The following is a 264,860-nucleotide window of genomic DNA, read 5'->3' on the forward strand; positions in this document are numbered from 1 at the left end:
GTGGGGTCTCCATGGTGGACAGGGAGTCCAGGGTCAGGGCGTTCCAGCTTAGAGGCTGTGACGTGCTGTCACGGCTTTCCCTGTGCTCTGCATCTCCTGTTGCTTCCATGCCGTTGCCTCTTCTCCAGAGGATCCCGCCCGTCTCCAGCTTTTCTTCCCAGAAGCTTCTGGTTGCTCAGACATAAGCCCCATTGCCACACCCCCTTGGGCTTCATCTCCCTCTGCTTGGTTTAGACTATAACTGTTCTCAGCAAGACTTCACAACAGGGCTTGGAGAGATGACTCAGGGGTTAAGAGCACTGACTGTTCTTCCAGAGGATCCAAGTTCGATTCCTAGCAACCACATGGTGGCTCACAACCATCTATAACTCCAGTTCCAGGGGATCCAACACCCTCCTCTGTCCTCTGCATGCACCAGGTACATGGTACATTTAGAAAAGCACTCATACACGTAAAAACAAAACAAAGCAAAACTTCACACTAGACCTCTGTCTTAGTCAAGGTTATTATTGCTGTGAAGAGACACCATGACCACAGCAACTCTTACAAAGGAAAGCAATTAGTTGGGGCTGTCTTACGGGTTCAGAGGTTTAGTCCATTATCGTCATGGCAAGAAGCATGGCGGCATGCAGGCAGAGATGGTGCTGGAGAAGGAGCTGAGAGTTCTACATCTGGATTGACAGGCAGCAGGAAGAGAGAGAGACACTGGGCCTGGCTTGGACTTTGAAATCCCAAAGCCCAGTCCCAGTGATACACTTCCTCCAACAAGGCCACACCTCCTCTAACAAGGCCACATGTCCTGACCCTTTCAAGTAATGTCACTCCCTGTGAGCCCATGGGGGCCATTTTCATTCAAACCACCTCGCCATCTTTGTGGCTGAAGGGTTCACAACACGCCCCCCCCCCCCCCCACGGTCGCATTAACCAGGCAGACACTTCCGCCTAGCCAATTCCGGTCAGGCCGGACACCTCCGCCTAGCAAGTTCCGGCCAAGGCATCTCGCGTGACCAGAATCCGTGATGTTACATGGCTACGTAAGCGCGCAACGTGATCATGTGATCTATGCACACGCGTGGAGTAGTGACGTGACCTGGCCACGCCCCCAGCCGGTTTTTAAAGCAGAGCGCCATATTCCCGGTTCTCTCTCTTCTCTCCTCTCTTCTTCTCCATGCACGTGTCTCTCCCACAGGCCTGCGCACTCTGTCCCTTTAACTCTAATAAACTCTTATAAGCGGATTCTGTCGTGTTTCGTGACATTTCCTTGCAGGGTAAGAACACAATGCAGCTAAATAACTAACAGTGGCCATTGAGCGTCTGGTTCCTGGGCACTCCTTGTCCCCATGAGTGTGACCAGTGGAGAGCTGTGAGGTCCATGTCTGGACTCCTAAGTTTGCTGGACGCAGAAGTTGGCGCACAGCCCTCAGGTGTTACCCACCCCTAGGTTACCCCAAGTATGTACTCTCACGTGCCTGGGGCAAGGGAGAGGCACACAGGGCTGCAGGTGGGGCCACACGATCTGTCTTTGGTGGAGCCATTTTCTCCTCAACCTTAGGGGGGAGCTGGTGGGCGGGCACGTTTGTCCCTTGCCCTTTGGTTTGGCACAGCCATTATACTTCCAGACCCCTATGCTGGCTCTGGCTGTGGAAGGCCCAGGGGAGCAATGGGTCACTTCTTGCCTGGTCCATAGAAGTCTTTGTAACCATTATGCTGTCCTGTCTCCATAGCAACTTTGGTAAAACATGTGCCCCATGATCGAGCATCTTCGAGCCTGGAGCTCTGAGCACTGTGGGCAGCCCCAGTTAGTTTCAAATGCACTACATAGCAGAAGATGACCTTGAACTGTGATCCCAAGGGATGGGATGCAGGCATGGGCCACCTCGACAGGCACCAACTGTGAAATAGCCATGGTCACAGGTTCTAACTTCTGCCTTGGAAAAGAGGGGTCTAAGGCCCCTCTTTCTCAATCTGAGTGTGCTTGTTTCTGCTGGCAGGACCTGGCAGGTGAATCCTTCTTCCACTCCTGGCTCCCGACCTCCTGTCTCTGACTGTGGGGGCTTGCTGCATGAAGGCTGGTCATCCTCCCTCTGGGTGGTGTGGAACATCCTCCTCAGAGCATCCTCGAGCCTCTGAGAGGCTCAACAGCCAGAGCAAGCGCAGATCGAGAGGAGGCGGCCACCTCAGGGAAGGGAGAGGATCTGGGTCCTGCTGTGGGATGTCTTTCTGTACGCCGTGAATATGTGTTACTCCCATTGGCTAATAAATAAAGCTGCATTGGCCTATGGCAGGGCAGGATGGAGCCAGGTGGGAAAACCCAGGAGAGATAATGAGAGGAGAAGGAAGGGTAAGGGGAGACACTAAACCGCCGTACAAGGAGCAACATGTGATGGGATGCAGGTAAAGCCATGGCGTGCATGGCAATACATGGATTAATAAGTTATGGGTTAAGATGTAAGAGCTAGCTAGTAAGAAGCCTGAGCCATAGGCCATATAATTTGCAATTAATTTTAAGCCTCTGAGTGATCATAAGCAGTTGCAGGACTGCGGGGCCAGGTGGGACCGGGGAAACTTATGGCTGCAGGGGTCCCGCATTGCTCCTGCTTTTACCTGTATCTCGGCTCGGGCATGTTGGCCATGTCCCCAGCTCAGGTGTTCTTGTCCTGTGACTCGGTGCCTTCTTATCCTCAGGGTTGGTGTGAGAGGTCGTCCTCTGCCAACACCCAGGGCACGGCCCCTCAGCGCTGGTTCTCCCCTTCTGAAGCAAAGGAAGGTCTCCTCCCTGGTCCTGAGTTGGTGGCCATCTGCTGTCCCTGCTACAACGCTCCTCTTAGCCTCTGATTGAGTCCCGATTTTCACACCGTTGGACACAACAGGCTAGGGGCCTAGGGGATGCAGGATGAAAGCGCACACTTCCTCCCCGACAGGAAACCCTCCCCAGAAATCTCTACACAGGGATCTACTTATGGAGCTAGCTAGAAGCTCCACAGAGGAGGCCCAGCCTTGGGGGGAGGGAAGGTATTTTTAGCTGGAAACATTTACCAGAAGAAAGGCCATGCCAGGCCTGCCTGAGAGGGATGGACGTCATCTGGGCTGCCATCTCTCGTGCTCCAGGTTCCTCTAAAAGAGGGAGAAAGCCTGGGACGGCTGGAAAAGCCACGCTCCGCACCCGCCCACCTGCTGCAGCTGCACCAAGCTGTTGGGAACGTGAGAAAGTCATGGACGATGGGGGATCTGCAGTCGCCTTCTGTTAGCCCCAGGGTAAAGGAAGCTTTGCCTCAACCGCTGGGCTCTCCTCCAGCTGGGGGAGGGCCAGAGGGCCAGGGCCACCTCCCATCCCTACTCCACCCCCAGCTGTGGGGCTCCCACGGGGCCTGGCACCTGTTGGGTCCTGGGCCTCCCTTGGGGGTTTTCTTTTGCTTGGTTTTTGACAGGCTCTCACTGTGTAGCCCAGGCTGGCCTTGAATTCGCTGTGTTGCACATACTGAACGCTGATCCTTCTGCCCTTGCCCTGCTGGTTCCCAGGTGGGAAGAGCTCCACCCAGCTGCCCGTGCCCGACGCCTGCCTGTCCTGCCACACTCATTCAGATGTGGGCACCCGGGAAGCCCTGTTTGATGGCTGTGAGCCACACATCGCTCTTCCACACTCACTGTGACCCTGTAGGCTGCTTGTCCCCAGGGTCCGACTCCCACTGGGCTGAGGGGAGGGTGTATGCAGCCCTAGAGCAAGGTCTCTGTCCTCTACACTATAGCTGGTGACCTAGGACAGTTCCCTTATCATTGTAAACCTTGGCTCCTCTGTGAGTTAAAGGGGAGAAGACAGTTAGTCTCATGTTGAGTATTTTGTGAGGTTCGGTGGGGCAATAGTGGTCCACTGTGGAATAGCCCTAACCAGCTCTAAAGAGCCCGAGTGAGGCCAGGGCCAGGGACCTTAGCCAGGGTCCCTCTGGACCCTGAGAAGACCCACCTTCTCTTGGATTCAGGCATCACTTACAAACCCTGTGTGGCCACACTGCTGGCCGGTTCCCTGTTTCCCTCTGCTCGGACACAAAGTGGCAGACCTGGGGCCTTGTTGGGGGCTGATACTGTCCCAGGGGCACCTCCCTATGTTGTCTCTGCTCTTATGTTCCCAGCTCGGATATTTTGTTGTCCGTTCTTTGAATGGTAAGGATCTTATTACCCAGGGGCTGGAGGGGAGGGGTGGTCCTCTGCCGGAATGTCATTCTGGGGACCCAGCGCACAGCCCATGCACGGTGGCACCTCTCACTTTATACCCCCTTGGGCAGAAGGACTGTTTAAACTGAGACACTTGACATGGATTCTGCTGTTTGCTGGCACTGTATAGCGAGCCGGGGCCTGTGGCGAGCTGGTTCTAGTGTAGGCCCATTTCTCATGAGGGCCGTGTTCTGAAGGCGAGAATGCAGATGAGCTGGGGACACAGGGGTCTGATGGCCAAGGGTGGTGTATGCAGCCGTGAGTGCCACTTGGCCCTTGGGCCAGGGTCAGGGTCAGGGAACAGGAAGTGGTACCCAGAGAGGATGGATGCTGTGAAGCTCCTCCCCAGCTCTCCAGCGTCCAGGTGGGAGCAGCCCTCAGCCCTGTGTCCCGCATGGATTGCTCACCCTCCCAGGACGGTCTGATATCCCGTGTTGTTTTTCCCGTTGGCTTTGTCTCTGGGCAGCCTGACTTTAGATGTCGCCCCATGCAGTTGTCTCACCTGTAGGGGAAAACATGACAGTTTCAGCCTGAAGGCTCACACACGAGTTAAAGTGAGGACGGCCTCAGTGCCACCTGGGCAATCGGCAGGACCTGCGAGGTGCACAGCGCTTTTCAGGTGGCCACCAGCGATGCGCTGGTCTGGTGTATCATGCGGGGTATTACTTGCTTGGGTACCAGGCACACAAGGGCTGGAGGGGCCCTCAGGGTGAGAAAGGGGCTCCCGGAAGTGAAACTGTGATGTTAATGACGTCACTGAGTAAGCTGGCCTGGGAAGGAGAGCAGAGGGCTTGTAGAATAGCCCATTGGCCAGGCAGACCCAGGGTTGGAGTTGGCTGAGCCCACACCAGTCCTAGCCCAGTGGGGCCTCCCTGTGGCCCCGGCCCTGTCTACTGCCTCTTATACCCCAAGAGATAAAGCCTGCCTAAGAGGGAGGTGTAGCCTCTCCCTGTCCGGAGCAGCTGCGGGATGGAGTCTTGGCTCTACACCTTGAAATGGAAGGCAAGCCCCCAACAGCTTCAGGAGCAAAGCTAGCTCTACGACTCCTCAAAAACAAATTCAGAATTCGGTCCTCTGTAGGTGCCTCTGACCCAGTTTCCTTGAACTTACGAGGAGGTACGGCCCCATCATCTCAGAAAACAATATCTGATTGGGCCAAGATTGAGGGCTCCCCTATCATTTCCCTAAAGGGCACCCCAGCTCCCACCCAGACAGCACTTGAGGTGCTGAGCTAACAATGCCCGTGCCTCTTTTTAACTAGGAGTGAGTTATTCCCCAGCTCCGAGTCGCTGAGGTGATAGCAGCGGTCCCAGCTAATTCTTATCTGCCACTCCTTCCTGGCAGCTGTCTGGCCCACACTTGTTTGCCTCTCCTGGCGGGCAGCTCATCACGCTGAGAAGCTAGCGCTGTGGACACCGGATGCCCCATCTCACCATCAGCTTGCTCAGGACCCCAGAGTGAAGCTGACAGCGGGGACAGCTGATTGGCTGAACCAGGTACACATCCCGTAGGGCTGCTGAGGTCTGAGGCGGTCTGAGATAGGTTAGGAGGGAAAAGAAGAGCTGGGGTCTCTCCGGGTCCCTCAAGCTGGGACACCGCTGAAGCCACTTCTCAGCCGCTGGCTTCCTCCCACATCTGGTCCCTCCCATAGCAAGAACATCTCCCATCCCCACATGAACAGGGGTCACTGTGCAGGGGCAGAGGCCTGCACTTGGGCCCCTCGTATTCCCTGTTCCCTGGTGTGAACCATGTCCTTCTGGCCCAGGCCTGGCACTTACGGAGAAGTGTGTTTCTGTGGTCCCAAGTACTGCTGTGCTGGCTGAGATTTCCAACATCAGTTCTCTCACACCCTCTGCTCATCCCTGCAGCCTCCCTCCCTCTTTTAGGTCCCTCTCCTGTATGGTTTGAGTATATCCCCACCCTGTTTCTACCCCTTCCTCCGAATCTGCACAGAAATCCCCTGAGTGGGGCTGTTCTCCAGGTACCTTGTTGAGCAAAGGCCAGGTCTGGCCCTCTAGTTGTCCTGTCTCTGGGATAACACCGTTTTCCCCCAGGAAATGACTCCACCCTTCCATCCCAGCTTCCCAGTCTCCCAGCCTCCAGAACCATGAGCCAAATAAACTGCCACCCATGTAAACCTCCTGACTGTGGCCTGTGGCACTACTACAGGTATAAATAAGGCCAACACCTGCTTTAGGGGACCCAGCCAGCAACAGGGCTTCAGTCTCCAGGTGCTTGGTACTACCCGGCAGTGCCTATCACCACACCATTCTTACTTATTCAGCCCATCCTACCCAAAGATCGGGCTGGAAGACCAGAAGATGAATTTGAAATGGGCGGGTGTGTGTGTGTATGTGTGTGATGAGAAACCAGAGGAGTGTGAGATAGCCCAAGCCAGGCAGCTACCCCAGAGCTTTGCTCTAGCAGCCCCTGGGACCCATCCATCCACAGCCTGAGGCAAGACAGACAATGAGGCTGTGGCTTAAAGGGGAGGTGACGTCATGGTCGCACGTATGGCTCCTGACGGTCTAACTCACTTTGGAGATATTTCCGGAGCCAGTCGCTCCGAACCGAAATGCCAGCTTCTTGCCTGGTACTCACGTTGATGTCACCACCCATCCAAGTTCACGGGTGGCAGGGTGACGGATGCCTCACACTCCCCATATGCACACCCACATGAATCGAGGCTTGGAGGAGTTAGGATGAAAATCAGAATATCTTTGCTATTTGATGGCGGGAAGTGAGACTGGGAAAGGGAACGGCTTGCACTAAGCACCCAGTGTCAAGGGTGGAGAAGAATGTAAACTGAGTCACACCGAGGAGTGAGACTGGGGGATGACGCTGGAGGGATGGGAGGATGACTAGTGAGAACTGACCCTGTGTCTCATTGACCCGTCCTCTCTCCCTTTCGGGAGGCACGGAAGGCATCCTGTCATGCCAGGCATGGGAACAGTAGGGACTTGCTGCCCTTGTCCTGTGCTGTGAGCTGGTTCTGTGAAGGTTCCAGCACTTGGCTGGCAGATGAAAAGGGACTGAACCCTGGTGGAGGCCGGATCCTGGACTTGCGTTGATACTGTCATGCTGTGTATTTTAGGGGGCTATTGGCAGGAGGGGTGAGTACCTTTTGCGTGGAGAGAGAAGTGCAAACCATTTGAAGAGAAAGGGCCAACTGTGAGGCCATGAAATATGTCCATTAATTGGCATGAGGGGTGGGTCCTCTGCCCTCCCTTGCCCAGGGTCAGGGGGAGGGATTCACATCTACTAGAGAGGGGAGAAGGACATTGTGGGAGGGGCAAGGTCATAGAAAGCACTAGCTTCCGGCCTGCTCCCTCTCAGTCCTCTGCCTCTGTGGGGAGGTGAAACTGAGCTCTGAGGACAGACACTCCAGGAACATGGAGACAGACAGACGCTCCAGGAGCATGGAGACAGACAGACGCTCCAGGAGCATGGAGACAGGCAATTCTCTGGTGAAGAGCACAGGCTTCCTTCCAGTATTCATGCAGGCAGGTCATCTTGCAGGGGAGCAGGCTCAGGGTAGCCTGAGTGACTGCTCTGACAAGGGGTAGTGACTTCCTGAGAGACTCAGAGGCAGACCCATCAGCTAAGATGTCCCCGCCTCCAATGGCATAAGAAGATGTGGTAAGCTAGTTAGTGGGTGTCTAGATATACTCTGACAGAGAACTAATGGCCAAGCCTGGGTTCACGCTGGCCCCTCCAAGAATGAAAATGCTAGCAGTTTGACTAAAAAGCAATACGGGACTGGGGAGATGGCTCAGGCTTGCTGAGTGAGGGAAGTCTGGTGACCTGGGTTCAATCTCCAGAACGCATGTAAGAAAGCTGGATGCAGTGGACCTGTCTGTAATGCCAGCGCTTCTACAGCGAGATGGGTGAGGTGGGGATGGAGACAGGAGAATCAGCCAGAGGCTTGATTCCGCAACACAGTGGCAGAAACAAGAGAGACCCTGCCTCAAAACACCGTAGAAGGAGAAACCTAGCTCCTGAACCTCCTGAACCCCTGTAACCTCTAGATGAGCCCATGGCAAGCGCCCCCCCCCACATATAAAGATAGCCACATATACACACTACACACACATACACACACATACACACAGGCACAAACACACATATGCATACACACACAGCCACAGACAAACACACATAGACACAGATAAACACACACATATACACAGACACAAAATCAATGGATATTTCTTCAAACACGTGTTCAAGTTTTATTTACCCAGAGTGGAGGGGCCTTGTGAACGAGACTTGGCCTCCCAGGTTTCTCATCCCTCTATTTCCCAGGCACAAGCCGCATGCAGGGTGGGATGTGGGAAGAGCGCCCATGGCCCGGGGCTAAAAAAATTAAAGTTGTTGCCCTTGGCTCGATGGCTGAATCAGTGATCAATACTTGTCAAGGGGCGGGAGTTACAGGCACGTGAGTCAAGGCACGGAGGGGCAGGCGCGGGCCTGAGACGAGGAAGCCACCACCCTGCTGTCCAGCACCAACCCCGGCACAGACAGTAAACTCCACAGCAGAGGTGGGAAGCCATGGCCGTCTGCTGCTTAAAGCACGAGCTCACGGAGCCGCTTTGCTCCGTGAGGCAGAGCTATGCTAATTAATTGCCTTTCTTGACTAAAGATGGATGCAATAACCTTTAGCTGTGTGAAACAGCATCAGCAACCAAACTACCGTGGTCTGGACACGGGCTGGCGGAAGGGAGGTGCTACTGACCGCGGGGAGCCTGACACAAATCCAGTATCCAAGAACAAAAAGCCACGCGAGCGAGTGAGTGAGTGGACAAACCGAAACCCAAATTAGCCAGCACTCAGCTCCTCCGCGAGGTCACCTAGAGAGCAGAAAGTGAGCGCGTAAGGTGGGGCGGCTTAAAGCTAACGGCCATTGCACATCCCGTGTGCTTAGGATGGAGTTGGCTGTGACAGGTGAGAAGCCAAAAGAGACACCCCAGATGCGTCCCGAACATGGGGCTTCGGCCTCAAGGTCCAGGAGGGCTGCCTGAGCACCAGTCATCACGTCCACACTAGCAGAAAAGGGCGGAGGGGACAGAACAAGCCTCCCTCTTGTAAGCGCCCCACTTAGGAGACCTCGCAGGTCATACCTCACTCTTTCCTGCCGTGAAGGAGCTGGATGAGAAGCAAGGGTGGCTTAGGTCCTTAGACCCGTGCGTGAGCCGTGACCTCAGGCTGGAACTTCGTGCGGAGCTGTGATAAACCTGGCAACGGTAACAGGTTCCTGAGAGAAAAGGACCAAAGAGGAATAAAAAATCAAACACCTTGTGAGCCCGAGGTTCGGCTGACAGCATTTGCCCGTGTTGTGTCTTCCCAGCGTCACCACACCACAGCCTTGGTTCTGAACACGGATGAAACAGGAGCATCACCTCACCTCAGCTGACCCATCACCTCAGCCGTCCTCATCACCTCAGCCGTCCCATCACCTCAGCCGTCCTCATCACCTCAGCCGTCCTCATCACCTCAGCCGTCCCCTCACCTCAGCCGTCCTCATCACCTCAGCCGTCCTCATCACCTCAGCTGACCCCTCACCTCAGCCGTCCTCATCACCTCAGCTGTCCCATCACCTCAGCTGTCCTCATCACCTCAGCTGTCCTCTCACCTCAGCCGTCCCCTCACCTCAGCCGTCCCCTCACCTCAGCTGTCCCTCACCTCAGCCGTCCTCATCACCTCAGCCGTCCTCATCACCTCAGCCGTCCTCATCATCTCAGCCGTCCTCATCACCTCAGCCGTCCTCATCACCTCAGCCGTCCTCATCACCTCAGCCGTCCTCATCACCTCAGCCGTCCCATCACCTCAGCCGTCCTCATCACCTCAGCCGTCCTCATCACCTCAGCTGTCCTCTCACCTCAGCCGTCCCCTTACCTCAGCTGTCCTCATCACCTCAGCCGTCCTCATCACCTCAGCCGTCCTCATCACCTCAGCCGTCCTCATCATCTCAGCCGTCCTCATCACCTCAGCCGTCCTCATCACCTCAGCCGTCCTCATCACCTCAGCCGTCCTCATCACCTCAGCCGTCCTCATCACCTCAGCCGTCCTCATCACCTCAGCTGTCCCCTCACCTCAGCCGTCCCCTCACCTCAGCCGTCCTCATCACCTCAGCCGTCCTCATCACCTCAGCCGTCCTCATCACCTCAGCCGTCCTCATCACCTCAGCCGTCCCCTCACCTCAGCCGTCCTCATCACCTCAGCCGTCCCCTCACCTCAGCCGTCCCCTCACCTCAGCCGTCCCCTCACCTCAGCCGTCCTCATCACCTCAGCCGTCCCCTCACCTCAGCCGTCCTCATCACCTCAGCCGTCCTCATCACCTCAGCTGTCCTCATCACCTCAGCTGTCCCCTCACCTCAGCCGTCCTCATCACCTCAGCTGTCCTCATCACCTCATCTGTCCTCATCACCTCAGCCGTCCTCATCACCTCAGCCGTCCCTCACCTCAGCCGTCCTCATCACCTCAGCTGTCCCCTCACCTCAGCCGTCCTCATCACCTCAGCCGTCCTCATCACCTCAGCCGTCCCCTCACCTCAGCCGTCCTCATCACCTCAGCCGTCCTCATCACCTCAGCCGTCCCCTCACCTCAGCCGCCCCTCACCTCAGCTGTCCTCATCACCTCAGCTGTCCTCATCACCTCAGCTGTCCCCTCACCTCAGCCGTCCTCATCACCTCAGCCGTCCCCTCACCTCAGCTGTCCCCTCACCTCAGCCGTCCTCATCACCTCAGCCGTCCCCTCACCTCAGCTCAGATGCCAACCTCTTGTATTTACAAGTTGCATATTTTACTACACATGCAAAGGTTTTTGCTCTTAGAGAAACGTAACAGTTTAACTACAAAAAACCAGACTATAATATTTTCCTACCATCATTCTTCAGCATGAAAATACCACATTGCTAGACATTTGAATTGTATTTACTAAAGTGTTCAATTTTTAATATTTCTGTTTGAGTTGCTGACTTCAACTCCATTAACAAATTACTAAATAGAGGACTTGGAGAGGTGGTCCAGGTGCTGCAGAGGCCGAGTTCGGATCTCAGCACTCACGTCAGGCGGCTCGCGACTGTTGTGACTCCAGCCCCAGGGGATTCGACCCCTGGCCTCCTTGGGCACCTGCACTCGTGTGCACAGACCCACACACAGACACACACACAGACCCACACACAGACCCACACACAGACACACACACACACACACAGACACACACACAGACCCACACAGACCTACACACAGACACACACACAGACCCACACACAGACCCACACACAGACCCACACACAGACACACACACAGACACACACACAGACCCACACACAGACCCACACACAGACCCACACACAGACACACACACAGACCCACACACAGACACACACACAGACACACACAGACACACACACACACAGACCCACACACAGACACACACAGACACACACACAGACACACACAGACACACACACACACAGACCCACACACAGACCCACACACAGACCCACACACAGACCCACACACAGACACACACACAGACCCACACACAGACCCACACACAGACCCACACACAGACACACACACACACACACAGACACATACAGACACACACACACAGACCCCCCCCCACACACAGACCCCCCCCACAGACCCCCCCCCACACACACAGACACACACACAGACACACACACACACAGACACACACACAGACCCACACACAGACACACACACAGACACACACACAGACACACACACACACACAGACACACACACAGACACACACACACACACAGACACACACACAGACACACACACACAGACACACACACACACACAAACAGACACACACACAGACACACACACACAGACACACACACACACACAGACCCACACACAGACACACACACACACACACACAGACACACACACACACACACACACACAGACCCACACTCATGCACATACTTAAGCCTAAAAGACAAACCTAAAGTGGTAAGTAAGGCATTAAGTGACTCTTGGCTTGGGGTTAGGACAGGACTGTCAATAATTTCCGCAATGGTCCTCCACGAACTCTTGCCCTTTTGTACATGTGTCTGTGTGAAGCAGAGTTCTCAGGCTGACTGGAAAGTAAACCCCAGATTCCACTTGGCCCCCTCCCCCTCTGATGTGCCTGCATGCAAGCCAGAGGTCGGCGCCGCTAGGTGGCTTCCCTGGCTGCTCTCCACCTTATTCTTCCGACAGGGGCCTCACTAACGCCAGCAAAGCTCAGCGATCCTCCTGCCTCCGCCTCCCTAGTGCTGGGATTATGGGCGCACGTGGCTGCACCCAGCTTTTTATGTGGGTGCAGAGGACCTCATGTCCTCACACTGGTGGGGTGAGCATTATCAGCCGGGTCACCTCTTTGGTCTCTCCTTTGTCTTCCTTACCAATGTCTGGTTTCCCTTTGAAAATCCCACCGGGGCTCAGAGCTGCTCGACTGTGTCCAGGTCCATACGCTTGTCTGCTTCCTGCCCTCCTCCTCCTGCTCAGGAGCACTGCAGAAGGAGCCTCAGTACGTGTTAGTCAAACGCGGCATCCAGATGTGCCTGTGGTTATGGATTCGGGGGGGGGGGGGAGACCTACTAGGCGAGAGGCCTCCTGACCCTCGGCAGCAAGGCTCCCTCGGCAGCAAGGCTCCCCCGGCAGCAAGGCTCACAGCTCCACTGTGATGGCCTGGGCCTCCGGGTGAGGAGGCATTTGCCAGGTGTCGTCTCCATGGCTTCGTTGCGTGTCATCATTTATGGGTCACCAAGCCGGGTCCACACTCGGGGTGAGGAACTGCCACCGAGCCTTGGGGTGGTAGCCTTGTTCTCTGATGACTGAAGCAGGTCGAAAGCAGGAGTGCGAGGGCCAACATGGACCCTGGGGACAGATCCGGGCACTGAGGGGTCTCTCAGGGGCCACTGGGGAAGGCTCAGAGGAAAGGGGGGCTTGCCTGTGGTGGCGGGAAGCCTGGCCATGGGGTCACCTAAGGTGGAAAGGAGATTCACCCAGAGCCCCCCACGCTGTCCTGAGACTCAGAGCGAAGTCTGGGGAGTCTCCGGCCGTCCACGTGCGGCGGCAGGAGGAGCTCTTCTGACAGGTCTACGCTAAGAGCCGAGCTGAAGGAGCTGTTCGTACAAAGAAGACATAACTCACTGGGTTTGAAAACAAATCGTTCCTTCCTCCATTCCCAGCGTGCATGCGTGTGCGTGCGTGCGTGCGTGCGTGCGTGTGTGTGCGTGCGTGTGTTGCCTCCAGGCCAAGATCAAAGCCAGGACAGGGACGTAGGACCACTCCAGACGCACCTTCCATTGTCTGACCTCAGGAACGGGTCTGGGCCCCTCGCTTGGCCCTTTGTCTCCTGGCATAATGCCACATTTTGTCGTAAGACTTTACAGGACAAAGGTTTTTCCCACCCATGCTCCAGCCACACCACACACAGAGGTAAGCCAGGATCCTGCAGAGCAAAGCTTGTTAGCTCCCTGGCCCCATGTGTCCGGCTAGCGGGTCAAGGTCAGCAGGAATAGGTGGCTGCTTTTCTTGTAGCGCCAAGCAGGCTCTAAGTATGTCTCTTTGGCTGTGTTATCCCAATGCCCATTCCTGAGCTAATCACAAGGAACATGCATGTGATTGTGTTTGCGTGAGTATGTGTGTATGTGTGAGTGCATGTGAGTATGTGTGTATGTGTGAGTGCATGTGAGTGTGTGGTCTGGCCAGGACTTCCCTATTCTAGAGTGGAGGAGTAGGTGGATTTTAGCCAAACAGATCCAAGCACATAACAGAGGCAGGGGTGGGTGCTCCCCAAAGGCAAATGAGGTTCCTCAGATCACACCCTCCCTTGGGGCAGTCACAAACAGGCTCAAGACAGGCAGAGCTGACGGAACTCAGCAGACTCTAATGCTTCCCAGAGGCGTCCACGTCCCGCTGCAGAACAGAGACTGTGGCTGATGAGTGAGGGGTGTGAGGTCACAGATGGGGTCAAGAACTCATCAGTAAGCCTCTGAGTAGATTATCTCGGTTACTGACTGGGGCGCAGTGGCCCGGAGTTATCAGTGGTATAAGAAGGGTGCTAGGTGAGGGTGCAGAGGGTGGGGCTCCCTTGGAGAGAGAGCAAGAGGGCGGAGGGTGTGGCCACTGGTTTTGAGGGTGTCAGGAAGCCCTGTGAGCACAGAGCTGAGGTTGGCCCTCCCAGCTGACACAGGAAGGAAATGACCTGCCTCTGGAGCTCACAGAAGGGCTGACAGCCCTGTCGCTCATGGTGGCTTACTGACTCCTGGCGTCTGGAACTCTGTAATGTTCGGGCCTGTGTCTGTGGGGAAAGGGCTTAGAGAATCTTTACGCCAACTCAAAGCCTCACCACCTGCAGGGGACCCTAATCCCCTTCCCACACCTTGCTGAACTACGCCCAGTCCCTTCCAGCCCCCTTCAAGGGCATTTGAGGGGCTTCTGTCTGCTCTGTTCCTTTTGGAGGTTGCTGGTCCCTCCTTTAGCTGAGAGCAAGCGTCTTTGTAGACGCACCCACTTTTGCAGAGAGCTGACTGCTCAGGGCACCGCACTCAGGCCAGCCCAGTACTTCTCCTCAGAGCCATGAAGGGCTCCGTGCTGGGCACTGTGCCTGGCAGAAGCATGTAGGGAGCATGTGGAACTGTCCAGTGCCCGGCTCCCAGTACACAGGACCAGTGGCCCACCCACAGACATACCAGCCAAACACGGGGTACAAACAGGAGTGTGGAAAATTTGAGGTCAGCCTGGTCTATGTAGAAAGTTCCTGGCTGGTTATGGCTACAGAAGGAGACCTTGTCTCAAAAAACAAAAACCAACCAACCAACCAACCAACCAAACCAAAAAGCAAAACAATGAAAAGAATGGGGTCTCATAGATCCCAGGCTGGCCTTGAACTGGAAAAGCAGTTGAGGTTGGTCTTGGGCTCCTGACCCTCCTGCTTCCAGTTCCAAGTGTTAAGTTTAAAGGAATGTCCATCCCACCCAGTCCTGTGTGGTGCTGGGGATCAAACCCAGGCTTTGTGCATGCTAGGCAGCATTCTGCCAGTTGAACTCTATCTCTAGCTGCGCCCTCCATTTTAAAAGACAGGCTGTCACGTAGCCCAGGCTCGCCTCAAATTTGCTATGTAGCAGAGGATGACCTTGAACTCTTGATCTTCCTGCCTCCACCCCTCCAACTCTCTCTCTCTTTTGGTTTTTTGAGACAGGGTCTCTCTTTGTAGCCTTGGCTGGCCTGGGACTCTCTCTGTAAACCAGGCTGTCCTTGAACTCAGATCTGTCTGCCTCTGTCTCCTGAGTGCTGGAATTAAAGGCATGTACCACACTGCCCGGCTCTGCCTCCACCTCTTAAGTGCTGAGTTCATGGGCACATGGCACCTTGTTGGGCTTAAGAGAGGGACTGTGAGAAACAAGACTGCATGCTGTCATAAGAGACCAGGACAGCACAGCAGTGTTTAATACAGTCCTTCAGGAAGCGACAGAGCGTAGAGAAAAGGCAGGGATGCCTGTGTGCTGATGGGACACAAGATGGTGGCTTTCAAAGTCCCTGCAGTGAAAAGCTCGTGTCTGGCTTTCCTGCTGGCTACGACTGAGAGAGTCCTAATCTGTGCCTCTTTCTAGAATAGTCTCTCCCCAAACTCCATTGTATTGGTTCAGAACACAAACCTTATCTAATGAATGTTCTGGGACTTGGGACTATCCCCTTTCTGAGTGTGGGCTCTGTTACATGACATGCTGCCTACACCGGTCCGGCACTGAATTCTGAGACTTGGAGAGAGGTGCCTGGTACCTCCTGCGTCCTCATGACTCGGACACACTCTAAGAGCACCTACTCCTGAAAATGGACGGAACCATCTATTGCTTCTACTGTTGATACCACCAGGGGATGTCAGGTATTAGCACGTCTCTGGGCTTAGCAGCAAATGCTGTTTCTCTGCAAGAAGAGGCTGTAGGGTTAAGTTACAATGGTCCAGGCCAATGGCCTAGCTCTTCCTGAAATGGCCTCACAGGGGGCCGAGGACAATGTTACACACACACCCGATTCACGAGGCCTGAGGACAGTGTCACACACACACTCCACTCACAGGGCCTGAGGACAGTGTCACACACACCAACCCCGCACTCACAGGGGGCCGAGGACAATGTTACACACATACCCCACTCACAGGGGGCTGAGGATGGTGTCACACACTCCACTCACAGGGCCTGAGGACAGTGTCACACACACACACCCCACTCACAGGGGGCTGAGGACAATGTCACACACACACACACTCACAGGGCCTGATGATGGTGTCACACACATACCCACTCACAGGGGGCTGAGGACAATGTCACACACACACCCCACTCACAGGGCCTGAGGGTGCTGTCACACACTCCACTCAGAGGTGGTTAAGGATGGTGACACAACCCACTCAGGTTTTTCAGGTCGTGCCAATCCACGGCCAGCAGTTGGCTCCATCTCCTCAGTCCACTGGCTTGTGTCGCACACCCATGTCCTGACCGTGGTTCCAGAGTTTTCTAAAGCCGAGAGCAGCTGCTGCGGCCTTCTCATTAGGCTCCTGCGAGTTTAGACTTGGAAGTTTTCTTGAACTTTGCTGATTTGCAAACTAATAGAAATAGGAAAAAGAGCGAATTAACTATGGCCTTTTGGCAATCATTAATTTTACCAAGTACCCTTTGGAAATGAAAGGCTGGTACAGAGTCAAATATCAAAAGGCTACGGCAAAAGAGAGCCACCTCTAATCAAGGCAAGAGGGCATGGCACCCGGCTGTGTGTGATGCAGGTGGGGCCCGGGGGCGCTGGCAGTCATGTGCTGTTGATGGGAGCTTTGGCCCAGGGCTGAGGCTGGACCACAGTACCTGAACAGAGCAAGCTGTGTGACTGCCATCAGCCTTGGGGGCCCTTCCTCTGGATCCTGCTCTCAGAAGGACAAGGAGAGGCAGTGGTCATCACAAGGCCACCGGGGAAGCTGGGGCAGGTTCTACAGGATCCACCATGTTTCAGTTACATGCTTACCACAGGGAAAGGACACCGTGGCTTCACTACCTGCAGAGCCTGGATGGAGATGCCTTCTCTTCCATGATGGACAGAAACCTCAGAAATCATGACAGCAGGCTGGCCCTGAACTCTATTCTTCTGCTCTTGCCTCCCAAATCCCAGGCATGTGTCACCATACCTGGCCTCCTTCACCTTTTAAAAGTGTTTTTATTGGTATTTTGTCAGGGCAACAGGACAATAATATAAAAAATTGCATCAGAGAAGTGAACTGCAGTTGTGATAAGTCTGGCATGTGGTCCTCAGGCCTTCAGAACTAGCTTGCAGGGGAATGTGGAAGAGTGTGAGGCTGTGGCTGGAGCAGCCTCTTAGTGCTGTAAGCTCAATGGCAGAGTACAGTGGTATCTGCTCCGCTCATGACCAAAGGAGGCGGTGCTTCCGGCTATTGTATGTGACCTCTTAAAAGGATAGGGAGAAGGGTCACATGCCCCTTCTCCCTGCTCCTGACTGCAAGGTGGATTTGCTCCTGGTCAGATCAGAGGATGACTTCAGCTGCCTATTCCGTTCTATATTCATGAGTGTATTTCCTCAATTTACCTTAATTTATATTTCCCTAATACTTCTTTTTTTTTTTTTTTTTTTTTTTTAAATTTTTTATTGAACTTTATCTTATGTGCATTGGTGTGAGGATGTCAGGTCCCCAGGAACGGGAGTTACAGACAGTTGTGAGCTGCCATGTGGGTGCTGGGAATTGAACTCCAGTCCTCTGGAAGAACAACCAGTGCTCTTAACCACTGAGCCATCTCTCCAGCCCATATATTTCCCTAATACTTCTTAAACAGACTCCTGTGGCTTTATCGCTTTATCTGGCGCCCAATGCTGCAAGACCCAGGCTGTCTTGAGATACCTTCTGCACTTTTGCTAGCCACGCATTGCTCCTCTGTACCCCACCTAACATCTTTGTGAGCATTACATAAATCCTTTGGAATGTACAAAAGGTCCCTAGTTTCCAGCTAACAAAGAGGTGGAGATGTTGTAACACCTGAGGCCTGAAGCAGAGGTTCCCTCCCTGCCCCCCAAAACCTGCCTACCTAATGTTCCTGCCATGGTATTTGGAAGGTGCCTTGATTTGTGACTTCTTGTTCTGTTATAACAAAAACTCCATCAAACTTTTGCCACATTGGGACATGGAATTTGAGGCAACCTAAGTCTGTGTTCCTGGGCCATCACCACGGTCTTTGGCTCATAATAAACTGTCCCTTCTCAGCCCTTTGAGATAAGAGGTGTGATTTTGTTGTTGGCACATCCATGCCAGCTTCCTGGTTTGAATATTGTAGTCATTATGTATATAGGAATATTTCTTTGCAATTTCCTGTGACTTGTAAATTACTACAAAATTAAATATTTAAAAAATGCCATGGGAGATTCGTTATACATAAATCATGGTTACTAAATGGCAGGGATCCCAAGGAAGAGTGAAGCAAATATGCAGACTTTTGTGTCACAGATGTCCACCCCCCACAGGGCAGGAGAACCCAGGGCTGCCCAGGCAGAAACTGCTTCTCCCAGAATCCCTTGCAGCTAGACATAATGTGGGACCAACTCCTGCTAAGGGATTATGAGAGGACCTTCAATGTACCAGGCTGGGTCAAGGTTTAGGTGCTAATGTTGAAATAAGATAGTAACAAACTCCAGAGAATAGTGAAAACAGAAAACAACAAAACAGAACAAACAGAAATATACAATTCCGCAGAAAGCGATAGAAAACAATAGAGCATAGTGAAAAGACAGAAGAATGGCTGCATGATGATTTGGGAAAATAGGTGGTTTTGTTTTCTTTATTTTCAAGACAGAGTTTATCTATGTAGCTAGCCCTGGCTGTCCTGGAACTCACTTTGTAACCCAGGCTGGCCTCAAACTCACCTGCCCCTGCCTCCTGAGTGCTGGGACTAAAGGTGTGCACTACCACTGCCCAGCAAGATAGTAGCTTTTAAAGTTCTGATTTTAAGAAACTCTTGTCCTCCCTCTCAAATTTCCCATCTCATTGGCCTAGGTCTAGGCCAGAGGCTTATCTAATGAATAACTTGGGGCTGAGATTGCCCCCCCCCCTTCTGATCTTGGGTTCACTCACATGGCAGGGGCCGGTTCCAGCCAGGGGAGAGCAGGGCTGAGTGCTTGCTGCTTCTCTGTGACTCTGATGAAGTCCTGCTGAAAATGAACTGTACCGACTGATTCCGGACATCAGCATATGCTCTCCAAGTGTTTCGCCCTTCTGCTGCTGAAACGGTATTCTGACTCAGTTTCCACCATGCCCACCAAGGAAATGGGTCCCGGAGGAAGTGCCCAGAGTTGCCTGTCCACTGCTGCTGGGGCTTTTTAGGGAGAAGGCTGCATTTTCTTGAGGCTCCATATTCTGACCTTTGCTGAGAGGGGCCAGCAGTTTCATAGCACACAGTGTGACCTCGCTTTCCACGGAAGCCATTCATGTCTCCGAAGTACACTCCTGGCTCTGGTGTTCCCCAGCTAGCAGAACTGCCTGCATTCTTCCCCTCACTTTGTTTACTTGCGTTACCTAATCCCCTCCAAGGGAACATGTGGGTTCCTCTTGTGATTAAGAGCGAGCCTCTGACTGAGTCAGTGTGAGTGCTCAGTGTAGGCTATGGGTGCTGCTGGGCTCGCCTTCCTGGGCTGCCTCGGTAGCACTGGTCTCCTACACCCTCTGCTGGCCCATTCAGCTGTGCTCGGGGCCTCCTGTGCCCATCGACCCCGGGAGAAGCAGGCCATTCATGGGTGAAGCTTGTGGCTGTTGAGGTGCTCCTGTCCCCAAGTGGCACACCTTGTCCCCTGGTTGGAGCTCCTCCTTGGCTACTGGTCACTTCAAATTTGTTGCGAGGGACCTTGGTGTGCCTGTGACCTTGAAGATTATTTTCAAGTAGAGAGCATGCATAGGAAATGTAACTTAAAATTTTAAAAACACAATTCTACTTACTTATTTGTGCACATGTAGCATATATGTACATGTATGTACATGTGTGCTCATGCAGCCGTGGAACCAGAGGCTGACACTGGGTGTCTTCTTCTGTCACTATTCTCTTCTCTTTCCATATGTTTGTACATTTAATGTTTTATGTGTTTGTGTGCACACTTGTATGTGTGGGCCATGGCATGGGTGTGGACATCAGAGGATAGCTTTGGGGAATGATTCTCTCCATTTACCCTGTGGGTCCCGGGGATTGAACTCAGGTCGTTAGGGTTAGTGGCAGGTGTCTTTACCAGCTGAATCACCTCTCCAGTCCTCCACCTTACATTTCCTGAACCTACTTTGGCCGGCCAGTGCGCTCCAGGGACATGCCTGTCTCTGCCACGTTGCTTTTGGGTTACAGCCATGTGTGCAGCTGTGCTGGCTTTCATGTGGGTGCTGGGGATCGAACTCAGGTCCCCAGGCTTGCACAGTGAGCACTTTACCCTCCGAGCCATCCCCACACCAGGTTTTGGTTTTACTGAGCCCAAGTCTCAAGCTGTAGTCCAGGCTGGGCTTGAACTCTGGCAATATTCCTGCCTCCCCTTCACCAGCGCTGGGATTACGGGTGTGAGCCAACATGCCTGGCTGCAATTTAAGATCAGTTGAGGTTCTCTTACCTTTGGTTTTGGGGCTGGGGAGGCAGGACGGTAGACCCTGGGACAGCCACAAGGGGAGGGCAGCTGGGGTCTGGGCCTGGGGACTTGGCTGCAGTAGCAGTGGGACAGATTGGGTCAGGCTTTCCTGCCGGCACAGGTGAGGTGTGTCAGCGGAGATGTGAGGCCAGGGCACAGTGTAGAAAGGCCAGTTTTCCTTTTCTGTCTCCGCCGGACCTGGATGACGCCTCCTGTCAGGTTTGCATGGGGTCCAGATCTTGTGAGGATTCTTCTGGCTGAAGATGCCCCTCCTCCGCCCAACGGGGGTGACCTTAAAAGGCTCTCAATTTAGCATCCGTCCCACTCTCTGACACTCCAAATGTAACGTTGACTTCGCGCATTAACACTGAAAGATCACCGTTTTGTGGTGGCCATGGTGTTAAGTGTGAAAACATCACTCGATACCAAAAGGCCAAATCCTGATTTAGTTCAGGGGAAAAAAAATCTGGACAACCTTCACAGGGCTGCAGCTCCATTCTGTCAGTTGCTAATGGGTGCCAGAGCAACTGGCCAGCCGAAGGCTTGGGACAGAGGCCTGGCTACCGGGAGGCAGGAAATTCCAGCAGGTGGGCTGGACCCAGTGGGGAGGGAGCTCAGACGTCATCCAGCCTCTCATGTCTCTCATGTGTCAGTGTGGGAGACCCTCCACTAGGTTCCTCATCTGTAAAGTGGGAACTCCACACACCTGCCTGGGATGGAGCCTGACAACATCTATGAAACACTTGGTAGAGAAGAGATGTGGAACTAGAGGGTCACAATACAGTCCCATAAGATAAATGCCTTGCAGGTCTGGTCAGAGGTCACCCTCAGAGTCTGAATCATGTGAAGGGTCTCAGGTTGCCCAGGCTGACCTTGAACTTGCTATGTAGCTGAGGATGATCTTGAACTTCTGATCCTCCTGCCTTTACCTCCTAAGTGCTGGGATTATAGAGTGAATCAGCACACCCAGGTTTATGAGGTGCTGGGACTGCATGTATGCTGGACAGGCACCCCACCTACTGAGCCACACACAGGCCCAAATCACATGACACTCAATGTAGCAGTCATCCATCACCTTTTAGCTCTAGGACCTGGGGACTGCCCACTATCCAACTTGAGGTTTTACATCAACTTCAGGTCAATGTCTCCTTTCTATTTCAAAGCTGACACCCAAGCCAGGTGATTTCACACTGATCTCCAAGCACCAAACGCTCCGGGATTTCCTCCATTCTGGACTTTATCAAAGGCATTACTGCTCAGACTTGCCTTCTCAGGACCGAAGGGTGAGACTACCAGAGATGCAAGCAGCTTACAGGCCCAACTCTGTAGTCTCCTCTCCTCTCCCTTAATTAGGGAATGCCAAAAGGTAGAAAATCAGATGTGAGATGCTTCAGCAGGTAATGGCACCTGCCCCCCAAACCAGACAATCAGAGTTCGTTCCCAGAACCCACACAGTAGGAGAGAACGGACGCCTACAAGTTGTCTTCTGTCCTCATTTGTGTAGTAGCACATGTATACCTTACACACACATGTGCACCTACACACATGTGCACCCTACACACATGCATACCTTACACACACATGTGCACCCTACACACATGCATACCTTACACACACATGTGCACCTACACACATGCATACCTTACACACACATGTGCACCCTACACACACATGTGCACCTACACACATGCATACCTTACACACACATGTGCACCCTACACACATGTGCACCCTTCACATATGCACACCCTATACACATATGTACACACACACACTAAATGAACAAGTACAAAAAAAGGAGAAAAAAGAAAGAAAATCGGAATAGCAGGCCTGGCCTGGGCCTCTGCTGTCTAGGCTCCATCATGGCTGCTTCATGGTGGACATATTTCATGGGCGAGGCTTCCTTCTTTCACACTGGATCACCAACCCTGCACTTCCAACTAGTACAGAAGCTGCCACTTATCTACTGACACACAACAAGCAGAAGGCTGGCGCACAGGTCCTGGCCACCTGATCATTACCTGTCACCCCGCAGCCTGTGCTATTGTTTATGGAGTGCTTCTCTTCGATGGCCACGTTTCCTTCTAAGCAAACCTTACATGGGCTCCTATGATCCCGGGAGCAGGAAACATTTGTCCTAGAGAAGGTGATTCTGAAGGTGACGGAGGTCATGCTTGTTCTAAGTGGGAACAACAGCCTGCCCAAGGCTGGATGTGGGGGCTGCGTGTGAAGTCACGGTTGGAAACAGCAGAAGCTGCTGGGGAGCTGGAGAATGATGGGGATGGGGACCAGAGAGGAAATGGTTCAACCCAAACAGCTTTCTCACAACATGCCTCACCCTCACTGAAACCTCGGCAGTCCTCTGGGATGTTTCCACATTTGCACATCTCTGAAGGTGCTGTCTGGCAGCTGGCAGGCACGAGGCACTCATCACTCTGCACATGCCCCAACTTGGTCATAGCTGGTGTAGCGCTGCCACCATATCACGTGAGCAGTGCACACCTCGGCACAGCACCGCGTCCACGTGTCCCTAAGTGTCTGTGGGAAGTTCTGCAGTCTTGAGGCAGGATCTCAGTGCTAAACCGGGGCTGTTAATTTCCTTTAAAGCAATAACAAGGGTCTTAGGAGACCAAGGAGATGAGGGCAGGGTATGTCCATGAAGCTGGCATGGCCTGTGACGGGGGTGGTCTTCAGAACATCTCCTACTGTAGGATGGACAGTCAGACTAAAGGCGGAAGAAACGGCATCTTTGGTCTTGATCAACTATGGCATGGATGCCAACGGCTCCTCTGCACACCCTGACTGACACGCACACCTCTCACAACTCCCAAATGGGCAGTAAAGGAAGCAGTGTTCCCAGAGTACAGGTCCTCTGAGGCCACATCACTGTCACTGGGGTGGCCGGAGAGCGGAGCATTGCTCATCCTGGGAGCATGGGGGGGGGCAGCAGGGTGGCCTGAAGGTCTGCACTTCCATAAGCTCCCACCTGGCACTGCCGCTGGGTGAGGGGCCCCATGCTGAGTGGCACTGTGGTATGCACCCCTCATTGCATGATGGCTCAGAGCACTGGAATGCTTGTTCCGAGGAGCCAGTTCAGTTCCCAGTAGCCACATGAAGTTCACAACTCAGCAATTCCAGTCCCAAGATGCATGTGGTGCACAGACATACATCCAGGCAAATCACTCATATATATATATAAAACAAAAACAGCTGGGAGGTGGTGGCGCACGCCTTTAATCCCAGCACTCGGGAGGCAGAGGCAGCCGGATCTTTGTGAGTTCGAGGCCAGCCTGGACTACAGAGCAAGATCCAGGAAAGGCGCAAAGCTACACAGAGAAACCCTGTCTTGAAAAACCAAAAAAAAAAAAAACCAAAAACATTTAAAAAATCCTCCTGTTTTGGTTCCTCCCAATCCGATGGACAGGTGGGGAAGATGGTCCTGGACCAGTCAGGAACTGTACCAATCTACTGTAATCCAAGTCCTAGTTTTCTGTTTGGTGTGCTGGTGCATGCCTGTGAACCTAGCACCTGGGCCAAACGGCTGAAGTTTAGAGCCAGCCTGGGCTACCTAGCAAGACAGCTCTGCCTCAAAACAAAGACAACAGGGAAGGAAGGAAGGGAGGGCGAGCCCTTCACAGGGTGGGGGTGGTGGCTTTGTTAGGAATATAGGAAGCAGAGGGTCCAGCAGCCTGATGACCTGGCTGCAGGAGCAGTGCCCTAGCTGCTACCTGGGAAGGCCCCCTCTCTAGGTACCTGTGGTGCTGACTCCACAGAACCATCTGCAACTCCTTCCACAGAAGGGGCCCTCCATTCGCCAGGACTGGTGACCAGGATGCAGCATGGCCGCCACAGCGTCCCTGACTGGAAGGGAGAAGCAATGGAGGCAGCCTTACAAAGAACTGGTTTGTTTTTGTTTTTTCTCCCCTTTTGAGATAGGCCCAGGCTGGCCTCTAACTCACAGTGTAGGAAGAAGACTGTAAACTCCTGGTCTTCCGTCCCCACCTCCTGTGGTGCTGGAGCCGGGATGAAAGCTTGTGCTTGCTAGGGAAGCAACCGACAGAACAACATGCCCAGCCCAAGGACTCTGCCTCAAATACAAACGCCTCTGGTTAAACAGAACGAAAGTCGGGCATTGTATACGGAGCAGGAGACGGAGCTTCCACCAGGGTACAAAAGGTTTATTGTTTACAAAAATAAGTTACAAAAACCAACCACGCCAACCCCACCCCAAGAATAAAGGGCTCACTCCAGCGACAGCCCATGGAAACAACAGACCCAGGGGCCGGCTCACAGGGATGCCAGCCAGCACACAGGGCTGGAACAGACCATCCTCCCATGATGGGCGACAGTTCTGCCAGCAGACAGGCCCAGGGAGAATGGCCACAGACACCTGTATGGTTAATGGACTGGGCTGGTCTGGGAAGGGGCTGGTGCTGCAGGCTGGGGGGCTGGGCTGGGGTCACTGCCGGCAGGTGTCATGGAAGGCTTCCAGGGTTCGGAAGTCCCTCCAGGTTGGGGGAAGGCCATCTTGCAGAAACTTCCCGCAGCGCTGGCATGGGGCCTGGAACAACTTTATGTAGCTTCTCAGCCAGGTCTGAAAAGAAGGCAGAGGAGAGAAAGGACTGGGGACCTCCTCAACTGCCTTTCCTGTAGGCCGAGTGGTCCAAGGGCAGGGCTTTGGTAGGTTCTGATGCTGGAAGACATCCGTGGTTCCATAGCAAAGCTGTCTAACCCACAAGCCTGTCCCCCTGACACTCAGTTTTGATGTCTCCTGTTCCCCAGGCTATCTGGTGCCATTGCTGAGTTCCCTCTTCCCACAGCTCTGAGCAGCAGGCATGGGCACAGCTGAGAAGAGCTGGGAGAGTCTGTGTCAGGGCAATGTGCTCTGGGTTAATCTCATTTCGGAGGTTGTCCCTCTCTGTCATGGTGGGGCCTAACACAGCTGGGGCAGCCCCGGTGTCACCAAGGAACACAGTAAGTGACAGTCACCCACCCTTGAGGTGGAGAGCTGAGGGCTCCCAGGCGTCATGCATAAGGATGAGGCTCAGGTAACTCAATTCTCCACCTCAAGGAGACTCACGGGCACAAAGGCCCAGCAGACAGACCTACCATGCCACAGGCAAGCGGCCCTGAGAGCCAGGCAAGTCACATAACTCATTTCTGAAGGTGTCTCAGGCGGACACTGCTCTCTGGAGAGGCTGATACAGGGAGCTCCCGAGGGCAGCTTTGGCCCTTCCACAGGCTGGCTGTGGGGTTTTGGAAATAAAAACTGGAGGGTGATGGGTGATGGCCTGTTCATTTCTGAATTCCCCACTTCAGTCAAGAGCAAAGGGAAACCCAGTGTCATGACATGTCAGGTAAAAAGCCAGTCTGTAGTTCACTGAAGACTGTCCCTTGCTCCCTCCTCAGCATGGGGAAGGACTCTGGGCCTTTGCGGCTAAACAGCCAGCACCATCCTTCCAACAGCACGCAATCCGTCTGCAAGCCAGGCTTACTTAGGTCCCGTGAGAAGTGAGCATCGTTTCTATCTAAGAAGCTGAGCTGCTGAGCTCATGGGACAGTGAGCTGCCAAGCAACACCCCTCACGTCACCCCTGCTCAGACCAGCAGCAGGAAACCCTGCAGCCGGGGCAGGGAAGGGTGACTCCCAGGGAAGCCATTCTCAGAGGTGAACTGGCCTTCAGGAGATGGCCTGCTGTATACACGTAAACATTTGTTTTCATGCTGCTCTGTGCTCCCTCTCACCTTGATCTCCAGCTCTGAGGAGAGACATGGCTTGGGGAAGTGCAGATTCGTCCCAGTCTCTGCTGCATGCTCAGAGCCAGCCACAGGCTTGGTGGGTTAGGAGTGGGATGAATCACTACTTGTCAGTGCTGGAAACTTCTGGAGGCTTGTTCAGCTCTGACAAAGTCTCAGGGATTACCTGGGCCTGGCTCGTCAGATCTCTCCCTAGCTGGAAAGCCTGAGCCCTGAAGCCACTTACCATGAAGGATCTGACCACCACATCCGGCATCTGGGGTAGCTGATAGTGGAGCAGGGCAGTGGTGGCGTGGTCTGTCACCTGGGGGTGAAGGACAGTCACCATTAGCCAGAAGCTGCTAGCTTCCTCTGCAAGTCTTGCTTTGGGTCTCCTGCACCCCTCCTTCCACATCTAAAACTAATCTCACACAGGAGCGTCAGTGGGGTTGGCACGGGAGGAGGCACTGTGGGCACCAGGACACCGCCTGGAGATAAGTAGAGTGTGGACATTCCGGCAACCGAAAAGCTGGACAGGAAGGAGCATAGTCAAGGATGGAGCTCAAGGTCGGCAGGGAGGGTGACAGGGTGTGACACTTTGTCCCAAAGTGACAGATAGCAAGGGCACAGTGATCTCATCTTGTTTCCACGCTCCTCACCCAGGCTCAGCCCCGTCAGCTCTCCTGGGGCCTGCCTCTGTCTAGCTCCTTGAAGGGTCTGTGGTCAACATCCTTGCGGGCACACCCCGGTCTCCTGACTCCTCAGAAAAGGTGGTAGGGAGGCCTGGGGCCAGATGGCCTGAGGTCCTTAGGAGGCCAGAGACACAGGTACCCATCTCCTGGCCTTGAGCCTTGGGCATCAATATCTCATCTTAGAAACAAAGGGGCTGAACCATCCCCAAATTAGGAGTTGACTAATTTGAGAGCTGTACTCAAATTAACGGTTTATTTGACTGTCCTCATTAAAGACTCTTTTAAAAAATTAAATACATTTTCTTATTTGTGTGGTGTGTGTGTGCTCATGTGTGTATGCGTGTGTAGGTGTGTGCATGTGTGTTTAAGAGCATGTACCACAGAGTGGGGGTCAGAGGACAACCTTCAGGAGGCAGATTTTTCCTCCCGCCATGTGGGTCCTGGAGATCAAACTCAGGTTGTCAGGCTTGGCAGCGGGCGCCTTTACCTGCTGAGCCGTCTCGCTGGCAGTGGAAATTCTTGTCATTACAAATATAGTTAAAAAACAAAAGAGAACATGCCAGATAAGATTACTAACTTTGAGAACAAGAATCAACACAGGCCTAACATGCACAGACTTGTCAGTTCCAGCCTCAGTGGGACACTGCGACACCAGCGGCCGGCAAGTCGACAGTGAAGCAATATCCTGAAGTTGGATCACAGGTGTGAGAGCCACGCTGCAGCCAGGCAAGCTGGGCCAGCTTCCCCAGCTTCCAGAGGCCGGTTTAGGCCCAGATGGATTTTAACCTGGTAGAGGAGGTGGTGGCATCATGCTTCATATGGCAGGGGAGAGGACAGGCCGGTCAAGTTCTTCTCTACCAGGGATCCCTTCAGCCCCACTCTCCTGCTCACTGTGCTCCCTGCCCTCGGTCCATCCCTCTGGCCTTCCTACATGATCACTCTTGGTTCATGCTGTGTCCCCAGGCCTAGCACTACAAGGCATACAGCAGGTGCCCAATGCATATTTTAATTACAGAGAGGAACTTGGAAATGCCTGCTCCTGGGGACAGGGCACTGCTCTCCCACAGAGCCATCCATGGTGCCTTGAGCTGCACAAGCCTGCGGAATTCTTTCCCCGGGTGACTTTCAAGATAAACGTACTTTCCCCCGGTGCCAGGCCTGCTTTTATTTTAAGCATCCTGACAGACAGCTTTCTAAAATGAGCAGTGCTTCTTCCCAAGCAGTAGTAATAACTGTGACATGACTGTGGTGGCTGCTGGGGAGACAAACAGGCTGTCTTTTTTCTTAAAATGCCCACCGAAGCCCCGCTGCCCTGCAGTGCCAGGGATGACTACTTCCCTGAGATGGGTGCTGTCCACAGCACTGACCCTAGGAGGCCCTTGGGAGGGATCAGACCCATCTGTTCAGCTGCTGGAGCTGGCCTGACCTGACACTTCCTCGGACTGGTGACCCAGAGCAACATCTAAGGCAGGACTGCTTTGCTTGGACATGCAGTTTTTGTTTTCTTTCTTCTCAGTTAATACAAATGACCACCATCTGAAATTCTGGAAGCCTCAGAAGCTGTAGGGGCATCCTCACAGGTAACAGGTTTGTGCAGAGAGGGTCTGCACAACCCCCATTCCTAATCTCCATAAGCGTGTAAGCTTGTGTAAGCACCCCTCACCCCCAACCCCGGCCCTGTGCTGCCATCAGTGGGGGCATGACCCTGCAGCTGGCCTGAGTGCCCCATGGTTTCACACTACCTGCTTCACTCATGGGACCTGCGGGGCTCCTGTACCTTCGGAATTTGTCAGACAAATCTGACAAGACTGTTCCCACAAACGCCCCATGCCTTGAATCCAGCCCTGCATCCCCATGGCTTTCCAAGCTTTACTTGAGTTCCTGTGCCTGGCCTGACGGAGGTCCAGGTGAGGGTCTGAGGGCTGGTCTTGCAAGTGAGGTGCAGGAGAGGCCGACATACACAGCTGAGGTGTACAGGCTGGCCAAGAGGATGGGCCAAGTTAGTGCGAAATGATCTTCTTCAGCTCTGGGGAAGCTGGGCACTCTCGGACTTGGCATCTGACTCACAGGCAGGGCACCTAATTAGTCTGCCCGTTCCTGGCCTGCCATCTGGCCAGCTCTGGCCTTCTTTTCAAAGGGTCCCATGTAAAGTCCTCCCTTTAACTGCCAAGTGGTGGCAGTTTTTGCTCTGGCACTGATGTGATCATTTAGGCTCTCTGTATCCCACCGGTTTCAGCAGCATTTTAATAGAAGGAAACAAAACCAGCTGACTTCTGATTCTCCCCACCTCCTCCCCAGCCCCATGCCCAGCTTTCTCATTTCCATGGCTGAACCCCTAGTACTGGGCAAAGACAGATGTGGGACACTGGCAAGCCCCACCCACGTGCTCTTCCTAATCCTCAAAGCATTATTTCACCTTCAATGAAGTTTTTGTTTTGTTTTGCACTTCCAACAACAGAGTTGTGTTTTGTTCAGCATTGAAGACGTGGAAAAAACATGCCAGAGCAACAAAAGATTCTATTAACTAATTGGTGAGGGCCAGGGTTGGCCCCATTGTGCTGTAAGCTAATGATGTTCCTCCGGGAGATAAAAGCAGCCCCCTCGAGGCTCAGGAGGCCAGGGAAGAGCACTAATGCTCCTGAGAGGGGAGGCCAAGGAGGATGCGCTGCCTGCAGGTTGAGTGCTGGGCTGAAACAAAGCTTGTAAAAAGATCAAAGTGGTTGGAGCCCAGGGAAAGGAGGGAGGGAGGAGAGGATGTAACTATCAGACGCCTAGAGACTAAGTGGGGTACCATGCATGGAGGACAGGGTACCAGAGGGAAGGGGAGAGATTCATGCCAGGCTTGAGATCCAGAGGCCTCGCTTCTCCTCACTGCAGGGAACCACAGAGGCCTGGCCTGGCTCAGGGTGGGTCCCCAGCTGGAGAGCCAAGGTAGCAGGGTGGGTTGACTGAAGTTTCCTCTGCCTCAGCTCAAGGCTGTGAAAGTCTTTGTGCACCCAGATGGAGGAGAACTGAGCGGAGGGAGGAGGAGGGACTCTTTCATGAGACCTTGAAGCAGCTGCCAGTCACCACTCTGGAGAGGGACTGCCAGTCAAAGCAGTCTCCCCAAGTTCCTCTGCGTGCTGCGGTGCAGAGTGCCCTAAGCCCCCCTTCCACGCTGGAGCTGTCTTAGCCACAAAGAAAGAACGTGGTGCTGTGGCAGGAGCTGTGACTGTGCGGTGGCCCTCGCTGGGCTGCAGGCTCACTGCTCCATACCTGGGTCCTGCCTTTCCTAGGCGTGGGATGACCTTGGGCGTGGACTCCATGGGTCAGGAGAAAGGGAGCATCTGACTTCACTCAACCCCCACAGAAATGGTGGTAGAGGAACTGTTCCAAGTGCCACTTGTAAGTCAGGGAACCAAGCTACTGGGAGCTCAAGGGTTTGCTCAGGTTACCGGTGCTAGTGGGCAGGCAGGGCTTGTCCAGGCCACACCAAGCCGAACTGAGTCAGGCTCTGACCTACACTGAGTAGGCTCCCACTGCAAGACTTCTGGGGTGGACAAGTGTTCCGAGGGGTGCCAAATCCCAGGCCCTCTCCTCTCTTGAGGGAAAAGGGGACATCTCTCCTAGGGAGGGTCTGAGATAGGCGCCCAAATCCCTGGAGGCTCCTTCTGTCCTGGCTAGAGCGTCTGTCTATTTTGCTGCTGAGTGAGATGCTCCCCTTTCCCACTGCCCTGGTCTGAGCGCCAGCGGAACTCACCACCTCCTATCTGTGCTACAAGGGAGGGGCAGGGTGAGCAGGGCTGCAGGACCAGTGACTCGAGGCTGGGGGTCCTGGTGGGGGTGACGCGGAGGCCAACTGTTCAGCTGTCCAGTGATGAGTCTGGGACATAGCCCTTCCCCCTAGTCCAGGTGTCACAGTGAGTGACCAGAACACACGAAGGCCACAGTGGTGACCGAGGAAGGATTCAGAAAAGAGGAGAGGGGAAGCTTTTAGATTATCAACGGCCAGCAAGTTCCTCTGAAAGAGAAGGGTCTAGAAGGTGAGAGGATGATGGCAATAAGCAGCCAGGGGTAGGCACATGACTGGCATCGTGTCCCCTCAGCTGCAGCATGGCTGTGTACTTTCCTCCAGACCGATCTCATTTCTACACAGCTTTAATTTGGGGTGGTTGTTTTCTTCTTCTAAAACAAAAGGCCCTGGAAAGGGATTAGCCCCAGGGGCTCAGGGACCCTCTCAGGTGGGAGGGGTCACTTGCCAGGAACCAGCCCCAGCTTCTAGCAGGTGAGTTGAGGGGTGCTGCTTAAGAGTTCAGGAGGTTAGGAAGCCAGGCCACTAGGGGGCAGGATAACAGCCCAAAGCGAGCTGGCCTGAGCCTCCAGCAACCCTCCTAAAGCAAGGCTCACTCAACAGCTTCGATTATCCACGGAGCCAAATGCCCAAGGCCTATCCCAGCCAAGCTGGGGCCGCTATTAAAAGTACTCCGCTGTAAGGTGAGTAAACAGGGAAAGTTAATCACTAGTAACCAACTGCAAACTGTTTAGTTAAGCGAAGCTGGTGGGGACTAGACTCTGGTTTCCTTCCAGGCAGCCGTAACTTGGCTAGAGGTGGGGAATCTGGAAAGACCTGGTCGCATCACCCCCTTGCTGGACCTTGGTAAGAAAGCACGAGCCTGGGTCAGGGCCAATGGCCTGGTCCTGCAGGTCCTGTGGCTAGGTTTCCAGTCACTCCCGCATCAGCAGCACTCACTCCTGCCCCGAAGAGAACCAGAAGAAGTTCCACTTCTGGCCCTTCCAGGGTGACTTCAAAGCCTTTTCTTTTTAGAGAGGGTCTTACTGTGTAGCTCTGGCTGGCCTGGAACTTACTATGTACACGATGCTAGCCTCTGCCTCTTGAGTCCTGGGACTAATGGTGTGCACCACTGTGCCAGCCACCATGAGTTTTTTCTTTCTGTAAAGACAGCAGATGCCAGATGGCAGGAGGTGCTAGGTTTCTGCCTCACTCCATGTGCCTACCTGATGTTCTGATGTGATGCCATCTTCACAAGGCCCTGGTTTGCTAATCTGTCCCTAGCTCTAGGTTTTACCTGAGTTGGTCTGGAAACACCATTGAGTTGGCAGCAAGCTGAACATGTGCTGCCAATGTGCTCATGCCATTCCCCCAATCCAGAGAAGTAAAACTGCCCTTAGGAGGGCCAAGATTCTTTAACACTGTGCATGAGCCAACCAGGTCCCTGGGCTCCCCCAACAATCCTAACGACAGTCATCCCACCCTGTGAAGAGGAGCTCCAAACAATGCTCAGGAGCAATGATTTGTTGGAGCCAGACATATGGGAGCTTGGCATGTTAAGGGCTTAAAGAGATGGCAGCCCCTGCTAGCGACCTGCACCAGCTTTAGGATGAATCCTGAAGGCAGCCTTAGAAGGCTTCATTCTGTGAAAAGAGAAGTCACCATTATCTCAAAATTGGATTGCTCTGAAGTCCTGAAAGTGGTGTTGGGGGCCACGGGAGCGCTGCAGACAGAAGGGTCTAAACACGGCGGGGCGGAAGCAGGGGATTTGCCACTTACTATGCAGCCCTAGCCTCTAATCAGAGCCAGGATTTGTGTGCCGTGGGCTCAGCAGGCCTGGGGCCTGAAGAGGAAGCACGGAGGCCCACAGGGACGGGGATTACTCCGGTGAAATCGATACTCTGCTTTGTGTGATGAAGAGGGCCATCTGCATGGGCTCTGCAGAGCTTATCACTGTCACTGGGGCCAGGTCATGCTGGTCTGGAACAAGATCAGCAGGCTTGCTGGGTCAGAAAGGAGAGGTGGAGATGGACCCAGCTGCCCCCTCAGCCCTCAGATCCCTTGCACACCTTTGGGATCAAACCCTGCATTTGAGAAGTATGAGCCTGCAGATGCAATGTGCTTTACACCATTTCTGGTAGGCACAGACTGGGGCTTCTAAAAAGGAGCATCTGGGTGGGGAGGGACACACTACCCTTTAGTCTGGAAGAACCAACCCTCAGTTCCCTGGACCCAGGCACAGACTGGCAGTTGATGGCCTCCATGGTCGGCTGTGTGCTTAAACACCCTGGCATAGAATGCAGGGTCCCGATCCCAGCCTCGCCTCCTTTCAGCCCACAGCTGACGCTGCAGCCGCCGCCTATGAGCCTGCCTAACCATAGCTGTCTGACCCATTCCTGTCTGGAATACTCTTCTCTCACCAAGCCCTTCCAGTACTGACACGCAGTCTGGTGGCTACCTGTCCTGACTGGTCCTGGTGCTGAGGCATAAACTCCCTTGTGTGTGGGCACTCGAGCCTGGCACTGTCCAAGCCTGAGACCAGAGGTCCCTGTCTCTAGGCTGCACTCTCCAGGAATGAGGCTCCCTGGGCTGCATTTTTGCCCCTGGGCCAGCTTTGGACATTGGAAAACAGCAGGTCTCTGCAGTGGGCACCACTGACATAGTAGGACCCGGACTAAAAGAGATTAAGTGGGAAGGCCTCGGGCAGCTGGAGGGGAGGGGAGGGGAGGGGAGGGGAGGGGAGGGGAAGTAGTGTGCAGGATGGGAGGAGAGCTGAGGTGCCTGGGAGAACAGGGACACCTCACCCCTCTTGGAGACAAGGAACTCTCCAGGCCGCTGACCACTGTGCACTTTCACACAGCAGGGCTGATGGGTTCTTGACATTTTTCAGGATTAAGGAATTGAGGCTCTTCATTAGATGAAAAAAGTTGAACTCTTTCCCGATGGTAAAATGCCAGACTCTCGCTGGCTCCCTCGAGTTGCTCCGCCCTCACTTGGTGCCATGTTGTTTCTGCAGGTGACACACAGCCATGCCTACTTCTTCATCATATTTGCAGCAATGAGACAGTGGCCCTGGTGAACTCAGGACCAGTGCAGCCACTGCAGGCCACGAAAGTGTGGTGTCACTGGTGGCGTGGCCACTCAGGACAGCAGGCACTGTCCCAGGTCCTACCGAGCTCCTCAATGGGGAGAGCTGGGGCTGTAACTCCTGTGTCTTTTCATACTGGAGCTGCTCTCTTTGGCCACAGGAAGAGGTAACAGCCAGAGAAACAGGAAGATGGAGGGAGCTTGGGTGAGAGTGGTTGGAGTTGCCATGGTGGCTGGATCTTCAGTTCAGTTTACAAAAGTATCTCCCTTAAAATGGGGCCATGCACACAGAGAGCTACAGAGTCCAGGTTCTGTGGTCCTTAACCCCTGTGACAGCAGCAGCAGGAGCGGCAGTGGCAGCGGCAGCAGCAGCAGCAGCACATGCCACACACTTGCTAGGAAACTTGAGTGCCATGCACCTCACCACTGGTGATCTTCATAACACATACCCCACGAGGGGGGAATGATCTCTTTTGCCTTTTTGCAGAGGAGCTGAACTTACAGAGGACAAATTCTTGGCCTGAGGTTGCACAGCCCCTGCTTTAAACTACAGGGTCTGCTGTGAGGAGGAGCCAGGAGCCCTGTGCAAGGGAAACTGGCCAACTGGGAACAGAGGGGATAGAGGGGCCCTTCCTTAGGAGGAAAGGGCCATTGTCAGAGTAGTAGGGACTACATGTACATGGAAGTTACTTTAAATGTCCTGCCTATGACATCAGTTCACCTCACATCATACTCTCTCCAAAACAGATGAGGAAAATGGGGAGGCATGGCCAGGATCTGAGCACCTGCAGGTGGCTCCTGCTGGACTGTCATCACAGGAAGCATGATGGGAGTAGCTAGGTTTGAAGTGTAAGGACCGGCAGTGCTAGCAGCTTGAGCTGTGGATGGGGGGATCTAGGAGTGGGAGGAACCGGTCTTCCCAGAAGCAGCTGTCAGCTCTGATGGCCTGTCCTGGGTCCCTTCCCTTCAGGAAGAAGGGAGCTATCAAGATGATGAATGGCTGTCCTGTGACCCCTCTGATGGCAGAAGACCACAAGCCGCTCCTGGGGTATGTTCAAGCCACTCAGGATGTCAAAGAGGCCAGGGGCTGCCAGGCTTTCCTGGCTCTGTCTGCTGTACATAGCTGGGTGCATGTGAGCACTTGAGCTGTGAGTACACTGTACCCACTGGGGAGCCTGAAGGAGAGGGACTTGGGGCTACAAGAGGAAACCTGTTCTGGGAACAGACGCTTGCGGGGATGGACTAGTCCTTCAGGGAAGGTGGTAGCGGGGCTCTCTGGCAGCCAGGTCAGCCTAAACACTTCTTCCTCTTTTCCTTGGCTCCCAGACCTGGGTGAAGCTCTTGCTTAGCTAGCCCAATCGGCCTAGTGGCTGAGGGCATGGCACCCTCTAGGATGACCACGAGACCACCTGCCTCTCTTTCCCCCAACTCAACAGCCTACTCGTACGCACACACCTTTCTCCTGTTTGGGAGGGGGAACCTACCTGCCTACGAAGCTGTTTATCTGTCCTGGTACTTGTGAAAGCTGTCCCTTTCACAATGGACAGACACACTTGTGAGGATGCAGCAGCAGGGCGCACAGACACAGAAGGAAAGCAGTGTTACACCGTGCTCCTCACTGCCGGCTGAGGGTCCCTCCAAGTGTGACAACCTCCCTGGTACAGGGCTGGGGAGGGTGTGGCCTCAGAGTCTCACTTCAACCTCTACTTCTCCAGGCCTTCGGGTGTGGTGTCCTGACCATGGGGTCTTGGTTATTTATTTATTTTTTCTGAAGAGAAATGTGGAGGAGATTGGCAGGGGGTAGCTCAGACTACTTAGCGAGCCCCCTGGGTGATGTGAGATGCCATAGCAAGGCCAGTGTTCAGGTCACATCTAGCCCGGCTTTACTGGGGGAAGGAGTCCTCTCGTCCTCTGGAAGTTTCCTGTGTTGGCACATTTACCTTCAGAGGACTTGGAGCTAGCATGGACTGGGTAGGAGGGTCACTATGGGAAGGTGCAGAGTCATGCAAGGCACTCAGTGAACACAGCCTCCTGTCAGAGCTGACTCAGCCCATCCTCCTGTAAAGTGCCTGACGGATGCCCAGTGGCATTTCTGGATAGAATGCCCCCAGGAAAGGCCCTGTCTTTCACATCAAAGAATGGCTGAGTGAACAGACAGGGGGATGAGGGTGATGGCACCCTGCAGGGCAACCCACCTGTCTATGTGGTGTGGGACTTGATGGGCTATGTACCTTCTGCTGCCCGTGGAACAATGGCCATGGCTAGGAGTCTTCTGTGGCCACGTGGCTAGGTTTTGTTCCCTCCCTCCAGGTGACCCTGAGGAGCAGGGGCGGCCCCTCAGAGACTATCTTTTTCTATCCCCCAGCCCTGCCTGTCGGGGGCCTCATGTGCTCTCCACCTTTCTCTGGCCTCCACAAGGACTTAATGCAATGAAGGCTGCAGACCCGGCTCTCGCTCCTCCCAAGCTGCTGGAGGAAAATGCACAGTTTTGAAATGAGGGGGTTAAAGATCAAAACAGTGAGTGCCCCTGCAGAGTTTAAATGCCAGGAAATACGAGCTTGCTTGAAGCCTTGCTGGCTCTGTGATTCTGGCCTTTCAGAGGGTCCCCTTATTTCTAAGTCTCATTCTCTGAATCCACACTGCTGGAAACTGGCTGGCTATAAAAAGCCGTTTCGCCCTAGGACGAAGTGCAAGGCGCCTCTGGGGTAGTGCAGTAAATGACAGGCACCTGTTGGTAGCCATAGCCTCACAGCAAGCTGTCCCCCAAGCAGCCACCGCCTTGCACTTGGGTACAGTCTAATGAGTAAGACAGAAAAAGGCTTGCTGACAGTCAGTGTCCACAGACAAAAGGCAGGACGCATTTTACTCCTCATGACTGGTGTGCTGCAGAGCCACAGGGGCTGGGGCTCTGACAGGGGGACGTGGGCACCGGCCTCTGGACAATATAACAGGGGCCTCCTCTTGCTCCTGCAGCAAAAAGACGTGGGTAAGCTTGCTTTGGCTCTACAAGGCAGTCAGTCCCCTTCTATCCAGAGGGAAAGAGCTCAGGGGCTTCCCACCTTCCTAACAGCACCTGGACCATGAGCAGCGCCTGAACCAATACAACCGTGCCAGGAAAGGGAATCCTCAGGTGCCACCAGGGCAGTGAGGGGATGAGAGGCTGGGGGAGGAGCTGCAAGTTGCTTGTAGTGACCAGGAAATCTCAGCTCAGAAGTGGGTCTACTAATGCAGTCTACCCTGAAGTCCAGCTTTTTGGGAAGTGGGTGACTCTGCTGGAGAAGTCCCCTCACTCGGGGCATAGGACCTCCTTGCCACAGTAAGCTGTTCTCCTGACACATGGGACACCATTGCACTGGGCTGGGCTTTTCTCGATAATCTGCCATTGAACGCCATGCTGGCTGGTCTACAGGGCAGGCATAAGCAGGCTGATGAGGGACAGAAGAGTCATCTCCATGCTCTCAGCTAGCCTCCACTACTAGCAGCATCATTACACACACCCCACATTTAAGTGGGGGACAGGAAAACAGAAGTGAGAAGGAGTGGATCCTAAAAAGCAGAGTTTAGAAGGCTGCCAATCAACCTGTTCTCTGGTGCTGACTCTCGACACTAGCCATCACTCTGAAGGCTGTGCCAGACACAACTGGCCTTGCATAAAGTGGCCCCAGCTCTGCCTTCGATGTGGGGCCTGGCTGCAGGAAGGGAATGGACAGATACCAGGTCCATCTTCTTCATGCCACCAGCCTTCTGCAAGCTTAGAGCACAGGCTCCCCGATGTCACACCATGCCACACCCGTTCCATGGGACATGATTAGTTGGAGCTTTACTGAGAGGATTAAGCTGGATTCTGTAGTATATTATTTTCTCAGATGTCCCTTCATCTGACAGTCTAGGTGATCTCCTCTGGCAGGCTCTTATTTGCCCCTGAGAGGAGAGAGACCTCACCAGGACCTGTCTTTACTTCTAATGAGAACAATGCCACCTGCACAGTGGCAGTCTTTAACCCAGGGCAGGTCAACATTGGAGGTTAATCATTTAGATACAACAGAGCAAGGGAGAGAGGACAAAGAAACCCACAGGGTCCGGGCACGTGGAGATGCACCGCTCTATTTGGGTAAAACACCACCACTTGGGATCAGTCCATTCTCACTACTTCAAACGTAAAGTACATGGGGAGACTGGCGAGTGCCCATAAATCTCTCCAACTGCCCCAACAGTCCATTGTAGACAAAGACTGGCAGGCTGTTCCCAGGGAGGGATGGGTAAAAACATGATAGCACAGTGTAAATTTGTGCTTCAGAAAATCCCCGTTTCACACCCTGCCTGAGTTCCTGATAAGCTTCCTATATGCGTTCAAAAAACAACTCACTCGGGGCAGAACAGCTTTTAAGAGAGCAGGGCAAGGGGGCCCTCGCTTGAAGAGAGGATCCACTACCAAAGACCAGGTTCTGGGCTGCAGGCTGCCAGGCTCCAAGGCTTGAGAAGTCCTGAGGGTCATTGTGGGGCACGAAGAAGAAATTCATCGCTATGCCACAGAGGGCACAAAGGTAAGACCCAGGTTAAAAGACAAACACGGTTTTAATGGTGCTGACTCTTCTGGCAAAACAAGACCACAATAATGAGTGGTGTTCTTTCTTCTCCTCGCAGTCAACAAGGAGGGAAAATCGTCAAGAACAGCACAGAAAATACCAGTGTTTATAGCTGAGATGGTGTTTATGCCACCCATGCCAGCCACACCAACACTCCTAGCTTGGCACTGTAGCAAGAGTGCAGAGCCTGCCCAGGTCCTAGGCACTGAAGGCTGGGTGTGGCATCACAGTGCCTTCTGGCCTGGGGAGTGAGGCTAGATCTGGTTCTGTTTCTAGGGACACTGGGGTGAAGAAATGCTAGCAGGCCCAGACCAATGGTGTTCTCAGTTAAGCAATGTTCCTGGTCTTGAACTATCCTGAGCTTTATACCAGAACTGGAAAGGCAGCCCAGACAGACCCTGCAGGGACCACCCTGGCCTGCTGTACCTTCCCCAGCACTGTGACCAAGTACCCAACAAAGTGGAGAAAGGCTTCTTCTGGGCTCACTTTGAGGGTACAGTTCCACAGAGGGCAAGGCATGGCAGCAGGGGCTCCCTGGCTGCAGAGTCTACAGCTGGGACTCCAGAACAGAATGGAAGCACAAACCCCAAGGTCTGCCTCCCAGCAGCCTACTTCCTCCAGTGAGGCCTGACCTCCCAAGTTTCACAACTTCCTGAAATGGTGCCACCAGCTGGGGACCGATAGTTCAAGCACATAACCCTGTGGGGGACAGTTTACATTCAAACTATACTAATTAGCGATCTTACTGAAGCCACCATAGTGGGGTACATATTTGGTCAGCTCACCTAATTCTACCTCAAATGCCAACTGCTCCCTTAGACCACTGTTGACAGCTTCCAAAGCTGTGATGCCTCATCTCTGTCAACTGGGTTCAGAGTTACCAGGGAAACACAGCTATGTGTGGGTCTGAGGGTTTTTCCAGAAAGGCTGAACTAAAAAAGGAAGGGTCCACTCTGGATGTGAGCAGTGCCATTCCATCTACTGGGTCCTGTACAGAACAAAAGGAGGAAGAGAGCGCAGCACCAGCATCCATCCCTCCGCTTCCTGAATTCTGTCTCCCTGCTGGATACTGACTGTAACAGCCTTGGCTCTGGTTTAGGCTCTCAGCTTGTCCACGGTAGCCTCCTTGTTTCAGGGAACACACTTCACTCAGGCGTGACAAGGTCAGGAGACTTCCTAAGATGTGCCGTTCAGCCTCAAGCTGTGCTTATGACTGCAAACTGGACCATAGTCGGGGTGATGAGAAGGTACCTACCATGCCTTCTGTTGGCTGCATCCTGGGCAGGGGTCATCCCTCATAGAGGTGACATATTAGTGAACTAAACAGAGGAGGCTGCCGAACATGTGAAGGCACCACACTCCAAGGAACTGTTCACTTTAAAAGGGCAAATTCCACATTAAGAAAAAAGAAAAGGCCTATGCCTCCCGGCACACCTTGGGCACTACCTACTCATGGAAAGAACGTGCGAAGGGTCCCAACTTTGAGTGGTTCCTCAAATGTTTCTTACCAGAAAATAGTATCCAAATTCTGTCCCCATCCCTGAGACAGACACTTGCCTACCAGGGCTCTTTGTTGAAGATTCCCCTGAACTCCTCCTGGCCACTCTAGTCTGAAGGCCGCTCCTCCTCTGGTCCTCTGGCACAACCCCCTGACGGCCTGTCTTCTTGTGTTATTTCCCTGGTACTCAGGACCTAGCACAGTGCCTGGCAACATGGAAGGGTGCCGGAGAGAACCAGTCCTTGTCAGGGAGCAAATGGAATGGCAGCTGTTGGGCCAGAGCCGAGCACAGGGGACAGGACTGCTGCCTGTGGGGGCTGGCCCCTCTTGGAGCCGAGGAGCTGAATTCTCACATCATTTCTCACTTTAATTTTTATGTGTCTGAGTGTTTCGCCTGCACCACGTGCTGGCAGTGCTCTCTGCCCTTGGAGGCCAGGAGAGGATGCCTGATGCCCTGGAACTGGAGGTACAGACAGTTGTGAGCTGCCATGTGGGTGCTGGGAATTGAACCCAGGTTCCCTGGAAGAGCAGCCAGCACTCTTTTACCGCTGAGCCCTCTCTCATTTTTCTCAACAGTTCTTTATGTATGTTTTAGGAAAAGCCAAACAAGGGTCGTGAGGGCGGGTGGCCGGCAGAGCGCACTGGTTGGCTCTGTGCCTGCCTGTTCCTCTCAGCCCACCTCCATGCACTTGAGCAAGACCACAGGCTCGGAGAAACGGCATTTCAACACCGGGTGGAAGTTTCTGCCTCAGTGTAGTCTGGACTGCACACAGTAAGTCCCCCCTGTGAGGAGACAGTCCTCTGGGCTGATACTACATTCACCATTACCACCTCAGAAACAAAGTATGGCCACCACTCCAACATGCCCTCTGGTATCCCTTTGTGGCTATTCTCCTGCCCCACCCACAGGCAACCACCAACCTGATTTACGGCCCCAACCTAACTACTTACCCACGTCATGTAAACGGAGCCGTACAGTGGGAAGCTTTGTATGTCAGTTTTCCCACTCACGTAGCCCAAGCAGTAGCCTGTGCAGTAGAGGATGATCCTGACTCCTGATCCTCCTGCTCTTGCCTCCCAAGTGCTGGGGTTACAGGTGTGTGCCACCATGTCCCTCAGGGCTTTGTGCCTTCGAGGCAAGCCCTCCACCTAGGCTGAGCCACAGCCCAACCTTTCATTTTCCTTCTCACTGTTTAAAAGGCCCCTGAGTTGAGAACGCTTATACCCAAAAGCATTCCTGTCTTCCCTGTGCCTCCCGAGTAAGACACAGAGAGGAGAACTTACCTTCTGGAATACTTGATAGTTGGATTTGGACCATATGTCAAGCTGTTGGGAGAGAGAACCGGCATCAGTTTCAGTCAACAAAAGGAAACCAAAGTGACAGAGTGGGACCCAAGGGGCGCGGCCTGCCGAAGTTTCTTCTTCACCAAGCTCCAGGTGACTTAAGAAATGAAATAAAGAGAGGATGTGGAACAAGGGGAACACTCCTCCACTGTTGGTAGGAGTGCAAACTTATACAGCCACTGTGGAAATCAGTATGGCGGTTTCTCAGAAAATTGGGAATCAATCTTCCTCAAGACCCAGCTATACCACTCTTGGGCATATACCCAAGGAAGGCTCAATCATACCACAGAGACATATGCTCAATTATGTTCATAGCAGCACTAATCATAATAGCCAGAACCTGGAAACAACCTAGATGCCCGTCAACTGAAGAATGGATTAAGAAAATGTGGTACATATACACAATGGAATACTACTCAGCAGAGAAAAACAATGGCAGCATGAAATTTGTAGGCAAATGGTGGAACTAGAAAATATCCTGAGTGAGGTAACCCAGACTCAGAAGGACAAACATGGTATGTATCTGCTCATAAGTGGATACTAGAAGTAAAGCAAAGGATAACCAGACAACAACCCACAACTCCAAAGAAGCTAGCTAACAAGGATCACCCTGGGAAAGGGAAATAGATGAGATCTCCATGAGTAAACAGGGGATGAGGGGTGGGCAACGGAGGGTAGGGGATAGGGGATGAGAATATAAGGAGGGATGGTTGAGCTGAAACAGGGATGGAGTGGGAAAACAATGAAAGAGAGACCATGATGGAGGGAGACATCATGGGGATAGAGAGAAACCCGGTGCTAGGGAAGCTGCCTGGAATCCCCAAGGATGACCCAGCTTGGACTACTAGCAATAGTGGAGAGGGTGCCTGGACTGAACTGGCTTACCCCAGAGATCAGATCGGTGAATACCCTAACTGTCATCACAGAGCTTCTCTCCAGTGACTGATGGAAGCCGATGCAGAGATCCACAACCAAATACCAGACAGAGCTCCAGGAGTCCAGTCAAAGAGAGAGAAGAGAGATTCTATGAACAAGTGCATCAGGATCATGATGAGGAAACCTGCAGAGACGACCAAACCAAACTAGTAGGAACTCATGAAAGTTGGATCAATGGCTATGGAGCCTGCATGGGACTGGACTAGGCCCTCTGCATGGAGAGACAGTTGTACAGCTTGATCTGCTTGGGGGGCCCCCTGGTGGTGTGATTTGAATCCATCCCTGGTGCACAAGCAGGCTTTTTGGAGTCTACTACCTATGATGGGACACCTCGTGCAGCCTTGAGGCAGGGGGAAGAGCTTGGACTTGCCTCTACTGCATGGGCCTCCACATGGGAGGCCTTGCCTTCTTCTGGGGGAAAGTGGGAGGCTGGCGGGGGGGGGGGGGGGGGAGCGGGAGGAGTGAAGAGGGGGATCTTTGATTGGTTTGTAAAATGAATGAAAAAAATTTCCTTAGTTAAAAAAAAAATGAAATGAAATAAAAGGCTATAGGCATCAATCTCCAGGCTTCACGGCCTGAGCTTCCAGCTCGCTTTAGAAACTGATTCTTAGCTAGGCGGTGGTGGCACACACCTTTAATCCCAGCACTTGGGAGGCAGAGCCAGGTGGATCTCTGTGAATTTGAGGCCAGCCTGGTCTACAGAGCAAGATCCAGGACAGGCACCAAAACTACACAGAGAAACCCTGTCTCGAAAAACCAAAAAAAAAAAAAAAAAAAAAAAAAAAAAAAAGAAAGAAACTGATTCTTCCTGATTGCATCCCTTGAAGTGCCAAGTCACCCTAGGCTCTTTGCCTGGATTGTCCTTCCCACAAGCTTGCACATGGCTCTTCTTGGACTTCCTTCAAAGCTCAATGTCACTATAATCAGGAAGGCTTTCCCAAGTTACTTATCAAAATATTATTCCCAACACCTCCTTTCTTTACCCTTTGAAAAATTAAAGTTTTTCTAACACCAAAGACCCGATCTGAAGTGCTGTTATTTCTGTTGGCTCCTGATTTGGCCCATACAGAATGTGAGCTCAGTGGGCAGAGGTCCTGGGGCCTGGCACGTCACAGGCATCACTAGGCCACTGCTGAGTGACGGAGAACCTGCTTCATGCTAGGCACCACACCAGACCCTCCATACATGCTTTCATTTAATCTCCAGGATGGGTTTCAGGGCTTTCCGGATGAGGAGGAAGTTCAGAGCCACCCCTCACCAAGGTCACTTGGAGAGGCCTCTCACAGACGGCAGGATGGCATCACCTGGCTGCACCGGCAGCCCCTGGGAGGGTTGTTTTTCTAATTTGTTCTTCTCTCATACATTACATCCCTGCCGTGGTTTCCCCTCCTTCCACTCCGCCCAGTTCCCTACTCCCGCCTCCCCTCTCCCCCATCCACTCTTCCTGTTTCCCTTCAGGAAAGGGCAGGCCTCTCAGGGATATCAACCAAACATGGCACAACAAGTTACAGTAAGACCAGGCACAAACCCTCATATCAAGGCAGGATGAGGCAACCCAGTAGGAGGAAAAGGGTCCCAAGAGCAGGCAAGAGTCAGACACCCCCACTTCACTACCAGGGAGTTTTGTTTTTTAACTTACAAACTCCTTGCTCTCCCCTCTGGAGGGGCCGAGTTTGGAGGGCTGGAAGCAGCACCTTGTTGTTTTTTTAGCAGCACTCCTGCTGGGCTCTGGCACTGTCTTGGTTAGGAGGCCCTGATCTAAGGAGACTCCATTGCACAAACAAAGAAGCTCCAGGTCCCGGATGCGATGTGGGCAGAGCTCACAGAAACCAGCCCGGTCCCTCACATACTGGGGGCTCACGTACAGTCCCTCAGTGGCTTAGTCTAACTGAAACCATTTTGGTTTCCCAAGCTTGCACGGTAACCCATGCCTTCTCACTGTTTCAAGACTTCAGAACAATGATGAATGGCAAACCCAGAATTACCCCAAGACAGAGACTGCAGGAGCCAGGCTGCCACTCACGGCTAATGATAAGTAAGGAAGCCTCTGTGTGTCCCAGAGGTACTAGACAGGTGACTTTAATATAATGAGGTCAGGAGCTGAGCAAATCGAAATGGCCAGTGAATGGTCTCCCGGACCTGCCTCTGGGGTTGACTGCTGGTCACAGCGGATGTCTGACCCGGGATAGCTCAGGCCTGTGTGCTCTTGCATTGATTTCAGCACTAAGGCACACAAGAAGTAGCTGCATGGGAACATGCCTCTGAGCCACAGGAAGTGAGTGCTGCACTTGAGCCAGGTACTTCAGAGTCCTTTCTGTTCTGAGGAAACTGCACAATGTGGCTTTTGTAAGAGTCCTTAGAAATTAGAAGCTGGGTTGTACCCAGGCACGCATTCCTTTCTCCTGGCTCCTTCCCACTTGTGACTGGTTTCTTGTTAAGTCTTGGGTGCTGAAGGGCAGAGGGGGCAGCCCAGCTCCAGAGTTGGTACACAACGTGGATCTTTGGTCACACATGTATGTATGTCACTGGGAAAATGTACTCCACCACCTACATCAAATCCCTCCTGGTTCCCCATAACTCCCTCCTAATAGCACATCCCCAATGTCAAATTGCAACCCAACCCCCCCCCCCCCCCCCCCCCCCGCCCCAGAGAGGCAACATCAAATTCTAGTCCCTGTCCCCTTTAAACCAATGGATGGGAAGGATACTTTGAAACATCTCCAGACATTAGAGATTGACAGTGTGTAGGGCAATGTGACAAGAGTAACTGCCAGAAACCTCAGCTACAAAGGGCCGGTGAGTTGGCTACGGAAAAAGGCACCTGCTGTTAAGCCTGATGACCTGAGTTCAATCTTCAGCACCCACAAGGTGGAAGGACAGAACTGACTCCTGCAAGTTGTCCTCTGACCTCTGCACGTGCACTCACATGTATACATACAAAATAAATAAATACAAAAGAATACACACTGTTAATTCCCCACACTTCCACTGTGTTGGGAGAAGTCAGGTCAGGTGACTTCAGTGCAGTTCAGGCCAGGGTTTGACAGATGCAGCATTTAAAGACTTCCTGGGAACACAGGGCAAACGAGAGTGACTTTGCATCTCTTAGTTCTACCCAAACCACAGCGCCAGACTTTACATTGGTGTTTTAGGAAGAGCAGCACTGGGGTTGGAACTTGGAAGAGACTTCTTTCTCCTCTCTTTTCCAGCCGGCAGTTCTCAGTGGTGACGCCGCCTGCCCGTTCACACCACACACAACACACTGAGACAAGGATACCAGTCACAAAGACAGAGATGGAAGTTGCACACACTCAGAGTTGCAGACTTAAACAACTATCTTAGGAGACCTTCAGTATCTACAAAATCTTTAGATTAAAAAAAATACCTCGAGAGAAAAGATCAGGGGCTTAATTAAGATGGACTCTGCAGCCTAATCGTGGATTTCCAAAACACGCCTTGCCTATTCACCACACCTCCTTTTTGAAAGGTTTAAATATGCCATTCAGAACACCAGGGGATGATTCCACCATCTGGGACAGCAAGGCCTTGGACAATACAGTCCATTTGCCTGGTGCACATGGCTGAGAAAGGGACCCGGTAACAATGGGCTCTCCTTTTGCTGGGAACCTGCGGCAGGTGGCTTATACTTGATCTTCCGCTAGGTTTATGCCAGAGAAAGCTGTTTAAATGAGCGTTCTGGAGCCAATGCCCTGTCTCTCCTTAGGGCCAGGGAGAGCTCAGAAATTCATTTCAGGAAGCCAAGGCTGAGCCCAGTGAATATTTATTAGCTCTTCCTTATTTGCTGCAAAGGCAGGCATTGTTAACTTTTTTTTTTTTTTTTCTAGTTGCAATATTAAAAAAGGGAACATTTTGGAAGCTGCAAACCTTCAGCTCAGTGAACAAGACATTATTCTGAACTGGGGTGTCAGGAAGAGAGTGAAACTCCCCTTGGAATACTGGGCAATGCTTGAAGGATTTGAAAGGGCCAAGTCAGTCTCGTGGAGCCTCGTGGATGAAGCTGCACTCCTGGAGGCAGCCTGGGGATCGGGTACCGCAGTTCAGGTGGGGGTAGGGTCTACTTTCAGGGGAGTGAAATGCAACCCTGTAGATGAGTGGGGTGCTCATGTCTGCTCTCGGGATAAACACCAAGATGTCAAAGAACCGCTGGAAGCAAGATCAGATGCCAAAGGCAAGGTCACCCCGTCCTTGCTGATCTCTTACCTCCTCTGCAGTTGGCAGGGCCCCCCCTTCCAGTACTGGCACACAGAAATCTCTTCCATCTCACAGATGAGGAAGCTGAGGCTCAGACAACATCACAGCTAAGTAGTGGGAAATTGGAGAGCAGGCCGGTATCCAGAGGCCCAGGGATTACCCTGGGAGGAGACTGCCTCTCAGCTTGACTTCAGACGGGGATGTTACTTGGGGCCCCTCTACAATGTCACTGGCCCAACTCTGGGGGTGCTCCTGCAGAATCAGCCTCACAAATCCATGCCAGGCCTGCTGCTGTGCCAATCATCGCCGCTAACATTCATTTAGCAGTATGCGAAAGCGCTGGCAGCTTATCAGAAAGTTATCAATTCTTTATTTCATTTCAAAAGGCGGCACACACAGAGAATTTTAAATGATCTAAAATGGACACTTCCAAATGAAGCTCCTAAGCCGCAGCGGGGCCTCAACCTTTAAAGAAAACCTTTAAAGGGATGTCTGTCTTACAAGGCCAATGGGTGACAGACGTGTCAGTCTGGGTGAAGGATACAACTGGGTACTAGGGAAGGATTTCTCTGTAGTTGGCCAAGTTTTCAGAGTCATGGAAACTTGTGTGTGGTCATCTCCTTAAGTCTGCCCACCCTCCCAGTAGAAGAGAGGAAACGACTCTCACCAGGAACACAATGCTATGGCTCTATTCTTCTTCAACTTTTCACTTTCAATCAGGACATGCATTTGTTACTAAGAAATTGCTGAAAGCACAATTTCGGGGCACCCTCTGCACAGGAACCCAGCTGGATTCATTCCCTTTTCCCGGCGCTCACCCTTCTCCCCAGAAGTAACAAGAGGCCATTTTTCTGAAGGTCGTCTGAACAATTTCAAAGGCTATAACAAATCAAAATGTTCCCTGCATCTAATATCAAACGGGGCTGATGCCAACACTTATTAGAGAAATCAGATTCAAGCTTCCCCCAACCCCCTCGACCCAAACACACACACACATCCAACTTTGAAGTGGGAAGAATGCGGGATCAGAAATTACCCTGGAGACGGCTCTGGCTGTCTTTGAAGGCTCCCTTTGATAACGCCATTTCTTCTCCTCTCTTACGCTCCGAGGCTAAAAGCTGCCTTTTTTATTGATATGGGGTAATTAATGAAGCTATAGCATTAACATAACCTAAATCCCCTAATAAGATAAATTCAACCGAGACACTTCTATTTTTTTCCATCCGTTAAGTCTGACTGATATAAAATCAGGACAATGGCCAGGTGTTCCACACCCTGCCTGTTAGCATGCTGAGTCACGGCCCTCACTCCCTGATTACAGTGAATAGTGGTTGCTGAGTCTGAACAGCAGTTTTATTCTTAGAGGAATGAGGCTATTGGTGCTTGATATCAAAAATATGCACCACAGGTAAAGAGACAGGGCATCAAGGAGTGGCTGTTGCAGCAGAGGGCAGGCGGCAGTGTGCTGGATGGGTGTTGATGGAAAGACCGGCTGGGTCTGGAAGCTGGGTGTGGGGAAGGGAACGCCTGACTTCTTCCGTAGCATTAAGACAACGTGCTGGACAACACGCAGGACGGGAGGGTAAGGCCACAGAGGCTTTCTGAGCCCATCCGCATACCCAAGCTGAGCTCCAGGTCAGCAAATGCAGGGATGCATCTTCCCCACAGCAAAGCTGCAAGGGACACTGTGTCCTTGCAGAGCAGGCCTAAGTCCAGTGGTGTTTCCCACATCTTACGCTTTGCTGAGGAGTGTGACACAAGTGTGTGCACACCAGGCCCAGCACCGATACCTGCAGTGCCTTCTCCTTTGTTAAGTGCTTGCCGAAACTGGAACTAACCAGATGGTGAGGAGCAGTGGCAGGGGAGCAGGCCAGAGGAGAGCTTCTCTACCAACTGAGGCCTGGCCCTGGCAGCCTTGCTTGGTCTTATTTTGAGGTCTCTACCTGCTACATGGCCCATGTACATAGGTGCAAATGGGACCAAAAAGTTCTCCTGTCCCACCACACTCTGAGGCCAGCCATCCTCAAGCCCAGATTCCCTCAAAATGCTCAGTGGAGAAACAGCCATCTTTCATGAGCAGGGTGTGTATGTGGGCTCATGTGTACCCCTTCAGTCTGATCATTTATGCTTTGTTGATTCTTCATTTTTCCATTCTGGCTAAGTCTTTTCCCCTCAGGAGGGCTATCCCACCAGCCTCTCTCCCACACATAGCAGTGCTTCCAGGCTGTTGCAGGCACTAGGTCTACTCTGAGCATGGTCACAGGACTGGTCTGCATAAGCAGTTCCCACCCTAAGTTCCAGCTTCCCTCTCTATAACAAGAGTCTGATAGCAGTGTCTACAGCAAAGCATGGCCAGGAGGACAGGCCGAGCACTGCACGTACAGGAATTATACCATTAGGCCAGCTCTGTTGGCAGATGGGGGTTGGCCGGAGGGAGGGGGGAGGTGAGAGAGAGGAAGGGAGGGAGGGGGAGGGATATTGAAGGAGGCATGCCCTGGGGGAAATATGTAAAGCATTTTTAAAGGGTAAAAGTCTGTCAGGTGGACTAGGAGGGAGCACGGAGGGAAAGGAAGAATGGTCAAATGTGTGTAACAGCTTGGCTGTTCTAGGGGCCACAGTGGGCACCAAGGCTGGGGGTGGGCTGGACACATGCAGAGAATGGGGGCAGGTAGGGTCAGATCTTGCAAAGATGTCTGGATCCTGTTTTGTAAGCCAGATCTCAGAAACATGTTGTGCCAACTGCTGATACACATGCTCTGAGGACAAAAGTTGGGACCACAAAAGAACTTGTGACCTCATGAGAAAAATATGCATCTCTTAGACACTCATAAGGCACATGTATAAACCAAAGGGTCTAAGAATATCTAAAGACACTTAACTTCTTGGCTGGGATGGAGGGGGGATGGCTCGGAGCTGGAGGGAACATTTGCCTAACTGTGAGAGGCCCTAGGCTCTGTCCTTGTGACTGCAAAATAAAGATAGAGGGGGACCTATTTGTAACCCAGGGTTTCTTAAACTTGGGGGCATGGGCTGTCCTGGACCTAATACCTATTAACGCCTACCTCCTACTCTGGGAAGGCTGCTCCGAGTAATACTGGAATGGTGGGAAGCAAGAGAACCCTATATATGCAGGAGTGTCTATGGGGAGGCTAATCTGCAGGCCGAGGGCAGCACAGACCGTGGGAGGGAAGGAAGACTGGAGACTGGATGTGAGTTGGCAAGAGCAGGTACCAGATCAGCAACAGTGAGAATGAGGAAGCAGAGGGCAGACAGAGGGCCTGGGGTGGGATCTAAGAGAGGTGACAGCCAGCACCTGCCGACAGCCCAGCCCTCAGGGATGGCAGGCAGGCAGGCAGGTTTAGGCAACTGAGTGGCGGAATGGCTAACCAAAGACAAGGGACAGCAGGGAATCTGAGTTAAGGAGATGAAGAGTTGAGACCCGACAGGAAGTGATCCCTGTGCAGGTAACATGGCTGAGAACAGCTAAGGGGAGTGGGCAGAGGGAGGAGAGAACCCTGGGGAAGCAGGAGGCAGGGAAGGGATGGACAAGAAGAAAGTGTGGCAGCACCTGCCGCATGCAGCAGGCCGCCCAAGAGGGTGTCAAGAGGGACACAGTAGAGACTACATCCCAATTTCCTGTTCTGAGTGCAGTATAAAGTACTAACTGTTACGTTCTGAGTGTTCCCCAGGGGCAGAGTGCGGGTGTCCCTGTTTGTGACTGTGGACAATCTGGGTTTGGTCAGCAGAACATCACAGGCAGCTCCCCAGCAGCACGCACAGCTGGCAGAATCGCCATTCCTGGTCTGAGTTGGGAGGGTGGCTCATTTGCACCCTGACTTGGTAACTATGCAAGCATGGTGCTAGTTACAGCCTTCTTTGTTCTCAACCTCCAATCCATGTGCGGGTAAGGGAGCAACAGCAGTTTCACACCAGCCGTGACAAGAGCAACGGCCTTCTACATGCCCACTGTTGGCCAGTCTTCCTGAGAGGCACACACTAGGCCTGCCTGGTTTCTGCAGTAGACCAGCAATCAGGAACCCCGGCTGCTTGACCTGGCAGAATTTAGAATCCCATGCAGGCCACGCCCACCAAACAGTCACCCTCACTCTTCACTCTTGCTCCAAGGACAGTTTGATTTTTCCAGAAAGAAAAGGAATCTCTCCACAAATGATTTGAAATCAACCAGGAGACCTATATAAACCAGGCAGAGAGCTTGGAAGAAGCATCACTTCTCTGGTAGTCATGGTCTGTGGACCGTGGGCATGCTGGGTACTTTCCTCAAATGTAAACCTGAGCATAGCACTAGTACACCTGTCACATGCTAAGCCACATCTACCACCTGCTTTTCAAGAACTGTCTATTCTCATTATAATGTGGCCATTGAGTGGCGGTAGCTATTACCAAACACATTTAAATGTTAACATTTAAAATGAGGAAAGGGAAAGGTCCCAAGAGAGGGAGGGGGGGGGTCTCAGGCTGGAGAGTGACAGGGGGAACCTGGGTGGGTCTGTGGGGCAGGTGCTCATCACGCTTGGGAGCAGACACAAATGAAGGCTGTCAGCTCTCATTTGTGTCCTCCGCTGCTTCCCAGAGCCAGATGGAGAGTGCACGCTCAAGAAAGTACAGGTCCACACGAGTGAAGGCTCCAGGAAACCCATCCCCTGGAGAAGCACCTGCCTTCTCATGGGCCCTCAGCATGTCTGGCTGTGGAGAGGAAGCTTTCTGGGAGACAAATCACCTGTAGGAAGAAGCAGTCTTCCTGCGGAGGTATTCAGCAGGCAGCTGAGATGGGACTTCCCAAGGACCACTGTGAGCATCAAGGAAAGAGTGTCACTGGGTTGTGTCAAACTAACTTGGGTCTTTCTCATGGCTCTAGGAAAAGCAGAATGCTGAACCCTGGGCTATTGATGTGCTGGTTGACTTGGGAAAAAAAAATCTATTTCCTCAGAAGACATGTCTAATGAGGCAACTGGGGTCTAAGGTGATCAATTAGAAATTCAAGCGAGGGCATCGGGCTTGAACTAGCAAGTAGAGAGAATGAAAGAGTTCTTGTCAAGGGTTCGTTCATCTTCACGCTGACTAGTCTGTTTGTGGATTGCTTCAGTGCTGATTTGCTGGTTTTAATATCACTCCTCAGAACTCCATTCTGAGACAGAGAAGAAGCCCTTCCCAAGACTCCAGGATGCTTACCTTACCATCCTCTGTGTAGACATTTTCATTATACCCCTTCACAATCGTGCGGTCAATGAACAGGCTCCTCATGACGACAATCACTTTCAAAACCTTTCCCAAGGTTACCTGTCAAAACACGAGTACACGCATGTGAGGGCTCACACACAACATGCAAACCACACAGAGCTAGGCTGGATGGTAGAGGCAGAAACCATCCTAATTCTGAGCGAGGCAGCCGAGGACATGGAGGGAAGGCTCAGTGCTTAACCTTAACGTACTTGACAGATCCTGCCGTGGCAGACTCTTCTGTAATATCTGTAATGATAGCCTCCCTCACCCCATGGCCACCACAGCTTTGCCTTCTAATCTCTCATCATGTGCTAGATAGAGTACCTGCTCCACCACTTTCCAAGGCCAGGGTCCTCTGACTGGAATACATGGAATACAGAGCAGAAACAGGCACCCAGTACCCCTTGGTGGAGCTGCCTATTAATGCCTGGTGAAAAGTGGAGAAACAATGTCAAAGTGAGCCAAAGGGAAAGGAAAGTGGCCACATGTTATCCAGAAGGGAAGCACGGCCCTGACATGCAGGAAGTGCTTTACTCTCTCAGAACCTAAGCACACACCATGGATTAAGACAACACCTAAAAAGCTGTGTGTGGTGCACGCCTTTAATCCCAGCTCTTGGGAGGCAGAGGCAGGTGGATCTCTGAGTTCGAGGCCAGCCTAGTCTACATAGTGAGTTATAAGATAGCCAGAGCTGAGGGGTTGGGGATTTAGGTCAGGGGTAGAGCCTTGCCTAGCAAGCGCAAGGCCCTGGGTTCGGTCCTCGGTTCTGAAAAAACAAAACAAAAAACCCAAACAAACGAACAAAAAAAGATAGCCAGAGCTATATAGTGAGAGCCTGTCTCAATACCTTCCCCCACCTCCACACACCCACAAAGGAAAACACTGAAAAAGGCTCCCACAATGCCAAGGAAGTGTCAGACCCTACAGGGTCATAGCACTAATGCTGTCTTTCATTCTGGACTCAGGCAGACCTGAGTGTGTGGAGGTGGGGGAGGGATTGAGACAGGCTCTCACTATGGGTCTTCCTCCATATTGCCACACAGTCTTCAGACTACCAAGTGCTCCCTGGCCTCCCTAGAGGTTACCCTCTCTCCTGCTGCCACAAGCTTAAGGTGTTTCCAAGTTTCCCTAATATAAACATGGCTGCAGTAGGTACTTCTGGTACTGCCACTGCATGCGGGGTCAACATTATTATTTTAAATTACATTCTATTTACTTATGGTGTGCGTCTATGTGTGTGGATGCATGTGTGCCACAGTGTGTGTGTGTACAGGTCAAAGGTAACTTGTGGGAGTCTCCTTCTAGCATGTGAGATCCAGGGGCTGAACTCAGGTTGTTAGGTTTGGAGGCAAGCACCTTTACCTGCTAAGCCCCCTCGTCATCCAAGGGATGGTAACTATGCAAGCATGGTGCTAGTTACAGCCTTCTTTGTTCTCAACCTCCAATCCATGTGCGGGTAAGGGAGCAACAGCAGTTTCACACCAGCCGTGACTACTGCATCCCGAGTGCTGGGATGACAGATGGGAACCTCCAGGCCTGATCTCCAAGTTGTTGCTGTTTTAGATTAATTTGTATTTTAAAAAATATGTGTATGTGTGTGTTTGTGAGTAGGTGGGTCTGTGCACATTTGTGTTGGTGCTCTCAGAGGCCAGAGTCAGACGTCTTGAAGCTGGGGTTACCAGTAATTTTGTGCTGTCCAACATGGGTGCTGGGAACCAGACCTCAGGTCCTCTTCAAAAGGCATTAACTACCGAGCTATCTCTCCAGTCCCACCCCCAACTTTGGTTAAACAACAACAAAACATTTAGTGCAGTAAGTAGGGCGTGACAGTGCATGGTTTTAATCCCAGCACTTGAAGTTGGATCTCTGGTCTATAGAGTTCCAAGCTAGCCAAGGTTACCTGGTGAGACTCTATCTAATAATAAAATCAAAATCCAAAACCCCCTATGAACCCAGCTCCTGGCCACCTAGTGTCACCTCTACCTCCTTTCCTCTCCCTATACTACCGTGAACCAAATAACAAAAAAGGTATCAGTTCTCTGTAAGAACTTTAGTACGTATCTTTAAGAGACAAGGGCTTTGTAAACAAAAAAAGCCAAACTGTGACTGACCTCATGTCTAGAAAACAACAACTATCCAACATGAGCAAACACCTGGTGTACTAGTTATCAGACCTCCAACAGTCCTCTAACACTACTTTGAAAAGAACTTGCTCACACCATGATCCAAGTGTGGACCATAAGTGATGCTGATGCACTCCACCAGCCAGAGCGGGCCCTCCCTCTCCTGCTTTGCTGGCTGAAGAGGCGGAAGCAGTTACTGTCCACGAGGCTTCAGTCTGCACTCACAGAGGCTTCCCCAGGGAGCATGGCTGTGTCGCACCCTGCACTTTCCACAGGCAGCCAGGAGATGAGGCTGGGGTGTGGGCTTTTGGTGAGAGCTCACTGTACTCATATGTGAGGGCCGGCTGGTCCTGAGCAGACTTGTACTAGTTTATTTTACTATCTTTCCATTTCCACAAGGCTCTGCTCTATGAAGTCTGTGAGAGAGGACTCTGGAGTCCATCTAAGCTGGAGAGACAGAGTTAGGTAGGACCTTTTGAATTTCAGCTTGCTCTTGGTGACACTGTATCCAAACCGAGTTGGGTCTTGATTATGTTTTTGGGAGGCTTGGACTCCTTGCACCTCTGAATGAAGCACCTCTGTTGCAGGATTGGGAACAGCCCAGCAGGTGATGCCAGAAGCATGGTACAATGGTTTGAGGCCAGTTAGCAGCAAAGACGGAACTGGAACCATTGCCCAGCCAGATCAGCACTTGGGCTCATCCTCCCACCTGCTGCCACACTCCAGGCTGGAGGGAAGCTGTGGACCATGATGCTAAACCTCCAGGATGCACAGAATGGTGCATCTCATGAATGAATTCTAGGCAGAAAGCACCTGCCAGCCTGTAAGTCAGGGAAGATTAAAGCTGCCACAAGGCTGATCAGCCAGACCTCACTGACCCCAGTGATGGCCATTTGCTGTACAGAACAGGTCAAGGGCCTGTACTTCTGCATGGATTTTCACCCCACAGGCGCCACATACAGGAAGTATGACATAGGACAAGTCAGTCTCCCACGCCCATCTGCTTAGAAGTGGAATGAAATGGGGAGGGGCTGGTTGAGGAAATTTAAAAAAAAAAAGGGATGCAGGTTCTAACGCTCATCACAGGGTGAGGTGCACCACAAAGCATCCTTCCAAGTGTGACAAGGTGGAGTGGACAACACTGGTCATCAGTATGGAGCTGGGTGCACATTCTACACCGTGCTCTCTAGCCCTACTGTCACCCGGTGAGCCAGGTGCTCCCCTGTGGAGCGTACAAGTTTCTAGCATATCTGGATGCCCCAGGTTGTAGTGACCTTGGGCTTCTGACGGACGGACGGACACAGTACATTGCAGATGGGCCGTGGACATCTTTCTACATCCAGCCAAGGCTGCCATAGTCAGAAGCAAGATGCTCACTGACAGGGGCTATGGGTTGGTTCTTGGCAATGTCTATGGGGTGTCACAGATAAAAGCTAATGCCATCTGGTAATGAAGCAGGCTTGCTGTTGCCAAGGTAACACTTTTCTATACCGAACAACACAGCTCTTGAGAGCTCACTCACCACTTTGTGGCAGTCGGTCCAGCGTGTGTAAGCGGCACACTTAAAGACAGTCAAGGAAGCAATGCTTCCTGAGCAGGGACCAGAGGTCACTTGGAAAGGTACCAGGAGGCCTCCATGATGGCCTCCTGTTCCCAGGGACAATGTCTGAAGTGCTGGCACTGCCAGTCTCCAGTGGGTTAGCCATGGTCTGGATGGATGGAGGTCACTGGCAGCTACCTGTCAAGCTGCATTCTCCTGAGAGGATCCTAGCTCACTGTGGTCAAGGATGTCACAGACAGGAGAGGAAGTGTGAGGAAAGTTGAGAAGGGAAGAAATGCTTGCTTCAGCTCTGTCACTGACAAAAACCCAACAGACTTGGTGGCTGAAGTGTCAGCCTACTGGTGACTTCCTCTTGGCAGTGGAGATGGCCCAACACTCATTCCCGCAGTCTGTGCAGTCAAAGCAGTTTGAGATGAGCAATAGCTATGTGGAGGATTTGGGGGAGGTATGCTGACTACATGCTGAGGAACCCAGGCCAGATGGCCCCCGACCCAGCACAGCGCATGTGTGCTGGAGGTAAAGGGGACAACACAGGATTTGCTCTTCTGACAGCTGCTGTATTTCTGAGCCCTGCTTTGGAGAGAGGGTGTCTTATTTGAAAAAAGCCAACCGTTCCTATAAAGCCACCCATGAATGCTTTTTCCATACAAATAAGGTCAAAGTAACCTAAAAAATGCTTTGGGGTGTAGAGGCAGAAAGGCAGGCACACACACACCTCTAGGGGTTAGGAGTCATTTTTTCTCTACTACAATCTTAAGGAACTTCCTCTGCACTAATTCTGAAGGACTAGAACGAAGCAAAGAACACCGATTGGAGTTGATTTATCGTCTGAGATGTGCCCTGCTGGCTCCAGACACTGGTTCAGAGAATCAAGTAACTGCAGAGGTTCTATCCCTTACCTTTATCACCACCACTGTTAAAGATTTATTTTTATTTATGTGTGTATGTGCCTGTGTGTTTGTATGCCACCTATGTGTGGATGCCTGTGAAGGCCAGAAGAGGGCATCTTTTCCCCTAGAGCTGGAATTACAGGAGGTTGTAAGTTGCTTGATGTGGGCGCTGAGCCAAACTTGGGTCAAGTGCTCCTAACTACTGAGTCACCTCTCCAAAGCCCACCTCTCTCACTGTCACAGGGATAAACTGAGGATGAAAGTGGCATACACCTGTGCAGAACTGGAGGACTCCCAGTGCTGCCCGTGCAGAGCACCAGGAGCAGTGCAGTGTATTGAGGGAGGATGGTGCTCTATCACAGAGCCATATGACACAATTAGAAAGGCCAGGGTGGAGGGAGCTGTGCCTAGGGATAGTCCCTAGGGGTGCTCCAAGGACACTCCTCCAAGGAAGGTGCTTAGTTGTGGAATGGAAAAAAAGCACCATGGCACCCAGGCTTTGCACAGCTTCTTGGGGCCTTCTCTTTGAATAACACACTCACCTCTTTATCTAAGAATGGGGTATGCTTGCATGGCTGCAGTGTACTCCTCTAAGAACCCAGGAGGCAGCCCAGCCAGCTGTCTTATTTCCATTTTTAACAGAAGAAAGCTGGAGATTTGAGTCCAAGGTCGCTGTTTCTCTGTGCAAGGCCAGGAGCTACCTCTTGCTGTTTCCCCGTATCTTGCCTGGCCCAGGAATCTAAATGCCAGCAACAGTGACCACAGAGCCAGGAGTCACCTGACCCTCCGGCCTCCCAGCAATCTTCTCTGGCACTGTGCTAAGTAGCTCTAAATCCCACTCCCTAGGACTCCGGCTTCCCTCACCTATGGCTTTGTGCACACTCCCAACGCTGTGATAAGACGCTAATAATGTACCTGCTTCGTCTAATTTTAGTGCATTTCAAAAAGCCAGCCTTCTGGATTCCACACAGCTGCTGGGTATGTGCAGCCCTGCTAGAGCCATGCTGGGCAGAACTGTCGTCCAAACAGCAGCCTCGGAAGCTGCAGCAGCGAAGGGCGTGAGGACGCAGAGTTCTGGCGGCTGCTTCTTTCTAGGAAACAGTGGGCTGCCTAGAGACACAAACATCTGAGCCAGGCTGACTCGGAGAGGCTCAAGGCCTGGCGAGGATGGGGTCAAGAGCATGGACTGTCTGCCGTACTCTGAGGACAGGGCAGCAAGCTCATCTCCAAGGGAATGTGGGGCTGTGATTAGGGAACCATCAGGGCACACTGAGGACCACACAGAAGAAAGCCAGGTCTCTCCATATTCAAGGTATGTGCAAGAGAAGGCCTCAGGTACGCCTCCGATGGTGCAGCACCATGTCATACAGGAAGGGCAAACTAAGAAAGGAGAACTCAAACTGCGAAGAGACTCCCACCGGAAACTAGGTTTGAGGACAAGTCAAACAGCTGCAAAGGTGGTTGGTGGTTTCTAGTTCTCCTGTCGATAAGGAAGGAAGGACCACAGAAACTCGGCAGGTAAAATGAGTCTGCCTAACAGGACAGAGTTGTGTTTCCGTAGACTCTTGTGCAGACCCTGCCTCTGCCCCACTGGCAGCGTGGCTAGGCAAGTTACCCTCCTTGGAAAGCACCCCACTTCTTTAGCCAGCTGGCAGGAGCTACCTCTTGCTCTATAGAGCCCATCCAGAACAAGGTGGCTAGGACTGCTAAGCATAAGGCAAGGAGTCAGCTGGACTTTTGTCGGGTCATCCCTGCCAGTCCCAAGGCACAGGGTAAAGACACAGGAGCTATGCAGTTCAGATACCGTTCTGCCACCAACAGAATGGTATGGCCTGGGAGAAGCCACCCAGGGAACCCTGGCCTCCTCTTCAAGGTGGGGCCTCTGTGAGGATGCACAGTTGGTGCTACTGTCCCCCAGAACCACGCCCTTAGCTCACTACATGCTGGCAATTGTGATATTACTGTTGCCATTATTTTGAATAATTACTAAATACTCCGCCTAATAAAGTTTATTTCTCATTAGGTGGCTTAGTCCATTGATAGGTAAACTGGAGTCATTTGCTAAGGAACCATCCACATTAGCAGTTTGAGCACTCTAAACTTTCCTTAACTCTTGCCTCTCTAGAAAATCCGAAGCTGCACTGATTGCAGGGGGATTTTAACACAGGAGACCTAGCTACTTGGCAAATTTCACAGAAAGGCTCATAACAGAGAGTTACAAAATCACTGTCCACTTTGTATTACAGACATAAAATTCCTCAAAATCCTATTTGTCTTCCTCTCAACGACAGAAATCTAAAGAAAGAAGAGGGTGTATCATGCTTCTCATGGGTTCATTCCCCTTCAGGCTTCCCTTGTGCTGTTAGGGGTCATCAAAATCAAATGCGGCTGACTTTAAGTTTTAGAGATATACATGTATAGAGCCCTTCCAGAAGGAGTGAGGATGGACACGGGCTAGCTGATGAGGAATCAGCCAATGATTGCCAACCACACTAAAAACAATGGGCACTGCGGACAGCCTTGAAAGCAACCTTCCACGGCACATGCCTGTATCTGAAGCTAGCACAGAGCATGACTGTCAGGCATGAGGCCCCTTCCCAAGGTACTCTGTGTGGAGAACCTGACGGACTAGATGTAGCAATGGGATCAAGGGAACACAGTGGCCTGGTAGGGAAGGCTGGGCTGGAGCACATCCTGGTTAGGCCTGATAATTTGCCTCTTTGCAGCAGAAGACAGGAAGACACGGAGTTGAAGGGAGAAAGGACAATACTATGAGGATTGAAAGAGAGGAGAGAAGGGATGGGGAAAGGAGGCTGGAGAGACAGGCAGGCAGATGACACAGCCCAGAACTACCAAATGTCTTGCCCTTTGCGTTCCTTCCTCCATCTATGTGTTAATATGTATTATGTGCAGGCCAGGCATTAGCACCTAGAGAGGTAAGTGAGACAGACAGTTCATGGAGCTAGTGATCTAGTGGCAGGCGACAGGCAGGTAAGAGATGAAGAGCCACTGCTGTTTTGAAGGAAATGAACAAAACAATGACAGCTTAAAGGGCACGTGCAGGAAAAGATGACGTGTGGAAAATGGCATGAGTGAGACGGTGACATATTAGCAGCCTGCACTGTACACTCAGATAGTTATTAGGAAGGTGAGCAAGAGATGCCTACTCCTGTGCTTGGACATTCCTGGAGGGGAGGGGCGGTGGGGAAAATTGCTCTGTCAGAAGACGGGAAGGCTAGGGGAAAGGGTGGGCTCAAGTTTCATTGAAGCTTCCGAAGACCAAGGCAGTCCTAGCCAAGTGCAGGGCAGAGCAAGAGGGGAGCAGGTGCAAACACTCGGGCGTGGGGGGCAGCCTGGGTCAGACAGCGTCTCTGAGGCTTTGATGGGGAGCCTGCCTGCCTTCCCCCGCCCCCCATCCCCCAGACAGGGTTTCTCTGTGTTAATAGCTCTGGCTGTCCTGGAACTTGCTTTCTAGACCACGCTGGCCTTGAATTCACAGAGATCTGCCTGCCTAAAGGGAGTTGACTTCTGAGTGACAAGGGATGCCTTGCAGGGCTAGGCAGAGGAGTGACATGTCTGTAGTGTACTGTTACACAATATCTGCTTCATGGAGGGATCACGGAAGCAAACGAAGAGACCATGAACAGGGAAGAGGGCAGCTTCAAGTAGCACCAGTGTAGGGATGGGGCGATGCCACGGACTGACATGATTTGGGGCTGGGGCAATGGCTCAGTGGATGGAGTGACTGCCATGCAAACACAGGGACCAGAGTCTGGATCTCCAGCACCCACATAAATGCCAACCTGTAATCCCAGCACAGGAGAGGGGACCTTTGAAGAAAGCTGTCTAGTGAGACTAGCTGAATTGGGGAGCTCTGGAGAGAAATAAAACACCCTGTTTCAAGGTATAAGGCAGAAAGTGAGTAAGAAAGATATCTGATGCCAACATTTAACCTCCACATGCATGCATGCATGAATGCATGCATGCACACACCCCACCAAATAACTGATATACTTTGCCATTAGACTGAATATGGGGGAAAAAGAGGAGTGTGGGATCTTCCACGTCTTCAGGTTGAGTACCAGACAATTGAATGGTCTTGGGCATTTACTGAGATGGAAAAAACAGGGAAAGGATCGATTCCCTGTATAAAGTCTGAGCTACTTTTGAAGTGGCAAAGAGAAGCATGTTGAGGGGCAGTTCTGAGACTGGACTATTGACAAAGGGCTAGGGGTATTCCCACACTGCTTAAAGGATCCCAACAGGCCCTCTTTCCTCGGGGGCCTTCATGGAGCTGAAGGCTCACCTTAAAGCCAGTCTGTAACAAAGATGCTCTTTCCTTAAAGGAGGAGTCCCCCGCCCCCGTGATGTTGTGGACCAGGTGATGGTGGTCTCCATGTAGACCTGCCAATCCACTTAGAATGGTATGACGGTGCCCTCTGGGGTAAACCTGGCTTTGTTAAATTTCCATTTTTTTCTGTCAATACCATGTTAGGCAGCACTTGGTGTTTTAATATTTGTCTGTAGGATGTACGCCAACTTGACCTTGATGTAGAAAATTTTAATTCAAATCAATACATGGACAAGGTCACTTTAAAATCCAATTAATATGAATGGAAAAAATGCCCCACAGTTGTGTGAGCTGAAAATGGGAACAGCAGTAAGTTAACAACTACAAAAGAGACATGTCCACAGCCTAACCTGGGCCCTTCTGGGTTGGATAATGCAGTTATCTGTGCCCTTAAATATATGTGGTAGTTTGAATAAAAACATTTTACTTCTGTTTAGGGTGGCCTAAAATTAAGCTGAGTTTGTTTAAAGATAAACACAAAATGTACTGAAAACTGTGAGTTCCTATAACCTGATTTAAAATAAATTAAACCTTGGACTTCAACTTACCCAGGCCTCCCTGGAGAAATCTAAGCTCCACTCTAGTTCCAACACTAACACTTTGCATTTATATAGAACACAGTTCCAGAACTGTGTGCACTAAGCTGGACTCGGGGAAACTGAGGCATTGCATTTTAGCTTTTTGTGTATTCCTATAAACATTATGCTACCAGGGATCTCTCTGAGCTGCCATTTTTGTACCTGGATTTTAAACCTGGTTCTTGGTGTTTTCATTTGTCAGTCCTGGGCATCAAAACCAGGTCTTCACACATGCTAGGCAAGTATTCTGGAATGAGCTACATTCCCAGTCCTGGAGCTTGAATAATGGAAGATATTTACTTTTTTTTTTTTTTTTTTTTTGGTGCAGAGGTTTAAAGCCACTTCCTAACGTGCACCCCACTACTGAGTTATACCCCAAGTCTCAGAATAAAAGGGATACCAAGAATTAGAGATGTGATGTAGCGGGTGGATCATCACTGGGCTCTGTTGTTCACATCTGTTCCTCTCTTTTCCACTGGGAGCCTCACTTTTCTACACTTATGTCAGGTGGGGGTGGGACACGAGTGACTAAGCATCCACCTAAGGGAGACGGAGCCGAGTCTGCCTCCAAGAACAACTAAGTTATGTAAGACTGAGATGTGATATTAGAGGTGCCAAGGAAACACCAGAAGCTTATTTCTCACTTTACTGCACGTTTGAATTTTCTGAAAGGCTGCTAAAGGGCCCAGAGCTGTGTAATGTGAGGAAAGCCCCACACCTTGCATGGCTTTTCCAGCCCCCAGGTACCTCTGTGCTTGAAGGGCAGATGTCCCACAGCGCAGGCCCAGTGGCCAAGGCTGTGTGTGTGTGTGTGTGTGTGTGTGTGTGTGTGTGTGTGTGTGTGTGTGTGTGTGATGGACGGCGATGCTCCCACCTGGCATGGCTGGCTAAGGTGCAGACGAGTGTGCGGGGTGTCTGTTTCCCTCTACAGATTATACTGCTGCAGCAAATTAAAAGCAGCCAGCGCGCTGCAGCGAAGGACAAGCTGCTGCCTTGCATAAGGCCTGCTCTGCCCCCCCTCCCTGCCAGCATCACTCTGCATCTCCTTCACATGAAAATCATACCCACCAGCAGACTTCCATCGCACCCCCCCATCTGCCGCTAGTATTAATGCTCTTCACACACTCATTACTCTTTAATGATGCCTGTTTGTAAATAGCAAGACGGATGCAATTAAAGCACGAGAGGCTAAATAAACACACACTCTAATTAGGATCTTTACAAGAGATTTTTTTTTTCACGTATAGACTGGAATTTACCTTTCATTAATCTAACTTAATTGCAATAGTGCACCGATAAAGAGTCAGCCCAAATTAAGTGCTCTAAATGATTTCCCCGTAGTAAGGGTTAGCCAGGGATCCTTCCTTTGGGTAACAAGCCTCAGTCTGTGGGAAGAGGGATTAACTGGGGAATACAGCCATGGCACACTGGAAGGAGGATTTCAGTAAGAAGATACAGACCTCCTGCAACTACCAGAACTCGCTACTTCAGGTGCCTGATGCTAATGAGGCCAAGGACACAGGTTCTAAGGCAGCCTTGCCCTTTGTGCACCAACTGGCTTTGCTCAGTTCTGTGCAGCCAACCTCCCTCCTAACACCTGTCAACTTTCTAAGACAGAGAGAGTAAGTGTCTAGAGGCACTGGTTCAAATCCCTCCCTGCTCTTCAACACTAACTCCCAGAACTATTTCCTTTGCAAACAGGGCAGCAGATAGCCATGCATGAGAAGGACATGAAGGAAAAAGAAACATCTCATGTTTAATCCTTGATTCTAGGAGTGAAAGGCCACATACACTGGGTGGCTACCTAGAATCCCATGGTACAGTGTTAGAATCGTCCAGCAAAGACCTCAGAGCATCAGCAGTTTAATGCAGCAAATGCCAACTATACTCTCCTAGGCACAGGCACTGTGGTAGGGTCAGGAAAGTACCCCAGGGAAAATGTCAACCATTCTAGGAGGCGTATTTTCCTTTCCGTATTTTTTTGCTCCTTCCCTAATCTTGGCTAGTCACTCACTATCTCCCTGACTTTGTCATATAGAGGAGGCATGTAAAGGCTTAGTCCTAGCTTTTCTCCCAAAACTGGCAGTTAAAAAACCAAACCAAACCAAACCCAAAACAAAAACACCTAAACAAAACCAATCAAACAAAAAACAGTCCAGAAGAACCAAGGTGTGTGTGTGCAGGGGAGCAAGTTCTGAGCCGTGTACTTTCTACTTTCAGTCATTTTCTGATCCAGGACAATCAAATGCTCTAGTTACTAATGTTAAAGTAGGCAGAGGAGTTCTTCAAGACAATAATGCCCAGAGCATACTCCATAAAGAAGGTCTGTAGTGAGACTGGCCCAGGCAGAGCCCCTGCTGTAAGTCAGTCTGGCCCAGGGCAAGTGAAGTGGTATACAAACCATTCTTCTTATGAAGAGTCCATGTGTGCAGGCCAGTTCTGAAAAGAACTGCAGCTAAGCAAACGGCTGAGCTGTTTAGCTGGTGAGTGCCTCAGGGTATAGTCCTGTACACACTGGCTTCCTTAGAGAATGGGCTGAGACCCACTGTGGGCATCACCACTACACTAGCATCAGGAAGAAGTAACTTGCCTGTAAGTGAGTTGCCAGGGTCCCACCAGACCCCATGCAGCTAGAACTGGGCAGTGTGCCCCCATGCTCACTCCAGGGTCAGGGACCCATAACCTTGGCCTGAGTAGCTGACTAACGGAGGAACCAAGGACAGAAGACAGCTTCCTAACAGACTGTGGATAAAAACCTATCAACTCTCAGATGTCTAATCGCTCCCAGTTCAAGAACTTTCAGAGCCTCACTCTTAAATTCATTTTTATGGGTGCATCCTAAGCCTCTGAGAACCCAGCTTTCTAACAGCACCAGCAGTAGCTCTCCCCTAATCACTCTGGTAGATCGTATATAAAAACAAAACCGGGCTTTAAAAAAAAAAAAAAAGCCCTCCATGTTAGCAAGCAGATGTCGAACCCATTTGCAATTAATACGACCCACTTCCATACAATCAGACTACTTAAAATTCCTGGAACTAGATGTAAAAGCTAAGATGCAAATGTTCTGATTTTAATGAGAATGAATGGAAACTATAAAATCCTCTTTCCCTTTGAGGGTAGGTACAGTCTACATGTAAGTCCCAACTGAACACTAAATTTATCAACAAAACAATCATTTGATAAAGCCTGTGTGCATGGAGAAAATAGAACTGGGAACATCTCAAGTATTTTCAGAAAGCATTTTCTACCAAAATTAAATTTTATCAAAACTATCACTCTTTTAAAGAGCTTTAAAAAACTCAACTTGCTTCAACACATTTCCCCCAGTAACCCACACGTTTTAGGAGCTTTTTGTATGTCTTTGAATGCATGTAACTTTTTACAGATAATGTCAGAGGATGACAGAGGAGCCCAGGGCTCTGACGTTTCAAGGAGCGCGCTCCAAGTTTGGTCTGTACTGGACATGACCTTGCATCTGTTGTGGAACCTCTTCCCTTGCAGTTTCTCATTTATAAAACTGTGCTGACATCTTCTGCTGAGGGCTGCCGTTAAAGGGCCACACGGAGTCCAGGCTTGTGGTCGGTAGGAAGCATCAGAGGATACTCAGGGTGGGGCCCAGTCTTCCAGGGTGGGAAGTGAGCTCAGATTGCCCTCCTGTTTCTGCTTCCATGGTCTGTCTGCTCACCTCTTCCCAGATGAGCTGGCTATAGGGTGTCTGAGGACCTGTGCTTACTACAGAGCAGTGGGGTGCTTATCCCAGTAGTTCTGGAGTGAAGCTGATGCTTTTGGCCAGTGGGGGAGTACTTGCCTAGAATGCCTGAGGTCAGGTTCTATCCTTGCAATGCAGAAACTAAAGAAAACACCAAAGTCAAGCCAAGCAGCACCCAAGGCAATCTGAAGATCTTCTCTGGAGAGTGTGAGGGAGTCAGCCCCGAGTTCCGTCTCTGGCACTACCAAGAACCAAGTAGGGTTCTCTGAATGGGCATGGTGCCCACATCAGCTGCTGCTGAACTTAACAGTGGCTCGACTTTATCCCTGGAGCACTGTCTTCCTTTGTCCATTTGGAGACTCTCACCAGCAGCTCCTTCCCAAGCACGCACAGTTCTGAACTTGTAAATACAGCAAGAACAAGATAGAACCGGGTGGGAGGGGGTGATGAACACGATCAACGTACACCACACATATGCCTGAAAATGTCAGAATAAAATGCATTCCCTTCTACAATGAGTATATGATAAAACGACTGAAAATAAAAAAGAATTCTCTTCTTGGGGTGGGCTTCCAACTGGGGGTGTTGTGGGAAGCTATGCTCAAGGATGGGAGTAGAAAGGCAGTGACAAAATGCTGGCCCTCCTTGGTCTTTTGTGACTGCCATGTGCCCATGGAAACCGATCATTCAGAGCTGTGACAGTGAAGAACAGAACAACATGGTAACACTTCAAAGACCGAGATCCTTGGCTCCTGTCTCAGGAGCATCACAAAGATGAGCACCACATGGCACAGCGGACAGCACATGCTGGCAGTCGGAGTGGCCCAGGCTTGTGTTCTGGGAGGGGCTGAGGCAAGTTCTCTCCCTCCTGGGAAGTGCACACCTCTGAGGTCTGGTGTGGGATCCACTGTAAAAGAGCACATTTTCTTTCACTTCAGATATGCCTGGAGGGTACCCTGCAGTGACAATGGAACCAACCATTGCTACCCTCTCAGACATAGTCATCGCATTCAAGATACTGACTACGTGCCCAGGAACTGGCAACATGGGGAGGGACAAACCAGGTGGTTTTGGAAGGAGAGCCTTCCTCCCCACACAGTAGGAAGTCAGGGTGTCTCTGGACAGAAGAACAACAGTTCACAAGTACCACTCCAGGGGCAGTGCAGAGGACCAACAGGGCAGAGGCAAGAATCCAGAAGGAATGAGACTGCAAAAGCCAGGGAAGAAAAGATGGCAGCTTCCACTGGGCTACTGTTGGAAGATAAACATGTCCATGCAGCATCTGGGAAGGTGTACTGTTTACAAAGGAAGTGTCTCTGAACTGTGTTTGGGATCACAGTGATGTGGTAAATATGTGCAGAAATGAAGAGTATGGAATGCCAAGATCTTCAGTAGGTACCCCTGCTTCCCACAGCTGGCTCATGTTCTGGGCACACCAGCCCCAAGAGGCAGGACTGCTCTTAGCTCCATCTCACAGAAGCACTAATGTGAATTCTGCTGTGGATGTCTTTCTGTATGCTATGAATATGTGTTGCTCTGATTGGTTGATAAATAAAGCTGTTTGGCCTATGGCAAGGTGCTTAGAGGCAGGAGGGAAATCTAGGAGAGAGACAGGAAGAAGAAAGGCAGAGGCGGAAGAGTTGCCATCCCACTGTCCAGGGAGCAGCATGTCATGGCACACAGGTAAAGCCATGGAACATGTGGCGACATATAGATGAACAAAAATGGGCTGAGTTTAGTTATAATGAGCCATAGGCCAGGGCCATGCAATTTGTAACTGATACAAGCCTCTGTGTGTTTATTTGGGTCTGAGCAGCTGCAGGACTGGGTGGGACACAGGAAAACTTCCACTACAGAATACAGTCAGCAAGTAGTCACAGGTACATGCCCAGAGAGGGCCGAGCAGGCACCTACTCAGGTGGAGTGGTTCTCCAGAGCTTGTGTGTACTACAGTTCCCACCATCAGGGCTGTGGGCAGGACTGCTTCTGACTACAGACAGCACAATTAGTGCAACTAATTCTAATTAAAGTCCCACATAATATAGTAACAAGGCCACAGGCCATCCTGGTACAGATTCAATGCTCATCCTTTAATCCAGCTGTCAACAGCTGGACTATGCACAGCACTAGGGTTGAAACCGAACAAATGCTATCTCATTCTGTGGATCCAATGAGAAGATTAATGGAAGGAAAAACCATATGTGTTGACTGGGATTAAGGAATAAAGTAAACTGCCAAGATGCACCACTTCAAAATGGGCTGAAGATTTAATACAACCCTGGAAGGTCTCAACTGTTTACATGCTTGGTCTATGCAGTGTGAATTTGGGCTAATGAGATTCAATTGCTGTGTATAAATCTGAATCAAGACATCCAATCATCTAAAGAACAGCCTGGACTCCCATGCTAACAGCTCTTCTAATGAAGTTGTGTCTCTGGAAAAATGAGGCATTCTTGCAGTGTATTATAGATGCAGTGGATGTTGAACGACAAGGCTCCATTGGGTCAAATACAAACTCTGAGGGTCCAGACTACCTACCGCTCAATACTGTTGTTTTCTAACAAGACCAACAACAATAGTTCAGGTTGTTTCTTTGTGCTGTGGAAGGATGTCCCTTGAGAACCCTTCTTTGTAAAGGTCCTGGGATCAGTAGCAAGGGCTATTATGGAAGGCTAACTACAGATAAGGAACACAACAGATGCTCACAGGCAGATCTCAGCCTTTCCTCTTTAGGATTGTCATAAAGGATGTGCACAGTGGTACCTCAGATTGCAGATACTGTCAAACGGTGCTTTAAAGCAGGACAACTCTTTAAGACCAGTTCGTGCCTCTTCTGTACACAGTGCATTCTATCAATGCAGGTGTATGAAGGGCTAGAGGAGCACAGAGGAGGGAGGGACTATCCAAGCAAAAGGTAAATGTAAGCATCATGAAAGGTGGTAGGTAGCACAGCCCATCTTAAAGAATACAGAGTGGCTCTGCCAGGGGCAGGTGGGCAAGGAGGCCACAGGCAGAGGAAACAGCAGGCACAAGAACAGAAGCAGGCAGGTATGGAGTTCCCAAGCTGCCAGGAGAAGAAGGAATGCTGCTTGTTGCAATAAATGCAAGGAGCTCTTGGCATTCAGCAGGTTGAAGCGAAGGATGCTGAATGTCCTGCAAGACACTGGCCTGCTTCATACCAGGAAGGATTGTCTCATTCAAGATGGCAATGAGCAACAGTGGAGAGCTCTGAGCATGGCCAGGCAGGAGGGAGAAGGGGAGGAGACGAGCTTGAAAAGGTAAACTGAGGCCAAGCTATCCTAACCACACCAGCATCTCTAAGGAGGAGGCTTTCTCTTGTATACCAGACAGAGACTGTGGAGTCATCACTCCAGTCGAAGGTGGAGAGCTGTATCTAGAGAAAAGGAAACCAGGAGACAAAGGAAAAGCAGAGGCAAGTGTCTGGGGACAGAAGCAAGCACAGTCAAAGCCAGCAGAGTGCTGAGGAGATGCCCGAGGAGGAACAGGCAGCTGTGGGGAGCAGTGTGCATGTGGTGCCTGCCCGGTGACGGGCTTCAGGAGAGGAGGGGCCGGGCTATCTCTCAGAGGCTGATCAATAAACATTTGTTACAGGACAAGGGGACAGCCTGGAACAGAATAAGGCCAAATTGGGGGCAGAATGTAAGATAAGTTATCTGGCTTGAAAACGGGCCCAACATTTACTACAGAATAAATCAAACTAGACAGCCCGAGAAAAACACACACAGAGTTAAGGCCGGGAATGCACTTTTCTGAATGGGGAACACACAGCTTCACCTTGCCTCAGAAAGGCCAACGCTAGCTGTTTCTACCACACATCAATCTCACATAATATACACAAATACTTAGAGAGTAACATCCACCACTATTCCCTTGGTGTTGGAATTGCCTTCTTCAACATTTAAATTCACTGCTACAGATGCCAGCCTAGGGAGGCAGACCTGTTGGGGAGGTGGAATCTTCGGGACACAGCAACTGAAACACATAGATGGAGCTGTGGGGTTTAAAAGGGCATCACTGGGAACGCTGGGGCTGTTGACTGCTGGCAAAGAGGTCAGCCTTTGGGGCAAAGGAGACAACCTGGGCTGCTTACCTCGGCTGTCATCAATTCAGAGTCAGTATTTTGAGGGGGTTTTAGGGTGAACTCAGTTGCCGCTAATCTGTAAAAGGATACAGGTACATACCTTGTCTGTAGAGGGTTGCCCTGTAACTAACTAAAGAAGCTAGAGATACAATGTATACTTACTGAACAGTTTTTGGGGAACTAAGAAAAAGTATAAAGTACTCAAAGAAATTAGAAAACAAGTCCAAACCCAAACCATTTGATCCCTGCCAGAATTTGACTTGGTGTCAGAGCCAGGAGCTCCAATATTCACGATGCTTTCTTTATGCTGCCAACCAGTGATGAGACAGTTGACAGCCTCTACTTCCACCCACCAGCTCGCTCTGCATCTTCCCCACGGCTGCCATGTTGGAGTACATAATCCACATTGCCCGATCTGTAAGCCCCTTGAAAGTCAACCAACACAAGCATGGATGTTCAAAGAGATGAACAGAAAGAAGAGGGAGGGGATGGGAGCTGTTCTGGGAGGTGCCAGAAATTCTGGAGACGACCCAGCTCTAGAACTTTCCCTGGGAATGAGTTGCCCTTTCCTCCAGAAAGACTCACAGGACATCATCTCACAGTGAAGCCGAGTCCTCACCCCTTAGGAGCTCAGAGCTCAAGTGAGAACTCTGAGGTTGGAATGGCCATTTCAGAACAGGAGTGGGTAATGCCCATGAAACACCTGCATAGAACACTGTCATCTCCACAGAACCCGAAGTCACCAGCCTTCGAAACAGTTCACTATGGCATGAGTGCATATCCCCACAGAAGCATGGAACAGATTTTAGCTCAGAGACTTCAGAAATTATAGGCACCCACAAAGCTTCTTGGGGTCACGGTCCCTTTTTAAGTCCATTTTTTAAATTTGCTCAGTCCTCAGTTCCTCTCTGGCTAAGAGCAGTGGAGCAGGCAAGGGGCCTGCACTCGCAGCAATGACAAGTGTCTGAAGACTCACTAAGATGGTAGCCCAACTCCCCATCCCCCAACTTTAAGCTCTCTTTCCCACAGCTGCTGTGGAGCCGCACTGAAGCCTCTCAATACTCAGGCAGACTCACAGGTGAGGACTGTACTCTGTGGGCTATGATGAATGATGTCATTATCTTGGTAGCCTACAGTCCCAGGTGTGGCTAGTGAGGGCTTCTTCAAAACGATATGTATGCCCAGTGACACTCTATGTCCCATCATTCTTGGGGATTTCCCCGACTTTTTGGTATATCGAGGCCCCAGGCTCATCTTGTACTGTCTTCAGCTGCTTACTCAAGGGATTCCTGCTAGCAAGACTGGCGTTTAGAGACCAAGATGTGGATGAGGGAGTTGCTCATTGTATTTGGGCTCTCATTTAGACCTCTGCAGGGTTGGGGCACACCTGCCTGCATGCATACATGGACACACCAGCATTTCTGTTTATACTAACATTCCCAGTTGCCATGTGACACCAAGCATTTATTGTGGCTTTCTTTCTACATTGGCAGCTTCCCTTCTACAGGAGCTTGGCTTCTATGGTCTCCTGTCTCTGTATGTGCTCCATCCTGAGTACGCGGAGCTCTAGACATACCACCCCAACTTCTGCAAAGCCATCCACCAACTACACTGTATGATTTAGTTCACAGCTATTACGGCACCCAAACAGAAGGTTGGGTCAAAACCCCAAGTTCAAAGGTTCTAAAGTTCCTTCTCTACTTTCTTCTCTGCCCTTCAAGGAGTAAACACATTATTTGACTGAAATATCCTTAGCTTTCTTTAATCCCGTTTTCATTCTTTTTGGTTAAAAACAAAAATAAAAAAGATAAACACAGCCTAGTCTGGACTTAATCCCAGAAGCCCCCGAGTCACTCTGCCCAACTCATTGTGTATCTGTCCACCCATTTCCAGCCCTCATACTTAACACACCTCTCAACTGCCTCCTAAACAGACTGCTCCGTTTCAGATCTAACCCTCCGTGTGTCTTCCCCTTAAAAATGGACACGTAATGGATGTCTGCTTTCTCCTTACAAAGAAGGGCTGAATTGAAAAAAGCATTTGCTTTTCTCTTTAAATAGCAGTATGCCCTGGAAGTCACTTCACATAGGTCACAGGTCTTTCTCTCATCTTTCAAAGATGAAAACAGAAGTAGTGTAGCTCTATTGTGTGGCTGTTTCACGATCTCCTCAGTCGTCGTCCTCTGAGCGTGCGGGTTATCCTAAGATCCTGCCGTTACAAACAAGCTGTAATGAACAGCTGCACACATGTGCTTCCATATTGCTGAAAGGGGTCGTCAGGGCCACCTCCTAGTGTAAGTCCTGCTGGTCAAAGGCAAACGCAGTTTTTCAGACACTGTAGACACTGGGAAGGTCCTTCCTATAGGTGGCCCACGTCACCATCAGCAGTGACAAGAGGCCTGTTCCCTTGCCTTCGCAGCAGACCATAGGGTGGCTTTTTCAGTTCTGCTCATCTGGCAGGTAGGAGACGGACCTCAATGTAGTTTTACTCTGCATCCGCAGATGAGGTTGGACATCTTCTCATCTATTTAAATACCGAGTGTGCTAATGGTCTCTTCATTTCAGATCCCCTTTTAATACTTTCCACTTGGTTTTTAAAATTAGCAAATGAGCTCAGAAACTTATCTCTGCACCGAGGACACTTGCCGCATATACTCCCCAGCTTGCCAGCGGTCTTGGTTTGCTAGGATTTTTTGTTTGTTTGTTCGTTTATCTGAAGCTACTTTTCTTCCTGTGACTGCAGCCCACTGACTAGAGATGCCACCTGACCATTTGCTTGGTTTCCACATCCATTCTGTTCTATTTCAGTCTTGTAGTCTGGTTGCCTATCTGCAAGCCGGTGCTATGTTTTTTTGACCCCTAGAGACTTCTAGATGTGTTTTAAGGAACACAGACCTTACTCTCCAAGCATCTCCCTTCAGAACTGATCCTATTCTTTTATGTGTACTTCTTTCCCCATGAGCTTTAGCGGCACCTTTGGAAACGCCTGTTAGCATGTGTATTATTAATTCACAGTTATTAATGTGACTGATACATGTGTTCTCAGTAACTCCGTAGTTAATATATTGTGTTTAGTGTTTCTGGGTATTCCCTCCCAATTTCCCCTCTTTTCTCTCCTTTATTTCTCTGTGTGTGTGTGTATGCTTTGTGACAATGTCTTATAGATAGCTCAGACTGACCTCAAATTTGCAGTCCCCGCCTCATCCTGCATGCTAGGACTGTATGTATGTACCATGCCTACTTTTTTTTCTTTGATGCTGGTGATGGAACCCAGGACCTCATTCATGCTAGGCAAATGCTCTACCACTAAGCTATACCCCTTTATTTTCTTTAGGTCTATAGTTCTCATGTTTACCTTTGTATCTCTATATGCAAAGCCTTCAGACCCCATTTTCTTATGCATCCCTTTAGCCTTTCCCCCATTATTGAAAACAGACCTTTTTCTCACATAATATATCTTGATTATGGTTTCCCCTCCCTCTGTTCCTCCCAGTTCCTGCCCACCTCCCCTCCTATCCAGATCTACTCCCTTTCTGTCTCCCATTAGAAAACAAGCAGGCTTCTAAGGGATTATGCTATGATAAAACAAAAATTATCACATCAAAGTTGGACAAAACAAACAAATGTGAGAAAAAGAGTCCAAGAGAAGGTATAAGAAACAGAGACCCACTCTTTTGCACACACAGAAATCTCATAAAAACACTAAACTGAAAAGCCATAATTTGCCTTTTTTTTTCTTAGTATCTAACAGTATCCTTGATTCTCACTGATGGCGTACACAAAAATCAGTACTTATTTCATCTGCATCCCTCATCTGTGACTGAACACAATGCTTGTAGGTTCTCTCTCTACCCTCATGGCTACCTTGCTTGTGACTTGCTCAGTATGCCCTGGGGCTGATCAGTCCACTTTCTCTTGGCTGGGAAAGCTCAACTTCCCACAGTCACTCCAGATAGGCTCATAGGTGCAGAATCCTGAAGTGGTCGAATGCTCCTTCTCTATGGCCTCGATGCTTGAGAGGACACATGTGTCCTTGACTCTTCTTTGAAAATTGTTGTCTTGCTTTTTTTTTTTTTTGAATTTTAATGTATGAATGTTTATCTGCACATTTGTATGTGCACCACATGCATACAGGTGCCTAGGGGAGGCCAGAAGATGGCGCTGGAACTGGAACTGGAGTTATGTGTGGTTGTAAGCTGTTCAACGTGGGTTCTGAGAACTGAACTCAAGTCCTCTACAAGAGCAGTAAACATTCTTAACTGATGCATCATCCCTTGTTTTTTTTTTTAAGATTTATTTTTTATTATTTTTGAATTATGTGCATGTAAACCTCCATGAGTACACGTGTGTGTGTGTGTGTGTGTGTGTGTGTGTGTGTGTGTGTGTGTGAGAGAGAGAGAGAGAGAGAGAGAGAGAGAGAGAGAGAGAGAGAGAGAGAGAGAGCGAGCATGCATACATGAGGGTGTGTGTATATGTATGTGTGCAGGTGCCGCAAAGACCAGAGATGTCAGATTTCCTGTAAGAGTAGAAAATGTTCTAACTGCTGAGCTATCTCTCCAGCCATTTGCTGTTTTGAGCAATATAATGCCAGTCTGTTTGGGCTTTTAAGTTATTTGTGCTACTGCTTGGAAGTTCTGAGCTATTGTTTTATCTTTGAAGCATGATGACTCCTAGACTCTGGATTAGACTTGGTAGTTCCTAGTTAACTATGCCTCGTTCCCAGTGGCCCCTGTTAGTGCTTAGATTCAGGCCTAGTCTTTATTTCTGGGTTTTCTTAGTTTCACACACTGGTTCTATTCCATGAGGCTCTTCCCAGAACTCTGACATAAGCACATGTGATGGTTCATACATGGTCTCTTCGCCCATGCTCCATACCAGTCATTTTTCCAACTCTACTTTGATCACCTTCTCTTTATTCTCTCGGTTGTCTGCTTTTCCTGGGGGGCTTGTTATTAGATTTTACTTGGATATGTTTTTATTTGTACCACTGAGTTCTCATTTTTCTGAGTAGAACCAGTGTTCAGTTCTTTTGAATCTATGACTGAAGGGTTTCTTTTTTTCATCTTATCAAATGTTAGTTGGAGTGTGGTGTTCTAATCTTCTGCTCTGTGGCATCTGTTTTCTCAGAGGCTGAGGGAGGTTTATCTCATCAGTATTTTAATATGAAATTTCTAAACATCTAAGAAGTTGAAAGAATTACAGAAGACATCCCCATACCTATGACCTAGGCTCCACAACACTGATAGGCTTCACCATGCGCACCCATCCATTTGTCTATAACCTGCTGCTCCAACTTGTGCCTTTGACACAGTTGAAAGTTGCAGACACCAGTACACAACTTCCCTAGACCCTTAGGCAGCCTAGCCAAGTAGAATTTAATGATCATTAAAAAATATTTGGATAAAATTTGTCCACAATTGCAATGAGCACAATTTTCTAAAATGGGACAAGTGCAGAATTTATATGATTCTTCATTGTGAAGCGTTTCTCTCCTTCCCTGCCAATGCCTGTGTCTTCTCTTCTATCAGTACTGCTCTAGAATTTTCTTAGGTGCGGTACCTACCGTATGTTTCATTGTGAGGCCAGTTTTCACTCTGTAGAAGGTGACAGGGATGGCACAAACAACAGCTCACTGGAATCGTTTGCTTGTTCCTACTTTCCAATTAAAAAGCACGGAAGGAAGGGCATTCTGGCTATATCTGTGGTATGGCTTTGTGGCTTTATATGGTCATGGTTTCTATACTGTGTGGAGGATATGTGAAGAGACTTGGGTGTGCATAGTCACCTGTAATATTTTTAAGAGCAAAAGAAGAGAGAGTAAGAAAAAAAATGATTGTAATTTTGTTCTTTACCCATCTTTCCTTCCTTTTTGGTGGTTGGTGAGGGATATTAAAACAAACTTCACATATCATGACATTTCTAATATACACATTTCAGAATCCACTTCTAAAAAATAATCTGGCTCCTTTGTTTCATTTCATAGCAATGAGGCCCTGACCACAGCCAGGCAACCACCAACATTTGACAGGAGGTCTGTGTGTCTCAGTCCAAATTCAGACAAGGTTGTACTTTGCCCAGTGCTGTTCAGTCCCCAGGCATCCGACTTTCTCTACTCATCTCTTGGTTACAGAATTAACTGGTTGTAGAGACAGATAACTATTTGGTGGGATGTCCCAAATTCTTGCGTTTTTATTTTACATCATGGGTTTTAGTCACTGATAAATTTCCAACCATGAGTACCATTATAACAAACATTTTAGAATGTCTTTTTTAAGATTGGTCTGGTACATCATTTGATACTCTTGTTGTTGTTGAAGAAGGCTCTTTTTTTTCCCTTCTTCTTCCTCTTCTTTAGGTCTTTGTGGTCTTTCCATGTTCTACAGGCTAATCTCAAATTCCTGGGCTCAAGTAATCCTCTGGTTGCAGGCTCCTCATTAGCACACATACCACAGTACTCAGCGGTTCTGATATTTGTAATACACTTCTTCTCAAAGCATTTTGGTTCTCATCATTTGGGTCTCAGGAGCTCTTTCTATTGAAAATGGCTGAGGATATCTAGGAGCTGCTGCATCTATGTATGGGTCAGAGCTATTGGTACTTAACTGCAACAGAAATGAGAACGAGCAGAGGCAAGTCTGAAGCACCAGAACACAGGGCCCCGAGAGCTCAGCATGCCAATGTCCCCCAGCATCAAGGAGCTCCAAGTGAGAATCGGTGAGAAGTGAAAAGGCGAGGGAGGCCTCCCATCTGCCTTAAAGGCAGTTTGACCTCACGGGCCCTGGGGAAGATCTCTGCAGCTTCTTGCCCTGAGATCACACTTTGGGAACTGCTGCCTTAAAAGAACGGAGTTGATAAACTGTCTTTTTGTAAGGTGGAGAAACAAGGACTGGGGAGATGGCGTACTGTATGAAGAAAGTGCTTGCTGTACAACCATGAAGACCCTAGTTCAGATCCCAACACCTGTATCTAGGTGCATCCACATCTGCAATCCCAGCACTGTGAGGGGGAACAGCTGGCTACTGAGGGCTTGTTGGCCAGGAAGTCTAGCTCCAGATTCACTTGGAGAACCTGTTTTGAAAAAGAAGAATTAAAGGTACTGTGTACCTTTAATTCCAGCCCCCAAGAGGCAGAGGCAGGCAGATCTCTGTGAGCTGGAGGGTAGCCAGGGGTGCATAGTACAGTCCTGTCTCAAATAAAGTAGAGAAGTAATTAAGGAAAACACTCAGTGTCACCTCTGGTTTCTACAAGTGCACACACGTGCACTTCCCACACATTCCAAATATAGACACACAAGAGTGGAGAAATGCAAAGACCATTTCCTCTTATAAAGAATTTCCATAATATTCAATATGGCATGGGTGGCCTTCAGGAGCGTCTGATGGACAGTTAAAATTAAGGCCTCAGTCTTTAGAGGTCTGGTGAAAATGTGGTATTCAGAGTTGCTAGTGGGTATAAATTAGTGCAACTGTCTGGAAAATACATCGGCAATATGGAAAGGTGAACACCTCCATGCCTGAGCCAGCCTTCCCAACCTCCACCTTGCAGTTTGGTGGGCTGCGCTTGCTCACTGCAGGAGAGCACATGTAGCAGAATCTCTGGTCTCCACCCACTCAGATGCCAGCATAATAAAAGTGTCTTAAAAATACCACCAGCCATTGCACATATCTCTTAGGAGGCAATAATCAGTCAAGAACCACTGACCTAATATACATACAAGTAACATTATACAGTCTGAGCAGACTGTCCTTAACATATTTAGGAACACACACACACACACACACACACACACACACACACACACACACACTCCCCACAATAATTAAAGAGGCCAAGAAGTTGAAAGAAAACAGGGAGTGGGTGGTATACTGGAGAGTTTGGAGGGAGGAAAGAAAAGCAGAAATGATGTAATTATACTATAATCTCAAAAAATTATTTAAAACAAACAAACAAACAAACAAACAAACAAACAAACAAACACGGTCCTAAAGCAAGCCAGTCCATGGTGAAAACAAGGAAACCCTTTAGCCTATCAGGAAGGACTAAAAACCAAGGACCAAGAATGCTCTGAGCAGAATTATTTATAAAAATCCAGAAACAAATCAAATGACCACTGAGAGAAAAATAACAGAGTATTTCCTATCAGAAAAATGAATAAGCTAACAATTTGAATAAAATATACTGAACAAACAAGGCTGAATGAAAAATTAGTCCTTAAAGACAACATGTAATAGCTTCCAAATACACTGAGTTAAAAATGGGAAAATGAAAACTTACACTTAGCAATGTAAATAAAGCCCCTTGAGGAGTGATGAGCAAAGGGAGGGGGTATGGTTTCCATGGGGGAATGGGAGGGTGAACTCACACATGCTGCACACTACACATAATGTGCTAGCTCTTAGCTGTGGCAGGCTTTATGTTACTAAAGATTTTAAAACATTAAAAAAAAAGTGTGTGTGTGTGTGTGTGTGTGTGTGTGTGTGTGTGTGTGTGTACATGTACACATGAGTGTAGGTACCAGAGGAGACCAGAAGATGGTGCTAGAGCTCCTGGAGCTGGAGCTCCAGGTGATTGTGAGCTCCCAAATGTGGGTGCTAGGCACAGAACTCTCATCCTTTTGAAGAACAGCAAGCACTAAGCACTGAGCCACTTCTCCAGCACCTGGATATTATTAAATAGATACGAAAGGGTCATACCTAGATCAGCAACAGCACATGTCATCAATAAAAGATTAGGATAAAACCAAATTACAAAACTTCTACAACCTTCTGAGCCCTATCCCAGCCTGGGAGGCCGAGCCTGGTCCCTGGACTTGGGTGGTTTTCTGTCTTCCATCTTTTCCTGGCTTCCTGCACTCCAGCCATCCTCTGGTGATTCTCTTTACCTGAGTTGCCTCCCTTGGACCTTGCTTCACTTACTTCCTGTGGGTCTGGTCTTGGTTCCCAGTACACTGCCCACTGCCTACAGCACCACTCTCTCCCACATTCCCAGCCCGCTTCTGCCCTCAACCTTGTCCTTGTAATAGAGGTAAGTCAACAGTGGCTGCTCTCTGCTCCTACCTTCTACCCTGCAGTGTAGAAGCAGCCCTGGAAGTGTGGGGACTCCAACATTCAGGTCTGTCCCCTTCTTGCCTGGTGCTTTAGCAAGAATTCACTCATGTATCAGCCTGATGCCAGGGCAGGAACACGCCAAAGGGCTGGGCTTCCAGGGAGCTCTGACGGTTGTCTGACTTGTGTCTGCCTTTTCTATCACAGACAATCCTGGAAGCTTCTCTGAGACCCACTTGTAGGAGCAGAACTGCTGAGTGTGGGGCAGTGGTTCTCAAGGTGTATGTGGGCAGGTTGTCATCTCGCCAGGAGTTTAACGTAGTTCTCAAAACATGCTCCACAGCTCCAGCTGCTCTTGGGGTACATGGATATGGAGATCTAGGGCTCTGCCTAGAGCCACCAACTCAGGATTTCTGAGCAAAGTGCAAGGAATGTGCATTTGTGAAACTGCCCAGTGATTCTGAGGACCACTGAGGTATGAGAGCTAGTGAACTCAGTGAAGAAATCCAAGGGGTAGCAGTTTAGTTGCTAGTAAGTTTCCCAAGGCCTCAAACAACTAGGGCAGAGTGAGATGGGACCATGTGTCCAATGGCTTAAGGAAGGCTGTGTTATCGAGGCAGGAGGGCTAAACATGTAGTTTAGAGATGGAGATATAAACCTAAGGTTTTTGTAAGTCAAATTAACATCTAAATAAAGATTATAAACTACTAGGGTATATTTCAAACATCACAGTGAAAGCTCCATTTTCTTATACCTAGTTGATCAGTCAAAAACTGGAGATGATAATGTTTTAAGTGATGCAAGAAGCTAGCAGCTTGCTCCAGTCTGACTCAGTTAAGCTCTTACAATATTTTGACTGTTGGAGGAAAATTAATAATGGGATGTTAGGCGGTAGATTAGCTGAAACTAAATATCAACACAGCTAGATTTATTTTTGGATGACTGAGCTCATCCCTTCAGAGAACAGAAACAGCCCTCATTATACCACGAGCCACTAACTCACACAGCAGCGGGACAGCTCCCAGTGAGCAGAGTGCTGTGTGCCGCACACAAGAGGCTGAGAATTGAGCTGGCACATTAGCTATGGTTTAGAATGTACAGACTGTAGGTGATGACCTAAGGCTCACAGAGACACCAGAGGAGACTTCACCAGCAACTGGCTGGCTGGTCAGGAACAAGCCAGTTCAGTCCCCAAAGAACAGTGGTAGGAGTAGAGGGTAAATAAAGCTCCGCTCTAGCCAGTAAACCAAGGCACACCCCTGAGGTCAACCAAGCTTTTCTATCCTTCCTGTTTCAGCTGGTATTTACTAGGCACTTACTTGCCCCTAGCTGTATCCTAGCTTGCACACATGTGCTACCCAGCTTACTGTCCACACGGTGAGGAGGGTCCCAGTGTGTTTTCCAGGTCAAATGTCCTGGGTGGGTGGTGATGGCTCCTGTTTCTGAGGTGCCTGAAGCCATGGTGCTTCCAGACCAACAGTGGAGAGCCGCTTTGGCTTTGAATGAGCCAAATAGACCTAACTGCCTAAGACAGAAGCCTCACAGTGTCAACTTGCCCTGTTTGCCCCACACATTCTACATAGTGGAGAGGCTGCCATCTAAAGCTGTGGGACCCCAAATTTTGAACAGCCTGGCAGTGATCCCCCAGAGAGTGAGAACGCAAAATGGGTTCACCCAAACCTGCCTTTTGTCAATGGACTGACTGGGTCAGCAATTCTGTTCCCTATGCAGATGCACAGCCAGCCAAGAACCTTCTCTCTATTGGCAGAAACTGGAGGCTTCAACATCAGTGGAATTGGTGGAACTAGGACTCAGACTGGGGATTAAGACTCTCTCTCTCTCTCTCTCTCTCTCTCTCTCTCTCTCTCTCTCTCTCTCTCTCTCTCTCTCTCTCATATAAGATACAAAGCTGGAAATAATCCCAGCATGTCTTAGAAAACTGCTCAAATGGACTTCAGAAATTATACATTACAATACACATTATATTTACAAGTGAAATATTATCGCAAACTTAGCAAGTTCACATCCTTCCATTCACTGGGCAAAAATAAGCACGTACACACAATCAGCTTTTCCAAGATGAAGGGGCTGGGTGAGGAATGGCTCATCTGGGTGACTGGTGATCCATTAGGTTAGGCACAGGAAAATGCCATAGCAGGGCGAGTTCACATGGGACCCAAGGCAGCAAGATTACATGCAGAGCCTTGCCTCCTCAGTGCCCACCAAAGCCCATCCTTTGTACAACATACTACCAAAAAACATGTGTCCCAGGAGGAACCTATCACACATAGACATCAGAAACCTTCTCATAGACACTACAACACACCCCTAGCCCACTGGACTTCAAAGCATACCGTCTTTGGTCAATTTATGAAAATACAGATGTCAGTGGACTGTGAGGCCAGAATGTTCAGTGCAAACCCATAAAAAACTACAGAATCAGAAATTGTTGGTGACAAGGGTCCTAAACTGTGAGGGTGGTAAATGACTTTCATAGTCCATGAAGTCTTGAGGCAACATAATGTTTGTTCTTTTTCACAGGATAGCATAGCTGAGAACTGCTCATTCTAATCTCTTAGGGAAAATATAAAATTTACCCCAACACTGCTGGAGAGGTTTTTCACATGCCCTGACTCGAGGTCAAATAGCTTATGGTGCCTTCCCTCTCTTGGTAACTCTCACCGGGGCTGCAATTTGCTCAAAAGCAAGGTTTCAGAGTGCAGAGTTGTTTATCCTAAAGCGGTGGGTCCCAACCTATGGGTTGAGACCTCTTTAGGGGTCTAACGACTATTTCACAGGGGTCGCCTAAGACCATCAGAAAACACAGAATTTACATTATGATTTATAATAAGTAGCAATGAAAATAATTTTATGGTTGGAGTCCCCACACCATGAAGAACTGTGTTAAAAGGTTGCAGCATTAGGAAGGTTGGGAACCACTGCTCTAAAGGATGCCAAGAAAGAAAGCATTCTCCTTGTTCCTGAACTGGGATTTCATCTCCAGTGTCTAGCGCTTCTATAACAAAGAACCGTGTGTGTGTGTGTGTGTGTGTGTGTGTGTGTGTGTGTGTGTGTGTGTGTGTGTGTGTCTCCACATGCATTCATGTGTGGAGGTCAAAGGTGGGTGTCAGGTGTCACTCACCACCTAATTTTTTTCGGACAAGGTCTGTCAAGGGCTCAGCCCCTCCCGCCTCTGTCCTCCAGCACTAGGCTACAGCATGTCACCATACCCAGCTCTGACACTTCACTGAGTCATTTCCTCAGCCTCTACAGGACACTGAGCTTCCAGACAGGTTCTCCTCCACATATCCCCACACACCGGCAAGCAGATCTTACCAGAAGCATGGCTGAAGTCCCATTGGGTCTGGACAAATGAATGGACATTTCTGGAAACATCCTGTCAATGCGGCTGATCACATCGTCGACGTACCTGGGTGTGGAAGAAGTACATAAGTATGAACTGGAGTCGTGTTGGAGGCTGGAAATCCACAGGCATGAAGACTTCATTTCATACTTAATACCCAACTTTTAGGTGTTGTGATACCTTTTGAAGAAGACAAGATTACAAGGCCCTTTATGAAAACATGTCTTTTTTCCTCCCATGACCCTTTGCAAAGGGGCTCTGTTTCAAGGGATTATATTTATATTTGAAATAGAGTGCCCTGAATGCACCCTGACTTTGCACTGGGATACGTATGTCTCCTCTACAGGACTCCACTGTGAGCACAGCCCTGGGCTTCAGCCATGTCTTCTTTAGTCGGACCTGATAGCTGTGCTTTCTGTTTCTTGGATTGCTGTTTGGCTTTCATTTGCTCTGCTTTCTATGTCTCTATTACCACTTTATTCCTAAACTCCCTGAAAACCTCTCTTAGTAACAGTCAGCTATATCAGGCGAGCTAGAAGCTCCATTTTCACCTCTTGGCTGGCTGGCATCTCCCAGGGTTTAATACTCACTCAGACCACTGGTATTAAGCAATTGGCACGGTGCCAGGCACTTATTAAGGACTCACAGATGACAAGTGTGCTGGCAGGTGGTCCCAAGAGCCCTCCTGCCCTGCAGTGGAGGCTCACTGGGAACATGCTGGCCCACAGCACACACAGAGCTGGCTCTGCTCCCTACACAGAAAACCATGCCAGCTCACTATCTAGTCACACTGACACAAAGGATGTGTACAATTCACCAGCTAAGACCCAAAACTTCCCATTAAGGGATCTTGGGATGGGTTTCACATCCACTGGATGTAGCAAATTCAATTACACGCCCATTACATCAAAGGACACGCTAAGGTATACTTTCGGGGGGAGGCAGAGCTAAGCTCCTTGATCACACGACACAAAATTTCAGTTAGAAACCTGGACTCATGAGAGACAGCACACAGAAGAACGGCGTCTGTTAAAGTGCACCCCAACATTTCTGCTAATGCAGTCAGAAAGCAGTTCTCAGGGTTTCACGTGGAAGACGCACAGGAGAGGCAGTGGGCAGGTGGGAGCAGGGACAATCGAGAAGAGGTGTTGCTGTCTGGGGTGCTCCTGGAGAAGGTGGCAGCAGGGCTTCCGATAATCCTCAGGTAGCTCACAGATTCTGTGGTGCCACACCAGCAATGACCTCCCCCCCCCCCTTGAGGACCATCATGTGAGGCTTGCCACTACAAGCTGAACTTGCTCCAGGCATTTCCTGAAGGTAAGCCCCCCCCTATTAAGACGCAGCAGCTTTGAAAATGTCATTCCTGAGTGAGTAAGAACACTAGTCTGCGATCCCCTTGACTCACAGCCTCACAGTACATCCTGAGATCTAAGCAAAAGTGCTATTGCAGAGGTGACTGGAAGAGAGGAAGGCATCAGCGTGGCACTGCTCGTGTCTACTGGACAAGCAGAAGATGCATGACAAAACCATGCTGGCAATGCTCATCTTCAGATACTTTTCCTAATCTATATGTGTGGTTTCAACCCATTTCTTCAGACTCAGCGGAAGCAAACAGCCTCTGTCCTATGTGAATGGAGGTCATTGCTAAGTATATGCTAATGTGAGGGGCAGGCAGTGTCTTCTGCATAGTCCTCAATCAATAGCCATCATAGCTCTGGAAGGGAACTCAATGAATATGCACAAGTTCAGCCCAAAGACACATCTTTCACCTTGAAACCATCAACATACCACTTGGACAGTCCGATTCCTTAGCAGGCTGGCAAGCCTGAAGAGAGGGTTAGGTGATGATCCTGGGCCACACACAAAGCTGGAGCCAAGCCCACCTTGCACTTTCCTAGAATTCCAAACCAGCTACCTGGTCCAGAGTGGGCAAATAGTAAGCACCCCCGGCCATTCTGGACCCATGGGGACCTTGCAGAAGAGAGTTCCTAGGGAAGGGATCTCTGCTGGCACAGGAAAGTTAAGCAGCCTAGGGTGGGTTTTCTGTGGTTTCCTTCTGCCCACCCACCTGCCTGTGATCTTAGATAAGGCTCAGCAGACTCATTTGAAAATTCCATTGAGCAGAAATGAATTCTGAGGAGACTGCTTTTCTTCGCAGGCCTAACATAAAGGAGATGCCGATTCCTTTGTTACAGGTGACATTATGCATTTGCCAAAAAGAGACCAAAGAAAGTCAGCTGCACCTTTAGCTGAGGAAAACAGTGTCTAGATTTTAGATGCAGAAATCAAAACACTTCATTTTTAAATAGACCCAGCCTTAGAGATACAAATGAGCCACTAGTAACTTGACAGAAACCAGGGAGCCTTGCCACACCAGATTAGAAGTCTGGAGACAAAGTGGCTTTCCTCCTGCCCAGAATGGGGGCTGGTATGTCGGGGGTGGTCTTTGGTAGTGCCCCTAGGATGCTGTCTCCCAAGCCACTGGGCGGGTGCTGCTTGAGCCTGCATGGAGCTTGTAGAGTGTGGCGGCAGCAGCAGCAGCGGTATCGTGGGCACCCCGCTTCTAGAGCGGGGCTAAGGACAGGTAGGAGCGGCTTGCTCTCCTCCCACACTGCCACCATATGTCACACTCTGCTTTGTGGCAGATCAAATTACTTTAATTTTTACCTTTCGAGTGCAGGCAAACAAGCAGCCACACCGCAGTGGTGACGAGTCCACACTTGAGCAGACGAGGCCCGCATGGAAAGACATTAATTTGGAGCCAAATTGAGCAGTGAGTCACAATTTGCACATATCTGTCAACCTGTTAACAGGGTAATAACTTGGAAGGATTGCTGTTCCTATTTACATCACAGGAGCCTTTCAGAAATGGAGAAGCTGCTGAGCTCTCCTTTACTCTAACACTCGGCCAGACGGCCTAAGAACTTGCCTGGAAACACAAAATTCCACAGGTTCAGAGCAAGGTGTGGATCTTAATTTCAGTATTTTCAGGCAGAAAGTTAACTTTTAAGCAACTAGTGTGTCCTGTTTCTCTGCCCTAATGAAGAAGGCCAGGCACTCAGTGGTTTCTGAGATAAAGCTTGTACAGAGCAAAGAGCAACTCCTCCCAAGGATCCCAATGGCTTCCTGGGACTGGACGGCAGACTCACGGCTCAGTGTCTCTGGGGCAGCAGAGAGCACCCTCCCTACCCCGCCCCCAGACTCCACACTTGCCCCTGGGCCCTAGGCCTTGTTTTCTTGTTTTTTAAATGGCCTTCACAGGAGAACTGAAGAACACTGGGGCCCCAGAAGTCCTCTCACCCAGCAACCCACTGGTAGTATCACCAAGGGGCAGTCCTCAGATAATACCGCCTCACAAGGCAGTTTGTCCTGTAGGACGGCCAGCATCTTCATGGAGCCACACCGCATCAGCTTGGCAGACTGCTACTCAGATACTTCCTCCAGAAGCTGAAGGCCTTTTGTGAATATGTAAGACTGTGGGTCTTTCAAATTCCTTCATCAGCACTTTTTAGTCTTTCTTGGGTCACAGGTCCCTAGGAGAAGGTACTGAAAACTAAAACTGATGTCTGCATGGCATTTTACATACAACTCTCTGCAGTTTACAGTTCTTAGAGTCTATTTGTGGACCCTGACTGAAGTATCCCTGTCTAGACTCTTCCAGAATTATTATTTTTTTTTTTTTAAGGAAAGGTATTTTCATGGAGTGGGCATTCTGCTGCTTGTATGTATCACTGTATCAGTCACTCACACAACCTTGAAAGAAGCACAATTTTGGTAGTGTGTATAACATCAAACATTTGTGTGGCTCTTAGAGGCATACTTCTATAATAGAACTGTTAGGTGAGGTGAGTGTCTTTACTTTTTAACTGACAAATTAAATATTGCACATATTTACCCTGTGTGTGTGTTCTGAAATAAGCACACATTATGGAATGGCTAATATCAAGCTAATGAATACATGCTTTACCTCACATACCACTTTTTCTGTCAGCAAAATTTTAAGTATGTGATAAATTATCACTAACTCTAGCTGCTATGCTCTATGATGGACTTTTTGAATTTATTCCTGAGATTGTATCCTTTAGAAAACATCTCCCCTAGTTGCTCCCCCATTCCCAGCCCTTGGTAACCACCATTTTACTGTCTTCTTAAACTCTTTCAGATTTGACACATGAGTGACACTTTGTAATTTTCCCTCTGTCTGTGCCTGGCTTATTTCATTTAACACAACAACTTCTATGTTCCTTCAGATAGACATAGACAGGGGTTCCTTCTTGTCAAGTATCCATTGTGCCCACACCATGTTCTCTTTATCCGTTAATCCGCTGGTGGACCGTCTGATGATCCTAGATCTTGCCTATTGTGACTAACACTGCTGTGAGCATGCCAGTGCAGATGCCTGTCAATGTTCTGATCTTACAGTCTGTCAACAGACATCCAGAAGTGGACCACTAAGTCACAGGCGACTTCTATTTTTAGCTTTCTGAAGCACGTCCACACTATTTCCTGGCGCTCACTTACATTCCCTCCATCAGGGTGCAAGCATCTCTTTCCCCATATCCTTTCAGCACCGATCTCTTGTAACAACTCTCTCTGCAAAAAGGGCATGAATCTGACTATGGGTGATCAGTTTTACAGGCAAAGCCACACCACCATGCCTTCTAGATGGAAGTGTGCCCTGCTTTCTGAGCCACTTCTAAGGAAAGGCTCAAAAGGGACTGAAGTCTCAAGTCCTCAGAGGCCATGGAGATCCTTCAAGGCAGCTGTTACCTTCTAGCCTTAGCTGCCACCATCTTCCCCCGCACTGAGCAGTTCTTCTGGAACACTCTTTGCTCAGATGAGCCCCCCATAAAGCCCTGGTCACTCTTCCTTAGGCTAACTTCCTCAGGAAAGCCTTCCCTGGCCCTGCCCTTGTTCCCATCCATCAATCAGTACACCCTACCTCATACAGCACTTTCAAATTCTGTCACCTTTCCATATTTGTAATTACACAATTTGCAAGTCATTATTTCTTTAAAGACTCACTTCCCTACAGGATCCTTTAGGATCACGTGACTGCTCTCTTCCTTGCACTATCCCAGCCCTTTGCCACATTGCCTGGTTCCTTACATACTCGTTGAACGGGTAGACAGTACATTAGAGATTGCCACATGGACCCAGGCTAGGTCATTATGCAATGAGATGTACAGTTCTCTGCAGCAGATGAAGAGGCGAGGCGTGGCAGAGGTCACTACATTAGCCACAGAAAGTCATGCTCAACCACAGCCAGAGCTCATTGCAAAACATACCTCAAAGAAAGCAGCAGAGACCCTTTCAAGTCTTGAGGCTTAATGACTGCCCATAGAAGCCCTGCATCTGTTCTTGCAGAAGCTTAACGCCTCTTAGAAGCAAGAGCCTTCTAAAGAAGCACACTGTACAGACACACTGGTTTTAAAATGCCACTTTTAATGAACTAATTAATTCTGCAAAACAGTAGTACAAAGATGTACACCATCAAATTGAGGCAACAACACCAAAATGATAACAACAGGGAATGGGGAAGACGTTTCTAAAGATAACACTTCTGCAAAATATTCATTTTCTATTCTACATGGTAAGATACATTGCAAATGATCTGTTATTAAAGACTTAACATATTAAACTGGACAGATGGCTTAGCGCTCTAAGTCTGACCCCTTCTCAAAGGGGGAAAAAAACACAACAAAGAAACCCCAACCCATAAACACAACAAACCTGGCCCCGAGCCAATGATCTCATGTTAGTGTTATACTTAGCTGCTCCATCCGGATTTAAATAGCATTTATCCCACAGTGTGTAAGATCCATGCTGTTCATTTTCTCCACCCATACACACCCTCAGAGCTAGGGATGCATGTGTTAATAATAGACTACTTTTCTAGAGAGGGTAAAGCTAGGAGTGGCCATGAACAGAGACATCTGTAGGATCTGGAAGTGAGTGAAGATTTCTCTCCACACCTGTCCATACCCACGAGCCTGTGTGGTCTCTGACAGTGGGCGGAACAGATGGGGGCTTGTCTAAGTGACTTCATGGGATCGAGCTGGCTGAAACTACCACTAGCCATTGATGCCGAAGGAGGAGACTGGAGGTGCAGGTCAATCTTGCTCACATCCACATTTGTAAAAAAAAAAAAATGTCAGCACTGAGGCTTGCAAGATGTCTGGTTGTTCTCTCAAGAAATGAAAAGCAATTTCTAAACTGTGTGCTGGAGGCAGGAATAGGTATACTGAAGACAGAAACAGGAACCTTGCTCAGCTTTCTCCATTTCTGAACACTCCCTTCCCATCCCAACACGGATAACTACTAGCTGACTCTTCCAAGGAAAGATGCTCACAAGCTTAGTCTCCTTGTGAAATTCCACACCCATGTGGGAGCAGCCGTAAGTCTGGGGAGAGTGGCTTCCTAGGAATGAGAGTGGCCAGGGGAGAGTGACCCTGCTCCCTACTTGGTAGCTCATGAGTGTGTGCACATGTTCCCTGAAGGTGAACACCCAGGCAAGCAAAGAACTCACTACTCCATCTCCAGAAGTTGACCAGTACAGAGTCCCAGCACACACCGAAGCCAAACCCGGCTGCTGTCTGTCCAGCAGCCTTGCAGGTTCCTGGGCATCTTATAAACTAAACCAGGCAAACAGCATCAGGAAAGGAGACCTTTAACAGACTGTACTGGCTAGTTTTATGTCAACTCGGCACAAGCTAGAGTCATCTGGCAAGAGAAACCTCACTGAGCAAATGCCTACTTAAGACTGGCCTACAGGTAAGTCTGTAGGGCATTTTCTTGATTAATGACTAGTGTGGGAGGACCCAGCCACTATGGGTGGTGCTACTCCTAGGCAGGTGGTCCTAAGTTGTGTAAGAATGCAGGCTGAGCAAGCCACAAGGAATGGGACAGTACGCAGTGTTCCTCCATGGCCTCTGCTTCAGTTCCTGCTGACTTCTCTCAGTGATGGAGTGTGACCTGAGAGTTATAAGATGAAATAAACCCTTTCCTCCTCAAGGTGCCTTTTAATCACAGAAGGAACCTGATTTAGACACACACCTCTTGGAGTGACTTAGAGAAGGAAGGGACTTTGTAAACCGTTCCCATCATCTACCTCTGCATTCATAGTTGTCCATATGAACATGTTCCCAGAGTGATGCTGCACACGGAGGGTGGAACGCCACCCCACCCCGAAGGCTTTGAGGGGACAAGACAACTCAACTGGCTCTTCCAGGTGTCCAAGAACATCCTGATTCTGCTGTTTTCAAAGTACTCTCTTGTCTTTTACTCACTCATCCTTCCCCAGCTCTGGGAAGTAAGCAGGGCAAGGGCAAAATTCCTGCTTTACAAGGGAGAGAAAAAAAAAATTCAGTAGCTTGCCCAAGCTGAGCATGAGGTTAAGGGGTGAGCTGAGCCCAGGGTTCACGAGCAGAGATTTCTTACACACTATAGCCTGTCCCTTCCATCTGTGGGCCCCTGTGTTTGTAAACCAAGTGAGGAGGTTTTCATACACATAGTAACAAAATGCGATCACCTTAGAAGTCCACCCTTTTTGTCTATCCAGTGCCAAGTGAGGGCAGGACTTGACAGCGGCCATGGCAGGAAACTGGATTAACAGTGGTTTCAACGCCTTCTCTATAGACCCTTGACCGCTTAGGAGAGGGAGGGAAGGCCACCCACACAAGAAAACCACACAGGCTCCACTTCCCCAAACACTAACTAACAGCAGCTAGCATGCCACTTGTACTCACCTCCTCAGGCTCTGGTTAGAGACGCACACAGTTCAGATGGGCTCAGCGTGGTGAATGGAAGGGAGACAGGAGAAGGATGCTCCTGGCAGACCACAAACACCTTCTCAATTCTAGGAGGGTCCCTTCACATCCCCTGTCGCAGCTGAAGACTGCTCACATGTGCACACTACCTGTTCATCGCCGGCTCTTTTGGCAGTACTGAGAATGGTGACTAGTTGTGGTAGGTCAGTTTGCCGCCTGCATACAGAGTAAGATTTCATTCTCGGGGGTATTTTACTGCCCAGAGAACGGAGGAGAGGGTGGTGTTCACAGTGATCACCATCCCACACTTGGTCCTGTCAGAACAGAACCTTAAGCAAATGTGTGCTGGCTGTCCCAGTGGGTCAGCACACTCCAGGAAACCACAAAACAATCCAGGGCACGCGTGCTCCTGTGTGACAGTTGTCTTGTTAGGTTTCCACTCATCAGACAACTCCTTGTCGAGAGTCCAAAGCTCCGTCTCCAGCCCCTGGGATGCCACTACACAAAAGACGCTCGATAAACACTTGGTTTTATTTAATCAGACCGGATCAAAGCAAAAAAAAAAAAAAAAGATCACAAGAGTGAATCAAACCGTCTCATGCAACTATTGCTTCTACAAGTCGAAGCTCTAAACCAGAAAGTGTCACCCAACAGCGAGTGCGGCCCAATGAGGCTGGCCCTTCCTGACAGCAGTGACGTGGGGCAAATGGGTTAGAATAGAAGGAGGCAGGAGTGGGATGAAGGTGGACACAACTCCCAACTGCTCCTCCCGAGCCCAACTCCACAGGTCTTTGCTGAGTGGAACTTTCTCTGGGTCCCCCACGAAAGCCACTCCTCCTTCACATCACTTAGCACAACCTGTCTTACTACAACAGAACACACCACCAACGGCCAAGGCCATGCTGCTGCCGCCTCTGCTGCAGTCTCTTCAGACACTGACAAATGGCCCTTAGACATCTGACACCAAAGCTTCGGGAATCAAAGGCACCCAGGTGTCCAGTCTTCCTCTGCCCTCGTCTCCCTCCTCTCTAGCCTTGGCTTTGTAGCTCACAAACAAGAACACCATCTACTCCATTCACTCGCAAGGACTATGGGAAGAATGTAACATGTAAGCTTTCAGCTCAGAATACGCAGTTAACGTCAGCTGCTGCTCCATCTACACAAAAAACACTGTCTTCCTCCCTGACAAAAGGTGAGACCTTGTGCCTGAGTAGCATGGAATGCAAAGCCTCGGTGAGTGCACTGCAGCCTGAAGACCCACCTCCAGAGCAGCCTGAGAGCAGGCTTGGGTTTGTCCTAACATCTCACTCCAGTCCTTCTAGAAAAGGGAACTCTCCCCAGCATGGTGCTTAGGAGAGAAGCAGGGTGCTTGCTTAGGTAGATCCTGAAATATGAGTTAGTACGAGGTGGGATAGAATAAGCAGGCCAGATTTGTGCCGGGCATCTTGATTTGACTCCTCTGTACCACCTGTGCTGAGGAAGCTGGCCCACACAGACAGAGCATCAACTAGACTTTTGGCCCTATGGTCAGCAGCAAGTGCTGGCTGGAGAGCACTGAGGTCTGGCTAAAAGGCTGCAGACCTGCAGGGTTCAGTGTTTGCTAAATCCTACCATCCAGGAGAGACAAGGTGGTAAGTTCTAAACCCCAGACAAGAGGCTGAGGTGCCTATTTAACATATCAAAGTGGAGAACCTAGCCACCAGGTTCTCTGAGCACCCCTCAGTCCCTACCTGTTACAGGGTATGTCTGGCATACCCCACCCTCTACCCTGAACTCTCAGCCCAGGGGCTGGACTGCCCTTCCCCCAGAGGCTCTTCCCTATACAATGCAGACATTTTGGTCACCTTCCTTTTTGTACCTTTGGCCTCCTGACCGCGGCACCTGGCTCCCCTCTCTCCCCCTCCCCCACACGGCCCCGCTCAGCTGGTCATGTCCACTGTGGATTGTCCCAGATGTCCCTTCCTCTATCTGTGCTCTCCCTTTATCTACAATAACCCTTCTCCTCCACCAAACCTGGAAGCAGCCATGCCCTTCCCTTTCTTTTTATTTCTTTTGTTCATTCACAGGCAGCATGGCAAGGGCACATGGACTGGGTGGCTTTGTCTTTGTCTCCACAGCAGAAAGGCGGCAGGAGTCCTGTTCACTTTCTTGACAACCACCACCCACCCATCCTCCTCAGCTTACATACAAAGCCCTGGGTGGAGGTTTCCTCTGGAGGCTGGACCCTGGTAGGCTATGCTATGTGGACCACACCCACAGGCTTCTCTGCTCTCCATCTTCTGTTTGTGTTTGGCCAAAGAAAGGCATCTTGGTTATTATAATTATAGCCTTTTCTTTTCTTTTTCTTAGTCAACTTGACACAGCTAGAGTCATCTGGGAACAGGTAACCTCAACTGAGAAATGGCCTCCATCAGATTTGCAAATCTGTAGGGTATTTCTCTATTAATGACTGATATGTGCGGGCCAAATGCACAAAGCAAGCCAAGGGGAGCAAGCCAGTAAGCAGTATTCCTCCAGGGCCTCTGCTTCAGCTCCTGCCTTGAGTACCTGCCCTGACTTTCCCCAGTGATGGAGTGTGAGAGTTGTAATTTGAAGTAAACTGTTTTCTCTCCATCTTGCCTTTGTTCATGGTGAACTCTACTAAGACAGAAGGCCTGAACAGAACACAGGTGGTGGGAAATGCAGTTAGCAGTAGTACTTCCTACCTGTGACGTCACCAGTAGTACTTCCTACCTGTGACGTCACCAGCAAACCATCGCACTGGCCATTGAAGCCTTCTTCACACAGTGTTCTGACTGCCCATTCTATCTGTCTCCCCCCAGCACCTAGGCCCTCCTCTCACACTGAAGGACAGCATTGACTCTGCCCACTGAAGGCAGCACACGGAACTGCCCTAGGCCCTGGATGTCAACCACCACCCCAAGCTGCTACCAACTTCTTCGTTAGTTGAGACACTCCCCTCCTCACGTCTCCTTCCAGAACAAGAAAAGTTCTTCTAAGTCAAACACAACACCAAAACAACACTGAAATTCCACATGTTAGAGTATGAAATACAGTGAGCTGGATATTGAAGTTAATTGAAGGTAACAGCAACGTGCGTGTTCTTGACTAATAATGAAATGGAACTTTACATATTCTGTTCCTTAATTAAACAGCATTCTATTAGCAGAATTTCCCTAGACTGTTTAGTTGCGGATGTGGCTTTGTTTAGAAATCCACGCCATTCAAACAGAACCAGCAGGTGAGAAATGCCTGGTCTGGCTCTTCACCTTTATTCCCCCCTCACTCCCTCCACCATGCTGGGATGGAACCTAGGGCCTGTAAGGGCTAAGCACATGCCCTACCACTTAGCCCCACCCTTGACTTCATCCTTTCTTCTTATGTGTCCTGGGACCTCCCAGCTTCCTTCTAAGTTCACTGTCAAATTCACACCATCTCCAAAATCCACAAATATAGCCACACAGTGGCCCATGACACAAGGATGAACATTGTTCATGTCAACATCTACATAGAGAGAAACACATAACCAGCAAATAAAAACCAGTGACTTCATAAATACCATTTTGCTCAGCCATGCAGCTACAGAGGCTTAGTTTAAAAAGTGAATTTACTTAAGAAAGCTATGCAGACAATGGACTAGCTGAAGAAAGTTATGACAAAAATCTTATATGTAACTAAGCTTAGAAACACCCGCCAAAGCAGATAATTCAACAACAGCTTGGTTGCAAAAGGGTTTGCCTATTTGTAAATTATTGCGTTTCTTTCTCTATTCTAGATAATTCTTCCCTCCATACCTTACAAAAGGCATTTCCATGCCTCCACTTGGAGGTGTTGAAGGAGGGAAATGGACAGGCATTCCAGGAGAGGCAGCAGGACCAGGAAGCAAGGGCTGTGATGACTGATCACAGGAAAGATGACCGTGCTGGACCATGTGTCTGGGAATGTAGTGTGACAGGAGAAGTGCTCAGTGAGGAAGGAAAAGTGGTTCCCACTGGGCATGCGCACAGCCACTCCACCATATTCTGAGTAGTTCAACACTGCCAGAACACTGCTCTCAGTGGAGCCACAGCCAGGATTTTCCCATACAAGTACTGACCAGGACAGACTTGCTTAGCTTCCAAGATCAGATGAGACTGGGTGTGTTCAGGGTGGTATGGCTGTAGACCAAACCTAGGACTCCACTCGAGAGGAATGGTGTTTTACAGTACCTGAAACAAACTGTGACAGGCTGGACATGGTGGCGCATGCCTTTTATCCCAGCACTTGGGAGGCAGAGGCAGGCAGATCTCTGTGAGTTTGAGGCCAGCCTGGTCTACAAAGCAAGTTCCAGGACAGCTACACAGAGAAACTGTATCTCAAACCAAACCAAACCAAACAAAATGAGGAACTTAGCCAGGGCCAGGTGGTGGCAGCGCCAATCCCAGCACTTGGGAGGCAGAGGCAGGTAGATCTCTGAGTTCTGAGTTTGAGGCCAGTCTGGTTTACAGAATGAATTCTAGGACAGCCAGAGCTATATAGAGAAACCCTGTCTCAAAAAACAAAACAAACAAACAAAAGGAAAAAAAAAGAAAAAGAAAAAAGGAATCAGTGGCAGTCTTTCAGATCTTTTTACTGTATGTCAAAAGGTAATTAAGGTCAATCACTTGACCACCTGCTAACCATGTCTCATGCCTCCTAAGGCCTACCTATTTGTCCCCACATTTCTACGGCAATCCATTCCAAACAAAAAGGGAGGGTCATCATTTATAAGCAATGGAAGCCTTAATATTGATTTAAAAAAAGAAGAAAGAAAAAAGAAGAGTGAAGTAATCTAGAACCCAACTTATTTTTCAAAGATTTACTTTTAAATATGTGTAGGTAGGTATGTGAGACTATGCACATGAGTGAAGATGGCCTCAGAGGTCAGACACTGGATTCCCCTGGAGCTAGAGTTACAGGTGGCTGAGAACTGGCCAACATAGGTGCTGGAAACTGAACTTTTTTTTGTTTTGTTTTTCGAGACAGGGTTTCTCTGTGTAGCTTTGGCACCTTTGCTGGAACTCACACTGTAGTCCAGGCTTGTAGTGGGTAGCCATTTCAACCTTGATCTGGAAGTTCCAACCCCCATTGAGGCTTCGGTAACTGTCATGCCTACAGGGTGGGGCCGAGAGAGGACCCTGAAGACCCAAGATCCGGATGGGCCAGCTCTCTTGGTTCCTGGACCCTGGACGCTGGAGGTAGACCAAGCAGAGTTCTCCAGAGAACACCACCGGACTGTGCCACACCTTTCCCAGACCCTGCAACCTACCTATCCCTTCATTTGTAAGTTACACCACTAAATAAAATTCCCTTTTAACTATGTGGAGTGGCCTTAATAATTTCACCAATACAGGCTGACCTTGAACTCACAGAGATCCGCCTGCCTCTGCCTCCCGAGTACTGGGATTAAAGGTGTGCACCACCGCCGCCCGGCCGGGAACTCTTGACAGGTGAGTCATCTCTCCAGCCCCAGAACTCAACTTCTTAAATTGTGGGGCTGTAACCCATTGGCAACTATAAGAGGTTTCTGAATACACAACAACCCAAACTGAACTCCAGGTAAATGGATCACGAATCTGGCAGCACTTGCCCACAGCACATCACATGACTTCACTTAGCCTTGGTTCTGAAGATACAACATGGCACCTCACCCTGTGTATGCCCTTGCACCACACAAAAGCCACAAACTGCCTGAAATACTGTGGCTCAGAGCGAAGACCTTGCACGTTATAACCTTGCCTGTTATGTCCACACCAAGTTTTCTGCTCCTATAGAAACAAGGGTTTTACTATGGCAGAGGAAGACCGGGTTCCCCTGTCATTAGTCATCAGCACGTATCCACACACTGGACACCTTTGGATTGCTGCGTGTCAGAACAAAAACTGCTACTTCGTTGCTGGCTTGACTTCTTAAAGAAAAAAAAAAAGCATTAAATGAATTCTGATGTAGAATTCTGATGGAATTCCTAACAATTTCTGATATGGCCCTAAAGATACTTCTGCCATTCTGTACTATGGATTGATAAGAAGAGGCCGTCTCAGCATTGATGACAAAAGCAAAATCATTGATCAACTCTGAAAAATGTTGGAGATGCTGTACACCTGCAGTGTCTCATCCTCAGCCAAGATTGAAGTCTTTATGTAAAATAAACAAATACACCCAGTGAACTGGCATGCAAATTTTCTTTCATCTGTATTAAACAGTAAAATTATATGTACACCAAAGAATTGTTTTAAAATAAAAATAGCAAATGTTTGATGGGCAGGCCTATTTTATATATCATATAAAAACTTCTTAGGTGAAAAGGAGTCACAGGCTTAAAAGTGGGAACACTTTAAGAAGCCCTGATCTAGGAGCCAAGTCAACCCTAAGTGAAGGCTCCTAGGAACAAGCCACAGCCCTCTTAGTGACAGGAAAGATTCAGACAGAAGAGCAGCAGGAATGTGCAGCCTCGAGCTGAGTGACCTGCAGGATACACAGTCTCCACAAGTGTACAAGGAAGGCCAGAAGGTAGTTGGGTTGAGACAAGTCTCAAATTCTTGCAGAATCCATTCTCCTACCAAAACTGGGTTTAAAAACCATTGGCAAAAATTCACCAGGAATTCCTTCCCAGGTTATTTGAAAATTAAACAGTTAACTTCTAGAAATCTCAGAAGCCAGAGGAAATCACAAGGGTAATTAGAAAATAATCTTGAACTAAATGATAATAAAATAAATTAAAAAATCCAGAGTGCAGGTAAAGCTATGCTTAGAGAAAAATTTATAGCTTTCAAATACTTATATAAGCACCAACTAGCTAAACTTCTGTTTAAGAGTTAGAAAATTTGAAGCAAATTAATTCCAGAGAAGCAGAAGAAAATTACAATGTACATATGCCAGCACATTACCAACCAGGTGAGACAGAGAACAGCCATGACCTACAGACACACTAGCAAGACCCACTCAGGAAGCAAACGGAGACTCGGAATCTACCGGGAGCAGGAACAAACTGCGGACACTGTTCAGATTCCAGAGCCATGACAAGCAGAATTAAGGATATTATGAAATACTTCATGTCAATGCCGTTGACAGCTCAGATGAAAGGGACACCTTCAGAAGATGTACGTTATGTGACAGACATGAGAAGAAAAATAATAATCTTATGCCTGGGGTGGGGTGGGGTGTCTTTCAAAAAGTTCCCTTCAGGAGGGCAGTCCACTTAGGCAGCAGAGCTGCTGAATAAGACAAGAAAGCAGTATCGAGAGTGGGAGCTCAAAGTTGCTCGAGGGCACTGTCCCAACACCCTCCATAGACAAAGGTGGTTTCTCATTTGTCCACAGGCTGTTGTGCAGCTCCCAATGGCAATGGCTTAAAAGTAAATTTGCTATTTAACAAGCAAAAACAAAACAAAATACAAAAAAAAACAACTTCCCCCCTACACACACACACACACACACACACACACACACACACACACACACCCCTTCCCACAGAAAAACCCAGGCCAGGCTGCAGCCAGTGCCACCTTCCTGAGCCATGCACAGCTTGGGGAGACCAGCGGACTCCCATGCAGGCCCTGCCCACAGCAGTTTCTGCAGGACAGCCTCCTACCACAGATCCAGTTTGACCTGTCTGCTCATGGACTACAGAGTGTCACACACATCTGAATACAGGCAACCGTTTTGACACACTTAATCCTGCATATTACACCTGAAGCAAGATATGATCCTCAGAAGAGCACAACAAAATCCCTTGCACATGAATAAAGCAGGAAGGTGGCTTATAGGGCATGGAGGCGGGTGTGCAGCCGCTGGGCCCGAGCTGCAGCTCCAGCACTGGGGCACGGAGGCAGCCACTGGGCTTCAACTTTCATGGGATGAGAACAGCAGCGTAACAGTACCTTTGTCTATAACGTGGTTCTAAAGACCACGTGAAACAACAAGCCAAAGCCCAGAATGCTGGGCACACGTGTACACCCCTTGACACACACCCATGGAATAAGCACCCAACCACCTGGAACCAAGCCCCAATGTCTTTCTACCCTGTATTCTCTTCCAGGTTATCTTAGCCCAAACATATAGGGCAGTGTACTCACTGAGACAAGTCCAGGTAAGGGAAGACATCCTGGCTCTCCACACCCACTGTCCCGTCCTGCGTCAGTTTCCTATTGTTTGGACCAGATGGTCTCTGTGGTTCATTCTAGCTCTAGCCAATTCAACATATATTTCCTAAAGGATTACTGTATGCACAAAGAAGGAATTCCACAGCTTTACAGACCCACCCATCTCTGAATGGTAATTTCTGTAGAGAATTCAGGTAACTGGAACACTGCATTCCCCGACCTTTGGGAGTACCTGGAATCTATCAGACTTGATGGACTTTAGTATAGACTAGCAGTATTTCTAGCACAGGATTATCCCAAGGATAGCTCTATATAAACACACTGCTTTCACTGATCCCGGGTCCATTTCTTGAAACTTCTTTAGGACCTGTGGCAGGAGGGAACCAGCAGCTCCATCTGTGGGCTGAGGATGGGTGTCTAAGAACCCCAGGAAGCAGTTTTTCAATAAGGAATTTACAGGAGGCACCTGCCCATCAGAGCTCACAGAGCAGCACTCACTGGAGCTGAGTGGGCTGCCCTATTGTAGGATGGGCTGGGTGCACAGGTAATCAAAATCCACACACAACTTGTCCTTCACCGGAAGCCCTCAGAATAGGAGGGAGAAAACAACTATTCCCTTAAATGGCAACAGCTTTAGAAACAGAAGCCAAGAGAATAAGCACCAGGTCCTTTCCCTCTGAGATCTCAGATGCTCACATCCATAACCAGAAGCCCTGCTCTGTTCCACTGAGGTATATCCATCTCCCAATACCATCACAGGCACATGAGGGGAGGCACAGGGTGCGCACATGCAGGGTCACATGGGACTCTCCAATGGGCAGAGCAGACTGCTCCAGAGCCAGGGCTATGACTCTCTCTCAGGTCCCTGGGTCTTGTCTGATGAGGACAGCAGTGACTCATACTGCATTCATGTTGACTACTTGGAATTGTGTTAACATGGACAATTACATGTGTGGGAGAGATTCCCAGAGGAAAACAGCAGCAGGAGTGACGTGACTGATGAGGGGTGACAAGTGGGGATGAAGAGGACTCAAACCCGTCATGCCTTGGGAACAAGGTATACAAAGCTTCCCTTCCCAACGGGGCAAGAGAGGCAGCTCACAACAAGGAGATCACAGGACACAGGCACCTCAAGCATGCAAACAGGAGGCTCTGGGTAAGGACAGCTCAGTGACTTGTTATGGCCTGTAAAATAGTGAAGGTGACAGCAGGACACACTGAGCTCAGACACCAGGCCAAACCTCACCGCTCTAAGGATGGAAAGATTGCTAGGAGAGGATGTGGGGGTTCAAACTCACAACCAGCTAATCACACACAGTTACTCCTGCAAGGTCCGAGGGGACTGGGACAGGAAACGTGCCCTGGAAAAGCTCCTTTCCATCTAAATGAATACCACAGCCAGGAGATTAAACTCTTGTTTACAACACAGCTAGTCCATCAGCTCAAGGGAGGCTTTGCCCACTAGGCCAGGCTTAACCCCAAAACATGCCAGGCAGACGGCTGGCGGGGGAAGGCAGGCTCGGGTTGGTACAATGGGGAATTTAATGGGGGCAGGACGGCCTGGGCGGTGGCTCTGAACAACACAGCATTTCTGTCCAGCTTGAAATGCTCTGGTAGTTTCCAGCCCTAATTCAAAGGGTTCTTTCTTTGTGGTTTTCAAAGCGGCTGGCAGATTATTTGCCATTAAACAATGTAAAGCATTTGCTTATGATTCGAGTGGCGGACTTTTTAATCATTTCCATGAAGGTTCGAAGACCTGCTGACAGCTCTGGGAAACGGCTTTTTCCAGATTTTCCAGTAAATACCGATTGGCCGCTGGCCTCTGGGTGTCAGGCCTAATGAAGGCGGCAGCAGGGCACACGGCAGAATTGAGCCCTCACTAACCAGACGCCACTGCATGGGGGAGCTCGGCACGCTACAGTCCCTTAATACCGGGACGGCAGGCCAGGCTGAGTCCACTAGGACCCACACACGCTGGAAAGATGACAACACGTGGCCCGCCACCGCTAGCAATTCTTTCTCTTGGAGGAAGGTAGCAGGGCTTGAGTAAACCCAGTTTGGAAACATGCTCCAGGAGTTTGACAGATTTCACATTATGATAATAGGCCCCGGAAGACTCCGGAGTCTGGAGCTGGAAGGCGGCGGCGGCGGCAGCGGCGGCAGCAGTACTTTCTACCTCCAACCGGGCCCTCTGTGGAGAAGCTGTGGTGGCTGCTCTTCGCTATCAGCCTGACTGTGTTTGGAATCACTTAGGGGACACACCTTTGGCCATTTCCAGAGAGCAGGGAAGAGTTACCTTGAATGTGGGTGACACCATCCCAAGGGCTGGGGTCCTGGACTGAATTAAAAGAAGAGAGAGCCGAATTCAATCCTGTCTCCCCCATTGCATTTACACCGCGACCGGCTGCCTCACACTGCCACCAGGCCTTTCCCACAGTGAGGGACTGTCCCTTCCTCCCTGAAGTTGCTTCTGTCACATTTGGTCACAGAACATGTACCTGGATACAAAATGTTGAAGGCAACATGGGACTAGAACTCTGACCTTTCTGAGGGAATTTCTCCTTCTAGACCTCTAAAATGTGACCACTGAGAAGCTCACAGAGTAGCACTCTCTCCCAAGAGGCAGGGTTCAGAGCCTCTCCCAGTGCACTGGACCAGTCCCATGGTGCCTCCTCCAGCAGCAGCACGTTCTGACCTGCTTTGCTGTCTGTCTCAGCAGTGAACTCTGGCCACTGTTTAAATGTCACCGAAACCATGCTAAAGAGGATTTGAAAAATGTCAGTCTATTTTCTTGCACGTACTTTGGGGTAATAATAAGTGCATTTAAAGTATGTGCTTAGACACACTCAGATGAACCCAAGTAAGGGGCTAGCCCATGCTCAGTTAATGTATGCTTTGGAATCCTTCTGACAAACTTTTGGAATAAAACAGTAATTATGTTCAATGTCCATTCCTTCTGTGTGAGGGGAGAGCTGGGTCAAGTCCACATCAAGGCAACTTCATCTCACTTGGATCTCAGATAACTAACACTATTCATGCTGTAGACATCAGTTTTAGCACTGATGCAAACACACTTGATTCATCTACTTTGTTTTATAAGAAAAAAAAATTCCCAAATAAAACTACAAAAAGCCAAATGTATATTTCTGAAACCTGAGGCACAATGACCAATAAAATATCAAGGCATAATGTCCACTCAGCTATTTCTAAGCCCTGCATGATTCCTGTTTGGTCCGACCCAACTGTTTCGAAGTTCATTTCTACAGTGTCCAGGGCTAATAGCAACCGTATCATTCACAGGAACCATGGCCAGTCCATTTCTACAGAAAGTAAATGGAATTTTCCAAATAGATTAAATTTTAGTGTAGAGAACAAAGACCCCCTGGGGTTAGTATTTCTGAAACAAAATGGATAGAAATTAAGTCCACATAATTTCAAGGGTTATTTTTCAAGTGTGACTGGCTCAAAATGGGAGGCCCCTTATCTTAAACATGAAATTGTTTAAAGCCCCCAGAAGCAGCGAATAGAAACAGAAGATGGGACCCATCGAGATTACTGCATCACGGTAAAAAATATTTACTCCAAGATGGTTGTGGGCAGTGCTCAATTCCAGCTGCCTCCCTTCATCTTTCCATCTCTGCTGGAGAATGGAGCTTCTTATTAGCTAAGGGCTCAGACACTCCTGCCTCCATCTTTTGGCGATGACACTACACTCCCCAACCACGAATGGGTCTCTTTTTAAAACAAAGACTTCCGTTTCTTCCTAACAAGAAAACAGTTTAATTTTTGTGTTAAGTGTTATTTATATAGCACCCCCACACCCCATCTTGCTCTTGTTATATAAGCACGGGCGCCTGGCTGTTGTGAGTATGTGTGCTACATGTTTCCAACCACGTTACCCTGACAACCTGGAGAAAACAGGCTTTGTAAGAGTGGATTTGACAGACTGAAAATCTGACATCAGGGATGGTGGCTAGGCCTGTTAGCATTCTTCTCAGATCACCGCTGCATTCCACTTTGTTGTGGGGTTAAAAAAGGGTCGTGACTAACGAGTGTACCCTTGCGTGGTGTGGACTATCTGTCCAGGCCGAGTACTTCTGGTCTGAGGTGAGGATGGCCAAGAAGTTGCCATGTGGATGCTGGAAGGGTTAAGAACCTCAGCTCAGAGACCTCCGATAAGTCCTCCAGTCTCAGTTTCTCATCTATAAACAAAGGCTATAACTGCACCCGTTCAGGGCCCAGCCAGGATTCAAGTGGGTTGACCAGTGTTGAGTGCTGACAGTCAAGCTAGACAGGGCAGCTACTCATAAACACCAGCCACTGTCAGTGCTGGGGTGTGGACCTCCAGGCACCACTCAGGATCCTTGTGCCTGTGCTAACTAACTCCTCCAATACCAAGATGGCCAAGGAGATGCCACCCATGAGGGCAGATCACCATGGCCACGTGTCAGACAGTGCTACAAATACAAAGCTGTGAGGCTTCAATGGCCTGGAATAGGGGCGGGGAGCTTTCAATGCTGTGATGTAGACACCTGCACCATCACCAAACTCTTCTTAAGCCTTGAAGCAAGGACGTACCATTTTACAAGATGGTGGTCTATTTAGAAAGTGGAAAGCATAATGTTTAAGCACAAGGGATCAAACTGATCTGCTTTGATAAAGTCCTTTTAGACACAAGGACGTACTACCCGCACTTCAAGTTTTCCCATGGCACTATGCTAATGTATGTTCAATGTTACACCTAAACTTCCACAGCCCTTCCAGCAATTCCATACCCAGCTCTTACTTTAAACTCGTGTTGACATGCCCACACTTTCTCCAGAGTTCAAAAAACGCAGGGTACAGGCCTGTGCACATCTTGTCTGCATTCTGACGTCTACTGGTCTGCGTCCTAGCATTTGGTGGTGTTTATTTCCACTCTAGTCAGAAGGCTTCGAAGGTGAATAAGTTCAGATCCCTCAATATTTTCTTTCAAAAATAAATTATTCATGAAGCTCTCTCCTGTGTTCCCAAATGGGTAGGTTTAAACAATTGCTTAAAGTGCTGTTTTTAACTGAAGAACACATTATTCAAAAGCCTCTGGCCCAGGAAACACTTACTTGCTAACTGGTCATTTTCATCTGATCAATGGCTTCACCATGCTGAAACACACCACAGTGGGATGTGCATCCAGCACAGGGCCAGTGGCATTAAGTGCCTGGCTCTCTTGTAAACAAAGCAAGTTGGTTAATGGTCACTTTACAGTCCACATATCACCGTAAAAATCTACTCCAGTCTGCATCAGTGAATCTCATTTGAGATGCTCTAGGGTACTAAGCGCAGAGGAAACCTTCCTGTAACAGGTTAACGGATCAATTTATTTATTTCAAATTTGTTCTTTTCAAGTTGGAAAACCACTAAAGACTTTCTAAGCAATCAGCTCAATAACCACAGGGCAGGCAGCCATGCTGGGCCCGCTGCTGCTGCCCTGGCCTCTCTGTCAATGATGGCTCCTAAGCATGCTCCAAGTTTGTAATGGCCTGTCTAGGTACCTTCGTCTAGGTATCTACAGACTGACCAGAGTCTTGGGCTAGCGTATGTTCAAAGGCATTGCTTCACTCTTTCTAGACACAAACCTGAAGGTAGGAAATAGTTCAAACAACCAAACACAAAGGACTCTGTTAAAAAAGACAGCCCTCAGACCTCTCTCTCTGTTAGCAGTGTTACTTCAAAACCTTCGTGAAGACACACCACTAAGGGGTCTGGAGGATGGCTCAGCAGTTAAGAGCGTGCGGGGCTCTTGTAGAGGACTCTTGCTCACAACCTCTTGTAACTCCAGCGCCAGAGGACCCTACCCACCCTCCTGGACTCCACAGGCACCTGCACTCACATATGCGCGCGCGCGCGCACACACACACACACACACACACACACACACACACACACACACACAACTAAAAATAAAACAAATCTTTTAAGAACGTATCACCACAGCCCCTTGGGTTCTCTTTCTGCATTAGTGCTTCTCCAGTGCACATGTTTCTAAACATGACAGCACCAATGCATAGTTCCTATGCACGCAGGACAGCAGGTGACCAGTACAGAGGTGGGAATCTCTAACCATGGTCATCCTAGAGAGGACATTCCTTTGCAATATGCTTCTGACACCTGCAACTGAGAGTGTGTTTCTGCAAGTGGCCCCAAAACTCAGGGTTTTAGAGGTGGGTCACGAGAGTCAGGACACATGCAGCATGGCTAAAGAACTCAATACGCTCCTCAGTGTAAAGAACCAGCTTAAAGTCCTTCACTTAGGGCCTTTTCCACACTGAACCCTTGCAGAAATGGCCGAGGGCGCTTCAGCTACTTTGTGACACTAGATCACAGTGTCCAGCAGAGATAGTACCAGGGCTGCAGGCATTTCTCAAGCTCATGTTCTTTGAGGAGAGGATCTGAATTAGTCTTGTGACTAGGGCTGAGCCATGTACTGTCTCTGTGCCCAGTCTTCTCATCAACAGAAAGACTTAACAGATGCAAAGTACTCAGAGCAGATGCAGTGCCAGAAGAACATCTGAGCGTTAGTTTACTGTGGTCATGGCCACCTTTGCTCTGCACTAGCTGCCTGGCACTGGTTAACTTTCTCACACACCTCAGCTTTTACCTATTAGGCGAGAATAATGATCACAGCATGGTCACATACCACCATTCGTGAGGAGCTCTGGCACATGACATGTGCTCAATGAGGTTGCCACAGTCATTAGCTCAGCGCTTCCTCACGGGCCTTCACTCGTGCAAGAACCACTGTGTCTGAATAAACAATACACCGTAAGCGTATTCAAAACACAAACCCCAGGCCATACCAATCTGTGGGTGTTAATTCAAAATTTCCAGGAATGCCTGCTCTATTTTCAGAACTGTATTGCTCCAAGAAATCTCTCTCTCAAACGCATCCCCCATGACACCACCACTGTGAATCAACAACGAGAAATATTCAGTGGCTACTTGCAAATGGGTAATTGCAAAATTAAACTGAAGTGTTCAGACTTTTGGTGTGCTTTGGCTCACAGCGCTCTATTTACAGCAGAGATACCACTCAGAAAATAACCTATCCTCTGACTTGCTTGGAGGTTAGAAGTTGTCTTCAGCTAACAGCAACTCAGGCTTACAAGAATCCTAGGGCTCAGAGCCAAGAAGGACCCAAGCTCTTTGATTTATGAATGGGACAAAGATTAATGCCACTAAAGGGTAGGTCCAAGCTCATATGGTACCAGACAGAGGGAGGAGGAGCCTGGCTTTGTTTCTGGCCTTATGTCGATCTGTCTCCCCATTTTATAACAGGTCTACCTAATGTGAGTGTCATGCTTGGGAATGAATCTAGAGACCACCCTATCTCAGATACCACTCACTACCGTCTTTAATCATATTGTGGGACAGATAGACACACACATGCACTCACTCACAACAGACTATCACAGAAAAAATACCTGTCCTCTTTGACGGGAGAAGGTAAGCCAGGACCTTTATGTCTGGGAGAAACTCACTTTAGTATATATTTCATTATTAATTCAGTATCTTTAAATGGAGTTGTTTTTTTCCACAATTGTATTTTGTAATTTAAGTACCTTTGGAGAAAGATTTTCTTTTGGTTTCTGGAGACTACAACCATAGTTTAAAAAAAAAAAAAGGTTTAGAGCTTTTGGAGAAAGTCTCACAATTTCTGTAGTGGCAAGGAAGAAAGAACCCAGTGGTGCTGCAGACTAGGCTGGAGCTCAGCCCAAGGGATATTCCAGAAGGAGCATGATGGTCCCGACACATGACCAGAGAAGTCCTGGGTGAAGACAAAGGGGCCGTGTATACCACAGAGAGCTGAAAGGAGATGATGGCACACAAGAGGAGGCCACCTTTAATTTAATGGAGCATAATTCTGGAGTTTTCCTAAGTTTCTCCTGGAAACCAAACTAAGCAAGTAAAGCACCGAGAGATGTAGATAGAAAGCTCCAGGAAAACTAGACAAGTCCCTGATAACATAGGAGACAGGATCATAGATGTGCAGCAGACCAGAAAGCCACCAGGAAATGCTTCCAAAACAGGAAGGTCTTTAACTAAGGGAGAGAACTGAAAGGTAGATGTAGGAAAAACTGGCCCCAAAGAGAGGTCCTGGTGGGGTGTGTGTACAGCTAGGCCCAGACCCTCCAGCAAATGTTGCAAGTGCAAGGCAGTCCTCCTCTGCCCACGCTGGGAGCAGGGCAGAGTCAGCTCCCTAGATCAAGTCAGGGCAGCAAACAGCTTCTGATGGCCCAATAGCCATGGAGTCAGACCAGTGCCTGGACACTTCAGTGTCTGGGAAGGCTGCCCCAGGGGACATGCTAGAGGTTGAGCCCCCACACAAGGACAAGGCTGAATCCTGATTCTACTTCACCCAATACAACAAGATAAAAATCAAGCAGGACAGTGGTCTACGCCAGGATATACTGGCCAATAAAAACTGGAACCAATGACTTCAGACTGGGCTAAAAAAAAAAAAAAAAAAAAAAATTAAGGAACAACTAACCAATGCATTAAACAAACCAAAACCAAAACCAACCAACCAACCAAAAACCAAAACCAAGGGCATAGAGCAGAAGTCCTCAGAGGTGAGATGGCTGGACAGGTGCACAGGCAACAAGAGCTAAGACCCAAGGACAGTAAGGGAAATCAGGAAGAGGAAACAGAAAAATAAAAAAAATAAAAAAAAAAATAGAGCCAAGAATCAGAGAAGCCCAGCTGGAGAAACTGGGAGGGAGGAGCCAATCAGAGACCACAGCCACCAAAACATCTCCGTGGAGTCTGTCTGGACCACAGACCCCAAGCAAAGGTATTCATTTCCAGGAGAGTCAAATGTGAGCAGGACTGGGGAGACAAGCTAGGGAGTTATCCTTATGTCTGTCAACCGAGCTAATGGGAATAAGTCACAAAAGCAAGCATTCTTGTTTTGTAGAAGCAAGTATTCAGAAGTGAGGCAACAAGACATCGGGGATTTGCTTTATAATACTACGGCACCATCAACAAAAAAGCAGAAAGAAACAACTAGAAAGAAACAAAGGGCTGGGAAAAAACATGGCCAAACGGTGCTAATCTGGGACCCCGGGCGCTGTCCCTGTGGGCTCTAGTCTACTTCTACGTCTGCCTAAGGTTGAATGATAGAGGGGGTGAGGTGGGGCAGCACTTGTCACGTGGAAATGGAGGGCACAGCACGCCTGCAGAAGGCCACACAGCACCTGGGCCAACCAAGAACAGGCAGAGAGCTCCAGGAGCAGACCAAACGCTGGTGGCTGGGGCAAGTTAGGGGAGGGTGGGCTGGATGGAGGGTCTGGGTGGTTAGAGTGTAATGAGAAGCATCTGGATGGATGTTAGTCACCAGGGACATGAGGAGGACTTGGTGCTCTGACTGATGTGGATGAGGAAGAGGAAGCTGAGCCGAGGAGGCCAGCAGGCAGGCTGCAGGGGACAGGAGGGCAATTAGGCTGAGAGCTCAGCGGAGACAGGGAGCGCCCTGGGCCTCCCAAAGGTAAGGCTGCACTGAGGGCTGGTGTAGAGGAGGCACATTTACTTGGTCATGTCTCAATTTAAGCCCCTTTTCCCAGAATTAAGAGGGGAACTTGGCTGCTCGGTGTACTTTTGGTTCTCCAAAAGGGCACTTCAAAAGCTTCAAAGATTTACACCAGGGTCAGAATCAGGTGACTGAGCCACATCCCACATAGACAACAAAGCCAGAAGAAAGTTTATTCAACTCCTCTGTCACTTAACATGGGCAGCAAATTGACACCGATGTCTTTTATTTGCCTCCCAAATACCCTAATTCAAAAACAGGCGCCGGCTGGCTAGCTAGTTCAGTGGTTCTCAAATTGTGGGGCTCATGACCTCTTTGGGGGTCGAATGACGCTTTCACAGGGGTTGCATATCAGATATCCTGCATATCAGATATTTACATTTTGATTCATAACAGTAGCAAAATTACAGTTATGAAGTAGCAAAGAAAATAATTTTATGGCTGGGGGTCACCACAGCAGGGGGAACTGTATGTATTAAAGGGTCACAGCCTCAGAAGGTTGAGATCCACTGTGCTAGCTGGATCTGTTCCCTCACAAACATGCAGGCTTCAGGCAGGACATGTTTGAACCAGGGAGTATTTCAGATTCTTTAGGAAGAATGCATACTAAAATCACCCACTCTGTCTCTCCATATGGAAAGTGAGGTCACTATTGTATTTCGCTATAGGAGTGGCCCGACTTACTTTTGACAGTTAGCTCTCTGTGACTAGAACATGTGGGAGCATGCACATGTGTGGAGTATGTACATGTTCGTGTGTATGTGTGTGTGTGTGTGTGTGTGTGTGTGTGTGTTTGCACGTGTGCGTGCGTAGGAGGTGCATTTGGAGGACAGAGGCCCAAGAGTGTCTTTGTTGATTGCTCTCCACTTGATTTCTTGAGACAGTGTCTCTCACTGAGTCTGGGACTCATCATTTCAGGAAGGCTGGCCGGCCAGCTTCCCCAACCCAGCTTCCATGCCTGTTTTTTGCATGGGTGCTGAGGATCTTCCCAGCTGAGCCATCTGCCCAGCCCCACTCTTCCTACTGATCCACCCCACAGCTCATCACCACATTCACTGGTGGGAAGAAGAAGCCAGGAGTGGTACTGTTGTCCTCACAAACCTGGTCAAGAAGTGACGGAAAGGAGACTTGTGCTACAGTATGATGAACTTCCCAATGCTAAATAAACAAGTTTCATGAAGTCTGGGGAAATGTCAGCTCCCTGGCTTTCAGCTTCCTTGCTTTACACCAAAGGGTGGGATGGGGTGCAGCAGTGCACAATGTGTCGAGGGGCTGGGTGAGCAAAGCCAATCAGGACACAATGTGTCGAGGGGCTAGGTGAGCAAAGCCAATCAGGACACAATGTGTCGAGGGGCTGGGTGAGCAAAGCCAATCAGAACACAATGTGTCGAGGGGCTGGGTGAGCAAAGCCAATCAGAACACAGCCCTGGTCTTCAAATGCTCACTCACCACAAGGAGAAAATTCTACTCATTCAACTCCTCCTAAGAAAAAAGGGGGGACAGGGAGGCAAATACCCAAGTCAGGTGACCTGGAATGAACGGGCTTTGCTTCACTGCATCCAGGGACCTAAGCACACACTGGCTCTAAACGCCACAACGTTAGGCTGTGTTGTTCGCTCCCTATCTTCACCATCTGACTGTAAGGTGTGCTCTGAAGAGTGAGGGCCAAGAAGTGGGGAGCCTGGCCTCTAGGACATTAGGTTATCTCATTCTGAGTTGTGGTTAACTCCCAGGCTCCTGAGCACTAATCCCGTAACCAGATGTGAAGAACCAATATTAGTTTCCAAACCCCAAGCCTGCTAGCAAGACAGGTGACTCAGCGAAGTTAGCAAAGAAATGTCTCCAAACCTCTGTGCTTTCTTGAGAAACTAAACTTTTGACCAATTTGTTTCATTATTTGCTTTAAAAAAAAAATCTGTAAATATCAACTGTTTGTAGTGATTATGGAAAGAGCTACCACAAGAACCCGACCCAGTAACAAGCTAACACAGCAATGAACCTCACTAGCTCCATCTCTAACCTACAGTTCCATTATCTAATCAGGAAAGCCCCAAAACCACATCATTATGCCTTAAGAACACTGCAATTAGGAGAGGGGCCTTCCTCCTTTCTGCTCTCCCAAGCCCGAGCAAAACAGCCTTGCAAGGCTCAGCGCACAGGAGCCCATTTAAACAGGAGAAGCACTAATTGGGCGGCTAGTCACAGCTGTACCACTTTGATGTCAGTTCCAAGGATGAACTTGACCAGATTGTATGTTTGTTTATTTATTTATTTATTTTGGCCCTGCCATTCAAGGTTTGGCCCTGCCTTGCCAGGCCCCAAGGTTAACCCTTCACTGCTGGTCATCCCAGGCTCCAAGCAATGTTAACCCTTCACTGTTGGTCATCCCAGACTCCAAGGTTAACCCTTCACTGCTAGTCATCCCAGGCTCCAAGGTTAACCTTCACTGTTGGTCATCCCAGGCTCCAAGGTTAACCCTTCACTGCTAGTCACCCCAGGCTCCAAGCAAGGTTAAGCTTTACTGCTGGTCATCCCAGGCTCTAAGGTCAACCTTCACTGCTGGTCACCCCAGGCAGGCTCCAAGCAAGGTTAACCTTCACTGCTGGTCATCCCAGGCTCCAAGGTTAACCCTTGTTCAAGAATTGCTTCTCCTGGGACATTCTCCATGGGACAAATTCCCTGACCATCTCAGGGCCATCCAGGACAGCCAGTCAGGTCAAGTGTGGAGAGGCAGCTCTGGGTCCAAGTGCAACAGGATCACACCGTCTTACTGCCAATGGCACCGTCCTTCAAGCCACAGTACTTAGGTGCCAGCTGCTATGTGCCACTATGATGTGGCCTCAGACCACCTTTCTGGGCCCACTTTCTTCCTCTGGACATGGAAGCCAGTCTGGATGCTTAGCCAAGCAGGGCTTCTTGAAAACAAGGGTAAAAGTGGTCAGACTGACCACCCAGCCGTGGTCCCCACCAGCTCTCAGAACATTTGGGCCACTCTTATTAGCTGCTGGTCCCAGATGTCAGATATTGGCCTGAGAGTTATATACCAGTCCATCTCTTCATGGGGTTTTGAAAGGCAGTGAACACAGCTCCCCACAGACATCCTTGTTTCCACCCAGGTAAGAATCACCTTTATAACACACCAGAGGGAAAGGTACTAGAGAATCAACTCTACTTTGAAAACTGGGACCCAAAAAGCAGCATCAAGCATCTGTTCTGCTGTCCTGTGTGGGTGACACCTCTGGGGTGCCCACACAGCTGACAAGGGGAAGCGTCCCTTCACAGGATCTGGGCCATAGTGTCACTATACCACTTACTGCATCCAGCCCCAGCTACTGCCACCAGCAAAAAGTCAAATAGCCAGTAATCTTGTGCTTCCTCACAGGGCATAATGCCATTGGAAATGACCCTGAGAAAACATACAAGCATATCACTGCGTCTCCAGAGGAAGGTCTGCATCTAGCCAATGGCACCATGGGGACAGAGCTGGCAAAATCCAGACAATAGAAAACAAGTTGGTTCTTAGACAACAAAATTTCACAGAAAGAGAAGGGGGCAGGGATTGAGGACAGATATAGAAAACTACAAGCTAATCACAGATGTGGATTATATTTGGATTCGATTCAAACTATTAAAAAACCACTGATGACACCTAGGAGACAATTGGAAATTTGAGACTGACAGGCAGTTTTTGTGGGATTGTTATAATTCTGATTTCCAGCAGAATTATTGCATTATGGTTATGCTTCTTTAAGAGGCTTTCACCTGGGCCGGGTGATGGTGGCACACACTTCTAATCCTAGCACTCTGAGTTCGAGGCCATCCTGGTGTACAGAGTGAGTTCCAGGACAGCCAGGGCTTAAAAAAAAAATGAACAAACAAACAAACAAGAGTTTTTGCACATTACATATCTTTGCATCCATGGGCTCCATGGCAAAATACTTAGGGATTAATGACCATGATGTCTTAGATCTGCTTCAAATCACAGAAGAGGTTGCTGGCAGCTGGGGTGCACAAGTCCATTACAGTATCTGTCTGCTTCTGTGTACATTCCACGTTTGCCTTTAAGAAGGTTTTACAAAGTAAGTAAGGTGATTGCCTTAGGCCTGGGTAATGAAGAGGTGACTTTCCTTAGACAGAAGACTGTGCCATTCTGTACAGGTCTGAGCATAACGAGACACACTTTACTCTTCCGACAAGCACAGACGCAGGCAGCCATCTCGGAGGCCACTGTTCAGAAATGCGCATTCTGAATATGAAGAGCATTTAGGATAGGAGTTTTCTTGGCACCTAGATCAGCTCTCCAGCCCTTGTCCTTCCTCTTTACTACAGAAAGGCACACAGAGAGCCCTTGTAACACAGGGTACAGAATTGCCAGCCAGACCTCACATGCATGGAACAGCGGAGCACAGTTGTCTGGTGACGCTTTGGGGCACAAGCTTGTAGCACAGAGATGGGGTTGGGGGATTAATTTCATCCTTGCCTGTTTACTTTTCCTCAGCCACCCTTGGGGCTCAGGCACTCTGTGGGCATTGTCTGGCTCTCCTGATACACAGGGCTGGAAGCGCGGGACACCCAATCTAGAACTAATACAGGATCTGACACCCTCCTCTTTGTCTCATTTTAAAAAACAACACCAGACCAACAAATGCATTAAAACACACAGGAGCCAAGGGTACCTGTGAAATCTGTGACTTCATTTTAAGCAGATCTGATCATTTAAGTCATACTCGGGCATCTTCCTTTCTATATTAGAAATACATGAAAAATACCATCATATTTATTCAACTAAGCTCCATTACTAACTTGCCACGGAACATTAAAAGCCCTTCTTTAAGAGAATCTGAGTGTTCCCACTGAAGGCAGACAACATAGAGGATCCTGGTCACATTGTATCTGCTGTCACCTTTGCACAGAGCCTGGAACATGACTGGTACTCAGTGAAGCACCTGCTGGATGAAGAATGAAGGGGACTCTTCAATGAAGAACTTCTCTGCTTTGAACTGGAAGGCTCAAGGACTACCCCTATGGGGATATCTGCTCAGATGCAAAGCCACCCTTTCTGGAATATTCCTTTCCTAGAATGGGCTCTTCCTACAACTAGAGTAGAACCTGGTATGAGAGATGGATGGATGGAACAGAAGGATGGAATCCACCTTTAGGAATCTACAGGCTCTCTTTGTTTCTAAGAGAGAATGTACTTTGTCAAAATTATCATTTTGCTTTTATTTAAAACATAATAAGCCGGGCAGTGGTGGCGCACGCCTTTAATCCCAGCACTCGGGAGGCAGAGCCAGGCGGATCTCTGTGAGTTCGAGGCCAGCCTGGGCTACCAAGTGAGCTCCAGGAAAGGCACAAAGCTACACAGAGAAACCCTGTCTTGAAAAACAAAACAAAAAAAAAAAAAACATAATATAACTGTCCAAATTATTAAGAACTACAGCCTCAAACACGAACCGTTTCTTTAACTGACTTCTGGCCTGTGGGTTTTCAGAAGTGCAAACACATCCCTAACAAGAACACTGTTCACACTGTGCAAGCGGCTCCTAGGAAGGGAGGGGGGGTAGAGAGGAGAAAATGAAGGCTGGTTGGCCAGAGCACCAGCTCTAAGCACGGTGCTGCTCTGGAAAGAAGTCAGCTACCCAGTTCATTAGCTATCAAATGCTAGGGCAGGCAAAACTGCTCCTCTCATTGAGAGCACACCTGATTTTGACCCCAAACGGTGGACTCCTACAATCAGCAGAAGGCTTCCTGATTAAGAGACTCCGTTGCTGAGAGAGGCTGAAAGGAGACTGGCAAGTACCCGCACACCACCGCAGCGAGCCATTTCATGTGCCTGCCCTTTGTCTTTTGTGAAACAAATGGTACCTCAGGGCAAAAAGGAAAGGGGCACGGAAGATCATATCACTCTTCACTTGGTGGGAGGAACCTGCCAGGCGCAGGGACGCTTTCCAATTAGTTCTTAAAAGTAAGCACAGGCAGTCAATCACGTGTGAGCTGAGTTCTCATGAAAACGTCCTCAAATGCATTTTTAACTGCTTCTCGGAGGAAAAGGGACTGGAAGGCACTTGCCTGCTCAGTCCCATTTTAAAAAGGCACTTTAACCACTTCGCTGCTGCCCAGCGTGGTGGTAGCTGAGTGCCTTCTCACAATGCTGGCAGCAGGCAGCCAGCGCTAAGTCCTCGCTAGTGCAAGAGATGGTTCAATGGAGCCGATTAGAGAATGAAACCCGGGGAAGAGTTTCAGTCACCCACAGTTTCTGACAGAATTTGCACATTTTGAAAGCAAAGATTAGAACCATTTTTTTAAAACGAGAAATCAGCATAACTTTCTTTATCCCAACTCAATCTGGATGAGGGTATGGTGTCTCCAAGCAGCAGGGCTCCTAATTGCAACAAAGAATGCCACCAAAATTGTTACCCAAAATATAAAGGCTGCTGGCTGGGACTCACATTTGTGACTGCATGAAACTTAACTCACACCTTGTATAAACACTTGCTCATTCACAGCACTGTTGTAAGTTTTCAGGGAAACCATTATTTGTCTTGGCTAAATTACAATCACTCTCATTCTCTGATGCTTGCCCTGAGTGATGGCTAAAGATGTTCTCCTTCAAAACAGGCACAAGCCATTTGGACAGCTGCAATCTGGGCCCCTGTGCCAAAATGGAACTAAATACAACTTCTGATAGTGAAGAAGTCAAACACACGTGATGCACAGATGATCTGATCCCTCTCTCTGGGTTTATTTTAAAACGCAGCCATTTGTGAGCACTAATCCTAACTGGTGCCACCGCATTCCCAGGAGAGGGAGATGCTCATTAGAGAGAGTTTACTGAGCATCAGAAGGGCTCAGGATTTATGGTTTGTGTGTGTGTGTGTGTGCGCGCGCGTGTGTGTGTGTGTGTGTGTGTGTGTGTGTGTGTGTGTGTGTGTGTGCGCGCGCGCGCGCGTTCTCCTACACACTGAGGCTCATTTGCACACACAACGGTAGGAGGATGATTTACCACACTAATACAAGACAGGGCAAAGCAGGACGTGAAGAAGGAAGAAGGCAACATGAGGAAAAACGGCACCTTACGGCCAGCTCTGCAGGCCCCAAGTCACAACACTGCTGCTGAAGACAGCAAGAGATGTGGAAAGAAGGGCACAGTGCCAGCTAAGGGACTGGCACACTTTCTAAGAAAAGCCAGGCCTCAGATTTCCAACCAAATTTAACAAGTGACCCCATTTTCTTCTCGCGCTATTTTGGAGTGTTAGAGAAAGAGGATTCCAATCAGGAGGAAATCACCCGGGGAAAGGCCCACTCCCAAATGCAGAGTATCTACACAAATAGCAAACACCACATCTTGCAGACTCTGTGTACTCTTCCATGTGTGGCAGTCTACCAACTGATGGATCCCAGTAGGATGTATGCTCTGGAGTCACCTCCTTCCCCTGGGTCTGCCATGGTCTTGTGATGCTCTCAGTAATAAAGTGTGGTGGCACCGACTACCAGTTCCAGACCTGAGCACCAGGATGGCTCAGCAGCTTTTGCTTCTGCGCTCCCGTAAACCCCAGAACACCAAGCTCTTCTGCTCATGAGAGCGGTGAAGCCACACTGAGCAGGAAGGGAGCTGAGGCCACAGGGGAACGAGCTAAGGTACACAGGTGAGTGGCAAGTCCAGAGGGACAGCTGCAGCTGGGCCAGCCCAGACTGGGAATCACTAGTAAATAAGATAGCTTGTGATGAAGGACTCAGTAAGTGAGTCATCCCTTGCTCTCCCAAGGATGTCACAATCAGTGCTACACCATTATGTAACCTGGAAGAGAGGGGATGTGGACTTGAACTCAGGACACAGGACCAGAACTATTCCTCTAAGTTAAGGACCAACAGACCTTTTCTTAAAGGTCCAGAGAGCAAATACTTTTAGCTTTGCTGATCACATGACCTCTGTGGTGATAACTGACCTCTGAGCAGTCTCTTTGGATTTAAGAAATCAATGGATGTGGCCAGGCACGAAGCTATATTGAAGGAGCATGGCCAGTGAGCATTGGCTTGCTTGCTAATTACTGCACTAAGCGGATGTTTTTCTACTTTCAACCTGTGTATGTGTGTATGATTTGTGTGCTCATGTGAGTGTAGGCCCACATGTGCCATGGCGCACATGTGAAGGTCAGGGGACCTCAAGGGTCAGTCCTTGCCTTTTACCCTGAGACTGGGTCTCTGGTTTTCCATTTCATGAGCTTGGCTGGCTGGCCTGCATGCTTCTGAGAATGCCTCTATCTCCCATCTTGCCAAAGGAGCATGGGAGTTACAGATGTGCACGACCATGTCTGGCCTTACATGGGCTCTGGGGATTGAACGGAGGTTCTCATGCCTGCAAGTCAAGCTCTTCGTTTGCTGAGCCATCCCCCAGCCCTCTGTCTCTACTTTAATCCGCACACTAATCCCCTGATGGCTTTGTGACTATGCAGTCTCATGGGAGTGGTGCAGTGATCAGGGGCTTGAGCTAAGTTCCCGGGAGACCTTGCTGCAGGACTACAGACAGGCTTGTCACTCTGCACTCTCACTTCGGATTTTACAACCCTATGATGCAAGTTCCACTCACCACCACTTGACAGAGGCAGAAAAGGAAGAAGTCAGCCAGGCCAAGCCCTTCCCAGAAAGAAAGGCCCATGTCCATTTCCTTCCTTGCCTCGTGGCCCCATGACTTTGATGCAACTCACTCAGTCTCCTCATGGCATCTCCAGAAATCTTTCTGCACAGATAGCAGCCCACCTTCCAGGCAAACTTCCCCATCATGTTCAGCCATTCTACACATGCTCCTCTCGGAAGAGGTATGGTGACTGCGTGGGCAAAGCCCCTCTTATTCCAGCAGTAGTTCTTATTTCAAAGACTGCCCAGGAGACTTTACAGAAGTGGCTTTAACTTGGTGTGAGACAAATATGAAATAGTTTATTACTGCATTAAACCTCCCCCGCCCCCGTCATTAACTATGAATATTTTTAGCATCTAAAAATGTGAACCTCAGACAGATAAGTAAATATTTAGCACCATCCTTTCAAGACTGTTAAGCTTTCATTTTCAATCATGCAGAGGTATGTGAATGTCTTCATTAATAGTCTAATTATATCATATATTTTCATCTCGTACAATATTTTGCTTCTATATTTGAAATAATTGAATTCATTTGTGCTAATAAATGTTCCAAATGGACTTTTTAATAATTGAGATTAGCACACATTGTTCACCTCAGAAACAATGTATAAAACAAGAACTCTTGTTTGCATCATGCCGCAGCAGAGCTGCCTGGGATCAGTAGTGGCTCAAGGTCATTTCAGCCCAAATTCCTCCTGCTCAGCTGATGCGGACAAGTCAGTGTCAGAGCGGGGCCAATGTCAGGCCTACAGTCTCAAGACAAAGTCCAAGCTTGGCATGCAAGGCCCCAGCCTACCTTATTAATACCTCTTGTCCTTGGCATGCCTGTCTGAAACACCTTCTCCCAGAGGGCTACATGGCTAGCACCCCATCTGCTCCTCCATCACCACCTCAAGGCATTTTCCCTGGCCCAGGCCTCAGGGCCCTTTCTGCCAGCTCTCCTCTCCCTGAGGCACTCCCCTCCTCCCAGCATGCTACTTACTGATTATGTGCTCACTCTACTAGAAGGTCTGGAGCAGGGGTCTGTGCTTGGATTGCCATTGCATTCAAGAGTTCCCACAACAGCTGGCATAGAGCAGGAACCCTGCAGGTGTTTCTTAAGCCAGCAGTGTTTTGGAAGGCATGTTCTAGGTTCTGGGGGTTATAGCAGTGGAAAAGAGGTATCTCTTTTAAACAGAACTTTGTCATCTGACAGAACGTGGGATAATGAGCTAGTAGGAGCAGAGAAGAAAATGGGTCTGCAGAGGGGCTGGAGAAGCTTCTTCTGACCCATAGGGATGGCATCTTTGCAGGGTGGCAGCTCACTAATGATGGGGGCAAGGAGACTTTTGTGGTGGTATTGTGTTCCCCAAAATATTGTGTACCCTAATAAACTTATCTGGGGTCAAAGAACAGAAAAGCCACTCGATACTTAGGATAGGCAGTGGCAGCACACGCCTTTAATCCTAGCATTCCAGAGGCAGAAATCCATGTGTTCAAGGATATAGCCAAGCATGGTGACTCACGCCTTTAATCTCAGAAAGCAGCCTTTAATCCCAAGGAGTGAGGCAGAAAGCAAAAAGATATATAAGGCATGAGGATCAGAAACTAGAAGCATTTGGCCTGGTTAAGCATTTGGCTGGTTAAGCTTTCAGGCTTTCGAGCAGCAGTTCAGCTAAGATTCATTCTGGATGAGGACTCAGAGGTCTCCAGTCTGAGGAAACAAGACCAGCTGAGGATCCGGCAAGGTGAGGTGGCTGTGGCTTGTTCTGGTTCTCTGATCTTCCAGTTCACCCCAATACCTGGCTCAGGTTTGATTTTATTACTAAGACTCTCTAAGATTCATGCTGCAGACTTTAGTAGATCATGCACCTGCTTGTTGGAGTCTCTGTCACCCTGATCTGCCATGGGCTACTAAAGTGAGCCTTGTTCTCCTCTGTCCCTCACATAGCTGGTAATCTGGTCCATTAGGCCTTACTGTGGATGTCACTCTCTTGCTGGAAGTCCCCTTTGTTGACCACCAACACTGTGTGTCCTGAATTTAATGGGGTCTCTCATAGGTCTGCGTCAGAGCACAGGATCTGCCTCTATGTCTATTTCTGGCATGGGATGCATGGCAGAGTCTCACTGGGGACATCTGCTGCTTTTCCCTTTGGTAGGAATTTTTCCCACTGTTGTCAACTGGCATCAGACTATAGCCAGTCTTACATCTCACCTGGTGCTCCTTTGTCCTCTGTCTTTTATTGTCTGGGGGGTGGGGGTCACATTGTATCATCTTTCTTTTTACCATTTTGAGGGTTCCCCCCCCCAGTTTTATACAATATGCTAAAACCTTGATTTCTTTGTATGCGTGTGTGTACATGTGTGTATCCATGTGTAAAGACCAAGGGTTGACACCAGGCCTCAACCTGGATAGCTCTGTATCTTTTCAGACAGGGTCTTTCGGTAACCCTGGAGCTCACCAATTTAGCTAGGCTGGCTGACCAGCAAGCCTGGTATAGGAACTGTAAGTGTGCACCACTGCACCTGACATTTTACGTGGGTGCTGGGGATCTGACTCATGTGCTTATGCTTGCACACTGAGCCCCCCCAGACCCCCAAGCCATGACTTCTTGTTAGACATCATCGCTTACTCCTAAATCACATGAGAAAGCTCACTAACCCTGAGTTCTGGTTGGATGTGAAGTGAGGATTTTCACACCCTTTAATAATGTGACCTCAGACCAGTATTTGGCTTTGGTTATGCATTTAACCTAGACAGATGGCCTTGTTATTCCCCATCAGAACCATCAGCTAGAGCACTGTTACACTCCCAATGCCTCCTGTAGGAATCCACTCACCACAGGCAGTCACTAACACCTGATCAGCTGTGGAGCAGCTTAGGTGATCCCTCCACCTGCAGGCAGTCACTAACACCTGGTCAGCTGTGGAGCAGCTTAGGTGACCCCTCCACCTGCAGGCAGTCACTAACACCTGATCAGCTGTGGAGCAGCTTAGGTGATCCCTCCACCTGCAGGCAGTCACTAACACCTGGTCAGCTGTGGAGCAGCTTAGGTGATCCCTCCACCTGCAGGCAGTCACTAACACCTGATCAGCTGTGGCGCAGCTTAGGTGATCTCTCCATTCACTGTACTTTGTGACTTAGTAGTCTTTTCAAGGAAGACTCATGACTTTTCCAGAGGTCATACATCTTTAAAAAAATACATAATACAATTGAGCCAAGACTAAAACTCTTGGGTTGGACTATCCCCTAAATACTGTACTGCTGCTGGCCTGAATGGATGTCATGGACAGAACTCAGGTGACAATTCTATAATCTTCTGTACCACCTGTCCTGACTGCCAGCCCCTCCTTGACTGACTGATGTGGGTACATAATGGGTTTGGGCGTTTTCTTGTTTAACTAACTAGGTGTGCACACAGGGAGAATCTAAGGCCTCCAGGGTGTCTGTGTGTTCAAAAGCTCCTTGGGGCAAGATTATTACATGTCAGTAGTGAGGACTGGATGCTGGGGCAAACCCAACATTTTAATGAGGCTTTTCTGAACTAGGGCAATGAGTTAAAGGACAGGGGGAGTATGTGCAGAAATCAGTGGGGGTGCATCACAATCAGAAGTCTCTGGAGTGAGCAGGTGAGGCATCTGCTCAGTAAGGAAGCATAGACAGGCAGGACCCAGCTCGCTGTAAGGCGGCTCCAGGTTCAGGAACTTCATCCTAAGCAGGTCCTGTCTAGGCAAATCACAGCCTCCCCAAATACCATGCCCGAAAGTGCCAGAGAGCAAGTATCTTTCTGATGCTAGGGAGTCAGCCTTTTAGGTATTTCAAAGGCATTCTTATTTTCTTGTGGATTTACTCAATTTTCTACTTCCTCTTGCTTTCCATTTATATTGTCCCAACTGTCAAGAGGACAATATTTTGACACAATAGCAAACAATTAAAATGCTCTGAGCAGTCATGACGAATTATGCATGAAATTGGGTCTCTCTCTGCTGGATTGGGTGTAAGGAAACCTCATTAATCTGGATCCCACTGAGGCAGTGGAAAGCAGTCCAGTGGGAACTGGGATGCTGGGGGTTATATTATGCCTGGTTACCAGGCACCATGTAGGTGACAGACAGTTCTCCTGCCAGATCTCAGAGTTCTCAGTTACACAAGAACACACTGGAGGGGCCTGAAGCCCAGCCTAGGTCTTCATGGGCATGGCCTCTGTCCTCCTCAGCTTTTGGCTTCAGGTATTTGGGGAGGCTGTGATTTGCCTAGACAGGACCTGCTTAGGATGAAGTTCCTGAACCTGGAGCCGCCCGCCTTACAGCCTATAACCAAGCCTAGGTCTTCATGGGCATGGCCTCTGTCCTCCCCAGCCTTGGTATTTGGGGGGTGCAAGTTTTAAAGCTAAGTTAGGAGGATCAAACATGGTCTCTCACTCCTATAAACCAGAACTCAGGAGGGTAAAGCAGGATCCCACTGAGGCAGTGGAAAGCAGTCCAGTGGGAACTGGGATGCTGGGGGTTATATTATGCCTGGTTATAGCCATCATCTCATCGAAAGTTTACAATGTGAGTGATGGTGCCAGGGATGAGAGCTGTACAATCGAGGCTGATGAAGGTTGAAAGCGCAGATATTCAGGGAGTGCTGAGTCTGCATATGGAGACTGAGCTTGCTCTGAGATTGCCTCAAGGCAAAGGGAGGGGTCTGGGTCACCACTGTACCTGGAACCTCCCTCTCAGGAACGCAGCAGGCCCTGGTGCTGGTCAACTGGATATTGTTGCTCTATAGGTAAGATACACATAACATGGAATTTACCATTTAACCATCTTTTAAAAATGCTTTAAAACGCCCCCATAGAACCATGACCACTTTTTAAAATGTGCGGTTCCATGGTGCTAGGTCCACTCACACTGCTGTGAGCCTTGCTATGTTTTTAGCTCTCTGCTATGGAAATGCCCAAACATTCCCACAGGAAGGAGAAGTCATAATCGACTGCTGTCAGGAGTGCTGGCAATTACACACCTATCTTGACATCCTGCTTCATTGCTCCTTCCTGATGCATAAATGCTCTTTAACTAAACTGCAAAGAACAATGCAAATCCCAGACACTGTGACCAAGCTTCCATGACCTATTTCAGCAAGACACAGTGGTCCTCATAGCTGTCAACAGTAACTATGTTAACAGGGCCTTGCATAGACACTGTGCAACTAACTGCCTGAAGAGCTTGCCACCAAGAAATCCTGAATTCAGCCACCAGCCTCGACAGCCACCTTCACACACTGGCCTGCTTGCCATCTTTCCAACCTACAGAGAACAAGCCCTACCTCTGATCTTCCTCTGCTGTCCCTCCCAGCTCCCCCCCCACTTCCTCCCCACACCCTTTTTACAGGGAGTCTGCTTCCTCTGAAGACCGATTCCAATCTGGTCTGAAAGGGGTCAGAGCTCTTAACAAAGTTTTCTCTGCCCGTGTGAAGGCCATAGAGACTCCACAATAAAACAACCACAGAACATCTCCAGCTATGCAGTAATGCTCAGAAGGGAACCTGATGGGACCATCCTGCAGCTGATTTGCATGGAAGGCTCTACCTGGATTTATTTCTTCTTTGATCTTCCCCGAGAGTTGTGGCCTGGCTCCTGAGAGTGTGTGTGTTGCTTGTGTGACCTCCATAACAGCAGGGAGGTCGCCTTGCCATCACTTCACAGCACACAGCAGGCTCACAAGTTTGCTGAGCATCCTCTAAGTTTTCTAAAGGGAGACAGAGGTCAAAACTGCCGCCTGTCCTTTCAGATCTACGCTGTATCCTATAGCGCACTTGGCCATCAATTTCCGTGTCACCTACAAGAGGCCAGCATCTTCACCCTTGACTCCATGCACTGCGCCCTGAAAGCCTGCCTTGCCTAAGAAATGCAGGTACTGTCCAGGCCTAGGGTTTCTATTAACGCAGCAGAGCTGGCCGCCGACCCTCTCCCAGGACCTCAGCTCACAATACTCTCATGACAGACAGTCTATACAAATCACCAGGAATTGATATTCTCTTACCTGCATCTGAAAACAATCTCGTCCTTCAATTGGATTATAAGTTCTTCATAGTCAAGGGCACATAACTCTGTGCACTAATCAGACATGGGTGGGAAATCCATAAACAGTTGTGGTCAATTCATTAATCAGTGTAATTGGCATTACAGCCGCAGGGTACAATGGGAAACCTGAGTGTGTGCTAAATCACAGAGCAAAGCCTTACCTAGCTTTCCAGTCATAGCCCAGAACACAGCAAAAGGAGCCTGTTTTCCCTTCCAAGACAACTTTTGACAGTTTCTCCTAACTGCTGCTTGTACCCAAATATCTTGGAGGCAGCCATACAAAACAACAGACGCTTGCTAAGTTAAAGTACAGCTGTGTTCCAAAAATGCAGGTGCCACCAGAGACCCAAGCCTGCACCTGTTGAGGGAGACTTACCCTCAGCCACCACCATTCAGAAGTGACATTTTACAGCAGAGCTGTTCCTTCCATATCCCTGGACCCAGCAGGAACTCTTAAGAGTCTGGGCAGAAGCATTGCCGATTGCATTGGCTGCTGCGGAGATTCAAAAGGGACTTATTTCCAACTGACTGTCAGAAACAAGAAACACACCTCTAGGCAGGCTTCCCACCCACACTGTGGGAAGATTTGAGTTAAACTCCAGGGTGACAGGTGAGTCTTCAAGTGACTCTGTAAATGATCTGTCCTTAAAACAGCTATCTCACAAGGCATTACACATAACACATGAATCAATAATTTGCAAAAATTAAGACATAATAACATGTACTTTGAATAAGACTATATAAAGTAGGATTTAATTTCCTCTGAAGGCTCAGGATGGAGCACATAGATTTCTCAGTGTTGTGATTCATTAGTTATAAGCAACCACGGCATTTACTCCAACTATCTGTTAGGAGAGCTTTTATAAGTTCATCTAGTGACTATTGTAACGACATTGCTCTTAATTGCGTTATTTGGGAGGAAAACTGTACTCTGCATACACTGAGTAAACACCTATGTAGGGAGAAGACAGAGCTTGATCCGAATGTGCATGGAGGAGACAAAACAGTCTTGTTACTGTCCACACCAGCAGGTGTCTTTCCACAGGTTGTGGATGTGGAAAGCACGTGTGTATAGATAAGGATTGAAGTTCTGAAAAATTCTAATGAACATTTCAACCCACAGCATATCTCTTTCGGTGCCTGCTTTAAAAGGGGAATGCACTATTAATACTAAAGAAAGCCACTAGAGCCTGGCTCTACCACGCCCCTTCCTCACAGCTCCCTGCTGAAATCCTGAGACACTTAGTACCTACAAAACTCATTTGGGATATACTACTGCCACCATATATAATAGTTGCATGACATATGAATAGCTAACATGTAGTGATTGCCATTTGGAACATGACATGAGCTATGCTTCCATTATTGTTATCCTGTTTGACAAAGGAGAAGACTAAGGTAAGCAATTTCAAAGAGGTGGGGGAACATGGCCCGCAGATAAATGGGAACCCCAGGTTCAGACTCACAGTCTATCCAGAAGCCATGCAGTTTGGGCCTATCCTTCCTCATTTTCATCCAGCACATATCCTAAGTCCTAAGGACAAGGCTTCTCTCTATTCCTAGAGTCTGACCTAAATCCACCGATAAACAGCAGTTTCCTGAGTTGCTTTTTGTGGCCAAGGTTCTTTCTGTTACAAATTCTGTCCGCCATGTTGAAAGATGGAGACAAGCAAAGCACAAATCCTAGTCCTAGGAACTGAGGGGAATGAATCCCCGTGCTCCAGCATTGGAGTTGGGGCTCCTGGAGGGGGACTGGAGATTATCATAAGCCCACAGGTGGAGGGCCTCACTGTACATACACTATGCCTGATGAGGAGGCATCTTTGGGAATATCACCACTAAAGTCAGACAAAGCCATTTCAGAGTGAGTGTATTTTTTTTTTCCTTATCCCAATCAAAAATAGAATCAAGCCCAGTTCGTAGTCCACAGACTAGACAAAGCTTAGATTTTCTTCTTTGGGAGTGCTCTCCTGCCCTCTGCCACAATATAAAGCCCATCATGGCTATGCCTGCTCCCTCTCAAGGTTCACACTTATGGCTGAGCATAGGAATCCCACATGACCAACAGAAAGAGAAAGAAAGGCCCAAGTTTGGTCTACAGACAGGCCATCTTGGTAAGTGAGCACCAGCCGAAAACACATCATCTGGCTTTCAGAGCCAGCAATGAGGGGAAAGTTGTCCAGTGAGTGGCACTTTAGTGGGACCTCAGTACAGCAAAGCTGTACTTCCCACAGAAGGTTAGATGATACATGGTCTCATGGGCAGAGGTGGCTGGCCCACTTAGACAGGGAGTCAAGACGAGGACAGAAGTGGACATGTGCATGGGTACATGGAGAATGGAAAAAGTAGAAGGCTCCATATGTCATCACTACCCACCCCCTAAACAAAAGGCACTGAGCAACCAGGAAGACAAAATGCCAGCCCATTGTCTAACCTAGTGCATACACCCAAGGGTGGCCATGGTGGCAGAAATGGGCTGAACAGCATGAACATACCCTTCTTGAAGTTACTGGTGCCAATAAACTACATGTGTCAGCAAGAGAGACGCATACTCAGTGGCCAAGACAGATTATTTATTCCTCAAGGAGGCCTGCTTGGTGAAGCTGATGATCTGATATCTTCTATCCTAGAGGGTTAGCAGTTTGCTCCCGCAGGAATGATGTCTATAATGCCAGGATATCACTATGCAAAGATGGGGTACCATCTCCTAAGACATAGTATAGCACTGAATCAGGGAGCTCTGTAGGATGCTGTGTCTCTGGGAGAATACACGGGTCTGGAAGTCAAGGGGAGCCAAGAGAAATGTCCTCTAAACTCATAAGAGATTCTGACCTCCGTGATGAGAACTTTTTGCCCTGAAAAGGAGCACACATCTTGACCAGGGGATACAGTGAGAGTTCCACTGTATTATGGCATGGCTGCCTCCTGGGTACTCTGCAGTCCTAGTCTAAGAACCAATGGGAGCATAGGTGTGTCATCTTGCCTCAACACTGGCTCTGAGAAGCAGGCAGTGGGATGAAGAGGAACCCAGGTGGCATCTAGGCCACCTGCATGGTGTCCCTAGTATACTCACTCATTGTGAGTCTGGGTGCCTGGTCTTAGAAGGGCCTGGTGACTGGGGGTTCAGGTGTGACAGGAATGCAGCTCTGCACCTCCCTTGGCTAGCACTGCAGCTAAGGATGAACAGAACCCAGAATGAATATTAAAGGAGATGGTAATTACCAAGTACAGACCCAAGAGTAACTACAGTGAGGGGTCTCCAGTGAGCCCCACTAAGCTTCCAAGTCCTCCTTAGGAGGAGAAGCTCACCGAGAGGAGGGGATCTCTAAATGCACATGGGGAAGTAGAGCAGGACCTTGCAGGTAGACTGAGGCATGCACTGCACCCATATGACAGCTGATACTCAGCTGAGTGTCAGTGAGAGCAACAGCATCGCTATTGGTGTTGGGAGGTTGTACAAGCATGCCGCTTGCGGGGGACAGGGAATCAATGACTAGCATTCTGAACCACCACTACGTGGTAACAGTATTGAAGCTGAGAAAGACCAGGGTTGGCGGGGTTCAGTCACAGAGTCCTCTTCTAGGAAGCTTCTGTGGGGGTAGTCCGCTTCCGGAAGTCAGCTCCTTCAGAGCCTGCTCCAGCTGGAGCCTCACTGCAGAGTAACCCTTCTTAGAGCCCGAGTCTGCTGACAGAGTGAGGCTTGATAGAGAGGGACACCTCCTGCTGAGCACCAGGCAGCACTGGCTCCAGACATTGCTCAGGGGGCCAAGACCCTATTGGATGCAGGTAAACTGTTCTCTCCTGGCCTTGGCCTGTTCCTCCCCTTCCTTTCCTAGGCACTAACCCCTAATAAACATACCACACTCCAGCAGCCATGCTTTGTACAGCTAACAAGTGGGGCTGCTGGAATCTTCACATCCAGGTCTGCATCTAGGGACTGTGGACAAAGTGTGAGCTCCAGTGTCAACATATGTACAGCTAAGGAGAGTGACAGCGCCTCCCAGAATGACTCAGGTGCCCCATGCGGTCACGTTCATTTTTCCCTCTATGCCTGACTGGCTTTGGCCAGTGAGCTGCCATCTCATTCCTTGGGCTCTAAGGTTATAAATCTAGACTCATTTGTAGCACAGAAGTATCTGTCCATCCTGGCCGATAAAGTACTGCTTTTGCCAAAAAGCGGTGTTGCACCGGGCAAAGCTCCACGGCCACCATGCACGCTGAAGCATAAAGCTCTGCAACGGAGGGAACCTTTCCACCCACAAAGATACAATGGAAGCCACGGCTTGGGGCTAGCTTCACAGGCAGCTCTCCAGCAATGAGGACGTCACCTCCAGAACAGCAAAGCAAAGCAGAGGAAGGTCCAGAGACCATGCAAACTCCCGAGGAAAGGCAGATGTAAATGTGTTCTACAGCCTAGCTTTGTCTGCCTTTGCTCGTGTCCTACCCAAGAGAAGATGGGGTGTGTGTGTGTGTGTGTGTGTGTGTGTGTGTGTGTGTGTGTGTGTGTGTGTGTGTGTGTGACGAAGTGTCAGCAGTGCTACTCTGATAAAACCTCAGGAACTCAGGAAAGTTCTCTGTGGTCCCGAGTTTCCCTAACACAGGATGAGGGGGAAGAGAAGCCTCCTGGCTCTTCCAGTCTAGGTTTCACGGTGCCCCAAATATGCTTCCTCAACAATACAGAAGTTCCTCTAGGGTGAGGACAGTTCTGTGTAGTGGCTGCATGTCTGCTGAACAAACTGCATTGAATTAATTGGTCATAGGGGACCTCTAAATTCTAAGTGCTCCTTTGTTAAAAATAAAAATCTGCCAAAAACCTAGTTATTTTGTGAAAACCCATTTCAGCCCACATGTGATGTGGAAAAGTCGGGTTTGTGCACAGCCTATGGGGGGTAAGATCCACTTTAACCAACAGGAAGAGAGAGGAGGAGGGAGGGAAAACTTGGTAACTTCGATTTATTTAATGCATTACATAAGTTCATTGTTATATCTTTTCCCCAGCATACCCAAGTCTAACCCCCTTCCCCACTCCAAATCAACTACTTTGTTATGTGCCAAATGGGGAGAAGAGCTTTCTAGTGCCATGATGTTTGGAAACCATGCTCAGTCTTGCTAAGAATGAAGTAATGTTACTGTAAGCCTGTGAGAGAATTAGGGTTATTTTCTTTAGAGCACCATGATGCCCTGCCATTCTCTCTGAGGACAAGAAGTCCTCAGATCTACCACCACACGGGGAGCTGGAAAAACTGCAATGGAGAAAGTCTCTAGAGCCAGGAAGTCACAGCCCTGATTACTCTGGGAAAGAGACCTGGGGACGTTCCTGTCACTCAAGGAGTCTCTCTGCAGACTGGGGACAAAGGAAAATCTGGGGGCAGCCTGTACTATGACAATGTATCCTCCATAGTTCAAGATTAAGCTGTTTTTTATTTGATCTGAGTCCCAAGTCTAGTTACAGAAGGTTAAGGATGAGGTCACCTGGGCAACAAGATGAAAGATAGATGAGCAGGTGTTTATCTGCATAGCCGGCCTTCCTCTGGATCACAGGGAAGTGAGTATCTGCATAGCCAGCCTTCCTCTGATCACAGGGAAGTGAGTATCTGCATAGCCGGCCTTCCTCTGGTCACAGGGAAGTGAGTATCTGCATAGCTGGCCTTCCTCTGGATCACAGGGAAGTGAGTATCTGCATAGCCGGCCTTCCTCTGGTCACAGGGAAGTGAGTATCTGCATAGCCGGCCTTCTTCTGGATTACAGGGAAGTAAGCATCTGCATAGCCGGCCTTCCTCTGGTCACAGGGAAGTTTACTTGCCCCCGACAATATCCAGCACCTGGCACCCGGCATCCAGCATGATCATCAACATCAGGTTTAATTTTCTGAATCATTAAAGTGAACACAAAGTAGAGCTTAGTGCAAATAAGTAAGAATAATGTAACTTTAAACCAGGCATAGTGGCCCTCATAATCCCAGTGCTCTGGAGGCAGAGGCAGGAGGTTCATCACAAATCTGAGGCCAGCTTGATCTATATAGTGAGTTCTAGACCAGCAAGGGCTACATAGCAAGACTCAATAAACAAACAAAATTAAAGCAAACCAAAGGAATGGCAAGAATGGCATGAATTTAGACATCAGTGGTTCAAAGATTAATAAGTATTCACTTACACACACACACACACACACACACACACACACACACACACACACACACTCAAACCAAACTTGCTAGAAGTCTGTCACCACCAACAGTCACTCCAGACCACAGTTATCACACCCATACAGGAAGATGTCAAGAGCCCAAAGCTAAGGAACAGAAAACACACAGGCAAAACTATGTGTTTAGAGCCCTGCACATTTTGGGTTTCCATCTGTTTTCTCTGAAATTCCCATGACAGCTGAGGGGGTGATGAGCACAGAGTAGGGCCCTCAGCAGATAAACAACCAGAGAACTTCAATTAATAGTGTTTATGGTAGCCCTATGTTAAAGCCTCTTTGAAACTTTCAAAGGAAATGCTGGCCTGCCTTTCAACCAACCCTAACAAAAGGACTGACCCTTGCCTGCACGTCACCAAGGAAGATACCTGGGTGTTCAGTCAGCATCACTAGTCATCAAGGAAATGCCTGTTAGAGCCACAGGGAGACCCCACTGCCCACCTACTCACACATCTGCTGCTATCAGCCACATGGAGCACAGGTGAGGGTGTGGAGCACCACACTCTCAAAACCTGCTGCTCGGGATGTGAAGCCATACAACTTTGGAAAACAGTTCATCGATTTCTTTACATCGACCATGTGACCAAGATACGGTAATTCAAAGTCCTTATACAGGAAAAATGGAAGCACACGTCTACACAAAGACATGTTGCAGCCAAGCAACCCAAACGTCATCATAGACAAAGGGACAAATTGTGGAATATTCAGTGGAATACTATACAGCAGCAAAAAGAAATAACCTATACATGCAACAATAAGGTTAAATCTCAATGGTAATGCCAATAAAGACCGATTTTTAAAACCAGGGTATATGTTATATGACTTCATCCACATCAAGTTCTAGAAAATATAAACTAATGTACAGAAAAAATGATAAAGGGGCATGGGGTAATATTTGAGGTGGGAAACAATGTTCACTTTCTTAGTTATTGCAAGATGGTACTTATACATGTTTGTACATATTTCACAATTTAAATATATATGATTTAACCATAAGATAAAGCTATTAAATAATGGCTGTAAAGAAAAAAAATACACATCAGATCTAAAATAAACTAAATTGTCACATTATACAAATACACACACGTAGACACACACACATATATATACACACAAAACTTAAAAAATCTTAATTGTGTATTTGTGATTTTTCATAAATACATTAATTCTCAAGTACCCATAGGGTAGTTCAGCATGCCTAGTTATTTAGACATGAACATCATAGAAAATAGGATCGTGAAGAATGAAAATGGAGTCTCCAGCCTTTCTGTAGTCATAAGCTAAAGTGAATGAAGCAGGTGATCAGTGTTGATGCTGGAAGTAGAGTATATGGTGATGTGAGGCTCCATGTTCCCCTGAGTTGAACCCAGCAGGCCCCATCCATTGCCTCAGTGAGCTCTGCAAACTTTTTCCCCACAGTGAAGAGAGGCTCTGACAGTTTTTCCAGGGGTATCATCCCTGGAGAACTCCTTACATCTCAGTGGAGTTGGCTCTCTAAATCTCAGGTATCAGCAGGAATCCTGAGAGCTGTTAACGCTGGGATGTCTGGGTCTCTCTCCCAAGCATCCCATGTGGGTCCACTGGGCAACTGTGGCTACCTCTGGCTGGCTGGGCCGCTTTGCTTGGGAGCCTGGTCTGCACCAATCCACTGTCTGAGTGCCCACTCCCCCTGCTTCTATATTCAACAACACATTTCCACTGTCTTCCCATGCCCCCAGATTGAAGGAAAACAACCAATCCTTACCACACTAGACCCAGCTGGAGAGATTTATGCCCCAGCAAGACAGAAGTCAATATGACAGGGGCAGCAAACAGTGCTTCCTGGTTTTACTGCTGAGAAGTCCTGTGTGTCCCTCTACCGGCAGTGAGTGCGGGGCTGACTGGTGGGTACCACAAGTCCATTCTACCCTAAGCGACTCCAGCCAAGGTACAGCCACTTCCTCCTCAGAGCCAGGCTCACAGCAGTCACTGTACCTGTGAGCTTCTGCACTCTTCAGTAGAAGTGAACAGAAAACCTGGCTCACTGTTTCTTCATCACCTATATGCTATGTGGAGACTTTCGGGACTGAAGCCTGTGGCTTACTAATGGCCAATGTGCCAGAGAGAAACACACCAGGACATCACAGGAATTACTTTTCAGCTCAGGCAGAACAGAAGGATTTCAAAGAGTCTCACTTGCACCCAGCTTTAGTTGGGAACCCTATGGTGTGAAAAGCTAATAATCCCAGGCTCCAGCTCTTCGTTATGCAAAAGAATTAAACAAATACTCTTTACTTTCAATTACTTTCTCATATCTGCTGTTTGGGAGACTGTACTATGCAAAATCCAACATATAATGAAGCCGTAGCTTTGTTTACTGTGATCCAAACTTGATGCAATGCTTTAAAATAAATGTTTTTAGAAATAAAAATAAAAAAGAAGGACCAGCACCTATCCGATGAGCCTTGGGGAACCACCCATTCTTTTCTTCCTTTGCCCTGTAATGGCCAGTGATGTAATAGCCACAGCAGACAGCTGTCTTCCTGGATAAAATCACCTTGTAAAGGAGAAATGCAATTAGAGGACACAATGAAATATCATTTTAAACTGATTCTGCAGGCTGCCACGTTCCGCTCAGGGCTTAATGGCTAGGTTCTTTATTACTGTTTTCTAGTCTATCCGACTGCTCCGTGATTCAGTATCTACAGAAGACACTAAGTTTCTCAGTTCTCTGTACCACATGTGGTCTGAGACAAATACATGACAGAGCCAGTCACTGAGGCTGCAGGTGTCTATGGGGTTGACAGGGCAGGACATGACAAACCTGTCACCATAACTCTGCTCTCCCTTGCCGCCCCTTGCTTGGCTTGTACACTTCTCTAGATTTTGCCTAGCACTGTACTGCTGGCAGCCCTGGTCTGCTTCTCCAGACAGGGTTTTGTCGTTGTTGTGGGACACAACATTTTATCATAAAATTTTCAGATATAGTATCCCCCATTACCCATGACTTTGCTGTCTGCTCTTTTAGGTACCAGCAGTCAACCACAGTCTGAACCATCAGATAAACCATTTAGCATCCCAGAACTTGCATTCCAAGAACCCTTATTCAACTCATGCCAACAGCCTGGACTTGCCAAAGAAGCTGGAAAGGGCTCCCTGTAAGTGAAAAAGCAAAATTTAAAACTTGATTTTCAAAAATAAAAATAAAAAGATGCCAAGAATCCTAAGATCCATGGCAAGAAGATCCTCTGTCTGTGAAACTGGGGAGAAAACGCACTGTTCCCCTGCTGTGGAGAACATGTGGATTAGGCTTCATCACACGTGGGCCCTTATGGAAAACGTTCTTGTACTCCTGAGATTCCGTACTCGGGAGTTTCTGTTATCTGTGAACACGTTCTGTAGATGAGGGGCATGAATGTACATATAAACGCAGTCAAGAGTGAAGTGAGCCTGACGGCCCTGCAGCACCATCCACAGCAAGAGGGTCTCATGACCCCACTCCAACAGCAGCAGTATGCCGGCCACAATACTTGGCAACACGATGCTAGTATATTTAAAGTAAATGTGGCCCATCCATCACTCTGCCCAAGATCTGTGAGCACCTAATGCTGCACATGCCTTGAGAGGAATGCTTCATCTCTCCCTCTGTTTACAAGAAGTCCTTTCTGTGCCATGATGTTCCTGGCCTGGCTGTCCACACACCTAATCTGCTCTGAGTGAAAAGGAGCCATGAGTGCATGGAAAATGGGAGGCTGAGGTGGGGATCAAAGGTCCAGGTGGAGGCTGGAAGGGAATGGGGTTGGGGACATCGGCACCCTGTCACAGGGAATACCTCTGAGTACAGGAGACCAGAACTCCCCTGGCTGAAACAGAGAGCAAAGTTCTGCCATATGCCTCAAGTATTACAGTCCCGACAAGCTACAGATTTTGGTCTGTGGCTATTAGCTGAACAGAACGCAGTTCTCTCAAGGGAAGAGAAGAGGCTTTTACAACATATATGCTAATGAATCGCAACGATATAGAGCATTTAAAACAAAATGTCCCTATATTTATTCTCCATGGACAGATTTTTGCATTAATATTTATGAGGGATTCCTCGTTTATTTCTCCCAGAGACTTTTCTCCTGCCCAAAGAGAGGGGATACGAGATAAGTAACACGAACCAATTATCTTTTAAACAGCTACAAAGGACTAGCTTATTCATCTGCAACCTGCCACTTGATTCATCTTCCTAATATAGCACTTTCCACACACTGGGCCCTGGGCGCCAGCCCCGGGGTCCTGCTCTTCCACAGCGTGCTAAGGCTGGCTTTTGGGCCCTGTCCTCTGGGAAAGGCTCGAAGCCCACCTCTGCATCTGCCCCCGACCATTCCCTCTGTCTGTCGAAGTAGCACTTGGTTCCTGGAGACTTAAACATCCAGTACTTGCAGGTACAGTTCACTACGAGTCCCAGGTACTGTGGACACATCTAAAATGTGTCTGGAGGTGTTCTCGGGAAGCTACAAGATGACTCAGTGGTTCAAGCAGCTACCACATAAGCATGAGGACCCGAGGTTGGTCCCTAGTGCCTATAAAAAGCTAGGCATGGCACTGCATATTTATAATCACACCACTGGGGAGAAAGAGACAGGAGAATGCCAAGAGCTAACTGACCAGCCACCCTAGAAGAATCATGAGCACTCCGGTCCTTGTAAAAGATCCTGACTCAAAAAAAAAAAACAAAAAAAAAAAACAAAAAAAAAAAACAAGGCAAACACTAGGTGGACAGCTCCTGAGGAATAATACCAGAGGTTGAACTCTGCTCTCCACAGGCGCGCGCGCACGCGCACACACACACACACACACACACACACACACACACACACACACACACACACACGGCAGCGGGGGCGAGGGTGTCTCAGCCTTATCAGCCAGGAAAACCACATATCAGTGCTTGAGATCCTCTGGTACCTGGATGACGTGCTGTGGAGAAGCCTGGGCTTGAAGCCTTGCTGAGTGAGAGCTAAGGAAGCATTCCTTCTACACAGGAACCACATCACACTTTTTTCCCATTAGACTCGGACTCTTCCCTCCTCTAACTGCCAATAACATGAGCACGTAAGCGTAACAATGGTTATGGGCTGTCTCTTCTCAAACAGAGACACTAAAGAGCAGTGAGGACAGAGCCAGAAGGAAGTCTATTCCACACCCTTGGCCTCAAAATGTTGTCCAAGTCTATTTCAAAACCAGTGGGAAACAAGCAGGTACAAACAGCAGCAAAAACAGGGAGTGAAATGATGTCTGTGATGTTAGGCGTTCACAAGCCAGTGAGCAAGGCTGGGTGGGGAAAGGCTCGAGGCTTGCCCTAGCCCCTGCCTGGGAGGCTGAGTGTCTAGACTGGCCTCCAAAAGCTCTGGAGACCAGATGCGGCTCTGCAGGAGATTCCTTTCTGGCCTGGGTTGAGGTGGCCCTTCAGCTACAGTTAAAATCACAGCTGGCTACAGCAGAGTTCCTACCAATATCCTCACTTTTGTGTGCACACTGGCTAAAAGGAACAGCCTGGAATCTACTGTGTCCACAAGAGAGGGCAGCAGTGGGCTGCAGGGTTTGAGGTTCCCGTAAAAGGCAACTCTGGCTATCTCAAGGCCGCCACTCCTCCCACTCGGGACACGAAAGCTCCGTCTGTCTGATGCCTTTGGGGTTTTCTTATGGGGGTGCTGGAGACCGTGCTCAGCTCCCCTGCTGTGCGCACTCCCCAGCCCGTGTGAACTGTTTCGGAGGGAGGCTGGTGCTCCTATCCAGTCTTGGAGGAGAAAGGCACAAGTCCCGAGTCGGAAGCTCAGGCGTGACGTGTGTTAATAACCGAGCTCAGCGGCAACAGTTATTGGAAACTGATCTCCTCCTTATTAATATGGTCCCGCAATGGAGAGAAAAGATTTCTCCATGTTCTAGAATGCAAACAATGTTTTAATCTTTAATTATATTCTCAATTTCAGCTCTTCTGGAGAACTGCAGCCACCTAGGCCTAGGATTATTTCTTTATTACACAGCCTCTCTGTGGTATTTAATGAATATTGTTACTTAATGCTCGCCAATGGGGGAAAGAAGGACTTCGTGGATTTCCACCCAAGTTTTGAAGACTTTTCCCCAAACTCAGCAAACTTTCATCTGCATGCCTCTCTCCTCTGTGGGACATCAGTACAGGCCACACACTCTCTCTGCTACATCCCAGCTCAGGCCGAGCCTGCTGCATGCTAGGAAAGCCTCCCTGACAGAGGGACTGAGCCAGCATCTACTGGCTGAAGCTTTGCTCAGATCAAGCTGAACTCAGCTCCAATGAAAGGAGATATAGAGTTCTACTCAAGCTCCTGTCTCCAGCAAGGCCAATGGACTTAATATAAATTACTCACCACATAACCACAGTCTGCCCTCAACAAAATAGTCTCAGTAGTGTGAAAAAAGAAGTCCAAAACACCACCACCACCACAAGGATGGAAGCTCATGGTCACCAGAGCAGACTTTCCAGTAGAGCTGCACAATGTTGGATCTCATGCACGCTGAAGTGGACAAAGTCGAAAAACCAAACCAAACCTGTTTTTAAAAGATCCTAAAATCAGAGAACGTGGCAACAGCCAGCTAGCCATGGAACAGCCTTCCCACACAAGCACTGTGCTGCTGGTGATACATCAGTGACTCCAGAAGCTCCCACCCAGGACACAACACCACTGCCTTGCTCCCGTGATCCCTGGTGTTTCTACATGAAACAAAAGGCAATGTGAGCCTTCTGAGAACAAAATAACCATGTGAAACTGTGAGTGGGTGATCTTGGGAGCCAGACACGTAGTGGTAGCTGGAGGCGCACCTCATTTGACTCAACTCCCAGAGCACAATCAGTGGCACACAGAAAGGCAGTCTGTGTTCAAGTACTGGGTTGAGGACAGTCCCATTACCCTCCTGCCCTGAGCTGGTGGCACATCTTTCTAGCAACTGCATAGCACATGTTTGCCATTGGTGATGCTATTGCTCAAACACACACAGTGTGACGATGGCTCCTGTGAGATAACACTGAAAACACACAACATGTTGAGGAAGGGCCACCAGGAGGCTCAAAGGACATCCAAGAACACCATTCAGCATCAAAATGGGATGAGGCGCTGATCCACACCACGTGAGTGCATCTCAAAAGCTACGCGGTGAGTAAATGGGAAACAGACAGCACATTCTGCACGCCATGTGTGATGTTCTAGAGACAGAGACCACACGGGGTTACAGAGACAAGACATGGACTCGGAGAGCTTGGCTGTAAAGTGGAGCTGTATGACGTGGAGGATGGCAGGGAAGCGGGGTTCAGCGTTCAGGGGTTCGAATAAGCGTGCTTTGTCTACTAACAAGAACAAGCTGAGGAAAGGAAACACTGTCATATACAGAATGGAAGAGGAAGACCAATGGGGAAACGGCAGGGCAGGCAACAAGTGGAGAATGGCTTGTTCCTCTCCAAGGAGCGCCCCAGTGGAATAGAGCTTGGATTCAGCAGGTGGGAGCTTCTCACAAAGAAAACATGGTGACAAGATGCTGCTGGCCCAGCCTGCAGGGGAGAGTGGTAGTATTTTCAAAAAGAACCTTTCAGAGGAACTCGTTTTCCTTCAAATCTAAATAAGGCCAAGGCATGCTGAATTGGAGCAGAGAGATCTCTGGCCACTGAAAGCTGGTGCATCATTAGCTGTTGAGGCCATAGGGTTGTGGATCCTCAGCCTGACCATATGGATCCAAACTAGCATCCCAGGTTAACAGAGAAGTATACTCAAAAGTGCTCCTGACATATTAAATACAGGTCTCCAGAACATGACTCAAAAACTAACCAAATGAGACAGCCATTCTAGAAGTTAACTTCAATCCAATGGGAGTCAAAGGCCCGGCAATGTTTCCCCAGCAACAGGGAGACAGCCTCTTTTGAGATGGACAGCACCTTCTGCCAGAGACGTCACTTAGGAGGAGCACTCTGGACAGCTGCAGGGAGGGTGCTTAGCAGTTCCATGGGAACATTTTTATCTCTTTACAAGCTTCTTTAGGGGTTCGGGGGGAGATGAGTCTTTAATCCCAGCACTCACTCATCCTATGGAACAGAGGAGCAATCATGTCTGCAGATGACTACTGTTCACGCCACCGCATCTGAAACACATTCTACAAGTGTCCCACATTCCTGTTTATGGTGGCTGCACAGCCCAACAGGACCAGTACAGAGGGTATAAGAGGAAGCAACCCCAGAGTACCAAGAACAAATCAAAGTCCAATTCCACAAAAGTCCAACCTGGGGAACCACTGGGTTTAATGGGCTTCAGAGTATGGATGTCCCAAAGCAGCCATGCCACAGGAAAGTCTCATCTGGTATGGTGATGACTTCCGGAACACAGTTAACTTCTATAGTACACTCTAGCAACTTCATTCATACCATGAGGTCAAATGCAATTAGGGCAGAATTACATGCAAACGGCCAGGAGGTATAGAAGAAAACCTCCAGAACCTCAGGTGTGGGGTCAGTGGCCCCATCCCCTTCTTCTGTGAGGGAATGTCAACAGCCAACAAGCCTGATCTTGAGAGGAGAGTCTCCTCCTACACTTGGAGAGCACTCTAAAACAGCACCCTGACCGGGACCACAGATCTTGTCCATCACAGGACTTGGCACACACTCTTATGAAGCCTGTGACTTACTTGATCCCATCTTTAGTCTCCTGAAAGCCAAGAGTGCATCTCAGTCCTCCCTGAAGCTCCTGCTCAATGCACAGACTGGTCCTGAGTAAACGGACCTGACGGGACCTAGTCTTAGCCACCCTTCCCTACAGTGTCTCCACTGGCAACTGGGTGCTTTTCAATATTGTCCACATGTTCCTTGCCATATTTTCTTTCATAAAGGACAGTCCGTGCCCTCCTATTGAATGCCATTCAGGCTCAGTGACTCACTTCTAATGAAGAGAATGATGGACAACAGATAATCTGAGGCTAAGTTGGAAAAGGACAACCTCCTCTTGGCTCAGCCTCTTAGATGGCTGCTTTTGGAGAAGCCAGTGCCATACCCAAGGACACTTCCTGTGATACAGGAAACAAATACAACCTCCTGTCATCAGCCAACACTAGCCTGCCTGCAGCTGGACTCTCTCCCAGTGTTCTAATGAGACACCAACCAAGGCCACAGTCAGAGGGATCAGCTGGGGTCACTGAGTGGCCTTGGTGGAACAGTTCCTGACCTCAGCTGAGCCCTTAATGACTATGACCCTAGCCAGTGTCCCAGTAGAACATACTGGAAGACTGAGTCAGATCTACCCAGACAAGCCACTCTCGGAACCCTGACCTAGGATGACAGGACAGAGAATGCCTCTTATTGCTAACAATAACACTATGTCCAGGAGCAATTTATCTGGTAGCAATAGGTAAACAATACATCTGAGGATGTTGGGAGTAGGGGGACAGACAGTTAATATAGCAACCTTAGTGAATCTGGGTGTTATATAGGGAGCTCAGGAATTTTTTCTCTTTTTGTTTTGTTTGTTTTTTGTTTTTTTCAAGACAGGGTTTCTCTGTGAAACAGCTCTGGCTGTCCTGGAACCAGGCTGGCATCGAACTCACAGAGATCTGCCTGTCTCTGCCTCCTGAGTGCTGGGATTAAGGGAATGCATCACTACTACCCAGCTATCCGGAATTTTCTTAATGACAAAATGAACTTAGGGTGATAATGTGTTTATAATAAAAATGTTGTGATTGGGACTCTTCTGTAGGAAGGTGCAACTATTATACTATTAACATGTAGGTATGAATACTCAGACCACATCATGCTGCCTTCACAATACACTAGCACAGGAGAGAGGAAACTATCTCAATTTGGTCCTTGGTCCTTTCTGGAAAGTTTTATTTGCAAAAATGATTGTATGTGTGTGCTGAAAAAGAATGTCTGGCCGGGCAGTTGGTGGAGCACGCCTTTAATCTCAGCACTCGGGAGGCAGAGCCAGGCGTATCTCTGTGAGTTCGAGGCCAGCCTAGTCTACAGAGTGAGATCCAGGACAGGCACCAAAACTACACAGAGAAACCCTGTTTCAAAACAAAACAAAACAAAACAACAAACAAACAAACAAACAAAATGCCTGAACAATATCCACCAAACCTTAAAAGGGGCTTCTTGGGATGGTATAATATATTTGTTACCTTTGGTTTTTCTTTACATCTACATACACATCTATTACTTATAGCTTTTTTCTTTAAACATTCCTAACTCCAGTAGGCCGTCATCTATGCTGCATCCTATTTCTACCCAACATCAAACACAATGAAGAGCTGTGTGGGAGTCTGGATATAGATCCTGCCTACGAGGCAGTAGCTCTATGAAGGGATTCCAGGAGGCTGAGAGTCCCAGAGCTCAGAGATGAGAAGGAGGAGTAGTCGATCTCCGCAGGAAATGGCTCCAGCGGATAGGAAATCATTCCACTGTTGTATTCTTAGGACGCTGTAACCACTTCTCACTTTGAAACCAAGTATTTTGAGTGATCTATTATAAATGTATGATGACAGTTGTGAATACTCTTCTCTCTTTCCCTTTGGCATCTGAACAGTGTCTGTTGATTGCCTTGGTGCTTAAAATAGCTTCTAAGTGTCCTCATAATAGCATGTCACCTGTAAACAGGTTTCAAGCCAATGCAAATTAACAAATGGTGAACAGATGGACCAAGAACTGACTTTTGTCAGGAGAGAGTTAGCAACAAACACTTTTTGGCTTCGGTCTTATGGGACCATTAGAAAGTCTTTCACTTCTTGCCAAACATCTTGCCTCAGTAGACAATCCATGCAGGGAAAATGACAGATTACAAGGCCCATCAGACTTCGGGGAGCTGCGTGCTGAGATATGCAGAGTCACCGAGTCAACGCGATGCAACAACAGAGTAACACTCTGCAAGAAGCTTTCTGCTCCTCAAGTCAGTGTCTTTTCAAAGACCACAGCACATGTATATGCATGCAGCATTCGAAAACAACTGTGGAGACTGCCGCTTGCTGGTGCTCATCTTGTCTGCAGATGCAGACTGCGAGAGGGTCAGCAGAACATGGAGACAGCTGTGGACAGATGCCAGTGACCTTCCCCGGCCCTTTTCTTTCCTTAAGTCTGTGCCATAAGCCACTGACAGTTGAATCCTTGTTTGGTCACTCTATTTAAGCAGGCCTCTCCTCCCACACTTTATTCCTATTTATTCTTTTCCCAGCATTAATTATAACTAACCAGAAACTATGGTGTTGGGGGCTATCTTGCTCGTAATTACAGCCTCAAGAACTGGAACCCTGCTTGGTACATAGTAGGCACAAGTATTTGCTAACCAGACAAAATCAGTGAGCTTTTGAGTAAAGGCGAACATGCACATCTTGTATGCAAATGATCCTTCGAGCAGTCAATGTAAAGATGCAGCTCATAGCCAAGGACAGGAACAAAGGAGAGGGTAAAGAATGATGTCGTAGGGAACATCGGAGGTCCACACACCACACGCAGTCTCTGAGGAGTGTGCACACTGGGGGAGAACCTACCAGTGAGGCCTCTTAGCACGCAGCTTGCCAGCCAAGTTGGTAAACCAACTGAAGTAACAAACACACTGAGCAGAAAAAAAAAACATTCATGTTTCCTTTTTTTATTTTATTTTATTTTATTTTATTTTATTTTGCTGGTCTAGGGAAATAACTCAGTAGAAAAAGCACATTCTTAGCAGACACAGGCCTTGGGTCCAGTCCCCCTGTACACACCTGTGTCCATGTGTGCTTGCACACATACATAGAAATAGTACAAATGGCAGCATAGGATTTATATAAAGTTCAAAGATTGGCAAATTGTGGTTTTTGTTCTCAGAGGTTTTTATTTTTGTTTTGAGGTGGGAATCTTACTATATAGCCCAAGGTAGCCTTAAACAGAGATCCTCCTGCTTCAGCTTCCCACATGCTGGGACTCCCAGGCACATGCCACCATAGCAGGCTAAAATGAACTATTTGAAGAAATGGAAACAATATTCAGCACAGGGTTAAAGGCAGCTTGAGTACGGACTGGGAGCCTGGGGACTCTCCTAGGGATTTGGAATTGGTAGCTACAGGGCTGCCCATAGGAGAGGAAAAGCACCATGTGGTTTGCTTGCCTATTATCCTGCTAGTGAGGAAACACAGGTTACCAGGTGAAAACAGCAGCCAGCCCAGCTCGAACGCTACTCCAGCTTAAGCATGTCCTCTAGGCCAGGCTCACCAGAATGTACTCAGCAGGCCAGTCTCCTAGTGTTCTGCCAGCTTCAGGACTGGGCTGAGGAGACAGTAAGTTACAAGGCATCTAAAACTCCCAGCTGGAAAGTCAGACACTAGCCATGTCAACCAGGAACTGTGTCACAGCTGCCCCAGAAAAACCTTAGGCAAGTTATGCTTTCTAATCCTGCTGGAGTCCTCTTAAAAAGGAAGACACTATTTGGGAGGAAAACAAAACCTTCCTACCAACTCCAAATGAGCACAAAGCAATGTCCACCCAGGTGGAAAGCCCTCCAAAAACCCGTCACTTACTGAGGCGGTAGAACCAGAGTGGTTGGCTGGGCCTTGGGTCTTCGCTTGGCAGACACGCCCATCTGATTTGCAGAGCGCTTTAAGGACTGCTGATTCAAAAGGCCAGACGCTAGACCTGCGTGGTACTGCAGCTGCAGAGACAGGAGGGAAAGAACATTCCATAAGCGCAGGCCAGCAGGCATTGAACTATCAATCCCAGGCTACTCTGTCGCTGTACACATTTTAAGTTATTTCACATACTGCTGCTAACATTCTGCGGCAAGGCATTTGTTCCTAAGGTGATAATTAAATGAAGACAAAAAGAAGCAGAGTTGTTCATCATGGCAATAATGCACCAATGAAAACTGAACACAATTCAAAGTGGCTAAAATATCAAAGGGTTTCACAGCACCACTGCGCTGATTTAGAAACAAAGCAAGTTGCGCTGTGAACCAAAAGACACTGCACTGTGCATTTCTGAATACTAGCACAACTGGGGAGATGTGGCTATGAAGATCAGCCAGGTGATTCATGGGGTGGTCTGAAAGCCTGTGTTGTGTTACTAATAAGATCTGGACAATTTTCCCAGGGACTAAGTTAGTTCCGGGAGCTCTTGCTTGTAATGAAAACTATAAAACTGATCCTGAACTGTGGTAAGCCAGGACCTCAACTCGACCAGTCACATAGGTTCAAGTTGGAATCTTCTCAGGAGTCACTTTTCCCATTGGTGAAAGTATCAGTTTCAGGTTAAAAGCCAGCTTGGGACTCAATCTGATAACAATCTATACAAACAGACCCTGGCACTGGAGGGAATGGCAGAGGCAGTAATTTCATTTCCACTCATACACCACCGAACAGTGAGGCAGAGAGGAAGCAGAATATATGATGTGGGCTCAGGGCCAACATCCTTTCTTTGCTTTATTCCTGGACAAACTGCTAAGCTTGAGGTTACCTAAGAGATCATTTTACTCACTGTAGTATTTTGACTTCTCTAGGAGGAGAGAAATGGTACTGCCTAGTTCTAACCCAAACAACTTAATCTAGAAATCATCTTCTAACTTTTAGTTTGTGTAAAGTGCAATGCACACATTTGAAAGATACCATTTGATGAGTTTAGACCAGTAGTTCTCAACCTGGGGTGGGGGGAGTGGGGGGTGGGGGTGGGGGCACATGACCCATTCATAAGGGTCGCCGTTGACAATTGGAAAATACAGATATTTATATTACAATTCATAAGAGTAGCAAAATTACTGTTATGAAGTAGCAATGAAAATAATTTTATGGTGGGGGGGGTCACCATACCATGAGGAACTGTATAAAAGGGTCTCAGGAAAGGTTGAGAACCATTTTTCTAGACAAAGGCATAGATCTCTGTGACTAACACCCCACTCAAGACACAAAAAACATCCCAACACTGCAGAAAGCTCCTTGGTGCCCCAGTCAGACCCCCAGTTTTGGTCATCCCAACATCTGGATTGAAAACAGATTCTCCAGTCTCACACACTGCCAAATGAAGCACAGCTCTGTGATATGTGACAGTAACCTCCTTCTGCTTTCAGTTTAGACCCTAAGAATTGCCATCAATCTCTCCACAATAAAATTAGCCTTGACAGGTAGGTATCCCAATCCTGAACAGACATAAACATTGAGATGTGCAAATGCTAAGAATCTGGACCAAGATCATTTCTAACGAACAATATGCTTCTTCCTCTCCTCTCAAATGCAGCAAGGTCTTTCAAATATATATTTAGAATTAACTAAACATACAAATAGTAACTCATTCTGAATCAATTTCTTCCCAATTGCTTTTCCAAGGCATGGATTTTCTTTGCTGAGTCAGCTGCATTACAGCTTGTGGTAATGAAATGGTGACCACCATATATAAAGGGCTGGGCCAGGATGTAAAGGGCAATAATGCTCTGAAAAACAAATAGCCTCACCTAAGGCCACTGGGCTACACACACAGAGAAAAAACAAAGACGATTGAAATGATCTGCTCCTTGCAAGTGGCTATAAAAGAGAAAGCTCCTTGCAAGTGGCTATAAAAGAGAAACTAGCTACCCGGTGACCGAATAAGGTGGAAATGGCTGTGTTTGGAGCATCCACACTGCTTCTTAACAGACACTTGATTTACCTGGTAGATCTGCTGGGGAGCCTATGGCCAGCCCCTCCAGGACAAAGACAGATGGCTTTCATAATAAAACTGGAGCTCTTCTCAGGGTAGAGAGGGGCATGGTTTGGCTCTAACAACTCATCTTAGACCAATGAATTTTGCTCAGATTTGGTTTTCTCCTACAGATTCCTGAAATGGGAAATCAATGGGAGCAAGGGACAGCACAAGTTTGAAAGACAATGTTTCAAAATGTCAGTTGCTTGGGCTTCGATCTTCCCCACCAGAATCTGCAGTGAGAGCAATAAGCACGGGCCTTTCTGGAATGGAGGGAAAGACAGCTTGGCAGGCCCCTCCTGGCCTAAGGAACCCTCTCTGCCTTTGGCTCTCCATCTTCTTTGTCCATGCAAGCTCAGCTCATCCAGCCCTGCTGACTCTTTTCAAGGCAGAGTCCTGCTAACTATGCAGAGTGGCAAGGGGATTCTGCCCACCTGGCATCGTTTGGATCATTTGCTCGAACAAACAAAACCCCAAACAGCAGAGCTGCACGCTGACTGCTGTCTGTCTTTCGTAGGAGTCCTGGGAAGCTTCTCCATCGTGGTGGCTCTCAGCATGCAGTGCAGCTCCACAAGCTCATGTAGGTGGAAGGACTTTCCTTCTTCCAAAACAAAACCTGCCCTTGCAAGCTGACTCATAATGATTAAGTGACATTTGTTAATCATATATAAGATCCCGGTTTCCAGGAACACGGCTCCAACTGTCAAGATCTATAAGGGGCCATTAAATATTAACTGAACCACCTTTATAATGGGCAAAAAGGTCAAAGTTAATAAAACTGACAGGCAGCTCCTGTCCAACTGGATTTATACATTATTTAAGCACCAAACACTTCATTCCACGGAACACTGTTTAGATCTGAAAAGCCTCTTGGAAAATGTCTACCCAACCTACAGTTCTGAAGCAGAAGGGGGCTCAGAGCAAATCCACATACAACATTAGGAACATATTCCGCCACAAAACGCTGCCATAAATTTTCGGTTATAGGTTTTGTAATGTTTTCCATAAAAACATATTTCAATAAGCATACTCCCTTCCAAATGTCTGTGACACGTCAAGAGCTCCATGTCAGAAAAGCCACTTGTCAAAGTTCTAATGTGATGTCTCTATGCAGGGTCATTTCTCGACTAACAAGGAGGAGCATGAACGAGGTAAGAAATGAAACAGCCTGGCCTCGTCCCTTTCACACCTACAACTGTGATGGGAGCTTATGCTCCACACAGGGTCTTCATGTACCATGGAGCTGCCAGCCGCACAGACATGCAGGCAGCTCAGTCTGTTCTCTGGGGTTGAGCTTACTTCAGCTACGGCTTCACTGTGTGTTCATTTCAGCCTTCTACCTTCATGAATAATAACCTAGGATCATTCTATCAGCTCTCAACCTAAAGCCCTGTCTAATCAATGATATCTGCTAATTGTGTCTATATCTGGGAAAATTTCAACAACTCATCATTACCTGAGGAAAGACCACGCAGAATTAGGGAAACCTTGATGGCAACTATGTAAATGCTGCTGAGGCTCAGTGCCCTTGGGGGAGCTCAGGAGAGGTCCATGAGACTGAGGGCCTGCACCAGCAGCCTCTGAAGAGACTGCTCTGGGCTTTTACTCCCAGGAGAGCCTGTGGCTGTACATCCCCACGCCCTGAGGGCACTTGACTGCAGCATAAAGGAGGTAAAGCAAGACCACCTTTCCTAATATTCGTACAACAGGCGCTCCAGGAGGAGACAGAAACACCCCGCCCCTAGAAACTACGACCCCACCCAAGTCCAACCTGAGGGCAATGTGTTTATTGGGCTTCCGAGCGTACGCAATGTTTGTGATCTGAAAGCGGCTACACCTCTGAAGACTCACTCTCACCTCAGCAGGATGATGACAGGCCTATAGCTGTAGAGGTGGACTCCCCCTTTCGAGTAACCTTCCATGCTGCATCTGCTCCCTAGATCATGAGGCCACGTTCAATTCAGGCAGAATTACATACAGTGGGCTGAGAGGTGTGGGAAGGAGCAGCCGGAATCCCAGGAGAGGGTTCAATGACTCTCCCCCACCCTCTTTTTATGAGGCAATATCAATAGCCACTTGCATGTAGTCACAGTGGTTGTGATAAAATTGAAGACCTACACTCAGAGGACAGCACTGTTAGGCTTACTCGAACCTCGACCTCTGGGTAGTCTAGGTCTCATAGAACCTTCTTTGGTCAAAGTTCTGTGGGCTTGAGTATGTTCTGAGTTACAACACATACTGAAAGGATATTGTAACAATATTCTGATGGCTTCTACCTTTTCCAAAATAAGGAAAATGTTTTACAATGGACCAAAAATGTGAAGGATATACCTTGGTCTGCTCACATTCAATGCGCTAGTTAAGCTAAGGTCCCTGGGGTCCAAGGCCACAGCATTTCTGCAAGCAGCGTCTTTCTACCCATGCCATATGGCCTGAAGCCCACATGAAGAGAATATGACATTCAAAAACAATCTGAAAACTTAAAGTCAGATCAATCAAGCTTTGATTTTATTTCCTTCTCAAGGATTCACTCAATCCTTAAACAGAGAGGCCATCTCTTGGCCTGCACGGAGGATTCATTCATTTCACAAATCATTTACCTGTACATTTCTAAGAAGACCAGCAAACATGTAAGTACTGTCAGTAATCAAACCCTGAGGAATGGGCTAGGACGAGGTTCTAACGGTGTAGCTATCCTAGACAAGAGGCCCTGAGGGAGAGACAGAGAGATGGGAGAACAGGGAGCCCCCAGTCCCCTCTGGCTGTCACTCTGGCCCTTCTCCAAGCACACAACTGTTATTGTCCTGAGATTTGGACCCACGAAAGGCAGTCTTGTACCGTTTCTTGGTTCAAGGCACAGTTCTCACCCAGGAAACTTCTCTCGAAGGAATACTATGTATGCTGTTGGTTCCCCCATATTGCCCATGTCCAGGACCACTCGCTACACACAGGGGCTGCTGGTGCATCTGTCAGTGGACAAGCAGATGGACCGTTTAGTGAGATGACTATTGGCCTGCCCTGGACTGGCCCTGTTACCAATCTGGAGAACAGATACTATTCTTCCTGAAGACTTTGAGACTCAATGAGAAAGCAAGAGTCCCCTCCATACTTCGAAAACATCACTGGCCCAAAGGTGCATCAACAAACAAATAAATGAATGAACGAATGAATAAAGAATCTCTCCAAAGTAGCAGCGAACACACCAAAAGCCAGAACCACAATCTGAGCACATGCTTTTAGACCCAGCGTACACCTGAGTCAACTGCCGCCTCACGCAGCTGCGACGCATGCCTGCAACATGGGTGAACAGAGCTAAACTGAGATTTTCATAGTCATATTTCCCCAAACCATTAAATTCCAACTGGAACTGAAAGCCAGGAACACTTCATCACAGCTCTGAGTTGCAAAGACCTTTGGCCCTCATTACCGCAGCAGCTTAGCTTCCTGCTAATGAGACAGCACAGCATCACTGTGAAGCTCAGCTCCTTCTGAGCCCAACTCTAGGCAGAGAGCAGGGAAGCTTGCCTGGCATTGTCTGCGCCAATGAAAACAACTACAGAAAAATACCATAAATCTAATTGTTCTGCTTGGGTTTCAATCTAAATAGCAGACAATGGCATTAGCGTCAGTCGCCCTTTTATCTCACAGCACTCCTTTCAAACAGCCAATTTTTTTTTAAGCCATTGAGTTGAGCTTTTATAGGTAAATAATCTTTTTACTTGGTCAAAACAGCATCAATAAACCATAAGAAGGAGGCCTCCAATTTACTTGCCTATTTGTTCTCCACCAGGCAGCTGGGACTCAGGCCCTCCAATTACTCTGAAAGCAAGCCCTGAAGCAGGGTTGTGCTTCTTGCTCAACTGTGGCATTGTGTGACGTGCTAACTGCCATTTGGGTTTTTTTCCGATGTATTAATGCACGGACCTGCTCTACTAGTGCTTCCTGGAGCTCACGCCTTTATTAACAGGCCATTCTCCCCACCTGCTCCTATTTACACCACAGCTGTATGCAAGCAATCAGACTTCAAAATGCCAATCAGTGAGGGGAGACATCACTCATGCAGTTGAACATTTGGGAACAAAACAAAGTGAACACAGCTAAAACTGAAGGTAGAGCCATCATGGGGATAGCATTTGTCCAGGAAGGAAGGACAGCAGGAGAAAAAGGGAAGATGAGAAGACCTCTAAATAAAAAATGGACAAGGAGAGGCAGGACAAGGTGTCTCCCTGAGTGTCACACCAGGCTTTCATCCCAGGTGCCACACAGGGGTCACAAAGAGCTGTGTGGTGAATGGACTGATGTTTTTGTCACTCTAGACTGCTGAAGTAACTTCAGCACTTGGAGGTTACAACATTAGATGAAGAACGACATTAGATGAGTCACCATAGGGAAGCCCTGTGAAAGGACTACTGCTTGGACAAGAATACATCAAGCAGAGGCCAGCGGCACATATGGCAGACCATCCTCACTGGACACCCAATCTGTAGGGACCTAGATCTTGGCCTCTGCAGCCTCTAAAACTGTAAGAAACGTATGTTGTCTAGGCCATTCATTGTATTATAGTTTTGACAGCAGCTTGAACTACAATGACACATCGCCTCCCAAGATGCAGCCAGAAGTATAAATAGGACCAAAACAACATTGACAGTGCAGTATTGAGAACATTACACAAGTGACCGAAGAGCAATGACAGAGTGAGATGGTACTCTCCAAAGAACAGCATGGTGGGCCTGTGTACCTGTGTTCCTTTTGGGGGTGCAGCATGGTGGGCCTATGTTCTTGTGATCCTCTGGGGGGGGCAGCGTGGTGGGCCTGTGTACCTGTGATCCTCTTGGGGGGACAGCATGGTGGGCCTGTGTACCTGTGATCCTCTTGGGGGGACAGCATGGTGGGCCTGTGTACTTGTGATCCTCTGGGGGGGGCAGCGTGGTGGGCCTGTGTACCTGTGATCCTCTTGGGGGGACAGCATGGTGGGCCTGTGTACCTGTGATCCTCTTTGGGGGGCAGCATGGTGGGCCTGTGTACCTGTGTTCCTCTTGAGGGGGGCAGCGTGGTGGCCTGCGTGCCTATGGTCCTCTTGGGGGGACAGCATGGTGGGCCTGTGTACCTGTGTTCCTCTTGAGGGAGGCAGCGTGGTGGCCTGAGTGCCCATGGTCCTCTTGAAGGAGGAAGTCCATTATGCTTTCATCAACAGCTATGCTCACACTACCCCAGGACAGCTACTTGTTTACATCCGACACTTCTGTACCCAATGAAGCACAATGTGCATTTCCCCCTTCTTTGTTACTCACCAATGATAGAAGCAGCTGGGAAGAATGAAGCACCTAGAATTACTTCTGTGCTGCCAGAAATGGAAAGTCCTAGTTTCTGGTCAACAGTCTACAAAGCAAGGCTAGGATTATGCCCCTGGTTCCTTCAACACTGAAACACTACGATACTATAAAGATTTCTCTGGCTGACAAGACGGTTTGACACGTAAAGGTGCCTCCCACCAAACCTGATGACCTGAGTTGATCCCTGCAACCCGCATGGTCAAAGGAAAGAAGTGACTCCTGCAACTCGTCCTCTGGCCTGCTGCGAGTGCGTGCATGTGTGTGAGAATTAAAATAATAACAATAAACATTCCTCTATGAAAAAACAATCTGAGTCTGCCTTCCTACTGCAAAAACCAGTGCTTGTGAATTTAAGTTCACTTGTGATGGAACCGATTCATTGCTCTTCAAGTCTCCAGTCAGAGCTAGTTGGGGGGCTGGGTTAGCCTTGACAGGTCCTCCAATACGAACTGACAGATGGAACTTCAACCGAGAAATGAGTAAAATGGGAACCCAGGCACCTTTGTATCCCAGTCCCAGACACTAAGCCTCAGCACTGGCTGTCTGACAAGTTCTATAAACTAGGAACCATGAGCTCTAAAAGATTACCAATCTAATGAAAATAAGAATGTGATTAGATCATTATAAATTTCTTCTCTCACAGGTAGTCAGAGAAGGGATGTCTCCTTGGGAGAGAAAAATGAGTCTTATACAGCTGCTGCTGTGTTAAGATTTCACTGCGGAAATTATTAAACTCTTCCTGCTTCCTAGTCGTGAAACACTTGCTTCTGAGGTAAGTGCCAATTCAACACCATGACTCACAAATCCCCCTGCTTTTCCCCATTAACCAGTAGTCTGCTGGACGGGGGGTGGGGGGTGGCAAATGACTGCTAGCCAGGGACTTGACCTACCTTTTCCCACCCTTTGCTTACTAGAGGAAGAAGGCAGGGCAGTGCAGAGAAAACTACATGAGCCGGAGTGCAGCTCAGTGGTACAGCATGTGCTTACCATGCATGATGCCCTGGATACAACCATAGTATATAGGGGCAGGAGGGCGTAGATGGAAAAAGGAAGGAGCCATATAACCACAGACTCACAAAGACCTATGATGTCAGAACTCTGATGTCAGAACAGGCAGAGAGCACAAGTGGAAGGAGAGCTAGACAGCCCCTTAGTTTGGAGGCCTGCAAGACCTCCAAAAGCCCCTTTTTAATCGATCCTTTCGATAGCTGCATCATCTCTTCAAGATAAAGGGATCGTGAGGCTGTGGCTGAGGTTATGAGAAGGTTATGATGTCCTCTGCATTTGGTCATGCAACAGCAAATGCAGAGCTTGGCAGTGTGGCCTCATGGGCAGGAGACAGAGCCCTACAGTCAGATGGCTAGCTCCACACCAAGGATTCTGAGTTTCTCCTCTCTCTGCCTGTATTTATCAGCCCACTGTGAACAGCAATGTTCATCTAGAGGGATCAAGAGTTGTCTTTATGTCGACTGAACAACTCCCTATGTGGACTTCACAGTTTCTTACTTCTCAGTTCTGTAGAAAGTGGAAGCCAGAGGAAGAAGGCCAGGAATGTATAAGGATGAAGTGGTATGATGTGGACGGAATCTCAAGCTTGGCACTCTGCAAACAAACAGGTAGAAATCAAAACTGCTCTCCATGTCTGCAGAGGGGTCCATTATTAGGCTCAAGCACAGAGTCCATCCCCCTGCAACGAGAAAGAGACTAGAGCTGTCCAAGGTTTGCAGGAAGGTCTCTACTCAGACTGTTACCCTAGCCAGAGGGGATAGCAAACTGGAGAAGGGAAGAAGGGAAGAGGCACCTGCTAGCTGCACTGAGAAGGAAACAACTTGGAATTCTCCTCACACCTGGAGGAAGACAGTCTGGCAGGCAGAGACGCCTCCTGGCCCATTTGAGTGAACCTCTCACTAACAAGAAGGATGACTATATGGGGTCTCAGACACCCTGGAGCACACCAAATGAAAGGCAACTTGAGGATCAGTTGGGAAGTGCCTTCTAATAGACTGTCCAGATTGTTCTTTTTAATCTGCAGTCAACGTAAATGCCTGGCATGTTAGCTCACCTTTGATGAGTTAAGCCACCAAGCTAGGAGCACAAAGATCTCAGTGGGGCAAGGCCAGAGTCTCCTTCCACACACACCCCTACAGGACCACTTTCTTTGTGGGGCTGTTGGAGGCTTTTCACTGGCTTCGGGTTTGGTTTGGCTTCGTGGTGCCAGGGATTGAACCCAGGGCCTTGTGCACAAGAGGCAAGTGAGTGCTGCAGCCCTGAGGGGAGGGGGGCAGGATCACTGCTCTCCACACAGAAAGAACAAGAAGAGGCAGCAGCTGTCAGCCGAGGTGCCAGAACCTTCCCACACAAAATACAGGGCTGTGATTTTTTTTTTCACCCTTGGAGGCAAAAATAGTCAACCAGTAGGGATGTTTTTGATTGAAGACAAGCAACAGATCAGAGTGAATGTCATATTGACCAGTCAACAGGATCCAGGCAGAGAACAATTTTTAGATTCTGAGAATGTGGGTGTGTAGTCATCTGTCCGGGTACATGCTAGAGGCCCTCTACAGCCTGTGCCTTGTGACCATGGGCTCATCAGTCACTCCCCAAAGCCTCTTCTCTTGTTGAGGTAGTGCTGCTTCTCAACACTGCTTGGTTGCTCTAGAAGAAACCTGGGCTTCATCCTCGGGTCTTCAGAGTTTGTGGGTGGTAAGCACATGCAGAGGGCCAAGCCAAAGGGCTGGCATCAAGTGTATACCTGAAACACGTTAACCATGGTTGCTATTGATGGGCTGAGGTTGCTGGGCCGCTACCAACAAGACTTCCAGAACGAGCCGATGACTGGAAGGCTTGCTTCAGACAAAAGAATTAGAGGACACAGATGAGTTCTGGGCCTTGGAGAAGCCAAGTACACAGAACAGCTAGGCTGGGACCCAGGCCAGACCCTGATGCAAGGGTCATTTTCTCTCTCACAGGCCTTTTCTTCTCCCTCCCTCCCTGTTTTCCCTTTTCCTTCCCTTCCCATTCCTATATTCCTTCCTCCTCCTCTCCCTCCCTACTGATGCATGCTAGTCAAGCACAATACCACCGGGCCAATACCCCCAGCCCAAGAAGAGCAGCTTGGATGAATGAGTGTTTCCTCTGAAGACGTGGTGCAGCACATTCCAACCATCCAATCCAATCTGCTGTGAGGAAACAACCAAGCAACTGAACCACACAGTGCAGCCTGGTGGGAGGGGGTATCCATGAGGGAAGATCAAGAACAGGACTATGGTCACCTGTGCCCGCCCAGAGGCAGAGTTCAGTATGGAAGGAGCCATCCTTGGGCCAGGGCTAAGAAGGTAAGAACAGGCTTCTGGGGCTGCACCAATAGTGCCCTTTACCCTCAATACCCAAATGGATAAGTTGCCATTCACACGGGCAGCTGAGCAGAGCCAGGCTTGCTCAAGCCAGTCCAGACACCACATCTTGCCCTTCAGAAACATCTATTCTATTACTATCATGCATTAGAGCATGGAGAATTCCAACCATGTCCCACTGGCTCTGCACAGGGGCCCATGTGGATGTTCAATAACAACACGCTGAGAATAGGCCTATGTGACAGATGCATAACGCAGGGCTAAATGTGGCTAGAAACCATAAGGAATGTCTTTTGGGTCAAGATCTGCCTCTAGTGCAAGCCCCTAAAAGCAGAGACTACCCTAGTCTAGAACAGTACCTAGCCTGTGGTAAAAGGGCTAAGATTAGCAGGTACACAGGTTTGTTAGTAAGACTTCTCTGTAGATGTAACCAACCGTCTTATTAAATAGGAAACACAGAACCAATGCAAAGAAGAAAGCCAAGAGGTCAGAGCTAAGAGCTAAAACCTTACCCTTTCTCCTGTGGTGGTCCTACCTCTCTGAACCAGAGCTACTTCCTGTGTGTCTGTCTTTTTATAGTGTTTCTGTTCTGCCTTCTCATTGGTTGTAAACCCAACCACATGACCGCCTCGTCACGGCCTGTCTGTATAGACCTCCAGGTTTTCTATGATTGGTATTGAGATTAAAGGCATGTGTATCCAATACTGGATGTATCCCTGAACACACAGAGACTTACCTAGCTCTGCCTACCAAGTGCTGGGATTACAAGCGTACGCCACCACTGCCCTGCTTTCCTATGGCTTGCTAATAGCTCTGACCCCTGGGCAACTTTATTTATTAACATACAAATAACATTTTAATACAAATAAAATATCACCATACTTCTCCACCTTGAGAAGACTCCTGAGAAAGCAAGGGCAGGGAGGAAAGGCTGACTTCTGCCCATGGTGAGCCAGCTCCACACAGCGGACCTGGACTGAGGCAGGAGACTGGGGAGAAGACCTATCACTTCAAGGCAGCAAGGAAGCAAAGAACAAGAGGAGAGGCAGGGAACAAGATCCATCTTTCTCAGGGATGTCCCAATGGCCTACCTCCTCTACCTAGACCACACCTGCTTCCCCACCTCCAGCAATGCCATCATACTGTGAATCCCCCACAGACCAATCCACTGATTAATGCAATTGCCTGGCCCAATACATAAACCTTTGGGGGCCGTTCATATCCGGACGATAGCAAGGGCTCACTGTGAGTTAGAGGCTCCTCTAATCTGGTTAACTCACATGATCTGCATAATGACCCCGTAAAGCAGGCACTGGTGTTGCCTCTATGTTGGTGGTGGGGAAACTGAGGCACAGACAAGAATAAGGTGAAGCCTGGAATCTGGACAGCCGGCTACAGAGCACCTCTTCTAGAACAACTACATTCACCTTGCCATCAAGAACTCAGTATGCCTCTCCAGGTATTTATAAAGAAATGAGTGAGAAAGTTCTCAGCTGGTGGGAGAAAGCCAGAACAGGTGTGAAGTAAACTCCAGACTGCTGAGAACCACCTTGGGATGTGGTGAGGCCCTCATGAAGGGTGGAGACGGGGTGGAGGCTGGACCTAACGGTCCCATTACTTGGTTAGGTCAGTTCAGGTTAAAGGAGCAGCCACTCTCAGGTCGCCCCGCTAGGAAGGGTTTATCACTTGGGAAACAAAGAGAGCAGGAGAGGTAACTATAGCCCAGCCTCTTGGAAGATGGAGCCACGGCTTACCACAGCCTAGCCAACTGTCCCTGCTGGCTGCCCCGAGTCCCAATCCACTGGCTGCTTTTCCACTCTAGAACAGCCAACCCCCTTGGATTGCATTCGCTCTTCCAGAACTCCCCCTGCTGCTGCTGAGGGAGTGTTCGAGCTGGTATATACACACCTTTCACCCACTCACTGCCTTCTGCTGTCTCACACCCAGAACAGAGGACAGGACAAGAAGCTGCCAGCACAGAGCCAGGATTCCTTCTCATAATATGAAAATGCATGAAAGTCCTCAAAGTCAAAAGCTTTCTCATCAATGTAGGCGCAGAACTCGTGTGGCAGCAAAGCCTGCCATGAACTGCTGTGAGTCTATTTAAATCTTAATCTATCTCACTTACTGTGAAGAGGCAGACATTTCTACAGCACAATATCTGATTACAAGGTATTATCTTGGATCCCGCTGGAGAAATTAGTGTAATGTGTGGTATATCAACACGCTACCTTTCTATAACATAAAATTCTAAGATCCAAACAAATTCAGACTCCCATGCTTTGGAGAAGAAGCTGGAACTTGTGCCATGCTGTGGGGAGTGGGTGTGCTATACACATTAGCCCTGCCAGCCTGTTTCATAGGCATCAAGACCATCCACAGGGTGCTGGCCCCCAATGCAGATTCCAGGGCTCCACCTCAAATCTGCTGGATGAGAATTTCTATGAGATGCCCAGGAATTCACATCAATACCAGTGAGCCCACATGGCTCCCAGGTACACTAAAACCTGAGAGCCATCATGGAACAATCTTAGGAAATATTTATGGACCCACTGATTGGTTCAGTATCTCCCTGGAGCCATCAAAAACATGCAACTGAGCTGGTGAGATGGCTCAGCCAGGAAAGGAGCTTGCTGCCAAGCCTGATGACTAGAATGGGACCCTGGGAAGCCACAGTGGAAGGAGAGAACTGACTCCTCTAAGTTGTCCTCTGACCTCCATCCACATACCAGGGTGTGTGCTCACATGCTCCAGGGTACACACGTCCAAATGAACAAACACAGTAAGAATTTAACGTGTGACAGAGTTTCCCTTGGACAAATCTCAATGAGCTCTCTTGAGCTGCATCCCTGCCCGACAAGGATCCAGGGGTACGGATCCAGTCAGCATCCCGTTTCCATGTTGCCCTTGGGGACAAGTGGAGACAGCTTTGGGAATTCTGACTCCCTCCCAGGGCTCAGCTACACATGACTAAGCAAATACAGACGTGCATTGCAAGAGTCTTCAAATAGTTAAATTTTCAATCTTTATAAAAAAGAAAATCCATCAGATGTGATTGATAAGTGTACTTTTTAAAACTAAAGGTAAAAAAAAAAAAAAAAGGAAGATTGGCAACATTTTCCCCCATATAATTTGCTTCCTTTGCCTTTTTCCACAGCACTGCACATAAATCACAGAAATGTTAAAGAGGCCCATATATCACCAACTGGCATTTCAAAACTATTTACAAAGTCTTTAACAGACACAGGACAGAGTCCAGAAAACCAGGACCATGGAGGCTGAAATTCAGGGAGAAAATTAACTCAAACACTGACAGAGTTAATTAAGTTTACAAATAATTCTCCAACGAGCAAATTATGATATTTAATAAGTCCTGCCTCAGTACAGCAGGGTTACAAAATGCAGAGGGGTGGGGAGACAGACAAGCCGACAAGAGTTTTCCAAACAAGAATAATGTATATTTGAGCAAGCTGCCTTTCAATGATTAAGCACAGAAATCTGGGAACAAGGCAGGGGAAATGATGTTTTAATAAGGTCCGAGATAGGCTTGTGAGCTGCATTTTACATTCCCTGGCAACAGCGGTGGAGATACAGCGGGAGCAAGGTGCAAACTGGGACTCAAGGTACACAGGCCAATGACCATAAGCTGGCTGAGGCAGGGAGAGGTGGAGGCAGAGAAAGGTGAGCTGCCATGACCATATCCCACACAGATGGTACATCATTTCCCAAAGGCAGGTGACACATCAAATCAGTGGTTTGTGTTCAGGTGTGCAAAGGAATTTGTCTTCCGTCTTATTGGAAACAGCACATGTGACTTTGGGGGTAGTGTCAGGTGGACACCACACGGAGAAGCAGACCCAACTGCACAGGCCTAAGTGTCACACTGTCCCTAGCCCCACATAGGAGAGTGGCTCTGATATTAATGAAGTCTGCTTTCTTTGTAAAGCTCAGCTTCCAGAACTGCCATTACCCACCATGTGCCTCTGTCCCCAACTACTACAGCCTAGAGGAGTGAACTGCCAACAGCCAAGGCAGCAAGACAGACTGCTGTGAGATAAGGCTTTCCCTTGAGGAAAGGCAGAAGAGAAGGCCTTCCTCCTCTGGGTCACCCTCATCATCTCTCCCTCCTGCTATAACAACAAATTGGGATCATCTGTATCGTCTCAGCTAGGAAGCCCAAATACATTTACTATTCTGCTTCATTCTAATCAGCCATGTGAAATGCCCAGAGACCCTTCATGGAACACGCAGGCACACTGACATGGAAGCACGCTCTTTAAAACACAAAGTCAGGATGATAAGCCTGTGTATAACACAAAGCACAATGTCTCAAATGGGAGCCAGGGGCCTCTTGGCTGAACATGGTGGATAAATATGTTCAACTGCACTCCTCCCCAGGTTGCTGAAATGATGGTGAATAAGTGAACACAAAGGGTCAATCCAAAAGGACAAAAAACAAACCAGAATCTGAGACAACAGAAAAGCTGAGTTAGTCAGCTTTCTGTTTCTGTAACAAAATTCCCAGGAGAAATGGACATAACGGTTTATCTGGGACCATGGTTTCATGGTCTATCAGCGGCTGCTCCACTGCTGATGGTGTGACGTGAGATACAACAACACAGTAATGGGAGTGAACGGCAGAGGAGGCAGCCATGAAGCGAAGAACTAGAAAGAGTCAAAAAGAGGCCTTCTGATACTTAAGTTTACACTCAGACTAGCACTGCTCTCAGCCTGGGTCACAGAAGCTGCTTGCAGTGGATGATGTTGATGCAGACTCTCCGAGTGCTGAGAGCAGAGACAGTTGAGTGCTCAGCCCTGAGTGGGGTGTCTTCATCCCCCGCTTTGATGGCCCAGGACACACAGCAGCTGTGGCTACACACACACACACACACACACACACACACACACACACACACACAGGAAGGAGACTGGCTGGGAAGAAGAAGATCAGCAGGAGTGAGGAGCAATCAGGGTGAATATGATCACAATGCAATATATATATATATGAAATTATAGAAAACAAAGAGGGTTAGAAAGGGCCAGAGACAAGACAATCCTCCAAGGGCATACCTACAAGGACCAAGTCCCTTCATCTGGGCCCCACATCCTGTTTCTACCACCTCTCAATAGTCTATCAAATCATATATCTATCAGTAAATTAATCAATCTGTCAATGAGGTCCAAACCTTTGTGATCTGTTCGCTTCCTAAAAGACCCACCTCTGTATATGGCTGCACTGGGGACCAAGCCTTCAACACATGAGCCCTCAGGGGGCAAGTCCAGCAGACAGGAAGCAGATTCGTGGCCAGCACTTGGCAGAGAGGAGCTCACTGCGACCCTGTACAGTGGGGCGAGCTGGTGGAGGATGGAGGAGGTGAAAGCCAGCGAGCTGACCGACACACAGACTCTCTAAACACTGAGATGAGGAAGGGGTCTGGAAGGCGAGTTTAGGGGAGGGACAGAACCGGTGGATTGCTTAAATCTATTGAATACCCAAACCTCTACTCCCAGACACTAATCTGGAGGCTAATCCAGAGTGTCCGGATTCATGGACAGCTGGGAAAAGAGGGGGAGACACCCCTCCAACCTTCACACAGACACAGCAATCACAGCACATTACATGGCTCAGCCACCAATAGCACTCCATGTAACATGTAAACTGACATCCATCAAAGCCAAGCCATGGGAGAATGTGACGTGTAGGAGTCAAACTCCATCTTCCATGGTGGAGCCTACATATCATCCGAGGTAGTCTAGGCTACTCAGAGAAGCACAGGCAAGAATCAAAAGAAAGGAGCTAAAAAAAATGCAGAGTTGCCTCTGAGAAGTAGCATGGAAGAGTTGGGCAAGGGACCTGTGCTTCTGTGAAAAGTCTTGCAGCATTATTTTCCTTTTAAACTGTGTGCACAATTGTATTTGATGAAAAAAAAATTATATTGGGGGAGGGGGAGGGGACCCAGAGCAGCAAAGTGGGTCTTAAACATGCATGCCCTGCCCCACACTACAAAATGAGCTCCATCACCTGGGGACTATTAGTTTACTATAGTAACACTTAATTTTATTTCAAGCTTTACTGCCTCAGTTGAAGGTTTTTACAATAGCAGATGCCTTCCCTCCCACACATCAATTAATTTGCAAATTCACTCAGGTTGTGAGATAATGAGGCACTGAGAGCCTTCTCTAGCATGAGGGAGGGCTAAGTGCTCCATCAGATGTGGACGGGCTGGGTGCAGCACTGAGCTCTCGGGCGCTCTAAGGAACCGGGCACAAGTGAAGGGCTCTCTCGGTGTCCCTTGCCCGAGGCCCACCCGTGGCTGCAAATAATGATGAAAAATGATGGGGAAATTCTTGAGATACATGAGATGTCTTATGTCCCATGGAAAAACGTTAGGTTTTGAGGTTTCTTTTTATAGGCTCATATTTGATGTTTGTTGAGAAAGTAAACTTTTTGCAAAGAAAGAATGTGGTCTCGGAATTCAGCTTAGGTGAAATTTGGCAAGCTGCTGATCAAGCCCACACATCTGAGGTTTTTTTCTTCATTCTGAAAGAGCTGAACCAAAGTAACCAATGTTGTTTCAAAACACAGTAGTCAAGAGTCACGCCACATGTGCCCTGCCAAAGATCTGTCTGTCTTTCTTTTCACTTGGATCTTTTTTTACCACCTAAATGAGAGGATGAACATAAGACAGGCTTTCATGCTCAATATGCCCGTGTCATTTTATGACAAAACCCGCTAGCAACTGCAGGCCTTCCTTTACTACATGAGCAGTGCATGATCTCAGGAGGCAAGGGCCCCTCCAAGCACCAAGGTCCATCTCATGGGATCCCAGCTGTTAGGAAGGGAGGCTCTTCTCCACCTCACCTCCTGCCTGCCTCTACCGTCCTCTCTCCCAGGACCCTGTGGTCAAGTTGTCCTATCTCCTCCTGAGGAGTGCCTGGCTCTACACTCCCTGCCTGTCCTTTCCCAGCTATAATCAAGTGCCTGCCTGTGAGTAAGCACTTCAGAAGGCCTCCTGCTTGGAGAATCCGCCTTCCCAACAAATTAAATAGGCGCCTACAACAGCCTGCCAGTGAACAACAACATATTTTCTTCGAAACTGGTTGAGGCCAGAAGTGAAATCTCACTAAAACATTTTTCATTCCCCACCAGCCAAAGGCAGTCTCATGCTCCCAAACGCACTGTCTATTAAGGATGCCTGCCATGGGCTCTGGATCTTGAAGACAACAATTTTCTTTACACAATTATGAAAGCAATCCGAAGTTCTCCTGACATTTTCTGACCCAGCATTGTCTGTAAAGGGCACAGGTTAACAATGTTTAAGAAAAGATCACATACAATGTATAAATCATGAAGGTCCCCAAGACACTGTGGTCTGGGGCTTCTGCTTCAATACCACCTCAGCAAGGAAAGAGCCAGCTTTTCTTTTCACTTGCATCCGACACATCCATGGACTCAGAAAGCCATTCAAATGCCAACAAAGACAGTTTGGGATCTACAATCATTTGACATTTTTTTTTTCCTAAGGAAATTTAAACCCAAAAAAGTTGAGTAAATTTAGAGTCTTGTGAAGTACCACCCGCCTCCTCTTCTCCTCCCCTAAAAAGGGCAAGAAAATTCATCATCAAAGGTCGCCCCCTGTGGAATGTCATCAGAGCGTGGTATTTCCACGCCTGTATTTGTGTACACAAATCTCCAACTGTGCCAGGCTCTCCACCATCACCCTCACAGGCAGGAGCGGGAGACTGGACAAGGGGACAGCTGCTTTCCCTAGCAGTTTTGTGGTGGTTTCTCCTCCACTTCTGTCATTATAACCCAGGTTCCTGGTGTTCTGGGTGATCCTCTGGCTCTACTCGGCACACAGGGAAAAGAAAGGGGGACTTCTCTCCTTGCTCAACCATCCTAACTCAAGAACCCAAGGACATTCACACCTGCTGATTAAAAATGCACTATTTTTATTTCAAAACTTATACCACAGCACATTTCCTCCTTTAAAATTTTTATGGCATCCACACTTTCAATTTGAGACTTTTCATTCATGGTAGGTGAGCCTCTTATGTTCTATATTAAATGCAAGGCATGTGTGATCAGTACTATTAATAATATAACAGTGCCAATCTCAGAAGCAGCACACGGCACCAGCATGAAGCCCCACGTGAATAGACATGAAATCATGAGTACCACAGTAACCTTTATTAAATATATGGGAATAGAGGATGCAGCTTACTGCCCTGCCCACCACAAGCTCAAATCAAGAGGAATTTTTCCTTTCTTTTCCCAAGGTACAATGTGTCATTAGCGCTCATAAATATAAACAGATCTGAGGCAGAAAACAAGTGATTACCTTTATTAGAACACGGGGAAAACACAGAAGAGCTTAAGTATTTGTGAACATGGAAAGATTGCAAATTCATCAAAGCACGTCGGACACGAGAATTTAAGGTCGCCAAGGTTACCTATGATGGCAGAAAAACCAACTGTTTTCACCTTGTAGGAACTGTTTTCTTCATAAGCCCTGTCCTTGACTTTGATGCCACCCCAGTGTTCTTGCCCAAGGACAAAGGGCAACTTGGAAAATGTTCTCTAAAGATGTGTGCAGGAAAGTCACAAGGCCCACCTCACTGCTAGTCAGAAAGAAAGCTCAAAACGGGCATCTGATGGGAGAATGAATCTCAGAATGACAGCTTGGGGTTTTAGACACATTACATAAAGGCACTTAACTGTACCTCATGTGTCCCCAACAATGTCATGTACTAAACTTAGAAACAGTCCCCTGTGGGTACAAAGTTGATTTAAGTAGAGACTTTGGCCATGCATTGGCTGTGGCCTCTCCTCTCCTGCTAGGCACAGGTCAATGAGAAAAAGGCTCAAGGTAGGAAGGACAAGGCCTCTGTTAGAACATCAAACACATCAAACTGTCATAGGTAGGAAGTGGGCTCTGTTTTTGCTGAGATGTCAACTCTTAGAATGATCTGTGATGGCGAACCAGTTCATCCACAGTGTAATACACTGTGGTGTGCATGTGCACACACAGTTACACAATCACCTCAGAAGAGAAGTATACAAACAGAAATGGTGCGTCAAGACTGCTGGCTTAGCACTACAGGTATCTTCGGAGGTGCAACAGTGGCACCAACACATCTGGGTAACCAACAGCTGTCTACCTGGACACCAGGCTTGCTCAACAGGAGAGGATGCATGACTGGCACTGTAAACCCAGCCAACGACCTGTGACTAGTGAGGTCATGGACGGTGGAGGAAAACCTGCTACTGTCACTTTTCTAAATCAGTATCATTTCCAACTGCACTCTAAGTGCTTGCCCCATAACTCATCAAAGAAGCTTGTCTTTGCAACAGATGGAGACTGTTTCAGGAAACTACTATTGGTCAAAATGCAGAGAACATGGGGTGTCCAGCCCCAGCTGATACATCTATAGCACAACCCACATACTTAAGGCTCAGGGAAGACTGTGGAAGAGGGGGCAGAAAGATTTTAAGAATCAGAGGACTAGGATACCTGCTATGAGATTGTGTCTTCTAAAGAGGACACAGAGCCTCACCCATGAAATCTTAACAATATAGCTGCCTAAACAAGACCTGCAAAATGACAACACTAGTGGGCATGCCAGCATAGGTCGGGAAATCTCCTAAGGCTCAACCCTAGATGAAGTGCTAGAGGCAATAATGGACTGCCGAGGGAGGGAGAATCCGTCTTCCTCAAGGATAAGCTCTCTAATTTGTTATTCAATCCATGTAGCAATAATAATTAAAGAAAATAATAGAGATAACACATGGAAGTAGAAGGAGGGCTTGGAAGTAGAGAAGGGGGAGCAGTGGGAGGGGAGCAGGATATGGTAAGAGGTGATTAAAGATATCAAAGTATATTATAGACACGTATGAAATGTCATCATGAAACCCATTACTTTGTACAATTAATAAATGCTAATAAAAAGGGGAAAAGGAAAAAAAGGCTACTGGTCTACCTAACTTGTGAAACAACAACAACCCCAACACAACTCAAGTGTCTGCTACACCAGGCGTTAATAATGCCTTCACAATGCAACCCAGGGGAAGGTGTCCTGACAATCCCATTGCACCCATACGGAAGAGGCCAAGACAAGATGTCACTTGCCCAAAGTCACACCATTGATACCAAGCTCACAACACTTAAACCAGTGATTTTCAACCTGTGAGTCACAACTGTTAGGATCCTGCCCTCACTCTTGCACACGCGCAGCTTGGGGTCTTGCGTCTTACGTCATCAGGGGTGCTGGCGACTATGTAAGCATCTTTAAAAACCGGGTGCAGGCCCCACGCTCTCTCTCTGCTCTCTGCTCCCTGCTCTGCTGTGCTCCCCTCTCCCCTCACCCTGCCATCTTTCTCTCTCTCCAGGCCTGGCTGTCCAATCTCCTATCCCCTCCTTCCTCCCAGTAAAGCTCTTTAACTCTGGTAGTCATGGCCGTGGCTTGTGACTTTTCCGCTGGTAACCAGCACTGCTACCAGAGCCATTTATCATTCAACAACCCCTCTGGGGTCACATATCAGCTATCCTACATATTAGATATGTACATTACAATCCATAAAAGTAGCAAAATTATGAAATAATTTTATGGTTGGGGGTCACCATAACACGAAGAACTATATTAAAAGGTCATAGCATTAGGAAGGTTGAAAACCACTGAAATGTTTCATTACAGATGTGTATTACTGTCAACTAGACTTTTTTACTCATCCAATGATGAATCATAGCACATATTTAACTCCATATATAAATCTTAGAACATCACTAGTAAAAACATACTAGGCATCTAACATCTTAACATCTGACCTGCTGTGAGGGCAGGGCTGAGATGAGCCCCAAAGGCAAGCAGGACTCCTGCTGCATGGGGAGCACATTACTGAACAAGAAAAAGACAGACAGGAAACCATGGAGTGGGTAGCAAGGCACACAGAGAAAATGTGGCAGAGACACCAATGGGGAGATGGCAAGACAACCACTGCCATTTGGAGGGGTTCCTGCAGAGGTGCCAATGATCACAATGCTGAAGGATACAGAAGTATCACAGAGGAAACCAAGGAACAAGGACAGAAGGGTAGGTGGGGAGGAGATACAAGGAATTCCATCACACCTGCAATATATACCTCAATGGCAAAACCTCCCAAGCCCTTATTAAGGCATCTGCACATTATCCCAACCTGATTCTCTTCTTCTGGATCCTGGTGAGGGGGGTAAATGGGCCTAATAAATCCCAAGCATGGAGCTCAGCCTTTCTAGTTCAGTTTACACACCCATTACCTGAGAAGAATGCTCCTTTGCACGCTTCCCACTGCACACTTGGTTATACAGGGAAGGATGATTATGTGTGCTCATCCTTTAGATAACCTAAGACCCAAGGAGCAGACTGCGAGGAGCATGAGGTAAAGGAAGACAGGCCTCTGCAGACAGGCCACATCCAAAAGACCAGAGGGAAAAGGCCAGTGTCTTGAAATTCTTCCTCTGACTGTGCTTGGGTCTGAGCAACAGCTGTCATCCCAGTGTCTTCAATGCAGCAAGTCTGCAGACATGAAATGTGGGGGTTAACTTGGAGAGCGGATCGTGGTATGCCCAAAAGTGGACCCCCAGCAGCTGCTGGAAAAAGAACCAACTGGGTTGAGGGTGTGGCTTGGCTCACTTGCCTTGTATGCCCAAGGCCCTGGATTTGAATACCAGCCGAGCAAAGCAAAAGAAAAACTCAAACAAGAATGAGTCAGAAGGAAGGGTAAAATTCTGTCCTTTTCAGAGAGGCTGCTTGGTAACAGTATCCAGAGATTAGAACACCTTTGTTCTCTAGCAGCAAAGGGAAACGGGCTATGGATGATCTAATTGTTTAGCAAAAATCCTAAATCCAGACCAGGACAAAGACAAGCAACAGGAGGCAGAGGGGGTGCAGGTGAAGAGTCCACAGAGCTCCACATGGACTGTTGGGGGTATTTCTAGAAGCTGGAAACACATCCAAAATAAGAAGTTTAAGAAAACTGTGAAGACAGCAGGTCCTCACTAGGGGAACACTTCACCACACCCTGAAGCTCCCAGCATTCTGCAGGGCCAGTGCTGGAGCCCAACTTAGCAGGGGCGTGGCAGAAACCCTGGCCTCTCCTAGGGCAATGAATGATAAAGCCAAAGCTTCAGTGAGTTCGAGTCAAACCAATTACTATCCCTTGATCAGCCACTGAGGAGGCAAAGCCAGTTCTACCATGGGCCCCAACACAGAACCTACTCTTGCCACTCTCCCAGATGCCCAGCCCAGCCTCCTTGAGCTGACATTCTGAGTGACAACTGCAGATTCCTCAAAAGAAAAAGACTAAACTGCATTTATGTGGGGGATTGTTTAAAGTAGAAAAACAGACATTTTGGAAACATCAGAAAAGAGAGCTGGAAAACAAAAATATTCTCTGGCTAACATTTAATAAATAGGAATGTCAACTCTCCCTGAGCATGTGGATGCACTCAAAAGACAGCTCTTTTGGCTGGTACGTGGCTGCTGGCTAAGTGTCTTGGCAATCAGTATGTTGTTAACACAGGTATGCCTGGCTTACCATGAGAGTTTACCCACCACCTGCCCCCAGCACTCTCAGGCAGGTACCCTTTTCTGTTCCAGATCCTCATGTGCACAACGGAAATCACACTGTACTAACACCTTCCAGGGCTCTGTGCAAACCCTTTTACTCTTGTTCCAGAAACTCCATGTTCAGCGGCGATGTGAACCTCATGGAACTACAGTCTTATTAAACAGATCACTTCAAAACCAAAACTGATGACCTCTGCGACAGATGCCACAGAGGAGAGGCCCAGTGCTAGAAGTAAGTACTCACCGAAGTTCATGGCAGGCAGAAGGAGTGGCATGTAAAGAAGCAGGGAAGCATGACAGATGTGTACTAGGGAAAGGAAGAGGGTGAAGGTGAGCCAGCAAGCTTAGGGAGGGGAGCAGGGTCAGCATCTGGCCAGAGATGGTGTGGTGAGAGATGCTGCAGGATGAAGCCCACAGCCCACACTTACTCTACCATAGAGTGGGTGGAACTGGAGTTGCACAGCGAATAAACACTGAAATACGTGAATCTTATCTATGAACTTCCAGCAGTAGGGCTTTCTCAAACAGCTCTAATCTGGAGTCCCTGTTGGATGAAGGCATGAAAGGGAATAGCGTGTGAGTTCTCAATGACACCTGGGCGCTAGTTTGTTCAGTCTCAATTACTGCCCAAATGCCTCCCAAAGTAAGAGTAAGCGAGGCTTCTGCAATGGTGGTTCTAACAGTTGAAAGACTAGTTACTGGCATACAAAACAAAGAGCGACTGAAATTCTTGGAGCAGTTGGCAATTCATATTTCAAAATCTAAAGCTTGGATGGTAAAGGGAGCAGATGGCTGTGCAATATGCAAACAAATCCACAGCAACAATGGGCTTGGGCTTTGGTGGCATCGAGGAGAGTGGAGCTGCCATACTGGCACAGGGAAATGACAACGGCATGGCAGAGTCCCCAGGAAACATCACCAAATCAAACGGCAAAACATGTGGGGCTTTTGCTGTAGGACGGAAGTAGGGTGTGTCTTCCATGCATGCTCAGGCTGCCACAGCTTGAGTTCCCTTCCCAGAAACAGCACTACCATGACACCTGCCTCCTCAACACCAGCTAGATCCTGCCTGCCCCAGGAAGCCCACATCCTGGGGTGGGGGAAGGTGGTGAGTGACGCATCAACACCACTAGATGCAAAGAATCGACAGAAGTCACAGTTGGGAGGATATGACATTTTATCTAGTACAAGCTGATATTTTACTTTAAAAATCTTAAAGACCCAAAGAGAAAGTAGCTTTTTCAAGGCTATACCTCATCCATCCATCCCACAAACGTTTACGGACCACTCCCTAAATGTGCCAGGTACTTTTCTAAATGCTTAGAACATAACAGTCAAAGAGACAAAGAACACCTCTAGGAGAGGAGCACAGACCCAAAGCTACACTTTTCAGGGAGAAAAAGATGTCACTTAGAAAGACGAGGCACGTTATGGTTTTTATGGGAGGGGGCACTATAATGCTACACATGGGGTGCTCACTGAGAAGAAGAAAAGATTTGAAAACAAGGAGACAGACATGTGGGTTCTGTGTGGAAAGAACAGTCTGCTCAGAGGCCCGGGGTGGCCAGGGAGTGGAGATGGGAGCCAATCAGAACAGGCTGATGTCAGAGCAGAGAACACAGGGAGTTCAGGGGTGATCGCTGAGGCTTCATTCGAGCAAGATGGGAGTTGCTGCGGAGTTGGAGGTAGATGAGAGACAGGAACTGACTGTCCTTGCTGAAGGACACTCTGCCTGCTGGCCCACAAGCGCTAGAGCAGGGAGAGCAGGAAGTAAGTCTGTGGCAGGACCAAGACAAGAACAAGGGGGTCAGCCTGTTTGGTAAAGCCTTTGAATGCAATTAAATAGCATTATGTGGGCCCCTTGGCCTTCAATTTGACTTCTAAATTGCAAGGAATGCAGCTTGCTAAAACAACTCCCATCAGAATGTAGAGTACATCTCTAGGTGGAAAGAACTTTCTAGGTCTCAACACCAGAAAGTGGAGAAAGAGCAGAGTAAGGTCAGCGCACGAGTGTTCTAACTTCAGCCTCCTCCCGCCTGCCAGTTTCCAAGTGAGCACCATGTCAGGGGCTCTGTTGGAAGGCAAGAGTGTGGGATAGCAAGGAAGGTGCTGGAACTGAACCATACTACGAGCTGCTGTATGTTTTACATTCTCTCGCCCCCAAGGGGGGAATGTGGAACTACCAAAACATGTGCCTCCACACTGCCATCATGCAGAGCACCCAGCTTCAGTCCCTAGGACACAGCAAGCACTCGGTAAATATCTGCACTGTCTCCACTAGGTGCAGTTGTGGAGTCCACGTCCACACTAGCCTACCACACAGAGGGAAGAAGGTACGGGGAGGTCTCAGAGTGAGCATTGACTGAATCACTCTGGACTGTGATGGCAAAGACTCTGTGAACTCAGTAAGTATTTAAGGAAAGCAGTGTCACTTCAAGTGAGTGTGCGCAGAGAATGGAAACATCATGTGGACTAGGAGCAGAAGGCAGATGTGCCCTGCCCAATGACTCCTCCCTGTGCAGATGCCCTGCCATGCCCAGTGCCAGTCCTAGAAAAGGACACTCAGGACTTCCTGCCTATCGAGGCTTTCACTAGAGAGAATGCACCCTTTACCTCTATTACCCAGGGCCCTCCCTCCATGGCCTCTCTTGCTCTGAAATTTTCAAGGTTCCATTTCTTGTTTGTTTTGTTTTGTAAGACCATGGGAGGATGAGGAGTGTCAATAAAAAGGAGGCATTTTGCTAGAGAACACACACACAATGTCCCCTTCACACAAATAGCATTTTTTTTATTAGATCATTCACACACATTTTCAATCAACATCTTTTCAAATGCTATTGGGTAGATAGATGGATGGAGAGTGAGCCTCATCTGTCTGCTCAGTGCCCTCCCAGAACAGGGGCCAAGCAACACCAAACAAAGCCCTGGCCTCTCAAGCTACTGCAAGCTTCAGCCTCTTCCCCATGGTGGAGAATGAATTATTAAAAGGTTAAGACACAAATGCCAGCACCTTTTTGCTTTCCCCATAGAATAACCATTTAAACCAAACTAGAAAGACCCAGTGGCAGGCTCCTTCTAAACACCTGCTTACGAAACCACCCCGACCAAGAGGTGGACTGGAGAAGGATCTGGCTGAGTCCAGGAACCCGGATTGCCCTGGAAGCCAGCACTGGAGGAGAGCCTGCCCATACAAATGTCAGGAGAAAGTTCTAGAAATAGGACTTTGATCCATACATCAGGCAAAGTGTGGGGCAGAAAACAAATATGAAGGGAGATATTAGCGTTTAGCTGGGAGGAGACGGGGAAGCTGATGCCAGGCAGACCTTTCAGCCTGTCAGACTAGAATCTGCATCAGAGACACCAAGGTCTCAATAAGGTACACTAAAGAGGTCAAAGTATCACAGAGTATAACACTAAGTATGGTCCTTCTGACAGCACACCCCACACGTGTGCACACCCGCTTCCTGCCCATGAGCAGACTTTTCTAGAGAGGCAGTACAACCATTTTACTTGACCCTGAGTAGCTAATGTCAGGCCATGAATGCTCCAGTCAAGCGGAGGTTAGGGAAGAGAAGCATCCACAGGCTGGGAGCATCCACGGGCTGGCTCCCAAGAGCTAAGCTACATCCCCAACCACAGGACTAAAAGGCAACCAAGGCAGGTAAAGAGGACCACTGCCTGGCTGCCCACTGCCTGGCTGCCCTACTGGTCCTCGGAGCCTAGGGACATGGGAGCAGCCAAAGATGGACAGGAGACGGCCATGCCAAGAGCTAGGAACTGAGTAACTGACCTGAGCTATTACTGGCATGGCTTGCCTGTGTCCCCGGAGTTCATGCTTGGTCCTCGGTGTGGTAATGCTGGAGGCTGCTGGGACCTGTAAGAGGCAGAGCCTGGTGGGATGGCACTGCACTGCTGGTAATGCATGTGGGAGCAGGTTGGTTTCCAAGAGGGTGGTTATAATGAAAACCTGGTCACACCACGGTTTCTCTCTCTGCCTAGCTGCCAAGTGCTCTCTCTTTCCCACACATGCCCCTGCCATTGTGCCACCATCCATCAGGAGGTGCTACAGCCCCGAGGGGCCTTCCCAGAGCAAGTTTGACTTTTAAACATCTGAAACCAGCCTCTGTTGTAGCTGAGAAGTAGCTGACTCGGGTATTTCACGGCACTAACAAAAACTGGCCTACCACACCCTTTCTGCCCAGCACTGCACGCACAAACCCACACACTGTGTCCATATGCATTACCCAAGCTTTACCAAAAGACTTAGGTACAAAAGCAAGAGATTACTTTGTAAATGTTTAAATACTCAAATATTCAGCATAGCTCTAAAAGTTGTTCTTTAGACTCAAATCCAAATTAGTGCTGTGTGGCAAATGGGGGTGTGGCTGCGGCGAGTCTGAAGCAATTACAAGCTGGCCCAGTCACAGGCCTGGCCTGTAGTGGCAGCTGCCACTGACTTTCTTCTCCTCAAGAATGCAAATGATTAAGATAGATTAAATACCTACTTTGCTTAAATACTCTTGATAATGAGTTTCTTTCCTTCTTTTAAGGGTGTTTGATGTTGGCAGTTGATGGATCTTGAGTTAAATTGTTTTAATTCAAAACAGCACCATCTGTTGTCAGGATCCGCCGGCACTGCAGAGAACCGGGGAGGTGACAAGTACGTGATCTGGAGCTGCGTGGAGATGGGCAGGTGGCAGGGTGGAAAGAGCACCAGGAGCGAAGGCCCCAGACTGGCTGCTGAGTGGTCCACATGGTCACAAGACCTGGGACTCAGTTTCTCCCTCTACAAAATGAGGAGGCTGGCTGGAGGATGACGACAATGGTGACAACGGCAGTTATTACTGACAGTTATCAACACATATCGTGCACCAGGCTCTGAGACTAGGACTCTACAGAAACATCTCACAGTCTCTTTTTGCCTTGCTGAAATGCATGATGGGAAGAAGAGCAGGGTTCAGAGAAGTAAAGTCACTTGTCCCAGGTCACACCAATAAGGCCTGAATGGCTCCAGGGTATACCCGGATGACCAAGCACTACACAAACCAGTGGTCTCTGGGACTCAAGATCCCAGTGTCTCTGCTCCTCCAGGATCCACAGTCCAGCAGCCGCAACCTACCTTCAGTGTATCTTCATGGGAGTAAAAGCTGAGCTGAGCTCTTGGCACTTCTGGGCTGGCACCCTAGGTCTGAGTGGGCTCCCTGGCACCAGGCACTAATGTAATGAAGGCCTTCTTTACTGTGCTCCACTTAGAATCCACCTGCATCCAGTGCTCACTTGCACTGTAAAACTTTGCACCACTTGTGGCAGAAAATCTACATTGGAACTTGTGAGAGGCCAGCTACCTTCTCAGACAAGATGACTCCCAGGGACCCAGGGTGCCGGCTGTAAAGGGAGTGGTTCTGCTCCTGTGTGTCATGCACACGGCGCTCTCCTAAGTCAGAGAGGCTCAAACAGACTTTCTGTACTCCCCAGGCACTTCACCCCTCTGGGGCTAGGTAACCTTTCTGATGATAGCCAGGGAAGCAAAAGGAAACCTCAACAAAGAAAGCAAGGTTTCCAAAGAAGTGGGCTTCTTCTTCGGGAATGGGTCATGGTCTGAAGTAGAGCTGAGGGTCACAGAAAACACCTACTACCCACAGGAGGAGGAAGCCACTTGAGACAGGGTTGCCAGTGCCACAGTTATCCTTATTGCCAGACTCAGGTGCCTCAGCCTACAGCAAAAGAAATACTGGGACTGGAGAGATGGCTTGGGAATTAAGAGCACTGGCTGCTCTTCAAGAGGATCTGGGTTCAATTCCCAGTACCCATGTGGCAACTCACAACCTTCTGTAACTCCAGTTTTAGGGGATGAGAGACCGGCCTCCATAGGCACCAGGCAGGCATGTGGTGCAGATATGCATGCAGGCCAAACACTCATATACATAAAACAAAATAAAAATAAAATTTAAAAAGAATACAGATGTCCATCTTCCATAACTAACAAACTCAAAATTCAGACTGTGGCTGTTGGTGTGGCTGGAAGGGGTCACAGAAGAGGTTCCAGTGACAGCAGGGAGGAAGAAATGGCCCCTCGTCAGGGAGAAGTACAGATGGGTCACTTTATTGACTCCTATTTCTCACACAGAGTCCTCTATACACACCTCTCATTTAAAAAAAAAAAAAAAAAGCATTACTGGTGAAAATCAGCAGAACTTGGGGAGTCAAGTTATAACTAAATGGTCCAGATCCAGGCAGCAAGTTCACTATCCAAAAGAAACCTGCACCTGAGTCATTCAGCCCATTGGCCCAACCGACTCATCTTGGTATCCCCAGAATATGAGCCCCTAAAGCGGCAAACCCCCAAACTCTAGTTTCCTCAGGAATTCCTTTGGTAACCTCGATGTTCAAGGTCCAGGAGGCAGCAGAAGCCAGCCCCTCAATGTTGGGGCTGATAGAAGGGGTGTATCAGTTCCTTGGCCAGTCTCTACTGGATACAGTTCAAGACTGCTGTGTCTGGACCCCAAGCCCCAATATTAGGTTGGCACTGGAATATATCAAACAACAAGCTCCACTTTCAACCCTAACAGCTATAAATTGGACCAATCTAAGCACAGCCTGGAGAACTTCCCAGAGAAGGGTGCCTGTTTAATGTCACCATGATACCACCTAGAGAGGTCCCCCTAGGCAAGTTCATTCCAGGAATGGCGGCTGAATATATTTCCAAGCTTCAGAGACTACCTGGCTTGTTTGCACTAACGGCTTAACCAAGTGTGCATCTTCTGAATTGTTTGCACTGAAGAATGTCCTTGTGCGTGTTTCACACAGGTAGGTGTCCATCTGAAATGGAAAAGGGGGCAGGGCCTAACTCTAGATTCTGGGCTTCCCTATGTGTGGTGGGCAGTCCCATTCTCATTCCCCTGTTGGTGGGGCAGGCATCGTGGGCTCCGCTGCAGCAGAAACTTCAGCCCTAGTTATGGGGGATAAACACTTTAAGGAACTCAGCGCTCAAGTAACATAGACCTGGGCCTATCATGGGATTTAACGCATGGCCATAGAACAAACAAGTGGGAAATGTATCGGGACCCCAGACCTTAATAGGTCACCAGACCTTAGCACAGCTGACACCAGGATGGAAGAACCACTCAGGCCTTGGAACCCAGCATGTAGGCAGCCACACCTTCCTAAAGGAGAATGAAGCCTAACCTACCAAATCACAGTTCTGGGACAGTCCCTACATGCGCTGACCTTGCTTTTTGGCTTCTATAGTTCTGCTTATGACTGACTATTCTTGCTAACTAAGGCTATGTCAACCCATGGTGTGGTTTTTATGCTTCAAAGCTCATTCTGAAAAAAGCTTGGGACTCTACTCAGGTCCCAAATACCCAGTGTAGTCATTGGCTGGCTAAGAAAGACTTTCTGTTGGTTTGAACCTGTGTCAGAGTGGTCTCTAGTGGATACCTCACAACAGAGAAGCGATTAAGGAAGGAACCCAGTATCGGCCTTGAGCCTCCGCACATACCCACACCCACAAAATAATAAAAATGATGATGATGATGATGATGATGATGATGATGATGATAACGTGTAGTGGATTTTGTTCTATTACATTTATTTAGCACACATGCGTGCATGTCGTGTATGTGTGTGTGTGTGTGTGTGTGTGTGTGTGTGTCTGTGTGTGTGTGTGTGTGTGTGTGTGTGTGTGTGTGTGTGTCTAGGTCTGTGTGTGTCTAGGTCTGTGTGTGTGTCTGTGTACTTTTGTACCATGGAGCATGTATGGAGATCAGTGGACATTTTGAGGGAGTTGGTTTTTTCTCTCTACCATTTGGGTCCCAGGGATCAAACTCTGGTCATCAGACTTGGAAGCAAGTGCCCTTACCACCAGAGGCATCTTGCTGGCCCAAATATACAATCAATTTTAAAAGGAATTCTCCTGGACCTTAGCACAATTTATGGTTCAGGAAAAGAGATACTATCATTTAGAAACCAACATTCTTCAATCCAGTGGTGGTGGTGGTGGGGACAGGGACGTCCACAGGAACAATGACAAACTACTCATCAAGACAGGGCAGACCCTTAACCTGAAAGGTGCAAAAGAAGCCTTGCAAATGCCATCTTCCTCCCAGCTGGCTGCAAGATCATAGCAGTGTGCAACACAGTGGAACATGACATAATGGAACTCCCCCACACGGAGACAACACTACCATCTACAAAGTTCACACTTGAGAATCATACAATTGTATTTGTATTTTAAATCACACACACACACACACACACACACACACACACACACACACACACACACACAGAGTCTCACAGTGTTTTAAGTAAGACTACATTGTTGGGCTTCATTCATAGCTATCCTTGGCATCATGTGCCTTGGGGCCCCAGGTAGACCCACCCGGGGAGTGTGGAATAGCAGTATTATCCCTTCCTCAGAGTTGCTATGTTCTCCAAGATTTCTATGAACTTTGATAACAAAATACCTGAAAGGAGAAAAACTGAGCAAACAAAAGGAAGCAGGAAGAGGGGTGAGGAAGCACACATCACAGCTAATGAGACCCTGCTCCTCTAGCTGGAGGCGGCAGGACCTGGCACAGGGCACCAGACTCGGGTCTGGCTTCTGCTCAAAGAGGACGACACTGCTGGCATCACAGACTGTTTTTAGACTTCCCTCGCACAAACCCTTCCCTGCCCCTCTCTGTGGGCAGGGTCTCATGTGGCCCAGACTAGCCTTAAACATGCTACGCGGCCAAGGATCACTGTAAATTTCTTCTCCCCACCCCCACCCCAGTGCTGGGGCCACAGGAATTGGCACAAAGCCCAGGTCACAAGTGCTCCATCTAAAATTACTCTTCATAATCTCTCCCACACCCACCACTTTTTCAGTGGCCTGGAACCAAAAGCTACCAAAGACAGGAGAGGAGAAGGGGGTAGATGGTCCAAGAAACAGTGTATCCTGAGGGGCCACGAGAAGAGAAGACAAGGGTGCTGTCGGTGCGAGGACTGTTGGTGCAGCCCACCCCTCCCCGGCCCTCCTGACAGCCTTTCTGCCCAACACACTACTCTCTGGGTCTACATTCAACTTTGTTTCTCGTAAGCTGAAGTCTCAAATCTGAAGGACAACACTGAACCTGCTAAGACAGTCAAAAACATCACATGCTCCCCAGCAAATTTTACAGCTAGGAAATCCTGTGACCTCGACCACCATACCCACCCAGTGTCCTTCACTCTTAGGTCAGTCTCATTTCTGGAGAAGCTTGCCATTACCCAACAAAATTAAAAATCACTTAACTCCATGAAAATGCAGAAAAGGCGAGAAAAATTATAACCTGTAGTGCTCCCTCGCAACGTACACCTGAAACAATTCTCCATATCTGAGAGTTCAGAGTATGAGATCAAACCATATGGGATGTGGCAAGAACCAACTGTGAAGATGTCTCCCATCTACTTCTAAAGTTAAAAAAAAAGAAATCAGAGAAAGGACCAATAAACCCCAACAATAAAAACTTAAACTTTGTGCATGATTGTGGAAAAAGAAAACACCACAAAATTTAAGGCAGTCAACAAATTAGGAAAGCACACAGGAAACAGGAGCCTAAATATTAAACTTTCAAGAAAACAGTGCCAGGAGATGTGCCTGACACCCTGCAGCAAATCTGTAACAGAAAATACACTAGGCAGCCCATCCATCAGCAGCAGACAAGCAAACCACAGTGATCCATGATTGACTATCGTACGTACGGCATACATGTGGGCTGTACATATGATGTATGGGAAAATAAAGCAAGCTGTATGTCTAGCAAGAGCCCACACTTGTTTTTCTAGAACACACACACACACACACACACACACACACACACACACACACACACACGATCTCCTTTGGAGCCTTTTCTTCTCTACTGTCTCGTGTCCCAGCTTCTAAGGGATGGAGGCAGAGCGGCAACAGCACAGGCAGCAGCAGACGAGGCCCAAGAAGCCTGTAAGGAGCCTGCCGTTTGGAAAGTAAGGCAACTGCCCGTCCAATCAGGAGCCGTGAGTGGAGGAACCCCCTCCCCCAGCTCTGCCTTTGTGTTCCCTGGGCCTTTCTTTCCACTGTGTCATCACAGCCTCCCGACCGAGGAGACAAGTAGGAAAGCCTCAGGGCAAGGGTGGGGACTCACGGGAAGAACCACTGAGGACGGGCACTTGCATCTCTGAAGTCCCTGAAACACAGTAACTAAAATTCGGGGTGGCTGGGGACGATACAGATGAAACAATGGATGGAGCTGATCAAATGTGAAGAGACCAGAATAACTCAAACAATCTGTATGAGGAGGAGCCCTTGTTAAGGAACTTAACTTACAATGTCTAAGCATCCCATGAACGACAACAGTCAGGACGTGTGGGAGCTGCAGGAGGCAGACATGAGGTCAGTGGGAGACCTGGATGGGATGAGGCAGAGAATCCGGAAATGTACACACTCACCCACAACTGATTCCAACAAGACAGCAGGTCAAATCAACAAGGAAAGGGGACTCCCCAAACCATGAGGGACAGCCAGACAGTCTGACTCCCGTGGTCCCATATCATCCATAAAATTTAACTCAAAATGAATCACAGATCTAAATATTAAATGAATACTATGAAACTTTTGGAAGAAAAGATAAAGCCTTTTCAAACCAAAAATACACAGAGCTTGTATATGACACAGAGAAGAAAGTGACAGAATCCATACAAATGTCGTTAGCACAACTTAACAGGCAAAGACTCAAAACAACCAAATGTCGGTCAATCTGCGGCATGTCCATACAATGCAGAGCTACGAAAAATAAAAGGGAACCATCAGCAACCTGAATGAAACTCAAAGGCGCCAGCTCAGATGGTCAGTTTTTTAAACGAGGTTTCTCGAAGCCTTCCCCAGGTGATGAGTGTCCCTGTAGTGTTAGTATCTGCGATGCTGAGGCAAGGAGAGCACAGGCATGCTGGTCTGCATAGTGGCGGCAGCACTCTTGAGCAAAGAGTGTCACACCGAGCACCACAGTCCCCTGACAGTTTTCATACTACCCACAGGCCCGGAAAGTGAAGGGGCAAAGTCCAGTTTCCATGCAACACCCTCCCACATGCCTGCCCTTCAGACTCTGCACATGCTTATCTAGCTCCAACACCCATCTGGGAGCACCTTTCAGAGGTTCACCTGATGTTGGGCTGTCTCTTCCTAGCTTGTGTAAGTGAGGCTTGGTACAGGGAGATGCAGGGCCTGTGGAGGCAGCAGGTGTGGTATCCCCTGGAGCTGGAGGGATTGGCAGCAGGTGTGAGCCACCTGACGTAGGTGCTGGGAACAGAACCTAGTACACACTCTGAACTACTACGTCATCTTTCCAGCCCCAATTTTGTTCTTAGCTGGCTGATTAGTTTTGAGACAGTCTCAGTAGACAGTCCTGACTGGCCTGGGACTAGCTATATAGAGATCAGGCTGGCCTGAAATGCCAGAGCAATCTTTACGAAGTATCAGGATTAAAGATTCAAATTTACCATGATAAAATCAATGTGTGCTCACGAAGACTGCACTGCTTCAGAGATCGCAATGCCTTTAGGCTTTGCTCCTCACTCCAGTAACCCCACAGAAAATGAGGGGCAGAGACAACTTCAGTGTTTGCTGGGCTAACAAGAAAGAGGCAGAACACAGGGTGTAGAGAGCAGCAGCAACAGTCGGGGACATTAGAGCAAGCATCAGGAGGAAAAGTGCCAAAGCGGGGGTCGGGGAGCACAGATGACAGTCAACACAGCTTGAATGGGCTTGGGCAGAATGCTTGAAAATCCTAAAGGCTTCATTACATTTTGAAAACATATACTCAAACCAAACACACACACACACACACACACACACACACACACACACACACACACACACACTCTCTCTTAATCCAGTTGACACCTTTGTAGTGAGTAAGGCAGCAATCTGGGCTCTTGTAAAAAAGCTTGTTTAAATCCTAGAGGAGAGAAAACACCACTTTGACTAGTAATCACTCTGGGCCTGGGTCCTCAGACAGTCCTCACAAGGTGCTGATCCCATCCATTTTCTAAGAGTGGCCAGTGAAATTTCCAACAATAGAGAAATAGCATGGGAAATGCTAGGGTACATTTCCTGAATGGAATATTAGAGTACTTTTTAAATGTCTAATTTTCTAATGCTATGCAACACTGTCATATCATACAAAATTCTTAAAGTCCAGTGAAAAATGGGGCAAGGTCATTTTCTTGGTGTATGAAGAATAAACAAAACAAAGCTAAGCACAAATACACTTCCCTAGGGAAAAAAGGCCACAAGAAAAGTAGAAGACATGAACCGTATTGAGGTGGTGAGATCAGAGATGACCTTTTTCTTCTTTACACTTGTCCAGTTGGGATAATGAGCACATACCTCTTTGAAAACTATAATTACCCACTACACACAAAAAATGTTATTAATTTTGTCTCTAAAATGTTGCAAACATTCTCAACATTTACTCTCAGGACATTAGATAATATTACAAATTCTACACCCCAACTTTTTTCCTCAAGATCAGGGGAGGCTCCTCAGGCATGGGAGGGGGTTTGTTTTGTGAATGGAGGAACCATGGCAGCCCTTGTTTCTGGTCCTTCAATCAACCACATGACAAGAAACAAGCATTCCTGCAGCTGATGGGCAATAAATACTGTGAAATTATTCAGAACTACTCAAATCAAACCACTCCTCCTTATTAGGGAGAAGTTAATAGGACACATTTGCAACAGTGTCATTCCAGCGCAGCCTGGCCGCTGTGGACAGTTCCGGAATGTCAGGCTGTCACCGGAATGCAGCTAATAACTAAACTGTTCTCCGGCCTCCTCAGAACTTGAGGTCCCCACCCCCCGGAACTGTCCAGGAGGCCTCTTCCATCTGTTCTACCATGCTTAACACGAAGCCAGCCGCGGAGTCTGTGCACCTGTCAGCTTGTCCAGCAACTGCTCGGAGGGGCTGGCCCACGCGGTGGCCACTGTCCGTCCTTCCTCCGTCTGTGTCTCAGGCGTGGAGAGCAGGGCTTTGACAGCCTGCTGGGGTGTCAGCCCAGTTACTTCATGATTTCCATGGCCGCTGTCCGTCCTTCCTCCAGCATCTGTGTCCCAGGCAGAGAGCAGAGCTTTGACAGCCCGCTGGGGCGTCAGCCCATTTACATTAGTATTTCCAGAAGTGAACCCTACCACTCCTAAACCACAGCCGACTGGCTGTGACTAATTTTCAGGATAAAAATGCACACCAGGTTTTTGCCCTTTAAGTGCAGGCCTACCTGCTTGGTGAATTAGAGATGTGCTGTTAAAGGCAAATATCAGCAGAGGATAGCACAAAGTCAACTGCAGAACCCAGGCACTCTGGAATCTTCTCCAGCCTGCCTGCAGGGTGATTAAGCATGACCTTTAAGAATAGTGGATCAGCTGATCGATGCTGGGGCAACAGACTTGCATGTGACGCAGATGTGCTGGGTAGACAGAGGAGCCTACTATGTATGGCAGCTGTGTAGACAGAGGGCCCAACCACCTCACCGTGCAGGAAAAGTTACTGAGATTTCTCTCCATTGATTTTACTTGCAAGAAAAACACATCAGCAAACTGCAGCCTCAGCAGGACACCAAAGGTCGACTCGGCTTCTTGAGGGATGAACTTGATATCAATAGTTATTAGGACACATTCATACAAGATACACAAGAGAGACAGAGGGAAGATGCTGGTAATCCCACTTAATCCTGGTGCGGCCCTAAATCAGGCTCTGCAGACTGTGGGAAAATCAAGGAGAAGCCTTGCCAGTCCTGAGATGAGACTGTGCGCATGTGCTTGTACTTGGAGCCAACGGTAAAGTAACAACAACATGGGGGTAGACGGGGTGGGGAGGCAACAGGCAAGAAGGGGGGACTGGCATAGGCAAGGCCCATCTGCCCCCATGGGTCTAAGGGGCTATCGGTGTGTCTAGGCCCAACAACTAGCAGAGTCCTGGTGGTCCCTAGCAAGGCAGCACCAGCAAGAGGCCAGGAATGCTTGGCCCTGGGCAGGGCCTTCCAAGGAGAAAGGCTGAGAAAACACTACCAGCAAAGCAACCATCTACAGCTGTGTCTCCGACCCACTAGGGATTAACAAGATGCCCCTGGTGCCTCCCTTCAGCCTAAGCACACATTCAGTTCTCAGCAAAACCTCAAGACTGAAAGAAAACACCACCAAAGAGAGGTGGAGGGGACTGAAAGAGAACAAAAAGGTGAACTCTCTTCTGAAGAATAGGAGGGGAGGGGAGAGCTCTTCTACATTTAAAAGTAAAGTTCTTGTTTCTTAAGGCAAACATTAGAGTCCCTGAGCCCGAGCCCAAGCCACTAGAATCTAGTGGTTCTCCACCTTCCTAAGGCTGCGACCCTTTAATACAGCTCATGGTGTGGTAACACCCCCCCCCACATAAAATTATTTCGTTGTTACTTCATAACTGCAATTTTGCTACCATTATGAATCGTAATGTAAACAGGTGATATGCAGGATACCTGATATGGAACCCCTAAGGGGGTTACGACCCACAGGTTGAGAACTGCTGCTATAGCCTTTCTTTCGCCCCCCCCCACACACACACACACACGTACCACCAACTCAACAATACCAGAGCAACATGGGAGCCATAATATAAACACACTGAACTTGAATCAGGAAATGTGGGTTCCTGTTACAACTAGTTGACATAAGAAAGTGTCCAAGAAGAAGCAAAGGTAAGAGCCTTCAAGGGTGGAAGGATCAGGAAAGGGTGTTTTTAAAGAGGCACGATATAGGCAAGAGGGACATTTGGAAAAGAAAATACATATTGTGGTCCCTGCACAGAAATTAGAACAGCTGGACTGGAAAGGCTCTGGGTGGGGTGTCAGACAGATGGAGCAGTCAGAGTGCTTGGCTAAGAGGGGTAAGTACCAAGTGCCAAGTGCCAAGGAGATCACCATCCAGGACACTGAGGCAGGAAGCAGGCCAGTCACAGGGAACGACCGGTCACCTGGTTTTGATGAAAATGGCCACTGAGTAAAGCCACTCGATGGGCTACAGGGTCAGGGCCTATTACACTGGCAGAGACAGTGGGAGCAGGTGTACAGTGGAACACAATGCATCTCTTCTAACAGAAAGACACCAGAGGCTATAAGCCTGGTAAAAAGGTTTCAGAAGACTCCGCAGCCAAACTTGCTGCTGCTTCTGTCCCCAGACAGCTGCTGACCGGCCCCTCTGCTCCCCACCAGGCCTGTCCCCAAGCCCATCTAAAGAGCCCTACCCAGTCTCTCTACTTTCAGCCTGTAGGCTTATGTCCTTGGAATGCTCCTCCCTGCTTAATGCTGGTTTCTGCACCTTTGTCTCTCCAGCTGAGGAGAGTGTCTAGATGCCAAGCCTTTGGTTTTCATTCCTACCATGCCAACATCTCAGCATCTAGCTGGTTCCTGGGCATAAAGGATAGGTGAAAAGCCTGGGTGATAGCCTGCAGCTGTATTTCATCAGCCACCACATGTCCAGGAAACCCCAGGCTAAGCACACGTACGCATGCACACACACACATACACATACACACACACACAGACAGACAGACAGACACACACACACACACACACACAGACACACAGACACACAGACACAGACACACACACCATGCACACAACAGGTGCTGCAGATGCTGTCATCAATCTTTGCAGCAGAAGTGTCAAGGCACGGTGGCTTTTGTAATCAATTACACGGCCCTTCGAAAGTAACATGTTCCCAATAACACAAGCTTGTCAATGATTTACTAATAAATTAGATCAGATTCAAGGTTATCCCTAATAACACATCCACCACTCATCTGCATCTCGGTAAGCTTTCCTGAGTGGAAAGAAGAGAAGCACAGCTGGCTGGCAAATGGATTTCTGAAGGATTCACACAGGAGCCCAGCATACTTTATTCTAGAATCTAAGCACGCAGGGAAGAGAAGAGTCCGGGACGCCTCCACTGGAGGGTCTGCTTTCTTTTGCATCTCACCATCACAGCAGATGCTTTCCTGCCTCACCCTCCTCCCATCCAAGCTGTGGAGGCTGGGTACACAGCTCACTGAAGGGAGCTTACCTAGATGCTGGACACCCTGGGTTTGATTCCCAGCCCTGGGGGCAGAAGAGGGGACTATGTGAATATGTATAATTAAGTGGAAAAGAAGGTAGGTAGCCCAGGAGTCCTTCCAGTCTCTAGAACTATATTCTCTAATTTGGTGGCTACAACCTACATATGGTTACTTAACTAAAACTGAAATTGTAGCTCCTTGGTAGCAATGGCACATTTCAAGAGCTCACAGGATGCATGTGGCTAAGGGGCACCGTGCTGGATAATGGTCGCTCAGTGTCTCCATGAGGAGCACTCTCCCCATTCTGGAAAACATCTCCATCATGTGCCACACTTCTGTGGCCAGAAGGATCCCAATGGAGGAGGCAACGGTGCCAAAGCAGGTCCCTTTCCCAACTCAATTACATCAAAAGCCTGACTGCACAAGAGATGACAGGAAAACAAAGCCAACTGTTGTCCCGAAAAGGACAAGAGGAGAACAGGGCCCAGCCACAAGTCAGGCGGCTCCTACTTACTCTGCACAACCCAAACAAGGGGGGGGGGGAGAGGCAGGCTGCAGTATAGTCTCACACGTGGCTACACACAAAGGGAACAGCTAGAAGAAGAAGCCTTAGCCAAGAGCCCCCTACCCCACGCATAACTGTATTGTTACCTTTCATTTTTAAAGGGTCTGTTATTTATCTACAAACGTGTGTTTCCTCCTGAAGAAGAGTCTTCACCTAATATGCAATCAGTACCTGTGTGTGTGTGTGTGTGTGTGTGTGTGTTTGTGTGTGTGTGTGTGTGTGTGTGTGTGTGTTTATGCAGGGGTCAGAGGCTAACCTTGGGTATCATTCCTCAAGAGTCGTCCACTTTTTTTGTAAGACAGGGTCTTTCACTGACTGCAGCTCCTGATTTGGCTAGGCTGGCTACCAGCGAGTCCTAGGGATCCCCATCACTGGGATTATAAGCAAGGATCATCATGTCTCACTTTGTATATGGGTACTGGGAATCAAACTAAGGTGCAGCGAACATTTTACTAACTGAGCTATGGAGGCCCACAAAAGTTTCCTAGTGAGATCTGAGCTTGCTTTACCCAGCAGAGCTGCATTAGAAGATTGCTTAACCACGTGCATGGTTACCAGGTGTTTGAAAGGGTCTGCACTTGGATGTGCAGTATGCTTTGATCTAGCAAGGGGAGGTCTTTTGCCCTGCCCCTTGGCATTCCTTTAAAAAGCCCTTTAGAAGAGACAGAAAGGGCCAGTGGATAAGGATCCAGGTCCTCCCAATCTATCCTATGTTTCTGTCTGTCTCTCCCCTCTATATTTCTCTCTAAATCTCTTACCCCTCACTCCTCAAGAGTACCCTGGTGAAAAAAGGTGAGGGCTGGTCCCCACACTGAGCCACCTCCCCAGGCCCCCTATTTTGAGGCTTAATAATAAAGGATTAATTGCACTATTTGGTAGCAATGTAATATGTATGTTTTGAAGTCTAGACTCTCAGATCAATCTAAATAAGCCTTTGTAGAAGTCACATTTCGAAGGTAAGACTCACACACATCCACAGGGAAAGTGGCTCTAAAATGAAGCCTAAACAAGCGCAGCTGCAGCAGCTGCTGCCCGCACTCCAGGTAGGTGCACCCCACTCTTCCTGAGCATGCACCTCACTCAGTCATGCTGGGGTGCTCAGCAACCATTCAGCTGGCATGGCTACAAAGAGAACCAGAAAAGGGAGCTGGGTATAAAGGCACTGCTTTCTTTAGGATAAGCTCCACAAAGAGGAATGCCGTATTCCAGAAGAGACAGCAGGGCATGGGGGGGGGGTGTTTTACCTCCAAAGTTGGAGAGGGAGATCTAATAAAGGCTTACCTTATCAAACCTCCTTTAACTCTCTCTGTATTTCGGTCTGGGAAATACTACATTTTACATGAGCAAACGCAGGGACAGAGACATTAAACAACACACCCAAAGTCACACAGCTAGGAAACAGTAGAAGCAGGCTACAGACCCAATGGCCTAGATCCAGATGCAGGCTTGTAGCTCCGAGGCTGTTCCCTGCCCCCCACTGCTCTGCACCATGGACTCTTCTCCTTCAAGGAAAAAGTCCAAGTCTCATTAGCTGAATATACAGTCGGCCAAAGCATGTGAGACATGGCAAGGGTCTGCCAGACAGCTCCAAGGTGATGCCCAGCCACACTGCTTTTCATTTTAGTATATATACATAATCTATTAGCAAATACATATACATATGTTTATACAATTAAATAAGTGACAATATTTTCTTTTTAAAGCAAATGTACTCAAAAAAAGCTAATTTTAAAAGGTATCAAATAATCAAAAACAAAGATATGGAAATATATCAAAAAGTCAAGAAGGTAACACATGAATGTAATTTCTTAGACCATTTAGAAATCTGGTGTGTGTGGGGGGGGGGGGGAGGGGGTGTCACTCAAAACGTCCTTCCTCCCTGAACACTCTTCCCTACCCTCCACATCGCCTGTCATACACAGACAACCTAGGGGTGGCCAGCCCCTCACCTGTCTTCTTTTGAGTCCGCACAGCACCGTCTCCCCATAGGACTGCAGAGCCCTTCCTCTGACCTTCAGTCCTGCACCACTGAATTTGCCTTCCTCTCACTGTCCCGGAAGCACTGTGACAAGGCCTGGTTCCCCCAGAGTCCAGCAAGCAGCTGTGCACAGTGGTCCAAATGACCACATCTGGGCTCCCCCATTCTTAGGGAACACTTCGGCCATGGAATGGGAAGAGGCACAAAACAAGTATACCTATGCAGTGTGTATGTGTGTGTGTATGTGTGTGTGTGTGTGTGTGTGTGTGTGTGTGTGTGTATGTATATGTGCATGCTGTGCATGCCATGCAGGCATGTAGAGGCCACAGGCTGACATCAGGATGTCTTCTTCAATTACTTTCCCACCTTGTTTTCTAGAGAGCGTCACTTACTCAGCCCAGAGCTCATCATACTGGCTAGAATGGTTGGTCAGCAAGTCCCTGGATCCTCCTGTGTCCACCCACGGGTGCTGTGGCTGTAAATACACGCTGCCACACCTGACATTTTATACAGATGCTGGGATCTGAACCCGGGTCCTCATGTTTGCATAGCACCAGCTCCTGAGACCTGCCCACACACTTCTGAAAAGACCACAGCACGAATCATCCACTAAACCACAAGAACTGGGAATTCTTCTCACTTTGACGCTCCTCAGGTTTCACTGCAGTCTACGGACCTAAATGGTGATAAAGTTTTCCTAAGGCCTCCACAATATGCCCAGCCTCCTGTGAGCACTTTATAAACAAAATACAGTAATTAACCTTGGGACCATTGGAAACCACATGTACAAACAGACTAAATTAATATTTACAAGATCAAACAGGATAGCAAAGACGATTAGATCAAGAAGGATTTAGATGTGGGTCAACTCATACTGCCAACCACAAATAAAATCTGCTATTAAGATGCCTCTGACTCACTAAAGCACTGATAAGCCTCTTCCAAGACAGAGCATTAGGAAGGGGAACGCCATTTGGACTAATATCAGCGCAGAGGAGACGCCCCACTACCATTCCCTTGCTGGAGCCAACAGAGCGGCCAAGGCCATTAAATCTGCAGATGATGCAAAACCTCCTGTTAGTCAAACCCCAGCACAGCCCACTCATGCTGAATGATGGTGCCGAGAATAGCAGCTGTTTACTGAGCCCTTACTATGTTCCAAGTGCCCTGCAATAATTCCGTGAAGCATTGAGGTGGTTAGCCCCATTTTTCAGATAAGAAAGCAGAAAGAGAGAAAGTCACGTGGACCGGGACACCCAGAAAGGGAACAGCAAAACCAGCCTGAGCCTAGAAACTGAGTCCAAGGGCTTGATCATCAGTCTGTGCTGTGCTCCGGATGTGTGCTGTCCTCTCAGCTCTAACTGACAACATTTCCTCACATTCCCACCACAGTAACAAGGGCATATTGTTTACTTCATGCCTTTGATAAGGTAACCTCATTAGGGAGGACAAGTGCCAGCATTTTTCACACCTCGTTATTTGGTCTCTAACAGACACTGCTCAGGTAGGATGCAAAGATAAATCTTTCTGCAGCTGCACAGATCCCCAGCTGGTGCTGTTCCAACAGGAAAATGGAAGATTAGAGCTCTAAAACAAAAGGTTGACACATGGCTAATAATTATGTTACAGCCAACGTCCTATTCCAACAAGAAATGAGAGCGCTGGGTCAGATGACCACCACTCCTCTTTAAAACAAGTATCAAGATCCTTCACTGCGCCCATAGTGCTCAGCTAAGCTGAGGAGGTGTGACCTCAGAAGCACAGGGCCACTCTGTTCCACCTCTATAGGTAGAAAACCCATCAGAGACAATGAAGCAGGGCAAGGGACCAGGAGGCCCAGGAGAGCCAAGACTCACATAGGAGTTGACATTAGAAGGAGTCCTGCCGGGCGGTGGTGGCACACGCCTTCAATCCCAGCACTCGGGAGGCAGAGCCAGGCAGATCTCTGTGAGTTCGAGGCCAGCCTGGTCTACCAAGTGAGTTCCAGGAAAGGCGCAAAGCTACACAAAGAAACCCTGTCTCGGAAAACCAAAAAAAAAAAAAAAAAGGAGTCCTACATGGCCTGCCCTTTAGTTCCATAATATCCAGTAAATGCAACCTTCACTAGAAGAACCTAGACGTGATAAAGTGAGCCTCAGACTGCACACCTGCTGTATCCTCCACCAACCCAGTCAAGCAGGATTAGAGGCTGGTACCTGTCTGGGACCGAGGAGGGCAGGTATGCAAGTCCAGGCCTCCATCATAGTGCTGCCTGCTTTGAGGCAAAGAAGGCCTTTGCCTTCCCTGACCCTCTACATCCTCATCTGGCAAACCAACAGGGACTGCCATGCTCAAAGGACTTGATTCCTAAGTCCCTAGGGAGCAAAGGTAAGACCCTAGAGTGGGAAATTCGCCTTACTGTGCACAAGTACTGCCCTGGAAGCTTGCACATTGAGTCACCACAAGCAATGGTGTGAAAATGCTGGTGAGCCTTCAGGAGGGACCATGGTTGGCACAGGGACCACACCCACACTGTGTGTGGTGTTCAAGTGTTCTCTTAAACCTGTAGCCAGCTTCCTCCTGCCTGAAATAACCAGGAGTAACTTAGATGGGTCCTCAGTCAGCCTTATTTATGCTTGGATAAATATAAGCCAATGAGAAGGCTGGATTTCATTTCCTAGATACCAAATCAGCAAGTGACCAGCAAATTAAGCCAGGACCTGGGCTTTTCTAGCAGGTGGTCCCAAGTCAACAGACTTCCCAAGTTTCTTTCCTCAGAGACTCCTCAAATTGTCACCTCCTCCCTTTTCTCAGCTCCTTCTTGATGACAGCAATGGAGCCTGGGCTCAAGGTGAATGTAATGAGCACAGGAGAATATGCCCTTGGAAGAAAAGCAGCAGCAATGACAAGTTTTCCTCATGTGTGCGTGCGTGAGTGTGTGTGTGTGTGTGTGTGTGTGTGTGTGTTTGCACGAGAGAAAGAGAAAGAGAAAGAGGGAGAGAGAGAGAGAGAGAGAGAGAGAGAGAGAGAGAGAGAGAGAGAGAGAGAGAGAGAGAGAGAGAGAGTCAGAGTCTTGATATGAGTGCTGGAAGCTGAACTTGGGTCTTCTGGATCAAAGTAAGTGTTCTTGATTGCTGAGCCATCTCTCAAGCCCCAACAATCTTTTCTAATATCAGGAATTTAAAGACTTGTACAGAAATGTTAAAAGGAAAAACCTTCTATTAAGCCAAAGAGAAAAGACTGTGTTCATTTTAAAGTCAGACATGAGAATATGGCAACAGGCACTGCCCATCTTCTCCGTTCTCTCAAGCAGTGTGGGGCACTGATCTCCCTCTTCCTACCTCACAAAAGCAAGGTTTGTTGCCCTTTTATTCTGTAATCTGAGAGTTCAAGTGAAGGTCACTGAAGAACATCAGCAAAACATCCACATCTTCACAGCTTCCGAGAAACTGCCTGAAAAGCTAAGACTGCACAGCCAAACCCCATCATCACTAAGTCATAATTCACTTATCCTAACACCTGACAAGGAAATGTCTCCCGCCACTGAGGGTCTGAGAATTATCTGACAGTGTATTGCTTTATCCAGGAGTCTCACAGCAGCACAAAAAAGAGGGACACGCCTTACAATCAGCAGTAGTAACGCCAATAAAACAGAACCAACTTTGTGCGTGGCCCCACATGCTACTCACAACCCCTCCCCATGCTCACAAAGGACACAGGACCTGCTCTAGCCCCATTCTGAAAATCCCACTTGACTCAAAGAATGAAACAGCAGCAGCCAGCTACACAACCTTACTGCCTAGAGAAAATGGAATTGAACTCACAGGCAAAGATAAAAGGGCCAGTTCTCTGCCCATGAGATGTTACATACGGGATCAGAATCCAAACCAGCGCTTTGCCTTTCTCAGAAGCTTTTAACTCCAACTAGAGTATTCACTTTGGAGAGTCTGGGATCTCAGGGAGGGTGAGAGAATACGAAACATTCTCCCAAAGACTTCGGTGAAGAGCTGTGGACCAGCATGGGGCTCGGGAGGGGAGACAAGCTTCCAGTTTAAACACTAATTTGTGCATAATTATCCTTGCAGGTTGATACGAGATAGTTAGATTAAATAAATTAATCAAAGTACAAATTGTGCTGGCAAGCTCCAGTGCCTAGCTTCTCCTAAGGCCAATCTGCCAACGGCTCCAAGCTGTGTCTCAGTCACCAAATCAGAGCTGACAGGTGATGGGCCAAAGAGATGCAATACCTCTGCAACCTGAGAGGCAATCTGAGGGGCGGGCCCAGGGAGGGCTCTGCTCAGCCATGACAATGGAAGCCTTAAACACAAGATCCATTACAGCCTGCACACCCACAGCTATTTGCACATGATGGATGGAAATAAATCCTCAGGAAAGCAGCCATTAATATGCCTTGCCCAACATAGGAGAACCCTGCCTGCTTTTTGGTGCTGCTGGGACACATGACTTCCCACACCCTACCTCCTTCCTCCCACTGCAGGGAGAACAGTGGCTCAGGTCAACATCTTAGCATGGACATTCAGAACACACCTGCTGCCATACTGCTAAGAGCTGATATGCTCAATCTTTCCCAGCGTTAACTCCTGGAACTGTCTTAAGACCCAACACTGTAAGAACCATGGTGCCCCTACTTAAAGAAACTGAGACTCAAAAAAGATCACACAGCCTGCCCAGGGGCATGAGTTGAACTTGATCTTCTTGCCAGGCTACCTGAGGAAAAGAAAAGGAAAAGGAAGTCTGTTTTCAAGGTGGAAAAACATTAACAAAAGCAGTTAAAACGTTGATTTCCACTTTGCTTGACAAGCTTTGATTAGTTAGTGTAAGTGTGCACAGTGTACAAGGAGTCAGATCTCTGCCATGAGGCAAGACCTCAGGGCATGATCTTGTGGCACTACAAGGACGTTCGCACAGCTGGAAGAAGTTGGATCTGGGAACAAAAGATAAGGGTTGCCAAAAAAGGACAGGTGCCAGCAGCCTGCGCCCACAAAACACAGATGGCCCCTCCAGAACCATCTTGGGCATGCCAGCTCAGAAAGGCTTTCTGATAACAGCCAGGAGAACATGTGGGGAAAGTCACTGCACACTACCAGGAGATACTGGTCCATCCCCAGGGCAGCGGCCATGCTTCTGTGGAACCTTCAGTACATGCTTTCTGGTTCCCGCAGCACCTTCATCCAATGCCCCACCCCCACACCCGAGTGTCACAGCTCTGCCATTCATGTGTTGCTCAAGATTCCATTTTCAGTACTTTGATACATTCCCTCTTTTTCCAGAGAAAAGTGTCCTGAGTGTCACCTCTCCTGACAACTGTTGATACTGCGGTCATCTTCACCAACTAAATGACCAACACCAGACCTTTCCTGACAGACAACCATTCCTGTAGCATTAAGGAACACTTTAGAGAAAGGCCAATGGTGGTACACAGCGGCCTGGGTAAGGCCCTGACGACCCAGGATGAGCTTCAACTTTGGAAACGTTGTTCTACTTCAGAGGAAGTCAGAGCCAAAAAGACTAGGGCATCTTAGCACACTCCTGCCCTCAGGCTACCACAGGGCCGCAGCCAGCCCCGTGAGAACCAGAAGGGATGCACTGATGGAACAGGAACCATGCCTACACCTACAGATTTTGGGGGGAAGACTGTCTTTTTATACTTATGCCAATAACAGTTTGCAAATTAAGTTGATTTGCCACATTGTGTGTGTGTGTGTGTGTGTGTGTGTGTGTGTGTGTGTGTGTGTGTGTACACCTGTGGAAGACAAAAGACAACTTTGGACATCATTCCTTGGGTACCATTCACTTTGTTTTTGGAGATGGAGTCTCTCGCTAACCTGGTCAGCAAGCCTTAGGGAATTTTCTGGTTTCTGCCTCCCCAATCACTGAGATCACATGCTCACACCACCACTCCCCATCACTGAGATCACACGCTCACACCACCACTCCCCATCACTGAGATCACATGCTCACACCACCACTCCCCATCACTGAGATCACATGCTCACACCACCACACTTCCATTTTTTTACAAGAGTTCTGGGGGAATCAAATTCCAGTCCTCAAGCCTGTAAAGCAAGCCTTTTGCTGACTCAGCTATCCCCCAGCCCTGATCTGTTATAGTTTGAAGTTACATTGTTGTGGTTTGAACAGTCTGATAAACAGAACACACCATGTTAATCACCATAAAATGTGCTCACAGCTCCTGGCACGCCAGCTACTTATCCCAAGCTCTGGGCTCAAAACTGACTGAGGTGGAGACTGTCCTCAGTCCCAGTTTATACATCAGGAGACAGGAGACAGACAGCTTATACATCCAAGGTCACAGGCCAGTGAGGAAGCAGAGCATGAACCCAGGTAGCATGGCCCCAGGGTCAGTGCTTTAGCCCAATCAGGTCTGGAAAGATATGACCAGGCCCACACTTCACAGCTGCACAGTGCTATGAGGTGTTTCTCTAACTTTCACTTTATCCTATCCTGTCCTTTTCCTTCTGCCTCAAAATAATCAAGACAATTTGCCTTCTGTTTGTATCCCCAAACTAGTTTTTAAACAACAAAACAACAACTTGAATGTGTACTACCCTTCAGAAAGCCTCACCCTGAGTAGAATGCATAAGCCAAAGACAGATCTCCTGCAGCTATGTCAGAGAAGCCAACCCACCAACACATTGGGGCACAGCTCTGCTCCCCATCTCTGCCTTTCAAAAAGGTGGGTATGATAATGCCACTTTCCTAGCTTGAGCTGTTCTTGTCGGTTTATTTTCTTCGGTGAGCCTTGGTGCATATTGGAAATACAAGTACGAACAGGCTGACATGGTCCCCGCTCCTGGTCTAGTACCTAGAGTTCAACTGAGTCAGTTCATAATGACAGCATCATGGGGAGAGTGGGTAGCAGAAGCTCACAGAGGGGTATCTCACCCCAGCTTGGGGGGTCAGAGCTCTCCCAGGGTATGACTCTAAACAAACACATAAAACAGGGACCATGAGTCAAGCAAAAAAAAAAAAAAAAGAGTTGGAGTCCACTGTATGACCAAACTTGTGTTCTGAAAGGCACTCTGGCACTGTGTGGGGCAGACAGGCTGGTACATATTGCTGGCCAGCAGCCATGGCTCACTCACGGCAGCAAACGCTTCCTGTGCCATCTGAGGAGCTCTGGGGAGCACCTTGCCGGCCACCAAACTGCGGATGCTGTCACTGTTCCTTTACGACCAAATGGAAGGGGAGAATCAGCAGAGAACCTCTGCTCCCAGAGACACGCCCAGAGAGCAGAAATGCCCACTAGGGTTGGGTGACTAGGAAAGACACTTGTCGGCTTGGAGAGGCAGTAACAGGAAAGGCAGCGTGCCCCACAGGACATCTAGCTGGGAAACTGTCACATTCCGGCTTCATCAGCAGAGGCCCCGAGTACAGTGTTCTGGCTGAGGATGCCTGTGAACTGCCAGCAGGATCATGTGGTTACTCGGTCTGAGGATGGGAAAACACATTCCAGTCTCAATGTCTGAGTGCACCCAAACAATTCGAACCAGAACAGCTGCTCTGTTTAAGCAAAGGGCAGAGAGCGGTAGTCTCCACAATCCACTGCTGGCTCTTTAGGTTGCTTTTTTTTTTTTTTTGGTATCCACTGTGGTGGTTTGAATGAGATGTGCCCCATAAGTCTCAGGCATTTTAACACTTGGTGCCCAGTTGTGGCTGTTTGAGGATGATTAGATGTGGCCCTGCTAGAAGTATGTCACGGGAGACTTTAGAGCCCTTCCGAATTAGCCCTCTGTTTCCTGTTTGCGATTCTAGATGCGAGCTCTCAGCTCTCAGCTGCTGCTCCAGGTACCTGCCACCATGACTTCACGCCACCATCCTGGACAATAACCCTTCCTTCTGTAAACCGCCTTGGTCGTGCATTTCAACACAGCAACAGAAAAGTAACAAAGATACCCACCTGAGCCTGAGGGTCACCTAAGGGATATGGCACTGGGGGCCCAGGCCAGTGAAAGAAAACTGAGACCGACTGAGTGCCTACAATGTGCCTGTCTGGCTAGGCGCTCTCCCTCCTGGAAAGGAAGTGTCTTTAGACCCGCTCTGCGGGTGAAGACGGTGGAACTATCCCAGTGGTCTACCAGAAACACACGCTCCTCCCTTGTCACGCAAACCCCTTCCATGGTGGACTACTTGCTTCCTAGAGGGTCTGAGAACATGGTTTCTCTGGATGCTCGGGTGATTCCAGCTCTATCAGAGAAGCTATGGATGACACACTGGCTTGAACTGACACATTCAACTCAGGGAAGCAGGGTGAATTATAAAACGCGATTTTAAATGGGAAAGCATGGCACAGAGGATGGCTGGGTCAGGAAAGTGCTTGCCTTGCAGGATGAAAACCTGTTTCATCCCTAGAACTCACACTTTAAAAGCCAGGAAGTGGCGCACACACACGTAATCCCAGTACTGGACAGGATCCCTGGGACTTACTGGCCAAGCAGTGGGAGAACCTGACTAAAGAAAAGTGGACAGTGCCTGAGAAACAACGCCCAAGGTTGTCCTCTGGCCTCCACACAGAGGTACATGTGTACACATACAAGAGCACAAATGCGCGCGTACACGCACATGCACACACACACACACACACACACACACACACACACACACATACCACAAATGGTGAGGCAAACCAACCTCCCAGGAATGGATAACTGTACAGAGCACCAGATGGGTAATAATGGAGCCCCCAGATGGGATGCTGAAGTAGGGATAGGCGGCCATTGTACACATGAGCGAAATTACCCTTCAGGACTCAGCATCTGAAGGAGATCCGGACAGACTCAGATGAAAATATAGTCATCCCACAACTACAGCTCAGCTTTCCATGGCCTCAGTTACCCACAATCAGCAGTCGTAGTCTGGAAATGTTAAATAGAAAAGTCTAGAAATAAGTAAATCCTAAGATTTAAGTTACATGCTATTTTCAGTAAAAAGGTTGTTGTGGTGTCAATGAGAATGGCCCCATAAGCTCGTATGTTTGAATACTTGGTCCCCAGTAGGAGGAACTATTTGGGGAGGATTCGGAGGTGTAGCCTTGTTGGAGGAGGTGTCACTGGGTGCAAGAACTGAGATTTCAAAAGACTCCCACTATTGCCAGTGTGTTCTCTCTGCTTCCTGCCTGCAGACCAGGAAGACTTGAGACTTGAGCTCTCAGCTGTTTCTGCCCCCATGCCTTCACTCTGCCATCACTGCCTTTACCCCTCTAGAACCATAAGCCAATTAAATGCTTTCTTTCATAAGTCGCCTAGGTCATGGTGTTTTGTTACAGCAATAGGAATGTAACTAATTCAGAACTTTGGTAAACCTGGGCCACTCCACTCAAGATGGAAATCATCTTGGACCCAGTGTCCTCACTGGGTATGCTACCTGCCCATCAACACCTCAGCAGCTGTCTTGGTTAATGGGGGACTGTTGTACTATTACTTAACAACAGAGCAAAGCATAAGATCAGTGATGCTGGTGATTCGGACATGCCAAAGAAAAGCTGTAAAGGCTTCACATAAAAAGGCAAAAGCTCTTAGGTTAACAAGTAGAGGGGGGGAAAAGCCTAAGCTGAAGTTTCTAAGATCTACTACAAAGAACAAATCTCCCACCAATAAATTTACTGAGGAAACAGAACTCAAATTCAAGTCTAGATGCGCCACCTCCAAGTCCAAGAAAGGTAGTCACAGGCATGGCAAGCACTTCCTTAGGGTGGCACAGGCATCCAACTCTATGACTCAGTTCCACTGGGCTCTTGGAAGGAAGGCCTCCCCTGCAGACATGGACTACTGTACAGGGAGGGAGAAGTGTATAGTACAGCACTGTCTGCTATGTCACCAGCCCAAGTCATGAACTTGGGGGACGTTGTGACAAGAGACCAGCTCGGCCAGGTTTAAGGCTGGCAGTGCAAGACAGTTGGTATGTGTGACAGTTTGTCATCACTGTCAACTTGACCAGATATGACTCACCTAGTGTCTGTGAGGGCTTTTCCAGAGACCTACTCTGCATGTGGGTGCACTGCCCCTGCAGGCTGGGTTCCTGACTGACTAGAACAGAGACGCACTGAGCACAGCACTCACCTCTCTCCGATCCCTGACTCAGGTACGATGTGAGCAGCTACCTCACCACTGCATGGTGGATATGCCCAGACTGTGAGCCAGAACAAGTTCATCCTTGAGTTGACTCTCAGGTGTTTAGTCACAGTGAGAAAAGCAACAGTAACAGCTTCCTAAAAGTTGACATGTGACTGTTTCTCCCTCTGGACACAGATGGAAGACATGTATTTATACTCTAATGAAATCAATGAGAACCCCTTAAAACAAGCACAGCTTTGGGCTGGCACAGGCTAAGAGCAAGCTAGTCAGTCATATGCCAAGGACCAATAAGCCAGTATATGGGACAGCACTGGAGAACAGCATCTGTATTATTCAGGGGCAGAATTAAAATTCAGCCAGCTATAAGAAGGAGATAATATGGAAGATACCCAGACAGCAAGACCAAACTGCCTTTGTGTTCAAACACTGTTCACTTTCCTCTATGAGTTACGTCCCTCTACAATAGGGAACAGTATGCTGAGTCGTTTAGAGCTCTTGGCTAAAGAAAAGGTGTGAAGAGAGATGGGCAGTGGGGCCAGAATCAGGGCATTGCCGTCTTCTTAGAGTTCAGCCGGGGGGGGGGGGGTGTATTTATTGCCTTCCTTCAACACATCCAGAACAGTGTCCACACAGCAGGCGCCCAAACAGAGGTGCCCAATTCTGTCTGCAATGGGCAGGTTGGGTATGTCGTAGCAAAGAGTGTTCTGCCCTCAGTTAGGAACGGATTAGGATTCCAACTCAGTACCTTCCAAGTGCAGGCTCTTCCTCACACAGACATTCAGACACAGGCAAGCCTGCAAACGCTCACCATGATGATTCTAACAGTACACAGGCACTGGAGAGAGCTGAGCTCAGAACATTCCAGGTGGCTGGGGGCGGCAACCGCTAACAGATGACCAATGTCTGAGAAGCCTACTGACTGAAAACAGCAAATAACGCAATGTCACTCTCTAACCTAGAACACACAGGTGGGCGTGAATGGGGAGAAGAGCAACCAGCAGCTCAGCAGCTCAGAACACCATGACTTGTTGAAGAGGAAGACAAGAGAAGGTTTGGCGCTTCTCCAGCACAGCCATTCACCTGTGCCTCCTCTCTGTCACGAGGTTAGCTGTAGGTATTGGACGGTCCCCTTCTCCTTCCTGGAGAGTTACCTGCTAAGACCCCCAACATAATGTACCCAAGGCTGCCTCTCTAGTGAGCAGGGGCCTGTGGCTGTTCTGCCCATGGTAGCCAAGGGAATCTCTGACCACACCCATGCCTGGGCTGGGCCTGGGCCTGGCTGTCAATGGATCACAATGTCACTGGTGATTCCCTCTACTTCATCATATGTGTCTGAACCACCGCTCCCACCTTACTAACAGGGAAAAGGGCCCAGGAGCCTTGAAGAAACCACTCCGCTCTTCCGGACACCAGGCAGCATTCCCTGCCAGCCTCATTGAGGGGGCTAACCACATGGCCATGGACAAGTTACTCTTTGTAAGATGAGGTATGGTGATCTACCTGATTGCTACATAAAGGCCGAAGGACAATGACAGATAAGACTATCTCTGCTTGGCCTTTACAGGACAGAGGGAGGGTTGTACACAGGTTGTACCCAGGCAGAGGGCTGGTGGGCAGCACAGCACAGTCACAGCTCTAGCTTCCTTAGAGGGCAACACACAATGCTGGACATTTGAGAAAGCACCTCCAGTTCACAGGGCTGGAACAACTGTGGCTATACAACCAAGTTTGAGCATAAGAGAGACAACAGAAGTTACTGGTTTGCCAGAACCTTCTAGTCAGACCAAGAGATCAGGGAATTCCATTCACTGTCAACTCAGCAAGAAGCCCAGGCCAGCCCTAGGCAGCAGGAACTGACCCCAGGAACAAGCCTTGCCAGCCCAAGGAACTGCAGTGAGCTGCGTCTCCCAAACAAATGAGTGACTGCAGTAAGGGAACGCCCACACTGGAAGAAAGGCCGAGAGCAAGTCCCAGAGCCAAAGGACAGTGCAGCAAGCAGAAGGCAAAACAGATGCGCAGCTCACCTCCCCAGTCTGGCAGAATCCTGACCCCGGCCCCAAGGAGCCCGGAGAGCAGGGGATGATGGCCATGAGAGAGGTGGAGAAGGCTCTTGCTTCCACATCCACGCCTCCTCCCAGTCCTCTAATGAGCACAAGGAAATCTGCAAAAGGTCAAGGTGAAGGAAAGACACAATCTAAAGGGGAGAGAGGAGGAAGGTGGGGCTTAAGTTAACTCACTTCAAACACAGACAGCAAGCCAATAGCAAAAACTACTTTGAAATGCCACTATAAGCCCTGCCCTGAGTTGGAGACACCATGCACAGTTCTCATGAGGCACTGGAAATCTGCACAATAGACCAGAAAGAAGCACTCTGGGAGCTCAGTCTTGTGTCCATCTGAGAGTCCAGTACACTAAGACCCTACGGGCTTCAGTAACTGCCAAAGGAGGACCAGATTTGGGGCAAACAGGTGGGTAAACAGGCAGAGTGGGATAAAAGGAACAATGGGGACAAAGCTGGGGACACCTAACTAGACACACAGCAGGCTTTCAGAGAAGATGGGCCCCAAGTGACTGAGACTTTTTCACAGAAAGGAATGAGACATGGGATGGAAGAAGACGTGCAAAGGCCCTTGGGAAACCACAGTTCATTCTATAAGATCAAACTGGCAGAAGAGGAGCAGGCACGTGAGAAACCAGAGCTGGACAAGGAAGAGTGCACACGCTGATGACACCGTGTCCGGGTCTTGCTTTAAAATACTCCAGTCCTGCTGGGGGAGGGGAGGTGCATGCTAGTAACTCAGAAGGCAAAGGCAGAAAAACTATAAAACTGTGGCGAGCCCAAATGTGACCTGTCCAGCCCTACCCAGGGCAGGGTGAATGAAACAAGACTAAAATGTTCTGGATATCAATCTAGGTTTCCAAACATTCTGGCCTGCTTTTCTGCTGCTGTGCTAGAACACCGACTAAAAGCAACTTGGGGAGGAAAAGGTTTATTTGACTTACAGGTTACATCCATCATTTAGGGAAGCTGGAGCAGGACCTCAAGGTAGGGGCTTAAAGCAGAAACCACAGAGAAAGGCTGCTTCAAGGCTCGCTCCCTCTGGCCTGCTCAACTGTCCTTCTTTTTTTGTTTTTTCAAGACAAGATTTCTCCGTGCAGCCCTGGATGTCCTGGAACTCGCTTTGTAGACCAAGGTGACCTCGAACTCAGAGCTCCATCTGCCTCTGCCTTCCAAGTGCTGGAATTAAAGGCATAAGCCACCATGCTCAGCTTTAACTACCCTTCTTATATAGCCCAGGCCCACCTGCCTAGGAATGATACTGCCCACAGTAGGCTAGACCCTCCTACATCAATTATTAATCCCCCCAAAAAAATGTACCATAGACATGCCCACAGGCCAATCTGATGGAGGCAATTCTTCAATTAAAGTTCCCTCTTCCCTTCCGGGTATTTCAAGTTGTCAACTGAAGCTATTATGACTAGAATTATGTAATTCTTATTTCTGTGTATATTTGAAATTTCCCATAATAAAACCTTTTGTTTCTGCAGGAAGAAGAAAAGATAGGAAGGACTGAGGAGGGCATTAGGGAAGCAATGTGTGTTACCTGGAGACCACAGATGGAAGCAGACTCAACTGTGCCACACACCACAAGTCACCATCATAGCAACACTAACAGGCAGGACTGCCAGTACCATTTCATAGAAACTGAGGTTGGGTAACAGACTCAGCTTCATGAACACTGTTGCTAGAATGCTCTGCACACCAACAGTGGGGCTGGAATCATTCCCAAGAGAGATGGGGATCACTGGAGAGTGACAGATTCCATGCCTCGAAATCTGGAGAGCACAAGAAAGGAGATGCCAGCGATATGGCTGAGCACAACCCTGAGCAGCAGCCTAAGGAGAGGGTGGACAGGATGGAATGAGAAGGCCAAAGGAGCTGTTGGTGGCTGTAAGGCTCGGCCAGCACTCATAGGTGACATCAGGGCCTGCAGTGGGGCAAGACTCCCCATTTGGATTGCTTGTCTGTGACCCATGAGTGGCAAAGAACACTGTGATAGACAGGAGGGATCTCAGGGGAGATCTGGTGGAGGAAGGTGGGGTGGCTGGGTGATGTGTGAACTGCAGAGCTGATGAGATGGCCCAGAAAAGGGTGGAATGATGAGAAGATACACTAATCTTGCAGCTCTTCTCCAGCCTGCCCACCGGGAAGAGACAAGATAACAAGAGACAACCCCAATTCCCTTTCTGCACAGTGACACGCTTCCTTCCCACCCTGGCTGAGGAGAGATGACATGGACAGTTCAGGAAAGGAATATGCCCTTTTAAGGCTCTGGCTATGGTCTACAAAAGGTTCTGGACCTATATATAAACCACACAACACACCTTTGCAGTCCTGAAAAGGCTGGCAGAGCTGGGGTGCAGCTCAAGACGGAGTGCTTGGGCAGCACGCACAAGGCCCAGGTTCCATCCCCAGCACTGCAAAAACAGAGGTGTGGGCCGGGAGTAAATGGAAGAACACCACGGGCCTGTTACACAGCTGTAGTTGTCCATAGATAGGCCAGCTCTGTGTCAGAGAAACCTGATTCCAGCAACAATAAGGTGACCATTGTCACAAACCACCACTAATAAGAACATTGAGATGTGGACCGGCCCGAAGCCTTGGGCTAGAAACCATTTCCATTCTAGGGCATTGCCTGACTCTCATTAGCATTTATACGGGTGCACTCCAAGAGCCAAGGCACTGGAGAAGCTTTGCCAGGTAATTTTCCACTGAGCCCTCAAGGCTGCCTTGCTCTGCCACAGTCAAAGATGTTGCATGGATGACAGCTCCACATGCTTCAGAAGAGAAGAGCAGGAGAGGTCCTCTCCAGCCCCCAGGAGCATCCCTCCCCTCCCTACCCACGGGCATGCATCAATATTGCCTGGGCCTCTCCAGGTCAGAGCAGAAAGGACCTTCAGAGCACATCCAACCAACCCAACCCTTCAGTCAGTCAAGGGAAGACCATCAGCATCAGATGACACAGGAGCCACATGACTGCTCACCATCTAGTCTCTACAGATGAGTTACTCTTACCCTGGTGACAACTCTAAACCAGCAGCTGCCTGGCAAGGCACAAAAGTCACCTGGTCAGAGTGTCAGTGACGAACTAGGCATAATCCAAACGCTTCTTTCCAGACTGGCCTTTGTGTTTAACCTGTTCCCAAAGCAGCAGGCAGGCACACAGCATGCCCTGCAGCAGACCACGGGAGCAGACACAATTCTAAACTCGGGGACAGACGTCTTATTGAACCTCCAGGTGAGATGAATTCTCTGTGGTTTGGACACTCGGTCTATTGACTGAGCCTTTCCTATCTCCTCCTCTGTGGCCTTATCATCCTTCCCATGGCTTCTTCTGAGGAAACTCTCCCTGCCAGTGTACCTCACAATCAACGACCCTTCACCAAACTCCCAATCCCTCACTCCACACCCCAGGTTTTAGAAGGACAGAACTGACCCTCATGCTAACTTGCACTCAAGTGGGATGGACCACGACTGATCCTTGCTCAGGCACTTTAAAGAACTTCTGGAGGCAATACCTGCAATGGTGGGAGGCCTGGCAACAGAGTGGAAGCTATGACAGGGAGGCCAGAGCATCCTGGGAGTCTCTCCTCATCGCTGTTTGTGAATTCGGAGCCACCAGCCCACCCTACTTTACTACTCAGCTCTCCTAAGCATCTCTCTGAAGACACCCAACTTTGAAAGCTAAGGAGAAAACCAGGAAGGTTAGTCTCACACTCTCAAGTAATGGGATGTGAGCCAAGGTGCTTAGGCCCAGGAGCTTATATACGTAAGCACACAGCAGCGCTGTTGCACACCACAGATACACATGCATATGCACACTATCATGTGCTGAGCACAGCCACATTCATTCAATGCTTACTATGTGGGAGTTAGCTAAGGATCTCTAGCATGCTAAAACAGATAGATGATCTACTACTGAGCTACATGCCAGCATCAATAGCCAATGCATCTTATAGACTATGTCTACTTCACCAATGCTATGATACAAACCCTAGTTCTAGCCTCATTTCAGTCAGGACACCCTCACTCAGGAAGAAGTTTATCACTTAGCCAAGGTACTGGATGAGTACAGAGCTGGATCAGAACCCAGGCAGCCTGACTCTAAAACCTGCATCCAGGCCCGTGCAGGTCCAAGCTCAGGGCATGTGCAGCATCTGCTTTGATGTCCAGTTTCCTGTTTGTAGTGTTGCGCTGCAATCCTTCTGTCATGCCTCCCATGAAAGGGGAGGTGCCAGGTCTGAGGCTAACTCAAGAGCTCCTCTGCCTCCCTAGTGCTGGGATTAAAGGCGTTGTACTACTACACTTGGTTTAATGTTTTATTTTTAATCTATCTGTCTGTCTGTCTATGACAGAAGGATTGCAGTTCAAGGCCGGACAGGTCTACAAAGCAAGTTCCAAGACAGTCAGGGCTATTACACCAAGAAACTCTATCTGGAAAAAAACAAAAATAAATAAATAAGTAAACATTAAAGATGTTAGAAAAGTAGGAAGAAGAGGGGAAGAGGAGGGAGGAAAGAAGGAGGAGGGAGGAAGGGAGGGAGGGAGGGAGGGACAGAGGCAGCAATAGCATCTTGCTCTGCTGGCCTTTCCCAACTCAAATACTTGGAATCTTTGTTACTCCCAGTATCACCAAGGAAAGCAAAATCATGGCCGGCTCTTCTATGCAGATGCCATGAGTCCTCCCCCAGTTCTTGTCGGTGAATCTGCACGTTCAACCAACTCCTAATGGAAAATACTGCTCTTACACTGAATGTCTACAGACTCCTCCTCGTCATTATCACCTGGGCAATACAGTAGGTACAGCAGCCATCGTACAGCAAATGCACTGTCTTGAGTATTATGCCACCCAGTGACGATGCGGCCCACGGGAGAAAGCAGGTATGGTGGCACACACTTAGATCCCAGCTACTCAAGAGGCTGAGGGAGAAGGATCACTTGGCGGATGCCTGGGCAACACAGCAAGAACCCATCTCCAAAAGCACAGAAAAACAAGAGGAGAAGGCAATGTATATAGTTAAATGTAAATACAGCATCATTTTATGTGGGGGACTTGAGCATCTGTGGACCTCCTCCTAACTCCAGGCACAGGAGTTCCTGGGATCAAACTCCTACTGGGACCACAGAGGACCTTACACAAAGCAGCCTTCTGCCACAAACAAGTGAAAATCATCAATGCCTGAAGTTAAAAGCCTGGTGACAGGAGGCTGGAGTCCTCAGAAAGGGACTTCAGGACAAGTCAGTCGCTCATGTCTGAGCATAACAAGTGACAAAGTCTACACTGACTACAGCAGGAACAGCGCTGATGCCAATTATTTTCTGCCCAAGTCGAGAGAGCTTGTCACCCTCCTGCAGAACAATTATCTATAGGTGCATCAGAGTTAGAAGCTCAGCTCTTTCCCCGAATCAGCATGGGGAAAGTGCTGCTCACAGCGATTTGACAGCGTTTCATCAAATTAATCTTTGAATGTGTTAGTCTAACAATTACGCCAACTACCATGTAATACTCCAACTGACTTTACAAAAATGAGGAAAACTCCCCCCAAGAAAATGAGCAGTCATTAGACATGCACGAGACCTTTCTATGGTCAACAGCACACAAAGTCCACCACATAATGGGTGGTGTCAAAGCCTTTTCCCGTGTCCTTCCATTCTCGGCCACAGCACAGAAAGCTGACCCGGGCAAGAACCCAACTCCCCTTCACACACTACTGCACGCACTGCTTTAAATTCCTCAGATAAAATGATGAATGGCAAATGTTTTAGCAATTAAAATCTCTTTTCATTTACAGAAGCAAGAAAAACATAATTAATGACTGGCCTCTTGCATGTTAACAGCTGGAAATGAGAATACTGCTTTCTGTCTTGAGGCTATTTCTTTCGTTTATTGGAGAAATATACATAAGGCACTCTCACCCTGACTTCTTATCTTTCTGGTTTTATGAATCTCAAAATCCTAAGTCTTTCCCTAAGTAAGGTGTGGAAGAAATAAATAACAGTAAGATTAGATGCCATGTCCTTCTACAGAAGTCAGTCTCCTGCAGCCTAGCCATAGAACATTTGTACAATTCAGAGCCAATCCATAAACAGCCTGAGCAGGAAAGAATACATCAGTTGATTAGTAATGTCTGCCCTGGAAGGAGAAAAAGTTTAAAGACCCACATACCATGTATTTTGTCTTCCCTGCCTTTTGAAACCATGGAAATGCATGTACACTAAATAGGTTTAAAAAAAAAAAGTATAAATAAAAATGTCACATGAATTTCTAAGATGTGGCCAAAAGGGAGAGATGTTTTTTAAGTTGAAAACTTAACCATCAAGTTTCAGGGAAAACAACTACCACACTCAAACTGTAATCCATCTAGGAGCTACGACAAAGCCAGTTCATGGGGCTTCAGTTTGCATGGCTCTAACACAAGAAGCTGAACTCTTTTGTGGTGACCCAGGGGACTAGTGAGAGGACTCTGTGGCTTTATAAGCATATCACCACATGTCAGGGCCATGCCTAAAACCTCCAAAGCTCCCAACACTGGCTATAGGATTTTATAGTTTATGACAAGCTTCCATAAATAGTTTAACCTGTATCATCTTGAGGCAAGAGTTCCACACACATGATATTGATATTTATTTCTTTTAATACAATTTTTCCCCTCCTTGGGACAAAGGCAAGGCCAGGACTTGTTTCCACAGCCAAACCACTGTTCAAATGGAAATTGCCATCACTTCAATGTGAGACCAGTCACCTCAGATAGCAGTCTCTGTCACCCAGTCCAAACTGTCCCACTGAAAAGCTCTCATCACTCGGGCTTCTTTACCCTTGTGACACAGCAATAGGACTTCTTCATTCAAACAGGATTTTCTGGGAGTCAAATCCAGCCACACATCTGCTGACCAGCTTCTACCCACTTACCAGGCAAACTCACATTCAGATCCCAGGCACACCCCCAGGAAAACCAGGAAGCTTCCACAGGGCAGTCTAGAAAGCAGGAGGCCCTGGCCCCAGCAACTGCCACTGTTCCTGCCTGGTGTCTTCTGCTCTGGTTGGGTATGTTTAAGTGGGTGTTGTCACCTCCACCAATCTTCATTGGTGAGAGGGTTTGTCCTTAGCATGGTAATGATCCCTTAAGAGGTGGAACCTAATAAGAGGTCAACTGGGGACATGCCCTCAGAAGTGACTGGGGGACACCAGCCCTCTGACCTCCTTCCTGTCTGACGAGGAGATCTGTCCCTCCTACATACTCACCTACTGCTACGGTACTCTGCTATGAAGTCCTCACCAGGATCAAGCCAATGAGTACCTTGACCCGGCATCTCTAAAACCAAGGCCTAAATAACCCTCTTATTTATAAAGTTAGTCTACCTCAGGTTCTTCATTACAGTAACAAAAACAGACTAATAACACTCTTCTTTTAGGAAACAGTCTTCTCCATTACCAAGGAGAATCACTCCAATGAGCCAAGCTCCGACTCCCACCCACTGAAACAACGAACCTCTGCAAGGGCCCCACCACAGAGGGCCTGGCACAGCCGCTGGGAGCTCTCTAGGCATGAGGAGGCACAACTCTGCAGCTGCCAGGCCGTCCTTTCTCCCACCACGAGCGTCTCGGGACAACAACAGCAAGCAAGCCCTGAGACGCAGTGAGTGACACAGCCAAGCACGCCTTGACCCTCATGAGCTCAGCTTCGAACCAGGGAGTCCCTGACCATTTCATTGATCATTTTTGATGCACTGAAGTTTCCTCCAACTCCAGGGTGGGTTTCTACACCTGGTACCACAGAATTTGGAGGAAAGGTCTTAAAAGCCAAATCAGTATATTCAGAGTCCAAGTTCTTTTAGTCCTCGGTGACAATCATCTTTGTGAATCTCCAACTCACTTCAAACAGAATACTAAAAGAAGCCCGCCAGAGAAATTCAAAGAAAAAAAAATCACACAGCAGAAAAACTATCAAGGCTCATTTGTCGCCAAGACCCAAGAGGGAGAGGCCAGGAGGGAGAGGGCGAAGGGTGGCCGGGGGAGCACAGCCCTTCACCATCGACAGGTCTCAGGAGCTACCCGAGTGTACTGAGAAGGGCTTCCAAACCTGTCCCCAAAGTATGTGCCAGTTTCCCGTCCGCAGGAAAACACACAACACACAGTAGACAAATGAAAGGAACTCACAGGGCAGCAAACTGCTTCTGGGTTGGTGAGCCCGGTGGTTCCTGTCATTTTAGACTACTGTTCAGTTCTCCTCTTCCAGCTTTCCCAGGGCCACGCCATGGACCTGCTTGCTCAACAACATCACAAAAGTCACACTCTGTAGCACATATTAAAATGGGTTTAGGAGAAAGTGGAGCATAATCTAATCCATAGCACTCTCCAGATAATCTTCCACCATGACAGAGAAAAGACAATGCAAGACCATAAAAAAAATCTGAGTGGCTAAGCCTTCCCATCGCCAGTCTAAACTTTTAACAGTCAGGACCTCCTGGTAAACTGAGGGAAGCTAGGACAGATGCACCTTCCTCAGGCAAAACTGCACACACCACAGCACACTGTATGTAACACCACAACACAGTGTATGTAACACACTACATGTAACACACCACAACACACTTCATGTATCATCCAGGGTTCCATAATCTGCTCTCCACACCCAATCTCCAGGCTAAGCACAGCTGATCTAGGATTCCTTTTCAAATGTAATTACTTGAGCATCATTATCAACTCCAAAGGCTTCAAAGGGATGAAACATCACTTATTGGAAACCCTAAAATTCCAACTCTGCAGCCCATGCAGACTCCGAGATGCAGAAGAGAACCTGCTCCCTTGTTCTGCATTGCTAGGAGAAACACTGGGTTTTGCTCTGTCGGCTCCATCTACAGCACCCCCTTACCTTGTTGGACCACTTGTACGCTTGCAGCAGCTGGCTGTAGAGTGGAGTTTTGTCCTGCACAGGATCCAGGCTTAGCAACCCGCTGTTGTGAAGAGGGTGGTTCTCAGACGGCTTGCCTACCAGATTGCTCAGACGTTCCAGCTCACTAAAAGTAAAGAGAGACACTACATAAACCTGAGTCCGCTTCACTCCATCAAGGCTAAGCACACTGCGCAAGGCTGGATGCCATCAGAAGTCTCTTAAGAAGAGGTCTGGAAAAAGACTTAGGGCTAAGAAGAGAATGCCTGAGAGTTTTCATTTCAAACAGACCTTTCCAAACTAGTCATGGTGGCCCATCCCTTTGATCCCAGCACTGGATGGATCATGAGATCCATGAGAATTTGAGAGCAGCCTGGTCGAGATAGGGAGTTCCAGAGCCAATTAGGGCTACACAGTGGGACAAAGAAAACAAAACAAAATATAGCTGTCTCGTGCCATTCCAGAGGGAAAATAAAGCTAACAGTACAGAGAAACAGTAAGTTTCCCAGAAGTTAGGATTTAACAACTCAGATTCATCCACAGCGGAGAGGTGTTCTGTGATCTTGCAGTGTGGTATAACACTGCCTCTCATTCAGGATTTTCGGACCCACGTGCAGCTCTCTCCATTTGGCAGAGCAGCAAGGACCTGAATAAACCATGATTATTTATCATTTCACATTGGGATAGATTTGTGCACGGTGCTTCACAGATGGCAAAGCTTTAGTAAGACAAAGAGATAAAGTAAACAACTGGAATGGGAAGACACCACTGAGAGGCTGTGTCAAACAAACACACTTCCGTCCAGCAGGGAAACTAGGGAGAAGTTGGGAAAGCGAGCCGACAGCGGGAGCACACCCCCCGGGAGTGGAGTCTGAGGAGCTGCCCCAGATGCCAACAAGCCTCTGTGAACGGCTCCCTTGCGGCATCCCGTCCAGACTCTTCAGCCCCCTTCTTATTGGCTTATTATACATTTAATAAGTCACAGGAATGTCCACACTGCTAAAGTTTCTAAAGTGAAAAGGGCTGGAACCTCCCATTAGAAAAGCAGAGGAAAGAACCTGAAATGGAAGTATGTGTGTGATGGTGGTGACGGGTGGGAGCATGTCACCCTCAAGCAGGGCAAGGATTACCTGTTGGGGACACTGCAATCAAAATGTGTGCAGGTGGGATTTAAGACGGGGTGTGGAATACAGGGGAGGGAAAGCACCCAGTACTTCACTACCACTTGCTCCTCCATTCCGCCAGACCAAACTGGAGGGTGCAGGGAGTGGGGGGGGGGGCAGTTAGCTAAGTAGTGAAGAACCTGCCTGAACCAGGCACTGTGGGGGGACATGACATGGGAGAAAGAAAGCCCAATCTATCCAGAAATTCTGACTAGCTCACCAAATGCTGTTCCTATTAAGGTCAATTTCAGAAGTAAAAGGCCAAAGTCCAGCCGGGCGGTGGTGGCACATGCCTTTAATCCCAGCACTCGGGAGGCAGAGGCAGGCGGATCTCTGTGAGTTTGAGGCCAACCTAGGCTACAGAGTGAGATCCAGGAAAGGCACAATGCTACACAGAGAAACCCTGTCTCGAAAAACAAAAAACAACAAAACAAAACAAACAAACAAAAAAAGGCCAAAGTCCTTCCATTCCAACCTTCTAAGACAAGAAGAGAATACAAGTGCAGGCAAACAAGAAGTACCTACTTCTGGGTGTGGTGGTGCACACCTTTAATCCCAGCACTCAGGAGGCAGAGGCAGGCAGATTTCTGTGAGTTTGAGGCCAGCCTGGTCTACAGATCCAGTCGGAGGACAGCCAAGGATATACAAAGAAACCCTGTCTTGAGGGGGTGGAGGGGAGTTCCTATTATGTACCAGGTATCTGACAAATATCCTCTCAGTTAATTCTTTTCTCTGTGTAACTCTGGCTGTCCTGGAACCGTCTCTGTAGACCAGGCTGGCCTGAAACTAGCAGAGATCCGCCTGCCTCTGCCTCCCGAGTGCTGGGATTAAAGGCGTGCACCACTGCCCAGCTCAGTTAATTCTTAACAAACTAATGAAGTAAAGGGAGTCTTGTAAGAACAAAAGTAAGTATGTAATCACTAGGACCACAAATTAAGAATTATTAGGGGCTAAGCTGCTCCTACGTGATTTTCCCATTGTAGTGAACAAGTCCTCTGAAACTGTGAAATAAATCCTTCCTCTTTAAAAAAAGAAAAGAAAAGAAAGGAAGAAAGGAAGGAAGGAAGGAGAGAGAAAAAAAAGAGAGAGAAAAAGAAAGAGAAAGAAAGAAGAGAGAGAGAGAGAGAGAGAGAGAGAGAGAGAGAGAGAGAGAGAGAGAGAGAGAGCCGGGCAATGGTGGCGCACGCTTTTAATCCCAGCACTCGGGAGGCAGAGGCAGGCAGATCTCTGTGAGTTTGAGGCCAGCCTGGGCTACCGAGTTCCAGGAAAGGCTCAAAGCTACACAGAGAAACCCTGTCTCAAAGAGAGAGAGAGAGAGAGAGAGAGAGAGAGAGAGAGAGAGAGAGAGAGAGAGAGAGAGAGAGAGAGAGAGAATATAGGCACGAGGAATTAGCCTAGTTAACAAGTGTGACGAGGTCTCTGTTGAGAAAGAGCTGAACAAAAGGAATGGAGGTGAGTGTAGTGCTGAGGAGAAATGGAAAGAGGCAAAAGGAAATGGAGGTAGTGTTTGAGGGTGACGTGAGGTAGAACTGATCAACTCCGAATTGTGAGGACGGGAACTGGAGCTCATCGGATCGACGGTACTCAACTGAGCCCGAGACAGCGTTAACAGGTACGTCCAGATGTGCTGGTGCCCAAGGGCCTACAGGTAAGAAACCTGGTAAGATCGCCCAAGTGGGAGTTCCTGCGAAGGGCAAGACGGCCGCAGCGGGGACCCAGGACCGCAGAAGACACCCAGGACCGAAGGGCCAACAGAACGAATACTAGGTAACGGGACGGGGGACAAGGTGTCCCTGAGGGGCTGACAGGGGCCTGGAGACGAGCGAAAAGAAACAGCGGACCGAGGACAGGGAGAGCGGCCCGTGACTGGGAAGACTGGCGTGGGATCCCGGTGGGACAGGTGCCAGGAGGGTCCTCGACACGGATTCCTTCAGCCAGTACCTACTTGAGGTCCCGGTTGACCGAATGCAAGTTGTCCTGGAAGTGCGCGATGAAGGCCTTCTCGCGGCCCTCCAGCGTCTCCTTGTTGCGCATGCCATCCTTAAGGCAGTCGAACACCCTACTCACGCTGGAGCGCAGCGCCTGGATGGCATTGATGGCTTGGGAAAATGCCTCCAGGTTCACCCCAACGCTCAGCACGTCCGCCATGTTGCAGCCGCCTCAGCCGGCTTTCGGGAGCCTGAAGTCTGAGCGGCGCGTGGCACTTTCTGATGACGTTGTCCTAGGAGGCTTCTGGGATGTGTAGTTTCAAACTTGGCCGATGGTCCTGGGAGCTGCAGTGTACAACTCGGAAAATTGCGCCAGTCTGACTAAATGAGAGGGTTGGCGGCTCAAGTGTGACCTCCGTGTGGGGAAGTCAGGTTGCCCTCGCCTTTTGCTTGATGGTGAATGACAAAGAAATACAGAAGTTCACCGCGTATCCCCAAAACTTGGACAGTCACATAGGAAAGAATTTCTCAGAACAATAAAATGTCCCCAGAGTACATGAATAAAATGAGTCCATAATCATAAATAAAGGGGAAGAACTCTCTTACCTACAGTAGAATGCCAACACAAAAATGAAGTTGGAGTGATATTAGGAAACTTCCACTTGGCAGCCATTGAAATAACTGATTCAGATATGAATCAATTGATGCTAAAAAAAAAAAAAAAAAAAAAAAAAAAAAAAAAAACCGGCAAGATATTCTACACAGTCTCAAAGCGTTTTTCCCTAAGAAACTTGACAGGAAGGAGAAAACAGCTGGGTTACATGAGACCCTTTGTCCAAAAGAAAAGTAATAATAGTAATAGAAATAATGGCATATGCCCAAAAGAATTGAAAGCATTGTCTAAATGAGATGTTTGTACTTCCGTATTCATAGAACCTCATTCCCAATAGTTAAGTACCAAAGGAGCCAGGTGTCCATCAACATATGAGCAGATAAACAAAATGTGATTATATATGATAGAAAATATATATACTGTGAGACTGAAACAGGAACAATATACCTTGCAAGTTAATGGGATAGCAAAACAGGAAAAATGTACCTTGCCGGTTAAGGATTATGTATACAGTTAAAACAGTAAATAAATAAATTGCTAGCCAGGCGTAGTGATGCACGCTTTTAATCCCAGCACTCAGGAGGCAAAGGCAGGCGGATCTCTGAGTTCAAGGCCAGCCTGGTTTAAAAATGAGTTCCTGGACAACCAGAGCTACACAAGAAACTCTGTCTCAAAAAAAAAAAAAAAAAAAAAAAAGAATAATAAGTTCCTTTTTGTCCTGGGTTAAGTCTTCACAAGTTAAGGTTTTTTTGGGTTTTTTTGTTTGTTTGTTTTTGGTTTTTTTGGGTTTGGGGTTTGGGGTTTTTTTTTGGTTTTTCGAGACAGGGTTTCTCTGTGTAGCTTTGCGCCTTTCCTGGAACTCACTTACGTAGATCAGGCTGGCCTTGAACTCACAGGGATCCGCCTGGCTCTGGCTCCCTAGTGCTGGAATTAAAGGTGTGCGCCACCACCACCCGGCCATGATGAATATTCTTACTTTTGTTCTCTCTCCTATAAAAAAGAACCTCAAGAGGCCAGCAGGGGCTGCTCTCTCAAATCCCGACTTAGGGTGAGACAGCCAGCTGGTCAGTCCCAGGAGCATCCCTAAAATATAGATTGCTTTAATTGGATAACAGTGGATTTGGTCTTTTCTACTCATGATTCTCAGGTTTAACATTACCTTTTTTCTAAAGGAAGGAGGAAATTCTGACACATAATAATCAGATGATATCTGAGTAACACCTGTAGACTCATTATTCATTTTGCTCGTGAGGCATGTTGATATGCACATGTAATCCCAGCCCTTGAGAGGAGATATGAAGACTAGGACCTCAGGTCAGCATAGGCTACAGCATGAGTACTGTCCAAAAAAGAAGCCATGTTTGGGGCCTGGAGAGATGGGTTAGTGGTTAAGTGCACTTGGTGCCCTTGAAGAGGATGTGGGTTTGATTCCCAGCACCCACATGAAAGTCCACAATCAGCTGTAACTTCAGTCCTAAGGGATTCGTTGCCCTCTTCTGGCTTCAAGGTCACAGCACACGTGGTGCACAAACATACATGAAAGCAAAATGCCTGTACACATGAAATAATACGAAAAACGAGAACACATTTTTGCCAGTGATAATTTCACAGGTGGAATTGGAACAATAAACTATAGGAAGCAAAAGGGTACAAAAATACTAATGTTGTAAGATTCTGTTCCTAGGAAGTATTGAAGTAGTCAAAAATCACAGAGGAAAAAATGAAATTGCAGCTTCCAGGGGCCGGTTTCTAGTGACGTCCACATGCCTAAAGACACCTAGCATAGACATTGTAGGAAGAAGAGAAAATTTGGGATGTAAACAAAATATTATCCAGATCTGGCACGGCAGTTTAAGGGATCTTGCTTATTTTTCTGCCGTGTCTACTATGGACAGGTTCTGGTCTGAGAGGAGCCAAGTACATGCAGTTTGGATTAAAGGAGATGAGAAGAAAGGAAGGAAGGAGTTCACAATGCTGGCTTTCATTATGTCTTTGTGTCAATGAGGGGGAGAGCCCTCGGGGATTTCTAGAACAAAAAGAACCAGCAGTAGCAGGGCTGTAGCTCAGCGGTAGAGTGCTTGTCCAGTATATGGGAGGCTCTGCATGCCATCTCCAGTCCCAGGAACTGGGAAGACGGCACAGGGAAGGAGCAGGGAGGAAGGCTTTCCCGACTGTCTCAGGAACACTGAAGAAAAGGGACTTGGAAAAGTCTCTAGGGATGGAGGATGGGGACGCTTAGATAGCACTGTAAATGGACTGACTGCCACAGAACCAGACTCTTGTAAGATAAGAAAATATCTCGGAAACTGGAGAGATGGGTTGGCAGTTAAAGGCACTTGTTGCTCTTGCAAAGGACCTGGGTTTGGTTCCCAGCACCCACTCAGTGGCTCACAACCATCTGTAACCCGAGTTCTAGGAGTTCTGATCTCCTTGGGCACCCAACACACCGTGATGCACACACATACATGCAGGCAAAACACACACATACATTTTTTAAAGAATAAACAAATGAATTTTAAAGCATTAAAGAAAATATTTCAGAACATTTTTTTTTCAAACTTAGTAATTTAAAAGATAACTCGGCAGGTATAATTTAAAAGATAACTCGGCAGGTAAAGGACAGCCTGAATTCAATCTCCAGGCCACACACAGTAGAAAAGGAGAAACAATTCCAACAAGTTGTCCTGTGACCTACACACATACACTTACAAACGCACAATAATAATGTGCTAATAATAATGCTACATTTTTTAAATGAGGAGAAAATTGCTAGACTTCACAAACAGCAGCTTACCCAGGGGGCTGAAGTCACCATGACCAGGGGCAGAATACATTTCTAACTTCCTGATACCGTGTACTGAAAAGAGACAATGAGACTTCTGCTCTGTTCCTACCCGCCAGGATGCAAACCCTGAATGTAATGAGCACATATGAATTGAAAACCAACCTTAGACTGAAAGACTTGCAACAGAATAATTGACCTGTCAAAAGAGTTTTTAAAAATAATAATAATAATATTGCGCTAACAAGAGCTAAAGGTGGAGAAGCTGTTTCAGGCCATGAATTGCTTTCAGGACTTGACAACCAAATGCACTTTGCTCATCTGATTGACACAGCTGAAGAAATCTGAGGAAGATCTTTGAAGGTCTGTGAGCATTTTGTCCATGATAATTTCATGACATTGTTCATCATATCATGGTTACAGAAGAAGATGTCCTTGTTTGGGGACAATACATCTACACGGAAGTGACGAAAGACCACCACTGCATCTCCATGAAAAAGGAAATGTTTGTCTGGAGGGAGGAAGATAAGCAAATGTGGCAAAATGGCAGCAGTCCTGCCGCATGAAGATTCTTTCTAATATTTTTTTGTCTTTGCAATGGTGAGTTTGAAAGAATGTCATTATCTGTTGTTTTAAGTGACGTCATGATTTTAAGAGCAGGAAAAGTAAAAACACAGTCCAGATGATAGGAAAACTCTTCTCTCCTGCCAGGCTGTACTAACAGAATGGTATTGTGTATCACTCCTCCATCCCCACCTCTCCTCAGTCCAACCGCAGCACCTCAACTCTAATCCACTGCTTCTAAAATTTTAAAGGTAAATTCTGGGGACACCACTTAAAGCCATTCTGGAGAGATGGCTGTGATGTTAAGAGCACTGGCTGTTCTTACAGAGGACCCAGGTTTGTTTCCCAGTACCCACATGACAGTTCACAGCCACCCATAACTCCAATTTCAAAGGATCCAGCACCCTCTTCCATCCTCTGTGAGCACCAGACACACACACGATGTGCATACATCAAGCACTTATACACATAAGATAAAAAAGAAACAACTTTTCAAAGACAAATTCTGGACAAAAATCTGGTTCCCAGGGTTGCTTTGCCAGAGACAAACAACTCTTAAGCACTATTTAAATGAATTCACAGAGCTACGTGAAGGAAAAGCATTCTGTTGACTTGGGTTTCTACACTAGTCATTTCCTGGCATCAACCTCACCTTCACAGTGCTTCCAATTATAGCTTTTCTTAAGGCTGGAGCGGGTTTGTGAGGACATCAGCTGGGGAGATGGCTCAGTGGGTAAGAACACTTGCTGTGCAGCCATGAGGACCTGAATTTGAATCCTCAGTGCCCATGTAAAAAGCCAGGCACAGACACATGTAAGCCTCTAACTCCAGGGCTGTGGGGTTGGAGCTAGGAGAGTGATTGAGACTTGCTGGCTACTAGCCCATCAGCAAATTCATAGGTGCACACCACCATACATATATGTTTACATACACCACACACATGCCTATGACACATACACATAAAAATATTTAATTTCAAGCTGTAGAATCTTACCTCAGTTATGTCTCCTTCCAAACCTTGATTAGTTTGTTTTCTGTTTGTTGTTTTTGTTTTTGTTGGTTTGTTTGAGACATGGTCTCACTATGACCCTGGCTGGCCTTGAACTATGTAGACCATGCTGCCCTTGAACTCACAGAAATCTGCCTGCCTCTGCTTCCCAAGTGCTGGGGTTGATTTGTTATCTTAAAACAGGTAATAAAACTAATTTTCATAAAATAGCCATGTGCTTTAATAACTATCGATGCAGGTAAAATTTTTCAGATCTGGGAGACTGAAGCAGGGGGAAATCTCCTTAAGTTTGAGGCCAGCCTGGACTAAAATGTGAAATCTTGTCTCAAAAAAATGAAAAGTTTTGAAATAACACTGGTATATAATGAAGACGCTGAAAACATAGCCTTTAGGAGAAGGTGCCTGTGACTCACCACGGGGAGTTCTTTATGAAAAACCACAAAGAGTTAACAGTGAGTCTGATTGTTTTCAGGATTTCTAATGGTATAACCCTGCTGCTCCTACATTGTCAATGAGCTGTGTCCCATGGTTCTCTATTGGGGTAGACTTCTCATCAACTTTGGGATATAGAGTTTTTTATGGTGTTTGTACAATATATTTTACAAACATAAAAGGAAAAGAAAGGAAGTGTCTGGACTTGTCTTGGTTTGGCAAGGCTGGAGACCCTAAATTCTAGCTTTGTGTGCTTACTTTTTAGGGGTCCCTTGAGGTTTAGAAGATGTGGCCCGGCCTGGTGGCTTCTGCCTATAACCCTAACACATGGGAAGCTCTGGCAATGGCACTGTTGTGACTTCAAGGCCAGCCTGGACTACATAAAGAGTTCCAGGGCTACGGAGCAAGATCCTGATCAAAACAGGAAGAGATGGGAGGCAGAGGCAGGTCTGTGAGTTCAAGGCCAGCCTGGTCTACATAGCAAGTTCCTGGACAGACAGGATTACATAGAGGGACCCTGTCTCAAAACAGACAAACAACAAAAACAGGAAAAGAAGGGGGAGGGGAGGAGACAACCCAAGCTGTGTTCCTTGTCCCTAGTGGGGAGGGAAAATGTACCAGGATTTTTCTGCTCTCATCCATATTTGCCCGTGTGAGATTCTGTGGCATCCGCAGGGGTTTCATGGTCCCCATAAAGCCTAAACATGTTCCTCTGCTTAAGCGGCAATCACCATCGTGTCTGCACCACCTTGGACACAGAGGCTCGGGATCTGTACATGGAAGCAAATGAGGCAATGCAGTGTAGTATGTCTGCTGTTTTGGCCCCTCTTTCCAAATGACTCCATCTCTCTTGTACTCAGAGTTGTCTCTTCATCTTGTTCAGCCCCTCCCCCAGCTCCCCCGACATCTTCCTTTGTCTCCTTCTGTGATTCGCTGGCTTCCACCCTGATTGGAGCAATAAAGTACAAATAGACTTTGCTCCCGCAGTCATTAGTTTTCTGAATTTCTCCATGGCTCCCCTCTTCTGGGAAACTGAGAAATTGATCAGTGAAAATACACATTTCCCCTGAACCTAGTAAGGAGTCTTTTATCACGTCAACAGAAAACTTTTCATTTCAGAAAGAAATGGACAGGGGTTCTCTGAGGTGTTGTAAATTCTCGAGGATGTTGGCATGTACAAGCCCGCATCTGTGCGTGTTGGCGGGGTATAAATTATTTTAAAGGAGTTCATTTTGAGCACTATCAGATTTTAATTATTATGATATTCTGTTTTGGTAAAAGGCAGCACCCCACTGCTAACATCTTCCAAAATGAGCAAGCCATTAACTGGATGCTACGAGCTCCGGAGTATGAGAACAAGCAATCAGAATTATAGTTGTCAGTATTTAATTAAAATACGCTTGCGACTCCCATCGTATTCTGAGAGCATGCGGCTGAAACATTCAGAGAAGATATCCTCATCAATTAATAATTTTTAAGGACACCCCAGCTGCAAAGCCATGCATCGGATAGTTAGGCAGAATGTCGTCAGAAAGACTTTACCAGACCTGGCCTAGATCAACCACGAGCTACCTGTCATAATCATAAAATACAATGCTTAGACCTTGTGGGTTGGGGCTGAGGACTAAGTGGGGGTAGCACAGAGTCCTGGAGGCACAGTACACATTCGTGTTAGTCATTCCGTGTACATGCACCCAGAACGGATGCAGCATTTTGCAGCAGCTCGAGGTAGGGGCAATGGTCTGGGATAACCCAATAAGCAGCATGAAAATATCTGAGGTGGTTTATATACTCCTTCGTGTTTACCTGGCCAAGTCTTAGACATCAGTCATGTTTAAAGTGCTTAGTGTCAGGCCTATTATAGGCCATCTAAAGCGAAGGTGGTACAGGCTCCTCACATGCTCTCTTGCTTTTGGCCCACCATGACCCTGATGTGATGCTGAAGACCACAGGACAGTGAGAACAATGATCAAGCTGACCCCAGAGTCAGGCCCCTGAAAATGAGCCTAGACAGGGGCCTCTGCCTCTAACCCTTCCACACCTGTGTTCTTTCATTTTTTTTTTTAAAGATTTCTTTTTATTATTTATATGTGTCTGTATGTGTGTGTGTGTGAGAGACATACACATGAATGCAGGTTGATGCCAGAGGAGGGTACCAGATCCTCATGGACCTGAAGTTAGAAGTGGTTGTGAGTCTCTGGACATGGGTACTGGGGACCAATCTTGGGTCCTCTGGAAGAGCAGCAAGCACTCAACCACTGGGTCTTCTCTCCAACCTGACAAACATGTAGATTTGCATCTAGAGGATGAGGGACTGGGGAGACGGCTCAGTCAGATGGCTGCGCAAGCCTGAGGACCTGAGTTCGGATCCCCAGCCAGGCATGGTGGTGAGCGTATGCATCCACAGCACTGGTTGGGGAGATGACAAAGACAGATCACTGGTCAGACAGCACAGCCAATCAGTGAGCACCAGGTTCAGCGAGAGACCCTGTCTCAGAAACTAAGATGGAGAGCTGTAGAGGAAGACACCCAATGTCAACCTCCGGCTTCCACATGTGTGCACACAAAAGCACATGAACAACCACACATACATTCACACAGAGAGACAAGCACACACAAAATACAGACTAAGGAAGTGGATTCTTCCCAGGGCTCACACTGTAAAGTATGTGAAAATGGGGGGAATCTATGGATTCAAGGAGAGAAAGGGGCTGAACAGATGTCTTGGTGGTTAAAAGTGTACTGCTTTTGTAGGAGGCATGATTTTGGTTCCCAGAACCAACTCACAAACACCTGTAACTCCAGCTCCAGAGTATCCAACACTCTCTTCCAGCCTCCACAGGCACCTGCATTCACATGCACACACATGTATGTAATTGAAAATAAAATAAAACTTTTTGTAATGCCAGGCATGCTTGCACAAATCTTTAACCCCAGCACTCAGAAGGCAGAGGCAAGTGAATCTCTGTGAGTTCAAGGTCAACCTGGTTTACATAGGGAGTTCCAGGCCAGCCGGGGCTACATAAATAAATACATCTTTTTATCTTTAAGAAGAGGAAAAATAAACACTGCTCCTCCACTGTGTGTGTATCTGCTGCCAAATGTGTTGAGTGACATCCACCCAAGAAAAAAGCTCAAGGAAGGTTCAAATGGAGCACACTTCCCTGTGGCTTAGAAGACATACTCGGAGCAAGAAACACAAGAGATGTGTGTTAGTCAGGTTCTTCAGAGGAATAGAACTGATCCAATATATAGAAAGGGAAATTATTAGAATGGCTTACAGACTGTGGTCCAGCTAGTCCAACAATGGCCGTCTACCAACAGAAATCCCAAGAATCCAGTTGTTGTTCAGTCCACAAGGCTGGATGTCTCAGCTGATTTTCAGTATATGCCAGAATTCCAAAGAAGTGGGCTCTAATGCCAGTGAAGGAATGGACTTGCCAGCGAGAGCAAAAATAAGCAGGTAAAAAGAACAAGTTTCTGTCTTCCATGTCCTTTATATAGACTGCCAGCAGAAGATATGGCCCAGATTAAAGATAGATCTTCTCACCTCAAAGATACGGATTAGAAGTGGGTTTAATGGTTTAAATAAGAAAAAAAATCCCTCACAGGTGTGCCCAGTCATTTGGGTTTCAGTTAATTCCAGATGTAGTCAAGTTGACAACCAAAACTAGCCATCACAAGGTACAAGTGCAAAGTAAGAGATGTGCAGAGGTAATTTTGGAGTGGCTACAGAGGATGGCCAGCACACCCAGCTAAGGGAGTCTGAGCCCCGTCTGATAAAGAGAATAGGGGATTAGCAGGTGATGTGGGGGGCGTGGGAAGGGAGGACCTGCAGACCCATGTGGTGATATATTTGTAATCTAAGAAATAAAGCTTGCCTGAAGATCAGAGAACAGAGCTAGCCACAGAGTTAGCCACAGAGGTCAGGCAGTGGTGGCACACACCTTTAATCCTAGCACTTGGGAGGCAAAGGCAGAGATCTGTCTGGATTTCTCTGAATTCAAGGCCACACTGGGCTACATGAAATTAATCCAGATTGAAAGAGAAACAGCCAGGCAGTGGTGGTCCACCTTTAATTCCAGCACTTGGGATCACACACCTTTAATCCCAGCACTAGGAAGGTTGAGACAGGAAGTGATAAGACTGGGCAGAGCCAGGAATATAAGGTGGGAGGAGACAGGGATTAGGCCTTTTTGGCTGAGGACTCAGAGGCATTCGGTCTGCGGATTCGTGGAGACAGAATCTTCCCTTTTTAGGCTGAGGAGTTGGCGAGGTGAGAAATGGCTGTGGTTTGTTTCCTCTGATCTTTCAGCATTTACCCCAATATCTGGCTTTAGGTTTTTATTATAAAACCATTTGGACTTGTGCAACATCTGGTGCCCAACGTGGGGCTCAAACCCACAACTTTGAGATTAAGAGTCTCATGCTGGACCATGAGAAGCAGTATAGTATGCAGAGTCTGTAGCAAAATGCCATAAAGACCTTGGCCTGCATTTGTTTTAGTCAGTTTTTCATAGCTTTGACAAAATACCTGAGGAAATCAATTTAAGAAGAAAGGTTTGTTTGGGCTCACATCTTTAGAAGTTTCAGTCCATGCTAACCGGGCTCTGCTGCTTTAGGACATATGACAAGGCCTCATTAAGTTGGTGCATTAGTTACCTTTCAATTGCTATGATAAGACACCATGACCAAGGCAACTTATAAAGAAAGCACTAATTTGAGGGCTCACAGTTCCATGGGGTTAGAGTCTGTGGCCATCATGGTGCTGGAGCAGTAGCTGAGCACTTACATCTGATCCACAGGCAAGAGGCAAAGGGCAAGAGAGCTAACTGGAAATGTTGTGGGTTTTTGAAACCTCAAAGCCCACCCTCCAATAATATACCTCCTCCAATAAAGCCACACTTCCTAATCCTTCCCAAACAGTTCCACCAACCGAGGACCAAACATTCAAATATCTGAGCCCATGGGGGCACTCTCCATTTATTTGTTTGTTTGTTTGTTTGTTTATTATCCTGGCATGAGTGAACTCCAGACGACCTGGGCAGGTTGGTGCTCTTAACCGCTGAACCACCTCTCTCCTGATTGGGGCCAGTCTCATTCAGACCTCCTGAAGTGGAGAGAGCATGACAGAGCAAAGGAGACACAAAGAGCAAGCTGAGAGACTGGGTCTATTATCTCCTTCACGAGCACATCCTTGATCTAACTTCCTCCCATGAGGCACCCCCTATTAAAGGTCCCACTACCTTCCACTGGCACCACAGACAGGGAGCCCAGTCTTCATCAGGTGGGGACTTGCCTGATGGAGACTAAAACAGAACTTAACACATCAGGGTTATAGCTGTCATACGGAGCCCATGTCATATGGGGCTGGGAAAGTACAGTAGATGGTTTTAAGTGGAGACATCCTGTGATTAGATTTCATTTCTGGAAGTCTCCTTGCTATGGAGCAAATGGGCAAAAGGATCCAAGTTTAGAAGCAGAGAGACCAGAGAATCTAGGACACACACACACACACACACACATACACACACACACACACACACACACAAACACAAACACACACTGCTGAATGGTCAACAGAGGACCATGCATGGGTAAGCTAGGTGCTTCCCATCACAGGAATCTAAGAGGTGTTTTAAATATCTTAGTAAATTATTGATTACCCATTTGGACATTCACTTAATCAACCACTGGGCATGTTGTGAGGGGCCCCCATTCTCTCCCATATTCATCTGTAATTAAGTACGATGCATCTCAGGAATAGACCCTTTTACCAACACATTAAGTCTGCTCAGAGCAGAATGAGATGCAAGTTGTTTGTTCAGCCTGTTTGAGGGTGGAACTGCCTTCGATTTCTATTGCTAAGTTCTGTGGGTGATGCATTTTAACCAAGAGAGACCGTGGCTACCCACAGCAGACTCTTCTAACCCTGGAACCCTCAGCAGAAGGTACAGCCCAGATTAAAGATGGATTGTCCCAACTCAAAGATATGGATTAGAAGTGGGTTTAATGGTTTATTTAAGAAAAAAACATCCCTCACAGGTGTACCCAGTCATTTGGGTTTCAGTTAATTCCAAATGTAGTCAAGTTGACAACCAAGAATAGCTGTCACAAGGTACAAGTGCAAAGTAAGAGATGTGCAGAGGAAATTTTGGAGTGGCTACAGAGGATGGCCAGCACACTTGAATCTGAGGTCAAAGGCAAATGCCTGAGCCCTAGGCTCCCAGGGGAAACCAAAGTACGTAGGGTGGTGACAGTCCTAGGATCTTTTCTTTTAAAAGATTTATGTAGCCGGGTGGTGGTGGCACATGCCTTTAATCCCAGCACTCAGGAGGTAGAGACAGGAGGCTCTCTGAGTTCAAGGCCAGCCTGGTCTACAGCTTAAGTTCCAGTACAGCCAGAGCTACACAGAGAAACCCTGTCTCTGAAAACAAACAAAAAATTATGTATTTCTATTTTATGTGTATGAGTGTTTTGCCTGGATGTAGATCTGTGCAATGCATGTGTGTGGTACCCACAAAGGCCAAAAAAGGGCATCAGATTCCTTGGAATTGGAGTTACATACAGTTGTGAGCCACCATGTTGGTGCTGGGAACCAAACCCAGGTCCTCTGCAAGAGCAGCCAATTCTCTTAACCACTGAGCTGTCTTTCCAGCCCCAGCCCTGGGCTCTCTATTTCAGAAGGTCAAATCCCTGTTTAGCAGCCAGAATCTCCCCATACTTCCGGTAAGACAATGAAAGAAAACTCCTGGCTAGGAGGAGGGCTGTTCCTTTTGAAGCTGGGATCTCCACCCCCTCCCCACCTCTGCAGCTTTGTGGGGGTTTTTCCTAATTAGAAAATACATCATTATCCTGAAATCCTGGAAACTATAGAAAACACTTACATAAGGAGATAATGTTGCACATAATTATACCACTCAACATTTTGGAATTGTATATATACACAGTCTTTCACAAAATGGAAAGCATGGGATTTTCAAATTCCATTTTCCATAAGATAGCTTAAATACCTTTGTCTGTTATAAACACTCTTCTAAGACATCATTTTAATGGCCACCAAAGAGTCAAGTCAATAGCTTTGCCAAATAGCTTGAACTATTATATCCAGTTACTGGCAGCTAAGGTTTTCCCTAAGCTATACAACTGTGGACATCTGTGTGTCACACAGACATGTTCCTTAGAATTGGTATATCATCATTTGACCAGGCAAATGTTTTTCCTAAGTAGAGGTGACAGGTTCAACAGACCACAGGAGCCTGGTGCCACCAGTGTGTGTGTGTGTGTGTGTGTGTGTGTGCCTATGAAGGCCAGAGGAAACCTCAAATGTTGTTCCTCAGGATCCGTTCATCTCACTTTCTTTTTAATGTTTTTCATTACATTTATTTATTTATGATGGGAGAGGAGATGTGTGTCATGGCACATTCAGGAGGTCAGAGGAGAACTTGCAGGAGTCAGTTCTCTCCTACTGCCATGTGGATCCTGGGATCAAACTCAGATAGGCAGCCTAGGTGACAAGTACTTTCACCTGCTGAACGTCTTGTTGGTCCTCACCTTATCCTATGGGACAGGATCTCTCACTAGATAAACCAGCTGGCTATTGAGCCCGAGGCATCCTCCCGTCTCCACTCTCCCAGTCCTGAGATTGCAAAGGTGTGCCATCATGCCTGGATTTTTTTATGTGGTATCTTGGTTAGTTGTTATTGTCAACTTCACACAACCAAGAGTCAACTGAGAAGATGGAGTCCCAATTGAGGGAATGCCCAGGCCAGATTGGCCCATGGCCATACCTGTGGGGGAATTGTCCTCAGTGCTGAATACTGTGGGAGGGCCCATCCCACAGGGGGCAGTGCCACCTAAGTGGTTCTGGTTTGAACAAGGAAGCCAACTGAGCACAAGCCAGGGGAACAAGCCAGTAAGTAGTGTTCCTCCTTGGTTTCAGCTCCAGTTCTTGCTCAGCGTCTTCCATGATATCCCTGGGCAATGGACTATAAGCTATAAGATGAATTAAATCCCTCTCTCCCGAGTTGCTTCTGGTCATGATGTTTATCACAGCAACAGAAAGCTAACTAGGATATACAGGTTCTAGGGCTCAAACTCGGGTATTCATGTGTGCAGGACAAGCACTTTACAAACAACTGAGCCATCTTCCCAGCTCCACCAACCATTCTCCAACAGCCACGGGTAGTTAAGGGGGTTAAGAACACATGAGAAGACAGACTTCCTGCTCAGACCCTGGCTCCGTGAATTACACAGTGATTCCTGGTACTGAAGTGTTTGGCTGCAGCCAACAGAAAAGCCACAGGTTGACTAAGGGGAGAAGAGCTTGATGCTCTTCATAAGCGGCTGGGCTGTGTATTAGTTACCTTGCTACTGCTGTGATGAAACACCATGACCAAGGCAACTCATAGAAGAAAAGGTGTGATCTGTGCTTATGGCTTCGGAAGGTTAGAGCCCATCATGCAGAGGGAAGCATCAGGCGACAGGCACAGTGCCTGGAACTGAGGGCTCACATCTCAAACCCCAGCATGGAACAGAGGTTGAACTAAGAATGGCTGGGGGATCTCAAACCTCAATCCCACCCCAGTAACCTACTTCCTGCAGTCCGGACACACTTCTCAAGCCTCCTTAAATGGCGGCGTTAATGGCAAACCAAGTCCTCAAATGCCAGAGCCTCGGGGCCATTTCCATTCAGACCACCCCAGAGTACATCTGGAGAGACTGATGCAGTGGCTCATTGGGAATTCACCCTTTATCAGTCTATCCTACCACCCCGAGCCTCCCTCATCTTTGTTTCTTTCACTTGCATGTCACATCCTGTCACTTCCGTGGTCACAGAATGGCTGAGCCTGACTATGCACTTGAAGGAGAGAAGGTAAGGAAGGGGATGCCAGCTAGCAAACTTCAGCTCATGTCTCATCAGTCAAAATAATGTCACATGGCCACCTCTGTCTACAAAGTTTTCTTTTTTCTCCAACTTCTAAAAATACCACCAACAAATGTAACCTGAGCCACCAAATATAATCTAGGTACTTTCTAATTGTAGTGTATCAGTAATACCTCTTTTTTTTTTTTTTTTTTTTTTTTTTTTTGGTTTTTCGAAGACAGGGTTTCTCTGTGTAGCTTTGCGCCTTTCCTGGAGCTCACTTGGTAGCCCAGGCTGGCCTCGAACTCACAGCAATCCGCCTGGCTCTGCCTCCCGAGTGCTGGGATTAAAGGCGTGCGCCACCATCGCCCGGCTCAGTAATACCTCTTAAGTCCATTAAGATGGCTGTAATCATCATCATCATCATCATAATCATCATCATCATTATCATCATCATTTGGCTGGGAAGATGGCTCAAGTGGTAAAGTGCTTTCCATGTAAGCCCCAAGGACCTGAGTTTGGTCCTCAAAACCTACATTTAAAATGCTATTTAGAGGTAGGCATGATGGTACGCCTTTAATCTCGCACTCAGGAGGCAGAGGCAAGAGGATCTCTGCTAGTTCAAGGCCAGCATGGTCTACATAACAAGTTGCAGGCCAGCCAAGAACCCTGGTTGTGAGGCCCTGTCTCAAAAAAAAAAAAAAAAAAAAAGCTATGCGGCTGGCAAGATGGCTCATTGAGTAAAACACTTGCTGCCTAGCCTGGTGGAAGGAGAGGATTGACTCCTGTAAGTTATCTTCTGATCTCCACGTGCATTCCATGGCAGTCATGCGCCCACACACATACACATGTGCGCCTGTGCACACAAATGGAGAATGGGATTGAGTGATCATAGTGGGGAGGAAGGAAGGACGTTCTAGAGCAGGCACACAATGGAAAACCTGAGGACGCTGAGCAAGGGAACAGGACAACCCCAAAAGGCCAAAGGCAGATCCCGTGAGTATGAGGGACGGCAGCAGTCGTATCCACAGAGAACAAACTAGAACGGAGGCTGCCGGGGCTGCTTCCCAGTGAGGACACACAGCACACAGGCTGTGGGGCAAGAGCAGTCCCGACATTTAAACAAAACTAAGGAAATACTGGCCAACTCTGGCTTCACAGAAATTCTCGAGGTATCTAGAAGTCAGTTCCTACTGACAGAAAGTACAGTGGGGGCTGACAGGGCCTGGAGAAGGGAGGAACGACAGGCTACGGAGTGCAGAGTTTCAGGTCTGCAGCATTGAAGAGCTCTGGAAGCAGACAGTAGTGATGGGGACCTAGCCACAGCACGCATGTGTGGAATAAGAATCCTAAAGCGGTCGGGGCTGTGCATGCTGTTCAGGGGAAGAGGGTTTGTAGTCCATGCTCAAGGCCCTGGGTTAATCGTTAGCATTACCCCTCCTCATAGAACATAGGAAACAGTTTTTCTTCCTTTTTGACAGTCTGCTAATTCTGCCATGAACATCAGTGCAATAGAGAAGTACAAGATTTTACTAGCCTGGACTAACAAAAGTTTTAAGGAACGTCCACTGACACCACCAAGTAGTCTCAGAGTAGAAAAGGATCCTGGGTGGTGAGGCTGTCGAGATGCACAGCTCTAGATAAAGAAGGCTCCACTCATTTCATAGGGCGAAAGAGTTAGACTGTTGACTGCCAAGCACACTGTGAGCCAACGCACTCAGGGGAGATTCATTTGTCCCGCAGGTGAGCTCTTCTTCCCGGCCGTAGCTGGGTGGGAAATAGAAAGACATTTGTTGTCTTGGTATTACATTTCCTTATTAATGCATGTTTTGCTGCAGTAGGATGCCGTCTATCAAGCCTGCAGGGGTCCCCCTGGGTGTTTCTGAGTTGTGCTGTGCACATGTGTGTGTGACAGCTCAGCCAGCTCCTTACAACATCACTTAGCACGCTGTTTTGCTGTTTCAGACACACAGTAATGTGCATCTGTACTTTGCTCTGTTTTATATATAAAAGAAATAAATGCATCACATGCAACGGTCAGTGGACATTTAGTTTGTTTCCAATTTGTGGGTGACTATCACGAATAATGTTGCTGTGATGGTTTGTATATAAGTGCTTGGGTGGATATATATATATATATATTTTTTTCATTCTACTGGATATTTATCTAAAAGAGGAATTGCTGAGTCATGTGGTAACTCTTGAGATAGTTGAGAATTTGCCAGACTGGTTTCCACAGTGACTGGCACGCCCACCAGCAATGGTTAGGATTCTTTCTCCTTGCTTGCCAACACTTCTTACTGTATGTTCTCTGATTCTAACCATCCTGGGGACTGGGGACTGAAATCCCTCTGTGGGTACTGATTTGCTTTCTAAAGACAGGAGATGCGCCGGGCGTTGGTGGCTCACGCCTTTAATCCCAGCACTCGGGAGGCAGAGCCAGGCGGATCTCTGTGAGTTCGAGGCCAGCCTGGGCTACCAAGTGAGCTCCAGGAAAGGCGCAAAACTACACAGAGAAACCCTGTCTCGAAAAAAAAAAAAAAAAAAAAAAAAAAGACAGGAGATGCTCAGCATCTCCAGAAGCTCGTTGGCTGTTTGGAGACCTGTCCACTGAAACCCTCTGCTGTTGGACATGGTGGCACACGCCTGTGATCTCAGGGAGGCTGAGGGAAAGAGGCCGGTGAGTCCCAAGCATAGCTTGACTCAAGGCAGTAAGACAGTGATGGTGGTGGTTGGAATGAGAATGTCCCTCACAGGACCTGGACTTGAATACTTGGTCCCCAGTGATTGGTGCTGTTTGAAGAGGCTCAGGGGGTGTGGCCTTGCTGGAGGAAGTATGTCATTGGAGGTGGGTTGAGGTTTCAAATCCTCATGCCACTTTCAATTTACTTCCTGCTTCCTGTTGTAGTCTGAGGTGTAAATCCTCAGCTTCTAATTCCAGCCACTATGCCTCAACTTCTCGAAACATATGCCCAAATAAACCCTGGTGGTGAAAACCTGTCCTTTTTAGTGTAATTTTGAGTGCTGGCTAGTGCTTGGATAAGGTTCGAGATGATGAACAGCTCAGAGGATCTGACGATCTCCGTGACACTGACGTGTCAGATGTCATCCGGAACTCGTGGATGTGGTGATTCATGTTTGAGTTTTCAACCCTAGCACTCAGGAGGCAGATGCAGGAGGGTATCAAATTCAAGGCCAGCTTGGGTGAGACCCTGTCACAGAAAGGACACATACATTTGGAACTTATAGAAGATAAGTTGCTTTAGTCATGGTGTTTCATCACCGCAGTATCAAAGTAACTAATGCACACCCCAGCAGCTCATGCAAGACCAACTAGACAAATAATTATAAGAATAGATGGGAGGTGAGGGCTGGAGAGATAGCTCAGAGTTTTAAGAGGGCCTTGCTGCTCTTGCAGAGGACCAGAATTCAGTTCCCAGCACCTACATCAGATGACTCACAACAGCCTGTACCTTCAGCTCTCAGAATCCAGCGCCATCTGGCCTCTAAGAACACCTGAATTCATATGTGCACACACATACCCACACCTCCACACACACCCAAATGACAAAAATAAAAGAACATTTTTTAAATGCACAAAGGGTTGGATAAGATGTGTGGCTCATTTATCAAAGTGCTTGCCTTGCAAGAGTGAGGACCTAGCCGGATGGTGGTGGCGCACGCCTTTAATCCCAGCACTTGGGAGGCAGAGCCAGGTGGATCTCTGTGAGTTCAAGGCCAGCCTGATCTACAGAGATCCAGGACAGGCACCAAAGCTACACAGAGAAACCCTGTGTCGAAAAAACAAAAAGAAAAAAAAAAAAAGCCAGGTATGAGTGCTTGCAATCCCAGTGCAGAGACAAGTGGACCCCTGGTGCTTGTCTGTCTTTTTATTAAGTTCCAAATGGATGTGTTTTTTCTGTGACAAGGTCTCACCATGCTGCTTCTGCCTCCTGAGTGCTAGGGTTACAGATGAAGCATGCACCAGTGGGCACCACCACACCCACCTGGACATCTTCTCCATGAGTGCTACATGGCACCTGACACCAGAGTTAGCATCATGGAAGAGAGCATCAAGCCCTCGGAGCTCTTCATCAGCCCAAACCTTACCCCAAGGATAGCCAGTACTCCATGTTACACTAGAAAGAACAGGTTTCCATCGTTTTTAAAAAAAATCTCAAGCTGAACCTCCACAACCCTCTCCATTTCAGGTGCAGCTGGAGGGAGGACAGCACTCCTTCTCGTATCTTGTGTTTCCTGGGTGCCTGCTGGCATCTGAGTGAGTGACTGATCTCTGGTAACTGCTACTGAAGAGAGGCAGAAACAAGTCAACTAGCACCCAAGCTGCCGTAGAAGCAAGGCCACTGGAACGGTATAGTGGGCCTGGAACCAGGTAGAAAGGGGCAGTCAGCTGACATGAGAGAGACCACACCAAGACAAATCCAGTCACCCTCGGGTCTGTCTGCAGCACATTCTTAGGCTCTGTAGATAGGACTTTGAACAGCCATGCAATATGCCTTAATTAAGCAGATACTCGGTGTCAGGAATGATCTGGGCCCAGAGGATGGCGAAGGATGCATCATTCAGTAAAGTCCTCCCTTTGCAAAGCCCACATTCTGATGAGGGAAACAGGTCACCTGGAAGAATGGGTGCTTCTGTGATACATCGTGTGCTGAGGTGGGTCAAGGGGAGAAGAGAGCAGAGCAATGGACGGAATGGCAGGGAGATGGCTATTTAAGTTCTTACTTATTTACTATTGTTATTTGTGTGTGCGAACACACATGCTATGGCATACATGGGGAGGTCGGAAGACAGCTTTGTGGAGTTAATTCTCTCCTTCCACCTTTACATGGGTTCTGGGGTTTGAACTTAGCTCATCAGGCTTGTACAGCAAGAGGTTTGCCCCCCGAGCCATCCAGTCAGCCTGTGATGGCTATTTTCATAGGTGGTTCAGTAAGATCTCTGGGGGCATCCCTGGTGTGAAGCTGTGAGGACATTGTCAGGAATGGAGGGAATAGCAAGAACAAAGCATTGAAGAACAGTGCAGAAGGCAGGTGTTGGGAACACAGGGGCTGACGCCAGAGTGCAGGGCAAGGCCACATGGAAGCTACCATATCAACATCTATTAGGGGATGGAGTAACCCTGGTACTGCACAGCCACAACATGCTTATGCAATCCATTAAGTAGGTAGCAGACGCAGGGCAAGCTGGTTGGTGTGCTTGGTTGAGTAGAAGAGGAGAAACTGATTGGGACAGAGCGCCTAAGGCTGGTCAGATAGGCTAGTGTGCGGGGTCTCCAGGTCACTCCCTCTGGGAACTTCTCCACTAATTAGAATCTGGTTTCCAGCCAAGCCATATCTTCTGAAAGGGCACACAGAGAAGAAGGAACAGGAGGGTTGGGAGCCAAACAGAGCCAACAGACTGTTGGACAAGTCTGGCTTTATAGAGGTTCAGACAGGTCTCCTGCCGCCATGTTGGTTTTGAATGTTGCTGTTGCTACAGAGAACCTACCCAAGCCCTCAGAGTTCTTTCCTCGGTGGAACTGAGAGTACACAGCTTGGAAGAGAGATAGATGATGGGCAGGAAGAAGGTCAGGCTGGTGACCTTCAATTCACCTTTGTGTCAACTGGGGAGAAGTGACCTTCTGGATTATTTAGGGAAATAACAAGAGCCCATTGCAGAGAAACTGTTGAGGGAGGCTCCGGGCTGAAACTGTGACGTACTTCCTGTAGTCAGAAAGGTGGTGGGCTCTCCATACTGACACTGTTCAGGAAGAAATCACAGGAACGTTTCTCTAGGGTTCTCTAGTTGACAACCCAGGCCACTCTCAGGCAGAACTAAGATTAATTGTGTTGGTGCCATCTTTATTCTAGGTAAGAATCTGACTGACCATTTTGACAAGAAGCTGCAGAACTAGTTGAAGGTCACTTACAGTACACCGGGAGTCTTTCCTCGAGTCTCGAGCTGCTGAGGGCTTTTAATTAAGCTTTCCCCTCTGGGCACAACCAGCTTGTTTTTGGTGAGTGCAATATGCCGTCCCAGAATATGTCAAACTTCATTTGCAAAATATCAGACTGCTGTTCCCCCGCCCCAGAGCCAATCTGCAGAGTAATGCGTTCAATAACTTTGCTCTTTTTTGCTCCCAAAGATAGGTCTCTCTCTGGAGTCAATAGCGCAATAAATACGGAATCTGGTGCAAAAGCCAATGGAAAGAAAAGATATTGTTATTTAAAGGCCAAATAACGGCTTAAAATTAGAGTCGTGAAGGCATTGAAAAACACCAGACTTCCCAGATGGCTTGGAGATAATTCACTTTGCACTGGGTCCACTCGCACGCTAAAAAAAAAATCCTTTTGACTCCGTTTCTCCCCAGATTGAAAGTTGGTGCCTGCGTTAAACATATGTGCTTCTCTCTTTAAATTTAGCTCTGAGTCATGTTGTATTACATTAGGAATCCAGCAGGCAGGCACTTGGAAAATGTACATCCATGCATTTATTTTTAAAATGATACAAAAATAAAAATATATATGTTTAAATATATTAGGCAGTATTTTTGCCCAATTTCAAAATGGTTGTTCTTCAGAACAGATTAGATAAAACAATAATAAGGATGATGACACTCAATTCTGGACCAGAGCCCATTCCCGAGAATCCCGGAGTGACTTGGCAGCTCCCGTGGCTCCTAGCCCCCTGTATAGCTAAGTGCCGGTTTCGTCACAGAAGCCTCCGCCTCCACCGGGACCAGGCAGCTCCCTCAACAGCTGCAGGGTGGCCTAATTAAGATGCTCCTGCCTCCAGAGTGGCAGGTCCCTGGGCAGAAGTCAGCAAAGGGTGGGAACAGTCAGGTGGGCAGAGGCCAGAGGAAGACAGTCTGGAGGGACAATTTTTTGGCTTAGTGACTGTCATAATGTTTCATGCTTCTGTATCAGAATACCCAAGGATGGGGACTTTATGAAGGACAGAGACTCATTGGTCAGGGTTTTGGAGTGGGGGAAAGTCCAATACCAAAGGGCCAGCATATGCTGAAAGGCTTCATCCTATGACACCCCATGGTGGAAGTCAGAAGTACCAGTGTGTGTTCGTGTGCGTGTGCATGTGCGTGTGCGTGTGTGTGTGTTCCTTTGTGTGTACAGGTGTGTGAGTGAGTGATGTGCATGTGTGTACATCTGTGTGTGTGTGTGATAGAATTGTGTGTTCCTTTGTGTGTACAAGTGTGTGTGTGTGATGTGCATGTGCGCACTTTTGTGTGTGTGTGTGTGTGTGTGTGTGTGTGTGTGTGTGTGTGTGTGTGTGTGTGTGTATCTGGGCACAATGGAGTTGAACTCACTTTCCATTTGTGTGTGCATGTGCTTGTGTGCATTTGCATGTGTTTATGCCTGTGTATAGAGACCAGAGTTCAATGTCAAGTGTCTTCCTCAGTCACTCTCCATCCACTTCTTTCTTTCTTTTCTTTTTCTTTCTTTTTTCTTTTTTTTTTTTTTTTTAGAGTGGGTCATTCTGTGTAGTCCTGGCTGGCCTGGAACTCAGAGACCAGCCTGCCTCTGCCTGTCTGTCACTCCACCTTCTGAGTGCTAGAATTACAGGGTATGCTGCCATGCTCATCTTTTTATGTAAGTACTGGCACTCGAATTCAGCTCTTCATGCTCGCACAGCAATTGGGGACTGAGGTTATAGCATGCAGACTTTGAGGGGCCCGTCCTGGCCATAGAGGGGCTGAATATACGGGCTGTAGGGCTGTCAAGTCGGACAATGCCGGCTTCAGACCATGGCTTTGCTCCTGCCTTCCTGGAAATGGACAGGGCCTTACTAGTGTGTCACACTTCTGGGAAGTGGCTGACGGCTCCCATGACCTACTGTCACCACTGCCAGGGCTGTCTGGGACAGTTCATTCCATTCATTTCGTCATTCACCCACCATACCTTTATTAAAACCTTCAGAACAGACCCAAGACTATAGGCCCATATGCCAGACACCCACACCCCCCAGCCCTGGTGGAACTCCAGTCCAGTGGCTGGAGAGGTGAGGAACGACGCCGGTACAGTTAGTTGATGAGTGAGCGTGCGGAGGGAGGCACTGGCTGTAAAGCGGAGCCCCCAGCTTCGGAAGGCTCGGGACAGCCACAGCCAAGACACTAGGCATCAGCCACTTAGTGGGTGCTTGCTGGTTCATGCCTGTGTTTTCGGTGGCTGCTGTCACAAATGGCTGCAAACTTAGTAACTTTAAATAACACACATTTATTATCTTCAACTTCTGGGAGTCCTGAGTCTGAAATGAGTCTCACTGGGCTGCAATTCAGCAAGATGTTGGCAGGGCTGTGCTCCTTTTGGAGGCTCGAGGAGAGAGAATCTATTTCCCTGCCTCTTCCAGTTTCTATTTTGTGTGTGTATGTATGCGTGTGTGGGTGTGGGTGTAGGTGTATATGTGGTTGTGGGTGTGTGCTTGTGAGTGTGTGTGTGCTTGTGTGTGTGGAGGCCAGAGGCGGACATCAACTTCAGCAACTGCTGTTTTCTGAGCACCTTGTTTCCTGAGGCAGGGCTTCTCACTGAACTTGGGTCTTGCCCAGTTTGGCTAGACTGGCGGATCGCCAAGTCCCAGGAGCCTTCCTTTCTCCACCTCCTCCCTGCTGGGATTGCAGGCATGCACTGCCATGCACTGCCGTGTCTAGCTTTTTATTTAGGTGCTGGCAATCCAAACCCAGGTCCTCACACTGGGATTGCAGGCACGCACTGCTGTGCACTGCCGTGTCTAGCTTTTTATTTAGGTGCTGGCAATCCAAACCCAGGTCCTCACACTTACAAGCACTTGACCAACTAAGCCATCTTCCCAGTCTCCTTTTCCAGCTTCCAAGGGCCACCTGACTTCACTCCTTGGCTCTCGGCCCTTCCCCCAAGGCACGTCTCTCCAGCGTCCAATTCCATTGTCACGGTTTCTCTAACGTTAGCATCCCAGCTTTGTGCTTATAAGGATCTAGATGATTCCCTGGTTCAGATGAAACAATCCATGATAGTCTCTCGTCTCAGACCCTTCCACATGATCTTCCCTGGCAAATCCATAGCCAGACAAGCAACCTACTCAACAAGCTTCATGGATTAGGGCACAGGTTCTGTGAAGGTCGTTGTTCTGTTCATACAACTCAGAAGTTCAATAGTCAAAAGCAGAAGCTCCATCAAAGGACAGACAAAAAGAGTGAAGGAAATTATCCAGAAGTAATGCGTGGCCATCCAGCTGAATCACATCAAAAGGCTTCCAGAGACATGGCGAGAATCTTCATAGTTCCCAGGAAAAGCATCTCCAACTTTTCAGTAATACCTCACCAAATCTGCCTCCATGCCTCCTTTCTCAAGAAACCCTTGAGGATGTGCTACATCAAAATGAGAAAAGACATTAAGAAGCAGGAAGCTACTGGGCGGTGGTGGCACATGCCTTTAATCCCAGCACTCGGGAGGTAGAGGCAGGTGGATCTCTGTGAGTTTGAGGCCAGCCTGGTCTACAGAGTGAGATCCAGGAAAGCCAAGGCTTCACAGAGAAACCCTGTCTTGAAAAAAAAAAAAAAAAAAAAAAACCAAAAGAATTAGGAAGGGGAGGGGGAAGCTGAGAATCCATGAGAATCCAGGAAATATTCTGTAACACCAGAGTGACAAACACTGTCTGGCCCACAGACCAGCCACAGTAGCCAGGCCTGACTAGGCCAAAGTCTGAGCACACAGAGGAAAACAGAACCAGCAGGTTTCCTGGGTGTTTTATTGTATCAGTGAGGACTGAAGCCATGACACAACACAGAGAAAACTGAAGAACTCTGACACAAATAAGAATTTTACCCGGGTTGGGGATCTAGCTCAGTGGTGGAGCACTTGCCTAGCAAGCACAAGGCCCTGGGTTCGATCCTCAGCTCAAAAAAAAAAAAAAAAAGGAATTTTACCCAAAATGCAATGGCCAGCCCCAGGAGCAGGGAGATCACACATAGCTCAGTTGGTAAAATGTGTGAGACCCCAAATTTGACCCCAGAACCCACATAAAAATGTCAAACATGGCAGCTCACCCTTACAACCCCAGAGCTGGGGAAATGGAGACATGGATTCCTAGAGCTTACTGGTCAGCCAGCCAAGATGGAGGGGCTGGAAAGGTGGCTCAGTGGTTGAGAGCACTGGCTGCCCTTCCGGAGGACCCGGGTTTGATTCCCAGCGCCCACATCAGACAGCTTACAGCATCCTATGACACCAGCTCTGGGGGATCTGTATCTTTTGGCCTCTTATAGCATCTGCACACACTTGATACACGTACATACACATCCATAAAAAAGAAATCTTGTTTTAAAAGTGGGTGGGCTGCTGAGGGACAGAACCCAAGGTTATCCTTTGACCTCCATGTGCACTCACATGAACATGTGCACATGTGAATACACACACACACACACACACACACACACACACACACACACACACACACGCACGCACACACGAACTCCTGCACTAATGACACTTTCATAAGTTATAGGACAATAAACACGGGCTCAGCGGTTCAGCTAGAATCTGTGATACTGGGAAGATGAGGAGGGGCCGAGAGAAACAGACGAAGTCTCTACAGCAGGACATGAATTTGGATGATGCATAAAACTGACAAATGGAGATAAACTCAGAGAATTGCTGTGGCAGCCTCTGAAATGGAGAGGGCTGGTGAGCAGGGTGCGACAGAAACACTTTCTAGGTCTGTTTTACTCTTTTGAGGACTATGGATGTCTGAGTTCTGTTAGAAATGTTTAAAGTTCTCCGTGCAGAGGGGAGGGGAGGATGTCGGTGCTCTCTTGAGAGAGGAGGAGGACGATGCCCGGATGAGACGACCCGTCCAGCCGCTGCAGGCTCTCTCTGACTTCGGCCTCATTAAGTCACAGGAGGAAGATGATCTCTACGAAGGACATGGAACCTGTAGGAGGTCCTCTGAGGCCATGCGGCCCTCCACCTGCCCCAGTGGCTGCCGCCATGAGAGCAAGCAGGGTGGCAGACGGGGCCTGGGAAGCAGCAGGCACCTGTCACTGCTCAGAGTCCTCCCAGCAGGCCCGGTGGCCCTGGTGGAGGGGTCATTACAGGAAACAAAGCCCTGGGACAGACCTGAGTGGGGAAGGGGGTGGAGACACCCCCCTGCATGTGGACTTTAGTGCACTCTCCCCTCATGATGCGCACCAGAAATATGAGTACAGGTCAGTTTCCTGCAGCCGCCGGAGACTCTCTGTCCTCTGAGGTCTTCAGCTCACCACTCCAGACTCAGAAAAGACCTCAAGAGAAGAGTGCAGCCCTGGAAAGGGGACTTGTGGGGCACAAGGAACATCAACAATCAGGTGAAGCTCCTGGGAAGTTAGCTCCTGCTGCACCTCTGCCCCATAGTCATTTCACCCGGAAGGGCTTCAGGATCCCCAGAACCAGGAAGGGTTTGAATAGAGGCCCCAGGAAACTCAAAGTTCATGGTTCAGAAACCCCAGAGCTCAGCACCTTTACAAAGAGAAGTGATGAAGGGTTAAAATAACATGGTCACTTGTGGGACTGAGGATATAGTTCAGTAGAGTGCTTGCCTGGCAAGCAAGAAGCCCTGGGTTCCATCACAGCATAAACTGGATGTGGTAGTGCATGCCTGTAACCTGGCACACAAGAAGTGGAAGCAGAAAGACCAGAAGTTCAAGGACACCCTCAGTTACACAGAGAGTGAGAGACCGGCCTGGGCTGCACGGGAGAGTGTGAGAGCGTGGTCACTTCTGCACAGAGTGGCAGGTGACCTAACAGAGTTCCCTCTAGCCCTCTTTCAAAGGGTGGTGTTGTCAAGTTATGTCCAGTTATGTCTTCACAAGTAAAAAGCACACTTGAGATGCTGTCGAAACACTAGGAACTGGATGTGAAGGGAGGATCCCTCACACTGCCTTCCTCCCTGGCTTTCTCTCCTTTCCCTTATTTGTGAGTGCATGTTTATCTTTGCATGTGTGCGCCACAGCACACGTGTGGAAGTCAGAGGACAACTTCCTTCCAAGAGTTGGTTCTCTCCACCATGCGGGTCTCAGGGATTGAACTCAAGTTGTCAGGACTTGGTAATAAGTTCATTACCCACTGAGCCACCTCAGCAGCCCAAGAAGGACATTTCTTATAGGAAAGCCTTTGAGTGACAGACTTGAACCCAGAAAGAAGCAAGGCTATTCCCCACAGTCTCCCCAGAATGAACCCAGCCAGCCTGCTGACAGCATGCTAGAAGGTGTGTGTGTGTGTGTGTGTGTGTGTGTGTGTGTGTGTGTGTGTGTGTGTGTGTGTTGTCCAAGGCTGCTTATGGGAAAATGATGACTAAACAAAGAAAATGGGCAGGTGTATGAAAGAGATCATTGTTCATGGTAAATACCCCAGAGGTTCCATCTTTTGACAATTGCCCCTGCTTTCTAAAAACATCACTTGCTGCTGGGCTCCATGAATGTATTTTGGGAGACACTAGCTGAGCATCAGGGGCTTGGGCATCCCCAGAACTGGTTTGAAAGGTGCTTAGTGAGAACACGCGTCTTTGCTCTTCTTCACCCCCAGCCCCTCAACCCAAGGTGCTGGCAGGGTGGACCAGTCCTTTCAACCGGTGATTTCTGGTGTTCACAAGATGCAGCTTTGTTTTTTGTTTCTTCAGATGTATCTTTATTTTCGGTTTTATGTCTCTTGGTGTATTGTCACCAGAAGCCAGTTGAACCTTGTGGAGCTTAAATCACAGGCAGTTGTGAGCACCTGGGGGACATGGATACTGGGGTCTCTTCAAGAGCGGTGCATGCTCCCAGCTGCTGAGCAATCTCCCCAGGTCCTCATATCTTTGTGTCTGGTTTGTTTGTTTGTTTGGACTGATTTCCTTACATGAGGAAGAGTCTTGGGAATGGGGCTTTAGGTGACCTAATTCTTCTGGTTCTTCTGTGATTCCTTGGGTTTTTCTTCAATTAAAGAAAAACTTGCACATTTTTATGTCACATTAATTACTCTGACTGAGAATCACAGTGTTCCTCCCCTTCATTCTCCAGCTCACTTGTTGAGTCTCAGTGACATCTCAACTGCACAAAGGCCTGGTGTAAGCGCTTCAGTAGAAGCCCCTTCATCATCCGAAAGGTGGAGCATGGGTTCCCGCTCACAGCAGGGGCTTCTCACACCGTCTAGGTGCTTCAGGGGAACGGGGCGGGGCCATCTCGGAAGCATCCTCCACCCATGTTTCCTGAGCCCACTGGCTCTGCACATCGATTTAATTTAATTCCCTGAGTCAGGAACCAAGCTGGATGCTCGGACACAGTGGTGATCAAGACAGATGCCTCTCTGCCCTAGTGGAGCTGACAATTCAACTTCTTACATGACTCCTTCCTGCCAGACTGCCATGTGTGGTCATGCAGGGCCATCACTGCACCAGGGCTGCCGGCCAATGGGGCAGGCAGGAGCCGAAACCCACCCATTGCTCCATTCGCCAAGTGTCTCAGTCCGTTTGCCCTGCTATATAACAAAACACCCAAGGCTGAGTCATCTATAAACAACAGAAAATGGTTATTTTTGGGGGGTGGGACCTGGGGCCTGAGGAGTCGCGTGAAATGCTGGCAGTTTTTGTAGTCTGAGAAGGTGACTTCACGCTTCCAAGATGGCACCTTCCTCCAGAAGGGGGGACTGCTGTGTCCTCACCGGTGAAAGGCTGAGCGTGCAGCCTCTTTCCCAAGAGCCTTGATCACACTCACAAAGGAGGTGCCTTCCTGGACCAGTCAGCTCTTAAAAAGGCCCACCTCTTGATATCACCACACTGGCGGCACCTGAGCATTGGCGGGGCCATGGTGAAATCGCAGCACTGAGTTAGAAAACATGGTGGTGAGGGTGCCTCGTTCTAACTTAGGGAAGTCTGAGCCACGAGGGCTCATGATGTTTCTGTCTAGTACCAACGCACCTGAGGGCTGTGACTGTGCCCATACACGGTTACAGCTTAGTAAGCGGTTGAATGAATGACTAATCACACCAATAATAGTAGCTGCTGCAGGCAGTGGGCCCCACTTTCCCTAAGGCATTAAAATTAGAATATGTGGGAGGTGGGGATAGAAAGGAGATAAGAAAAGCTCCCGGAGACTCTGATGCCTCCCCGAAGGGGGCAACCCTTCTTCCCATTTAGAAATCCATATTCCAACGGGAACTCCAAAAGACTTTATTCCCTTTCCTCCCAGGCCACAGGCTATTCTTTTGTGTCTCACATAAGTCCTTAGAAATACAAGGACAGCCCGGAAGCTTGGGCCAGGACCCTCCTAGGACACCTGCCTTGGAGGCCCTGCCATGCTGGAACCGGTTTCCTGGGCTCAGCATTCATGTTCTCTGATGAACTGGCAGGCTCTGGTTCAGAACTCAGGCACTGTCCACCCTGCAGCTTGCTGCCTGTCTCAGGGCCACTATGCCCCTGCCCAGCATGGAACTCGCAAAGCTTCTGCTTCACCCTCAGGCAGACTGGGCTGCCTGGGCCTCTCTGTGGGCATCCCTGTGTTGACAGTCACGAGGAACCAAGTGTTTCCCTACATCGTTCAGAATAGTGAGGCTCCTTTCCGCTTTGTTGATTTTTATCATGTTTGCAATGATCACAGTTGTCAGGAAGAACCTCAAAACATTTGGGGTAAATAGAGAAAACTTAGAATCACAGCAATGTGTTACCATCAGATTAATGAGTCCTATGGCCATCAAAGCACAGTGGGCCCCTGAGCCTGAGGTGCCCAGCTCTGTGCCTGGGGGCTTGCATGACTGCAAAGAGGGGGCCCCCCAGATGCATGCCAGCAATAAGATAGCTCACATCCATGAGAGATCTTTGAGGAAGGACAGAGTGGGCAGCCACAGCCAGGCAATGCCATTGATCTGAAATGAAAGATTACTAAGAGCTAAGAGCTAGACATGGCAGCTCATTCCTATAATCTCAGCACTCAGGAGGCTGAGGCAGGAGGATTGCTGTGAGTTCCAGGTCAGCCTAGGCTACAGAGTCTGATTGCCCCAAAAACAAAGCACAAAGGGCCAGTGAGATGGATCAGGGGGTAAAAGCGCTTGCTGCTCAGCTTGACAACCTGACCTCCATCACTGGAGCCCATGTGGTGGAAGTCAACTCCTGCCAGTGGGCTTCACCTCTGCACACATGCCCTGACACAAACACACTCACTCCACTCACCCTTCCATGTGAGTGAATGAAGGGAAAACTGTATTTACTAAGAACTAGAGATTGGATAGACAGTAGAAATATCATGAACAGTAAACACAGTATGACCCACAACACATTGTGTTTCTTTTTTTATCTGAAAGAGATATTTTTTCCTGATTATAAGAGTTATATTTACCTACTAAAAATAGAAAATAAAGCACAGAAGTGTGTGAAAAGAATGGAAAATGTTCCCAGTTCTACCCTTGTGTGGATAGGCTGTTTGTATTTAGCTCATTCATGTAGACTCAGGGATGGACCTGCCAGCCCAGCCTGAGTGGCTCCAACTCCTGAGCACTCTTGCCATGAGTGTGTCCCTGGCACTCTGCACCCAGGATGAGCTCCCTAAAGCCACCTCGGGAGAAGAAGATTGTAGCTCCACATTCTGAACAGCGCCCTTCTGCCCTTTAAGGCTCAGGGTAGAATTTGTTGTCTGTGTTGGAGGCACTTCAACATGTATGGCATGCTGTCCAGTCGGTCAACGAGCCCCGAGGGTTCTAACAGCAGAACCTATTTCTAATGTGACCACCTCTTGCTACCTGCTGTGACCCCTCCCTGGCCTGTGTCGGGTCCCTGCTGTGACCCCTCCCTGGCCTCCTTACTTTCTGCTTTTGTCTCTGATATATTTTGTCTTCTTACAGAAGACCCAGAGATCTTTTTTGAAAGAGGCATTGTTTTATTATTTGTAATTGTGTGCATCTGTGTGTGTGTGTGTGTGTGTGTGTGTGTGTGTGTGTGTTATGCACATATGAACACAGATGCCCAAGGACAGAGGAGTGAACTAGGTTTTTGATTGTTTGTTTTGCTTTGTTTAAGACAGGTCTCTCTAGAGAACCCTGGCTTCCCAGGAACTCACTCTGTAGACCAAACATTCAAACTCACAGAGATCCACCTGCCTCTGCTTCCTGAGTGCTGGGGTTAAACGTGTGGGCTGCCACATCCGGCCTGAATCAGCTGGGTTGTTTTTTTTTTTTTTTTTTTTTTGCTTCTGGCTGTCTGTTTTCCAAACACATTCAACCCAAGGATCTGAAAATATTTTAGTGCACAAGGCAGACAGTACATTTTTTAAGTGCTTCATTTTTTTTGTCTACAGTGATCATATAAATATGATTATACAATACAAGTGGCACAAGGAGCATGAAAGTGGGAATCAGTAAGCACCGTGTGTTTGTCCTCCTCCTCCGGATGCAGTCAGCACGGCCTTAGCACCAGCTCCAGGCCTGCCTTGCCACAGGACCTTCAGCACCACGGACAGCTACCAGCACATCTGCAGGTGACTGAGACTTGGTGCTGAGTGATGGGGTGCAATGAACCAGGTGGGCGGGACTGAGGATGAGTACCCACTCTGCAAAAAACACCCTCTCTACAGACTCTGAAAATAGGGGAAGATGATGGCTTATTTGAAGACCTTCAAAAAACCCGCTATGGGGGCTGGGGAGATGGTTTCCTGGAAGTGTGAAGACCTCAGTCTGGACCCCCAGAATCCTTATAAAAGCTGTAGAGTGCATGTGCAATCCCAGCACTTCTGTGAGAAGGTAGAAGACAAAGAGAGGAAAATCCACGGAAGCTGGGGCCCAGCTAGCCTGGCATACACAGAGGCAAATGAAAGAGACTGCTTCAAAACAAGGTGAGGCCCAACACACAAGGTGTCCTCATCTGTTACATGTGCCATGGAATGTATGTGTGCACACACACACACACACACACACACACACACACACACACACACACACACACCACTTTAAAAAGCCACTGTGTTAACTACAGTGGAGATACCAAATACAGGTCAGCAAGATGGTTCAGTAGATAAAATTTGCTTACTGCACAAGCCTGACCACCTGACCCTGACCTCTAAGATACATAAGGGTGGATGGAGAGAGCCAGCTCCACATGGTCCACACGTATACCGTGGCATGTGTGCCCAGACTCATCAAACACACCTGCAACATTAATAATAAAATAAAATACTGAAAAGAACAGTGAAACTTGAGAAAAGGGGTACAGATGATTAAGGACCATTAGGAGCCTAGACTTTATCCCAAGAGGTGTGAAAAGCCCCTGGGGTGTTATGGGAAGAAGAGTAACTTAGTAATAATTTCTTTTCAGTGTCCTCTAAGATACTGATATCAATATACTATAGGACTTTTTCTCTTAAGATTTTATTTTTAACTAAGTGTATATTTTTGTGTGTGGGTATTTGTACATGAGTGTGGGTGCTCATGGAGGCCAGGAGAGTGTGTTGGATTCCTTGGAACTGGAATTACAGAAGGTTGTGGGCTACTTGGTGAATGCTGGGAACTGAACTCAAGTCCTCGAAAAGCAACAAGCACTCTTAACTGCTGAGCCATCTCTCCAGCCTCCAGAATGTTTTTCTCTTACTTTCCAGCAGGTAAAGTCTTCCATGATACAAAATTGAAAGTAATCAGTGAAAAGACCATTTTACCTCTATTTTTCCATGAAGTGATCAACCAACGTTATTCATTTCATATCCATATGTCCAGAGTTATATTTGCCTAGAAAGCAAATATATTCATATATATATATATGAATATAAGATTCATGTATAGATATTCCAACTTCATTGTTAAAAATAACAAATGCATACTTCAACCAGCATTCGGCACCTAGTTTTTTTCATTGATAACAATATATCTGGGGATTCTTCCACGACGATTCTTCCCAATGTACCCTTGGGACCCAGTGTCTTGGGCGTGCTAGACAAATGGTTTACCACTGAGTTATACCCCCAACCCTCTTGAAATGGCTATACACCTTGGATTAGCACTGGAGATACCTCATCTGTGCCAAAGTCTGTCTTCCTATTTTTTTATTGTCTTTTTCTTTTGTATTTTTTTCCATGCATGTGTATGTGCATTCATGTATGTGCAAGTGTATGTAAGTCTGTGGTTGCATTGTGAATGTGTGTGTGCGTGTGTGCGCGCGCGCGCACCAGAGGACAGCATCAAGTGTTTTTTTTTTTTGTTTGTTTGTTTGTTTTTTTGAGACAAGGTCTCTCTCACTGGGGTCTGGGGCTCACCAAGGCTAGGCTGCTGACTAGGAATCCCTCAGGGATCCTCCTGCCTCTGCTTTTCCATCAGTCACTAGGATTACAAATCCATGCTACCACATCTGACTTTGTAAAAAGGATGGATTTTATTTTTTAATTGTGTGTACAAGTATGTGTGTGGGAACCTGAGGCTTCATTGTTTTTTCTTACAAGGTGTGGTCTGCATCTTTAGGGTGTTCTCTTCTAAACTGTATCTCATATTCACAGGTATCTCTCTCTTCACCTGCATCAGTATTCTCCAGAGAAACAGAAGCAGTAAGATAGCTGGATAGAAGATGGATGGGTAGACGGATGGATGATAGACAGGCACACAGATAGACAACAGACAGATGAGAGGGAATTGACAAAAACAATTGGCAGGCACGATTATGAAGGCTGAGAAGACCCACAGTAGCCATTTGCAAGCTGGTGACTCCAGGACCCCAGTCACATGGCCCAGTCCCAAGGAAGGCCAGAGCGAAGGAAGCTGGTGATGTATAATCTGAGGCTAAAGGACCAAGAATCCGAAGCTCAAAGCTTTGAGTTCTGATGCTCAGGACAAGAAGAGAAGGAACCCAGCCACACTGGTGAGAGAAGAAAAGGACCTTTTGTTTTCTCCAGACCTACAGATAATTGGCTGACACCCAGCAACAGTGAGGGTGAGTCTCCCGTTTTTGGCTTAGTCATGCCCATGCCAGTGTTTCTGGAGGCACCTTTACAATCACACTCCAAACTAGCCCTTCACCGGTTTTGTAGGTCCTGTTGGTAACTGATACACTAACCATCGCTGCACCTCATCCTCGGGTAACTTCAAAAATGTCAGGTAAACGAAGCTCAGTGCCTTTCTTACCGCAGACCTCCCTGGCCTGTACTGGACTTGGGAGTCTCACATTCTTCAATGGAGTAAGGGAAGCGTTTCCCCTGCGCTCGCTCTTAGACACCCATCCATGCTTGCTGGAGGTTATGTGCTGCAGAAAAGGTGTCGGGGCAAGTGCGGCTCGGGCCAGCCTCTCTCCTTTGTGTGGAACTCCGTGGAGCCCGACCAGCTCCCACTGTCCAGCTCTGTCTCTGTGCTACTGCTGGACGGTAATTTTCTGTTAGCAGTCCCTCCCCAGACAAGTTAGAGAACAACCAGTCAGGTGACCACATTGCTAGTCAGTCCAGAGGCTAGAGCCAGATCACCTTGATTAGATCTGAGTGTACTCCAGGTCAGCAAGGCATGCTCAAGCTGTTTCTCTGAGTGAGCAATTGTCTACGTTTATGGAACATATATCCACTTCTTTTTTCTTTGTATTTGTGTATTTGGTATATATTCATGTGTATGCATGTTTGAGTATGGGGGGCCTTGTGGTGTGTGGGTACACACACATGAGGAAGCCCAAGTTTGCTGATAGAAATCATCCTCAATCATTCTTCCACCTTATTCATTGAAGCAGGGTTTCTCAATCAAACCCAGAGCTCATTGATTTATCTAGCCTCACCAGCCAGCTTGCTCTGAGGATCCTCTGTCTCTGCTTTCTGATGCTGGAATTACAGGACTTGTCTGCCCTACATTAAAACCACTCCTGGGATCTGAACTCCAGTCTTTGCACTTGCAAGGCAAACGCTGTAAGTACTAAGGAGTATTGTAGATGTAACCAACCGTCTTATTAAATAAGAAACACAGAACCAATGTAAAGAAGAAAGCCAAGAGGTCAGAGCTCAGAGCTAAAACCTTACCCTTCCTTCTGCGGTGGTCCTACCTCTCCAAAAGAGACCTACTTCCTGTGTGTTTGTCTTTATATAGTCTTTCTGTTCTGCCTTCTCATTGGTTGTAAACCCAAACACATGACTGCCTCATCACTGCCTGTATGTACAGCCCTCCATGTCTTCTATGGTATTGAGATTAAAGGCGTGTGTCTCCAATGCTGGCTGTATCCTTGACCACACAGAGATCTACCTAGCTCTTCTACCAAGTGCTGGGATTAAAGGCATGCGCCACGAATGCCCAGCTCTGCTATGGTTTGCTATTAGCTCTGACCTCCAAGCAACTTTATTAACATACAAATAAAATCACATTTCAGTACAAATAAAATACCACCATACAGTATCTCTAGATCAAATGCTAATTCTTGATAGAACTGCATTTTAAGGGAGCCTCTAATCCAAAGTTGGAGCATCTGCTCCACTCCCTACTAGTTGATTAGAGACAAGAGGGCTTTAAGTGCCATTGATGCGTCTACTACCCTGCCGTCCTCCAGCCCCCACCCCCGGGTTTGGTTGGGTAGGCTGTTTCATTGGCCAGCAATCCCCTCTCTCTGGATAACTGCAAAGTCTTTCAAGGATGAAACTTGCTTCTCTTCTTCTTTGCATGTTTTATATCAACCCCCCACAGTGCCAGGCACACTGGTGCTGATTAATTATTTTTTAAATAACTCACTGGGAAAGGACAGGTATTTATAACCTCTCTCTCCCCACCTGTCAAGCAAAAAGGAAACACATGTTGCTCAATGGCAGTGTTGCAAGCCGGTATGTGCGTGGAGTGGAGGCTGAGGGGAAGTGGTGGGCGTGTTTGCTCTGTACCTGCCCTCTGTGCCTTCCCATGCCCCTGCTTGCAGAAGATACCCAGGGAATGCAGGAGGTGGTGGACACGGGCTATACACCTAATTAAGCAGTCACAGAAAAGCTGATTATAAAGACAGGGCATCCTCAGAGATCATGGACTCTTCTTCTTCTCACTCTACTTAGTTAAGATCTGCACAGCGAGCTTGGCTTTCTCAAGGTCCATGTAGACCTGGTGTGGAACCCAGGCCTATTGTCCTTACCTGGCTCTGTCCGTGGCAATATCTCCTCCTTTGTAGAATAGGGCCAGTGATCAGCTTCTGGGATACCCAGGAGCAGGCACACAGAGCTCTTCGTGCGGTACCCTGACACTGTTATTGCTCGGTGTGTAGCAGTGACTGTCACTAGGCTGACTTGAAAGAGTAAGGCTGATTTCTCTGCAGGACTAATGTCTACCTGTGTCTCACACTTGTCAGGGTCCAGCAAACAGCTGATGATGGTGACTAGGAACTTTCTTGTGTAACATTCCTCTAAGGGCCCACATGAAGCAGGCCTGGTTTCCTTGTAAGATAAAAACACTCTGTGTGGCTGGTTAGATAAGGCTTGAAATACCTCCTGCCTCAATTTCCCCCCTTTTGATCCACGTAATTTGGCCAGAGAAAGAAGATACAGAAAGCTTTGATTGATGGATTCATTAGGGCTTGGAAAGGGGCCTCTGGTCCTCAGAGCCAAGGGCTGTTATTTAAAGAACACTGATGGAAGAGAGGAGTTAGGTATTCAAATCGCCCTCGGAGGACCCGCAAGTCAGCCAGTCATCAAGGGGCATTTCGAGAGCTAATTCCTTGCTTCAGTATTTAAGGCCTCCCAAAAAGCTACATCCATCTTCTAGGAAGAAAAAAAAATGTTCTTGTGTCTTCCTGCTATCCACAGATTATTTAGTGCTCTGATATTGACACCACTTCTGTAGGAAGATTTAAAGACGAAAACGCAATGTGTTCAAGCGCTGGTCATTTTTCATCCTCACTTAGTGACAGAAGAGCCTGGAGTCAACCACAGCAGATTTGTCTTTGGTGATATTGATCGTGGGCATGCGTGCACAGCTCTTCCCAAATCATTGACTCCCTCTACCAGGAGCCTCATAGAGGTAGAGATGTGAGGGGGCAGAAGAGACCACAGTCTAGATCTCTACTCTACCCGAGTGTCTGGGTGACTATTGCCGGGACCAGGCAGGCCGCAGATGGCTGCCTATTAAATCCTCCACCATTTAATAGCATGACCTGGGGTCCAATCATGGTGGAAAACTCCTTAGGTGTGAGACCCAAAAGGGCTCAATTGGTCCATATTGGAGTTTATTAAAATTTGCCAAGCTGGAGTTTCAGGCTTCGCTGACGTCTGTCTCTCTGGTTGGGGTACCACACCCTCTACTGTCCCTTCTAACCACAGGGGTGTCGGATGGAGGCCACTGTGCTTTGGACACTCTCTGAGCTTCTTTCTTCCCAAAATCCGCTGGGGAGGGCACGAGGGAGTGGAGGAGGAGAAGTGGCTGTGGGCAGTCGGGGTGGGGCACAGTGGTCATTGCTCTGCCCTGCACAGAAGAGACTAAGCCTGAAGCCAGGGCTTGCCCCCCACACCACCCAGCTCTTCCTGAGTAATCACTTCCTTCCATCTGCTCCTCACTGGCAAGCTTACTCTGGGTCACTTTCCTTCAAAGCCAACTCCAGACACAAGGTCTCCCTATTAGTGTGGCTTCTCTCCAGACCCTGAGCTCCCACAAGTAAAATGTGACAGGTGGTGGAGCCTGGCAAGATGTCTCAGTGGCTGCACAAGTCTAGAGGTCTGAGTTCAATTCCCAGCCCCTGTGTGATGGTGGAAGGCAGGAATCCACTCCACAAAGTTGTCTTCTGACTTCCATATGTGAACCATGCTACATGTACATGCATTCATGTTTGCACACATGAGTGTGTGTGTGCATGCACATGCATGTGCACACATACATACATGCGCGCGCGCGCACACACACACACACACACACACACACACACACACACGGGGAAGGGATAATTCCCTGCAAGGCTGGGCCCAGCTGGGTGCACATTGGAAGCACAGCTCCTAGGAAAGTGGCTGAAGTGAATTCTGATATAAATTAAGAGTCCCATCCACCCATGTCTAGCTATCGGCTGGTGGGCAGAGGGTTCCCTAGGGCTCTGCCCCCAACAGAAGCTATCAAAAGAGCTTTAAGAACCCTGGGTCCTGTGGAAGACAGAGCCCCAGCTCTGACATCAGGGCTGTAGATGCTGAGAATTCACAAGAGAGTCATCTCTCACTGTCAGACAGCTTTCCTCAGTACTTAGTCTACACCCACTATTCCTAAATTCCATCAATCATTCCTCCTCAGGCCCCGCTAAGTCATCCCTGTGCTGCCCGTGACTCTACCCTTTTCAATGCTCGTCTACCCTTTCCACATGATGCCTGTCCAGACACTTCAAAGACAATCAGGAGACACAGCCTCACCCCCTGTCCTGCCTCTGCCATAGACACACAGGTTTTTGAGGAGAGGAGAGAGGCCTTGTTCTTTCTTCTTATTTGACCAATAGAAGAAATGAAACCCAGACAGGACATCATCTCAATAAGGTCTCCAAGTTTCAGAAGAGTTTGGCCTTATAGAAATGAGTATAAAATTAAACAGACTTTAATAAGTCTTCAGGTTTTAGTGGGTAAGATAATGCCTCTAAGACGGAGAAGTCAGCTCAGCTGGTAAAACACTTAGAGACCTGAGTTAGACATCAGGAATGCACATAAGAAAGAAAGGAAGGAAGCCAAAGGCTTCAATCTTAGTGCTGGGGAGGCAGGGAGGGGCAGATCCCCGGGCTTGTTAGCCAGCCAACCCTGTGTCACGCTCCAGGCAGAGAGAGACCCTGTCACAACGACGACAACAAATGGGCAGCCCCTAAAGAACAACACCCACATGTGTGCACACCTGCACACACACGCACACACACACAGTGTGTGCTGCTGTCTCTGTGAAGGTCATTTGTCTTTGCAGTGGTCCTCAGAGGCGGGTGTGGCCAAGGCTCAGAGACATGAAGGGCCTTCTCCACAGACACACACCAAGCTGTAGGCAGAGCTGGGTTTCCAGTCCATGCCTCCTAAACTTAAAGTCCATTGCTTCTGTCTTGACATTTGCAAGTCAACAGAGTGACAACAAATCACCAACCACCAAGTTCTAAAGATGAGAACGAAGTGAAAGATCTCCTTAGGAACCAAATCACTCAGCTGTAGTGCCAGGAATGAAGGGCACAGCAGCCAGTCCCCTGGGCATCCTAGGACACGGATATCAGGGACTCTTGGTACCACAATACCTGGTGGAGAAGATACACAGTAGATATCACAGATGATAGAGACAGTGGAAAATGACCTCATCAAAGGGAAGACCGCATATTCTAGCACATGCCTCTCTGCTAACACATAGAAGTCTGCCCCATTTATCTAGAATATGCTGGCAGAGTCACAGGAAAGTGAGGCAAACTCCCAGGACTGCCCCTCCTCTGCTTTTAGTTGCTTTCCAGCCTCCTCTCCCTCAGCAAGGACTGTCCCCAAGCCCTTCTTCAGGGATGCTGGGGCAAGGCCTGGGTTTCCTGTCCCCCCTCAGGCTCAGCCATTCTGTGAATATACTCTGCTCTCTTGTAAAACTGGTAGCTTCTGTGTGTTTATGGAATGTTATTTTAAGATGTGTTACATTTGTTTATGCTGTGGAACATTTGTTTAATGATGCAAAGATGTGTTGCATTCTTTTATGCTGCATTTGTTTAACTCTGTGAAGCTGTGTTACTGTGCCTGTCTAAAACACCTGATTGGTCTGATAAAGAGCTGAGCGGCCAATAGCAGGAGAAAGGATAGGTGGAGCTGGTAGGCAGAAAGAATAAATAGGAGGAAAAATCTGGGAAATGAGATATAGGAGCAAGAGAGGGGCCAGCCACCCAGCTACACAGCAAGTCATGGAGAAAGAAGTAAAGAAAAGTATATAGGATAAAGATAAAAGCCCAGAGGCAAAAAAGTAGATGGGATAATTTAAGAAAAGCTGGCTAGAAATAAGCCAAGCTAAGGCCAGATATTTGTAAGTAAGAATAAGCCTCTGTGTGTTTATTTGGGAACTGGGTGATGGGCCCCCCAAAGAGCCAAAAGAGTAAAGAGCCAATAGAGTAAAAAACAACCAACTACGTCAGTGATTGTCATATCACATGTCAGTATCTTGCTACTTCAGAGTTAAGCAGCTGACCTAGAGTTACTGACCAGCCAGCCAGCCATCTCACTGAATGCCAGACTTGACCCTAAGATGGTCATCGCTCTGGGACCTGCCACCTGGAAACACTGTTCTGGCATCAAGTGCATCCGAACAGAGCAGGATTCTTCCTCCCTTGTGTTATTTATTTATTGTGTGCACGCTTGCATTGGTGCACACCTGGAGGTCAGAGGACGTCTTTCAGAAGTCGGTTCTCTCCTGCCACATATGGGTCCCAGGGATGGGACTCAGACTGGCAGAATTGGCAGCAAGTGCTTTTACCTGCTGAGTGAGCCCTCTCCTCAGCCCCTTTCTTACTTTTCTTATCATCATTGTTCTCTGGCCCATTAACTTGAACCTCTGCCTGTCTCCTATTGACCTCTTGCTGTCATTGCAGAGAGAATTTTTGTTGTTTGTTTTGAGATAGGGTTTCATGTATGTAGCCAAGAATAACCTTGAACTTCTGATCTTCCCACCTCCTCCTGTCAGGTGCTGGGATTACAGGCATGTGCTCAGTTTATGAAGTGTTGGGAATTCACATGTCTAGGCGAGCTCTCTGCCAACTGAGCTACACCCAAGACCTGAGGGTGCTGTTTTAAGCCCTATCTATGTTTTTGGACATACAAGCATTCAAGGGATGTCTTCCTAGGAGAGCATCTAATCGCAACACTATCTTCTCAATTCTTGTGGAGAAAAGTGGCCCTGGAGACCCACTGAAGTGTCCTCAAGAGTGTAAATGCCAGGACAGGGGACCTATCTAGTCAGATGCCTGCAATGGAGAGGAGTCTCGAAAAAAATCTGCTCCAGATTTTCTTCAGAGCAAAAATGGTACTGGCGTCTCCAAGCAAGCCTGAGCAAAGCACCTTCACAGAGGGGTGCAGCCAGACCCCGCTTTCCTGCTCTCTGGAGCCCGTTTCCAAAACCTGCTGTTTCCCTCACTGGATCCAGAAAACAGAGTGGCTGTCAGTCATCCTGACTGGCCTGCATCCCAGAGCTCGCCAGGGGCCGTCCTGTCCTAGCCTGAGGATGAAGATTCCGGGAACCGAGCTTCCAGCCCCCAAGAGGTCAGGATGACTCTGAGAAGGAATTCCCAGGCATCATTTTTTCAGGCAAGGGGTCCAAGGCTCTAGAGACCTAGGTGGCCCAGCAGGGTGTCTCAGGGGTATCCCAGCAGGGCAGAGGTAGAGGTGGGCTCCTCATGGGAATGCTGGCCTCCTCCGCAAGCTTGGCCGTTTTCCATGGAACCTCTGGCGAAGCTTGCTCTGCCCAAGCCTCCTTCAGCATTATTTCTGCATTGTTCTGTCTCTGGGGAATATCCTGTTTTAGACTTTCTTCCCAATTGAATTTGTCTTCCTCCCTGTGAGCCAAATCTTATTTTGTTATTTTTTTCATCTATGTCTTCAGCCCCCTTTGAGGTGGCTGCTTTGCTCTTCTGCCTTCTTGGTGACAGCAACACCTCCCAATTAAGAATCGTATGCAAATTTCATTAGTGTGCTGTTGACTCCATCCTCCTGATCATTATTAACGATGTTAAATGGGAAATGAACAAACATTGGCTGCACACACCTTCAGCAGGGCTTCACTCTGTCACCTGTCGTGTGTGTGTGTGTGTGTGTGTGTGTGTGTGTGTGTGTGTGTGTGTGTGTGTTCATTCCATTTGCCAAGGAATCTCTTTTTCATCCTGCGGTGAATTCATTTTGCAAGGAAAGTTGCATAATACATTATGGCAAATGTTTTAATAAAACCTAATCTTATCACTATCTATCTTTCCTCCTGTATAGGTGGACTCAAGCAGAGAGGGAACATGCTTAGGTGACTTGTTTGCTTTCTATAGAAACTGGGGAGTTCATGGTCTCCAGGACACCAGCTGAGTTTCCTTGAATCTCTCTGTATCTCTTGGTTGACCAACCAAGAACATGTGCTAAATATCTATGTGTGCAGCCTTTCCCTTTGCTGGGAAGAGACATCCAAGTGGGAAAACATGGTTGTGTTAGTCCATTTTCTGTTGTAACAAAACACTCAAGGCTGGAAACTTTAAAAAGAAAAGAGATTAGAGCTAGCTAGCAGCTTTGGAGACTGTTGAGACCATGCTCTGGCGGCTCCATTGATGTGGCCTCTGGTGGAAAGTATGACAATGGAATCCTGGTGGACACCCCAATACCTGGCTCCGGGTTTGTTTTTATTAATAAGACCTTTTAAGATTCGTCTACATAATCCTTCTGAGAGTAATGCCCCCAAAGACTTAACCACCTCCTACTACACCCCACCTTTTAGAGGTCCCACCACCTCAGCCCCACCCCACATGAACTCCTGGAAATTGTACTAAAGCCACAGCTGAGGCCCTTGTTCTCAAGAATCTCACAGTCCAGCTAAGCCAAGGGACTATTCCTGCCCACAGACTCAGGGCACCCAGAGAGAGAAAATTAGGATTCTGTACAAAGCAATACAAAAATCAGGGGTGGGACATACACTAAAACATTCAAGCATGTTTTAATATTTTTATTTTATTAGTGTGTGTGTGTGTGTGTGTGTGTGTGTGTGTGTGTGTGTGTGTGTATACATGAGTGCAGGTGCCCTCAGAGGCCAGAAGAGGGCATCCGGTCTTCTGGAGCTGGGGTTATAGGAGGTTGTAAGCCTTCTCAAGTGGGTGCTGGGAACTGAACTCAGATCTTCTGCAACAGTGGTGCATGTACTGACTACTGAGCCGTCTCCACAGTTCCGATAAGCGTGTTTTAAAACACACTTTATACCGTGGTGTCTCCAGGCCCTGCTTACCCAGGGTCGACAGCCACAGCATTTGCTACTCTTGCCTCACCCCTCGTTTTTCCTCCCTCCTTTTTTCCTCCCTCCTTTTTTCCTCCCTCCTTTTCTCCTCCCTCCTTTTTTTCTCCCTCCTTTCTGGCTGTAGTGTGGCAGACATGTGGAGGTCAGAGGACAACTTGTAGGAGTCAGTTTTCTCTTTCTACCATGTAAGTCCCAGGGATCAGACTCAGCTCTTCAGGCTTGACACAAGCACCCTTCTACACGGGGTCATCTCACTGGCCCCACTACTTCAAAATGTACCTCTGACCAGTTAAAGGCTTTCCTTTTTCCTTTTTAAAGTAATGTTTGTATTCATTCTTTTTTTTTTTTTTAAGATAGAGTTTCTCTGTGTAGCCCCAGCTCTCCTGGAACTCAGAGGCCCACCAACCTCTGCCTCCCGAGTGCTGGGATTGAAGGCGTGTGTCACCATGCCCAGCTCTTCTTTGAGAATTTCCTACAACATGGTTTGATCATGTTCATTCCCCTCCTCCAACTCTCAGATCCTCCCCCACCTCCGTACCCACCCAACTTCATGTCCTTTCCCTCCTTCTCTTAAAAAAAACCCCGCTGAGTCCAATTAGCGTTGGCCAGCTACTCCTGGGCATAGGACCTGCCTGGAATGTGGTTGATACACAAGGAAAACTGACCGCCCCCACCCCCACCCCCAGCAGCTACCAAATGCCAGCAGCTCCTCACCTAGAGGTGAACATCATTTCCACCTCCCCTTCCTCCACGCTGGAGTCTCGGCTTGAACGTGCACAGGTCTTGTGCATGCTGCCACACTCACTGTGAGTTCCTGTGTGCACCATCCCCACTGTATCTGTAAAACACTGTCTCCTTGGCGTCATCGACCACCTCTGGCTCTGACAATCCCCTCCCTGACTTCCAAGAGCACCATGAACCTTGAGGGGAGGGATGTGGTGCAGGCATCCCATCTAGGGCTGAACATGCCGAAGTCTCTTTTTCTCTTCACATTGACCCGTTGTGTTATTCAGACTTTCCTTAAAAAAATAAAAATATCACAGCACTATTACAACATCTAACATACTTTAAAAAAAATTCCTATGACAGTATCTGTCTGCTGTCCCTTGTTCAACTTCTTGCCTAACTGCCCGCCCCCCAACCAAAACAAAAGAAGCCTTTTTACAGTTGGTGCGCTTGAATCAGGACCAAAATAAGGACATTTGGTAGACATGCCTTGGAAGTCTCTTACCTACAATACAGCCTTTTAAAATGCCATTTGTGTGTTGAGGGCTTGTATGCCTCCTTTCCTGCAGAATTACAAATAGAGACTATTCTGAAAGGTATTTGCTATATAAACTGTGAACATAGAGAGTTCTGCATCCGAACCTGCAGTCTTAGGGTTGGAGGGGAACCTGGGGGTTACTTGTGTAAACCGACTCGTCCATCCAGATCCTCATCCCAACGCAGAGGCCTCGGCGAGAAGAGCTGACATGTTTGACAGATGTGTCTCCTCTCCAATCTGCAGAGAAACCCATTTTGAGATTCTTGTAAATAGCACATCGTCCTTGCACAGATAAGCAGCACTGCTCTGCTTAGTAAGCGCTTGTGTGTGTTCACACAGGTGCAAAATAGCTGTTGCCTGACGTGTGCTGTGCAGGGGAGGCTGGGAAGAGAGAAGGAGACAGCGGGGGTGGAGTGGGGGAGTTGGGGGAGAAGGGCAAAGAAAGGAAGGGGAGAAAACAAAAAGGGAAGAGCAAAAAGAAGAGGGGTCAGCGTCTCAAGGGGAGCCCCACTGTGGGGTTAGGACCCTGAGGGAAGCAGAGGTTAAAGGAAAAATGACTGGCGTCTATGGAGCTACAACGTGGCCTCTGCACTTTATTTTATTATTTTTTAGATAAAATGTCATTGTGTGGCCAAGGCTGACCTTGAACTCCCGGGCCAAAGTTATTCTTCTGCCTCTTGAGCGGCTGAGGTGTGTGTGTGTGTGTGTGTGTGTGTGTGTGTGTGTGTGTGTGTGTGTGTGAATGTGAGCTCACCACACCACTCACGCTCGTGCAGGAGGGCTATATCAGGTGTTCCCCTGGAAACACTGTCCACTTCCTTTGGGGCAGGGTCTCTCCATGACCTCTATGAGCTCATCAGCGAGGCTAGACTGACTGGCCAGTGAGCCCCATGGAATTTAGCATCTAAATTCGCTGGGTCCCTAAAGCAGAAAGGGAGGCAGGGCCAGTAAAGGGCCACTCAGCTGAGATGGAATAGCACAGTCATTATCCAACTGAATGGGTGAGATCCTGCAGGACCCTGACACTGTTGAAGGCCAGAGCCTTAGCTTTCTGAGCCCGAGTTCTCTGTCCCTGGGGAGGACAGTTTGGTGCACACCCACGAAGCCCCATGGCATGGGCTCACCACCACATATCTGGCACGAAGCTGGGTCTGCCCATGATCAAGGCTGCGCTCCATTTCCAAACCACAGGCAGACTGCCTGCTCATTCTGCTTCTGAAAACAGATTGTTGTATTGAGGGGAACTCTATGGATCCATTGGCTCTTGAAACAGGTTGACTGGGGGATAATAAAACCTTCGGCTAAGCAGAAAAAGGGAACAGGCTGACCCATCAGGCTTCTTTGCTGCTGCCTTTCCAGCTTGGGGAGAGCGAATTTGAGACCAGCTCTTTCTCCCTTCCTGAGACGCGTGTGATGTACTCTGATCATTTTGCATTTCCAGCCTCAGTTTTAGCCTTGATAATTTTCCCAAAATACCAAGTAGGTTAGGTAAGCCCTCCAGGGCCCCTGGAATCACAGGGCCTGATGTGCTGATGGTGCATCTGTTTACCCACGGGATCCGGGTGAGAAGAGCTCACTCTCTGCCTCTCCTCTCCTACCTCTGCCTCCGGGGTCCCCTCGCAAAACAGAGAGAGGCAGATCAGAGAGGAGGGCTCCTGCCCCTTCCTGGAAGGGAACATGGCCTGTCAAAGAAAGTCTTGGTCCTGTCACTAGGGACTGGCAGGAGGGATGCAAGCAGCTATCAGCATCCTGTCAGGGTCAGTGAGCTTAATTCCTCTGGCTGTTGTGTTTTGTTTTGAGACAAGGCCTCATGCAGGCCATGCTGGCCTGGAACTGGTTATGGGGCCAAGGATGATCTTGAACTTCTGCCTCCACCTCCCAAGTGCAGGGATTACAGACCTGTGCTATCACACTGTGCTGTGCTGTGTATTAAACCCCGGGCTTCACGCATGTTAGATGAGTACCCACTGAGCCACATCTTCAACCCCCAGTTCTGTGTTTTTAGTGAGGTTCTCTATCCTCACAGTTGTCTTGGGCATCTGTTCATTTCTGGTTCCTATTGAAAGAAGATCACAAGACAGCTGTCTGCATCCAGCAGGGGTTCACTGTCCCCTCGTCTGTCCATCCCCCTCCTGGGCAAGCCCACTCTGAACCCTCCAGTGTTCTCTACCATGTGGTTTCCAGAGAAACACTGATGCTCTCCCAAGTCCATTAGAAACCTATTATTTAGAGCGGTCATCCTTACTTCCTCCCAGGCCCCTCACCTCCCACCACGAAGATCCCCCTTCAGGAAGCTGGGTGTTAGGTTTCCTGTAGGGGAAGAGGTCCCTCTGCGTCCATCAAGTGACTGCACACAGCTGAGGCCCATGCGGGAAGCAGTCTTCTTGCTGTTTGGATGCTCCCGGTCACCTGTTTGGATAGAGTTCTCCATCCTGGCAGGGGAGAAAGGAAGAGAAGCAGAAGCCTTGGAAGCCAGCGCCTCCTTCAGAGCTCTTCACTATCGATCGCCAGCAATCGATACCTTCTTTTCAATCAGCAAGCCTCATATTTCACCGTCTCTCCACAAGCCCCCAAAATAAACCCTGCCAGCAGCAAGAGTCCCTCCCCCATTACTGCTGGTATCTTCTCAAAGCCAACCTGAGCTTGTTTCCAAGTAGGGACAGCCTTGCTGCTGACGCTGACCCCTGATACTGAAATGTGGAAGCCATGTCTTCTTTTTGAGGCTTTCGTTTGTTTGTTTGTTTTTTGTTGTTTTGTTTTGTTTCATTTTTGTTTTTGAGACAGAGTCTCCCTATGTAGCTCTGGCTGTCCTGAAACTCACTCTGTAGCCCAGGCTGGCCTCGAACTCACAGAGATCCACCTGGCTCTGTCTCCCCGGTGCTGGGATTAAAGGTGTGCGACACTACTGCAGGGGCACATTTTTATATATGCATTTATTTGTTTGTTTGTTTGTTTACTTATTTATTTTTGTGTGTGCACATGTGTGCACATGTGTGCATTTGCGTATGTGTGGGGTGCACAGAAGTTAACATCAGGTTGCCTTTCCTCAATCCTTTTCCACTTTATCTTTTCATTTGTTCAGTTACATTTTATTTACTTATTTTGTGTGTGCACGCATGACAGCCTGTGGGAGTTGGTTCTGTCCTTCCATGGTGTGGGTCCTGGGGATGGGAACCAGACCCTCAGGCTTGGTGGCAAAGGACATTCTCTACCAGCGGAGGCATCTCACCAGCACCTTCACCTTATTTTAATTTAATTTATCGAGGCAGGGTCTCTCACTGAACCTGAAGTTCCCCGGTTTAGCTAAACTAGCTGACCAGCAAAGCCGCAGGATCCGCCCCTCTCCTCAGTGCTGGGCTATAGGTTCACGGCTCTGCACCTGGCCAGTTCTGGGGTTCCATACCTAAGCTGGCATGCTTGGTCAGCAGGACTTCACCCATTAAGCCTCCTCCCAGCCCAGAGTCACGTCTTTGCCGTGAATAAGAACAGTGATGCTGACCCTGAGGAGCTCCGAAGTGACCCCGCTCCTCCTCTGGCCAAAGCCCCCTGAGAGCCGATCCCAGTTTCTCCAATTACACTGTTGGTTTATTAATAATTTAGTCTGGAGTGAGGTTGTCTCTGCTGGCGAATGGCTTTGGGGCCTCAGATTATTGAAATACTAATGCTACCCATTTATCAGTCCTTGCTGATGGTGTGTCAGAAGTTTCTGGAAGTTGCAAGAGATACAAAGCCATCCTACGAGGAAACTGTTGATTGACGGGAATCTGGGAATGAGGAAATCCAGGTGCGCTGTTCCCCTGGCCTGGCAGCTGGTCCTGGACCCTCAAAGGGAAGAGTTTGGCTTAGACTCTGAAAACCCTCCTGGCACCTTGGACAAGTGGGTTAGCACAGCAAGCTTGATGGTTTAGATTTTAAATCTGGCGCACGACCCCTGTGCCGTCTCTTTATGGGTTCCGTGTCTGTCTGCCGACACACGGGCTCTGCAGCCAGGGTATAAGTGGACTCCCCGAGGTGTGGAGTCCACTCACAATGCTCAACCACAAACCAAGAACAGCACCCTGCCTCCTTTCCAAGCGGCCTTCCCGTCTTCAAGGTGCTGGAGTGACACGGTGTTGGGAGATTTTGCTGCCCCCCTCATGCCTGCTCATCTTCCTGAGGAAGATCCCGACACCCCCAGGCTCCAGTGAGAACTGAGCACTGAGAGTATTTTAGGGGATTTTGCTGTGTTTATTTTTATAATCACCTTATATTGGTGGCCCGTTGTACTGTTTTTCCATTTGCCATGGTGATACATGCTTTCCTTTGAAAGAGCATATATTTAAGTTAAACATCTCATGATTTGCACTAAAAATATCAAAGAAGTCTCAATCTGTGGTGAATGGGCACAGTGCTGCATGTAGAGGGGACCATGGCATGCTGGGAGTTCAGGAAACCTTAGTGTGTTTGAGCTGCCTGGGAAGATGCAGGCCTTGAAAACTGCTGCTCCTTGGTGCTCAGGGTGATTGGGCTGGGAGGGCTGTGTGGGTTTCACTTAAGAGAGGCCTGGGTAAATAAGAACATCAGGCATGCCGGGCATTACTAATCATCAGGAAAAGGCACATCAAACCCCCTTGAGATAATCCCATAACCCCAGTACCTAGGGGGCAGAGACAGGAGGGTCAGAGTTCAAGGCCATCCTCAGATACACAGCAGAGGTCAAGGCCAGCTTGGGCTACATGAGACTCCATCTCAAAAAAATGGAACAAAACAAGCAAACAAACAAAAATCCAAAGCCAAAAACATGAGATACCATTATGATGGTCAGTCTTGGTCGTCAACGTGACAGGATCTGGAATCAACTAAAATGCCACTGCTGGGCCCTCCTGTTTCTTGATCAGATGAGGTAAATCAGGGAGACCCACCCTAAATATGGGGGTGCTTACTGAGGACAACCCAGACAAAAGGGAAGAAGGGGGCTTTGCCTGCTTGCCTGCCTTCTCTCGCTGGCCGGTTCATCTACCCCACTGTTGCTGCCACGACTGATCCTTTCCCTGCTATCAGAACTCCAGCAGCCCTCCAGGAATCCTCTAGGCCTTCTGGACCAAATTGGGATCCCGGGGCATCTAGCGTACTGAGTGACTAGCGGCTCCTTGGCCTCCCCCATGTGCGACAACTATTGTTGGACATCCTATGTCATATCGTGGAAAGGGTCTAGTAAACCCGCTTTAATCACGTATTCATTCTCTCAGCACGGTTTCTCTGTACAGTGCTAACACACCAGTTCACACCCACCAGGACCCTAGGACGGCAGGAAACCTGACGGTACCGAGCACTGGCAAGAATGTAGAGAAATGATGTGGTGGCTGATCTTGGTGGTCAACTGACTCACCAGGGAAGAGGGAGCCTCAGTTGAGGAACTGCCTCCATCAGATTGGCCTATGAGCATGCCTCTGGGGGCATTTACTTGATTGCTACTTGATACAGGAGGGCCCAGCCCACTGAGGGACGTGCAGTTTTTAGGCAGATGGGCCTGGACTGTGTAGGAAGGGTAAACGAACATGAGCCTGGAGCGAGCTAGTAAGCAGTGTTCCCCTTTGCAGTCTGCTTCAAGCTCACGCCTGGGGTTCCTGCTCCGACTTCCCTCAATGGTGGGCTGGAACTTGTAAGATAAAATAAGTGCTTTCCTCCCCAAATCTTGTTGGTCATGATGTTTATCACATCAACGGAAAGCCAACTAGGACAATTGAGGACCCGCATGCTCCACTGGTGAGGGTGTAAAATGGTGTGGCCACTTTGCAAAACAGACCAGCAGTTCCCCACAAAGAGAAAGCATGGTTATCATTTGTGCCTGCAATTCCACACCCATTAGAGATGAAGTCATGAAAACCTTGCACAAGGTGTGTTCACAGCCCAGTGAAGGAACAGCCCGGGTGTCCACCAACAGCCAGAAGGATGAACAAAACACGGTGTCTATCTGCACAAGAGGATATTAAAGGAGGTTGTGGAGGTGCCCGTGCGACCACACAGGCCAACTAGAAACTCTTTGCTGAGTGAAGCCAGCCAGTCCCGGCGTGCCTGAGTCTGACTCAGCGAACTGTCCAGCCCAAGCAAAGCTATAGAGACAGAAAGTAAATTGATGTTGCCAGGGACTGGATAATGACGGGGCGGGTCACTTGGGGGTGATTGGGAAGGGTGGCAAGCTAAAGGAAGTGGGGCTTCTTTTTAGGATAATGAAATTGTTCTAAATTGATTGTGCTGATGGCTGAGCAACCGTGGGAATATGCTAAAAGCCATTGAATAGTACGACTGAAGTGGATGGATCGGAGTGTGTGTGAATTATGGCTCCATAAGAACTGGGAGAAGAGCTCTGACTAATTTAGTGGTTATTTGTGTGATTTAGAAAGGTTTGGGAGATGCTGTCATTTGGAGCTTATTAAATCTGGGGGATGCTGCTTTCTGGTTGGGCTCTGCCCTGGGTGTGGCTCAGCTCCTGTGGCTAGCTGGATAATATCCAGGGTTTTACCAACTGTTGATTCTTGACTCAGAAGGGGTTACTCCAGGACCCCCAAAGCCATGACCATGTGGGACCTCTGGGCCTGAGTCTTATATTCGGCAGCATATAATATAAGCACACTCAGTTAGAGAGACAGTGTGTTCTGGGTAGGGGGGCAGTGCAGGCAGGCAGAGCAGCAGGGCCATGGGGTGGGGTGCGGCTCACGTACCAGGAGCAGCAAGTGGCTGAGTCTGGGATAATGGGGTGGAGGATGGGGGAAGGAGGAGATCCCAAGAACTAGGCTTGCTCACCTCAGGATGGTCCTCCGGGGGGACTCACTGGCCCGCTATCATTCAAGAATTTGAGTTTAAAGTCTCCCAGAATGGTGATTCTTACAATATCTTCTTTGTGTCCATATAAGAAAAAAACGGGCTCTGTACTAGTCACGTGTCTTGTTTTGTGACTAACCACCCAATGAAGTGACTTAAAGATGGAAGGAAGGGGTGACCTGGGCTCACAGTTTGAGGGGACAGTCCGTCCTGGCAGGAAGGCATGGCGGCTGGAGTGTGAGGTGGCTGGTCACGTTGCAGCCACAGCCAGGAAGAAGGGAGAAATGAAAGCTGGCACACAGGTCACCTTCCTCCTTTTCTTCAATCCAGGACCCTAGTCCATGGGATGGTGCTGCCCAGAGGGAAGGTGGGGCTTCCTACATCCCTTAACCTGGTCTAGATCACCCTCAGGCATGCCTAGAGGTTTGTCCCTTAGGTGAACTCAGCCTGTCAGGTTGACAATCAATATCAACCATCACAGAATTTATCCATCTTTCCACAGACCGTCGTACAATGCCAATACATGGGCCAATGCAGTCAATCTGGAAGGAAAAAGGAAAGGTTTGTTGGAAAACTAGTGTGAAAATTAACTTGATTGTCAGCTTAATGAGATTTGGAATCACCATGGAAACAGAACTCTGGGTGTGTGCATGGGGGCTTCCTGGATTGGGTTTACTGAAGTGGGAAGGCCCAACCTGAGTGTGGGTGGCGCTCGTCAATGGGCTGGTGTCCGAGATGAATAAAAAAGGGAAACAACTGAGCACCAGCATCCCCCCTCTCTCCCTCCCTCCCCCCACTCTCCCTCCATCCCTTTCTCCCTCCCTCTCTGTCTGTCTATCTGTCTCTCTCTCTCTTTCCCTCTCTCTTTCTCTCCCTCTCCCTCCTTCCTGATTGTAGATACCATGTGATCAGCTGCTTCAGACATCCTGCCTTCCTGCCATGATGGAGCGTATCCTTCATTAAATCATGAGGCAAAAAAACCAAAAAAAAAAAAAAAAAACAAAAAAAAAACAAAAACACCTTTCTCCCTTAAGTTGCCTCTGTCAGGTGTATTCTCACAGAGATAAGATAATTCACACAACCAGATTAGTCTGGCTGTGTCCTTAGTGCCCACCAGTCACAATAATAAATAGCTGATGCTCACTGACCCATTACAGTGTGCCAGCATCTGTGGCTCATTCAACAGAGGCTTAATTTCAGCAAAGCTTTTGACCCATGAAGTAAGTACTGTCCCCATTTTACAGATGAGGAAACTGAGGCACAGAGCAGTTAAAGAGCCCAGTAAATCACAGATGGATCTTTGGGGAGTCCCTAGTGTATGGGTGCTCTAGTTTCACTTCTGTTGCTGTGATAGGACAGAAAGCCATGCGGAAAAAGGTTTCCTTTAGCTCCTAACTCCAGGTTACCGCTCATCACACCGCTCATCACTGGGGGGCCGTCAAGGCAGGAGCTTGAAGCAGCTGGCGACATCACAGTCAAAGTCAGATCGGAGTGAGAAATGAACGCATTCAAAGTGCTGGGCTCACTTTCCCCACCTTATACAGCCTAGGACACAAACCCAGAGAACTGGTCACTCACAGTGGGAGGGGCCATCCACAGCAGTTAAGACAGCAAAGACTGTCCCCCACAGGCGTGCCCTCATTGACACCCTCTTCCCAGGTGAGGCTAGGCTGGTCAGACTGACAATTAAAACTAACCAGGCAGTTTAAACAAAATACAGGTGTTTATTTACTTTCCTCCTTGTCATGACAAAAACCGAAAGAAGCAACTTAGGGGGAGGGAAGGTCTCTGCTGTAGAAGATTATTTTGAGGTGTGTTACTTTTGTTTATGTTGCATTTGTTTAACTCTGTGAAGCTGTGTTACTGGGCCTGTGTAAGACACCTGATGGTCTAATAAAGAACTGAACAGCCAATGTGAGGCAGGAGAAAGGACAGGCGGGTCTGGCAGGCAGAGAGAACATATCGAAGGAGAAATTTGGGAGGGGAAAAAGGAGGAGCCAGAGGAGGAGGAGGAGGACTCCAGGGACCAGCCACCCAGCTACACAGCCAGCCATGGAATAAGAGCAAGATTTACTGAAGTAAGAGAACAGGAAATGCCCAGAGGCAAAAGGTAGATGAGATAATTTAAACTAAAGAAAGCTGGCAAGAAACAAGCCAAGCAAAGGCCAGGCATTCATAAGAAATAATAAGCCCCTGTGTGTGATTTACTTGGGAGCTGGGTGCCAGGCCCCCCAAAGGGGAAAAATTAACCTACTACAGGTTTCTTTTGACTCTGGATTTGAGAAACGGTCTGCTGCAGCATGGAAGGCCTGGGGCCCCTTCAATGTTGGCAGGAGCTCACGTCAAGGCGGGGTACACCTCAGGAGATCCGGGGAAATGGGGCCAGCCATAAGCCTCAGAGGTCCACCCACAGTGACCCACCTCCACCCGTGATGCCTCCTCCAGCCGGGGACCAGGAATTCAGACACAGGAGCCTGTGGGGACATGTCACGTTCAAACTGACATATTGGACATATTAACTGTAGGTGTTATTTCCTACGGGTGGATGACAAGGAAAACAGTGACAGCCACTCTGTGTCGGGGCCAGGCGTGGCTCCAAGTGCTTTGTGTGCGTCATCTTGGGAAGTCCTGATGAGAGGACTGTCTGTAGGTGGATTTGGGGTTGTTTTCTGTGGGAAATGAGGGGGGGAGTCTAATTTTAATTCCATCCTTAACAATCATCCATCTTGGGGCCGAGGATGTGGCTCGGTGGTAGAGAGCTTGCCTCAAGTGCATGAAGCCCTGGGTTCAATCCCCAGTGCTGTATAAATCTAGGCGTGGTGATGCACACGTGTGATCCCAGCACTCCAAAAATACTGGCGGGGGTGTCAAGAGTTCAAGGTCATTCTTGACTATGTAGTGAGTTTGTAGCCAGTCTGGACTACATGAGACACTGCCTATAAAAAAGTCGACCATCTTTTGCATGATGTGCATGATGTGTCTCTGGTCTACGCCCGGGTTCCTCCTGTCTGACCAGTTTGACTAATAACACCCCAGTGCCACATAGTTACCGTAGCTTTGCGAGATATTGAATGTAAGTGAAGGCCTGGCTTCCAGCCTGGGACAAGGCAGAGGAGCTGGGGACCACTTAGCGTGCCTCTCAAATGCCTCTGATTCCCTGACAATCACAGAGATATTGAGGGGGTTTCTATTCTGGAAAGTTCTTGTAAATAGGATAGGTCACTTCTGGTGCCATTGCCCAGGTTGGCCTTGAATGAGTTTGGGGCCTCTGGGAGTCTCTGTTTCCTTAGCTGGAAATGGAGACACAGATCATTGAGAGGAGCAAATGTGGAGACACAGATCATTGAGAGGAGCAAATGAAAGGGAGGGAACTGGACAGCGGGAAATCCAGCACACATGTCAGTCAACAGCCGTTCTTTCTTTCACCCACCCACAGACATTTATTGAACTTGCAAGGTGCCAAACACAGGTCTGGGCACCAGGATGCCACATGAATCAGACAGACAGACAGACAGACAGCACCACGGACTGTGTGTTCTGTCAGATGTTAAGTGTGGCAGAAAGGGCATGTAGGAGGGGAAAGGCAGGGGGATCGGAGTGGGAGGGAGTGGGCGCTTCACCACCCCTAGAGCCATGTGGGGATCACTGTCACAGGCCAGGCCCTGGCCGGCCCCCAAGCTGCTGAGCAGGCAGTGGAGATTCCCCCATAGTCTGAAGTCCAGCAGTGCTGGGAGTTGTGGGGGTGAGGAGAGGCCAGGGCCATGAAGACTTCCTTCTCCCCACAGATGGGAGGCTGAGGCCGATGAAGGGCGATCCTGGCCTTCCTTCTAAGCTGTTGTTGTTGGTACTGTTGGTAGTAACGGTAGCCGTGGTGATAGGTTGATAGCGGTGGTTGTGGTGATACAGTGACAGCAGGTGTGGGAGAGCGGCTGCAGCTACAGCAGTAAGAGTGCTTCCAGGGACTGGTGGTGTCAGCCCGGCCAGCAATGATGACAGGAGCGACAGACAACAGTGACCACAGCCCCTGGTCACGGTGACAGCTGGGACGGCTGCAGTCCTCTCAGTAACAGTGGTGGTAGTGGCGACTCTTGTGTCACAGCGATGGTGGCTGTAGTGACGGTGACCACGGCAATGATACCCATAGCGGCTGTGGTGATGGGCTGGGGTAACAGTGGTTACGGTGTTGGCCCCCACAGTGACAGGGGCTGTCGTGACAGCGACTGTGGTAGCAGTGACTGCAGTGACAGCGGCCATAGTGATAGCTGTAGCGATACTGGCCTCGGTGGCAGTGACCACAGCAACAGTGCTATGGAGGTTGCAGGTGTCGGCCAGACTCTCAAGCCTCCCCCTAGCTGCGAAATCTAAGACTTCGGGATTTGTCCAGAATTGACCTCTAGTCCAACTCTACCCCCAGCCTGGTTCTTCTTCCTCAGGCTGGCCCAGCAAAGCAGAGGTCATGTCTTTACCAGGATTATTCTGAAAACCACCTATAGTGATGGCAAAGGCTGGTCTAGGTGTAAGGACTGAAAACCCAGCTGGGTGGGACTGTCCTGTTCTAACTCACAGTGGGATCTCTTGCCGGGGTCACAGCCCAAATATCCATCCGCAAAACAGCCCAGGAAAAAGGCTCAGCCTGAGATCGGCCTGGCCATTAGAAAGGAACACAACTGTTTTCTAGCTCCTTCTCCCGAGGACTGCTCCCACACACCAACCACCAAGGCAGACCTGTGGGACTGTCTTCAGCTTGGGAAATATTTCCCACCCAGTTCCCTTGGAGCATTTGCATTGCCTGGCCAGGATGTGGCCCTGAGGGAGGTTCCCAGCCTCTTGGCATACACATCTGATAGTCCCACAGTGGTCTGAAATGACTGGCACTCTGGCTGCCCAGTCATATGCGAGTTCTGGCCCATACAGAGACCACACCCACTGCACCTGGCTGGAGCTCCAGCCCACCTTCAGTAACTTGTAAGCATAGTGGGGGTAGGGAGGGGAGAGGGCAGCAGAGCCATATGGCTAAGCCGCTGACTCTCCCTTTTTTCCTGTTTGCTCATGTGTCTGGAGCTCCCTGGGCCCTTCTAGAATGTTCTGTCCTGCACTTAGCAGACATCCTCTCCTTTGACAATGGACTCCATTCCCCCTTGGATCGGGATTCTGCTGACTAGCGTGCATCCTGCATTATAAAGTATGTATAGGGCTGGGCGCTGGCAGTGCCCTTTCTCCAGTCTCCTGTCTGTTCCTCCTGGAAGATGAGTAACCAGGCAGGGCAGTGACCAACCAGGATGGCAGGTGCTGCCTCCCGAGGCTCCTTCTTCTTCCTGTCTACACAGCTCCACAGCTAGGTGCTGCACGCTGTCCCGCCCCGAGTCTGCACTCCGGGGGTTCCAACGTGAGCAGAGATGGCGAGAAGGCTGGGCCTCCCTTTGGGGCCAGGTGGGGAGGCACAGATGGAAGAGAAGCATGCTGCTGGGAACAGTCCGGGAGCCAAGCTGAGAAAGTTACAAGTGAAGAGGAGGGGAGGATCAAGGGTGGAATCAGGAGAAGGATCGTGGTTAGGAAACAGTGAGAAGGGTCCCCAGGTATCACAAGGAGAGTGACAGTGCGGCTGTTGTCCTGGCAGGGGACAAAGGAAGCAGGATTTCTTTTCTTTCTTTTTCTTTTCCTCTCTTTTTTCCAAGACAGGTTCTCATTATATAGCCCTGGCTGTCCTGGGACTCACTATGTAGACCAGGCTGGCCTTGAACTCACAGAGATCTGCCTGCCTCTGCCTCCCAAGCACTGGGATTAAAGACAAGTGCCACTCCATCCAGCCCAGAAGTAGGTCTTCATGAGCAGTGGTCAAATGCCATGCAAGAAACTCATGCATGGCAATTTGGGATGCCTTGGCCACAAGGGAAATATCTGCCCCTTCATCAGCTCTCTGGTTTAATGTTGTCCAGGCCAGACTGACTATGGAACCAGCCTTTGTGAGATGGCTGAAAACCACTCAGCTGGGCTCAGCCAGCCCCGCACAGTTACCGAGAACAGTCACTTCAGGATGCTGACTTAAACATAGGCTAAGGAGCAGAAAATGCCATGGATCAGGGTGGCCTGGGTAGCTTGGAGTAGAAATGTGGCAGGGAAACCAGAGGTCTGTCAGCAGATGTTTTCATTCTGAGTTGCTTATGGGACAGGAATGTGGGAAGATTCTACCCTGAGATACATCCATCCTCACCCAATGCCTGGTACCTCCCTGCTGCATAGCAGCCCTGCTTCCCCAAGGTGGTCTGCTCTTGTCCTGCAACAGTGCATTGAACATGTATGTTCCAGGGCAACCTGTGTCTTTAACTTGAGTTCTTCCCCTGAAAAGGAATTCAGTGCTCAGCGTCTTTAGGTTGTAAGTGTCAAGGATGTGGAGGATAAACTCAAGGGCGGAAGATGGAGTCAGCAATACTGAAGCCAGCTCCTATTGGCTCAGGAGGATCAAAGCTGACCAGATTGCCATCATGTGAATCAGTTCCTCTAATATACCCCTTCTCGTGTGTGTGTGTGTGTGTGTGTGTGTGTGTGTGTGTGTGTGTGTGTGTGTGTATGCGCGTGCATGTACGCATGTGTACTGTTATATTTGAAGCTCATACATTTGAACATTTAGTCTTCAGCTAGCAGCACCACATTTGGAAGACTCTGGGAACTTTAGAGGTGGAGCCTTGATGGAAGATGTGAGTGGAGTCAGGGGCTTGATTTTGATAGCCAGACACACTTCTGTTTGCCCTCTGCTTCCTTTTTGTGGGATATTTGTATACTGTGTGAAGATATATTGCTGTGGTTGGTTTGACAAAGAACTGAACGGCCAATAGCTAGGCAGGAGATATAGGCAGGACTTCCAGGAAGAGAGAGGAAGTAGGAAGAGATAATCGAGGCGCAGAGGAGACACGAATGAGACACAGAGGGAGTCTGACATACAGAATGAAAGGAAGACAAAAAGTCACATGGTGAAACATAGATTAATAGAAATGGGTTAACAAGTTATAAGAGCTAGTTAGGAACAAGCCTAAGCTATAGGCCGAGGTTTCATAATTAATAAGAAGTCTCCATATCATTTTTTGTGAGCTGGTGACCCAAAGAAAAATCCATCTACACTCCCCGGCTTCTTTAAAAATTATTTATTTAGTTTATGTGTGTTGATGTTCTGCCCTCATGGGTGCCAGATCCCCTGGAACTGGAATTACCGACAGTTGTGAGCTGTCATGTGGGTGCTGGGAATTGAACTCGGATCCTCCGGAAGAGCAGCCACTTCTCTTAAGCCCTGAGCCGTCTCTCCAGCCCCTGCCTCCTGACTCTGAAGCAATGAGACCAACCACGTTCTGCTCTGCCGCCATGCCTTCTGACCCTTCCTCTTTCAAGTTACTTCTTCTCATGTGTTTGATCACAGCAATGAGAAAAGTAACACGCACACATGTGCACACTTCTGTCTCTCCAGAGAACCCTAATACAGCTATTAAACATAAGCTCTTATTAAAAATTCAATTACTCAAACCTATAATTAAACAAACTTTACTAAAATCAAAGGTGGTTACTACTCAAGACACATGCCTTCCTAATTACTTTACTGCACTCTGACTCTTGCGGTTATTGGCACCCCTGGAGTCAGCATGGCAGGTATGAAGACGCTAAGGGGCTTCCCAGCCCCACATTCAGTAACATCACACTGTGAGTGGAGTCAGCCATGGCGAGAATATTTACACCAGGAAATGCCCAATGGTACAAACCAGAGGCTTCACGTTCTCTCCCTCTCCCTCTCCCTCTCCCTCTCCCTCTCCCTCTCCCTCTCCCTCTCCCTCTCCCTCTCCCTCTCCCTCTCCCTCTCCCTCTCTCTCTCTGTGTCTCTCTCTGTCTCTCTCTTAGGTGTGTATAGGGGCCTTAGTTTTTTGAGACTAGTTTCTGA

General features: G+C 48.4%; 1 protein-coding gene and 1 long non-coding RNA gene across 2 annotated transcripts; one reads left to right on the forward strand and one right to left on the reverse strand.

The window, feature by feature from the left end:
• Positions 1-25,045: 25,045 nt before the first annotated feature.
• Med27 (mediator complex subunit 27) lies at positions 25,046-207,026 on the reverse strand. The gene is made up of 8 exons (XM_006983375.4): positions 206,784-207,026; positions 203,658-203,802; positions 140,570-140,700; positions 81,682-81,775; positions 51,938-52,045; positions 41,540-41,581; positions 26,871-26,948; positions 25,046-25,482 (listed from the first exon to the last, which is right to left on the reverse strand). The coding sequence occupies exons 1-8, from the start codon at positions 206,984-206,986 to the stop codon at positions 25,348-25,350; spliced, it is 936 nt and encodes a 311-aa protein (XP_006983437.1). The 5' UTR covers positions 206,987-207,026; the 3' UTR covers positions 25,046-25,347.
• On the forward strand, positions 194,081-201,051 carry LOC121828605 (uncharacterized). The gene is made up of 3 exons (XR_006071027.2): positions 194,081-194,208; positions 196,272-198,488; positions 199,412-201,051. It is a non-coding gene; the product is annotated as an uncharacterized LOC121828605 (long non-coding RNA).
• Positions 207,027-264,860: the final 57,834 nt, after the last annotated feature.

The sequence above is a fragment of the Peromyscus maniculatus genome, chromosome 4 (assembly GCF_049852395.1).
Source record: "Peromyscus maniculatus bairdii isolate BWxNUB_F1_BW_parent chromosome 4, HU_Pman_BW_mat_3.1, whole genome shotgun sequence".
Taxonomy (NCBI): domain Eukaryota; kingdom Metazoa; phylum Chordata; class Mammalia; order Rodentia; family Cricetidae; genus Peromyscus; species Peromyscus maniculatus.

Excerpts from the sequence above, each read along its gene's own strand:
- Med27 (XM_006983375.4), bottom strand. The coding sequence starts at position 206,986 with ATGGCGGACGTGCTGAGCGTTGGGGTGAACCTGGAGGCATTTTCCCAA. Across the intron at positions 203,803-206,783 it reads TCGGTCAACCGGGACCTCAA|TGAGCTGGAACGTCTGAGCA; the intron begins GTAGGTACTGGC and ends CTTTACTTTTAG. Across the intron at positions 52,046-81,681 it reads GGACTTCAGCCATGCTTCTG|GTAACCTTGGGAAAGGTTTT; the intron begins GTAAGATCTGCT and ends GTGTTTTGACAG.